Below are 288,358 nucleotides of genomic sequence, written 5' to 3'. Positions count from 1 at the left end.
TGGTGGCGCATGTAACCTCCTCTGCACAACAAATGCCAGTCATCTGAGTGTTTTGTCAGGCTACATTAAGTTTTTGTAGGCCCTTGTTCAGGGACTGTGCTAGTGCATAATGCAGCTACTGATTGAACAGCATCATGCCTGAGCGTCATCATTTGATTTCACCTAACAATACATGACAACCTGACTTAAATGAAGTGCCAACGATTCCCCGATTCTTTTACTGCACGTAACACCAGCAGACTCTTTCCTGTTCCCCAAAGTGAAATCTACCTGCAACGCCCACCGCCATGTTCCTTCATAGAAAATTTTGCTCGGGTCCTTCAGTGATTCCTTACAGCGAAAAATTTGTTTGCAACTTTTTTACAAGAACTTGTAGCTTTGCTTGTAGTAATACCAGCATTGAAACATAAGTGCTCTAACGAATAGTCTAATCACTAGTAGTGCATTTTTACAATTTTGTGTCGATTGAAAACGCCTACCTAAGTACCCTAAGAGACAACTACCACACAACGTGAAAGGGCCTGAGACTGCATGCGCTGAAGCATTGGTCACACTGAACGTGCTGTTTTCAAGTGGGGAGACCTGCGGACGGTGAAGATTGAAACAAGGTAAGGCCTTTGATAATGTCCCCCTTAGATAGAAAAAGGACCACTACTGCCGTAAGCAGCCAAAACTACTGTGAGAGCAGCCTGGCAACAGAGTGAGAGGGGAGAGGTGGTGCTCCTCACCGGGTGCCAGCTGAAGTATTGTTCATGCCCCCCAAATGTTCTCTGATGTCGACAATTCTCCCCTTAGTCATAGAGCGTCACGCACAACCTCTGTTTGCATCAAACCAAACATGTCGATTGGTGGTAGTAACTCGGACGAGCACTCACCCTTACTTTGAAACCAAATTTAAATATTTTATACGCAGCGCTCTTCAATGGTCATGAGTGCCTCCGAAATCTGGACTGTGAAACAACACAAGCATCTTGAATTTTCAAATTTGGCGCCAAGGGTTCTTCAAAAACATTCCGGAATTCACCTACAAGGACGCATTTAGGTAGTGAAAAGCCATTGGCAAAACTCTGTCGATGCTCCATACTTCGAAGACTTCAAAATGACTATAGCAGAATTTTGAATAAACCTACTTTTTTAAACCTTTTCATATACAAAAGGCTTATCAAGGTACGCTTAAATTATTAGGAAAAAATACACGCACACACAGAAGTAAAGGTTGCAAGAAATAAATTGGTGCACAACCTAGGTATGTGCTGGGAGTGTTAACGCTGCTAGTAGCCATGACGGCAAGTATGAAACACTTTTTATGCCTGCTGGAATGGCAAAGCACGTAAGCTTTCATGAGTTGAAAGCTGACTAATAATCTCAGCATACTTTTTAAGGGCATCCAGTCTCACAGAACGAGACCTTTATTATGAATGAACAGAATAAAGGGAACTTTAAGGGCTTGTGCACCTTCGTTAGGTACGTTGGGTAGAACTAATGAACAAGTTAGTAGGGCATCGGACCCATTCAAAGTTGGCAGGTTTGGTCTCTGCCAAAGTAAAACTGTCGTTTTTTCCACCTTTCTCACGATCACACTATAATTACTTCAAATAACACCCTCTATATTTTCATTGGTTTTTCTTGGTATTATAACATTTTGTTAAGATTGAAAAACGAGCCCTTAACATTCCCCATTTTTTTGTTCATTCCATATTATGAGGGATTTAATGATGATGTGCACTTTGCACAAAACAAAGGTCTAGCATGCATCTTCTCACAGAAACTCAGGTTTCAGCTCCCAGATTTAGGCATAACTATTGGAGGGGTTGAGGAAACAGTGAGGCCAAAAAACCTCTGTCTACCCTATTTTCGAATTCCGCGACGTTACGTAGGGCAATAATTCCAACTTTCTTGTGTGGCGCTTTGGAAAAAAGCTTAAATTTTTTTGAGAAATTTGTTTTCGTTTTGCAAACTAGCCTTTTTTCTCACTTGAAGTCACCACAGTTTGAGTTCATCTGAATAAGCGCCCGTATTAAGTAATGAACCAATTGAAAAAATCCGTTCTGTACCATCCCCGTTTTGAAAGCCGGTTTTTAAGAACTCTGCTGTACCCAATTCAATGCAATTTCAGCTAACCAAGCACTTGACATGTTGTTCATGCAAAACAGATATATCTGTCGGCGACACCACCAAAAAAATACATGGTTGTGAGACAGGCCTTGTCAACCTTAATTTGAAAGACCATGCGTCTTCCCAAAAGAATATTTGTGGTACAACTTCATCAACGTTGAACGTTACAATTTCGCTCAGTTTTGTTTAGTGTTGCAACACTGCAATAGCCTGTGCTAGTCCCTCGCTATCTGATGTCTCATCTAGTTGCGCTACTCCCAACGGCATTTATGTCCAAACACGAACTAACCCAATCATCAACATTTTTTAGTGTTTCTTTCTTCTATCACAGGAACGAGCGCTGTTTCCCCGTAACCCGGTGCAGAAGGACATGTTGTCCTTGCGCTTCACTATGACGGACAGCTTGTTTTTCACGTCCAATCGCAATTTTCTGCAATAGCCTATCTTCTTGCGCCTCATGTGGGATACACATGAAACGCACACGGAGAATTGTTAACAGAACATGCATTATTGAACTTTTATTCAAACAGCTACATTTCGGAGCTTTTGACCTGAATATAAAAAATTGAGTGTTGATTATTTTGCCACGCTGGCTCTTTTTTTCACAAAAGTTCTTCTCTCTTAGTATTATTTATAAAAGTTTGATTCAAGTTATGGTAACATTTTCATTGATATCACCTTCGCCATAAGAGTGGGGGCAGGTACTTAAACCACCACATAAGTGTTGTACAAATGCTGACTCGATATGATTTTTTATGGAGTCATAGTTTCTGAATGCTCTACTGGTTTTGTGACTGGGCACAGATAGGTCATTGATCCATGCCTACATGTTTAGTATATTGTACCTTGCAAACCAGTGCAAGGAAGCTTAATGTGAAGTTTTCATAAACGTAAAATGTAGGTTGGTGTTACAGTCAGTGCAGCAGTGATTTTTCACCTGCCATAACCTCTTCAATTGACACCATACCTATTACACTATAGTTGATACAGTTATTATTTATAATGAATTTTTCTGGCCTCATTCTCAATTCAATTACTGTTGTTGTGTCTAACAAAAAAATAAGCCCATCGAAAACGCTCCTTTTTTTCTGAATTTGCATTCACTAAGCGCACTATACCTGGATCAAGATATGCCTAGCCGACCAGCGTTTTTTTATACAGCACAATTTTGGCCGGAAAAAAATTCACGTTTCTAAAAAAACTCAGCCTGGTTGTTTATTTTGGTTGCCAAAAGTTTTTTGTGCCTTTTGTAAGTCTGTAGTTATGTGGAGACTGAGCGAGAGGGCATCAAAAAACAAAGTTTCACTCAATATATTGGTATTTTTGGCAAGGTAATGACGTAATGCAACTGTAGAAAAATGACTCATTTATGTTTATCAATCTTTCGAGGGCTTCTCACGCGAGCAAAACTGAGTAGTTGCCAAATTCGGTATTTCTTTTTCGGGAAACATGGCAAGCTGTACGAGCGCAAAAAGAATATGCGCAACTGGCCTATTTGACGAGCTTGCAAGCAAATTTGGGCACTGAAAGTATCGCATAGAGTCTGAAAAAAGAAATTGCCGATTTCCTTTTTTTTTTGTGAAAAGCTCTGTATTCAGCGTCAAAAAGTCACCTTGGTGCTTGGACAAAAAATATGAACGATATTTCACTTGGAAGCGTTATGTATTAGCTGAACATAGGGGCAGTTACTAGGTCGTATAATTTTTGAAACTGATTTTTTTTAATTTATATATATTTATTTTACAGATTTTTACCTACGTGACTCTGCAGCGTGATACACTTGCAAAGGCAATCTTCAGCACAGGCCCACTTATAGAAATATAGACAGTAATCTTGGTGCAATCTATAAAGCAACCGTAAAGAAAATAGAGTTATCATCTGTGTTCTACTGCCAACACAGGTGCTCTGTAAGGAATGTGGCTAGCGTCTGGTGATGGGTAGCATAGTAAAAGAAATATTTTTTGGGTGGGGTTGTGTGAAGAGAAAAAGTGATCTCAGCCACACTTTATGTACATTCATGAGTGCATTTGTATGTGTGCACGTATGTATGCATATCAACAACTGCAAATGACCTGGACAGCAAGGGAGGGGGGCGAGTCGAGGAGCTCTTTCTCCTTTCCTAGTGATGACTCTGACATGAGCTAACAAGCCGCTAAAAACATACAATACGTAATAACACTACATTACACACAACATAAGCGAGAGAAGACAGTAGGCCGCCCCGCCGCGGTGGTCTAGTGGCTAAGGTACTCGGCTGCTGACCCGCAGGTCGCGGGTTCAGATCCCGGCTGCATCGGCTGCATTTCCGATGGAGGCGGAAATGTTGTAGGCCCGAGTGCTCAGATTTGGGAGGACGTTAAAGAACCCCAGGTGGTCGAAATTTCCGGAGCCCTCAACTATGGCGTCTCTCATAATGATATGATGGTTTTGGGACGTTAAACCCCACATATCTATCAATCAGAAGAAAGTAAGCTAGGCTACTAGTTCTTAATATAAAGCTCTTCATTTGTGTGTAGTAATATGACATCGTTTGAGTCTCAAGAAGCAAGGTAGTCTCCTGAAAGCCGGAAAAAAATGAAGCATTTGTATTAAGACTTTGTTCATCAGTGTATTGCGTGAATGGTACTTCCGGGCTATTAGACTTACGTACTCAATATGAATAAACTTTTTTATTAAGTGGGTAAAACACACCTTCTGCATTTGCAAAGTTTAGAAGAAAGTAGCATTTGCGAAGTTTAGAGGAAAGTCGCACTTGTGCCTGTTAGTCTCTTAAGCTTGATGGTGCATCTGAAGTCACCATACTGACCACATTCATTTTTACGCCATTCTGTTGGCAATAGAATGCACATAACTACATTTTCTTGTAGATTGCACGAAGTTTGCCATCTGCATCCTAGGCCAGACGGCTTGAGTTGAGGATTGCCTCTTTGAATGCATCATGCTGCTTGAGCTGCACAGGTAAAATCGGTAAGAAATACTGAATTAAAATATATCTGAAGGTAAAAACAATACTGTCTAGTATCTTTACCTGTGTTTAGCTTATACGTAAAACTTTCAATTGAGATATCGTGCATATATTTAGGCTGACATCAAGGTGAGTTTGTATGCTGAATAAAAGATTTTTTAAAGAAAACTGAAATTTGACTTTTTTCAGATGATCTGCTACACCTTGAGCACATAAAATTACTTTTAATTTGTAGCATGTCAAGCAGGCTGATTGCATTTATTCTATTTGCGCTCTTTCAGCAAGCCAAGGTCCCGGAAAAAATGCGCTTCGACAAATTTATGTGAAAGCCATCAAAGTATTGATATACACAAATAAGTCATTATTTTTGCAGCTGCATCACTTCATTACCTTGTCGTAGATATCTTTTTATTGAGTGCATTCTAGAAACATCTTTTGAAGATAAGTTGGTATTTGACGCCCTCTAGCTCAGTCGGCGAAAAACTACAGACTCCTATAAACATGCAGGAAAGTATTCAGAAACAAAAATAAACGACGAGGACAAGTTTTCATCTTTGAGAAACACGTGAAAACTATTTCAACTATATTCGTGGTGGTCGGGAAAACGCTGAATGATTGAAAATGGCATGATCCAACTGTGTGCAAGTATGCTAGCTGATGTCATTTACAATTTATAATTGTGTAGTGTAAGTTCTGGTATTGTAATGCTGCATTTCTTTTTTAATTTTTTGTGTGCATGTGCTGGTGTGCCCCCTTGTCACTTGAAACGACGAATGCCAGAAAGTTGAAGCTTAGACAATTTTGGATATATTCATTAGAAAACATTCGCAGAGCAGACATCAGAAAATGAGCCAAAAAAGGCCATGTACTTTACGTCCTGCTTGTTCAGTGTAGTTTACTAATGGTGTATGTTCTGTTAGTACTTTTAATGCATTACCCAGTTCTCTGGATTGTGCGTTTTTTCATATGCTCGTGGATGCTTTTTATGAGCTTGATAAATATGGTCGCCAATAGTACGGCAGCAACCAATTTATTTTGGTACACTCTTCAATCTCTCTGGTACTCATGTGATTTGAAACTGATTTGGGATAGTCTAGTGAAAATGGCTTGGCTGTAACTCTAAAGCTGATACAATAGTGGCTTCAGGTTTTATATTTTCCCTGAGAAAAATATAGGTGCATCCATGTAATGCATTTGAGGATTGGCCATTTATTGTAGATGTTAGATTTGTGCTACGACAAAAAAGTGCAGAAATCTCTAAGGAAACTTTAGTCACTGGTATTGCATTCATTTCAAACAAGTGCCATAAGTTCATCTCTTGACACATTATAATTAGGTTCTACAAATATGTTAGTGTGCATAGCCATCTAAAGCACCAGAGCTGTGAAAATGCAATTTTTACTAAATTAGGTTTTCTTCCCATGGAATGTTTGCAGCGTTTCTAGTCAGATGCCATAATGTGGGTTGAAAAGTGTTTGAATGTCTGCATTTCATTGGATTATAACTGTTCAACTCTAGGGTACAAATATGTGACAAAATTGTGCTTGTAGCGTTCTTACTTATTGTGCTTTATGTGGTGGTACTTATTGTGGTCGCATTGCACGAATTCCGTGGTCAATATTTATGCTAACTTCTGGAAAATGAACACAAAAATTGTACTTAATGTGCAATTTAACCTTCCTAATAAATATTTCGTAAGTCTTCAGCATGTGTACTCTCTTAGTGCATAAACAGGCACTCTGAAAAGTTCCGTCATTTGCTTTGGTAATTGGGCTGTATAGAAGCTTCTGTTCGCGTCTAATTTTTTTTGGAATGCAGCCTGCAGCCTAGCGAGAATGCTTGCTCAGAGCGAGTTATTCCAGCTGCACTGGTTACTCCCGTTCAATACCCAAAGTTCTCCCAATAGAAGCTAGCAAAAACCTTCTGAATTCCACCTATTTACTCCAAAATAGCATTAAAAGGCAAAAGCAGCATGGTCGCGTGACTAAATTAATCCCGCTCTGCCTCTTAAAATGCCTAGAAGAGGGTAAAATAATGCTCTAATCACGCAGAAAATACACTAAAATAAGAACCATAAAACTCCGCATTCCTCTTCAGTGAACCACAAAGGGAGTGAAGTATTTGTCCAATCTGCGCCTGTTGTATGCCCTTTACCGTGAGCGTTTTCTTTACTCCCATTTTGAGGGCGTAAAAACATGTACAGATAAGAGTGATCTAGAAGACAAGCCAAAAACTCCTATCTGGTTTTTTTTCCTGTTTAGAGTGTAGGCAGGATGAGGGCTGTGATGTATGCTGCCGGAGACACCACCCGCTGCTGAAGTGAAAATGTGCTCAAGGTTGACTTTATCGCAAAAATGGGGTCCGTGTTGATTTGGCGTCACATAAAAGTAGACCCACAATTTCGCTTCATGCTGCGACGTCAACAAGAAATGTGAGGTGTCAGATAGCCTGATGTTGTTTAAGCCATAAGAATTCTTGGCCATAATTGTTCTTGAATCAACTTGCTATCTATTTTTCGTTGTTTTTTAAAGCTTTGTGTCGCTTTATTCACGTAATATATATTGTAAGATATTGGTGTCTATAAAACACGCAAATGAATATTCTTTTTCAGTGAGTTGTATGCAAAAAAGTTGCATTATAAGTACAATTATTTATCTTTACGTTTTAAAGTGAACAGTCCAACTATTTTTTTATTATCGGACGCCACTGAAGCCGTCATACACCCGTGATTAAGACCGCAGAACAATAGCCAAGGAATACCCTTGCACAGGCTCCCTCTAAAGATGCACGTGAAATTATCGTTCTTGCTAGACTCGTTAGAGCCGACACCGAAATGTCTGCGCTAACGTTGCCTTCTTATGTATTTGCTTACACTTCTAACTCAAAAACAACTATTTTGCTTACACTTCTCACTCAAAAACAATTATTTATTACCATAAATTTGAAGGCACGAAAGTGCATTTTCTTCAAGTATTTCTATTACGAAGTGCACTTGAACAGTGTTAGTAATCTGGCGGTCTCCAAATTTCGAATCTCAATCCAAAGGCTGTTTGGGCTGCAGGAAATACGTCACCTTGTAAGCAAGGTTTTTTTCACGGCAGTAAAAGCTTGGTGCACCAAGAGCGCGAGCATTGTAGCAGACGACGCGAAGGCGCGCCTGCAGGCACTGCCGCGCCGGTGCTGGTTTGCTTCAACGCACGGCCTCGCTGGCGGCAGTTGCGTGCCGCACAGCGCAGCAACACGCTCGCGCGTTCCCTGTAACCATGGCCAGAACTGCACCTCGCCTCCAAAGCCCCACCACCGCCCTCCACGTTCTGGTATCCCGGCTAGCACGATTCACGTCGTTGGGAGCCCAAAAAGTACATCTGCAAACAGCGTGCCTGCAAGTCCTCCAGCTTGCATTTCGCAACATGTTGTGGATCCAAAACACTTTACGCACAGCGTCGCGGACTCGGCTTGCGCTCAAGCGTACAACCATCAGTACCTTTAACTCGACCACTCCGACGTGTGGCACCGGCTCGCTTGGACTGAGGTCATTGCCGCCAAGCTTTGAAAATGGTATGCTTGCTCCATTTAACAATAGATGAAGCGTGCGTCAGTTTCACTAGTCAATTGCTGTTTCCAGTCTGCCTGACCAACGGGTCGAATGCACTCACTTGTAATCCCGTTTTCACCACGTTTCGTGGCTACGTTACCGCGCACGCCAATGGCGTTCTTTGTCGTATACTTATCTCAAAAATGAACCATTGCGTGCGATATCTAACGCAACGTCTTAATTTGAATTCACAGCTGCTGCTAAAAAAACTACAGATATAAAGATCAGAGCAAGCACACCTTCATGGCGGTTGTAAATGTTGCACAATAAATTAAACTGAAATGCGGTGGTGTTGCTCATGTTTTGATTCATTATTATCAGGCAGCATGAATTGAACTGTTCTCTCCTGCAAAGAGCGCAAGAAGTGATTGAGAGGCGCGGCCTGGCAGCCTACCTGGCTAGGTCTTCCTGATCCTTCAGCACTTTAATGAATAATATGTGGAACTCACTAATTCCTCAGATGTGCCGCACATTTTGATCAGAAATGTGGCAGCAATCCGTTTCCATAAACACCTGCTTAAGGTGGCGTATTACGAGGACCGACATAATCCTGGAGGACAGTGACAGTTTCCTGAGATGTGTCGTATGGCAGAACGTATGACAGAGTTCACCTGTTAACAACTTCCACAATGTCTATCTATCAAGTGCACCTCAAAACGAAGTGTTGGTGCTTGGTAATGACAGTGCACCTAAATAAAACTTTCCTGTGCTTCAACATTGCCCCAAGTTCAAGACTCAAGTCTTCATCTCCCCCCCCCCTCTGAAAAACTAGCACGTGTACGCAAGACATCTCGCCATATTGAAGACGATCTGCACTTCAATTAATCTCGGAACGCATGAACGTCATGTCTTCGACTTCCAGCGATTCTCGTAAGTGACCTAGCATTCGTCCAATTATGAACTATATACTAGATAATTGTTTGGATGTCATTAAGCTTGAAAAGAACGTTTTTTTGTGGTTGTAGAAAAGTGAACGCACAATGAAAAGACCCATACCGCTTTAGAAAAGATTTTTCTATTTATCGCAGATAAAGATAAGAGATTTGGGCAACTACCTGTGCCTCTGATGAAATATTTAAGATTATACCATCTTGTCACAGACATTAAGAAAGCCAAAAAAAGAAGTCACAGTCATATTTGCAAGATTTTTCAGTGCGCGAACATCTTGCAAATATCACTACGCACCAACTAGCCCAAGCTTCCACTCTTGTGAGAAGTCACAGCTTTGGCACAAATGCGAAGCAATGTACGCGATAGCAACAAATTGGAAGGTCAAGGGCAAAAAGGCAAGCAGATCGAAACGTGCCCCGCCTTCCTCAAGCCCAAATGACACACGATACGTACTCAGAGATACAGATGATCACGAATATGCGTCTCAGTTGTTACTTCACTGTTTCTGAAAAGTGCCCTTTTTGCAAATGGAGACTGTGCTGCCATTGCAGTGACCTTTTTACGCCCGGTAACTTCAATAGTATTGTTGTGGTCAAAGTCCAAGACCAGGCAAGACGTGCGATCCTCCCCACCGGAGGTAAGGGCGCACGAGTGAGCGTTGCCCCAGTCTTCTATGCAGCGCAAAGTACGTTTGGAAGATGATAGCGCGCGCTGCCGCGTCGTGACGTTGTGGTGACCCGCACTCATTACGCCATCTTGCTGGCAATGCTGAAAACACTATAATTCCCCTCGAGATGCTCTTCCACAGCGGTAAGTGGTAGATAAAGATAGCTTGCCGTTTGAACGTAAGGAGGTGTTCTCCGCGGCTCATTGGTTAACGCCTCGCACCCATGGTTCAGATGTCCCAATTTCGACTACGCGTGCCGAAGTCTTTTTCTGGATTATTTTTCTATATTGTGTTTAAACGACAATGCCGACGTTGACGCCGGCCACAAAATCCCGCCGAGAGTGTCCATTTAATTGTTTTAGCAATAAAACTGTCGGAATATTCTTCAGTGTTAAACACACTGGGCATAATTTCTTTTTTTTTCGCTCTATGGTGTATAAAACGAATACCTGCATAAGTGTTCTATCTTCTTAGCTAAAAAGGTATCTGTCCGCTCTTAACTTGGAAGATCGTTTAGTGATTTCCACTTCAACTTGTCTGATTGAGAAATTGCGAATGAAGAATTCAAAAGGATATGTTGCCCTGAGAGTAAACGTGTAAGATCTATTCTATTCATTACTTCACAACAAACTCATAAAGTACGTTTTCAGAGAATAATGATGAGCTTCAATTTAGAGCCAACCCTGCGGTTTCACTTGAAACTTTCGTAGAAATCCTCTCGATGTATCTCAAATTCACCGCTATTGATTAGCATGGTAAACTGCTTATACTGAGTACCGGTGTTTTAAGTGGGTGGTGGTCGTTGTATTGCAAGTGATATTTGTTTAACAGCGTTGACGGAAACCTTCACATTGACTTCCGTGATGGTACTCACACGAGGACATATAGAATTTTAAGAAACAAGCTAGCTGACGCCGCAGCTGCATCAGAGGAACATCAGGGTTCGTCCATTACGCGTAAATATCAATTTTGTCAGTAGTGACTCAGTTCTATCACTTGTTGAATTTGTATTGCTACATTTAGTGGAAGGCTGAAGGACCTGTGAGAACACTATTTCATTACATTCCAAGTCTGTACAAAATTCCGCAGTGGTTCCACCTTCATAAATGCCTAGCCCATTTATTGTCAGGTCACGGACAGTTTCAGTACTATCTCCATTGCTTTAACAAAGGTACACAGACAGATGTACATGCGGCGCACTTTGCGTGAACGTAAGCATAATTACTCAATAGAATGCCCGAACACGCAACACAATGCTACCCGTTTATATGGGCGCAACAGTGACACAGCACTACCTGCGTATCATTTTGAACTATTGACCAATATAAAAATTTGTGCTTATCTACTTTATTTCGTTCCACACGTAAGTCCGTCGTTATGACATTCCTATATCAAAGAAATTTTTACATACATTAGGTACTATAAATCTTTACCACAACATCACTTCATACAAAAATACAGTTCTGTGATATCATAACTTTGCTTGGATGGTTTCGATTATGCTCACAGTTATGCTATCGAAGGTGGAGAAAACCGCTGTGGCTAATGACAATGGTATCGTTGCTCCATCTTTTTGTATTACATAAGCATGGCATCAGCAATTAGTGCGCAAATATTAATTTCTTGCTTACCTTTCTTTGCAAACCGTGCCAGATTTCCGAACACAGTGCCTATGTTTACACTGAAAAATGGGCTGTCCAAGGCTTTCTGCTGCATCACTGGTTCGAACGACAGCCTGAATTAACGAGCTATACGACGCGACTGGCTACACCACTCCTGATGAATAAATGGGCTTCGACCTATACTGACGACTGACTGCTACCATGATCATCACCTCTTCGTCACTTCATCTTCTAAGCCACTGGGTTGCATCCTACTTCGCCGTAATGTATGGCCTTTCAAACATACAAAAGCAGTGAATTTCAAATAAAACACACACACACACACAAATGAAAATACACACACACACACACACCTACACACACACACACACACACACACACACACACACACACACACACACACACACACACACACACACACACACACACACACACACACACAAATGAAAACACACACGAACGCAGCGCGCGCACGTGCAAACGCACAATAATCAAGGGTCATTACATGGACGTTCGTATCTGTGTGCTAGCAAGTTAATTTCTCTATTTAAGAGCACCATTTTCTCGTGGTGTTGCAGGAAGTTTGAACAAAGTATTGAAACATGTAAAGGTTCAGATATTGGGCAAACTTATGCTCATCAAATGGAAGCACTATTCACAATGCCAACGGCCTATAGGTGGCACGCCGTGCAATCCAAGATGGCTGTGGAGGAATGATCAACACGTGAACTCGCACAGGAGAAGATAGGACGCACGGACGTACTCCCTGTGCCCTTTTCCGTGGATGAACTCTTGATCGTCAAATGAATGTATATCGGACCAAAGTACTTTCACAAACTATAGGAACTGCTGAATGTTCGCTAACTCACTTTTTGTTGCAGTGAGAAGGGTGGTGCTGTCAGCTGATTGTTCGTGTATCAACGATACTTTGCGCAATCCTGTGTGTCCTACAGAAAACTGCGCAAACTAGAATTCACGTATGAACTGAACGGCACTCCGAGGTAGTTTGTGCCGAGCCCGCCAGGCAAATTTGCCGCAGTAGAAGGCCACTAGCGAGGAGCGCGCCGTCGCTGCTGCACAGGAACGAATGTTTACCGTAGCGAGAGTTTGCAAACATATTATGCCATCGTCATTACTTGCACTGCAAGTATCACGCAGCTGCTTCTTCAACAGAACACAAGCATTTAACTTTCCATTGAGTAGCGCTTGTGTCGAAGCCATGATCAGGCTCCAACAGGGCGCAATTCGCTTCACTTGGATGTTGCAGGTTCCATCAAGGTTATTGAAACAAGCATATCGAAATGAATACACGCGTACACTTTTCGCAATGTCAAAATTGTGAAAATTTGTCGCACAACAACATCATTCAGATGGCACCGGTAAAGTGCAGGAGAAGTTACCGTAGACTGCAGTCGTAACTGCATATTTCATTGCTCTAACCATTTCGCTTCGCTGGTTGAGCTCGAGCGTATTGGCGGCATGCGGCGTTTTGTAATATTAACTGTAATTAAGCTACATGCAATGCACATGAAAACTATTTTTTTATTTTGAGGTCACTGGCGTATATTACACAGTAAGTACAATCAAAGTGACTTGCGAGCGTGAAAAAAAAGAAACATTAACGCACGATGGGATGGGAAGTGCAACTCGCTGCTAGTGAGCTAGCAGCTGATCATTCATTGTCGCTGTCACTCTGAGCGCGTTGTCAATCATCTACTACGTCTGCATCCAGCGAGCAATTCTCGACGTCAAGACGGTTTACTTGAACATCAATGCTGAAAGTAATCTGAGGAATTCTCTCTGCCGAACGTTTTCGATAGCCCCAACAACGCGTCATTTTACTACCCTAACACGGCATCACTCACCACTTTTATCTTGGGGTGCTACGGAACACCTACCAGTTTTGGGGTGTGGACAACATTACGCTCCGACACCATGCAAGAAGAGGACCGCTTGCAATGTTCTGCCATCGATCAAGGAACGTAAAAAACAAGCGGCGCAGCGTAGGTCAAGGTTTGAAAGCGCAAATCATGAGCCTGTGCTACTTCCGGCTCTCAATGTTTGTTATGGTATTCATGCACTACAAAAGCACTGACGAAAGCTACACGCATGTAAAACGAGGTGAGTTTCAACTGAAAACATCAGGCAATAACATTCAACTACTATTCAACGGGGCTGCAGAAAATCTCGCAAAGCTGATATATGTACTCTGCGGGCTGTATTCGAAAGTGCGAGTTTCCACGTATTTTCACGATAACTTCGCGTGTCGCAAGAACGAATCATACTGATCGTGTCACGGACGGTGCGGTATAATCACTGATGCACGCAATATATCGAATGGTTTGTGTTCGTTTCTCGCTAACGCTTTAACACTGAGGCTAGCACCGCCGAACAAGGGAGTGTGCCTACTGATCATCCTTGAGAGAAAGCTCCTGAATTCCGCTAGGCGGTGCGCCAATTTATGAACATTCCGAATTCATAGAAGGATAGCGGCCAGCCCAATCGTTGGTGGTCGAGAATGCGATTTTTGGTAAAACGTGCCTTTGGCACGCCACGCGTTAAACTTGAGGTCCCTGAGGTTGGTAATAAACGATTCAACTGTTCCTTCCCACTGCTGCTTCCTGGCTCAGTTTTAGGCTCATCCGAGAATCTTTTCACTTTCATCTTTAGCTTGCTTCATGGCATTTTTCTTAACTGCATGTGCATTTTCTTTGATTGCGAGAGAAATAAAGGATATTCAAAATGATTTGTCCTCCTGGCCCATTGGGGGCATCCGCCTTTTTTGTTAGTCAACGACGAGGTGAAGTCTACTAGCGTTTGCTTAAAGAGAGGTCATAAAGAGGCTGAGCCACAGTCGTTGTCGAAATTACTGACCAAGAAATGCGGCTGCGTCTTCCGTCTTCCACTGCCGAATGGTCAGCGTACCTCACTGCACTGTCACAAATTGACAACAACTCGATGTGGGAGCTGTGTGGGCTTAGAAAGGATCCGAACGGTAGCTGCAAGAGGCTTATGGCTTCACTAAACCAAATTGCTGTTCTTCATGGCATGTGCTTTCCATATGATGAAAGTGTTCAAAAAACTCTGTTGCAGAAAAGGTGTGACTGTCAAACTTCCAGGATAGGTTTTCACTTCAACACACACCTCCATGGTATTTACAACTGCTTTTTTGTACAACCATCACAAGCACTCGTCGAGTATCGACACCACATACGCAGCTGTGCCGCTGTGCAATGCTGTGCTGCTTTCTTCGGCTTGTTTTTAAGAAGCAATTTTGCGTACATTCTTCACAATACCGTTTTTCATAGCTTTTCCGAAATAAAGAAGGCATTGACATGTGCATTTGCAGTGCGCCGCCAATCGAACTAAAATACTGATCACGTGTTTCACTTGGGTGCAGGTAACGGCCCGAGAATAATTTTTGTTGCAGGGTGGTACTTTATTCTTTTCTGTGGTCAAAATTAATCTCGCGTATTTATATTGCCCCTCTGGTCTTTTTTTGATGCTTTGCGTGTGCGTTTATTGACGCAAGTTTTTATATTATTGCGCTGTTTGCTTCCGCATGTCACATAGACGTGCATAACCTCGCGCTATTGCGAACGGAGTGCGAGGGAGCGCATTCAATGGAAGTATAAGTGCGACTATCTACCGAACAAACCACTTCATCGGACACTTAGACACTGCAATAACGGCTCTTGTCCACTGCGGTGAATCAATAACTAAGACACTCGGCTGTTGACCCAATGGTCAGGGTTCAATCCCAGCCGTGGCGGTCCCATTTCGGTGGAGGCCAAATTGTATAGTCCAGCCTACTGTGCGATTTCAGTGCGTGATAAAGAACTACAGCCAGTCAAAATTTCCGGAGCGCCCCCCCCCCCCCCCCGCATGGTGTCTCTTGTAATCATTTCGTCATTTTGGAACGTAAAGGACTAGATATTGTTATTTTACTACTGTTCGGCTCCATAACTTTTTGATCGGTGCTTCCAGCGCATGCTGATCTAAAGTAAGCAAAAGAAAAAAAAAAGAAAAGTAAGAGGGGAAGCGTAAGATGGTGTAAAGCGCTGGGTGCAGACGCGGCATGCGGACTGCCCTACCGCGATGGTCTAGTGACTAAGGTACTCAGCTCCTGACCCGCAAGTCGCGGGATGAAATTCCGGCTGCGGCGGCTGCATTTTCGATGAAGGCAAGCATGCTGCTCAGAGTTAGGTGCACGTAAAAGAACCACGAGTGGTCGAAACTTCTGGAGCCCTCCACTACGGTGTCTCTCATATACATGTGGTGGTTTTGGGACGTTAAACCTCACATATCAATCAATCAGTGGCGTATGGACTATTATATAAATTTTGGCGCTCTGCCTTTCGAAGCTTGCAAAGGGATGTTTGTTGGAATTTTCGCGCTGAATAATTCTCCTGTGGCGGCACTGATTTACCGTGGATGCGTGCTAAAGCGTCTCTGGCACTTCCTACACACGTCTATTTATATGTAAATCACTGCTTTTGCATTTAGGAACTCTGCAATAATGACAAGACAAGATGCATTAACAAAATATCAAACTGTGTTGTTCCACTAGTATAAGTTATGTCGCTGGTGAGCCACTATTGATTGCACGGAAATATAAATGACTAAAAGCACTTTTGCGCGCGCCGGTCATTTTCGATCTAAAAACAGTTGTGATTTCGTTCACGAAACAAATTCACATCAGTAAATTCCTATCTTTCGATGAGGTCGCAAAGAAACTAAAATAAAAAATCACAACTTATCCGCGGAGGGAATGATGATGAGTGAGGTGAAGCGTAGGTACGTTCATCTGGGCTTCTGTTCATTTATCCGCCCGTGCGACCGTCCTTGTGTTAGTCCTTGCGACCGTTCATGCGTCCATCCAGGCATCCGTTCGTGCATCCGTCCGCATGTCTGTCTCTGCATCTGTTCATTAGTTTGTTCATATGTCCGTCTGACCATTCGTTCATTCATCCATCCGTTTGTCTGCCTGTCCAATCGTGCGTGCGCCATTCGTCTATCGGTTAGTGTGTCCGTCCATCCGTACATCCATCCATGAGTCCAATCCTGTTTGAGAATGCAGATGGCGCGTGGGTAACACCGACGAGACATGAGCCAAGAAAGCCGAGCGCAAGCGTCTTCAACGCACCAGCCACTCTGCTTCGTTCATGCCCCACCAACGATTCGTCACATACGGCGACTATCCAGGAGACTGAGGGAAGTACTCCTTCCTCGTGCACCCAGGCATCCCCGCGCAGCAGCCAATCGCAGAGTAGCGATACAACGCCGTCAAGAATATTCTCACTCAACTGAAGTTTGTATGTACTTTGATGATACATTGCCGTCAATTATACTGTTCAAGAAAGACTGCCTTCGTTTTTTTTTTCTCGTCTCTTCTTCTCTCGGTTACGCCACGCGCAGGACACGTTTAGACTCAGAGGAGCTTCGCCCCTAAAATAGTGTTACCTTATTACCGGCAATTTTAGGGCTTCCTCATTGACTGACTCAGAGAACGAATGGAACATTGGCGAGTCCTAGCAGAATGAAGGTAAAAAAATTGGCAGATCCCACGCATAGTGCAAATCGAAGATATCCGAAGCACGAATGAGGAAGGTTGGTATATATCACTCTAAAATCAGGACAACGTTAAGAAATAGAGGCAAATTATGCCGTACATGAGTTCTCTGTCATTAAAGTTATGTTTGCACTAGTCACATACCTTCGTCATCCATTCAGGTCCCGTAATACTTAATTTGGTATATGTGAAGCTAGTGAAACAGCCGTGTGCGCATTATGAGCGTGGCACATAGTCATGTTGTTACATGACACACCTCTCATGATTATCATGTCGTCATCCATTCAGGTACCTTCATACCAAATTCGGTATACGTGAAGCTTGTGAAGCGGCCGCAAGCGCATCATAAGTGTTGCATGTAGTTACAAGATATGCATGTCATGATTTCCCTGTTAGGGTCTTTCGAGTGCGTTCACCGTGCATTCATGTCATACCATACAAGTTTTGCAACATGTCAGGGGAACGAAACCACCGCAAGAGCAGTAAGACCATGAAACGTATATCATGACATTCATGACATACATATCATGACTTTCATGTTATGACTGGTCACTTATGCTCGTCATACAGTCATGTTATGGCACAACAATTTGGGTATTGATACTATTATCGAATTGGCCAGGAGAGATAAACGTCGGGGGCGGTTAGATAGATAGATAGATAGATAGATAGATAGATAGATAGATAGATAGATAGATAGATAGATAGATAGATAGATAATTTCCGGAGCCCTCCACTACAGCGTCTCTCATAATCATATGTGGTTTTGAGACGTTAAACCCCACAAATCAATTAGATAGATAGACAGACAGACAGACAGATAGATAGATAGATAGATAGATAGATAGATATATAGATAGATAGATAGATAGATAGATAGATAGATAGATATGAAATGTTTCGCATTTGAAATAAGTAGCTACAGCACATGGCAGGCTGCGGTATGCGACTTGTTTCGCTATCGCGCCCAACAAAACTTGGCGGATCAAGCTTATGCATAAGATGTTAACAGATGGCGATATACATTTTGAATGTTCCCTGTCGACGGACGCCTGGCCATCGCTGTTGCTGTCGTCGGTAACGTAGTCTTTGTCGTGACCTTCAACGTCTGCATTTCGGGCAAATTTATAAAATTGCCATGTGCATCGTATGCTGCGCTCACGCATGCGCTGGTGACGAATGCAGCCAGGGAAAATATTTAACGTGCTGGCCATATCCATCCCAAGTAGCGCGTATGTGATAACATCCCCCACGTGCAATGTCTCCCTTCGATTGTCTCTCGAGGATAGAAAAAAACGTCCGGCCTTCTTCTGCACGAAGTATGAAGGTACGCCAGGGAGATGAGCGGGGTCTGCATTTTTTCAAGAGTACTCTACCTTGGCAAACATCAGGAGATAACAGTAAACTTGTTTACAAATAAGCAGCGCACGACGTTTTACAAAAGAGAGACGATAGGGACACCGCTGCGGTGCAGCGGTGTGCAGCGGTGTCCCTATCGTCTCTCTTTTGTAAAACGTCGTGCGCTGCTTATTTGTAACCATGAACTATCACCAACTCGCCCAACTTTCGGTTTTAGTAAACTTGTGGTTTCGATGCTTACCTTTCATCAACGTTTAAGAGTTCAACAATTAGAAACCTGGCCACACGAAAAACAATTTATTTCCTGGAGCGGCCGTATTATTTTAAGCCCGTGTTTTGTTGAGTTATCTGAGATCAGATCCAAAAGCGCTAGCTGCTAGTCTTACTTCGTATACATAGGAAATTTGATGATATCGCATTTATTTCTTCACCGCTAAGTGAAACAGTATTTTTTTATTTGGTGACATGTGCTCTAGATATCAAGAAAACAAAACACAGAAGCCCAAGGATATATGTCTACGTCACGTACAAAAAACTGATTTCATTTGGGGAAAATGCCACTGAAAGAGACATGCAACTATCTCCCATGTTCTTAATTGAAAGTGCCTGCATAACTTTGGTGCGGCGCATTATCCCCGCTTTTGAACATCACTGCAGTTTTATATATATATAAAAAAAGGCGTGCACTTTCGCACCTTACACTGGCCAGCTGAATGTGACTTTTGTGTATATTTTCTTTTCCCCTTTCCTTTAAACACTTGTCAGTTGCGAGTAAGCATTGTACCTCCTTCTTGTCCTCTATAATTTGCGCTACTTTTTAAATCATGGAACCACCTCAACTAGCCCAGCTGTCGGCCTTGTTGCTTGAAGTACTTAGGATTAGGGGTGTGTTAACGAATCGCAGGTGGTGTCAATTTCTAGAGCCCTTCACTATGATGTGTGTCATAATCAAATTATAGTTTGGGGCGCTAAACCCCATTAAATATTGGATGTTTGCCGCTTTCTAGCGTCATGAATGATTTTTAGTGCAAAATGCCCATTTTCCTGATTTCTAATACATACAAGTTTTACATACCAACGCTAGCCATTTGATGCATCCTGAATGCAGAGCTTAATGCGTAGTATAGAACAGAAGAATTTGGTCCACTCTTTATATTATGGTGCCCTTGAGTTGGAAAGCACAATGTCACTGTGGTTAGCGACGCAAGTCATGCGGCAGGCCCTCATGGTTCGGAACCGGTTGTCACCAACGAGACAGCGGTGGCTGTTGTAGTTAACGGAGGAAACTTTGAGACATCGCAGTGGCATCCTTTCGCCCTCATCCTCCACCGCTACAGCGAAGTATGGGAACCGTAGCTGGTCGCTGTAGCAGTAATCAGGTCGACTCGAGACTGTGCACAGCCGGTTTTTTTTGCGGCGTCCCACGCATGCAGTTAAGCAGTCCTCGTGAGAGGCGAACGCACCGCCACCTCCGTGAGCTGGGCACAGGCCTGCCGTGAAGTTCCAGCGCCGGCACAATTTCCCGTCGAAGTGCCACCACGAACTCAGAACGTCTCGCCTGCAATATCAAATCAAAGGGAAAGAATGAGACAGTGTGACATTGTGCACGAATATATATATATATATATATATATATATATATATATATATATATATATATATATATATATATATATATATATATATATATATATATATATATATGTATATATATATATATATATATATAGTCACTCGGGCCCCACCAGAATAAGAAACAGGGAATACTTTCGTCTGTTTGGCCCAGTGTATAGTGTATTTTAACTGACGTTTCGTCTGGTTAACCAGGCTTCAAAATATGGTCCACAATATATATATATATATATATATATTTATATATATATATATGTACATATATCTATAATATATATTTATATACTGAAGAAGTTTTTTCAATTAAACTAAGACAACTGTTAAGTTGTGTCTCTTATGTATATATATATATATATATATATATATATATATATATATTGAGCACATTCCAAGCATTTCATTGCCGAACAAAAGCTCCGTGCGGTAGTGTAATGCTGTCTTTGCACGGCGATATAATTTTCCATCTACACGTGCACATCATTGTTCGACAAGGTTTTGTTCAGCACACTTGTCTCTCCTGTGATGAATAGCCATCTGTTAGCACGTGAGCTTCATATTGCTATGCCAGGCCGTCTCGCCTCCGATAGGTGGAACGTAAAACAGCAGTGACGACGACAGAAATGTACACATTCTTGGTGGGTATAAGGGTCGGCCCGAAACAAAACAAGAACAAGCTAACCTATGTGCTTAATGGCGTGAAATTTTTTATGTGCAAGCGTGGCCTAACTGCGAGGTCATATGGGCTCGAAGCTCAATGTGAAAACGACTAGTTATTCCTTCTGTGCACAGGCTATCTCATAGAGTAAAAAAAAAGTCACTGGAAGTTACGATTTTGAGGCAGTGATTCCTGCCACAACAAAATCGAAGTTGTGTGCGCGTTGGTTATACAGAAATGTGACAAATCGAGCGCAGGAAAACTGTAGTAATAAACACAAGTACAAGTTTGTTAAATGCATAAGATATGTAGAGTACAGCACATTGGTTATGTGTACGTAACGAGCTACGCATGAATACAATCCGTTATGCTCAAAAAGGAGCAGTTCCCGCAGGCAAACAGTCATGGAATAAAGGCCGAACCACATGTATCCCTTGTATGCAGCGCGTGGCTTTCTGCTTGGTTTTGACGCGCTGCCGTGCCCTCTCCCCTTGGAAAAAGAGGGCGTGCGGCTTCGCCACCATTTTGGATTTGCGTAGCCGCGCTGGCTCTCGCCATAATGAGACGGACTGTTGCTAGAGCAAACTCGTTGGGACAGGACTCGGCGCAGCTTAAGATAGCAACGCGGTGATACATTGCGACTGTACGTTTGGTCAGTCCTTAAGCGACACTCATTCACCCTATACACCTAAATAAAAGGGAAACAGGGGGATGAAGTGGTGGGGAGGCAACGTTTCTGTCTTTTTGGAAGAATAAACTCGCCTGGTACCCTTGGTCTGCGAACTCACTGATGAGTTGACTTAGTCGAACTCACTTTGGCTCCCATCAAGTTGTCAGTCTGAGTAAGTCCAAGTGAGTAATATTTTCGTGAATGTGAGTCCAAGTGAGCAGTGGCGTACCAACTCTTTCGCGCGAGGGGGGGGGGGGGCTAACTTACCTCACTCGTCAGCCGATATCCGATATATATATATATATATATATATATATATATATATATATATATATATATATATATATATATATATATATATATATATATATATATATATATATATGGCGGAGGGGGTTGGGGTGCGCGCGTGTGCACATACGAGGGGTTAACCGTAGTAGTGCAATAAACATGCCGTAAATACTTTCTTGCATGTTCAATGTAGTTTCTGCAGATCGGTCATGTCGTTGCAGCTATTTAAAAAAGATGACATGATGCTTTCTTACTTTTTTACAAACGGATGCGGCAATCTAACAGATCGAAAGCAGCCAGAAGACTCACCACGAACTCATTTAGCTCTCTTCGAATGGGTGTGGATTCCTAAAATTGTTATGGTAGTTCGATCAAAGAACTCGAAAACGTTTATTTCATCGTGGCTTCGACTATGGAAACATTGTTCAAAATCGTAAACAGACGAAGTTTAAAGTGAATTTGATAGTATCACTGTCTTCATCTGTAGCTTTCCATCATGTTAAGATTTCGCATTAGGAAAAGCGTAGCTGCTGTTGCAGTGCTTATAGATAGCGATTCCCTGTTTCCTGCTACCGGTCTGCTCAACCGTGAAGTGCTTCCACACGTTAAGAATTAGCCCAACCATTGCAAAATCTGTTTGCACACGGCTCTATCAGCAGACTTCTGCTGAACGTTGCAGAAGTGTACGAGGACAAGTCAGAACAGAACAATAACGAGTACCAAAACATCAGAAACCACTTCCAACACGACCACACAAGACCACACCCGAACGACGAAGCTACGCCATGGACTCAACCTAAGTTGACGCTAAAGGAGCTGACTTCATGTGATGTGGATGGCAAGTGGTCAGTCATTGTTTGGTGTATTGGTATCTTGTGCGATGCTATGGTTTCACTTTCAACGCTGGGTGTTTCCCTAAGTTTTATTTATGTACGCTTTACCCCACGGAAATTTCGGCCAATTTTTCTAATTGCACATAAAAACAAAAAAATCCAGAATTTTCTCGTTTTTTTCTGCACTTTGCATCTCTAGCGTTGACTACTCTTCTTACAGAAAAAGCAGCGTGGGGCAGAGTGGCGTAGTGGTAGAGGACTCAACTTAGGATCTGAAGGTGGCATGTTTGATTCCTTCTCATAAACAAATTGCACTAATGCTATTTAGGTCTACCATATTTGAGTAGCAAATAATTTACAAGTAAACAAAATATTGGTGATGCGTTAGAAGGCCGCTATTCGACGTTTTGGAGCTAACTCTCTTGGCGCATTAGAAATCAAAGATTTACGATCACAAAAACTTTTCCTTATCAATGATAGTTATCCAATTAACTAGTGCGCTGAAGTGACATCTGTGGCGCTTACGCTCGTAGAGTCATGGTTAGAAGCCAGTTTTATATTTGTGTGCCATTGACCAGCAGCTTGCACTGCTTTGTTCACTGTAAGCTTATGAGGGAGTTCCCTACCGTCTTCACGCTACGTGGACGCGGTAGTTCAGTGGATCGTGTCTAACTCCAACAAAATAGCAGAGAGTTAACAGTCTCTATTACTATGTCTTCAAGGCAAGAATATACTTCACAGCAAACTCTCTACTACTATCCCACGGGATTAAAGACCTCTGGCGAGAGAGATGCAGTTGCTCTCCTCTTTCAGTACTCCCTGTACTATCGGCGTCAAATGAAACGTGAACAAGAAAGCGCGTGGTTAAAGCATTAAAATTTTGTGTGTTTCAAGAAATGTGTCCAAAACTTTAAAATCAGCAAACAAAGCTATTTTCTCGCTGTCTTCTCAGTTGCTTCTTCTGTAGCGGCAAGCATCTTAAAAAAGTTCCAGAGATCATTTGGAATGGTAATTAGCAAAGTTAAATCATCGTCATCATCATCATCATCATCATCATCAGCCTGTCTACGTCCACTGCAGGGCAAAGGCCTCTCCCTTGTTCCACCAGATAACCCGGTCCTGTGCTTGCTACTGCCAGTTTATACCCGCAAACTTCTTAATCTCATCTGCCCACCTAACCTTCTGTCTCCCCCTAACCCGCTTGCCTTCTCTGCGAATCCAGTTAGTTACCCTTAACGACCAGCGGTTATCCTGTCTACGCGCTACATGCCCGGCCCTTGCCCATTTCTTCTTCTTGATTTCAGCTATGATATCCTTAACCCCCGTTTGTTCCCTAATCCGCTCTGCTCTCTTGTTGTCTCTTAAGGTTACACCTACCGTTTTTCTTTCCATTGTTCACTGCGTCGTCCTCAATTTAAGCTCAACCCTCTTTGTAAGTCTCCATGTTTCTGCTCCGTTGCTAAGCACCGGCAAGATACAGCTGTTATATACCTTCCCCTTGAGGGATAGTGGCAATCTACCTGTCATAATTTCAGAGTGCTTGCCAAATGTGCTCCAACCCATTCTTATTCTTCTAGTTACTTCAATCTCGTGGTTTGGCTCAGCGGTTATTACCTGCCCTAAGTAGACATAAATAAAGCAAAGTTGAAGCAAAGGTAAATGGTTAACTGTTTATTTAGTGGCGTTCGGCAGTTACTTCGAATAGAAAAATTGATGTCTTTGATGCGAAAAACCCCTTGCCGCTTTGAAATTTTAGAAAAGCTGCTTTTTGTAATAACTATGAAATAATGAATTTCTCCCAAATTCTACGGTGAAACCGAAAGCAACGGACTGAAGAGGGCAACAAGCAGGCGACTACACTGACGTAACTGCTCAAAACAGTGGCTTCCTGGGTGCAGCTCTTACGCCCGCGTGCTGTAATTACGAGCGCAACCCGCACACCCATTCAACGAAGACAGTTGGTGGTTGATGTAACAATGCTCCCTCATTTCAGTCGCGCTCTTTCACGTTTAGGTGTCGGTTTGACCGCAGACTTGGGGAGAATTTTATTAATTCGCACTTAATACTAAAGGGCACTTGTCCGGTATCTCAAAGCGGTAATCGTTTTTTTTTGTATTAAGGACTTCAATTCTCTTATTTGGCTTGACTACCTAACTCTAATAGGTAAAAAGGTAAATATTTCAGCTTTCCTAATTACCATTCCCAATAATACTTTCAACCATCTTAAGATGCCTGCTTCCATGAAAAAGCAGCTGTGAAGACAGCCAGTAAATAGCACCTCTTCCTGATTTTTCAAGAATATTGGTCACATTTCTTGAAACACTGTATATAGTACACGCCGTCTAGTCATCACCAACTGCCATACACGCTCATCCGGCTTGGCAGCACTGCACAATCTATTGCAAACTTATTATTATTATTATTATTATTAGCTTGAGTAGTTCTTATAATCTAGTATGGTGATAGGCTACTGATTACCAGCATGAGCATGCCAAGCCCATTTGGTTGTATCACTTTTATTTTCTCTCAGTTTGAATTGGGAAAGCTTTATTTTTTCAGTTCTCTTTTTTACTTCGTTTAGAACATCATAACTAGTACAGAGGTGGCAATATAGGGCTCTATAGGGATCGATCAGTGCTGGCGAATCGGATTTTCGCGTGATGACTGGGCTACGCTCACTGTACATGTGCTAATGCTTAATTCACGCGCTCCGCTGTTCGCGTTTTATTTGGCACCGAGGGTACATCGGGGGTGTGTAAGCTGTTTATTAAAAAAAAGGAAACGCGTATATCCATATTGCCAACTGATGTTTCAGTAAAGCATGCGGACACCTTCCTTCTACATGAAAAGCATCTAGTAGTTCCTTATATACATCGACATCTTATACGGATGAAGAGCTAACACTGCAGTTGAAGGACAGCTGAGCACTGATGAAACGGTAAGAACACCTGGTGGTAAAAAAATATGCTTCCACGTTTAACTTGCGATAACAGAGCGCGCCATATGGTTGTGTCTAAATAGTGTATGAAATATGTGTGGTATGTACGGGTGCTAATGCAGTGGCTAGCAAACCACACAATGTGCCATTAGCATTATGTGTTTCAGTATATGCCAGGCGACGGCTCTACTCATGTCAATACAAACTGAGTTCAAAAGTGGACACCATGGACTTGTACGCCAACAGTTACACAGATGTACAGTACCTCTTTTCTCAGATGCACAATCTGCGTCGATCGGTGTCGGCACAGCCGACAAAGGAGGCGAGGACTAATTAACAATAGAGAACGCGAAGCTCAACGTAGAATGAAAGGCGGCGATAGCGGGGAGGGTGTGATGGGGAGGAAACGACAGCGGTGGATGACAGGCTTCCCAGCGGCCATCCGATATTCCGTAATTAGGTACACCGTCACTCGTCAACCTTTCTGAAACGTGCCGGCGCGCTACTTTGCGCGCTATCCTCGTTAGCGAGACAGTCGCGCTGCGCTACGTCCGTGGGTGCTGATGTCAAATGGGCTGCCCTAAGCTGCCCAAACTAGTAACTCCACTCATTGTGTTCCCTTCTTCATGTAAACCATGTACCTATATACACAATAGTGCAAAAAGTTCTTTTTGAACAATGAGTGACGCAACTGGTGGAAATGCATCGTCGGCCACTGCTGATAAATAAGATGCCCGACCAGAGACTTAACACTGCTGACGCTTGTACACAAAGGTGCATGCGCCCGACGCAGAAGCAATCGCCTCAAATTATCGCTACTTGAGATCACCTAAACAGCTGCGGTCAGAATGCGCATGAGGCAGTGTCGTACTCGTCGGTGTGAAGTAGGCCCAGCGGCTAAAGACGTACGTTCAAAGCCACACACACAAAAAACACATTATTTACCCATTATAGATAGCTTCGCCAAAGCGCAATCCAATATGCCCGAATGGCGAAATCAAGGGTGATTGTACGCGCAGTGCATTGTTTGAACTTAGAAACCGTACCTTTTGCATTCCATGAAGTGCGGTGAGCGGGAGCACTGCTCTGGTTGCCGCCTCTTCTCGACGCATGCTTCTCTGCAGGTTCTTTTGGAAGCGAACTTATTGGCTCCACGGATGCAGACTCCCACCTGGTGACTGACAGACGACACGCAGTCTTTGATGGTGCTGTCGAAATAAAACTCATGTCGTGGCTCCTGGCAGTATGTGAATGCCGGCTGCTCGCAGGACATTATCCTCTGAAATTAGACGGGAAGACATTTCAGAATGCTTACAATGGTTCGTTGAAAACGTCTTTTTTGACGCAAACTTAAAGTACCGTGTGCTTGCAGGCCTTATGATTAAATGCAGCCACATTAGGCAGCGTTAATTGAGACAAGCTTTCTCATAATTAATAATGAAGTGAGCTTTATTTTACTTTGATACTAAGGAGGAAGCCGGAGCTAAAGGCTGGGTTGCCTGACAAAGGCCTCAGCTTCATTGTACAGTTTGGCATGCTATGATTGACTTTTTTCATACTTCGACCCTGAGTCGCTCACTCGACTACCCGCTCTCAATAAAGTGAAGACAGTTGGTCGGCTCCAACAGCTTATTATTGGGAGCATATGTAACGGGAAAAGAAGACTTCATCGTTGTTTTGGTACCCTCGATGCCAATAGAAGTACTGTATATTGACGGGTGAGTGGGCGTCCACTGGTCTACCGTTGCTTACCAGCCATTAGAAGCGAGAATGTGATCTACGAATTTGTGGTACGAAAATAGGAAGTTTTCAAATGGAGCCCCCAAAAAATAGCGTCAAGGCCTCTGCGCATGTGCGACACCCAAACCGCGGTTGGGTTTTGGGTTATGGGTGCTATTTCTCAAATTTAGCGGGAGCCCCTAAGCCTGCCCCCTAAGCTTTGCGTTACACAAATGTGATGGCACCCATTGAAGTGACATGACAGGGAATTGGGTGAGTATCCAAAGCGCCCCACGCCCTATCCGAAACGTCTTCGCTACTGCTTGACCCAAAGCGTGCATATGCGAAGAGCTTTGAGGCCCCAAACGTTTCGAAATCTCCCCAATATTGCAGTCGGCCGATGTTGTTCCGGTGACTGCCACCCGGCGTTATAAATCGGTAGTCTCTCCATGCACCAGCTATGACCCTCGTATATTGTTCCATGCACCAGCTATGACCCCCGTATATTGTTCACTGTTTACTCAGGAAGTGAGACATTTTAAATTTTTTGCTACAACCTGGAAATGTGTAAATCCTGGTATCAACCGTTAGTCTGGAATAAATTCGCGCAAATATTATTACAGCTCGACCATTCAAGGAAAACGCTATACCCCTGTAATGGTCAAAAAAACGAGTACATAAAATAAACTAAATAAAATAAAAATAAAATAAAAACTGATAATAAAACAAACATAATATAAAATAAATTTTATAATAGAAATGAAATGAAATAAAATAGAAAAATAAATAAAAATTAAAAACATCATAAAATATAAAATAAACATAATCAATAAAATTGATAACAATAAAAATAAAAAATAAAATAAACTGGATCGCTTGATTTACAACAAATAGGAGAAATGAGTCTGAAATGCTTTGAGTATACACTGTTTTTGGCAGATTGCTCAAACAGAAAGTGTGCTGGTTGGGCAGATTTTTGGGTGCCTGTAACCGCCATGTAGACAATGTGAATTGTCAATGACAGCCTAGATACGCATACTATATTATACGCGCGAAGAACTTCTCTCATCAAAGAAAGGAAATTCACAGTGACATGGTGCTTCTCCACGTGTACTCTTGCTTCTAAAGAGTCTCGTTTTGCGCGCGTTTCCTACTTCTTTGGAAAGTGATGAAATGATGTCAGAAATGCCTGCAATCTGCCCTGTGCTGTGAGGCTGCCCAATGCCGGTCACGCTCGTCGCACGTTTCGGAGCGGAGTAGACAGGAGCACCAGACGTAGGAGCGCGATAACACTGAATTTCATAACCAAATAGACTACAAACTGAGGGATAATTATACCAAATCGATTCGGAATATTAATCTGATAACATTCAAATAGTCTTCTAATTTTAAGGCAACCACTTTCAAATCAGCCCTAGAGTGGTACTGTAAGCATTTTCGATATAGCGCGAAAATACCACAACAGTTATGTAGAACAATTCACTAGCTTTCCCGAAGAAGAAATTGCTGTGACTTTTAACCGACAAAAATACGACAAATATGTACTAACGCGAGCTTGTATGCAGCAGGAACTAAAGCTTTATAAAGAGATTATCACTGCAGCTTAAAATGCAGGCAATATACAAAGGTTACTTGGCATTCTACATGACCATGGAATTCAACATCAAGAGAGAATGAAAGTCACATACCAATAAAATATTAAACAATATTTATAAGCCAAAATTATCACGAATGTCGTAATGCTAGGCACTGGATTAATGAATATGTCACTTTGGTGACACAAGAGTTTAAGAAAGAACACCTGCATCCCATGATCAGTCCAGCGTCAATAGTTTTGTCTTTTCTGGGACTGCTTGCAGCTATTGGCAAATCAACGACTAAAGCAAAGAACGTTACTTCTCTCGGTTCCAATGCTGCATTGTATTAAAGAGGCGTAACAATTTGTTTACATTGATTCTCATTATTCGAAAATCATTTTTAAATGCGTTCGGTTTTGCTGATATGCTCTATTCGGTTTCAATAACCAGTTGAAAATCACGCTATTGGATTCGTTATTCGTAATTCTGAAATATTCCCACGCCCTTAACCAGAAGCTTGCAAGCGTTCAGTAATAAATGCAGAAACCATTTAGCCTTTCAGGTACACTTACAAGCTGCGAGTTTCTCGAGCAGGAAAAGACCACAAAATGAGAAGAAGTGAAGCAAACGAAATATAAATAGTGCCGTGACATGTGCTGCATCTCCTTTCCGAGAGCTTGTTGCAGAAAACAAGGTGGTTTTCTTCTTATTCTTTGCGTAGAAACCACGATCTGGCCTAAATTCATTAGCGGTTATTCGTATCTGTAGTGGGCATGTATGCTTCATTGTTATCCTGGAGCATAGGTATGTGTTTATTGCCTGTTATTTGCCACGACACATTGTGTTCTGCATATGTTGAGAAACCAGGCTGCAGTGTTCCCGAGTGCATTCAGTATACCTTCGCTGCGAACCCCATGCCTAATTTAGTAGGCATGCGTTTCGAAAGTAATCGAAATTTGGAATTCACGTATTAAACTTCTAACAAAGTGCTTCTCATAGCGGGATCCATGAGCCCGTTAGCGGCCCCTTCTAATTTTTCTATGCATAATGGCATAACTTTTTACATTGTGGTAGAGCTGATTTATGGTCCCCCTTCTCTGGGAGATGACTGAAGATTTTGTTGACGTCTTCGACGAGATATGCGCACGAGTAAATGTTTTGAAGGCTTCCATATTTGGTGAGCAAACAAAGCTAGAAACAAGTTCAATATGGTTCAAGATTTCAGAACTAAGGTGTTGACGAGCTAATGAAATGAAGTTGGTGCAGTACTCTGACCATTGCTTACGCGGGAGAAACAAAGGGCACCTATTTCACGCTTTTGTTCATTCATGCCACTCTCCTCTTATTTTTTTCTCACTGCAAGGTGTCCGTCATCCCTTTCACTTGTCCATAAGGGGTCCCCGAAACAGCCATGGTTTAGCAACACCACTATAAGATGTATATGTACAAGTTCTAAATCCTGTAGACGTAAGTGGCGAGAAGCATTCATTCATACACTCCCATGAGCCAGTGATGCTTCATTTAGATTTTAAGCATGCTATTATTTACAAACTATAAACGAAGAAGATGTACAAGTAGAAATTGAAAAAAGAAACCTATCTTGTTTATGGTGCTTTTTTTGCCTTTACAGATGCCCACAGTCATTAAATTGCACGTGCATAGAAGCATGAATAAACATAACCACTTAATGCTTGGAAACTTACGTGTGTTTTCAGAGATGCTGATGGAGTGTCCTTCTCCCCCTTCCGACTACTAAATCTTTGAGTGCTGGGCTGACGCTCCGTAGTCATCTCGTCCCTGTCACCGTCTATGCTCGGGGTGGCGGTGGGGAGGACTTCGTCTGCGTTTGTGGTAGGCGCATCTGAGAACACCTCGGTAGCTCGCCCTAACTCAGCTGGTCCAGTCCCCTTGGTGTCGATTTCATTCTCGTGGGTCTCGAGTTCTGGATTTTCAGCATTGCCAGAAACCATGTGAGATGGAATAACGGGCAGTGCCCGTCCTTCTGGTTCCGGGAAGACGACCGCAATAGTGTTTTCTGGTGGCACTGGCAGCGTTATATCCTTTGGGCCATGGTACAGCGTGCCGTAGACATCCGTGCTCATTCCGACCAGCATGAGTGTCAGAAGTGCGGCCAGGAGGGTCATAAATGCGTACCGGCGCGACATGGATTGTCTGGAATGGCGCTGCGGCACCACGCCACTTCGTTCGTCCGCATCGAAGCCACTAGAAGTTGGAATCAGGCTTGATGTACCGCTAGACGTATGGTTGTAATGGCGGAAGTAGCGTTTAATATCTTCCGGAACCGACTGCGATGACCCACTGGCGGTATTCGAAAGCGCATAACCGCTGGTGGTCCCGGACTCAGCGTCGCTAGCTCCGGATGTTGCGGAAGATGACTTCACACTGGTTTCAGCAACGTCAGTGCTTTGGCTTCGCGATGTCGCCACCGATGATGTTTCGCTCCCTTCGGTTTCATCAGCAGATTCTACACTAGCAGTGACTGCGGTGGAAGTGGAAGAGTGGTTGGTGGTTGTCCCTTCTGCTGTGGTCGCCAAGGGAGGTGGTGCTGTACTTGGTTCTGGAGCGGGGGCTGCTTCATCAGGCTGGTCCATGGCAAACCTTAAGGTTTTCGTGGTATTTTCTTTCTGGGTCTTGTAAGTACTGAAAGGGTACTTGAGTATGCCGGTCCCCTGACGTGGCATTGGGTACGGAGGAGGCTGTGGTGAGAGCGACGCATATCTGTACAACGGCGGCTGGAACCGCTGAGCGTAATACCCGTCCATGGTAGTTATTGTTCTTGTTGCCCGTCACTTAGGGCTCATACCCACTATGGTAGATTCTCGCTTCTTCCTTTTCTACGCGGGAAGCTTGGTCAAGCACATCACGTAGGAATAATGATGATGATCGCTTGTGGACATGACACGCACACGCAAAAGGCCTGTGGCAAGATTTTGATCATGTAAAATACCAGATAATGTTTGAATGTGGAAATGGTGGAGGACATTGAAAAACCAAACACCTTGAATGAACTATCACTCTTATGCACAACATTAAGACCAGGGGTGCTAAGAAAAATGATCCGAGCTTCTCGGGCAGACATAGTTGCTTGGAGCTCACTCTGCGGCACCAAGGCATGGATACAGTGTGGAGCGCGTGAGAGCAGCGTTGATAAAAATTGGCAGATTCCACGTACAGTGGAAATCGCTCATATCCGAAGCACGAATGAGGATGGTTAATATGCCACCTTAAAAACGGCACAGCGTTACGAGGCGGGTGTATATTATGCAGTGCATGAGTTCCATGTCATGGTTATCATTTTTGAATGTGTCACCTACCTTCATTACCTATTCACATCACGTGATATCAACATTGGTATGTGTAGAGCTAGCGAAACAGCCGCGAGCGCCTCATGAGCGTAGCATGTTGTCTTCTTTTTATGGCACGCATGTCATGATTATCACGTTTGGACGTGTTATTTGATTTTGTCGCCTATTCACGTAACGTGATACTAAATTTGGTATATGTTGAGCTAGTGAACAACCGCGAACGTGCTATGAGCGCAGCATGCAGCCATGCGTTACATGACACGCATGCCATGATTATTTTGTTTGGACGTGTCATTTACCTTCGTCGCCCATTCACGTCACGTAATACCAAGTTTGATATACGTGAAGCTAGCGAAACGACCACGAGTGCACCATGAGCATGGCATGTAGGTATGGTCTTACATTACACGCAACTCATGATTATTATGCTTGCACCAGTCACATACCTTTGTCATTCATTCACGTCGTATGCTCTATTAAAAATGGAGTGAAGTTCTCTTCATTTACGGAGAAATGGCGATGTCCCCACTGTTCGTCTCTAAATGAAGAAACGTTGCTTCCTTTTGCCACGGAGAAACTGTTTCTCCACATCAATATGAAGATGACTGACCCCGGGTTAGCGAAGCGAGTAGGCATAGCAAATATATCGATTCTCGACTACTAAAGAGTACAGGGCACAGACTTACAAATAAATTGGGGGACCTTTAAGCTTCGCCCTTAAGAGTTGAACGCGATCACGAAATCCGGCCCCTGGAGCACCCTTCGACCACTAAGTGCACACTTATTAATATGTTGTGTTAGTGCGAATGTTACAAATAGGTTTTTCATCTAAAGCAAGAGTCGCATGGCCTCCAAGATACACGCCGCGCGCTCGCCATCTCGGAGGTCATAAGCAGTCTCACAATGCATCACAGATAGCAGCAAATTATCTAGCATTTGCTGGTTGCTTGATCAAAGCCTCTGGAAAGGCATGATATGTGTTCCGCTAGATGGACATATTTGTCAATTTTTAGAGCTGTTTGAAAGTTCCTGTGTGTATTTAGCGGCAATGGCTTCACAATGCTGACATTTTTCGACGTAGTTTGAGGCTTCCCAAAGGCCGACAAATCACCGAATGGGCCCGTTTTTGTCATGATAACTGTCGAATGGAATGCGTTAAAGGGGCCCTGAAAGAGTTTTTCAAGTAAACAAGAATGAATTCACTAGACGAGCTTATTGACTCACGAATTCAAAGCCACAAAAATTCTAAGAATCTGTTTCGTGCAAGTGAAATTACAAAAAATTGTCGCATGCTGCAATTGCATTATCTCTTTTCTTGTCCCGACGAAACCACTGGAAGCTAAGCAGGGAGGGGTGGCAGAAGCAGAGAAACTACCGCACTTTGTGAATTTGAGCACTTTTTTTTAATGCGTGGCTTTTCCGGTGGGATCGAGTGCGCACGCGTGAACAAGTAGCGGCGTCCTGGGGCTATCTCAGTGACTTCATATTTCAGTCACAGATGCACAGACTACTTTTGGCTCACAACCAATGTGGCCGACACAACCGGAGGGATTTCTGCAGCATGAGCTCTACAACGCTATCGCTTTAGAACAGTCCTGCTGAGCTTATTATTGAACGAAATGATTATAAAAACAAGCAGACGAACCTGCGGTGATGAAAACATCGCGAAACAGAACGATGAAGCTAGTAGCTTTCGTTCGGCCAGTGAGACGACGTTCACTTTAAAAGACACGGATACTGCGGAGTTCTCACCCGGTGGGTGCTTGCTAGGCTCGCTGTATTTATTTCTCGCAGATTCTCATAGTGTAACGACGCTGTCCACGCGTTTACGGGGGCCGCAGGCCACGAGATGTGCCTCCAAACCGTAGACTCGAACGCAGTGAAGCCATTCCGGCTCAGTAGTGCAGTTTTGATAGAGAGATGGTCAACGTTATATAAGTAGCTGGAGGTGAGCGAGTGTCACAGCCATAAAATAGGTCGTAGCTGACGCCATCTGGAGCGACTGAACGATACTAAAAAAAAAAAAAGTTGCCTGCGGCGTTGTACCTTGACGCACCCGCACGGCTCCCTAGCGGATAGTTGGTGAGTCAGCATATTCAGTGATTACTTACTGATACCGGACGCCTAACATACGCTGATGCAAAGCATATAGCTACACAAGTACATAAAGACACATAGTATACATACATACATATAGAGTGAGCTCAATGAGCAAGAGTACAATAAACAATTCGCCACAGCAGCACGCACTTCCACGTGTTCACTCCATCATCGAAAACGCACAAGCTTATATAGCAATGAATTTTGACTGATCATAGCGGCAGAATTGACAAGTAATTTTTAGCCAACGTTATTACGTTTCGTGGTCGTACCACAACATGCGCACACATAAAGATATTGTATCTGATTCTTAGACAATTGGAAGTTTCTCAACGGTTGCGCAATGATGAACGGAAAAATTAATAGACTTTATCAGGTTTCCGAGAAAACGATGACTCAAGTCATGCATTGAATGCCAACAGAATTCTGAAGACTGCGTCATCTATCGACCACTGCCACAGACAATTTTTTTTGGAGCCTCCGAGAAGAGAAAGGCTTGCCGCACGCTTTCCATTTCGGAGGTCCCGTCTTCTTTTTCTTCCACTTGTCACTCAGAGAAGGCGCAGCATGCAGGCCAGACTTGGTCTTTGTTGTCGCGCCCACTTCGTTTAGTTGTTTAGTGTTAACGTTTGCTTGTATTCTATTTACATGCTTTACACAAGTACAGTATATAGTACACAGACATACTGTACACCACTAGCCCTTCAATTACAATGTTTTTGATGTGGTAACGGCTGTCTCAGTAATGTATATGTTTGTTACAACGCGGGTCGTGCGAGAGAAATAAGAGATGACCTCGCACCCAATGGTGTTCTTTCCTGATCGATGGCAGTGGTTGTTGGCGGTGCGGCAGCTCGATTACTTGAGTGGAGAAACTAGCGCTACAGTGCGCGAATTTACTATAACATTATAACATGCTGTGCCTACATACTTCTCAGCTTCAGACGCGTCTCGTGATTCACCTCGGGTGTCAACTTGTGGTCATTGTGCGTGCCACAATTGTGTTGTTAGCGCTGTGGCTGCGGTGGTTACTATTACTCTAGATTTGAAATACCGTTTTCACAGAGGTGAGTGAGAGTGTTAGCACTTACCAGCTGTGCACAGCTGTTACTACAAGAATATTTTGTGATGAGTTTAGACCGACAAAGGAGAATCATGTGGACGAGAGGGGCATACTGCACGCGTGCATAATTCCGTCCTAACTCCCGTTCCTACGTGGGAGCGGCCCGCGATGTTGCTCTGAAAGAGTAGCGTTTCTCAGGACCCAATAAAGTTCTTTGTCTGTCTGTCTGTTTCAGTGCTGGCATGGGCAATTCAAAACGCATGCGATTGAGAATTTGGTTTAATTGACAAAAGCCGTTGGCTTACTTTTCAGAAAAGTGTATTTATGATGATGTTTACAACGTTCCTGATGATTGTAACCCAGTCTGGCAAATAAACGTTCGGTGAAAATTTGCAGCTCGTTTCCCTTTGTGCTTTCACCTGCCTTGGTAGCATAGCCTCATTGGGTGTCGTGGGACTATGCTTGAGGGCGCAAGTTCGACGCCCGGCCACTGCGGCCATATTTGGATGGGGGGAAAATGCAAAGGACACCTATGTGCTTTTGTTTGCATTCAGGACAAAAAAAGACTTCAGTGGGTCAAAATTTATCCACCGACCCCCACGATGGCGTGCCTGACAATAATATGGTGGCGGCAGCACTTATAACCCCAGCAATTGTATATGATCGTGCTTTCACTGATGGACTGTGCAGTGTTATCACGTTTTTTAGAGTGTTGAAGAATTAACTGTGATGCGTTTTTATGCACCTCGTAGCCCCGCCGCGGTGGTCTAGTGGCTAAGGTACTCGGCTGCTGACCCGCAGGTCGCGGGTTCAAATCCCGGCTGCGGCGGCTGCATTTCCGATGGAGGCGGAAATGTCGTAGGCCCGTGTGCTCAGATTTGGGTGCACGTTAAAGAACCCCAGGTGGTCAAAATTTCCGGAGCCCTCCACTACGGCGTCTCTCATAATCATATGGTGGTTTTGGGACGTTAAACCCCACAAATCAATCAATTATGCGCCTCGTAAAATTGATAAGTGCTATTCGTGCCGTGTGAAGCTAGAAACGCGTATGCTCACCAAATATGTCAACACCAAAAAATCATTTTTTGTGTACAGTCTATGGTAATCGATAAAGCAAGGCTTTTTATAGAAGCAGAGCTCCTTGCACTCGTGACAAATTGGTAGTGTGAAACAACACGTGACACAAGCGAAAGTGTGGGGGAGAATTGTGCGAGTTCTTGGTGATAAAAACAAAAGAAGGGTTTTAACAATGAAACTAAAGTGTAAACGCCACTCCCGCATTGCTTGCATCAATCGTTGGTAAAAGTCATCGCACGCGACTGGCCGCAGCTGGCTAGGCTCGGCGTGCGCATGCGCTCGTGTAAGACCCGCGTGGTTGAGGAGATACTTGATTGATTGATATGTGGGGTTTAACGACCCAAAACCACCATATGATCTCGAGAGACGCCGTAGTGGAGGGCTCCGGAAATTTTGACTACATGGGGTTCTTTAACGTGCACTCAAATCTGAGCACACGGGCCTACAACATTTCCGCCTCCATCAGAAATGCAGGGTTTAGGAGAAACCTGAACGATGTAAGAGAAACTTTGTTTCTTTGTTCCTTGCCGCCAGAGGGCGCGACCGATAAGGCGCTCGAAACGTAGAAAGTCGCTGCACCGAAGGTGAAACGGAGGCTGTTTCGTCATTCTCGCTCCTTTTTTTTTATAATGTGATACCTAATTTGGAATATGTGAAGCTAGTGAAACGACCATGAGCGCACCATGAGTGTGGCGTGTATTTCTGACTTACATGACATGCATGTCATGATTTTCACGTTAGAGTCTGTAAAATGTGTTCGTCATGCAGTCATGTCTTGCCGCACCAGTTTTGCAGTATGTCATGTAAGAAAAACCACTGCAAGAGCAGCAAGACCATGAATTATGTACGATCACTTTCATCACATACTTTTCATAATTTTAACCCTTTACCAGCAGATCCACAATATTGTAGACCCAAGAAAAAAACCACTCCTGTTCAAAATGCATGTATAATGTGAGCTTGCTTTGCTAAACTTAGTGAAAAAGGACATTTGCTCTTTATTCTAGTTTCTAAATAGGAAAACAGAGAGCGCCAGTTGATGCTATGTTTACAAGAATGCAGTAAGTGTGGCTCGCTGACGTTCTCCGCGACGACGAATTTCTGCCTCACGTTCCAAGAGCCCCAACAAGGTAAGCGAACCGAGATTTTTTAAATAGGTAGAAGGAGGTATGAGGAACCTATGGTATGAAAGTCATGGCGTTATTTAGTGTAGACGCTGAGGAAGCAGCCCGTTACCGTGGTCCACAATATTGTTGAGCTGCCAGGCAAGGGTTGCGGAACACCACGCGCGTTGTAGAATAGCATGGCTTCTGCGCGCTTCGGGTCGCGCGCTGTTAGCGTTGTAATTGTTTGATGCCGTAGAATTTTCACCGCAAATAAAACCAGACAAGCTATTGCGCGTGCAGTTACAGCCATGAATACTGAGTATTTTTCCCCATCAAAACTTTGTGCCAGGAATATGGTTTTTTTTGAAAGTGGAACGACGCGAGTGTATTTTCATAGAACTCACTGATCTTATTCTTTGCAGGAAGGGATAAAGACATCTTCTATGGAAAGTGGGGCGCGGACAATGTGCTAGAGTGAGTGAAGCACGTACAGATGAATAGATGGACAGACGGACAGGCCGACAGAGAGACAGAGGGACACACAGACAGACAGACACACAGATGGACGGACGGATAGAATTAAGAACGAGCGGAGGAATGAAAGGACGGACGAACAGACGGCCAAACGGACTGAAGCAAGAACAATTGGATGAACGGAAGAATGAAAGAACGGAAGCATGGAAGCACGGACGCATGGACAGACTGAATAACGAAAGCACGGACAAACGGAATCACGGAAGCACGGACGCATGGGCAGATGGACGCATGGACAGACGGAAGCACTGACAGAGGGAAGCACGGACAGACGGAAGCATGGACAGGTGCAAGCATGGACCGACGCTTCGCCCCACTCATCATCATTCACTCCGTGGATATGCTGTGATTTTTTAGAGCTCTGCCTATTTACCGTTAACTATAGCAGATCAACAAATATGTTGACCTCCTTTAACCTTCTTAGTTTTTTACGAAGCATCATGAAACTTGTTTGGGTGGTTCTAAAGAACAAATGAATCAGCGAAAAATTGTTACCACCGTTTTTTCTTATCTTGCCAGTTCAAGGGTTAATGTTATGACTAGTATTTTATGCTCGTCATACAGTCATGTTCTGCCATACCAACTTTGATATCAGTACCATTGTCTAAATGGCCAAGAAAGCGAAAAGTCGTAGAGGGCAAGATAGATAGATAGATAGATAGATAGATAGATAGATAGATAGACAGATAGATAGATAGATAGATAGATAGATAGATAGATAGATAGATATGCTCAAAGTCGCCGAACTTTGCTAACAAATGCTTCACATTTAAAAATGGCTACAAGAACCCGCATAGCGTTAAAACGCATGTGGGAGATTTGCGCTTCTTATGAAAGAAAAACACCACGTGCAAACACGTCACCGCCACCACTCAGTCAAAATTTTAACAGTGCATTGACGTCATTGTGTCATTGTCGCGCTATTTTTTTGCGAACTCAACACGCGCTTTTCAAAAGCGTGTTCGTGGGCATTTGACCTCTTTTGAACAGGTTCTTTCGTTCCACCTGCAGCATGAAAATTTCCCATCTCGAAGGCAGCAAAGGTGCAGACGCAGCACTCTCGTTCTGCTCGTTTAGGTTCTGTCCAATATTGCAGATAAATGTAAGGACAGGTTCTCACCAGGGGTGTTTGCATCATGGCGCAACGCGGCTGCGAGTGGCTACTTCGGGAGTGAGGTGAAATCAAATGCGTGTTATCTTATCCACGTGATATCACTTTTACCTTAGGCGCGCGTGTGTGCATAGACTGCGTGATAAAGTTGATACACTCATCGCGCCGCACGACGTGACTACAGCTCCTCATCAAGAGGAAACGTGGTGGGCGTACCCAGTCTTCACCGCGGGTGTCTGTCAATCAAAGTGATTGATTCGTGAACTCAGGTACAAATTCATTGATTCTGAGAAGGCCCCAGTTGAACTCGCGACTGTCGTGATGCTGGTGTGGCTGTCAAGCATTTGATTCGGTGAATGCTAAGCGGCAGCTTTTTTGCATATAAAATATTTGGTGAGCTTACAATACTTCTGCAAGGCTGGAGTCGCTAAGCTGGAGCTGAAGCAGTATACTCATGTGATTGCTCAGCTTCAAAGTGAAGATCACATCAGCTCTGTCTTAATTTTGATTGCACTAATTGACTAGGGCTTAACGACCATTACACTGAGCTGTTTTGCCTTCATTGATATGGCTTCAATTAAAGGTCAATAATCTTATTAGCAAAGCCATGATTAGTATGGAGCTGTTGAACGTAATCCTGATAAGCATGATAATACATGTCATCTTGTTAGTAAGGGCTGATAAATATGGTATTACTTGCGTGCTCATTATCAACGTGGCAATAATTAGCAAGGTTTAGTTAGCTCATGAAATAGCATGCTTTAGTTAGCCCGGTCATAGTTTTACATGGCTTTATTAGCATGGTCTTCTTAAATTGTAGCCTAATTACATTTGCCCAGGCCCGTAGCCAGAAATGTTTAGGGGCGAAGCTCCTTAGGCCGTGAGTTATTCCTTCCTCTGTAGTTGTAGTCGTATGTAACCACCTCCAGTATATGAGTTGCTCAATAGATGGTGCTGTGTGCATATGTCTTTGGGAATATTATAACTATATGGCGTTAGCAGTTCTCACAGCATATGCATGGAGTAAACTAAGATGAGTGGGGCCAAGCGTCAATCCGTCCATCCATGTGTCAGCCCATCAGTGCATCCATTCATTTGCCCATCCATTCATCCGTCCGTGCTTTCATTTGTCCATCCGTGCATTCCTGCTTTTGTCCGTCCGTCCTTCCGAGGGTCAGTCCATGCGTCCCTCCATCTGTGCTTCCATCCGTCCGTGAGACCATCCGTCTGTCCGTTCGTACTTCGGTCCTTCCGTCCAGGCGTCAGTTTGTCCATGCGCGTTGGCATCCATTCATCCGTGTGTGTCTGTCCGTCTGGATGCATGGACGGACTGACGCTTCGCCCCACTCATCATCGTTCAGTACGGTGACATGCAGTGATTTTTTTTCGGGGGGCGCACCTTGATTTCTTGAGGGGCACCCCCTTAGAATGGTTGATTTCCGCTCTGTATGCCATGGCGAGAAAAATTTCGGTTGGGGGGGGGGGGACATGGTCCCCGTATGCCATCTCTTGGCTACTCTACAGCCTCGGCTACTATAGGCTCACTACAGCCTTACCACGACTTGGCGTAAAAAGCTTGGTGATAGCATGTCCTGGCCTAACTAGCTAAGTATACCGTCCAGCCTAATAGCTTAAGTGCCGGCTGCATGTGGCCGGTTGCTAGCCGACGATGACAATAAATAGTACGCGCACCGGCCCAGCAGCGCGGTAGAATGTAAGGGCTGATCATGATTATTAAGATGTGGTCTCGCATTTAGCTGTGGTCGTGATGTTTTAAGGCGCTTGGCTGGTACTAATCTCAGAGGACATAGCACTGATTATTCTAAAACAGAATCACTAGAGGTATTAAAAGCTTCAAAATAAATTTGGACACCCTATGACTCTGAAAACTATCATAACAAAAAGTTAATGACACATTTACTGCATGGGTGCACCTTTGCACGCAGTGAAACGACAAACAAATGAAAGAAGGTGCCTCTGGTTTAAAAACACCACCCAACTTAGTCGGCCGTCGTTGACACGATGATTGGTTCTATTGTCCCAAATGAAACGCAGAGTGCTGAGGGGTGGATTTGACTTTTTCGTACTGTTGGCTCATTCAAAAGAGGGTTTCGCCAGAACACAGAAACATCCCGAGTTGCTCAAAACTCGGGTGAAACGTAGTCGATCCTGCATAGCACCCCAGGCGATTGGACGATAACACTTATCGAAGGTGAGACAAAGCTTCTGTGGAACAACTACATTAAAAAATGGAGAATGCTTGAGGTTAGCCTTTAAGAGTGGTCCACTGTAGCGTAATTGGGCCTCGTGCGCATCAACCTTCTGAACTGTACCTGCTCCGGTGCATGACGTAAAGGTGTGAACGTTTGTGCGCGTAACAATGACCGTTTCCCGCTATACGTTTCATAGTTCCCAAAATACATCAAAATTATTTATTTCGTTAGTAAGCGAAGGCTCAACCACGTGTCTGTGGAGCATAACGTACGAAGCTACGAACTTGTAGGTGGTTCTACTACTGATGATTATTTAGTATATCTGAGTGTATTGTAGTTTGAGGTCCTTAAGAAACCCATTTGTTGTTCCATTGACATAGTTTGACGCCTGGGGCAATTCTAAGCTTCTGCAACGCAATATATGATGTACTAAAGAGACTACCTCTGCTACAAGACAATCATATAGTGTTTTTTCTATAGCAGTTTTAATCAATATCGTCGCTATTGCCACTGTGCTGGTCAATGTGCAGTGGACGCACAGTTAGTAATATTTTAAAGAGAATAAAAAATGCCTACGCATACTGGAGCCAAAACATGTTAAGGTCTTCTAAAGCCATGGCTGTGTCTATCCTCTGTGACGCGTTAATTGCCACCTTTGCGAAATACCTGTTACTTCGTCCTGGCAAACATCCCACTATGCCCCATCACCGATCCACCACTTATTCACCCATAAAGCACCTCTTCACACAAGAACAAGAACAAAATAAAAGATGATTTGTATAATATACGCACAGTCTTACGTCTTTCTAGGGATGTAATGGGAAACTTTCACGGGGAGTCAGCATGGTCGTAGCCTGTCAGCGACATTCAAGTGTGTGTGTTGGCGTTGCGTAGCAGTGTTTCCGAACCACTGCGAATAAGTCAAAATAGTATACGCACAGTTTTACGTTTTTCTAATGATGCACTGAGCTAACACTCACGGAAGAGTTATTATGTACAACTTATGTGTCCGTATCAAGATTCGCCTGCTTATTGTCATTCGTTCTATGGATATGACGTGATTTTTATTGTTCAGGCTGCTCTAAGTTGCCGAAAACCATAGATGATTTTTTATATTGGTGAGAAGGATTTTCCAGTATTTCTTGTGAAGAGCTCAAAAGAAAGATTTTCCTAGTTACACCAAATACAGTAGAAGGTACGCGAGCCATTGTTTTGCTTTTTAAGCAGAATAAAACTAGTGTCGAAAAAAGAGCTCATCGATGTTGTGAATCTCATCTAGTTCTTTATTTTGTCATAAAATAAATAAACCTAATGAGTCCTTCTTGCTTCATGCGTGAATAATAATGATTTATTGGTTTTGTATTTGTGCGATGGCGTAACCGAAATAGTTCAAACGTTTAAGAAAATGGTTGCCTGATATATCCAGGAAAAGCACGAATTCAAGAGAAATGGATTGACCAAGTTTATCATCCTTACCGGAGATTTAAAAAGTGAAGAAATTGTAATGAAGACGTAGTGGTAATTGAAAAGATGTTGCTTTAAAACGTTCAATATAGATACAGAAAAGTTTCATCCGGCAGTGGCTCTTTTACACCTCAGCAAATTTAAAGAGTACCATCGCGGACGCTCAGGAGAATCACACCGACAGTGCTAACGCCAAAAGTATAAGAGCCATGGAAGCAGCCCATTTGATTAAAAGCTTCCGAAGAGGTTATACTAAAGAAATTTTCTTCTCAACACAGTTAGTATAAGACACCAAATAGCGGCGTGTTGTGTGTAGAAAAACTAAAGCGGCTGCTGGAGAGCGCGAGTTGAGTTCACGACCCGTCATTCAACGACGCCAATCGGTTCCGCGAAGGCGAACGCAGAAGACCCGCGCATGGAACGAAAAGAGACTCCTTTGTTCACACGGGTCACGATAAAGCCATCAAGGTCGCCTCCAGGTTGGGACAAATAAGGGAAAGCCTACTGAAAAGTGCGTCTTACAAGAGGCAGGCCAAGCGCGGTCATCGGGTTTTAAGTCATATTTGGCATACACGTGTGCTGTTCACAATGCCGCGTGGACGTGACCACTGGGCTGACCGAGACATATAATCTGTATCACACATCATGTGCAACGTTTTGGAAGCTAGCGCAACTTTTTGTAGTCGATGCGTTTGCAACAAAAAGTAGTTCGATGTTCTTACCACCAATAATTTAATTCTTCTTTCGTTATTACGGCGAGAAGTAATTTAAGGTAGTATGTGGCTTACAGACAAAAAAGCCATTTACCGCCTGTTATTATGTGGCTGTATAGCTTAGTTTTCACGTGACGTCACATGCAGGATCCTCTACACTGAGTATGTCCTGATGGCGGCCACCTGGGCTATCAGTGTCAGTGCAACATAGGTCACCACAGGGTCGTGTAGTCCCCACGTTCTTTTGGGCTGACCCCGCTTTGTTCTGTTCGTGAGTCGCGCCAAAGGGACGCACAAAAACACGTGAGGGTGAACAGGCACTAATCAGATGTGTGGCAGCTTGGGCTAGTTGGTATGGCATGACGATAGTTATAGCGCGAGAACAAAACGACGACACAGAGACAAGAAGGACACGTGTCTTTCGTGTCCTTCTTGTCTCTGTGTCGTCGTTTTGTTCTCGCGCTATAACTATCGTCATGACTAATCAGATGTGACGCGAGTGACCACGAAACACTGGGAGTCATACGTTTCGCTCGCCAAACTTCTTGCATAGCTTCCACAGCGTCGCACGTGATGTATGTACGTTGCACCTGATGACAGGGGAAGAAACGAACTTCTTTTCCTCCGCTATACGTCATTACCGAGTGTTGTGAGACTGGCGGGAGGCCTCGCTGTGGCATGCACACCTGGTCAGCGACTCAGTGCACAAAGTCGGACGGTGTACTCACCGCTCTTAAGGAGTCTTCTACGAAGTGACGTTTATTGATAGCTGACGGAGCTCGTGCGTGAGAACGGCTACCGACGGAGGTCAGCCTATACACGGCCTGGCATGGGAAAGAGTGCGCAGGCTGAGAACCTATCCCCTCTCGTGATATGTTTGGTAACATGGGTTATACCATTGAGTGCCTGTTATGGGAGTGTTTCTGCGATTGGTTGTGGCGATGCGAGCTTGTGTGGGTGCGAGCTGGTGATTGGCTTGCGTGGAAACCGTTTGTTCTCCTTATGGTTGAAAAGAGAGTATTTGGGCGTAAAAACAGAAAGGAGGCTCGGGCAGACGCCTGAAACTGCAATACAGCCTCTCTTCACCGGACTACGACTCATCTTTCGCGCTGTCACCGAGCACTCGAGTCATCGAGGGGCACCATTTCCGGACCTCAACACCTTCTTACCTTAGCTGGTGTAGAAGCTAGCCGAGGAGTATGAAATTAGCTAACACTATACTACTTCACAGATTAGATAGCCCACCACCAACCACACCCTAAATTTCTGCACGGCTTTGAACCTTCAGGCAGCTTCACACTAGTAATAAAAAGTTTGAAGAAAGCGCGTAGCAAAGTGAACAATTTTGTTTTTGTTTAGTTCTTAACCTCTTATTTTGTTTATATTTCTTCTGTATATATTTGGTATGTTCTTTTTGTCTTTGTTCACTTATATTTCTTTCTTTCTCGATATATATCTCGGTATATATGTGTATACTTCTCTTTGTCACTTGCTCTACCTTTTTCATTTCTTTTCTTTTTTTTGCTGTCTCTCTCTCCCATGCCGCTTTTTTTCCCTATTTCTGCCTACATATTTCGCTCTACACTCACAACATTTCAGGGAGTACTGCAAGAGCAGAGGGACTGTGTTACTATCCCCAAAGTTCTTCAACTCCTTGGGAATGTAGGGCAGAGTTGGCCGCGGAACGTACTTTTTCGTTGAATACAGAGTAAAAGAGACTGCGAACTCTCTGCTACTCAAGTGGAGTTCGCAATCTATACACCTTTCGTAACGATGAGGCTGAATGAGATCTGGAACTCCATCCTTGCTGCGTAGTACAATCGAGTGCTTGCGTATTACAACTGACGCCGCAAAGCCATATACCTCTCTCGTAACTATACGCCTTTGAGCGTAGACCTCTTAGATGTAACTTTAATGCATCAAGTAATAGGATAACTTTCACCATGCTTGTGTGATCATGAACGTTTAGTTCCCGAAGCGCCAGCAACAACACCTTCGAAGCAAAGAACAGCGGCAACAACTAAAGCGCAGCCAAAAGTTAGTTTACAGCAACAAAAATTGCTACTAGAGTAAGCTAAAAGAGTCAGCACATAATGTAAAAAAAGGTAAACAAAATTTCTACAGTGGGGCTCAAGCGCACCACCTACGTATGATTAGGCGGGTACTCTACGACTACGCCACGTTGTGTCATGCTCACTTCTTTGTCAAAAAAATTGTTGAAAGAAAAACAACGTCGTTCCGCTTCACGGGTCGTAGTTTGACCACATACGTCATTTTAGTTTTTAACTAAACCTTGCGTCTTCATGAAATTGAAACTACTGGCATCCACGCATTACATGCCACTAATGCGAAGACGCCAAGTTTATTTCACGATTCACAACATAGAACAGAAAATATGCAAAAATTACCAGGAACCTGGGGCAGATGATTTACTGCCGAGTGCAATAGCCGTTACTCGCTTTTTCTGCTGGTTCATGTGCGCCAAAGTTTTATATCGAATGGTATGCTCGATAAGTACGCGCGTAGATGATTGAATCACAAGTACTTTTATGCGCAAGCGACGATACGCTATAGTGCAGCGGCCGTATTAGAGTGTACTGATTTGATTCTGTAAACTGATAGCTGGAACTACGTATCCGACAGCTAAAAACCAAATTGTATGTGCACTAAAATGTCTCATCGTGGTACTTTTTGAACGCACATCGAACGACAAGCCTGTGTTTCCACGTATGAGTCGGCGAAGTTCCAACGAGTGCACCCGGCGGCTGTCGGTGGTGGCCCATGTGCGCTGCGCCGCAGGCTGAAAGCGCGTCGCATCGATGATCATCGCTCCTTGTGCGCACAGCGAACGCAAGAAACAATAGTTTATTCAAGTTAACCGATGGCAAGGGTCTACTGTGCAGTCATTCTTACTCCCCGGCATAGCAGCCCCGCCGCGGTGGTCTAGTGGCTAAGGTACTCGGCTGCTGACCCGCAGGTCGCGGGTTCAAATCCCGGCTGCGGCGGCTGCATTTCCGATGGAGGCGGAAATGCTGTAGGCCCGTGTACTCAGATTTGGGTGCACGTTAAAGAACCCCAGGTGGTCAAAATTTCCGGAGCCCTCCACTACGGCGTCTCTCATAATCATATGGTGGTTTTGGGACGTTAAACCCCACATATCAATCAATCAATCAATCCCCGGCATAGCACATTATAAAACCCAGAAGCGCCGATGGCATGTATGACGAACTCGGCCGGTAAGCTAGGCCTACGTTCGCCGGGAGCTGTACTCGTATGGGTGACATTTACTTGGACCTATCTCGGCGCAGGTGGCTCGAAAAGGTTGACGTTTGAGCAATCCGCAAGCCTTCCATTATTGTATTATAGTTTAGACGAGATAAGTGAAACTATAAGGATTGCCAGAGATTCGTTGAGTGGTTTTGCCGACCAGCGTTGTTTTTCTGGCGTACTAGTACACACAGCGGCATCGCAAGTCGGATCAGACGCCAGATCGTAACGTTAGTAGATTATTTTTCGGCCAGCACTGCTGGCAGATTATGCCAACTATGTTTGTAAGCGCCTAAGTACAACTCTCGGGCTTCGGCCCAAGTGGCTTCACCACATTGAGCCTATATGACAGAATACCAGCTAATAATTTGAATTTAGTTTAAAAATGGTGTTGTATATCTTGTAGTTTTAAAATAAAAGGTCGACGTGCCTACGGAGTGCCTACCAATACCCAGATCGTTACACATGCTATATGTGTATTTGTTCTTCAAAACGCGTAGTGGAAATGTAGCGCCACTTGCACTGGATGGGGGCTAGACACCATGAGTGTAAATTCCGGTTGCTGTGTGAATGGTTGTGCGTAGGGCGAGAGGTATATGTATAGTGTTGTTGTTCGCTGTGTTGCGTAGTAATATAATGTGTATGCTGATATCCGTCCTGCATATGTGGCGTAAGCTTGAAGCCATCTATGCAGTCCACTGCTTTTACAAAATGCTCGACATAATTTTTTGAGTCGATAGTCCAGGCGCAGCAGGAGTGATTCTAACCTTATAGGGAGTTGATGCACTCAAGCCCTACCACATTGTAAAAGTCTGTGAGAGAGTAGGGCAACTCCCGCAGAGGGTGTATAATCTCTATTTCAGAAGCGCGACTGTACTCTGGCGAGGGAGCTTGTTCACTCTCGTTCAGCCAGAGTACCAGCATTCTGTCGAGAGAGTGTGCTTACTCTGTGCAAAAGGGAGTGAAATATGCGACAAGCCTCTACTCCCGCAAAGAGAGTTGCCTGCACTCTCTTCAGGCTGTGAGTGTAATTCCTTGATTCACTCTCTTGCATTGTTTCTCTTTTGTTTTCTTCCATTCAGTTCTTTATGTTCCACTTTATATGTCACGTTTGATTGTCTCCTCCTTGTCCTTCTGTTTTCCTAATGCTCACTTCCCACCCTGCCACAGTGGTCAAGCGGCTAAGGTCCTCGGCTGTTGACCCGCAGGTCACGGGTTCAAATCCTGGCTGCGGAGGCTGCATTTTAGATGGAGGCGGAGATGCTGTAGGCCCGTATGTTCAGATTAAGTACGCGTTAAGGAATCCCAGGTGGTCTAAATTTCTGTAGCCCTCCACTATGGCGTCTCTCATTATCATACGGTGGTTTTGCGGCTCTAAACCCTACATATCAATCAATTATTTATTCACTTAATGCTCACTTTCCTTTTCCGCCCCTTGCTATACTTTACTATAACATATAAGACAATGGTACGCTGTCCAAGTGTGCCTGGCTTGTCAAGTCCTTACGACGCTCGCCTTCTTATATTGCTCTTTCTCTTGGTACTCCTTACACCAACCATCAGATTCGTTGCTGGCCACTCCTATAAGTCGGCGCCCATGTTCGATGAGCAAAGCAGAAAAGAATGAAGAGATCACGTGCCAGTCCATGATGAGAACCTATCTTTGAACTGTAACGTTGGTAACCGTTCCACTAATAAAGCTCCCTGGCTTCATGGGCAAGATGGCAAACACAAAGTTGGCGGCCTACCAATATATATATATATATATATATATATATATATATATATATATATATATATATATATATATACAATAGATCCATAACCACTATTTTGTATATAATCTTCAGTCTTTTTATTCTGAAACCTCACTTATTCTAAAACTTTATAATACAATATAAAAGCACTCCATTCTTGTTCAACCTCCCACGGTGGGTGCGCGCAACAGTTGATAGGTGAACAAGAACAACGACAGTAGCTGTACCCCAACAGCAACTGGATGACAACGAAGAGGACAAAGAGCAATAACATGTTTTAATCACCAGTTAAGGCTTTTTCCCTAATGAGCACTTTCTGTGGCTAGCCAGAAAGTAAAGATCCATTCTTTTTGACATATAGGCAATTTACTTCAGCTCGAAGATGAAAGATAGAAAGTCTTTTACAAGCTCTATAAACTGATTTATTCTTGGCCATGATTTTGCCTTTCATAGTGTTTACTTCTAGGTTTGCGGGTGCGAAAGTTTTCGTGGCTGTGCGGAATTCTCAGAATGAAAGCAAGAGGCTAACAAGTAATCTATAATATTATCAATGTGCGTCACACATGCATGAATTTCATCTTATCTATTTGTTTTTTCATTATGTTATTTATTACTAGTAACAAAGCTTCATATTTTGTACATTTCAGTGAGCATCGAACTTTTATAATAAGTTCTTGATATTTTTGTTTTATGACCTCGTTATTATAAAATTCTATAAAGTTTGATAAAACCGCTCAGTTCTTGGTCAAGCCACATCAGTGGGTATGAGCTACAACAGATGTTGAACAAGAACAAGAACACCAGTTCTCTGTAATCTCCGATACATTCATTTAGTCTGGGCACCTGGGCACAAATGTTTATTTTAAATGCAATAGCCCATTTTCTTTCGAAGGTGTCACCTTCCACGCGGATGACTCCTCTTTTCCCACTTACAGCACGCACCACGGTGGTGGGATTTCCCCGATCAGGCAAACTTCATCAAATCTGGCACTGACTACTCTGCATAGACAACCACCTGTTATCTCCCTGGTACAGAACCTGGCAAAATTAAGGATGATGGCAGTTGCCATCACAAAATTTCGTTGCCTTGTTTCGTCCCTCCATTTTACTTCAATATACCAGGTTCGGTAAATCGCCCTATGTGCTCAGGAGGTGCTCAGGAGGAAACGATTGATTAATTTTGATCACCTTATCGCCGATTCAATGCATTCAGGAGAAACATACTTGTACCACCTTTCTGAAAACTGGGCTTGTAGTTATCAAAAGCTTTCTTTGTGCGCCACTACTCTGGGATACAGTGGCAGGCATGCTCTCTTTGACGCTCAGGAAGATACCATTATGATTAAAATAATCTCTGGCTAATTTTTGCACGCTTTAATACACGTTTACTCTAGTTGTGCCTTCAAATTATAATTATTAGGTATAACGCCTGGGAATATTACAATGTAAAAAATATCAAAAAATACCTTTACTCTCGCAATCTCTTCCGTTTGGGATAAGTCATGTCTAGAAAAAAAAAACAAGAACAAGAATACAGAAATGACATTTCTGTGGCCACCATATCGACATTGAGCATGTCTTATGAAAAATAGGCTTTCCACCATCGGTTCCTTGCTCGGCGAGATCCTTTGCTACCGGGTTGTCTTCTTGTCTTACAGAATATTTAGCACATTACCTTTTATTTAAAGCTGGACTAGGTTATTTTTCTTCTTTGACTTATTTTTGTGCACTGATCTCCAGAAACCTCTCTGGTTAGAACCATTCCCCCTAAATGGCCTTTCTGCAGCATGATGACCTTCGTCTTGTCATGTTTCTCCGCAGTGATGTGAGCAGCATTCTAGTCACGCTGGTACCTTTGGGTGTGCACTTCATTAGGTTGAATAACTCCAAGACCTTTCAATAACACTTTTAAGCAGTCTCACCAAACTACCAGACCGTAACCAATGTGTGGCAGTTTGGTCGTGGTGTGACAGTATGCAGATCGCCCGACCAGGAATGAGTAAAAGACCTACTCGAATGCTCGTCTTTGGCGTCCATTTCGGTTAGTTAGTTTATTCCACCTCATCTGGTTTGTACTAAAGGCATCATACGAGGGTTAGACGCGCAGCTGAGCCCTGCGGAAGCTCCAGAGAGTCGTTCTGTGGCATGCGTGGGGGCAGTTTATCGATGCAATCGAGTTGTGGACAACAAGCGCGTCCCTATAAATTCCGTGATTGTGACTTTAGCTGGCACCTTATGTCCTTATGAAATCAAATTATTGCCTCTGGTGTTTCGAGTAGATCTATTAGTCACTCGCCGGTTACAATACTCTAAGCCGAAAACGACTAAAGTGGGGTATGGTACTGGTCTTTTAGGGGACTAAATGAGCTGCCACACATTTTGAACCCATTTTGGACTGACTGCGGGAGCAACTGCAAGGGTTCAACTGTTGCCCCCTAGTTTGTTGAAGCGACCTTTTTTCGTGAACAGTGTTTGATCATACCTTGAACCTACATTTGAAGACACTAAAAACGCAGTAATGGTATAAAAATTTGATTTTGCGAACTTTAAACCAAGGCTGGCAAAAATTAGGTATTGCAGTTGTCTTACAGCAGAAAGAAAATTTTATTATTTCTCTTCAGCACCACAAATTTTGGATTGCAGATTTTTCTCTAGAGTCGCTATTATAATGTTAATTAGGCAATTTTTTAATGACGTAGCTCGGCAGACCACAAAATTATCCTGACATGCTCTATGTGGCTGAGAAGCGTACTGCGCTAATTGGACACGTGTAATGCTCATGTATATTTTAGTTTATTTGACCATTTTAGCTAAAGCACCCAAGATGTGGGAAGATGAAACTATAGGGCACAGTGTACCGCACTCAGTGTCCATGCGCATCCAACAGAAGGTATAGACGCGTGGTCGACACACAGAAACCGCGCCACTGTGCAATGAGATATCCTGAGACACAGCACTTATGAGATTTATCGGCGCTGTGCCAACGTACATAGCAAAGGATTGCACTCTGCCAACGAAATCAGAGCAAAAACAATAAAAAAGAACACGTTTTGGGCAGAATCTAGGAATGGTTGCTATAATACCCAAGCATGCTGGACAATTTACCACTGTTTTCGTTGAGGCTCCTAGAAGCCGCTTTCAACTTGTGAAATAAAAATCACTTGCACAGTTGTGCCTATATTGGGAAGTGAATTCCGCTTTCAATATGGTCACCATAAATAATTTGAAGGTGTGCGCGATGGTTGAAGTGTCTAGATATCGGCTGAAGCATAGAGTGCACGTGCGCGTTGTGATTATCAAACCGGTAGCAAAATGCACAGCTAGTTTGACCAATATACAACAACTTGCGCACTCACGTGTATAAACTATATGATCTGTCTCACAAGAAAACTTACTACGAGTTTTGAAGCGGAAATCACTGGCAGTGCTTTTAGCCGCAGTCGTATTCAACCGATTGCATGTCTTGCATTAAAAATTTCAACATTATTGGCAACCAGCTGATGGAATATAATCAATATTGCGAACTTTGGAGGAAGCAAGAATGTCCAGCAAATTCCTAGAACGCCCATACATGTCACGAGCTGGCTCCGGTTTTGGGCGCTCGCTTTGAGCCCACATGTTGTAATGTTTCTCCAAAATTTCTGACATTGGGCGCGGACGCCTTAAGCGCGAGTACAAGGTTTTTTTGTCTAACACCATATACTTATTATCGCGGTTGTGATTCACCATGGAGTGTTCTGTGCACCATGCGCCGTTGATTTGTTCTTAATGCGCATATATTTCGATGGGAGTTCTGTGCGCTTAGTGTACATTTACTTACTCACATATAGACGGGAGCATGCCTATCTCGCACAAAGGCGCCTTTCGAGGTATACCATCGCTCCCAGAGGTGCCATAATTTGTTTGCCACTGCCAAGGCGCGCCTCGCTAGCATGGAATGCAGAGGCTCTGGGAGTTCAAAATGCAAAAAAAAAAAGAGCCTGTTCACGCTGCACCCGCTTATAAAATGTCATCTGGGTACCACTGCGCTGCCATCTGATGCAAAAACAACCAACGCAAGAGGAAGAGATTGCTGAGCATTGCCTGTAAATTCACAGCGCATCGCGTGAATCGTGCCGGAGCGGTGTTTTGCGATTGCACAGATTTCCGTCCACAACGAAAAACGCTGAGCTCCGCTGCCTTAACATATAATCGCAATCAGCAGGAAATCTACGAGCCCAGTGAAGTGTACCAGTCAGTATACTTCTGTGTTTATTCAAGCGGGATTCGTGTTCTTTCACTTTAGAGCAGTGATTTGCGTGCAGTGTGCCTGTGGTATGAGGTACAAAACTATTGCTGTACTCTTTCGCAGGCCGTATGTCTATAATAAGATATACGTATTACGACTCATGCGTGGATGCACGCACCATGCATGTTTAGTACAACTGTAACGGCCAACTATCGCGATGCAAAGAAATGTGAACGGCGCGGAAAGAATGACTTTCGGCTCGGTCGAACTGCGACATGCCTTGACTGTCACTAGGCAAATCTAAACGTGCTTTCGGGCGGCCTCACCATCATATTAAAGTCTTGTTCTGGCTGCCACTTTTGCAGCTCGTGTGTGTTTTATAGTGCCTGGCAGGACTGGCAATCGATACACATGCGGTGCATGAGCGTAAGTTAGAACCAGATTATAGTGCTACGTTGACGCCGGCTTACAGCACCGATTCGGCCTTGTCACAGCCAATGCTTGCCCCAGTTCGGCTGAGTCGAAAGCAACGCTTTGCGCTGTTCGCGTTTCTTTCAATCGCAATAGTACATAGCTAATGAAGCTGCTTCCGTAGTCTGCAATGCAGCTGCTGCAGACATTTAGGATTGTCGAGGAAGGTGTCCTCGACGTTTCACCCTAATTCAGCATAAAATTCCAGCACGGCAACAGCGCAAAACATGCTTAGAGCCCGACTCGAGTTGAGAAGTTTCGCGTTTGATTTGCAGAACGTCTGCTCGCCTAGCAGTTGAGAGTGTTGCTTCGCCGTGCATGAAACAGACGGCACCACACGCTTTTCAATATGGCAGCAAGCACTGAGCTCGCTGTGCTCTGGTGTATAGAGGCGGTGTTAAATGTAGTACATCCATGCTGATGAAGGCTTGCCCCCCAGCCAAAACGTTATTAAATCGTCTATTTCAATCTCACGTGACAGTGTCGATTAACACAGTCACGTGCGGCTGCTGTCCTTACAGTAATAATAACACTTGGAGTGTAACACCTGGAAATAACAGCATAATTATTAGGAATTCTGCATACGCAGGGCTCCGGAAACTTTCAACCACCGGGGGTTCTTTAACGTGTACATAAATGCGGCGTTAACAGGGGTATCTAGTAGTAGTGTGGAAAGCTAGGCAAGTTGGTTTGACATTTTGATAACATTTCGGCGCGCAGACAGTGAACTTTGTGCACGCCGAAATGTTATTAAAAATTCCGCCATATCCACGAAGTGAATGATGATGAGTGGGCGAAGCTCCGGAGGTAAACCTGGTAAACCATGAATCCTCTGTACATTTTGCCCACTCGATTTTATTACATCGCTCCCCCTAGCGTATGTCGCCGCACTAAATCGAACGATTGCTTTCAACCAATGACACGCGCCATATGTGACATCATTCCTATTTTATAAGATCTCGCGTCTTTCATCAACTACAAGTACCGCTTTCTAGTTTATAACATCTTGCATCTTTTCATCATCAGCTACAAGTACCACCATCTAGTAAACACCACAAGAACTAAACGAGAGGTGGCTACATACAGGAGACGATACCGCCATCTAGTGAACACTGCAAGAACTAAACTAGAGGTGGCTACATACAGGCTACAGGGGACGCACAGCCCACGCCCTAAGTAGCTTCGCCCCTAAAAGGAGTGTCTGGCCTCCACCCGTACCGGCCTTCAGTACCAAATTGATTCGTACCGGCTTTGATCGCGAGAAGAAATGTCCGTGCGACCCCTAAATCATGGTGCGGTGTGAAAGCAAGCCTTACTGTGTGCATAACTTCGAGCACCAGCCGCTTTGACGGTGCCAAGGTGTAAGTGGCATCCCCAATAAACAACTAAATGAAATAAAAAATACATATCCTTAAATTTCTTTTCATGCTCTCATTTTTAGCGTTCTCAAATTAATTCAATTTTACTTTGAGGTAACGCAAGGAGCAAGTGAGCTTCACTTAAGTAGCATAGACACACAAAAAAATTGATTAGTATACAACCACAATCTCCTCTTCGTACCCAATTAAAATTCTTGACGCTAGGTGAACACGAAACCCTGAAAGCAGCATGCTTCTCTAATATTCACACCAATGCGGCAGTGCCGAAACTAAGAACAAAGAAACAAAAAACAAACACGCTTTCTTTGATACACTAAGGATGTGTCTGCGAGGGCCACATCTTTCGGACGAAATGCGGGGCACTGTCTGGCACGGGTATATCTCGAGAAACTGTCAATCCATTGTCATTCATCACTGTCCAGATAACGACAACACACCGCGCACTAATCTGCGCACTGAGGTGAAGCCAAAGTTTTAAGGTGTGTGTGTGTGCACCGTTGTTTTATTATATTTTATTTAGTGTTACGTAACTGCATATGTTATGGCGGGACTTCTGAATCCTTTGATGTTTATACGCCACGTGGTGTCGTTGAGTCGAACTAAACCACTCGTGTCCCGAAAAGCTGGATCTCCCGACTTCGCTGTGTGAATGTGTGGGCTTGTTACATTGCAGTGGGTGTTATAGCAACGTGCAGGTTCTTAGTTAATGGGTGTCCGAGCCGTCGCCCCAGACTCCCACGAAAAGACGAGGCCGTTTGTACGCCACACTTTATACACACGAAAAACGAACACACATAACATGGACAGGCTATTTAAAGAATCCTTCACTGTCTCTGTGAACTATCAAAGTCCTAAACTAACCGTCCCTCCTTTTTAGCATGGACACAAGACATGAGGTCGGTCTCACCGAGGTTCGTTGCTACGTCTTGAGCTGGCTTGCGTTGTCCGCACGGTCAACCAGGCGACTAGTTGATGGGTAGGCTCCGCCCCCGCAGCCACGTCGCGGCTGGACACATCTGCTGGAGCTCGTGCCCGTAGCCCGACAGCTCCGCGTTGCTCGCACGGTAGACGAGGCGGCAACTTGAAGGGTATACGCACCACCACCGACCACGTACAGGCCGGACACCTCTACTGGAACTCGTGCCCGTAGCCCGACAGCTCCGCGTGTCCTCAAGCACAGGATGCCTTGAAGCCGCAGCACGTCAGCGACGCACGGCCGTGGCAGGTAGAACGTGGCAGGTAGGCCGGGCTCGACTGTTACTAGGCTCGGGTCCGGAACCCAACGGCCGAGTCGAGAGCCCCGTCTTCCTCGTTCCTTCTCGTACCTTCGCCGCCCCGCTACTCAGCGCTCGTGCTACCTTCGTCGTTGTCTGCTTCAAGCGCGCACTTTGAATGGCGCGCACTTTGAATGGCGCGCACTTTGAAGCTTCGCGCACGACACATATCACAAAAGCCCCCCCTTAAATGAGTTTTTTCTTTCTTTTTTTAAAAAAAAAAAAAAAAAAACTGCTGACACGTGCGCGGTCTGTAAACCCCTTCACTGTATATGTCCTCTGTATAGTTCACATGTCGAGGTCCAATATTTACTAAATACACAAGAACACCGTTAAATACACTGACATACTTTGAGTGTCCAACACCCAATATCACAGTGCATGAAGTCCGAACTCTTGGCTCACAATCTACTCATGAAGTCCGCACCGGTATTCTCCGACCCTTTTATATGCTGAATGCTAAATGAGTATTCTTGCAATGCCAGGCTCCACCTCAGGACCCTACTGTTCAAGTGTAAACTGGTATAGGTGAATCTGCCTCCTCTTCTTCCATCACTACGAATGACGCTGTTTGTGTAAACCTCTCCGGTTCGCGATCCTCGTAACGCTTTAACATGTTGATGTGGAACAACTTGGTGTCACGTCCCAAGTCCAACCAGTAGTCATGACTGCCCTTTTTCCCTGTGACCTTAAAAGGTCCTTTCCATTGCATGAGTAATTTATTTTCCGTAGTAGGGAGTAGAATAAGGGCCCGGTCGCCTACTTCAAGCTGACGTTTCGTGCTTCGCTGATCATAGTATTGCTTCTGTGATTTTCTTGCTCGTGTCAAGTTCTCATGAGCCAACTGCAGTGTTTTTTCAAGACGATCTCGCAGATCCAATACATATCCGTAAGTTGTCTTCGCCTCGTCGCCGATGTGTTCTCCAATCCATAATTCTTTTAACAAACTAAGTGGTCCTCTGACGTCACGCCCGTAAATAAGTTCGAAGGGAGAAAATCCCGTGCTGGTCTGAGGCACTTCACGATAGGCAAAAAGGAGTGGGGCAAGCAACCGATCCCAGGATCTTGGTTCCTCCTGGCAGAGCTTCCGCAACATCTGTTTTAACGTACCGTTAAATCGTTCCACCAACCCGTTACACATAGGATGGTAAGGTGTAGAACTGAGGTGCTTAATGGCCAGTAACTCGTTGACTTCTTTCATCAGTTCGGAAGTAAAACAAGATGCTTGATCACATAGAATTTCACGCGGGAATCCTACGCGTGAGAACATCTCCACCAGGCCCTCTGTTACTGTCGCCGAATCGATTGCTGGCAGGGCCACCGCGTCCGGGTAGCGCATGGCGAAGTCCACCATGGTCAATATGTAGCGGTTTCCGTTTCTCGACACAGGTTTTAAAGGACCGATAATATCGATTGCCACTCGCTCGAAAGGGGTGTCGATCAACGGCATTACGCCCAGAGGCGCCTTGCCCACTTTACCTTTTGGATATGCTCTTTGGCAAATGTCACAGGATCGCACGTATCTCTTTACTTCTTCCTGAACTCCTGGCCAATAGAATGATCCTAGTACTCGGTCAATTGTCCTCTTGATGCCTTGATGGCCCGCCATCAGACTTTCATGAGCTAGCTGCAGTACTTGGCTCCGCAGTTTGCGAGGAACAACTACCTGCTGTACTATCTTGCCGGAGGATAACCGATAATGGCGATATAAAACTCCCTTTTGCATAACAAACGAATATTCTGTCGATCCTCTCCCAAAAAACACCTGCCCAACTTTGTTCCTACAGAGATCTAGGCTCTTGTCCTCCGCCTGCTCAATCTTGAAGATTCGTTGGTTGATATTCAAAGCGGTTGCTTTCACCGAATCCAACGAAGTACTTGAATTCTTGACTACGCTGATCATTGGTCTCTCGTAGCGATCTGCTTTCATCACCCCTAATCTCTCCTTGACGCTTTTAGACTTCGTCTTCCTTTCCGACAGTCCCTCGCTCCACCTGCTATCTGGATCATTGGGATCACGGGATCCTGGCACGTTTCCCACGATGACGTCATACAATGGGGAAGTCATGCATTTAACGATCACCGTGCCAGAAAAATAGGGCGAAAATATCTCCACTTTTGCTTCGGGAACTTTTATTCTGCTCCCATCGGCTAAAAATACTGTCGTCATAGCTCCTGTCAGCACTTCGTCGGGCACGAGGGAACGTCGCACAACCGTCGTGTTACTTCCTGTATCCCGAAGAACAGAGACAGGCTTACCAAATAGGAGACCCTGGAGAACTGGCATCTGATATTTCGTTGCCATTTGTTGCGTGTTTACTGCCCCCGACACATTATTCTCGGGCCCGCCGCCGGATGCGTTATCATTGTCTTTAGAGTTCTCTTCGGACAATATACATGAAGCCTTTTTATACGTGGCGGGTTTCTTGGTGCAAACTTGGGTATCGTGTCCTGCCCTACGACAATGCCCACAGTAAGGTTGCTTCGTCCGAGCGCGACAATCTGAGGCTTTATGGCCGATTTTGTTGCAAACAAAACATTGCACTGAAGTTTTTGAGGTCGTGCTCCCACTTTTCACAGCCATGCCGTTTTCAGCCTTTTCTCGGAAAACAAGCAGGTTAGACTGTCGCTGTGCCTCTAAAAACTGATCTGCCGCTTCAGCCATTTCTTCAAGTTTACGGCAATTCTTTTCACGCAAAAAGAGCGCCACTCGATCATGACACTTACTGATGAACTGTTCAGCTACAATCAGGTCACGAACTGACGCGTATTCTTTGTCTACTTTCGACATTTCCACCCATCGGTCGAAAAAACTCATTAATCGTGCAGCGTACTGCCGGCCGGTTTCTCCCTCTTGAGGCTTACTGTGCCGGAACTTCTCACGGTACCCTTCCGCTGTGAAGCGAAATCGCTGAAATAGAGCCAGTTTCACTTTCTCGTAATCAAGTGCATCTTCAGGGGATAGGCGACCAAACACTTTTAGCGCTTCTCCGCTTAGGCACAAACTCAGAGCCGTGGCCCACTTGTCTCTAGGCCACTCTTGCCCTGTCGCCACATTCTCGAACCTTTTTAAGTACGCATCTAGGTCATCCCGGTTTTCATCAAATCCTGGTATAAAATTATGAGGATTGACGTTGGAAGACACCCTTGATGATCGACCTATGTCTGCCCCGACAGGCTCTCTGGCGGTTTCAGTCTGAGTCAGTTGAAGGCGCAATTGGATCGTCCTTTGGGCCTGCTCCTCGACTTGTAATTGCAACTGCATTTGTTCCTTCTTCGCCTCTCTTTCTGCCGCCCTTTCCTCACGAGCTCGAGCTTCTCGCTCATCAATCCAAAGTTTCAATTCCGCACCTTCCAAACCCATGCGCATGGCCAACGCCATTAAATCTGTCGAGCTCATCTTTTCCTCACTAATCGTCAGCCTGACTCAAGCGATACAAATGGCCTCGTCCTGTCGCAGCGGACGCCAGTGTTACATTGCAGGGGGTGTTATAGCAACGTGCAGGTTCTTAGTTAATGGGTGTCCGAGCCGTCGCCCCAGACTCCCACGAAAAGACGAGGCCGTTTGTACGCCACACTTTATACACACGAAAAACGAACACACATAACATGGACAGGCTATTTAAAGAATCCTTCACTGTCTCTGTGAACTATCAAAGTCCTAAACTAACCGTCCCTCCTTTTTAGCATGGACACAAGACATGAGGTCGGTCTCACCGAGGTTCGTTGCTACGTCTTGAGCTGGCTTGCGTTGTCCGCACGGTCAACCAGGCGACTAGTTGATGGGTAGGCTCCGCCCCCGCAGCCACGTCGCGGCTGGACACATCTGCTGGAGCTCGTGCCCGTAGCCCGACAGCTCCGCGTTGCTCGCACGGTAGACGAGGCGGCAACTTGAAGGGTATACGCACCACCACCGACCACGTACAGGCCGGACACCTCTACTGGAACTCGTGCCCGTAGCCCGACAGCTCCGCGTGTCCTCAAGCACAGGATGCCTTGAAGCCGCAGCACGTCAGCGACGCACGGCCGTGGCAGGTAGAACGTGGCAGGTAGGCCGGGCTCGACTGTTACTAGGCTCGGGTCCGGAACCCAACGGCCGAGTCGAGAGCCCCGTCTTCCTCGTTCCTTCTCGTACCTTCGCCGCCCCGCTACTCAGCGCTCGTGCTACCTTCGTCGTTGTCTGCTTCAAGCGCGCACTTTGAATGGCGCGCACTTTGAATGGCGCGCACTTTGAAGCTTCGCGCACGACACATATCACAGGGCTGCGCTATCAATCACAGCACACATGACGCACATAGGTTAATGAATGGGGAATAACTGCAGCTCTGTGAATGCTGTTTTCAGCAGTGCCATTATTGTAGTCGTCTGCTTGGTGCGCTCTTCGGTCCGTTGGTTTCGGTTTCGACGCATAATTCACGAGATTTCTATAATTCATAGTCATTACGAGATGCCGCTGTTCTGTAATCTCAATGCGGAAATGGGTTTTCCGCATCAGGAACTTAAATTATATCATTTCAATAACTGTCGAACTACAATGATTTAAAGATAATCGGTTTAACTATCCCAATTACAGTTCTAAATGATTTCCTATCAAGCCTTCTCAAGATGTCTGCGGCTACCGAAAACGCAATTGTGAAGACAGTGAGCGAATAGCGTCATATGCTGATTTTTATAAAATGATGTATATATATATATATATATATATATATATATATATATATATATATATATATATATATATATATATATATATATATATATATATATATATGCCTCAAAAAGCGTGTTTGAATCGCAAGTGAAACACTTCTTTTGTTGAATTTAAAGTTAGTGTATAAGAAAATTAAGTTCAGTATTGTTGCTAATGTTGCGCCATCCATAGAATGGTCAAAGCCCGAATGCTCGTATTCCTCACGAACAGCTCGAATCGCGTCCTTGTCTGGAATGTTTGTGCAAAAGGAACATACATCCAGAGTGACCAAAAAGGATCCTTCATGATCAGGTATATCTACAATGTTGAGTAATAAATGGACAGTCTTTGATATAGGATGACTAAGTTTGCGGAATATGCCTAATGATGGTGTCAACAAAACAGGAAATCGTCTAAGGGAACCAATAGCCGACACTATTGGTCTGCCAAGGTTGCTTACCTAAGCGCTTGGTAATGATAGAACCTTCCTGCTGAAGGACTTAGCGGGAGCAAGAAACACAGGTCCTTATCTGTTAACTTTCCATCAGCCACGTGTTGTCTTCGATCTCGTAATAAAAAGAATAATTTACTCAAACAAAATAAATACACAAGCCACACAGGCTACAAACGCCACACAGGCCACGAAAACGCCACAGGCCGAACACTGCACGAGCGTCTCTCAGTCTATGTCGCCGTCTGCCTCCTGCTTATCCTTATGCGTCGCCTTTTGTCCGTCAGCTGCTTCGTCATCTTGTTCCTTGTTTTTTCTTTCTTCGCCGCCTTTTCCGGCTGTTTCTTTTACCGTTTCCGGTTTTCCCTTCACTCTCTCCGCCTCACTGTATTTTCTCCCAGCACCGGGTCGGCAGTTAGTCTGCTTTACCTTGTCTTCAGCTTCGGCTAGTTCTTTGTCTTTCAGGTTTACTGTTTCTCCGGCAGACATACTCGGCGTCGGTTCTTCGCCTACTTTCGTTTTCGGTGCTTCACTGTCTCCGGAATTTTTGACATGTAGCGAGGCGTGATTGAAAAACGGGATCATTCGTCATTTGGGGTTCGCATCAGGCACAACTTCCAGTTCGTGTAGATTTGGGGCGTCACCTGCTTCTGCCTGGGCACTTCCTATTGAGAGCAGACGACGGCCTGTCGCGTAGACTTCGGTCTCTGATGTGACGTGTCGGTTGACGGGCGGTAATGCTTGGCGTGGTTCCGTTATTTGGTTCACGGCGGTCGTCAGTTTTCTTGTCGTGGTAGCGGGCAGGCCGCATTCTGAAACTTAACGTGGTTTGCAGCTTTGGTTGCGTGTGCCGAAAACCTCCTGTATTTCCCGTTCGATGCTTTCGAGCTTCAAGATGTCGTGCTGTAGGTCATCGACATTGTCATGCATCCTACCTATGGGCATTGTGCATAATTCACGAGACATCAACTTCGAGATAACTTGTTCTCACGTATTTGTAAAGTCGAGATGACTTCGTGGCACAGACACACCTTAAAGTGAAGGTAGGCGGCCGTGCTCTCAATACGCTGCTGCACGCACTCTAGCATCCTGCGCCACCATTCTGCAATAGGAGTCTGGCTGACAAAGGTACGAGGGAAGAACACCTCGGATTCTTTCCACAAAGTGATCTTGGAGCTTCTTGATCGGTACCAGTCCTCGGCAGCTCTTACCAATCAAGCCTTGGCAGTTTCCAGCGTGTATGCAGCTGGCCATCTATGAAGATTTAATGTTTCACGAATGCTTTTGACTCGTTCACGCGCTGCAAAACCGTCTTTGGAGCCACGGAAGGCATTGGTATTGCGACTTAGGTTGGTAATCACCCGGAACTTTGGCTCTGGTTGAGGTTACGCCGCGCCGGCCACAGGCAGTTGTACCAGCAGGGTTTCTGGTAGTCAATCCTTTTCTTGGAGAGCTTGGAATGTGTCACCAGTTCAGATAGCGTAACCATGGCCAGATGCTGTGTCTCCACCGCCAGTCGGGTTGCCTCTGTAGTTGATTGATTGATATGTGGAGTTTAAGGTCCCAAAACCACCATATAATTATGAGAGACGCCGTAGTGGAGGGCTCCAGAAATTTCGACCGCCTGGGGTTCTTTAACGTGCACGCAAATATGAGCACACGGGCCTACAACATATCCGCCTCCTTTAGAAATGCAGCCGCCGTAGCCGGCATTCAATCCCGCGACCTGCGGGTCAGCAGCCGAGTACCTTAACCACGAGACCATTGCGGCGGGGCGCCTCTGTAGTCGGTGCGTTCCATCTTAGGGTCAGGGATACCAGTTCTGTGCAGTGATAAAACTCACATGTACCCTCAGCGGGGATTGGATGGCAAGACCCCACTTTCGAAATGTTGTCTTCGCAGGCGTCATTGAAGCGCACAAGACATAGAAAAAAATACTTTACTGAAAATGCACCTGCCAAACGGGTTATAGCTCTTGTGTGTCTCAAGAACGCCGACAAAGACAACACATGAGTTGTGTCATTTCTTCTTCGATGAATGACAGGATGGATGAAAGAACTTTATTAAGGTGCAATAGGTAGTGCTGCTAGTGTACTAGCGCGAAGAGGGCCGCTCCCACATTGGGACCGAAGGCCTAGCCTTTAAGCCGCTTAGCAGAGCCATTGGACTGCCCATAATTCTCTCTCTAGTGTGGTACTGTGCAAATCTGCGTCCGATCGCTCTCCAGTATTTTCCTTCTCGCTGCATAACGCGGAGCAACGCCAGAGCATATCAGCAAAGTCTATGGCATTGTAACATTTATCTCATATTTATATGAACACAGATCTCCAGATAAGTCCTGCTAATTAACAGGGGGTTCGGATAGGTTCTTGTTTGTTACATTTAAAGTGAGTGGTGCGGATTATTTCTAAATGCCTGTAGAAGGTATCGTCACGTAGCTGTCTGTAAGCCTCAGATGTATAGTCATCTCAATTAATCATAAAAACGGCACTTTTTTTGTCAGCTTGTTTGATGACAGTCACAGAATTGTTGGCCAGGCTCTTTATTGCCCCATTTTTTTCAGTAGAAATATTGGTCTTAAACAGTTGCTCTTTTTGTGTGCTTTGATTAACTAACCCTGCACCACATCTTTGTGTAGATCAGGGCATTTGTCACGCTAAACTTGGGGTGTCAATCGCTTATTCGAAAACGAAGGAGCGGTAGAGTTATTCGTGGCGGCAATATTATAAAAAGATTCTTGAAGCCTCATGTTGTGGGCGAAGCTGTCTAGATCTTGTAGGAACTAAAATTCGTGATACCCACGAGACGCGTAGAAAACTTATTGCCACTTGATTATACAGAATTCACGTCATCTGAAAAACTAGGATTGAAAAGATTTATTATGTTATTATTATTAGGCTGGGGTACCATAAAGGAAGCTACCGAAGTATCCCATGAGGTAACAGTTATCAAAGAGGCCGGCATATGCACACTGTCACGCGCACGTTCGCTCGTTGTAATCTTGGAAATCTTATCTTGCTTCTTTAGCCGTTATGCCTCGAATAGAAATATCTGTTCTGATGATAACCTTGATTGGTAGAACAGCTATCGTTCAGTGTTTGAGAAAGACTTTTCTGAGTTCTCATAGTAATTCAGAAGGAGACAAGTAAACTAAAGGTTTCTTCACAGGTTCATTCCATTTTGCATGGTGCATGGGTGATGCTTTAACAGCCTGATGATGCACAATATATATATACAGCTGCCGCAGTCACTACATTTTACGGCCCGCGTTCCTTCACATCTTTACTTGCATTTCACCTCCCCTTTGTGCAAGGTAAGAAATCGGATGCTATGCTCGTTCACCTTCCTTGCTCACCGTGTCGATCACCGTCACAAGGTTGGAATTATCACCTATCGTACTAACACAGCTGCGCAGTCGTTCCTGCCTCGTTCTTCTCGCGAGTGGAACCACCTTCCCCCTGAAATTGTTGCTATTAATGACAACCATCTTTTTCGTGATACCGTAGCTAACATTGTATATGCAGGACCTATTTAATGTATTTTTTGTTTGTACGCTGACTTTTGCTTATATTCGTACTAACGCTGTATTTTTCCCTCCCCACCATGTACCATGTGTTATTCAATGTAATCCACTCCCCTCTGTAATGCCATTTGGCCCTGAGGATATTATAAATAAATAAATAAATAAATAAATAAATAAATAAATAAATAAATAAATAAATAAATAAATAAATAAATAAATTATGAGACCTTTAGGAACCACTGATTCTGACAAGTAAGCAGACAGTCTAGAAACATGCATTTCTGATCATATCTCTCCCTAGCTACTTTAATAGTGCGAAAAACATAGATATTTTTAGAGGCAGAATACGTTCCATGGCTGGGAACGTGCAGTCATCTGAGCTGTGATGTAATGGCATCAGCGTTTCTGCACTGAACGATTGGGTTGCCAGAGGAACCAGGGGATGCATCATTCGAAGTGACATTTCTGTAAATTTTTATATACTTGTTTTCATGTGTTTAAATAGTACCAATCTGCAGTCATATACTGGCGTATATGTATGCCCATAGAAGTATTTTCTTTCACTCGGCCGAATGACATCAAAACATGCGCAAATTAAAACAGTTTTATTGACGTTTAGGCTGGGCTCATGACCTAAACGTCAATAAAAACTGTTTTAACTTGTGCGTCAAAATCGCCAAATATTCTTTCTTCCTATAATATACCCACAGATTGAGCGACAACTTGTGCTGACACACACACACACGCACACATATATATTATATATATACAGCTGCCGCAGTCACTACATTTTACGGCCCGCGTTCATTCACATCTTTACTTGCATTTCACCTCCGCTTAGTGCAAGGTAAGAAATCGGATGCTATGCTCGTTCACCTTCCTTGCTCACTTTATTACCCCTAGAGTATAAACATTCATCATTTGCATTTTAATGAAGTTGCTCATTCTTTCGTTTCGACTTTGCTATCCCGATGACGCAGCACGCTAGGCGACCTCCTGCATGTCCGGTCGTTAGGCTATCGTTTTGGCCGCCGCAGCCCAGGTCATCTTCGTTGGCGTGCACCTGAAAAAAAAATTTACCATGAAAAAAATCTGTACAAATCAACGGTTTCGGCAGACCTCAACGAAAAAGGCTTAAAAATTGTGGAGTAGACGCTTTTTCTATGTCTTGGCAGCAGAAGTGAAACCAGCATTTGCTTCGAGTCTACTCCATGACATGGCTTCCGCGCATGATACCAAATCCCACCTAAAGTGCTTGTGGTTTGATATCGCGAATGCTACTATAAGCTTGTAATAAGAGATCTATGCTCCTAACAAAAGTAATAAATTTGCAGTAGCACAGGTAGCTTGCTCTCAACTATCATGTTCCAAGGCTTTGAGGCTTCTGAAGTAAACCAAGAATACCGACGACGCATGTTGAGCAGTATCTATCCGAGAAATTTCCCGATATTAAGTTTGTACAGTGAGCCTGCCAAACGCTGTTCTTGCGCTCTTTGCTAACGTCTTATTGTGCCTGGAGTAAAATGTCGGTAGGTCCGGCTTTGCTTTCTAAGCATAATATCCACTCGAGCAGTTTCTTTTTTTAAAAGCTTTCTTGACATCCGCTTATTTACTGCAACAGCATAGCATTCTAAGTGCGAGCACCATTACCGTCTCTATAAGCTCCTTCATCCGAGTCATACAGTGGATACAAGACTGCCTTTCTCCTCAGCTACTGTCACTTGTAACCTCTAAAATACGCACACAAGCACAAGCACTCTAGGCTCCGCCTGGTGCATATAATAACACCATTGTAGAGCGTGAATCTTAGGTGTGAGTACTATGGTTAAGGCTCTCTAGCTTTAAACCTTAGCATGTCATATGTGCTTTATGTTCAACTACTGTGGCTGTCACAGAAAAACTACAGTTGCTTTGAACATGTTGTTAGAGCATAGCTCAAAACTATAACACGGCAATTCGAATGTGTGTTATTCCTACCACTAAACGCTGTTCATTAGCGTTTGTAAAAAAGAATATAACATAAGAACACCTAACGGATACATACACCTATGTTAGTGCGAAGAAAAATAAGATTGACTGATTGATTGACTGAATACCAAGAACGAGAATATTTCAGCCAAGACAATCTTACCATAAGTTTGCCAAGTGCAAATTTAAGATCGGAATAGAAGATTGAATCCCAAGCTAAGGGGTCATTGTTACTAAACAATAAATATGAATATATCTACTTCATTATAGGCTCAGTGATGTGCTCCCAAATCAAATGAATCGAGAGGTACTGCATTCAGGCTGTAGTAAAGCGATGGACACTGTCGAAAATTACACCCGTGGCCTAGCGTTCATGAGCCGCCATAACCACTTTTCAGGTTTTAAGAAAGTTAACAGTTATAAATGCATTTGTTTACTAGCTCTGAGCGTATTTGATGACCTTGGTGGCATCGCTTTACTAGTAAATGTAAATATTTCTCAAAGGCCACCAAGCAAGCGGGGACCACAATGAAACTATTAGTGATGCCTTAGGAAAAAAAGAAAACATGCTCTGTCAAAAATATTTTAGAGCGATTCTAAGCCTGAATACCTACATTTCATCAAACTCCCTACTGACTGGAGCTATGTTGTTTTTTTATACTATATTTGATCCAGATAATGTTTTCAGAAGCCGTTAAATGTTTCTAAAGGTGTTTAGATGCTGGGTTTCCTTACTTCTGCTTTCGATGGCAATGCATGGGTTTTTATTCACTAAGACTCTTTTTTCTCTCAGTGTACAAAGCGCGGAAGATGAAATTATTACTTTATTACGTGGGTAATATATAGCCAAGGCCATGTTGCGAGATTGGGCAATGTCAATGCGTGTATGCGCCAATGTGAGAAAAAAGACTATACGATGAGCTCGTGTGACCGGTTCGACTCGACGTCCAGTGCTCCTATAAACAAAGGTTGTGCTATTTATAATCACGTGACAATATATTTCTAAAGAATATCATGTTACAGATCGAATCATGTAGAAAACCTATGTCAGATAAATTCCGTGAGCTACACGCACGTTCCCCTTCGCCGCTAATTTCGTAATGTTACATGTACATCTACAGTTCACATCTGAATCTAGAATATTTACTAACTTCATCACATTTATAGACAAGGCCTGGCAATTGTAAAAGCTCTGTAGAAAAAAGGGTGTCTTTGCCGGTAGAATGAGGCGAGAACAAAGGTTTAATGACTCAGAGAGATTACAATGCGTTGAGTGTCCAGCAAACGCTCGTTGGCACACACCAGGCACGAGCTATTCTCTCGTGCTCACACTTTGTTCTCCTCTTTCTTGAACAAAATATTCAGCACACTGCGCGGCCTGAAGTGAATAGCTTGATTTATTATGATTGTGAAAGGAAGGTAAATATATTCAGAATGACTGTCAAGCGTATGATTAAGAATAACTAAGGCACACTTGCTTAAAGCACTAGTCCTACATGATTAGCGCCACACTAGCCAGCCCTACAAATCCGCTTTTGTCACTTCTGACGACCTGCTGCACACGATCGCACTGTCTAGTTGCTCTCAGTGCACTTGTCACGTTTCCTCGAAACCAAGCACCCGTTGAACACTTTCCAATTTAACTTTTAACCACGTGCGTGGGCCTCCCCACCCAAAGCAAGCACAAATTTCAGTTAACGTTGCACAAGCACCACCTTGGTGTACTTCTCGGTGAGCAGGCATAACGATGAGCTGAGGTACCGGTTCGGCAGTATCGCACTGGTGTTTTCTTGCCGCACGTGATATGAGCTTCTTTAAGGCGTTTTCGTATCCTAACGGTGCGCCTGCCGTTCACAAACGTGTCCTTGTCTTCTAAAGAATGTTTTCCAGAGCGTTATTCGGAGTGGAGGTGCCTGATCGCCTTGTCGTGTCGTTGCTTGAGTTCTGACCTTGCGGCAATGTGTCGTGTTGATCTGCGAAGCTTTTTCTAGGCTGCTGCTTGGTCCTTTGCTTGAGTTGAGCTCAGTGCTCTAGACGGAAGTCCAACTTCAAATCACCAATCGTTGTGACGCACATCTCGATCATTGAATGACCAGACTGTCTCGTTCCCGTTCACGATACCGGGATACGAGAGTTGTTGCCGAGAGCGAGGCATGTCTGTGTCCACGCAAATCGTGTGAAGTACATTGATCATAGTAGTAGCGGCACACTTAAAGCGCTGTTCCTCACACTGTATAGGTCCTTGAAACGTCCACATAAGCGTCGTGTTAAAAGCAGCTAAGCTTCAATCCTGCTAATATGAATGAACTTCATTGAGCATTGTTATGCACATCTGGTCCACTCCTACAAGCAAGCTTATACCAGATTCTGCTTTTAGACCAGGAATAACATTCATGTCAGCAATAAACTTCTTTTCATCGAATAGCTGGTGCAAAACCATGTTTGTCGTTGGCATTTCAATCAGCTGTTCACAGAGCAACGGGACTTTTATCGCTTCTATTTCGTATCTGGAATGTTCATATTGGTTCATTTTGTCACTTTTACAATGTTCAGTTATCTTTTCTATGCTCCGCTTGCTCCTCTCCAAACTTCTTGACATCCATTTCGATGGTGCGCACTGTGGGTAGTCTTCGCTTTTTAGAGATGTCTTCTCTAAATAATGAATGTCTGTTGCCTTCAATTGTCAAAGACACCTCTAATAAAGCTGGACTCGCATTGGTTTATCAAGTCTGTTCTGAACGTCTGTAGCAGCACTATGTTCTCAGTATTTTGCGATGACTACTTGTTCAATTTCACATGCAAGCTAGGGGTCCTTGATTCGTTGAGTGCTGCTTCTGAGCGTATACGGGATCGCAAACATCTGTTGCGTGCCTTCCATTGCACCCATAACGAATTACATGACGGTGGCAATCATTAGACTGACGTCCTTTGATGGTGCACTTGAAGCATCTGCCGGCCTTTGCTAGGCCGTTCTTTCTTTCATGCAAGGTAATGACGGATGTGCATACATCCGAAGTGTGTCCTGCAGAATGGCAAAAAAAAACAGGTACCTTTTTCAATCCTTGCATGGCTGATCAAATCAGACGCCGTGGGTCGACCCTCATGAAGCGTGTTTTGTCGGTGGTCTGGGGCACCAAGACCACAGACGTCCACAAAGAGGCACGTTTCTTATGAACCGCCACCTCCATGCGCACTTAATCGAGTATCTCCTGAAGTTCCGTCTCTGGCGTTGCAAGCGCCTCGACGTTCGTCTGGCTGCTCTGCTGTTTGAAATACTCTACCTTGATATCTCTGGGAATCGATTTAGTGATGACCTCGATGAATATGGTAGGATATGATACCTCCAGACATCCGAAGATCTCAAGTTCTCTGATTTTGATATGGATGGTGCCCAATAGGTTTCGCAACAAAGCCACATCACTGGAAGACTTTACTGGCTTGATCATTCGCAGCTTTGCCAAGCGTTGTTGTACAATTATCTACTTTTTTCCAAAGTGCTCCCTTAGTAGAGTGATGGCGCCTTTTTATGACTGCTCCGTGGCTTGAAGGCCGTCGATGGCCTTACATGCCTGTCCAGTCACTAGCTCTTCTAAGAGTGGAACTATTCGATGTTCGATGGGCTGGGTTTTTCGTGAACCGAGTGCCTGAACTTATCCCAGAAAGGTTACCACTGCGTTGAGCTTCCGTTCAATTGAAGCAGCTCAAGTTTAAGCAGACGAGAGCCGATAAGCCCGTGTATCATCTGATCGCAGAAAGCACGGCTACCTTCAGTGATGATACCTTCGTTCGCGATGTTGTTTGCCGCACTGTCGGGGATCCTGGACGTCGAGGCCTTCAGCACCTCCATGTGGTGACTCGGCAACGCCAGCGTAGCAGCAGTGCTGTCTTCATATTCTGCTACGGAGACATAACCTTCTGCGCCTTTGTCGTTGGTGAGGTGTGCTTCGATATATAAGTTGAGCGTCCGCAGGCCTACGTTGCTTGCTTTCAGCTGGTCGTGCTCCACATGAGGATCCGGTGAGGCGTATTGGTTAGAGTCGATCAGTTGGCGTGCTTCTTCTCGTAAACACGTCTGCAGAGCTTACTAAGCCGTTCATTTGCCTTTTCTGAGCTCCATGTTCGTTGCGGTGAAGTAATTTCATCGGGTCGCTTGGGTCGCAGAGTCACGGGTTTTTCGGCACTATAAAATTAGAAGAAAAGGTGTATTTGCCGGTATAATGGAGCGAAAACAAAGGTTGAATGGTTCAAAGAGATTAAAACGCGTCGAGTGTCTACCCAAAACTTGTTGGCACACCTCAGGCACGAGCTTTCCTCTCGTGCCCAGACTTCATTGTTCTCGTTCTTGAATAAAATATTCAACAAGCCCTCACATTCGTTCTCAGCTACAGCTTCGGGTTCAGGATGAAGAAATATAATATATGCTATTATATACTCTTTTATTTTCCACGTAATTGTTATATAACAATTCTTCATACACGTTTTCCTCATTACGGAAAATGACACCATTTATAAATACCAGTTATGTCAGGCATGTGTACTTTTTCAGATTCACACAAGCAGTCCTAAATGAAACCGCGGTATTTTTTATTATTTTGTTTTTATTCTTTTACAAAATTAACGTATTATCATGCGATGAACGCAGCCTAAAAAAGAACCAGATATAATGCATTGAGAAAAATTGTGATTGCTTATTGCCTCACTGGCATCGCCATCGGCACGAGCTCGTGGTTGCTGTGCTTGGGCAAAAACTGCTGGCAGCTGCCGTTCTCCCTCATTCCTCTGCTCGTAAACATTTCAAGAAGAAGTTTATGCTTCTAGTGAGGGAACTTTTTTTTTTAATTTCAAGAGTTTGAGCACATAAATTATACGCAAACGCAACAACTTTACGCACATCTTGACACTTGGATTACATTAGGATGCGCGTACAGATATCGTCCAACTTTTACTGGGGTGGGTGCTGCTACAATACATATCACATGATCAAAATGGAGACAATAAGAAGCACACACCACAAGTGCTACAGTGATTTTATCTCATGGCAATAGCTTTCTCCTACTTGTTACTGTTGTGTATTTGGTGTACGGTGAGTGATGATGACGGCAAAGATCGTGCTCTACCAAGTATATAGTGTGATACCCGAAAACGCAGCGAAATATCACATTTTGTGGCAATCAATTGCTCTTTCTTGTAGAATTCAGTGAAAACTAAAAAGTTCGTTGTTTTACTAGCCAGGCGTCTTTAATAGTAGTAGTTGATAGGTCACATCGAATGCAATGCCGCCTTTGGCATCGTAGACTTGTAGAGTGCTAAGCAACATGGTGGCATAAGGTGTGTAGTGATACTGGATACAATTGCTTGGCGTCCACGCGGTGTTAAACTTGTCATAAATGCAGCAATAGCAATTAACGTTCATTATATTGTACAAAAGCTTACGACTGTATGAAAACAATGCTTACGAGATATCGTTTACATACGCTTACACAAAAGAATTCATTTTGCTTTGGAGAAAGAAATCCGTAAGCGTATGTTTTGCTCTTCACAACAGCAAACATTAAAAGTGAACATTTGTGATCTGTATTTTAAATTGGTCAGAAGTGCCTGCTACTTACCACAACAGCGCGACCTATGATAGAGTTGTTGCCATTTAATGTCAAAAGATGGTCCACCATAATAAACAGAGCAGAACCATTTTCATCGGCTTCGATGTTTCCCAGGTCTCCCACGTGACTTGAAAAAGAAGTTCCATGTCAAAATATAATAAACTACAGAATGAAAGCAGCATATACTTGATCACTCGAAAGACATGATCGGTGTTTCGCCATTTAGTATGACTAACTATGTGCGTTTCACTATATTTCAGAGCACAAACCCATCTGATATGTGGACACATTTTGGTCGAACTGCGCGGTGGGACGAGGCACGAAGAAAGGAGCGAGACAAACAAGCACTTGTTTGTCGTGCTTCTTTCTTTGTGTCTGGTCTCACCGCATAATTTGACCAAAATGACTTAGACCAATTTTCCACACTTTCCACGATGTGGGCATATACTTGTTCTCATTGTTATACCTGTCAATGCAACGACCCCATTTGCAATCAACGCTCATCGGTGTACCACCCAAACGCGCTCCGCATCTACCAGAAACGCGGGAGGTGCCCGTTTACACAGCAGGAAACGCGCATCGGCGTCACTGGCTGTAACCGTGTGTGTTTGAGTAAAAGCGGGTGCATGGACTGCGGATATAAAAAGCGCGTCGCGTGTGCTCTCGGCGAGCTTTCTCTCTCTGGCCTTCGGTTGGGTCTGTTGTGTCTCATGTAAAGGCGCGTCTTGATGACTAGTGTGTTAGACCTGTTTAAATATGTATATAAATCGTGCGTTTTTGTCACTAAAAAGCCTCCCAATAGTTCTTCCTCCACCAGCGCTGGGTGCCACAAGCTGTGCACCGCTGATCGGTGACATCATCATCTAACAGGAAGCGCGGACAGCAAGTACGTCGGAGCCCAGAACTATTTTTATATGGCCAATGGATCGTTACAGAAATCGCAGGTTCCCGTTCCATCCTACGAAGGTGCAGAAAACATTGTAGAAAAGCGTAAGGAGGGTCGCCCAAACCACGCAACAACGCCACGCGCAGTGAATGCTGCTCGTGGGCGCACTGTGGTGAGACTGTTAGAGGCGGTTGTCTCGCGATATTGTTAAAGAGCTCGTTTCACAAAAGTTCGGACGTCCGTGTTGTTTACACCTAGCGAAAAACTGAGATACACGGCCACGCCTTCTTTATTTCTTTCATTGTCAGTGCAAATGCTCGCTTCTCAATAGGAGCTGGCGGTCCGTCTTGTTTCAAGATTTATTCGTGATGTGCTGCTATATGAGGGGTGACCTGGCTCGCTTCATACGTGCGTCCGAGCGCTTTCCCCCGATATTTGATAGACGTGCTTCCCACTCCAATATTATGCGTCTGTCAGATTCCTTCCTTCGGTCTTCTTCTCTGTGGCTCGAAGCAATGCCGCCAATGCATCACAGAGTTCCTAAAGTCTGCGCATGCAGTTTCGTTGTAGTGACACTTCCCCATTGGTTGTCCGCATAGTTCCGAAATTGGTGACACGCTATCTCAAAACACCGTATATTTTACTGATCTAGCGAAACTACCAGTATTATAAACACGAGAAATACAAGATGCCGCTCCACGGATGTGTACACAAGTGAACACAAGAAACTTTATACGATTTTCGTCATGAGGGGCTAATGATGGGCTCTCTTCCCAATGCCCACAAAGCACACGCGAAGGCTAGGCAATAGGCGAGAGCAGGAAAAAGCTACAGGAGAGGGTGGTGAATGGCTGAATTGGGCGCATCTGGCTGGCGTTGATAAAATAGAAGAGGCGCTGTACATACAGACAACACAAACAAAAATGTTTGAGTGGGAATTCAACACAACTCTTCTGCTTTAAAGGGCCACTCACCAGACTCTCCAAATAGAAAAAAAAACAAGCGCAATATTTTCTTCTTGTATTTCTCGTCCTTACAAGAGTGCAAGTTTGCGATAGTTGCTACGTATTCATATTTGCAAGTTTTGGGCTAGATGCTGCGTAGTCATATTTGGAAGTTTTTCCAGTGCTTGAACATAGAAAAAAAGAGACAGGGTAAATAGAAATAGCACTGACTTCCAACACTTCCAACTAGTTTTATTTCGCACAGTGCCAAAATTTGTTTGTCGAGAACGATGACAAAGTACAGGAACATAAAGCACAAGCCTAATCCTAAGCCTGATGGGACTTGTCCTTTTTGCGCCTTTCTGTGACGAAGAAAGCAGTGTCATTCCATGTCAAACCACCCAGTGTTTTTCGACCACCAAGATTATGGTTGAAAAAATGTTCACTTGCCTCTCTAAGGGCCAATTCGTCCTGGGCATTTATTTCCATTGCCACAAATTTTCCTTCCTATTCCTGAGAGTCCGTAGTTTGGCGTTCTCTGAGCTATAGGGCGTAAAAACATTTTTTAAAAAGAAGTTTTCCAAATGCACTCAATAAAATAGTATTTTTGGCAAGACAATGAAGTAATCTAACAGGAAAAAAGCAATGAATTGGTTATGTATATAAATTTTTCGAGGGCTTTATCACGACCAGAATTAAAGGGAACTGCCAAATCAGGAAGTTTTTTTTTCTGGTATATGGCCAGCTAAATGGACACAAATAAAATATACGCAGGTAGCCTGTTCGACATGGTACAAATTAAAAAATGATTTAGGTGCTTAAGTTACATAAGATAGACTAAAACAAAATTGCAAATTTCGCTTTTTTTTGGGGGGGGGGGGAAGCGCTGTATTCAGGACGAAAAGTTTTGCCATGGTAGTCGGACAAAAAATGTGCACAAGATATCATTTGAAAGACCCGTGTATTAGCTAAAGAACGGTGAAGCTAATAGAAGGTTATATTTTTGAACTTGAGAAATGCTGTTTTTTGAAAGCATGTTTGTCCGCCAGCTTTGCGCCTACGTAACTAAAGCAGCCTTATGGCCTTTCCTCAATGCAACTTGTGTTTTTAAGTTGCGCATGTGCATACATATGCGCACAATTATAGACACACTTACGAACGTACAAAAACAGTGAACGAAATCACCTCCCCCTTACCATTCCCCCCCCAAATATTTTTATCCCTTTTTTTTTGCTACGCTACTGGTCTCCAAACTCTAGTCATATTCATTGTAGCGCACCTCTGTGGGCAATAAAAGGCAGATAATAACCCCATTTCCTTTTCGATTGTTGTGTAGTCAGCTACAAATTTGCTCTCTCTATCCCTGCTCAGGGGCCTTTGGCTGAAGACTGCCCTTCATCATCAGCCTGACTGCGTCCACTGCCGGACAAAGGCCTCTCCCATGTTCCGCCAGTTAACCCCGTCCTGTGCTTGCTGCTGCCCATTTATACCCGCAAACTTCTGAATCTCATCTGCCCACCTAACCTTCTGTCTCCCCATAACCCGCTTCCCTTCTCTGGGAATCCAGCTAGTTACCCTTAATGACCAGTGGTTTTCCTGTCTACGCGCTACATGCCCAGCCCATGTCCATTTCCTCTTCTTTATTTCAACTATGATATCCTTAACCCCCGTTTGTCCCCTAATCCACTCTCCTTTCTTCTTGTCTCTTAAGCTTACACCTACCATTTTTCTTTCCATTGCTCGCTGCGTCGTCCTCAATTTAAGCTGAACCCTCTTTGTAAGTCTCCAGGTTTCTGCTCCGTAGCTGAGTACCGGCAAGGTACAGCTGTTATATACCTTCCACTTGAGGTATAGTGGCAATCTACCTGTTATAATTTGAGAGTGCTTGCCGAATGTGCTCCATCCCATTCTTATTCTTCTAGTTACTTCAATCTCGTGGTTCGGCTACGCGGTTATTACCTGCCCTAAGTAGACATAGTCTTTTACACCTTCAAGTACACTATTACCTATCTCGAAGCGCTGCTACTTTCCGAGGCTGTTGTACATTACTTTCGTTTTCTGCAGATTAATTTTAAGACCCACCTTTCTGCTCTCCATGTCTAACTCCGTAATCATGAGTTGCGATTCGTACCCTGAGTTACTCAGCAATGCAATGTCATCGGCGAAGCGCAGGTTACTAAGGTATTCTCCATTAACTCTTATCCCTAACTGTTCCCATTCTAGGCTTCTGAAAACCTCCTGTGCACACGCGGTAAATAGCATTGGGGAGATTGTGTCCCCCTGCCTTACACCCTTCTTGATTGGTATTCTGTTGCTTTCTTTATGAAGCACTATGGTAGCAGTTGATTCCCTGTAGATTTCTTCCAGAATGTTTATGTATACTTCATCTACGCCCTGATTCCGCAGTGCCTGCATGACGGCTGATATTTCTACTGAATCAAATGCCTTCTTATAATCTATGAAGGCTATGTATAGTGGTTGGTTATACTCTGAGCATTTCTCTATTACCTGAAAAACGGAGGAAGTGTCAAAGCAGTGAAGAGGAAACTTGGGATAGGCAAACATCGGATGCATGCACTAAGGGACAAAGAAGGCAAAATAACTACCAATATGGATAGGATAGTTAAAATAGCGGACGAGTTTTACAGAGATCTGTACAGTAGCCGAGACAACCACGACCTTAATACTATAAGAACTAGCAGTAACCCAGATGACACCCCACCAGTAATCATAGAAGAAGTCAGAAAAACTTTGGAGAGCATGCAAAGAGGCAAAGCTGCTGGTGAGGATCAGGTAACATCAGATCTGCTGAAAAATGGAGGACAGATTGTGTTAGAGAAACTATCCACCCTAATTACGAGGTGTCTCCTGGCGGGAAGAGTACCAGAGCCTTGGAAGAACGCTAATATCATCTTAATACATAAGAAAGGCGATGACAAGGACTTGAAGAATTACAGGCCGATCAGCTTGCTCTCTGAAGTATACAAGCTATTTACAAAGGTAATTGCTAACAGAGTAAAGAAAACATTAGAATTCAATCAACCAAAGGAACAAGCAGGATTTCGAACAGGCTACTCAACAATTGACCACATTCATACTATCAATCAAGTAATAGAGAAGACTGCCCTTGCCGGGGCGTCATTCTGCGTGAAATATGTAGACGAAAATCTAGTGAAGATACACTATTTAAAAAAAATATTTATCAAATAATTACATTGTTACCCTCCAGTAACTTCACGTATTCTTAGCTAATACATAGGGCTTTCAATAGAGATATTGTGCATGTTCTTAGTCCGACCACCAAGGAGTGTTTTTTTGAATCAGAATACATTGTTTTTGCCCCAAAGAGCGTTATTTGCATTTTTTTCAGACTATCTGCTTCAGCGCCGAAAATATTTTTAATTTTGTAGTATGTCAAACAGGCAACCAGCACATATTTTATTTGTTTCTATTGAGCTTGCCATGTTCCTGGAAAAATCGCAAACTTGGCAACTTTCTTCAATATTACTCGTAAGAAAAGCTCTCGAAGAATTTGTATACATGAGTAAGTCATTATTTTTACAGTTAGGTTACTTCATTACCTTGCCACAAATACAATTTTATTGAGCGCAATAAAAAGCTTTTATTGAAAAATAAATTGTGGTTTGATGCACTCCAGCTCAGTCGGCGCAAAGCTACAGACACTCATAAATAGGCAGGAAACATTTTCGAAAGCCCCGCCACGGTGGTCTAGTGGCTAAGGTAGTCGGCTGCTGACCCGCAGGTCGCGGGATCAAATCCCGGCTGTGGCGGCTGCATTTCCGATGAAGGCGGAAATATTGTAGGCCCATGTACTGAGATTTGGGTGCACGTTATAGAACCCCCGGTGGTCAAAAATTCCGGAGCCCTCCACTACGGCGTCTCTCATAATCAAATAGTGGTTTTGGGACGTTAAACCCCACATATGAATCAATCAATCAACATTTACGAAACGGCAATTAACGAGCAGGCCGAGTGATGAACTTCGAGAAACACCCTCAGGTCACGGGATCGAATACTGGCTGCAGTGGCTGCATTTTCAATCGAGGCAGAAATGCTGTAGGCCCGTGTGCTAATATTTCGGTGCATTTTGAAGAACCCCTGGTATCCGCGATTTCCCGAGCCCTCCACTACGGCGTCTCTCATATTCGCACGGTGCTTTTCGGACGTTAAACCCCGCATATAAATCAATTATTCGAATTGTGAGAAACACGTGGAATTTTTTCAGTCATATTGACGTTGGCCGGAAAAACGCTGGATGATTTGGCATGGAATGACCAGCAGTTACTGTGACGTCTAATGTGTACATGCCATTCATTGGTCCATATACGCAGAATATCAAATAGGATTCTGCTTCTTCACTGCTTTGCCATGCAGCTGCTTATCCGTTCTTTCATGTCTCGCATGAATATTGTGCATAATCACCGGCTCACACTTCATTTTGAGTGTTTAAAACTGTGCAAGCAGCGATAACAGTGTGTAGCCGAGAAGCGCGAAATGCTAATAAGATCTACCGCTTAGTGCTGACGTAGTTGACGTGTTTTAAGAACTAAGAGGCGAGGAGGATTCATCGGATCTGCGAAGACACTGCTTCGCCCATCTCTCTCAAAGTCCCGTGTTTTGCTCTGTTTTTCACTTTTTTTTGATATCTGAAGCAGAACCGCGTTCGATGTCAGATATCATTCGATAATAATGCGGTGTATATTTGTTGCCTTCTCGTGCTGATAAAAATCAGGAAGAAATTGAATGGATTTAAAGTGTCATATCCCATCACTCCTGTAATTTTAATAAGCAGCATAAGCGGCAACTATAGGCAGTTAGGTGAGTTATACGCGTATGCATATGCTGCAAACGGTGAGTTATACTTGTATGCATATTCTGCAAACTACTGCCTCACAGGACCACTAATACAGAAGAGCAACGCAGTAAATATCACTTCAAACTTTCGTTTTGAATGCATCTTTTATATGCAAGGTATAACACAGACTTGTACTCAATGAGCAAAATCATGCTTTTTTATACTATCAAGATTAACATATCGAAATGTATATGTGTTCGTCCAGAAAAGTATGCCAAATTACCGGCTTACACGAACAGTAGGATTTGTTGAAAGGAGGTATTTCTCACAGAAATAAAAGAAATCCGAAAAATCTTACCGATCATAAGCTGTCGGACCACCATGGTTCATTCCGTACGGATTGAAGTGGGGGCCCGTCGATGCGCAACCTGAGATAAAGATGCAGCGAAATCACTTACAGTTACTCGACAGAAATGAGAGGAGTCTTAAAATCTTCAAAATATGACATGCTACGCACACGCACAATTGAAAGTAGGTTTAAGAGCTATTTTCAATTTCCGTTTCTGTGCATGCTCTTAGAACATAAGGGTCCACTACAAAATGACGTGGTACATGATATTTGGATATTGGCGCATGAAGGCGAGACGTTTACATAGCCGAAACTTGTTCATGAGCCCGCTCTGAGACGCATGCCTTTTCACGACTTTATTCGCCGCAACCTGAATCTTCTGCACGTAAGAAAATAAAGCATTGACAAGCGCTGCACTAAAATTGACATCCTTAAAATAAATTTCAGCCAGTATCTTTTTTTTATGTGTCAGTTACGCATACATAAAAAGGCAAGAAAAATTTATTTTCTTAGCAGTGGGTAAAGAATGAATTAGCAGGCTTCAGGAATTCGTGCAGCTCAGAAGTTATTTGCTATAGCATTGACCACCTTCTCGGACTGTACCCCAGAACCTGGGTGTGTGTGGTAATCACACATTAACAAGTCAAACGCTGAAATCTCTGTGCATTGTGATGAAAAAATTAGTGATGATATAATAATAGGATCGTTCGTGTGAAGGTATGGTAATGTATTTTTCCTAGCTATAGAGGGTCTTACAAGGCTTCCGAATGTTTGCAAATGATGGTTTACCGCAGGAGAACATGGGACAACGGGAAAAACGGTAATGGTAGCGACATCTATATAAGCAGAGCAGAAGAGAAAACAAAATGGTATTTATTTTGTTAGTGATACGTTTTGGTGACTGTTCGAGAAAGAAAGAGGCTTTCAGATGATTGTTAACTAGCAGTATTCCAATATATTCTTTCTATAAAGACGCAGACGTCATTGAAGAATTAGTCAAATGTTTGGTCATCAAAAAACATAGACTTCAATGGTGATACGACATCCGAACACTTGCGTTGACAAATAATCTAAAATTGCGTAACGTTAGAGACCTCCACGGACGGTCTCTCTCTCTGAATCTTAAATTAAACGGTAGTATTTAAAGTTGAGCTTACATGTAGCCATCGTCGCAATGCAGAGAATCCACGTGAGTTAATCGCGATACCCGAGTTAATTTTCAATTGATAAAACTACCACTGCAGAAACATCTGCTGAGTAGTGTGTGTTTGTTCAAGTTAACGAGACAAACTAACTAAACGCGACGATTACGTTCCTGTTGTGGTCTAGCCTTTAGCAGGGGATACGTAACACCACTTGTATGCCCTTAAGTTTGTGTGACGAGAGTCAAATGTATGTGTTCCCGGACAAAGGTATAACCACGGCCATAGCATCACACCAAAAATTTGTTTGTCTTCTAATTCTACTCAGAATTCAGCAGTATATATCGTGACTTCTACTTTAATCATGCACTTGGTTTTCAAAGCGACCTGCGGGTGAGACATTCTTGAATATTTAGGGGGAACCATCTGTACGAACATTTTTTTCTTTTTGGTGTTACTGTAACAAAAAAGTGCATCGGCATTCTGCAGTACAAGTATTCTTGTCGAAATTCTCTCGGGCACAACGTTCTTTATATCATAGCGAGAAGCACAGGCACGGTGTGTAGCGGTTTCCAAATTACCGTCGTAGACACCATTACCGCTTACAGCGCACTCTGATCCGCGGCCGTAGAAGAGACACACGAACGCAAGCGATGACTTACAATTTGTCAGTCAGCGCCTGTCTACGTATGCCTTTCTTTCGTTCGTGTCTCAGAGTGTGCTGTTAGCTAATATGAAACTTCACCAACTAGCCCGGTCAAAAATGTTGCCCAGGCCATCTTCTAATTGTGTCCGCAGCAAACGCGAAAGCAATGGGTATAGTGGTTTCTTATGAAAACGGCAAACAAGTTACAACGCTACAAGGATGAATCGAACCTAGGTTGGTAGGTGGACCCTCCATGGCGGTCTTGTTAGGGTGCCTCGATGCGCGCGCCCCCGCGCTCCCGCACTCTAGGTCTTGTCGATATGGTGTGTGATTGCTAACTTGGTAGCCACTGTATAAAATCTTGGCCCTGGCTTTGAAAATGAAGGCGAAAATCCTAGAAGCCATGTGGTTACGGATTCAAGTACACGTTAAAAAACTCAGCCGGTCGAAATTCCTAGAGCTTTTTACTTTCTCCACAGCGGCGTCTCTCTTTCTTATATGTGTTTTTCCGACGTAAAACATAGATATTATTATTAGTTGTTGAAGTATTAGAATTGGGAGACAATATTAGGACAACAAAATAACTGTTACAGAGTTAGGAGCACAGGATGATACTGAATGTTCGAAAAAGAAAGAGCAAACTGTGAGGTTAAAAAAAAAACTAACGAACACGCGTGCTAAATTGCACACACATGGGTCTTTCAGAAAAGTAGGTCGAATAAAGGAAAGCGTAAATAAGAGTTGCTGTCACGTCTCAATACCGCGTGAAAACGTCGGCGCAGACCACCGAGCACGGAGGGACGAAAAAGAAGAGCGCGGTGGCACGGTGACGCGAGGCGCACTTTCAGGGTTCGGGCCAGGCGTAGTGCAGTTCCGGGCTCCAAGTCGGTCTGGTCCCGCCAGCTTTAGGCGCCGCTGCCACTTCTTGAAAGCCGTGAGCCTCAGATCACGGGACGACCACTCGTTCTGTCTTCTCGCGTGCTATGGTGGACGTTCCGACGACGACCACACCACCGACAATGCTTCATTTTTAGTTCCTTAAGTAAATATTTCAAAATGCCTCCCTGTCAGTTTCCTGCGCCACTGCAGAATACTAGAAGTGCCGAACCGTCCTAACCATCACAATTTTTCTGGCGTCCGCGACGTAAGACCACGCTGTAGTTTCAACTTCCAGATTGATTTATATATGAGGTTTACCGTCCCAAAACCACCATATGATTATGAGAGACGCCGTCGTGGAAGACTCCGGAAATTTCGACCTCTTGGTGTTCCTTAACGCACGCCCAAATCTGAGCACACGGGCGTACAGCATTTTTGCCTCTATCGAAATTGCAGCCACCGCAGACTTCCAGAGCCGCACTTCTCGTTTGGGCAGTGGGCGGAAATGGCTTGGGAGAAGTATATTCTGATTGGCAAGAGACTTGGCTTGTCGCGTAAAGAACTGAAAGAGTGGATCGATGAGCAGCAGAACAAAGAGCGCGATAGACGAGCTGAGGATAGGGGTGCGTCGTGAATAGCACACGAACAGGAGATCGCTCGTCTGGCAACAGTGCAAAGTCTTCTAGAAGTGAAGTGTCGTCTTGCTGAGGTCTCGGCTGTTACAGTTGCAACCGATGGAGAGCCCGTGCAAGCCACCATCGAACCGCTCAGAAGCGCTTACAAGCTTATTTCTTCCTACAATGAAGGCCGCGACGACCTCGACGTGTACATTTAGCGCTTTGAGCGGGTAGCCAGCAGCCAGGGATGGCCAAGCCACAGGTGGGCGCTTTCGTTAAGCTTATGCCTCTCAGGCGAGGCCTTGAGTATTGTCGGACGTATGGCTGCGGAGGATGCCACCGACTACGAGAAGCTAAAGCAAACATTGCTGCAAAGGTTAAAGTGTAGCGAAAAAGGCTGTCGGAAAAGTTTCGCGAAGCTAAGACAAAAAAATTTGAGACAGGGCGACAATTGGCTGGTCGACTACTCGGTTACTTCGATCATTGGCTGCAGATGGCGAAAACAGCAAAAACTTATGATGAATTGAGGGACAACGCTGTATCTGAACATTTATGCAAATATTTGATGAGAAGTTTGCCATTTTTTTGAAAGAGCGAGGATTCCGAATGCTCGATCAGCTAGTTGAAACGGCTGATCGTTACTTGGAGGCAAAAAGCCTGACAAATCTCGCCAAAGGGAAACAAAAAATAACTTGTGAGAGAGAAGACATGCCGAGCAAGAACTGCGAGAAAGAGACCGGGAAAGCAAAAGCTCAGTGATTTTTATGTGGCAAGCAAGATCACCGAGCTGAAGATTGTTGGATGTGGTCGAAAGGCCCGAAGCGTTCGTCTTGCTGGAAGAGCAGGAAACCCGACCATCAAGCTGACGAGTGTCTACATGTAGAAAGCCGCCACAAGGGGGCGTCAAGTGCTGTTGCCAGCTAGGACACTACGTCTCTTGACAGGAGAACGTAGATTGTACCCCTAGAGTTGCAGAGGAAAGTGTACCGTTACGAAAAGAAGATATGTCTTGGTCTGCTCAGACAACAGAGGCAAATGACAACCGCATATCTTGGTGGACAGCGTGTGACGGTGCTGAAAGACTCGGGATGTAGCACCGTGGTTGTCAAGCGTTCACTGGTACCCGATAAGAAGTTTCCCAGTATTACACGCACTGTGTACCTTCTAGAAGGCTCTTCAAAGCAGCTTCCAGCGGCAAAGGTGTACATTGACTTTCCTTTCTTACAAGGACCGCCAATGGCACTCTGCATGAAAAAGCCACTTTATGGCGACGTTCTCGGCAACATCGACATGGAAGTCTTTGCTTCTGGTTCTACTACGTCACATGATCCGTCGGATGTTGCAGGACTGCATAAGTAGTCGGCACCAGCAGGGGAGCCTGTGCAAAGTCCAAGTGTATCGCCAGACTTAAGGACTGTAAATACAGCGACAACAAAAAGAACCAAGGGTATGAAGTTACCTGTTGTGGCATCGAACGCTATAGATGCGACTCCACATGTTGTGGAAAAGGTACAGAGAGAAGATCGCACCTTGGAGAGCTGTTTTCACTCAATCAGGCAGACGAGGGCGCAGCGATCAACAAACATAGTGTAATGGCATCAAGAGCATACCTCACCAACACTACACATCACAAACGAAGAAGGAAGTTGACCAAATGGTTGCTCCGCAAAGCCTATACGGCCGTGCGTCCTCAAGATGGTACATTAGGGTGTTATGGCAGGCCACCAAGCTATAAAACGAACGACTGATGGGATTTTGGAGGAATTCTATCGGCCGGGCGTGCGGGCTGAGGTGACACGATTTGTGTGGTCTTGTTACATCTGCCAGCGTACTGTTTCGAAGCACTTTGTCGGACGTGTCCCTCTTGAAAAAAATGCGGGTGATTTACGTGCTTTTCGAGCGTGTGGTGATCGATATAATCGGCCCGCTATCACCAACATGGGCAAAAGGAAACCGTTTTGTCATCACGATGGTGGACTGTGCAACGCGATATGCTCACGTTGATGCTTCACCAAGCATAGAAACGGAGAGAGCAGCAGAGGTGTTGGTAGAAATGTTCTCGCGCATGGAAATACCACGAGAAATTGGGAGTGATCGGAGAAGGCCCATTGTGAGTGATGGGGAATGAAAGAAGTGAGCAGACTACTATCTTTCCGACAGTCGCCAACTACCCCATACCACCCTATGGCAAATGGTCTTGTTGAGCGCTTCAGTAGTACTCTGAAGCACACGATATGGCGCATGTGCCAGGAAAGCCCAAAAAACTGGGACAAATACTTGGCACCATTATTGTTTGCCTACACAGAGGTGCCTTAGTCCAGTATTGAATTTTCTCCTTTTGGCGTCCTGTATGGACAATACATTAGAGGAGTGATGTCTATACAAAATGAATTATGGATGCACAAAAAGCTGGATGCGCAAACAAGACTACGTATGGCTATGTCATGGAGCTTCGCGATCGTTTGTATGAGACATGTCAAATTTCTCAAGATGAGCTGTAGAAAGCCAAGTTCACACAAAGGAAATACTACGATCGCAAAACGAAGCCTCGTTAACTCTGCGTTGGAGACAAGGTGTTGCTATTGGCACCTTCCGACGCCAACAAACTAATATTAGCTTGGAAGGGCCCCTTCACAGTACTAGAGAAGCGAAATCGACTGTGTCGTGGACAGGGGAACCCGAACCAGTTTGTTTCACATCAAGCTCTTTAAAATGTAAGAGAAGAGAACACCGTTGACTGACACGGGGAGCCACGCAGTTGTCACGTTAAAGACGAGAAGGGCTTGCACGCGTATGGGCTGTCCAAAATTTCATGTTTAACTCTTCGGTAAGCAGTTCGTACGGCAGAGTGACCACCAGCCACTGGCCTACATATACTCGGCAAAATACACGGCAGCAGAATTGTGCGTTGGAGCCTAACACTGATGGAATGCGACTTCACTGTAAAATACATCAAAGCAGGTGACATTGTAGGAGCTGACTATGCGAGTGTCGTGTAGACTCGCAACGGTATATGCTCAAACTGCTTTTAGTTTTTGTGAACTCTGTGAACTCTGTATAGAACGCTTCGTGCTCCTAGTGTGCAAGAATATGTGAATACGCGTGAAAAAAAAAAACTGATAACATGCGAACACATTCCCCCATTCGGATTATGAACTTTGCTGTCCTTCTCATTGGAAAAGTTGGTTGGTTGGTTCCTCAACACCTTGGCACAACCCACCTAGGGGGAAAGGCTATGAATGGGACGGTGCCTTGCTTTTTAAATTAATTCTCTTCTTGAGGATCTGTAAGAATAATTAGGTAATAGATGTAATAATTGGCTGAAGTGAAACAACTTTCTTAACTGGGGGGCAAAATGCCACATCTAAATACCGTGCGAAAAAGTCTTCGCAGACAATGAAGCATGGAGGGACGAAAAAGAAGAGCGTGGTCACCTGGTGGCACGAGGCCCGCTTTCAGGGTTCGGGCAAGGCACAGTGCAGCTCCGGACTGCAAAATGAGCGAGACGTTCTGCCGGGCGCGACGAGTGCGAGTATGGAAGAACACGGAGCCAGGCGTGGTCCAGGGTGGTCGATGTGCCAAGCCTCCAGGTGCCAGCGTTCGGAGGACTCTCTGATCAAAGGGCCGCCGAGCGGTTCTGAGACATACCGAAGTATGTGCCAGGTTGGAACGTGGGCTGCTGGCCCATGAGCTGCGCCTGGCAGTATCCTCACTGAGTTGAGAAACGTCTATTGAGCTGCCGCATCGAAGCTGTGGCGAGCAGCATCCCAGCACGGCATAGACAGGGCTGTGCTGGACGGAACCTGCACGTGGAACCGCCCTTCTGGGTCGTTTTCAAAACGTTCTCAAAGTCGGGCTGGTCCAGTCAGCTCCGAGGCACCACGACCACTTCTCGAAAGCTGTGAGCCTCAGATCACGGGACTACCACCCATTCTTTCTCTTCGCGTAGTGTGGTGGACGTTCCAACGACGACTACACCACCAACAACGCTTCATATTTCAGTCGCTTATACAAATATTTAAAAACGCCTCCCTGCCTGTTTCTTGCGCCGCTGTGCAACCTTAGAAATGCCGAACTATCCTAATGAAATACAAGGTATATTCAACAGACAATAAAGAGTAAATTAAAATTAGCGAGCGACACAATGGTAGGGAAATTTGCTATGAAGTGTGGGAGCAAAAATGCAATAAGGCCATGAAACTACAGCAAACGAGAAATAAATCTCGGCAGATTGCCCGTATCGTAGGAATTTATCTCATACGAAGAAGTAATCATAGAGCGGTCTCTGCCACAATTCTTCCTTTGAGTCCAGTGTACAAGAGGTGGATTGACGTTTTCATTGAAATTAAGCCGCTGTGTGTAATCCTTGCCTTACCAGATGCGTCATCTACATTGTGTGATTCAGGATAACTCTGATGTTTTGACGTAACGGCTGTGCTCCTTTACGGCACAGATGTAAGTTTTCTAATAAAAGTGTGCGCACAACAAGGTGAAGATCGACATAACAAAGGCGGCCGTGATTCATAAGTTCCGGCTTTAAAACACAATGCGAGACTGCACCTTGCTGAATCACAAGAGTACACAAGTGATGTTCATTACATTGCAATGCGAACTGACAGCTGATACTGCTGATTGAGCTTAGACAAGCACTACCACCACATCTGTACTGAAAACGATACTGACACTATTTTAGTAGGTGAATTCGCTTTGTCACACCGATCTGAATACAGAGAGAGCTCTGAGCAAAAGTGGGAGAGAATTAAATAAAAAAATAAAAAGAGAGGCAATTCTAGTGAAGGAACCGGTTTGCAACTCTTTACAGGGGTGTGAAAATAAGGGTCGAAAAGAAGATAGAGAGATAAAAATAAAGAAAAAAAGTACACTTGCACACATATGCAGAGTGTTCCGATCAGAATTGTTTGCAAATGTCACGCCAACGCAATTCTGATAAAGTATTGCATTCTGAGAATAAAGTGAATTTTCTCAAGGTCCAACTACCGAAATCGATGCTCGCTTGATGTAAGGCTAGAGTAATTATTACACTGAACTATAGCGGTAGTCTGGCTTATCGTAATGATGTCAGTTACCAAAACTTCCAAAATGGCTGCTTCTGCTTCACCAGCAGAGCCATCATGCGTGGCGGCCATGATTACTTGAGCGAGCACGGGATGAGGAGCTCGTATTGTGTTGGGACGTCAGGGTACATTAGAAACCAAAACTATCTGTTAAAAACGTACTGTAACTACTTTTTGAAGGTGCACTCACGCAAAAGAGTATATTTGCTAGCCGCTTAAGGACTTCACGTTTAGTTGGAGTGACGAAAACGACAACTGCAAATTTTTGTAACCGTAACTATTTGAGCAAATGTCACCCGAGTTGCTCAAAGCGGCCCTGCAAGGCTTTTTCAGCATGCCCAGAGAATGGTGTCGCTTGCTAGTGGAGGTTTCTGAAAACCTGTCAGCGAAACATTATAGCACAGCAGGTGACACGTAATTTACAAATATTTTTAGTCTGGCTGATATCATTCCCTCTTCTGTCTTCGAATGATGTCATATACCAAGAGGACCAAAAGTCATTGCTATTGACTGATTTTATCATTTTATCATCATCACCTGCCTGGTTACTGTCGCCGCAGCGTCACGTTGGGTACTCGTGCACACGCTCGCGATCGCATTGAATGTTAGCCACACATTCCAAAAAGAAAAAAAAAACTGATCATGGTCATTGTGAGTGCACGACACCACTTTTTTTCCCGTGCCATCCCTGCGGCTTAGGTTTGAGCGCATTCGTAATTTTCAGATCTGCCACTACTACTACTACTACTACTACTACTACTACTACTACTACTACTACTACTACTACTACCACTTATTATTATTATTATTATTATTATTATTATTATTATTATTATTATTATGAAAGTTTTTGGTGGTTTTTCTACGGTGTTTTTTACCCATGCGCAGACCCACTTATTACTAACCATAGTATACGAATATGCACCACATGTTACGGGTTGAGAATATTTATGCCAAGTCCTCTTCTGAAAATTTATTTATAAAGGCCTACTACTATGCTAAGGGCACGAGTACAAAAGTGGCCAGGTATAAATAGATAGATAGATAGATAGATAGATAGATAGATATAAACGGGCTGTTGGCTTTTTTGTTCGCTAAATATGCTTCGCATTTATTATTTGGGGTAAGTTGTGCTAGAAGTAGACTGCCCTTGAGGGGAAAAGGTATCTTGGAGCAAATACCCCGAGCTATACGAAATATTCGTCGGCTACAGTGGAAGGGCCGAGAAACGACTTAGCATGTCGTACTGAAATGGCTTAACATTTCGCTCAAAAGATACCCAAGAGACGTGCACTTTGAGAAAGCCGATGTCTCGAGGTACATACAAGGATTATTTGTGAGAAGTTGTGACAGTCAAGATGTCAAAGGATTACTGCATAATATCAGGAATGACGGAACTGCCCACATATGGACATGATTGAATACGTCTTCTAAAGAATTAAAGATCACGCAGAGAGAAAGTAAAGCAGCCGTAGATAAAGTGAAGTACAGACAGAGAGAAAGGAAGAGGAAAAGCAGGGAAGTTAACCGAGCATTGGCTCGGTTGGCTATCCTACACTTGGGGGGCAGGAAAATATTAGAAAGGTAATAGACAAAGAAAAAGAAGAGTAAAGAATAGATGAATAAGCAGTGAGCTTGAGACTACAGAGCTTGGTCTCGCGATTATCGTTCACAAGGACTCGTCAAGCCCGGTGGCCCTCAAAAAGCACAAGAGAGCTTTCGTGGCCTTGCGCGTATGCGAGACCATTGGTTTTGTGAGGGCCTTCTTTTCCGTAAGTGGTCTTGAATCCAGGTGAAAAAACAGTTTATATGATGGATATCATCGCCGCCTCACGTTCGAACACAATCCTAATGAAAGTTGCCTGACCACTGAGTCAAGCTCCTATGAAGAAATGGAAGTTAGCAATAGAAAGCTGACCGAGCAAGGCTTTGAAGCGGCTTGCCAAAGATAGCAGTTCCAATTGAGAATCACAACTAATTATCAGAATGCATGCAAGGGCAGGTTTTTTTCACTATCATTTGGCTCTATGAAGTAAGATCTTTGAAATGTGTAAGTAGGAAATACCATGAGTAAAATAATTTAAAAGACGTTTCTAATGAAAGGAAAAAGATAAAATAAATGCTGGTAGATAAATTGAACCTTTAATCATAAATAAAGTGAAAAAGCCCCAAAACGAGAAAGATCAATTCTTTATGCCGGATATCATGCAAGTGTTTTTGAACTATGAAGCACGAACAGCGCGAATTCAACGTGGGGACACAAGAGGCACAGATGAACGCTGACTAGCAACTGAAGTTTTATTCTACGTGAAGGGAAATTACATACAGAATCAACACGAAGAAAACATGAACCAAATAATAAATAACATTAAAAATACCATAACAAATATAAAGCATTACAAAATGATCGCGCACGCTCTTCCAAAAAAAGATAACTCTTTCCTCAATAAACAGAGAGATGGGTTATGTTGATGTACAATGAACCTTCTCGGGCGATATGGGCTGCTTCGATCGTTTTGTGAGTGCGTTTAAGAGAAACGACTTAATTTAGATTGACCAGCTGCACTCTGAGAACTGTAATGGCTTATGTTTCACCATCATTAGCATAGAAAATCAAGATTGAAGTTTCATTTTTAAATTTAAAATAATATCTCCGAGCCTGACGTCACACACTTCGGAATGTTTTTTCAGTAATTTCGTGACATATGCTAGGTCATATTTTCTGAAACTTGGTAAGAAAAATGTATGGCAACCACAATTTTATCGACTAGAAGCCACGTAGGATCGAGATAGATGCCTTCATTATCTATGACGTCATGGTGTTTGGTGAGAGAGTCTCAAGGTGGCGTCTCCACCCGTATTTTCTTTTCAGGCGTTTTGTCCCTTACCCAGCCTCGTGTCATGGTAAATGTGATGTGTATTTGTAAGAGGGGTGCAGTAAGAGTGAATTGTGAAATTGCACTTCTGTGATACGCAGAACATTATTTTGTCCTTAAGTGTCTCTTTAAAAGCGCAATTTTCTAGCAAAATATTTTACGATATTTTCTGAGTGGTAGTCTCACATTGCAGCCCCGCCACGATGATCTAGTGGCTAATGTACTCGGCTGCTGACCTGCAGGTCGCGGGATCGAAATCCGGCTGCTGCGGCAGCGTTTCCGATGGAGGCGGAAATGTTGTAGGCCCGTGTGCTAAGACTTGGGTGCACGTTAAGGAACCCCAGGAGGTCGAAATTCCCGGAACCCTCCACTGCGGCGTCTCTCATAATCAAGTGGTGGTTTCGGGAAGTTAAACCCCACATATGAATCAATTAGTCTCACATTGCAATTTAAAAATCATCAAGTCTACAAACCATTTGACAAGTCACCGTACTGATGCACGTGAAAGCCATGTTTTCCTTTCGGTAAATTGGTGAGGTTGCCTTGGACCGTCACATTGCCACCCGTACTCTGAGAAGGCAATATAAACGCTGCATATAGACACAAATTTGAGGTCCAGACAGTTCTTTTGGCACAACTGAGCTAACCTACTGGCATATGGAGCTTCTATCTTGTAATTGAGACGAGTATTGCACTCCTCAATAAAATAGGATGCTACGTTGCGTTAATCGTACAGAAACGGGTTCGGTGCCCCGAGCCACTGCAAATCTTCCAAAGTAGAATTTCTTCCATGCCGCCTTTTGTTAGTGAACCCCAATACAAAAATAATAATATTCAGGAAAATCTGATACATAGTGTAAGACCATTTGTGTAACGTATATTGCTCAACTAAGTATTCATTGTCTTCACAATCAAGTACGACATTGTGGAATACAGTTAAACAAACATCATGCAAAAACCATTCGATCAATACACTGAATACGATAGCGATTTAGGTTTGCCTTCCTCTAACCCACGTGAAAACGTACGCTTTAGTTTTAGATTAGTTGGATTTGTGGGTGGGTCCATCGGAGAAATGAAGACAGCGGCAATAAGCTATAACATACGCCAGCCATCAGCGTGTACTATGTAGACTGTTAAACTGTTATTCATGCATTATGCACGCACTTACCTTGTCCACATTGCTATGTACATTTTCAAAGAACATTCAAGTGTATAGAGTTTAATACGACTTCTGATCTGAAAAAAGGATCCCTTCATATCACGTGCATTTTCCATGTGTTTTTAACGCCTCACCCAGTCCGTATCACAAATTTATTTTGTTATCTATATAGCTTGAATTTCTTCACATACCAACTGACCTGGTGAAACATGACGTGACCGCTGACATTGCCAACATTAAACACGCAAATTGCATCTGAGACATTCCGCTTCTTTTCGCTGTCTTCAACTTTAGCAGCTGCGGCTAGGAGTAAATGCAATATCAGAAGTAGCGTCTGCATAGCTTCTGCAAGAAACATAAATAACTTATTGCCCATATATCTTCATGCGTACTAATAGGCAATATATATATATATATATATATATATATATATATATATATATATATATTTGGATTTATTTTTATTCTAGTGCGTCGTGCGACATTATTATTGCAATCTTGGTTATGGTTATGGGTTATGAATTATCAAATGCAATCAATTCCAAAATTTATAACTTCTAAGTGAAAATAGTTCAACGAAAGGTATAAAAGATTTGGTGACTGGATATAATGAATACTAATAGTACTAGTGTACCTGAATATTTAAATGGGGGAAATTCATTAGCTAAATAAATGAATTCAAGAATATTGCCGTAGCACGCCAAATCAAAGCGTAGATGAAGAGGTAGAATGCACTGAAAGTGGTATACCACCCATAAGATAGAAATGAAAAATACAATAAATAAAAAATAAAAAAATTGAAAAATTTAAAATATAATGATGCCGCACGATATGCAGTACAGAAGATCGATACTGAAACTGGTATAACATGGACGTATTCATCTTTAGGGTGAGATGAAAAATGTTGCCGCATGAAAAAGTGTATGACAAAAATATAGGGACGAGAGAAGCAACAGGGTCAAAGGAAATATTGCTTCTCGCATACCTTATGTTTTCCTACTGTATTGTATTGGCAACTAATCATTTACCAAGTAGAGGCCACCAGTTTTGAATATAGAGGGAGATTAAAGCCAGTGCAAAACTGTAGCAGTTGATGCTACGAGGAGTACCATCTGAAAATGCTGGTGCAATATTTTAAACTAATTTTTTGTGCAGCAGCTTTGAAATATCAGCTTTTCTTTTTTGTGAAATTATGACTACTTTGATATCGAAATGCAGGTATCTCTCATGCTGTTTTCCATTGGCACAAATATATGTTTTACTGATTTCTTTAATCAAGCTCTTCATGTTAATATACCCACGAAAAATATTTGCGTTTGAAAGGCTATTTTATCACATTTAAAAAAACAAAAGTTTGGGAAAATTCTTTACCTTCACCTGACTATTGTTACCGCAATGTGCCTCTCCTTATTTCCTGCAAAGTTGACGTGTTTTTCTTTCACCAAGCACACTAGTTGAATACCGGACTGGTGAACGGCTCGAACAAATCAACTCGACGGTTGTGGTACAGGAGTCACACTATACGAAATGTGACAAGGCTAGCTGAAAATGAGTTCTGACGACCAGTGTAGTGACCGCATCTATGTTTCATTTATTTTAAAGCGCGAATCATGAGAACTTGACGAGACTAAATGTCCCAAAGCATTCGCAAGTATATTGAACTCGCTTATTTCAACTTTTATGTTGTCGTTAGCCTTTAAGTATTTGCTTACGAAAGAAAGCTGTCAGTAAAGGACATTTAATTTTATCTGGCTTTGAACTGTGTAACATAAACCTCTGTAACGTCAAAGTCGGCCTTCACTGCTCTTTGACCATCTTGTAAGTATCACAGGATTGCATGCGACTGCAATGAATGATATGTAAAGTTTCGGCGCTTTTCTTAAAATAAACCTATACTATATTTTTCCCTGCACTGTTCCTTGAACAACGCAAATATAGTCGCTGTCAGTTATTGTACAAATTAGAAGTTCGATTGACTACGGAACTGAGCGATTTACTGTTTGCACACCATAGAAGCTTTTTAGTTGCTCACACAAGTACACACAATAAAAAAGTTAACATATCAAAAGTTTATAGACTATAACGAAGAAGGCTTACAGGCCGCTGAAAGTACAAGGTAGCGGGAAAGACCACTCCCCATCATTTTGGCATGATTCCTGTCCATGAAACCTGGCTGTGCATCATTGAAGCAATCACGGACCCTATGATGAAATGCAATAATGTTCTTGAGCGCAAGTGCCTTGTCCCATGGTACATTTTTCCAACTACTGCGTGCTCTCTTTGTAGCCCACAAAAAATTCAAACAATAGTGGATATCACAATGAAAAAAAAAATGAATAGATACTTCTATATGAGTGCTACATCTTCCCTCTTGAAACTTTTGCTTTCAAAGCAACAATACAAAAGCAGAGATCTTATACTAAATGCTTGCGTAAGCTGATAATAGAGATCCTTAGTTTCTTAATACAGCGAGCAGCAACTCTAGCTACCCGTCTCTGCAAGAACAGCTCTAGGATTGCGATAGATATTGGTGTCAGTCAAACAGATGCAATTCTTGTCAGTGGTGTTGGAGTTTTTAGACGAGTGGGCGGAGAAAAATAACGCATCTTGAACTCAGCTGAGAAAGGGTGGGCCACAGCGAAGCTGGTAGGCACCTAGCCTACCAGCTAAACTTCTAAACCTCGCACCTGCCTCTTTCCCACCCTACACTATGCTATGCTATATAAAGAGCTCTTCTTGCTGTCTTTGTAATTATTCTTGTTTTTTCAGTCTGCGTATTTCCATCTGTTCTTACATATGTCCACTTGCTTCTCTGTTTTCCTGTTTCTGTTTTTTATTTATTTCTATCTTTTTTAAACTTTCTCTTTCTCTTTTTTTGTATATCTATACAATTGTTCTCTCGCGTTGTACTTTTTACATTGTTCTGCCATAACAGCTCTGTTTTAAAACTGTTGTAGGACGTATGCGCAATAAAAAAATGGGGCAGATCTTACTACTGCTAACACTGGTGTTTTACTGCACCAGTGATAGGAGTATTACAATAATAAGGCAACACATGGGTGGCAAACACAAGATTGAGGCCTCAAGTTTTCCGCCTCTGTTGTGAACCATCAGCACGGAGCGATGGGGGTGAACGAGCGGGTGCCGCTTTTATTATCATCCTAATTTTTTTGCGCAAGACGCACGGCGCACCTCGGCCATAGGTGCTCTGCGGTTAAAAATGAGTAAAGCAGATTGGCTTGAACCGTCTCCGTAATCTAAAATTTTGCAGGTGACTCAGGGCTCTTCTCACGAGATGGCGACAAAGTGCAAAAAAAAATTGATTCAGTACAAATGGTAAACTCCGCTGCTATGCCGCTGTGGAAACTACAAGACTTTTAGCCAGTAGAAAAGGCAAGAACACCTGAAGACGTTTTCAACCTCATCGCAATTTTAGCCTCGGCTTGCCTATGAAGCCAATACTCGTTCGCTAGAAAATCTAGAAAAGCACCACCTCACCCTTTTTCGGTCTTTAGAAACCCACTTACACGGGGCGCACACGCGGGCACTTGTAAGAAACGTGGTTCTTTTTATGACAGTATTCATACTGGCACTTTTAGCACGTTTTCTTCTGACAGCACCAATCGCATTTAGCGCTACTGATCTTGGTTTTTTTTTAAATACTGATTCTTTGAAAATTAGACTCTTCGAAGATTAAGCCGACGCACTTTTGGTGGTCATAACGTACTGTTCTGGAGTATGGAAGCGCGGATTTGTGGCACAAAAAACAAAGTAGGTATTTCAGGTATTTCGCATCCTGAATGCATCCCCAGTGCTAATATTGGGGTGTCATCTGCTCGCTTGATATCAATCCACTTTTACGGCTCGGCACCGCCTCGATAGTCCTAGTAGCGCCAAAACAAACGAGTGACCTAAATAATAGCGAAGAAGGTACCCTATGATTTACCCCAATCGTTAGATGAGGCTAAGCAATGACAAATTATGTCACCTATTTTTCTTGCTCTTTGGGCAGCAAACCAGTAAAAAGCACGAATTCGGATGGAGGCGCCTGGTAAAGGCGGCTTGTGGACTGTCATGTAGAGCAGCGTGGATGACATGAACTACTTGGCACCGCGCGCTGTGTCTCTTCTGTTACACTATAGGTGCAGATAAGACGAGTGAAAAAATTCGTTGATGGCGCTGGCTGATGGTTTGAAATGTTACGGGTCAGCTCCACTGGCGTTGTGCGTCAGGCGTTCTAATATCACTCTCGAAACTGGCAAAACTCTTGGTGTCATGCACGAAACTTGTTATGCGTGATTAAACAGAACGAAAATACTTCTAAATATTAACATTTTCACTGATATTGCTTTCGAATTTAGCAGATAATTTCAAGCCACAAAATATTCCCCGTGATGTTACATGATCCGCGCCATCGCAAAACCGAGAGAATTCACCGAGCTAGAGTCACGTACACACATACACACGAAAAAAAGTAATAATATATTACATGAAACAGAAACCTTTCTGGAACAATAGGAAAGCTCACCGCTCAGAAAAAAGTAGAAGATGGTGGTGGCCAGTAATTCTCACGCTGTGTATGTAGCTGCCCGGCAGATATCTTGTGTGGCTCTATAGATGTGCAGAGGTCCTTCAGCACCACTCCACCAAATCTATTCGCAAAGTGTGAGTTGCTTTGAACATGGCGTTTTGGGTTATCAAAAAAAAATGGATAAAACAGAATATGGGCAAATTGAGCGAGTAGAAGTGCATGACCGCCATCCTTCGTTTTCTTTTCCTCCGCTTCCTTCACCAAACTAAAACCCCTCCTTATTGTGTGCATGCGTCCACTGATGTTGTTTTAGATATATAAATATTATTAATAGAAGAAGGGTTAGCATTATTTTATACGAAATAATGACCTCTTACGCAGCATTTCTGGTCAACCAAGGTTTTAAAAAAATCTGGCGGTTCCTTTGCCCACGGATGGCTCCATGGTCACATAAGACTAACATCAGACAGAGCAAAATAGGAATATAATGGAATAGTTTTACCTTATCGGGCCTTTGATTTCCTTCATCCACGTCAAGAACAAAACACTTGGGTTTGCCTTTTCATCTGCTGTACTGTAGTCCGATATCACAGTGAGGATGCCTGCTCTTTAAAATTTCTCCGTTACACGATGTCGCGCTTCGGCGTCATTGGTGGCGCCGCCAACACCACCACTGCGCAAGCTCGCGTCTCCCGTCTCCGGCCCAGGAAGACAACCACAAAAGCATCGCTCCCCTCCGCTTCTCTCAACTCGCAAGGCCGATGCAGATAGCGTCTGCTAGCAAAAAAAAAAAAAAAAACGACTGCTCGCGCTGCGCAACTGTTCACTGGCCACCCCGTATATACATATACAAGATAACCATTGAACGGTTCTTTAAGGACTACATGTAGGGACTGGATCGTGTGTTCGTATTTCAATCAAGGGCGTCTTTACTTGGCTTTCGATTGACGTTGAAGGCAATGCTTCTGCTTCGATCAATAAAAAGGAATAATAAATACGAAATAGCAATTAAGCATTCTCAAACCATACATAACTACGAAACATTCATTCGATAACCCCGCCACTCTGCGACGCATTTACTCAAGTTCCCCCGGTACAAGATGCGAGCGGCAATTTTTAATTAGTTTTCTTTTTTATCTTTTGTATTTTGTTTCTATAGTATTTTTTATGTTTGCATGCATTTATTTGCAATTCTAACTGCATCCTTCTCCAAAAGTATTAGGTTATAACTCTCCTTTGAAGTGCTATTTAAGAATCACCTTATCAGCTTAAAGTCAGTTAATGCTTATCTTTGAAGAGAATCATATATGCGCCAAGTTCAGACACGACGTGAAGTGTAATAGGCAATCGTCTTTGCTTTTTCATAGAATGGCGTCACAGCACTGAGGTCGTCATTATGACACATTAGATCACCTGGTTCATTCAGTTCTGTTGAAGTGCGAAGCTTGATTGTGAGCGTGGCCTTAATGAATGGCTCTGATTGTTTCCGCTTCCGCTATTTATTGTAATCAAAAATTTTTTCATATGGCTCTCTTCATAACGAGATTTTTTGGAAACCTGCTGCCACAGCCTCTAAAAACGCCACGTACTTATAGTAATGTCGCCATCTTTTACTTTGCAAGCCGTCACTTGGCTGAACACATGCCAAAGGCCCTCCCGTCTTGATGCCATTGTCGCAAGTAAGATTTGAGAAATTCATTCTTTCATATTTACGTCGGCTCTCTGTGGCCGTCAGTCATTTTCACATTATCTTTCAAAACAAGTTAAACTTTTGATTCGACATTCCCTAAAGTGCGTGGGTGCCACTAATCTTACAGCTCGACAGCTACGTCGCCTGGATGATAGCAATGAAAACTCATAAAATGGGCGTGATAAATACTCTAAATATAAAGAAATCAATACGACTATCATATAGTGTACATTTTTTAACTCTTTAATGCACAAAGATCCATCTTTCGGGAAACAGAGTTTTTTTGAAAAAAAAAATGCCGAGTCATTTTCAAGGAAAAGGTTTTCTTGCAAGAAAGAAAAAATGGAAGTTTTTGTTCAGGATATATGAGATGGTCATCTGAGGTGACCACTTTCTAGTAAAGGTCGTCCCGTCACTCTCGTTAAAAGTACAGCTCTTCATTTCTATAGCCTTAAGTGTTAGCTACCCATACATCATGCTCTCCTGCACTATCAACGTAATGAGAACAGTTCATAGTTTTACATCTACAAACTATCTCGGCTCTACCACCTTGAGGACGATGGCAGTCAGAAGAAAGCAAACGTAACATATAACATTGAAGCCCAAATCATTCTGCACCGTCTCTGTCAGATTGCCAAAAGTTTTAAATGTGTACCATTCCAACTCCGACACGCGAGGCTCAAGTGTTTTAAGACAAAAAAAGAAGAATACGTGCTTATCTGTAGAGTCACCACCGTGCTGGAAAGAGTCAAGAGATAAAATAGCTAAAAGGGAATGAAAATGTTAATTATGAAGTAAAAAGTTTCTGGACACTAACAAAACGCGAAAAAAAAAGACGTGGTCGTTACTTCAACTTCAAAAAACGGCGCAGAAACGGACAAAAGCCTATGACACAAAATCTTCGTGTCTTTCTTGCTCCATTGTCTGCTTCTGCGCAGTTTGTTGAAGATGGATTCCCAACTAGCAAGATCTCACAGCTCTCTGCTGCCAAAGCAGAGCTACTACAGAACTACCTATAAGAACGTCTGGGTAAGTGATAAATTGCAGAACACTGAAACATAGAGAACATTGCAGATGTTTAAGTCTTTACGAGAAAAAATAGCGTACTCACAAGCACAAAACTAAACAACACATTTTATATTTTTGGCAACTGTTTATATATTACTAATATATCCTACTCTATGAATATATAACCAAACTAAACAAGGCGTTTGCAGCTGTTCGGGGTGTGAACACAATTTAAATGCCTGTGAATTGAAATAACAACATGACTCCCTTGAACGGAGGACATGCCATTGAAGACCCCAGCCAGTTCAGCTGTGTTGGTTCGTTTGCAGGAATACTGACCTTCGCTTTTCATGAAGGGGCACAGAGACTTCGCGATTCAAACAGAACTTTTTGCATCACCAGCGCTTCTTTTAAGCTCTCGCTAATCACGGCGTCAGGAAAATAGGAAGATTTACTGCTCAAGAATAATCAATTTTTTCGCACCATGTGCAGTTCGCGAGACAATCCGCCTCTCAAATGTGGCTTGTGAGGCATAAAACCAATTTCAAGTGGAAAATAGTGGCCACTTGAGCTGGTTGGTGCTGCAATAAAAAAATACTTAGTGCGCAAAGAACGTTTCAGAAAGAAGACAGATAGGACAGACCGCACTTAGTGAAGGGAGAAGAGCTTGGTGTACTTGAAATAAACTGCAAAAAAGTGGCTACTTGGGCTGGTTGGAATTGCATTTTTGATATAAATGTCTTTTATGAGTGCGCAGGAAACGTTGCAGAAACAGGACAGATAAAGCAGACCGCTCTGTCATATCTGTCTTCTTTCTGCAACGTTCCTTGCTCAATAAGAAAGTATAATTCTTTCAAGCATGTTTCGTGTGTGAGTTCCGAGCGCGAGTGTCAGCAATCAACAGCTACAGGCTTATGTACGCATTCACGGCGAAGCACTTCATCTTTATCATAAGACTACGCAGAAAAAAAGAAAGTGTGCGCGTCTGCTTCACAAAACCGTTTAGTCGGCTTATCGTGCACGCGATACGCAATATCAGCGGCCCATCAGCGAGTAGGTTTGAAGTTCGCACCCATTTTGCATTCACATAGTCTTATTTTAGATTGAAAAGGGTAGAAAAGGTGGGTGAAAACTCGAAGTCTGAATTAGCCTAATTTGTTTATTTCTTTTTTAATGACGCGCAATAAAATTGAAATGTCTGGAAGCAGCAGAAGATCATAGCAGTGACAAAAGCCACCAGAAAGCGTCGTCTTTTTGACAATAGTTTACGTTCTTCAAAGCCGCTGTCCCCAAGTTTCTGAATGCAAGACCATTACCATCCGGATATTTATTATTCTGGCATTGCAAGTGCAATAATGTTGTTTCACGCATTGACACGCACGCACACGCACACAAAACACTCCAAAACGCACAAGCGTGGCGCACACATCCACACACAAGCAACACGCACACACATTTTCGATGATAGCTGCTAAGTTTTCTTCGGGTAAACCTTCAAATTATGCTTTTTAACGGGCCCACAGATTTCTTTGCAGAGATAAGCTTCAATCGAAAATTTCACAGATTATTCTTGCAAAGCAGTAATTTCTAACGAGTATCGTCCAAATAACCATGGCCAAGATATGAACAAAATTACCTCCGCCCTCTCGAGAATCCTTGGCATATGTTGGACACAATTGCCGATCATTCACTTACACTGCGAGTGTGGTGCCGTGAACGATGAATACTGATCTTATGTCAAATATGTAGGAGTTAATACAGCTTAGAGCGATGCTCACCGTAGATCTTGCAGGTGATTTCATTAGCCCCCGTCTAACAAAAATAATGTAACATATTCTACATATAAAGCAGCAAAAGCCCATGAATCTTCACTGTGCTACTCATCCCTACTTATTCTTCGCTTCACCGTCTATTGCTTACAAAATTTATAGTGTAGTAAAACTTATTTTTCATTATTCGCTAAAATGAGCCCGCTTACATGTGCTTAACGTCGCTGCATATTATATTCGTAGATTAGCGTTCAGACAGTCTACTTGTTTCGGTACTGCCGGTGCAAAACACAACGTTTGATTCATTTGTTAGGTCAGTTTTGTTTTTTTATTCGCTAAGTATTTTATTGTCAAGTATCGAAGCAATACACAAGCTATCGAAGTCATGCAGTACATTATCTTAGTTTTTATTTAGTGCGCACGGAATTTTTTTTTTCAGTAAAGCGTTCATAGAAAATATGAATGCACATCATAGGTGATGAAAATTAATTTTTAACTCCGAGACAAATAACACATATGGGACACAACCAGAGCCACCAATTAGCAGTATTAAAGACAAAACATTGAAAAATTAATCCCAGATTTTGTTTACATCATTTTTGAGCAGGACGCGCTATAGCAATGTGTACGAGATGTTTTAGTAAACGCAATAAATATCAGTAGAAACACACCGTGCCCAGCTAGTGGCTAGAGTGTGCGAAAAAAGAAAGAACTTATAATTTTAGCGGCATCGGTTCCACGTGAATTGTCAAAAAGGTGGGCAACGTTACCACGCCAAGATCGTTGTTGCATTACATCCACGCCATTTAAAGAGCACCGTATCTTTGAATCGGACTTACGATTCTACACAGAGTATATGTGCGCACGCCGCCTGAATACCTACGTATACATAAACAGTTCGTCGCTTCTTCCTCTAGTTCCCCGAAGATTGGTATGTAGGGTTTAACATCCCAAAACCCCCATATGATTGCGAGAGATGCCGTAGTGGAGGGCTCCGGAAATTTCGATCACCTGGGGTTCTTTAACGTGCACCCAACTTGTTCCCCGAAGAAACGCGTAGCTGTCGACCGACGTATGCGTTCTTCTGTAAACTTGTGAAGACCTACTTCTTGAACCTAAAAAAGCCAGTTCCACTTCGCTTAAGGCTATCAGGTCTTGCCTATTCTTGGTACTCAGACAGCTTTCCCACCACAAAGATGCCTCTACAGCTAACTGGACAACCTACCTTTACATTTCAATAAATTTTAGTATACCCTAATTCTCGAGCTGTCACCTTGCGCTCTTGCCTCCGCTAAGCCAAGCTTCAGGCACCAAAACCGAAGCCTTCACGTTATATCTGAGCTGTAATGTAATTTGCCAGAAAGCGCGATTTACTGTCAAGTAATAATCGTTTTGTAAAAGCACAAGAAGATTGCTTGAATTAACGATATTGGCAAACTCTGAAATCAGCTTTTCTGTATCTAGGAATGTAGAAATCACTAACTTCGCGATGGCCAGCGCACGGCCTGTTACCCTCCGGTCGTCCCAATCACCGCGCTCTCCACCAAAATGAAGGAGTATCGCCTTGAGCACCCGGCTACCGCGAGAAGGCACAGATTCCGGTGGTGGCGGAGACCGCGGCATGCAGAGAGCAGAGCCATCGGCAGACCGCATGGGAATCCAGAGGGGTTTTTTTTCTCTCCGCGTGCGACTAAGAATTACCGCTAGAATGTTCTGGCTGCACTAAAGGCAAGCATTTGTTTTGTATTACTGCACCTATTTCGGTCCAAGTTGCATAGAAAAGCGTAGAAACTGCTAAATTTTACTGATATATTATTGCAAGGAGCTGATGTAAGAAGCTCATTGAAGGGATACATTGTAAAAAGCTATGAATCTGTTTGAGGCAGCATTACTTCTTTTTTATTTTGTCCATTTTATTTAGGTGCTAAATACCTTGATTTGAGGAATATAGAGGCATTTTAGCATTCCTACTTTCTGCAGGCGTGCATCAGGGAAAACTGTGCTAGCAATCGTCGTTGAATCATATTGCCCTCATGTCGTCACATCCCGTTTTAGTATATTATTGTGCACATTTATTAATCAAGTGGTCAACTGAAGCACAGTTATGCTCTCAATAAATAAATACCCGGGTCATATAACTGAAATAAGGTAAAAAGTGACTTTGCTGCAATGTTGATAAAGGCTTTGATGAGGCGACCTGCTTTAACCTGTTGCGTCTTTCGCAGAGAAAGTGCCCGAGTTGTCATCGTATCGGTTTTCGTCATCTGTATTTTGATTGTTTGGTAGCACAATGGCAATATCAGTATGGGGTTCATTTACTGTACTCTCGACTGCATCCAAATCAAGTGGTCGCCAATGTGACAAAACCGCGTATTTCTAACGGCGTTTTACTGAAATTACGTATCCGTCAATGTAGGCTATTGAAGAAAGAAGTGTTAATTGTCACTCATGTATGTAACGCACAAAGCTTTGTACCAGATACACTACACCAAACTCTGAACTTGAGCGGCATTATTCTTGAACAAGCTAATGATCTCGATGTTCGTTCTTACATTGCTCCACGTATACAATGAACACCGAAGAACTCACAGCATGAATGGGCAATCATTAGCACTGTTATACCACTGCACCACTGTGATTTCATTAGAACGCCTGCAGGAATTCTCGATATTGCGTTACAAATAAAAACAGCGCTAATTACTCATTTATACTATCGAGTCTAACCCGTGAGAGTAGAAGGCGGCACTCTTCTGACACTTCACTTGCGGATCGGGCTCTCAGTTTTTTCTTTTTTGCCAGTTCCCGCTATTCTACACTGTTCACAAACTACGAAGTATAGTAAGTTTACAGCACATGCGGATCTCCAGCACAGGCATCGCACTTATAACTGCGGCGCAAATCGACAGCCAAAAAAATATTATTTGCCTATTATGTATCTTGGCCCGACATTCCCAAATGAGCGCAAAGTTACACAAAATCATAAAACTCTTTTTTACTCGCCACTTGGCCCCACCACGGTAGTGTAGTGGCTACGGTACTCGGCTGCTGACTCGCAGGGTGTGGGTCTGAATCCCGGCTGCGGCTGCATTTTTGGTGTAGGTGAAAATGCTGTGGGCCCATGTGCTGAGATTTGGGTGCAGGTTAATAACCCCAAGTGGTCGAAATTTCTGGAGTCCTCCTCGACGACGTCTGTCCTAATGATAATGTAGTTTTGGGATGCTAAACCCCACATATCAATAGATCAATTAATCAATCAATTAATTAATCAATCATTTCTCGCTCCATGCAAGCTTCGCCAACAGCACGGCAGCCTTCTGGGTGTAAGGAAGGAAGGATGGATGTATCCGGCTGTGCCCTTTAGGTCAGGCGGTGGCTTACGCCACCTAGCCATAAAGTTAAGTACTATCACTATGCGTTGAAGGATTGAATTTCACTCGCGCCTTGATTGTAGCCATCAATCAGCCTCCTCCTGGTTATTTATACCCGTTTAAAGTCTGTTTTGCCTTTACTGTCCCTAAACCCTAATGCTTTGAAAAATTCCGCGCCATTATCTTAAACTATAGGGTGGAGCCCTTCACAGAACAATATCAACGTTCAGCCTTTCCTCCTCCTCTTCACACGCACCACATACATACCGTGTCTGTGCCTTCGTAATTGGCTCGGTATCTGTTGGTCCGCAATACTCTCGTTCTGGCCTCGAACAGCAGGGAGTTACCCAGAGAAGTATCGTGGATATTTTGCATTTTCGTGCTTGAAAGAGCGGTAGACCTCCAGTGATGATTTCGTAAGCAATCGAGTCGTTCAGACGTCCCTCTCTGTTTCCTTCACCTTCTTCTTAACCGATGTTTCCTTTTGGCTTGGTATTTTGCTGTTGTCTAAATACTTGCTTGGCAGTTTTCTAGTTCGCTTCCTTCAATTAGTATCAACATTCTTCATGTACAAGTAGCTGAAAGCTTTTCTAGCCCCACGCTCCTCTCCCATTTTTCTCAATTGCTCCTCAAATTTCATCTTGCTGCTTGCTTCCCTGCACTCAAACGGCGTCTATCCCATGTCAACCTGTACCCCCTGATTTGGGATATTCCCGTGTGCTCTCAAAGAAAGTACCTATGCCACGTTGATTCATTTCCAATCTTGCTTTAACTACTGATTTTGTGCACAAGACCGCATTGCTGAACGTGAAACCCAGGACCGTGACACCTTTCTAAATTGCTCTCACAACGTCATAATCATTGTAGTTCCACAGTGCCCTAAATATTATTACTGCTGCATTCTTATTACCTGTAGTCATTACGTATATTTCGTGCTCCCTAAGGTACTCAGCCCAATTATTTATCCATGCACCCAAATATTTGTATTTATCCACTTTTTCTAGTGTGAATTCCTGTATCATATGCTCACTGCCATTGTTATCACTAAAATTAAAGATTGCCGGTTTTTCCCTGCTGATCATCATATTTAACCTTGCTCCCTCATTACCACAGATGTCTATCAATTCCTGCAGATCTTCCTTGTCGGCTATTATTAATATAACATCTCCATACATAAATGTTGGTAATGACTGTTGAATGTGATTTCCTTGGTTGGCAAAAGAAGCTGAAGCCGAGTCAACTCCCCTTTAAATTAACTTCTACTACCTGCTGATACAGCCTAAATAACAAAGGTGTCAAGAAACATGTCGGTCGAAGTTGGCGATGTACTTCTATAGGTTCACATACCTGTTTTTCCCTTTTTATATCTACCTTGTTACGTGTACAGATATTTACGATGGAGGCTGAAATGTTCTAGGCTCGTGTGCTCAGATTTGCGTGCACGTTAAAGAACCCCAGGTGGCAGAAATTTTCCCAGTCCTCCACTACGGCGTCTTTCATAATATAATGGTAATTTTGGGTCGCTAAACCTCACATATCAATCAAATCAAATCGAACTAAGACGACAGGTGATGACCAAGGGCATCAGAGGGATGTATGATCTTGCGTCTCAACATGTCGTCAACGTTTTTTTTCGATAACCTTACGCTCAGCTACAGATACGCGGTATGACCGACGATGAATGATGGACGTACCGTAAGTCTTGATCTGATGCGGGGTTACGCACGTCTGTACCAATAAGGGAGAATGGACATCAAACGAAGCTTCGTGCTTAGTCAGCAAGGCAAGCAGCTGTTGTGCATGCAAAGAGACTAGGTCGGAGCTGATGGTAGTTTTTAGGGTGGATATGGATGGGGAAAGTTCAACAGGGCTTTTAGGGGAAGCATCTTGAGAAGTTACCACAGGGAAAGGCTCCGGTGCAGCGACGCAAGCCACTGTTAAGTCTTTCAGAACTAGATTTTTTTTCGGGCATCTGGTTTGTTGCGCAAACGACTGTGAAGTCATCGTCGAAACAAATCAGGCCTAATGCGAAGGCCTGGTGACACGGCGTACACAGCGTACACAGCTGTGGTGACACAGCGTACGGAAGGTTGTACTAGCACATCACCGTGGTCAATGACTTCAGGGAGAAATGTAACAATTCGCTGACGGCGGCGGTAGCTCAGTGTCGTCTGCAGCATAATAACGAAGTGATGCGTCATCTACGTAGAGTGAATAGGCGGTATCGTTCATGTGGCGAACGCGTTGCCGGAAGCAGATCGACGCGGACGCCATTAAAATAAAGTCCCATCCTAATATGAGCTGTTGAGTACACTAACTGAGCACAGCAAATTGCACTTAATGCAGAAGTCTATCAATGTAGTCACGAACAGTGCACATGGCAGAAGGTCTAATGGCGTCCCCTTAAGCAGCGAGCAACATTGGTTCATCGTAAGGCGTAGTAACTTTGCAGAGACGCGCACAAAAATCTCTGTGAATGACTGACATACCGGCACCGGTGTCTATTGATGCCTTCACTTCTATGTATTCCACTAAATCAGATATCATATTATGAGGATGTTCTGGAGGCATTTTTCTAACTTCGCTAAATGCAGCTTTCCCCCAAAAGCTGCGTAATTTAGTTTTCTGGGCGATGGTCAGCGAAATGAGAAACTGTTTGAAGTGGGGATGTAGAGTGATAAATATGGAGCGGTGAGCAATGCCTGGCACTACGGTAGCGAGGAGCTTTTTCCAGGAGTTACAGATGGCGAGGAGGAGCGACCATGAAGCATTGCCTAAAGACGGTGCTGGAGAATGGTCGCAGTGAAAAAGTCATCCCGGTCGTAAGTGTCAAAGCCACGACGCTCGTCTCGCTGACGCTTGCGACAGACACGTGCGATGTGTCCACGATATCTGGAATAGTAGCAGGTAGGTCTCGTCGGGTGCCATGGTTGATAGTAAATTTGGGTGTTTGGGCTGGGGGTTATGGAAGCTAGGTGTGCTGGTGCCAGTTGTGCATAGTAAGGCTGGTTTGACATGCTGGGCGCCAGGGAAAACCAAGTGGGCTGATGTCGTCGTCGTTGGCAGCGATCGAACGAAGGCTGAAGTAAGTGCGGCGACTTACGCGTATGATAGTGGGGCTTTGGAGACGTGAGGGTCTGTGGACGCATTACCATTTGTAGCCGCGAACTCTTCCTTAATGGCGTCCCGTAAATTTGTACTGGGGGTGTCCCAAGGAAGCTGACGTGCTCAAACTGAGTGACTGCAGTTCCTCTTGTATCGTTGCGCGAATCGTGGCTCGTAACGAGGGTTCAGCAGTAAAGTGTTCAGGGATGGCTGCGGGAGAGTTGTCCAGCTGCAGCCTTGCGTATTCGAGCTCGTCCAAGCACAGGTACATAGCTACGATGTCAGCAATGGTAGTTGGGTCCTTTGTGACTAGAGCATTTAAGGCAGCAGGCCCTACGCCTTTGAGAAGATGGCGCACTTTGTCTTACTCATGGAGGCATTGACCTGTCTACAGAGAGAGAGAGAGAAAATCTTCGAAATACGAGGTATAGGACTCGCGTAGTCATTGTTTGCGACCATCAAGAGTTATATTCGCCAGGCTGGTTCGAACTGCCGGAGTAGCGAAGACTTATCGCAGATGTTCTTTCAAGACGGTCCAGTTGGGAAAGCGATTAAAAAAACCAAGTCTTCGCCATGACATTAAGACAGAAGGAGACGTGCCGGAGCTTGTGAAGATTGTCCCAGCGGATCATTGTACTCACTATGTCATATTTGTGTAGCCAGTCGTCCACGTCCTATTTTCGGAGTCCAGCAAACAGAGGGGGCTCGCGAGGGGGTCTAATAATGATCCAATTAATGAGTAGCTGCGGCAGTCGTAACCGGAGGGGTAAAGAGAGAAGCACCTGAGCTTTCATCCTGCAGCCTGGTGGTGAACACGTAGCCCGAGTGGCGACCTGAGCGAGGCTCCAGAAGGTAAAGCGGGCAAGCAAGGACGGGGAATAGAGGATCAAGCTCCACCACTGTCCGAAAACAGTCACCTGAATAAAAACGTGTCCAAAAACAGTCACGTTCAAGGCACAGAACAGACGTAAGGGGTCTTCATAATAAGCGGTATATCCGCTTATTATGAATATGAGGAAAGCCATGTAATGATCGTTATGTAAAGGGAATGAAGACGCGTGTTGTAAATGCCCACAATATCACCTTTGTGCCCCTTTCCTTTATAGATGATGATCATCTTGCTTAGTTTTCAGCCGTTGAAGGCTTCGCCATCTACAATTGCTTTGCTCGTTGCTTCTATTGATTTTTACTTAGATTTTAGTCTTAGTATATTTATTACCATAATTGGAATGCCGTCAGGACCTGTTGATGGGCTATTAAGAATCCTTTTCTCAGCGCTTTCCCATTCTCGTTGTCCCAGTGAGCCACTGCGCTAATTTGTCCATCCTCATCTGGTACGATGCTTGCAGCACTTTCCTGGTGTTTACATTTTTCTGTCGTCATTGATATTATATAATCCACTGCCTCACACCCTCTACTCTAAACTCTTAACTGTAGTTTCAATTCTCTGTTGCGTGATTGTCTTAACACCCAGAGAATATAGATGCAGCTGCCTTTCGATTCTTTTTGTTTACTTCCGCCATTCATTGGGCCTCTTTTCTTCTATTTTTTTTTCACTGATAAGCTCGGACGCTTATCTTCTGCAGCAGAAAAACTTATCCTATTTTCTTTTGACATCATCTTCCGGTTCACCCATCTGTTTATCATACCATCAATCCCTGGAGGCTTCCTGACGTCTTAATATGGCTTCAGCCCCGCCACGGTGGTCTAGTGGCTAAGGTACTCGGCTGCTGACCCGCAGGTCGCAGGATCAAATCCCGGCTGTGGCGGCTGCAATTCCGATGGAGGCGGAAATGTTGTAGGCCCGTGTACATAGATTTGGGTGCACGTTAAAGAACCCCAGGTGGTCGAAATTTCCGGAGCCCTCCACTACGGCGTCTCTCATAATCATATGGTGGTTTTGGGACGTTAAACCCCACAAATCAATCAATCATCAACTAATATGGCTTCCTTAAGTTTCCAATCTCACCACCTGTTGATTTAATGTCTGTTTTCCTGGTTGATTTGACTCGTACCTTAGCAATCTCTAACTCAAACAATCGAGTTTATTTTGTGTACGTCCACTATGATTTAGTATCCTCGGTGAATATTTTCTCATTCTATTAGTTGCTATTTCTATTTCCTCTCTGAATAACTATTACTGTGTGGTTGCTCGTAATGACTCCTTCCCGTTTTCATTTCTCTCCCAAATCTCAGCGTGATACGTTTGTGATCACTACCTAAGCTTCTGGACCCATACTCATCTATGTTCATCACTCTTAGCCGATCATACATCGTTGTGAAATCGTTGCGTAATCTATCGGTGAATGCAGCCTTCACACCTGCCATGTTATCTGCACTGCACCTTTCTCGGTACTGTTGCAAATGAATAAATAATGCCTCTTAGATTTATCTATTGGCATACTGCCTTTTACGTCAGTATATCCATCCATATCTTCTGTGTGCACGTTCATATCTCCTAGTATAATTACCTCGCATATTTCTCCTAGTTCGTAAATGTCATTTTTTATGCACTTGATCATTTCTTGGTTTTCCTCTCTAAATTTGGCTCCTGTCCACAAGTATACAAAACCCAGTAGCGTCATCTGCCCAGCCACTTTCCCTTTTAGTCTTATGTGTTCCCTGCACTCCTGCTTGACCCTTTGCTAGTCTGTACAATTATGAATGAATGCCGCAATACCCCCTCCTTTTGTGCCGCCCTCTGGTTTTATTGAAATATTGTGATGCGTAGTCCGAATTGATGCGTATATAGTCCGTAGTCCGAAATGTTGGCGGCCCGTGTGCTCAGATTTGAGTACGTTAAAAAACTCCAGGTGGTTGTAATTTCCGAAGCCTTCTACTATACCGTGTCTCTCATTATCTTATGGTGGTTTTGGAACGCTAAACTCCACCTAATATTTGGCCGACCTTATGGTCAGCATAAGGAAAGTCAGACTGCAGCAATTCACATTGCACAGTGATCGCGGCGGACACAAGGTTGGTCGTTGAAAAAAACATAACCTTGCGTTGATGATTCCCCAAATCTTTCAATGCTTTTGAATTTTATTTAAAAATAAAAGAAAGCTGTTGTAAAAGTGAAAAGTTTATTTTTAGCGCAAAACTATGTATTCATGGTCTTTGATATGTTATTTTTCATGTGCGTGTTATACCACGACTGCTTTGTTAGGAGAGCGATTATGTCAGCAATAAATAGTTCAGACAGCCTACTTACGTCCGTATTAAATAAAACATCACTCGAATGAATATTCCGCTCCCTTGTTCTCTATCGAAAAATTCCATATAACGCATGTTCCGCATACGGGTATGTGATAATCTTGTATGAACACGTGCGGATTATATCTGCAGTCAGTGGGGTCATTCCAAATTATTTGGCAATGACCTTTTTATCATATCGCACTACTGAATAAAGTTTTGAGTTGTTTTAGAGAATACTTGATCCCACCTTTTGTATCCCACAGCGCGTCATTTAAGCGTGAGTAGCGCGCTGCACGCTTAGATCTTCTTGCCGTTCTCAGCATTACATTCCATGTCGTTGCTGTCGCATTCGTTGCTTCGCCTTTGCAGCAAAACTTTGACATTTTTTTAGAAAATGCAGATTTGATATAAAAATGTTACGACACTGACATACCTGTGATCTTCACTCACGGACTCAACGTCGAGGCGGAAGTACTTTTCGGCGCCTAAAGTTAGGTTAAAATGAGTAATCCGCAAAATTTGTTATTTACTTTTCAATTACTACCCTGAAGTCAGTCGTTTCTATGAAAAATATCTTTTCGAAGGCAACTTTTACATACTTTTTTTGAATGAAAGCTAGAAGAACGCCCGTAATATAATATAGTTATTATACAAATTGAGGGGTCTGCTGCAAGCAATACCAAAACTCAGCGCGCATGCAGGAAACGCCCCTGCTGTGTTACGTCACACTGGAAAATCTTCTGAGAAATTTCAAGAAATGGCCACTTTGCGGCGCAACCTCGTCCATTAAAGTCGCAATCGTCTGAAATAGACAAATGTAGCACATATTTTTGCCTGGCCCAGCCGTGCTAGTCTAGTGACTAAGGTACTCGGCAGCTGACCCGCAGATTGCGGGGTCCAATCCCGGCTGTGGTGGCTTCATTTTCGGTGGAAGCGAAATTTCTGTAGGCCTGTGTGCACAGATTTGGGTGCACGTTAAATAATCCCAAGTGGCCGAAATTTTCGGAGCCTTCTACTATGGCGTCTATCATAACCATATGAAGGTTCTGGCACACTAAACCCCACATATCAGTAAATTATTTCCGGCGCGTGACCTTTCGTGCCTACCTGATTACAATTAAAAGCCGAACAGATGATGGAAATAAATTTGGGGCCCAGTAAAGTTCTTCAGATTGGCTCCTTAAACAGGAACCTTGTCGTGTGGCAGCAGAACATGACACCGTTCATAGCACTATGGTTTTGATTGGACCAGGATGCAAGAATTACTTTAGGTGAGGAACGCCGCGAAGCGAGCGCTTGTCGGGGAAGGACCAATTATGTTCTCGTTTGCGGCATGCCGATAGATGGCTCGCCGGGCTGAGGATGATGGCGGGCTGGTGGCGAATTCCGCAGAGCTCATCCGGTACAGGACAGACGGTTTCCAAATCTGAGAAAACCGGGCAATCGCGTGATATCAACTCCGCGACCCGCATAGAGCCGCGCCGCGAAAACGGGGGTAATAAGGAAGGAGGTTGATGGTGCGGTAAGGGTGTTAATAGCGACGATAAATGAGCACCACTACTTTCCACATCACGGGGCTTTCCTACACCAAGAAGAGGAGGGGAGACGAAGCCGGGGCAAGTTTATAGCGCCATCTCCCGGGTTCCTTGCGAAGCAAAAGATTATGGGGCAGTGGACAGTCGCAGCAATCGCTCACCTAAGGAATTCTTGCACCGTGGAAAACTTTATTATATCTTCACTGAAATAATGAATTTCCTAATATTTTAGGTTAATTGATGTGCCTTTCAAAAAGTTTCCACAGTGTCCTGGGCCCGAACCATGATATTACTATTACGCACGCTCTAGTAGAAGAAAGTGGTATAAATTTGCTTCCTTTGTTTTTTCGACGTGCCATGAATCTAAAAACACAATTTGTTTTGGATGTCATCTCCTTTCGAAATGCGGCCATGGTGGTACTTCTATATACATTTTTTGAATCCTGACTTTGGAGCACTCGCTTCCTGCTTCTTAGAGTGGATCGATTAGTCACGACCACACCACGCAGCCTATGCATAAGCTACATATCTGTTCATCCTTCATATCGCTTAGTAAATTACGAAGCAATTTCCTAAGGCAAAATAACTTATTTTCTGTGATATATTGGGCCTTCCCATATATTTTTTTTTCACCAATGGGTCATTAGCAATCATAGTTACAAAAACAAGACTCATGTTTTTTTTCATGTTTATTTTTCATTTCTACCTTTATTTGGTGATCTTTCGTGTTTCCATTCACGATTATTCGCTTTCGGGGGTCGAATCGCAATGACGCAGCAGGCTATACGGCTTCCAGAATGTCCGGTAGTCAGACTATCGTTGTGGGAGCCACGACCGAGATCATCCTCGTCAGCATGAACCTGAAAGTGTGTACCGAAAACAAATGAACAAATCTTTGCCTTTCCTCTAATTTTACAATAAATTACGCATCGTACACTCTGGGAAAGTGGCAGTCGAGTGAAAAAGCCTAAGCTCGCAAGAATTCCAATGTCCACGTTTATTCTGCCACATCTGCTACCGCTTTCGCCCTTTCCACCTACTTCTTTTTTGTGAGCTTTATGTGGTGAACGCGTGCAAATTTCCATTTTCCACCAATCTTTCTCAGTATTTTACATTGGCAGTGAAAGGCGGACAAGGAGAAGAAAGAGTTGTGACAATTTCATTAAACTCTTTTATGTCAATATCCCAGATACCTAGAAAACCCCGATTGAGGCGATTGCGAATGTGCTTGGATCCGCAAAAGAATATTATGTTGGGAGACGCAAATTTTATCATCATCGTCGTCATAATCATCAATGATCAGCACATGAAGGCCTATACAAGGCATTACATAACATAACTGGGGACAATATCAGTGACATGTCATGACACGAATGCAGTATTTGAAGAGTAAGTAAAAATCAAAGTAATTAAACAGTAGATAAACTATAAAGGCAGAGTAAATTGCAATAGAATATGAGCTAATACACATTGTAGGTAGTCAGACCCGAATCCCAATGAATACCCCAAAAAAGAAGAAAAAACTTTATTCTTGAGAAGTAGCTCAGTGACGAGCCGAATGGTGGGAGAGTTAGCTAAAAATAGGCGACAACAACACGTTGAATTGGTCTGGGTTACGCTCCTTAACAACTTATTGCAGAAGACTGTTCCAGTGTTAAATTTCTGAAGGCAGCCATGATTTATTGCAGGTTTGAGTTGATTCCCTGCTTCGCTTTCTACTCATTCCCACGTTCTCGGTAGTATTATTCTGAACCAGCCCTTTAATCGACGCGTCCTAGTGGAGGCCTAAATTTAGCCTTGCCCCACGGTGTCGTTGCAATAGCATCGGTGCAAATTACCGCGGACCCTTTCACTGCCATATCTAGTTTGTGACGGGACGTTTGTATGCTGGTGCAGCCACAGTTGGGCGTCTAATATTAGGATATGAGGTTTTGCGTTCCAAAACCACGATATCATTATAAGGAATGGCGTAGTGGAAGGGATTCGGAAATTTCCAGCATCCTAATCTTTTCAACGTGAACCGATATTGGACAAGAAACGGGTCTCGGCCGTTTCTCATTCACCGAAATTCGAAAGTCGGGGCCGTAATCGAAGTAGCTATACCTTCGGGTCAGCAGCCGAACACGACAACCACTGATCCGACGAGGCGCGAAGGGCACCGTCTGGTAAAGTGGAAGAAATGGCGAAGGAATCGGCACAATAACGATCGAATTCGCCAACCATTTTATTGCAATAGCAATTATATGGACACTCTCGGCTGGATTTTGCCACCGGCGTCGGCATCTTCGTGAGCGCCGACGTTGAAGTCGGCGTATCCGTCACTCACTGTATAGGTAAACGTATCAATAAATATGAAAACGCAAGAAAGAAAAAAAAAACAGAAAAGGACTCCGGTGCTCACAATCGAACTAGGGAACACTGAAACATGAGTGTGAGGCGTCAACCACTGAGACACGGAGAAGCCCATTCTTCACGTTCAAACGACTGGCTATTTATATCTACCACTTACCGCTGGTTACGGGCCTCTCGGGGGGGGGGGGGGGGGTTACTGTAGAGTTTTCAGTATTACAAGAAAGATGGCGCAATCAGCGCACGTTGCCACATCGTCTTGTCTCATCTCCCACGCGTACTTTGTCCCGGGGAGTGGAGGGGGTGGACACTCAGTCCCGCCCCCTTATCTCGTGGTGGGGAGGATCGTGAACCTTAGCCAGCCTTTAACTTTCATCGGAATGATCGTGTCGTTGTTGACGGCCTCACAAAGGTCACTGCAATAGTACACAGTCTCCGTTTGCGAAAAGAGCGTGCTTTTCAGACACAGCGAAGTAACAACTGAGACGCTTATTCGCGCTCATCTGTACCTGTGAGTATGTTTCGTGCGTTACTTGTGCGTGACAAAAGCGGGTCACGTTTCAATCTACTTGCCATTCTGCACGTGACCTTCTAATTTGTTGCTATCACGCTCATTTTTGCCTTTGCCGCAAAACTGTGACTTTTCCCGCCGGCTGAGGTGGTGAAGCGGGAGGGTTTCTGGAATGTTTTGCAGCTTTTTCTTGTCTCAAGCAAAAGTGTAAACACAGCCTTACTGCGACAGTGACTGCCTATCATTGCAAACATCACGGTAATCTTAAGAGGAGAATCCTTATTAAACCTGTGTACAATGTTGTATTCTTCCATTTTAGTGGTTGCTTTCTGTGTCGTCAAAAATAATGTCACGGTGATAAAATGAAAGTATACAATAGCAGGTCTTTTGGTCGGTCGGTCATTCGGCTGGCTGGCTGGCTCTCTGGCTGACTGGCTGGCTGGATGGTTGGTTGGTTGGTTGCTTCCTCAACAGCTTGGCGCAACCCACTCAGGAGGATAGGCCATGAATCGCACAGTCAATTTCTTCCTAACCTGACTCACTTCTTGAAGGATTGAGTTGAGTGCATACGGCATTACAGGTACTACTTTAAATTTGTTGAATTTACAAAAAAACCTTTGGCAGAGCACTTACGATGAAGACGAACGTCTTTGTGCTATTCAACCAACCAGCGTTTCTCCGGCACGCTCAAATGAATGTAGAGAAGTTGTTTTTACAAAAGAATCTGAGACTGACTGTATGACGTGTCTTATTTCCATTCTGCCCGGCTTTTGAAAAGGTCTCAAGAAAATAATACTTAAATGACTCACATCTTTTGTCGAGGGTTATAACCACGGTGTTAGAAGTATTTTGGTTGGGCGAACGGCACCTCCGGAAGCGAAGAACTTCCGTTCCCGTTTTGCGGAGAGGGCCCGAGATGGCGCCACAATGACCGCGGCTCAGGCGCAGGTCGCTTCGGGGTCGAAAAAGCGACTCAGGAAAAAACACAAAAAAACTTGTGCCTTCATTTGTTGATCAGTGCAAAACTAAATAAATTAATAAAAGTGACGAGCAAGTGCTACATTTTGACGATACAGCGTGGACAGCTGTGGAAAATGTTTAATTCACCACGTCGAAGGTTCGCATTAGGAGCATGTGTTTTCGCATGAAAAAAAAACATCAAATCACGAATTCCAACACGTGATGGTAAAGTCCCGTGCAAGTATGGCAAAAGTTAGTTCTCGGTTGAAATAATGTTTACGTGGTAGTTAGTCAAAAATAACTTGTTAGTCGAAGTCTTGCAGTAGCAAAACGTAATTTCGAGTTTTGTCACGGCGGTCGCATTTTGATGAAGCTGGCCACACTGCTGTGCGATGAAAAGCTTGTGAACTTGAGCTTTTCGGTACATATATAAAGTAAAAAATAGCACAAAAAAGAAAAATGAGACAGACGAAACACCATTCTGCCATGCCAGTGCACGTTGTGGATTCAGTGCATAAACGCTCAGATATTTTCACTGTTAACGAGCGCAATTCTCGCTCGGGGAGAGGAGAGTGGCACGTGCAGCTCTATAGAGAATAATAACAGGACAAAATAAGGCAGTAGTCCTGACGGCACTAAATACTTGCTGCTGATGCAGATATTGTGGCTCAACCTATGAAGAATGTATATCTAATGCGAAAATTTAAACGTTAGAGTACCGCTAACCATACCTAGTACACACGGAAATTCAGCAGCAAACTGTATGCTTCCTACTGGCTATGTGGAGTACGGCCACCATTGCTCCTAATCTATCACAATTGTATTGTTTTCGAAGTAACACAAGGAACAAGAGGCGATGCAGACAAGCGTTGATCATCGATTAACAACTTTCCCGATCTTCCAGCCCTCTGAATTGAATCAGACGGACAATAGCCAACCACTAACCGAAGGAGCTCGGTAAATGCAAATGCTTCCTCACTAGCCGTCATGCAATGGCGCTCACACTGCATCCATCGCTGATGCTCAGTGTACTTCTTGAAAATAAATGCTTTAATTTGACATTCAGCTTTTCAGAAAATAACTCCAGCATAACTTCTTGAGAGTAAATGCTGTAGTTTGACCTTTGGCTTTGCAGAAAATATCTTCAGCTTAGCTTCCTAAAAAAGATATCCTTCAGTTTCACTTCTAGCTTCGCAGAAAGTAACTCCAGCATTACTTCTTAGAAAGAAGTGCTTCAGTTTAGTTGTAAATTAGCGATTATTTACTCCAGCATTGTTTCTTGAAAAGAAATCCTTTTGTTTCATTTTTATGCGTTTAGAAAATATGCCTCGAAGATGTGACATACTATGAATATTATTTAGAGACGACTATGATTTTTGTCGAGCTGAAGGTCTTACGTCACACTAGTATATGCGCAAAATATTGAGCTCCTTACCACAAGAGCACGGCCGATGATGGAGTATATGCCGTTTAAGCTCAGAAGACGGTCCGTCATGTTAAATAACGCAGTACCATTCTGGTCAGCTTCGATGTTTCCCAAGTCACCCACGTGTCTGGAATAAGAACAACCCTTACAGCTATAATACAAGCACAATCTGAGCACCGGAAATAATTATTCATACAATGAACGTGATGGTGGCAGTAACACATATATCATCCACATTCCTGCTCAAGTAGACCTAGCGGAGAAAATTGCACTACTGCGGGGCATCAGGAAATCGGAATTTTCAATCCCGGATGACTTGCGCAAAATAAACTGAACATTGCATTCATTCACGAATGACATTTCTTCTTCGCAACGCAACCCCAACGTAGCGTTTTAGTTGTTTTGATTTATTTATTTATTTATTTATTTATCCAATTAATTATTTATGTATTTATTTATTTATTTATTTATTTATGGGGTTTATCGTGCCAAAACCACCGTATGATTATGAGAGATGCCGAGGAGGAGGGCTCCGGAGATTTAGACTACCTGGAGTTCTTTAACGTGCACCCAAATCTGAGCACAGAGGCCTACAGTATTTTTGCTTTCATAGAAAATGCAGCCGCCACAGCCGAGATTCAATCCCACGACCGGCGGGTCAGCAGCTAAGTACATTAGCCACTAGGCCACCGCGGTAGGGCTGCGTTTGAGTATGAAGCATTATGGTTTAATCAACTTACATTCGAAAATAAAGTTTCTAGTTAATCGTAATTTCAATACTGCCACAAAACCCCACCTCACCGTCACCATAGCAACCACAAATATCACAGTTGCGAGAACACCTGGCTTCATCTCACGACCACCTCAGTTACGTAATGCCAAGCCGCGAATGCGTGGTAACTATAATGTTACGAGTAACTTATTTAATAAATTATATACGATGGACCGTGCTCGGTGAACAAGATGGCGACAGTTCATCAACAAGCAGCAACCAACGTCGTCTTTCTCTTTCTTGCTGCAAGGCTGTTGTGTATCATAACCCCCCAGCGGTAGAAGCACCGTCTCGGTGCTTGAGCAACTCGGATGCGGTAGAAGGAGGGTGATAAGGCTTGAGTCGAGCTATGTGCACGATGTCATTCGAAGGTGACCATGATGACGTTGGATCGGCTCGAATGATCTCGTATGTCACGTCAGTCACCTGGCGAACGACGTGGTATGGTCCGGTGTAGCGTGACAGCAGTTTTTCAGAAAGACCTACACGCAGAGTGGGGGACCAGAGCAGAACAAGGGAACCCGGTGAAAGGTGCACGTTTCAATGATGGAAATCGTAGAGCTGTCTTTGGTGCTCCTGTGAGGCCTGCAGACGGCTGCGGGCAAGTTGGCGTGCATGGTCGGCTCGCACGATGGCTTCGCCAGCATGCTCAGTGACCGAGGGCAGCAAGGTGTTAAAGGGTAGGGCGGGTTTTCGGCCGTATAGAAGATAGAATGGCGAATAGCCGGCAGTGTCGTGACGTGATGAATTATATGCGAGCGTCACAAATGTCAAATCAACGTCCCAGTCCTGGTGGTCGGCCGCGACGTATTTAGAAAGCATGTCGGTTATGGTGCAGTTGAGGCGCTCCGTACGACCGTTCGTTTGCGGTTGGTACGAAGTGGCAAACTTGTGCTTGGCAGAGCAAGAGCGCAGGATTTCATCAACGACAGCTGACAGGAAGGTCCGGCCCCAGTCAGTCAGAAGTTGGCGTGGAGCTCCGTGTACTAAAATGATATCATATACCAGAAAGTCCGCCACATTGGTTGCGCAACTCGTCGGAAGTGCTCGTGGGATAGCGTACCGTGTCGCATAGTCAGTGGCGGCAGCAATCCATTTGTTGCCTGAGCTGGAGATCGGGAATGGGCCAAGCAGGTCGAGGCCAACTCGAAAAAAAAAACGGTTCAGTGCGAATGTCGATCGGCTGAAGGAATCGAGCTTGTAGGGAGGATGACTTTTTGTGGCGCTGGCAGGGCTCACAAGTGGCGACGTAGCGTCGAACATAACAAGCAAGACTAGGCGAAAAGAAACTACGACGTACATGGTCGTATGTGCGAGAGACGCCCAAGTGGCCCGCCAAAGGAGCGTCATGAAGTTGGTTGAGGACATTCGCACGAAGATGTGCTGGTATGATGGGGAGCAAGCCATGGCCATATGGATCGAGGTTACGGCGATACAGGATCCCGTCTTTGACCAGGAACACTTGAAGAGATGCGTCGCGAGGCATTGACTCAAGCTTGTCAATGATTGTTCGCAGGGAAGCATCCCGGCGTTGTTCGTGGCCAAGGTTCAGTAGTTGCGTCACAGACAGAAGGTCTGCAAAGGTGTCAGTATGGGCAGATTATTGCACAGGGTAGCGGGATAAACAATCCGCATCTTGATGCCATCACCCTGTTTTGTACGTTGCGGTGATCAATATGTTGTGTATCAATATTGAGTAACGGCGGCAACGCACTCGCTCTTTTGTTAGCATGGCCCAACTAATTATAGTTGGAGCTGCTCAATGAAATTCGTACGGCTTGGCGAAGCAATGCTCGCTACTAAGAGGCAGAGGTAGCGGTGACACAAGCTAACCATGCTTGCAAAACCAGTAAAGTTGAGAAGAAGAGTTTTCAATCATGAGTGCCCATCAGCTTCTCAGTTGCTTTAGCCCATCAGCTTCTCAGTCGCTTTAGCAATGCACATCCATTGATGCTAATTAGCATCCAAGTGATGCTAATTTTTATGAAGGCGTTTACAGTTATTAGTAGTGTATTGGACGTCACAAAACTTAATGCTGATATTTCTTATCATTCCGGTTTTCATATTTGTCATCGACACCACTTCGTGCTTTCTCCGCCAGTCAGTAACTACTTGTCACTACCTGCCATAATACCTGTTTAAAAGCTGCACTCAGTCGAAGTCCCCTCGCGAAACCAACGAAATATTTGACTTGGTTGTGGCAGCTAGACCGCCTGTCGGTTGTGTACGCAGTGATCAGTTGTGTACCATATCGGCAACTACAGTCCTTGCTAATTTGTAGTGTACACGTATTCCGAAGGAGTACGCCCACTTGCGTGTTTCTGGTTTTAGCGAGCCGCAGGGCACGCGTCAACCGTCACCGTGGCAAGAACACGGTATTCCTAAAGGTCGGAACACTTTATTGCCTGCGGCAACACAAAAAAACGCCGCACAGAGCTTGTTGTAAAAGGAGCGGCGGGAAAGCAAATGAGCTTATCTACACTACCGGTCAGAAGTATTACACAGGGTGCCATGAGCACGTCTCCGTATGCAAAAGTGATTCACAGTGGCACCGAACAGCAGGGCCCGGTCGCTTGATTGAGAGCGAAACTCCGTTCCCTTTGGTTATGAAAGGTACGGGTCGGAGAAACACAACCACGCGCTGGCTGACACCCTCTGCCTCAGTGCTCGCGGAAGCTTGCCCGAGGTTCCTCAACTCGCGCTGCACCATCGCCGAGAGTGGTGCAAACTTCGCCGCTTTATTCTCACTGCCGACACACACGACCAAGTACGCGCTTTATGCACCGAGGATTTCGCTCTCGTGGAGCTGCACCTGGATTTCGCGTCGCGCAAACGGCGCTAAGCTCCCGGCGTTGACGGCGTGACATACCAGATGCTTCTCAACATCCATGAGTCCCAGCTCCCAAAGCTCTTGGCCGCTGTAAGAGATGGGAAGGAAGGTCGCTGATGGCATCCCACCGCTGCCACCAGTTGTTAAGGTCGAAGGAAGGAAGTAGGTCGCTGGAGGATACGAAAAACAAAACAGGGTTTATGGCACTATTTACACATATTTACAGAAAGGAAAAGTTAGTGGTTTCACAAACCACGAGCGTGGTGGTTGAACGTTACATAGTTCAGAGCGACGTCCAGCACTCTGCGGCGTCGTTTTAAGCCCTGTCGGGCTCCTCCCCTCCGAGTGGAACACCAATCACACACACACAGGTGAGGGGGACGAGCATGCACGGTCCACGTGAAAACTGCATTGCAAGGTGGCGCCAGCAGGGCTCTTCCTTGTCGTGTGTGTGCTGCTAGTCGAGAGTTCTCACGATCCTGGCAGCATACTTCAAAGGGTCCGCCGCACAGCTCGCCCAATTAGCGGGGCGATCTGCGGTGGCCGCCGCGGTCTCTTCCAGGAAGACGCCGTCCCTGTTGTCCTCTTTGTGGCGACGCGGCAACACGACGTCTCATCCTCCGGCTAGCACGGACAATGTCTGACGAGCCTAGGCAGCCGGCCGGTCGTCTACTTGATTGGGGATTAAGAGGAGCGCCGCTCTCCTGTCAGCTCTGGCTCCGGTCACAACAGCTTCCCCGTCGCCAGATGAATCACCGAGGTCATCAGGCATGCTGCTGCTTGAAGGGACGACAAAAGGGTCCGCATTTGAAAGACGGGAACTCGCCTTTACTTGCCGCATTGTCTGGGTAATTGTTCAAATCTTCGACAGCGTCTGGCAGACTGGGCGCCGAAGGAATTGAGAGACGAATCTCCAGGCCAAACCTAACAGCTCCTCCGCCGCCCGGAAAATCTCTGCTGGCCAGCGCTCCCAACCGCTGGGCACGAAGAGAATGGTTGGTGACGAGGACGATGGCCTGGCTTTCTTCCTCCAGCTGCGAACTCGAAACCAACTCCCAAACAAGCTCACAATGATTGACAACAGCAAGGCGAACCACACAACACAATACCATGCTGAAGTCAAGCACATTGGACCTGCTTAAAGCCCTCCAGGCTTCTCAAGAAACACAAACAAAAGAGAAACCTGTACACAAAAATTTTGAAACAATTTGGTGCCGCCAATGTTACAACAATCATGGGCGTGGAGATGCTTACCAAAGATGTAACATATTGCCGTGTGAGAAAGCACACAAAGGCAAATATAATTTGGCCCCAAATAACCATAATTACACTCTTTAAAAACTCACTTTCTCCTGCCATCTGCCCTACAATGCTGTAACTAATCTGATAACTCAATACTAACTTAATCATACGCAACTACATGGTTTTCACACGAATGCTGCCAGACCCTATACAAAAGGTATCTGTGCACATTCTTCATTTCTCTCATGACATACTTTCAAGGCGTATAGTCGAGAGTATCAACTTGTAGAACACACGGAAGCTAGTGAAAAACTCTCACAACAAATCAAACTGCGTCTTATCAATCCTAGAAAGGTATCTAACCTCAAATTTTGGTGAACGCCACGCTCTCACCTCAAGTGATCATTTGATCCCTATACGCCATCACTAAAACAACAAAACGAAGTAAACCTTGTGTACTAACACGCTCATTTGCTGGATGTAGTTTCATGTCAGCCCATGTTTTTAAAGAACGCACATGACTTTGCTGTTCGCTCTAGCACGACATCATACTCTCATCCAAAGAGCGTTAGCCTACTAACACACACCTAACCATAGGTCATATCGCTATAAACCTAAAGCCACCACTCTTTAAAATTTAGCGGGCGTACCAAATCTTCAATTACGAATGACGCGCTCTTATATCAGAGAAAAACTCATTGCACGCATTCGGTTGACTGATGCGGGTGACTGCTCCCGCATAACACTTAACATTTTAACTCGAAGCCCTCACAAAGTTTACAAGAATAAAATCATTGAAGTGAAAACTAACTAAACAAACTAGCCGGGGAGATGACAAAGGAATATTACTTTAAAACCAAAAATAAGCAAACAAACATGCTTTCCAGTAAATTCCTGTGTCACCTTCTCCAGCCTACAGCTGTCCCTCACTTCGATCGCACACGCGGCGGTCGCAGTCTTGGCGGATTTTCAGAACGCCCGACACAACATGGTGTAAGGGCTACCAGCTGCACTGCAGCGTTACGCCTCATTTGCGATTTCGGCCGACTTCTGTCAATGGCGGAGGGGATACGAGCAACGCGTGGGAAAGAGCGTCGGTGTCCTCTTTGGTCTAGCTCCCGAGCGGTGTTTAGCTATTGTGGCCTTTCTTCTAGGACCATGACGACACTCTTTTCCACGAAAAGCTCTAAATCTCCATCGCGCATTCCGTCGGGAGGACTCGCGCTGTACACTACCAGTTCGCCGCTTGTGCCTTACTGCACGACACAAAGACCTTGTTGTTGAACTGGCCGATGACTTACCCTTGTCTCGTTTGCCCGGCCGATTGCCGCCTTTTATAATCCTTAGTCGTTCCGCTTTCTTGCGGCAACGTTTGCGACCATTTCCCCCACTACTAGGAGGTTCGCCTCGGGTTGCGTCATCGGTTGTTCTACAGCTCAATGGTGCTTCTGCACCACCTGCCACACTACTTTGGCAGTTCGATTTCCTAGCACTGTTGCCATGTCGCGCCGATTCACCTGTGTTAACTTGGTACTCACGCACCCAACTAACCTTGCGCCTCCCATTTGATTTCATTTGCAAAGGACCCGCTGTTCCCTTTTCTTTCGTCCGGCAGTTCAGACGCATACAAATGAACTTTGACGCTGACGCAAAATGCCTAGTCCTGCTTGCTGCGCTAATATGCTTCGAACCTTTCTCAACACGCGTAGAGCTGCTGGTCTCACCCGCGACTTTGCGACGCCTCCTTTGTCTGCGCCGCTTTTTGCGGCTCGTTGCCAAGCCTTCCGATTTCATCGCAAGCTTGTCAACTCTCACACAGTATTCGTCAGCTGTCAAACTCGCACCGTCTAAATGATTTTCGATAAAATCACCTATTTCACACTCTAGATCGGCGGACAGCTTGACGCTCTTAGGAAAAGTGCAGCTGCTTTCCTTCAAACACTCTAGCTCGCATTGCTGAGAGCTGTCTGCGACTGCACTGATATCCCCGCTATCTACTTTCGCTGCTTCTGAGCCTTCTCGGGTGTCCTTGACTACTTCCACATTGTCTGGAAGATCCACCGTCGCGACAAACACAGTTGAGGTCTGTACCAGCCTGTCTACCACTGTTCTAGCTGTTTCGCTAGCATTAAACTGGCACAGCACCTCGTCGCATTCGCTCTGGCCTTCGTGGGTCCCTCTACTCAGCGCAGCATCATTCGCAGCACTCAAACTCGATTCGCCTTCGAATCTGCTGCTATGTTCACACGTGCTAGCCTTCTCTAAAGCTCTGGACTGCACCTCGCACTTCTCGTGCGCTACACTTGCGAATGGCTGAAACTTCCGCCGCCTTGCCTCGACTTTTTCTTCCGACAGTTCAATCACTAGGCTGAGTGCTCGCTCACGCTCTTCACCTCGCTCCCGTTTTTCTATCTCCCATTTTCGCTCACTATCTACCTTGGAGCTATAAGAGACACGCGGACCTCTCTCAGGCTTGGTTTTACTACCAGCACAACATCGCGCGTTCTTCACGGGAGCGTTCGTGAGCTTGTACTCAATTCGATTTCTGTCAACTCTGATGCCGAAGCACCGCAGTAAAGCTGTCTTAGCTACATCGTACCTATTGAACTGTTCCATGGAAAGGTGTAGTATCCTACCCATCAAGTTGCACGGAAGGACACTCGATAAGGCGAAAGACGAATAGTCCTCGTCGAGCTCTAGTTCTCTGCAAACTTTCTCGTAAGAGGTTAGATAACTCTCTAAATCCTCACCCTCTTCAAATGCATGGATCCTCGAATTTACTTGAGACCATCGAAGGTACTGTATTGATCTTTTTCTCTCTTCCTGTTTTATTTCAGGCTTTCCTCCCACTGCTCTCTCTCTTTCTGTCGTTCCAATCTTTCTTTTTCTTCTCTTTCCCTGCTTTACTTTTCTTTTCTTTCCCGTTCCTTTCGTTTCCGTTCCTCTCGTTCGCGTTCCTCTCGCTCCCGTTCCTCCATTTCCTGTTTTTCAAAAATCTCTACTGCGTTTTTAATCTCCTCCTCACTGGATTTTTGCGAGATCAGCCTCACAATCGCTGTCCTGCCCATTCCTTCCTCTATTTCAATGCCTAGATTCTTACTCACACCCAAAAGTTCATCTCTTAGCATGGCCTTCCACGACATGATTGTCGTTGTACTTTGGTCCTGCATCTCACACATAATTAGGTGATCCCTACAACTCACAAAAGGTAATCTCCCTAATCCACACACAATCCAGCTTCTAATAAACTTACACAATTGAAGCCTGGAAAGTCAAAGCAAAGACCAAGCACTCACCACAGCACAGCACCATGTCGTGATGTCCATCTCACCGCTGCCAACCAGTTGTTAAGGGTCGGAAGGAAGGTCGCTGGAGGATACGAAAACAAAACGGGTTTATGGCACTATTTACACATATTTACAGAAAGGAAAAGTTAGTGGTTTCACAAACCACGAGCGTGGTGGTTGAACGTTACATAGTTCAGAGCGACGTCCAGCACTCTGCGGCGTCGTTTTAAGCCCTGTCGGGCTCCTCCCCTCCGAGTGGAACACCAATCACACACACACAGGTGAGGTGGACGAGCATGCACGGTCCACGTGAACACTGCACTGCAAGGTGGCGCCAGCAGGGCTCTTCCTTGTCGTGTGTGTGCCGCTAGTCGAGAGTTCCCACGATCCTGGCAGCATACTTCAAAGGGTCCGCCGCACAGCTCGCCCAATTAGCGGGGCGATCTGCGGTGGCCGCCGCGGTCTCTTCCAGGAAGACGCCGTTCCTGTTGTCCTCTTTGTGGTGACGCGGCAACACGACGTCTCATCCTCCGGCTAGCACGGACAATGTCTGACGAGCCTAGGCAGGCGGCCGGTCGTCTACTTGATTGGGGATTAAAAAGAGCGCCGCTCTCCTGTCAGCTCTGGCTCTGGTCACAACAGCTTCCCCGTCGCCAGATGAATCACCGAGGTCATCGGGCACGCTGCTGCTTGAAGGGACGACAAAAGGGTCCGCATTTGAAAGACGGGAACTCGCCTTTACTTGCCGCGTTGTCTGGGTAATTGTTCAAATCTTCGTCAGCGTCTGGCAGACTGAGCGCCGAAGGGATTGAGAGACGAATCTCCAGGCCAAACCTAATACCGCATACAACGAAGTGGTGCGCACACGGATAGTGCCACAAGAGTGGCGCGACGCCATCGTCATCCCTTTGCTCAAAAAGGACCAACCCACCATGAAGCTGGCGTCCTATCCCTTGTTTCTTTTGCCTCCGAAGCGGGCAAGCTCTTCGAAGCCATGGCGTTGAGGAGACCCGATTGAATTACCGAGGCACGTGCTGTTTTCTTGCCTTCGCTGTGTGGCTTCCGCCGTTCGCGCGCCACTGCCGACCGCCTTGCCGACTTCATCACGACGCAATAGGAAGAATAGCACAACGGAGATGCCTGCTACTTCGTTTTTCTAGACATTAAGGTGGCATTTGACTCCCTGCCACACCCCACCATATTGAAGGCGGGGCGCGAGCTCGGAGTGATTGGTCTTCTCTTCGCGTACATTGCTGTCTTCCTCAGCGGCAGAACCATGCGCGTCGATGGAGTCCTCAGTGAGCCGCGTCCCTCGAGGGTCGGTGTTCCGCAGCGCAGTGTACTCAGCCCCTTCTTGTTCATCTTCACCCTGGCTGACATCGACGACCACATTCCCCGTGCCCTACCTAGTGAGGCGCGCCTCGCTCTCTATGTGGACAACATTGCGGTGATAGCGATGCGACCTGTGCCCAGTGGCAGGCGTGTCAGCATGAGTGTCTAAACCATTCTGGATTCCTTTTACATGTTCAACACGAGCAGGGGGATGAAAATTTCGCCGGCGAAGATGGAAGCGTTGCTGCTGCACCCCAGCTATTGCGCCCAGCGCTGCACACCGAGCATCATTCTCCAAACAACCCCCACCCCATGGAAGAGGCGAGTGACCTACCTCGGAGTTCAGCTGCGCAAACGCCTCCATTGTTCACCAGCGGTCACCGACCAGCTTTGAAACACGCGTAGGGTCGCCTCGGCCGCTCGAGCGCTCCTTGCTAGCGGCAGAGGATGCACGCCGACTCTAGCCCTCCGCATATACAATGGTATGTCTGCGGCGCGCATTTTGTACGGCCTTCCTCTCGCGGTGCTTACGCGTTCCAACTGGGAGACACTGAATGCTGCGCATGGTACTGCAATCCGCCAGTTTTACAGCTTGCCCCATTCTTCTCAAATCAGCCCAACAATTTCTGAGGTGGGAGACATGCCGCTGTCACTCCGTGCCCACCTTCGAGCGCTCAATCCGCTTGCGTCACGGAACGCAGCTGGTGTTGAAGCTTTCTTCGCTGCCGCACTTACGGATGGGACGATGCGCCGCGGCATTCAACGCCTTCGTCCTGAGCTGTGCCCCGCCCTGCTGGCATCACTCTCTGAACATTCGCACACGGATATCGGGAGCATGGCAAGTAAGCAGACGATGCCAGAGTGTGCACTTCGGCACAGAACAGCCGCTACGTTCAACGGACTTTTCGCGGGGTGATTCCTCGTCTTCACCGATGGTTCAGAGTTGAACGATGGTTGTGCTGCGGTTGTGTATATGCCTTCGCTGGAGCTTCACAATCAGTGCAACCTCGCCTGCGAGGCATCGTCGACTATAGCCGAACTCGCTGCACTTGACCTTGCCGCAGATGCTCTCCTTCAACTGGGAGTGCTGTCGGCTGCCGTTCTCTCGGACTCACGAGTTGATCTCCAAATGCTAGCGCAAGACTCCCGAAAACCTCCTGTTGCTTCGTGCATCGCGCGAAAGCTCAAAGTGGCGTAGAACCGCGGGTGTGATCTTGTGCTGCAATGGATTACAGCGCACGTTGGAATATCCGGCAACGAAGCGGCCGACAAGCTCGCCAAGGATGCGCACTCTCCTGGAACCCCTTTGAATACAGCGGTTAACCCATTCGACGTAGCGCGGCTTCGCACACGGCGGCGCGTCGTCACCATTAACCACCTGTACCATCACCACGCCCACTCCCAAGAACCGGATTTTCGAGAGCGGAGCGTGCCCTCCTCCTACGCTTGCGCATCGGCTGCTACCGCAAGGCGGAACGGGTACGCAGGCACTCGGGTTGAGAAGACCCAAACTGCCGTCATTGTCCGCAGCCCCAGAAAAAAATCCATCACAATATCTTTGAGTGTGAGGAGTATTTGGATGCGCGCAGATTGCTCTTTGGTGCTTACAGGAAACTGGGACTCACCACCACCACTGTTAATGCTATTCTCTTTCCCCGGGATTGCGGCTGCATTTCCGATGGAGGCGGAAATGTTGTAGGCCCGTGTACTCAGATTTGGGTGCACGTTAAGGAACCCCAGGTGGTCAAATTTCCGGAGCCCTCCACTACGGCGTCTCTCATAATCATATGGTGGTTTTGGGACGTTAAACCCCACAAATCAATCAATCTTTCCCCGGGCGAACGCATGCCTGGTCAAGCGCGCGCACGCTGTCCTCATGACTTTCTCCGAAACCTCTGCACCCTTTGAGCGCTTGTGACCTAAAGAAACTCAAGTGTCTCCCCACCGAGGTTCGACTGACTCCTATTTGTGAGTGCTACGAACCTCAATTTTTTCCTTGAAGGGGTTACGTGCTTCCGCGAGTGCTTCACGCGCTATATACAACGCGCGGTCCGTTTGTTTTTCTTCATGTGGCGACCACATTTCTCCGGCCTTTTTGGGGGCTTTCCTAGTCGGCTGCGCGTGGTGCGTGAAGGCTTATGAGTCCGTTGCGGGAAGCAGATCGAATGACCCTTCCTATATTTTCTCTGTTCTAAAATATTATCCTTCCTATATCTTTTATTACCATATCCCATTCCTATGTCGACCTGTTGAGGTGTCCTCCGTAAGGAGAGACAGTTACGGTTTGGTAGTTTTCTTCTGTTAAAACCACTCATATAAAGACACCGCATCGCTATTCGGCCAAGCGTTCGAAAGGAGGTGACGAAAAGGTGAGCGTTCCCACCGGGCGCAAGGCACCTTTGATCGAAGTCCATCGAGCCCCAAACACTAGAAGCCGACGGACTGGAATGACATTCGTACTTACTCTAAGTCGTCGTGGAGAGATCATCGGACTGATTCCCGACGAGCGCGCGCGAAAGGTTCTGACAGACTCCACGCTCGGCGCCACAGTCCACATCTGCTACCGTGTAAGAAGGGGTTAATCGTGACTCCCGCTCTCCCAGCGCGACAGACCGCGGAAAAGGGAGAGTCGAAAGGGTTTCTAGAAGGGCCAGTTGGTTAGGACATGAGAACGGCAGAAATAGGTGGCAAAGCCCGTGCAATGGCGGTGGGCTAGCCTCAATTGCCCCAGAAGTTCCTCAAAGCAGTAATATATTCTTAGTAAGGAAGCAGTCAGACACATGCAGAAGCGCATTGCCATCGCCTGGCTCGCTCGGCTGTTCGCTCCCTGGCTACGCTTCGCCTGCTGATGCTCCTATCTTCCCGGTCGCTGTGTACCTCAATAAACCCCGTAAAATTTGGCGGAGCTGCTGGGTAGTGAAAACCTGGAACTTCGCAGCCGGGAACTCAAGCCGTATTATGGCTCTCTGACCTCTCTCTGGGTCGCCAGGATGGCTACCTCTCGATACCGGGGGTTAATGTGATGAAGAAGATGGACACGTGTGGAAGCGCATTGCCATCGCCTGGCTCACTCGGCTGTTTGCTCCATGGTTACGCTTTGCCTGCAGCTGCTGCTATCTTTCCGGTCACTGTGTACCTCAATAAACCCCCGTAACATCTTCCTCTTATTTTACTTCGACACAAAAATTTTGGTTTGGCTGTTTTTCTGTCTGTCTGCCTGTACATTTGTCTGTTTGTCCGTTGTAACGATACCCAAAACGGCTCCGAACGATACCTCAAACGACCAACTCCATACGCAGCACCAACCATTATTGCTCAAGTTTAAGCGTTCATACTTGTGCGATTGTCAATTAAAAAGTAATTATTGCGCATATCTGAGGCACCGTAACAACACATCAATATGTGTGGTCTTTATACTAGGCCCGCCGTGGTGGTCTAGTGGCTAAGGTACTCGGCTGCTGACCCGCAGGTCGCGGGTTCGATTCCCGGCTGCGGCAGCTGCATTTCCGATGGAGGCGGAAATGTTGTACGCCCGTGTACTCAGATTTGGGTGCACGTTAAAGAACCCCAGGTGGTCAAAATTTCCGGAGCCCTCCACTACGGCGTCTCTCATAATCAAATGGTGGTTTTGGGACGTTAAACCCCACAAATCAATCAATCAATCAATCAATCTTTATACTAGGAGAGGAATACATAAGAAATTCTAAGGGCCGTAGCGTTTATCTCGCTGCGCTGACAATGCGACGCTATGCTCTAATAGGCAAGTATTTGCAACGCTTTGCTAGTATGTCAGGGTGGTGGGCTCCTGCCCGTCGCTTTGCGTTCTACATCTTATCGCCTCCAAGACAGGCGCGCACGCCCCTCTTCGTTTTCGAAGATAACTGCCTGATAGCGCTTGTGTCTAGTGGGCCTCGATGCGCTCGTTCGCCTTCGCTGTACGAATCTAGACACTCTATCGCAGTGCCTCCAGAATACAATTCACAAATTTTATCGCGCAGAACATCAAATAAACGTTTTTTCTCTCCCTCAAGACGCAACACTATCGTCTTTCGACGACATTTGCAGTGAAACATGCAGATATGGGGCCAATGGTTTTTTCTTAGTTTTGTTTGTACACTCTCGGTGTTAGTGCGATTGTTTTACAACCAACACTGTACTTTGCCTCCTCTGACCGTTCTTCCATGGTCTACACGTCGGCAAGCGTGATGAACGTCAGCTTTCCTCTACAAAGTCTAGTAAATGTAGATGTTCGTGTTCTTATTATTAGGCTTTCAATAATCATATAAAAACAAGAAGACGCAGCTATTGGACAGGTGTATGCACAATTAGCTCCAGAACAAGGATGCGATGCCACCGATACAATCATACAATCATAGCACAACACCTGCTTTCTCAATAGCTTACTATACCCTGAGAAATCAATGCCTTCTTCACTACTGATAAGTTAGAGCCATAGCTATTCACTTAACGGGAGAATCGAAAAGTGCCTCACCGTTTTCTGTCCTTAGGACCACCATGAGGCATACGTAGAGGATTGTAGTGGGCACCAGTTGATGCGCAGCCTAAAGACAGAACTGGAGTTTACTAGGCTAAAAACACTTGGCGGAAAAAATCACACCACCCAATAAATGGGGAGCATGTTGTGAACACTTTATTGGACAATTGCAAAAAGATGGAACTATATGGCACACGAATCATAGAGGTTCTCCAGTACACTTTCATATGCAAAAGAAAAATCCGCCTCAAAGCTAACTTCATCAGTTTTGTGACAGCGTTATCATAAATATATGCGCTGCTAGGACTGCAGGCCAGCAGTGTCAATGCGATGAGCTTGATGTCAATAATTCTCTGTAGCACACTGCTTAATCGTTCAAGTCTACGGTACATTGATCCATAGTTCCAGATCAGACATATTTAAAGGGGTCGTGAAATGTTCTTCAAAAATTTTAAACTACGTGTGTCTGCCAGTCGATTCATTACTATACCTTGAATCGTTTGATCGTCCGTGCTCACCAAATACCTATAAAAGCGCATGTTCGGTTTGCCAGTTCACTTTACCGTCAATTGTGCAATTGACTTGTTACCACCAGCCCTTTGCTTTGCCTCCTCTGACCATTCCTCGACGCTCCACACGTCGAAAGCGTGATGAATGTCAGCTTTTCTCTACCAAGCATGGTTAATGTAGATGTTAGTGTTGTTATTATTATTCGTTTCTATAGCCATATAAACAAACAGGAAGACGTGGATATTGGACACGTGTATGCGGAATTTGCTTCAGAACAAGGGCGTGATGCCACCGACACAACCATAACACTTCAACGAATACTCTTTTATATTTGATTTTGGAATGAATATTTACAAAATAGGCACTAAGAGAGTCAATGAACTCTCTCTGTCGTCAAGAACATACGAAGACGCAGCGATGTTTTCGAGCCTTATTTCACCGTGGTTTGTAGCATCCTACTGTTAGGCGCCGTCGCCACCATCCGACCTTTCCGAACAACACCGTCATCTGCATAAGCGAAGTTGGCTTGTGGGTTTTGACCCGTACGCTGACACACCCGTGCGATGAGATCGGTCGTCGTCAAAGCAACGCAACGGCGGTGGCGACAGCGGTGAAGAAGCCTGTGCCTGCGAGCACTCGTATCGAGAGCGCGTGGCAGCACCTCAGCCTACGCAAGCCCCGACTATGAGCCTCCACCCTGTGTGCTCATACAATCACGGTTGATAGCTTGAAGCACTGTTCTGCGCTTTGGCTCACGGGTAGTTATTTGCATTGAGCGAACGTTATTTGCATTTTTATAAGTTGAGGGTGCGGCACTATCTGATGATGCACACGGTTGACATAGCGAGGACTAAGTGCTGGACACATGGTTCGATTCAGCATTCGATCCGGCGTGCCTGACCGCATGCAATGTACGACTACTCACCACAGAGTATTATATAAAATGCTAAGAGAGGACACTCCCATAGGCACCTGTGGCTCATTTGGGATCGCAGCGCTCAAAACGATAGTTGGTACCTTCGCAGCCTCAGAGAGAGAGACCACAGAAAAGGATGTCTCGAAGGCTATCGATAAGAAATATTACACAGCCTTCGAGACCAGCTCTGTGTGCGTACTATTCTCTGAGGCCATCCTTTTTCTAACGCGTCGTTTGCATGCATCGATCAGCTTTCTGTAAGCTTCACCACCATAGCGAAAAGCACATGATGCCACTATCTGTATATGCAGACATTTTGAACAACACATGACAATCCATCCAGCCGCCTGAACTTTTATTTCCAAGTAATATCGAGGGAAAGCACATACCCACATTGTTAAGAATTGATGAAAGCAGTCATAAATAGATGGGCTTATTGCACTGCAAGACGCGGCATTATAGCTGTCATATCATGGACATAAATTACACACAAGAAATAAACAAATAGGCAACATTAAAAGAAGACCAGTGGAACAGTAAAACAACAATAAATGCACAGAAGTACACATACGGTCCACAATGCTAGATGGCATTAGTTGCCGCAGTACTTGACTCCGGCATAAACTGCAAAAAGAAAAGAAACAAGTTGGCTACATTTCATTTCCCGCCTTCGCACCAATTTTTCGCACCCCACCACGGTGGTCTAGTGGCTAAAAATACTCGGCTGCTGACCCGCAGGTCGCAGGATCGAATCCCGGCTGCGGCGGCTGCATTTCCGATGGAAGCAGAAATGCTGTAGACCCATGTGCTCAGATTTGGGTGCACGTTAAAGAACCCCAGGTGGTCGAAACTTCTGGAGCTCTCCACTACGGCGTCTCTCATAATCGTATGGTGGCTTTGGGACGTTAAAACCCACATATCAATCAAATGAATCAATTTTCTGCTATGCACTTCACATCGCTTTCTCGCAAAAAACAGTCACAGCAGTTGCTGCAACAAAAACAAAGCAATTAGAGGTGTCATGCAAGGTATTAACGAGGCAGGAGTGTTTACTCCAAGATTAGTCTCTATAGCTTTAGCTAGCAAACATTTTTCTAGATGCACAACTTCTCTCTTGTTGTACTCATAAAGGCTTCAAGAAATTTGCAAACGCCACAGATAACGGTACTAAGCACAGCATCACTTTCCACAGAATATCACATATGCACTTTATTTAACTACAACTATCGGTACAAAAAATAAAACCAAACAACGCGAGCAGCGACTCATTTTCTTTAGCCAAAAAACGATTTTTCTTTCAAAGCCCCGCCGCGGTGGTCTAGTGGCTAAGGTACTCGGCTGCTGACCCGCAGGTCGCGGGTTCGATTCCCGGCTGCGGCGGCTGCATTTCCGATGGAGGCGGAAATGTTGTAGGCCCGTGTGCTCAGATTTGGGCGCACGTTAAAGAACCCCAGGTGGTCAAAATTTCCGGAGTCCTCCACTACGGCGTCTCTCGTAACCATATGGTGGTTTTGGGACGTTAAACCCCACATATCAATCAATCAATCAATCGATTTTTCTTTCAAAGGTGCTGCGCAGCCTTCCAAACGGCCTTTTTTTGTTTGAAGCAATTCACGAAAATAATACAGGAAGTGAAGAGCATGAAACATTTCTCTGCGTTGAACAGCACAATGCAAGAAATGTTAGTTTAAGGTTTGAATGACGGATGCAATACCCCCTTCACAAAGTAATGATGGCAGCCCACCACGGTGATCTAGTGGCTAAGGTACTCGGCTGCTGACCGGCAGGTCGTGGGATTCAATCCCTGCTACGGAAGCTGCATCTTCGATGGAGGCGAAAATGCTGTAGGCCTGTGTACTCAGATTTGGGTGCACGTGAAAGAACTCTCATACATATCGATATACGGACGCGTGTACGCTTTTTGGCTTTGTTGTTTGAACCTACTAAGTGCGGAGCATCTCTTTGCGTACTCCAAGCACTTTTGAAGTCTGTATGTGTCTATCTATTGGCCTATAAGTCTGGTTGCTCACGTGATTGCTCCGTTAACCTAAAGTAAACCAAATTTGTGTGGGAGGGTAAGACGGTTCGATGAATACGACTCACACGTCATGACACAAATAACGTCAGAATCCAGTGGCGTTAGTCTTAAATAATTTCTGCCAGAGAGTGACACATACCCGCGGGCAGGTATGTGCCCCTGGGATGCGGGTCAGTGCATTAAGGTATTGGCACTTCATATCTACCGAGGAGCAGCGAGAGCACACATGGGTAATTTTTATGCGTGAGACATAAAAAATCATTCTACCTTATGTGAGTATTAACTAGGTCTTCGAAGCTAGCTGAACTCTCTCATAATCATATGGTGCTTTTGGGACGTTAAACCCCACATATCGAATCGAAGCTGGCTGAAGGCAAGCGAGCCATATTAAACAGTCGTTTGCTGCGAACGAAGTGAATCTTTCAACAATTACGCCTGAACCACTTTGAAGCGGGCGCCCGAAAGCGCTGCCACGTTTACGTAAAAAATACGTAGACAATGCTAACATGGTGTACCATGTTATAACGTAAAAGTTAACGTGCAATCTGGAAAATAGCACGCGTAAGGTACGTGGTACGGGAAACATATGTATCTGCGCATGCGCACTTTGGTCCCGCTGTCATGTTAAGCCCGGTATCCGGCGAAGCATGATATACTATACCTTTCTAATATTCATGCATCGAAAAGGCGGCTGCTGCAACCATGATTCGATTCCGCGACATGTGGGTTAGCAGCCGAGTGCTTAAACCACTACTCCATGAAGGCGGGTGTTCTTCAAGGTGCACTGACATAGCTCCGTAGCCGGGCCTCTACCATTTGGCCTCCATTGAAATGCGACTGCCACAGCCGGGACCGAAGCTGCGTCCTCCGGGCCTGTAGCCGAACACCTAGCCATTGCTGCACCGCGGCGGGCTTTTCATTGCAATAGTAATTACGTTATGAGATTTCTTTCACAGTCGACAATAAACACTATAGCTGTAGACATTCAGGACTGCCGAGGAAACTATTCTCGAGGTTTCACAACGAGCAGCACGAATTTTCAGGAGGAGAAAAGCGCGAAACATGCAAAGAGCCGGGCTTTGGTTTGGAACTTTAGTGCATTATTTGTAGAGCGTCTGCTCACAATGCAAACCAGGGGGTTGCTTTGACACGGTTGCAAGAAATGACGCAACGGGCGTTCTAAATGCCTAAGGTTGCGGTAATCGGCACTGCGCCACCCGTCTTTTGCCGCGGCGCATGAGGATAGGAGCCAGAGGGAGGCAGCATGCCTCTGTGTACAACTACGTACATTCTGACTTGCCGTGCGTATTCGTTAGATTGATTGATTGATATGTGGGGTTTAACGTCCCAAAACCACTATATGATTATGAGAGACGCCGTAGTGGAGGGCTCCGGAAATTTAGACCACCTGGGGTTCTTTAACGTGCACCCAAATCTGAGCACACGGGCCTACAACATGCGTATTCGTTAGTGATCGCGTGGTTGTAGCTAAAGGAGATCAACGAAGGCCTATAGTATCTTACGTGTTATGCTCTAATAGAAAAATATTGTTGCAGCTATAAGCAGCATGACGGTCACCAAGCTCACTGCTGCGGCATCGTTTCCTATAAGAGTGGGCTCCTAGTAGTTCTTGTATAGAACATTCCAGCCTTTTGCAACAACATTTATTGGCTTACGTTTGCGGTAATACTTTTACTTTTCTGTGTTGTTTTCTGGCTTGATTGATTGATTGTCATTGCTTATTGGTGTGTACTTTGTATATACCACTGTTGCAAATGGCAACAAAAATTTATTATTGTTTTGTAATCATTCTAGCTCACAAAAACATTCAGAGAGTCAAGGCATTAACAACATAATGTAATATATATCTGTGTCTTACGTTCCCACACCGCAACGTGACTATGAGACACGCCGTAGCGTATAGGTTGCGGAAAGTTTGACCATCTGGTGTCCCATAAATAAACTGTCATCACACAGTGGACAGAATCTAAGCATCCTGCCTTTATCTAAATGCGACCGCTTTGTAGGGGTCGTACCACCGAGTTTCAGGTTAGCATCTGAGGCAAAAATGAAAACCAGCATTTCATAAGATATTCTCATATTATGACTGGAAAACAGCGCTAAAAACCATATATATGTGACGTCATTATAGCGTCACATATATATTCTCATGATTAACATACTTTCACAAAAAAACCAAGAGCGGCGTTGTCACACTTGAAACATCCCGGTTATCATCAATAAAAGTAGTTGTGCTGTTTTGTAAGCGCAATGCTCAAGATAAAATGTCACTGTGTGAACATTTTGCTTACCTTTCGACAAATCGCCATATTCGTGCACGTGAAAGCCATGTTTTCCATGTGGTAGATTGGTTATATTGCCATGAAGCTTCACAAAGCTGAATGGTTTCTATGGAGGCAGAAGGCAGGTATTTGCGTTGAAGGAGAAGTTCGCTCTGCTATCAGAATTTATCTTCCCACTGAAATCCCCACCATCCCACTTCTCTCGCTTCATGCAGAGAAGTCACAAGCTACCTGTCCAATTTTGCCTATATGGTCTTTGATAAAACACAACAAAGGGGCAATTTAAGGCATTTTCTAGTTTGTTTTACACAACGCAATGAAAACCAACAGGCAGTGAAGGTAAGAAAAGTATAGGAGGCGTTATTTGTATAGTAACTATCATATTAAAGTAAAGACACTAACATGGAGAAAAACACATCTTGGCGCTGGCAGGAACCAAACCTGCAACTTTTCAATAACACGTCCGTTGTTTTAGCACTGGAGCTATGGCGTCCGTTCTCCTCTTGTCCATATTATTGGGTTCATCTGAACATGCAAACTCGTGAGAGATACTCTACTTCACGAAGTCATGAGAACAAAGCGAACCAGGTATACTTGTTTTTTTTTGCCTGGTCGTGTGACGTAGCTAATGATCTATTTGGGAGCCCACAGTGGTTCAATAATACCGAAAATACTACCTCAGGGCATCAAGTTGACAGACCAAATACAACTTTAAGAAAGCAGTCACATACTTGAGAAACTGCATTAATAGGTAGCAGCATATTAGGCAACGCCGTGTTCATTCTCTCATCTATTTAACAATCTTAACGTTGCCTATATATACGTTTAGTATTTCAATGGCATGCTAACTGACCTGGTGAAATTTGACGTAACCACTGGCATTGCCAACTTGAAACACGCAGATTGCGTCCGAGACGTATGCCCTTCTTCTGCGGGCTGCACTCAAAACTGTAGCAAGAAGTATAGGCAACAGCACGGGCGGCCTGTGCATAACAACTGCAGGAAAAAGAACCAGGTTGCAGTAGCGTTCACTGCGTGAATTTCATTTAATGCTAAACAAAGAAAGGTTAGTCCATTTTTATTTGCAAGGTAGCGTCTACAGTTCCTTCACACTAACCACCAAAGCACACATGTACACAAACGCACTTATTGGCCCAGATGATTATAAAGCCCGAAAATACCCATGAGAAAAACAACTGCGGATGTCGACGCCTTCAAGGTATCTTTACACTTGAGGTAACTTCACTGTTCATAAAGGCGCATGATTTGTCCTATTGTCTTGTAAGAAAGGAATGAACTAAATTGTTTGCAGGGATTGAAACACCAAGGAAACAAGTCAAGATTCGTGTATATTTTTTTTGAACCAGCATGGCTCAAGTGCAACAACATGTTTTATTCTTCATCACGTCCACTGACGCAGTTGAGACAGAATTTCATTTTGAAATCCTTGAAGAAATGCCTTAAACTTCATTTTATTTTGAAAGAATCGGCAATGTGACGGAAAGTAGTAACATTTTCAAACAACGCCTCATTAGACTAAGCACACACACACACACACACACACACACACACACACACACACACACACACACACACACACACACACACACACACACACACACACACACACACACACACACACACACACACACACACACACACAGACAGACAGACAGACAGACAGAGAGAGAGAGAGAGAGAGAGAGAAAGGGCGTTCTAGCTGCAATCGTTAAGGAAGGCCAGTCGATCGCGAAAAGCGCAGCAGCGCTTGCAAGGCACCTTCTTCTGCGACGTTGGACCCAGACAATGGCGAAAAACTTTTGTAATATCAAAGAAACTGTCGGACATATGTTTTGTGACTGGCTACACTGGAGTGCACAGCGACTATGTCTGGGCAAGGCGTCAACAAAGCCGTAACACAACTTCATGTAAATTGGAAGGACTTGAACATTGAACATTAAGCAAAGAAAAGTGCGCAGTTCGTCGGCGGCACGAAACTCGGTGAGTACGCCTTCAAGAGCCTCAAATAAAGAAATAAATAAGCAATAAACAATTGAAGAAAATGCTTGTGCATATGGAAATAAAATACGTCGTGGAGTAATTCCGTATTTTATCACGTGATTCCGAAGGAACTGTGCTAAACGCAGCGCCAAACTTAAAAGGCCCCTCACAACCCCGCGTTCAAAGACAAGGCAGTACTATCCTCCTCGGCTTCCCTACCCTTCGCACAGCCGATGTGTCCTTCTCGTCACTTCGTAAAAGCACGTGTGCAGTGTCAGCACCAAGTGTAAAGCCTATCAAGATTTCACGCTTGCTTGCTACACACTTATTCCCGCTTGCTTACTCTGAAACAAGACACCCTTCTGTAATGTAAACTTTAGACGTCACAGAAATTGCAGGTAATGCGTGATGAAGTGCTCCAGAAAAGCGAGAATTGACAGGAGAAAATAACGCACTCATTTTCCTTTTGAGGCTGGAGAGCGGCACTTAAATGGTTTGCTAATGACGTTCACACGCTTGCAATGGCAGTCGATGCACCCGATGCTATAAGTGTGCGTGGGTGACCTATGATTGACCTTTGGAAGCTTGCTGGTATAGCAGCACAACACAAAACATGAGCCTTATATACTTGTGTGTCTTGTTCTCGTGGTCCTGTTCACCTAGCTTTATCTTCGTCGACCTATGACGTTCCTCTATCAAGGAAGTGATGCCCCATCTGCGCCGACCCATGTTTCGTCTACGGTAAGCGTTAGTGTTTCCAGAATATTAGGAGGGTGTTTCCTGACAAGCGAAGTATTGAAGAACACTTCCTATGTGAAGGCCACAACACTCGCCGGCGGCTGCATTTCCGATAGAGGCGAAAATGTTGTAGGCCCCTGTACTCAGATTTGGGCGCACGTTAAAATACTCCAGGTGGTCGAAATTTTCGGAGCCCTTCACTACGGAGTCTCTCATAATCATATGGTAGTTTTGGGACGTTAAACTCAACATATCAATCAATAAACACTCGCCTGACTTCACGGTTTGAAATCATGCTTCTACTTCCTTTCAGAATTGACAATAATGTGTACCATGTATTGCTATGGTCAAAGTGAACGCATGCTCTGTGTACTGCCCCTCTCCATCGTGCACATTGAAGAAAATTGGGAAATGGGAAGGCATTGCAAAATTTGTTCGCAGGGGACTGACACGTTCGCACAGACATTATTATACACCACTGCTCACGAAATAGGAATCGAGTTGCTCAGCAAAACGTGTTATTGGGCTGTTAGTTCATGAATTATTAAAGCAAAAACATTTTGTAGTGCAAAGCGAAACACGCGGACAGACGAAGAGCACTTGGATAGCGCTAACTTCCAACGGTGTTGGTTGAATAAAATTACGTACGCATGTATACACCGCAAAAGAGCCGCAAGGGACATAACCCTGGCGAAAATCAAATGGTAAACTAAGAGTTAGCAAAAAATTCTTTCTAGAAACATTGCATATTAAAAACGCTACATGAGTTTGATAGCTGCTCGCATTCATGTCAAATAGATTGCAAATTTGATACTGCTACAGGAAGGAAAAAGTAACTAAGAAAAAGTAAAAGAATACTTTTTACTACTTAAGGTGATAACAATAGCTTTAGTTGAAGAGGAACTGGAACACAATTCTTTAAGCTTTTTTGTATCCAAACGGTGTGTCACTATAGATCACAGGTGCAGTACTCTAAGCATAGGCAAACAGAAAAAAAGCAGAAACGCATTTCTTTCTTTATTTTTCTCAAAAGGGAGCGGCTGTGCCTTTGACGTTAGAGGTGTAACAGGAAAGCAGCAACAATACCTAAAGTTCAAATGAATGCATCTCATTGCCATTATTGTCACGAAAGCCATAGCTGAAAGCACAGAGTGGCTGCTTACCAATGGCTAGGTATGCGGTGGGTGCCTGTAAAGATGAACAGTTGCTACCGCTGCTATCTCTTGTGTACGTTGCCGCCATCGCTTCATTTTTAAAAGCGAGGTTGAAGGAACAGAACAATATATGGTGAGAGAGATACTAACGCTTGGTTGATTCTAATAGGGAGTAAATGTGGCTGACATTTAAAGAAACTTTTTTAATTTTTTTATTTCCATGGTAGTGGTCAATCACTGCTATAGTAGTGGTGTCGGACGGCTGCACATCGTCGTTGTGATTTGATGACAGCTTGAATTCGCTGTAAAACGCCAGGCTTGCGTGAAAAGTGCAGCACTGTCACAGTGAAAGCTCAAAGAGTGGAATTTCTAGAAGCACTTGGAAACTTTCTTGGGGCTACTAATGCAAGTGAGCTTGTATGGTACCCTTTCCACCATAAATCGTATTTTCGTCCTGTTGCAAAGTACCCACGACGCAACCATATTTTATTTTTCGGAGAAGAAGGTACCCGCTATGTAGTTGCAAAGCACTATGGGTTCATTCCTGATGTGGTAGCTTCTGACGATGAAGAATTTTAGCAGAGTGCTTTGCAATGAGTTCAAAGCATTCAACAACCAACTCGTCGCGCAATGCCTGTTGTTTGACATCGCGCCTGCTTATAAAGTCTTACTTCAATGGATTTCAGAGCAGTGGCATGGCTCTGTTACGATTCTGGAATGCGACGGAGAGGACCAACGTTTGATTTTTGGTCCATCCTGGATAATTTTTATTTCGTTTTTTTATAAGTGATACCGGTTACAGATACGAGTGGCGGGGGTGAACAACCATGACGCCAGAAAAGGTGGATGGAGGGTAGCCACAGTAAACATAGCCTTTATGCCAGATGGACAGTCCTATGATGGAGTTATCTATGCCGTCTTCCCTTTTACTTTAACAATTATTCCCTTGGTGCATTCATTTGGTGGGCAACGCAACACATTGAATAACGCTATATTTTAGCACTCATGCAATACCACTTGGGCGATGACATTTGTGGAGTGGGATGCTTGTGCCAGTTTGCAACGAAACAGCGATCACTCTCTGCCTGTAATCCTAAAAATTTTGTACACGTGTCATTTTCCAGTTCAAGTAGCCTGAAAAAGCTACACCTATGTAGTCTAATATACTTGCTCGGCGCAGTGGTTTAAAATTTGTCTTACAACTACAGTAAACCACATGCTTAGCGGTATTTCTAATTCACTGTGTCATATATTTCACTACCTGATTTCATTTTTCATTGGGCAAACCATTCTTGGCGACAATTATTCTCTTGGTTATATTGTACCTGATCTATGTGGATCATTCATTCCACGATATTATAAGTGTGTGCTAGCTGACAATTAAATGGTATTGTTATTTATGGGGTGACCAAAACTATGTATGGTAAATGAAAGAAAATATTGTTCGCAAAGCAATACACTCCAGTGGAACGCCTCCAGTTTAGTGCAACAGGATTGGTTCTTCTGTAGCACACTTCTATGTAGTCTGCTTAATCTTTAATGTCGAATTCAACGGAGAAAACAGGATCGGAGGTGTTGTTCAGAAACGAGTGGAGGGCAGGGCAAAGTAAGCAGCGCCGCTAGATAGGTGGTCTGAATGCGACACGCATTCAGACAGCTGGTGGGAGGCTGATGAGTGAGAAAAAAAAAAATCGAAGCTCCGGCATGCATTTTGAGATAGAAGCAAAACACGAGTGAAATCAGTCAGCCGCATGTTCGACATTCTCCCCATTTCCAATTACGTACGTTTGCCCCGCGACGCATCCAGCAAACGTAGCTGCGCACACTTGCATCGCACGCTGCCGTGCAATTCAGCTGTGAAGGTATGCTCGAGAGGATGTCGCTGCTGGTGTGACCGAGGCTTTTAAACAAACTAGAAAGACGAAGCCGTCTTGCTGCTACCGTTCCCTGCATACTCAATGAAAAGCGAGGTAGTACAGGGGTCGAGATTAGACGCAAAATTGCCATGAGACTCCCTTGTATTAACAGCGTCAACTGGGCCAACATCAGTGATGTCAAAATACACTTAGCTGCGACCATTGCCACCACTATCTTTAGGGGAAGCAAAATAAAAAAAAAAAACGAGTGGGAAAGCAATTCTTTAACTGTCGATTTTGGCCAAGGCTGGCCGGATGGAGCTTGATAAGCTGTGTACCCTCTCTTTTCGTTGTTAGACGTTATATAACGTTCCAATTTTCACATCACGGAGTTTTCACTACTCTGGACAAAACCGAGATGAACATATTGCGCGTCAATGTGCCCTCATGAGATTCTTTCTTGGCTGCGCCAATTTCGAAAGCCGTTCAATAACTCTAATCATGTGATCGCGTTAGCTATTGAATAAGGTTTAATGCAGCCTATTATTTAACGCACTTGTGAAGTTCGGTACACCTTCCCTGTACGGTTGGCAAAGCATTTTGCAGAAGCTCATAGTCAAGGACAGATGAGCCAAGTTTGTTTAAGTTTACACTTTCTTTACACCGTGGAAGTTTGCGGTGCTGAGGCGGTGCATCGACACTGTAAAGTCTCTTCACAGTGAAGGCGGCGAGGCATAGTGGGCCAATTAGCTTTTCGAAGCGGCCAACGCGTGCACCTGTCAATAACACCAGCTTCCTTTGGATTCCCTTGGGGCAGAAGAGACGGACAGCTCGCGCTTTTGTGTGCATGTCGCTATGGCGTGACAACGGTTCTCCAAAAGGTACGCCCGCACGGTCACCGCGCCTCTACTGGTTGGCCTTCTGATTAGCTGCGGCGAAGCGTTGAGCCTTGGATAGCGATCGTCCTAGCCGCCTCGTTTTCCGCCCGCGTTCGCGCTTGAATAGGAGGTTTTTTCCACTTTTTCCTATTATCGCCTCGCCGCTTTGGCCGCCCCGCCTTCGGTGTAAAAGAGATTTTAGGAACACGATGACGTCCCGGTCTTCGGCTTTCGTAACTTAATGGGCCCCGCCGAAACGAACAGTCCGAGAACAGCTCCCCTGCTTGACCACTGAAAAAAGCAACCTTTCAGGATAGCACTTTAAGCGTGCTCCCAAGTGCTCCTGTTGAATCAGTGCAATTTGCCGTTCGTGGTATGATCGAATGCGCAATACACTTTCAAGAACAGCTTACACGGTAAGAGTGTATGAAAGGCTGTGGCATGTATTGAAATATATATTCAAGTAGTTTTTAATTAATAACGAAGGTTGAAAAATTCTTCATTCGTAGCAGATGTGTCATAGCAGGAGCCAGTTGATTAGAAAAACATAGCGAAAGATTGTGGTTGTGGTATTCTTCCCTAACCGGGAAAACATATGTTTGTCTCATGCAGTTTTTTTTCTCGAGTGCCTTCAAGGTAGTTCCTAGTTTTCGCCTAAGGGAAATCATTCGCGTAAGCCAGAGTTATGTTGATTGTTCCTCCTCGAACATTGTACTAACCTAGTGTCGTAGGTGGCCTCAGAGCCAAAGCGCTGTTGTTCATTGCTTTCCCAATCTGCGGTCCACTGCAATTCTCCAAGATGAGTCCGGTAGAAGGTGGATGTCCGGATTGCTGCAGAGAGACCACCTTTCGCGTTTCAAGTAGTTATACCCGGCATTGTCATAACATGCACAGAAAACCGCATGTGCCATTGTTTCATGTCACGTGTTGAGATGCTGCACTCTGAGTTTCTGTGTAATCGTGTTTCCCAAGAAAGTAATGTTACATACGCCATAAAATTCATGATTGCATCCATTCATATCCCATCCAATAAATGCTTGTCGTCTCAAATTACGTTAGCAATGTATCCATACACTACTTTTTTGTCTTCGGAAAATCGGTTGGCAATCAAAGAAAGCTGGAAACTGCACCTCAAAAAGACACCGCTCCCAGAGGTAACAGCAAGTGTGCCATGGTACACTACTAAATAATTTGTGTTCTAGAATAAAGTGAATGACATGGAATAGGTCACACTATAAAAAACGAACAAGAAAGCAGAAAGAAAAACACTGACGTTTTTTAAAACAATCATTAAAAGATACCAAAAGAGAATGCACTACTTAAGGAAAATTTCGGCAAGCGTAAAACGATCAATACAATGCAAGGAAATAGTCAGAAATAAGGTACGTGCAGTCTGTTTCACCCTCACGGGAACTCTCAGAGCACGTACCATCGCGATGCGGCCAGTGCTGCAGTCGTGCGCCGGCAGCAGCTCGTGTGTAGTGTTGGCCACCGCGCTACGCGCTGGCCGCATTGTCGGACAGCAGGTAGATTTCATCGTTACTTTTTGGTTACTGCGAGAACTGGGCCAACCTCACTCATAGCTCATCGAGTAACTGGGAGTCTCACTGCCGTCCAAAATAGGTGCAGTCATCGTTGCCACATGAGACAACGCGAGGTATGAGGTGAACTTGAAGGCTCAACGCCCGCATTTCAGTGCCGACGAGCAGATGCTGCTTGGTGCAATGAAATGTTGAGAAGAATCGCGTTCAGGTCGTTATCTGAACCTGCAGCGTTTTTAAATTCGTTCCCATATGTTTTATTGTGTTGAACCCACATAGGTTTAGAGCATTTGCCGTACTTCCTTCATTTTTATTATTTTTAGCGTGAAATGAATACCACGTCTGGTGATTGCCCAAGGCTGTCTTCCGTGTCGTAGCGTATTGCCGGGGACATGCAAAAATAAAATATACGTGAACGCACTCAGTACCATGGTGTTTCACAAGAGCGAAGAAAGTTTGCTGTAAAATTATTTTTCAAGAACTCTATTAATGCCAATGATGGCCAATAGATTGGCGTCACAGAACGTTTAGTAAGAAATATCAGCCTAGTTCCCGCAGTAACGATGAAATAAGCAGGCTTCACGACCATATGGAGGGTGCCCACCGCCATAGCAGGCGATGTGGTCCAACACCACGCTCGTTTGGTGTCTGCGTATGCGCGACCTGCTGCCGATACGTCACTTCAGTGGTGGCCGCATCGCGATGCCATGTGTTTCGACATTTCCCCTAAGTGTGAAACGAACTGTAAATCTTCTAAGCTTAAACTTAATCCTAAAGTAGGTAAAAAGATCTTGATATTGTAATAACGCAAGAAAATAGGTAAAATGTGCAATTGCATAAAAGAAAAATAGTACGAAGAGTCGACTTTTCACCAACATACCAAACATACTTTTATTACAGTCCTCAAGAGTAGGTTAGCAATCGGAAGGGCTTCGAGCGAAGAGAGAGAAGAAACATTTCTCCAATTAGGGTCCACTTTCTATGGTTATGGTCCTCAGATGATCTGACTAAAGTGATTGATTCCGCTCTTCGTAGCATTTCTCTTGTTACAGTACATGGTATTTTGTCATGTCCATATATTATCAATCATAAAGACGCCTCCACAAGCTTTCGAACGATTAATGACCAATTGTGAAATTCGTTCCCGGATTTGCTGGACTTGCATGAAAGACAACACAGTGTCGCCACTTGTACAGTTACACTCACTCCAGAATATTGTTGATCACGGAACCTTCGCTTTTGTTTCATAGCGTCGGTGCATAAAACCCACAGTATTTGCACCAAAGTACCAGTGAAGCAGAAGTGAAGTATTTGAAGGTATACTCTTTCACGTTTTGTATAATGGGCACCGATACCTCGTTGCTCCAGCAAAGTAGCGTTGTTAGAAAAATTGTCATGAGATATTTACTATACATGTTTGCCCTACACATGAGACTTCCACACCAAGAAAACACGAAATACGGTTTCAAGTGACGCCGTTGCGGACGGGTCACGTCGTTCATCTCTCTTGTTACCTGTGTTTTGCGCTTTCTCGATTTCAAATACTGCCTCGTTCTCATTCGAAAGTGTTATCTTTTCTGGTACAAACATGAATTGTCCACTGCCTATGTCGATGACTTATTTCATATCTATAGAACTATGAAGTTTGTAGACATAACGTACTTGGCTCGACACGAAACGAGCTCATCGCAAAAAATTTCTTCCCGGCTACAATATGCGACCCTGAAATGAATATTTGAAAAGTATAACTTACGAAAGCTGGCCAAGAAGTGTTGATGGTGGGCAGTCGGGCTGCTAGTAGTGGTATGCCTTTCGTCGTCTGCGAAGAAACTTGAACAAAGCGTGCCCTGTGTGTCACTCCAGCTGCGATCCTCTACGTGGCTGCGCGGCGTAGACAAAGAACAAAGAAAAGTTGCATGTATTGTGGACACAATGACGTGTCTGTGGTCGTGGATATCACGTGTTTGTCGTACGAACTACAATAGAACCAAGCCTTTAGTTCAGGAAATTCAAGACGAATGTTTGTACACGTATTTGCGCAAACGGTGGGCTCTGTATTCGCGCGTGCACCTTGAAATTCATCCGTGACTCCTCTCGCTAACTTCAGTGGTGAACAGAAAAAATACGACAAAATATTTCAGGCAGAGTGTCTTTTCGGTGATGCGTAAGCGTGGTGTTCTGTTGTAAGCTGTACCCTTCCCAAAAATGTTGTTTTTGGGTGGCATTGACGTGGCCTCTTTCATATTTTTGCAGCTCTCTACTGCGTCTCAAACGGACCTCTGGCAGGCACGTCCCGCAAGCACACAAAATTGTCGTTCGAATGAAATTTTAGCAAAGTTGGAACGTCAATAATGTGTACAATCATCTATGTCGGCTTTGACCTACACTTTGTCCAACAAAAGAATTTCGTTCCAATACCACAAGATGAAACGGACAGACAGCAAAGCCATGGAAAGCATAGGGGACAATGTTTCAGTTTCCGTCACTGTATTGTGGTGATTGTCGCTTAAAGTGAAAGACATTGAACTTGACGCAAAAGTGCCTTCTGCGTCTGTGGAATTCGAACCCGCCCCTCGGAATTACACTCAATGGTACAGCATCGGATACGTAATTCGTGGCGACATCAAATAATGGGGCCTGGGATGAAACCCGGACACACAAAGAAAAGTAAGTTGGTTAATTCACTTACTTCTTTGTGGTGCCAATCATCTGGCGCGGTCGAGATACAAAACAAATAATTTTCTTGTTGAGTCGGCAGGAAAGTTTCTGTGCATTTAAAAAAAAAACGCCAGGCCTACGCGGAAAGCTCTGCACGGTCACAGCGAAAACTAGAAGAGTGGCCTTTCAGAGCCTTTTCAAAACACTCATTGGATAACTACTGCAAGCACACTTTCTTGAAACCCACTAGGGAATTAATAATAAACTATTAGGCAGTAGGCCGGCATTCCCTAAGCTATTTTTCGCCATCCTTCTGAGAAGCGTGGTATCCGCTAAACACATGCAAGAAATTTCCTGCTAATTGTTCATGCGGCGGCTGACCACGATGGGGAATTATAGTGGAAGTGGGTATGCGCCACAGTTAATGAGGGAACAAGAACAAGCTTTTGTAATGGGATGGAGCATTGGACAGCCCACTCGTTACGCTATTCGCATTGTGCGACGACTGGTTGTTCTTTCGTTGTTTTAAAAGGCTTTATAAATCGTATTAACGCTAATGCTTTCCCGACATCAAGCCTGCCTAAGGCAAGTTTCCACAAGCACTAGCGCAGCTCAGGGGAAGAATACTGGGCTGGCACTCAGAGAACCGGGGTTCAAGCCCCACTGTGTCTTTGGTGTTAGATTCTTGTTTTGAATTTCGCGCGATGTGGTTACGGACACTGGCCGTGCGGCGGAGGCAGACAACCGCACGTAACCCGAGTTGTGATCTCATAACAGCTTTCGCTGTAAAAAAGACTAGTTATCAGTGGCATTTTTTCTCCTAGAGACGAGTTCAGGTCTTTCTCATAGAAGGGTGCAAGCGCTATTGCAATCTAAGAAATGTTACTCCTCTTGTTTCATCTTGTGTCGACAAACTTAGGTTAGCATCCTCCAAAGGCAAATCTGACACTAATGCGTGACTTTATTGCTATATAAAATGTTATGCTTTACGCTCGCGGTACTGTCTTTAGTCATTCATGCGTCCTTGCTTTTCCAGCCTTCATTTTTTAGGGGCGAAGCTCCTTAAGGTGTGGTCTGTCCTTCCTTAGTTGGTGTATGTAGCCACCTTGCAAACATCACACTACAACCCAACACCTATCTACGACTTCAGCGACCATAAACCCAGTACTTTTGAGCAGTAGCCAATATGGAATGAAAGATGGTCGTGTATTTGTATATAGGTGCGCGTTAAAGAACCATAGATTTTCCCACAGTGTCCGTCTCTTGTTTCTGCGAGGCCGCCTGTACTTTCACCTTTTGCGAACTGCCCACTACTTCGTCCTCGCAAACATCCCACTATGCCCTATCACGGATCTATTACTTCACCCACCATAAAGCCATTATAATGAAGAGGGAGCCAATCATAAGATTTTTTGTATAGATACATACAGTGTTTGTCACGTCTTTGATGATTTAGTGAGCGATATTCGTGGATGGTTCACAGTTTAGCGATGAAACCATCCAGCGCTTCGTCCCACTCGTCATCATTCTCTCTATTGACATGCTGTGATTTTTTGTTTATTTACCCATGTTCAAAATTTTTGTAGCATGCAGCAAAGAAGGATAAATACAGAAAGAAGGAATAAATGAGGGCTATAGCACTCGCTTTTACATTGTTTGTGAGTGCCACGGTGTTTTGTAAGTGCAGCAAAGTACGCTTTAACAGGAATTTGTACAAACTCACCCAACTATCAGTTACACGGCAATCAGTCTATCTATTTCCGTACATATCGTAAAATATTGCTCATGAGTCTATTTAATGATACGAGCTTCACTTAGCTGCAGCTTCAATATGGTATAATGATGTGATACAAAAAGCCTCTCTAATGAGATAAAGTAATCTCGCGAACAGACAAATTAAGTGCATCGGTTATGAACCTCGCAAGTCGAATATATCTCAAAACAGTACAGTAGCCTTTAGATAGCACTTCGTGTGAATGCGTAATACCTTCCAACGTTTTCCACTCATACCTGTCGGTCTACCATTCCTACGGCTTGAGCAATAGCAGCTGCTGATCTGTCCCATGGAAAGCCAGCTGGAAACCGAGGTCAGGCCAAGCGAGCCACTGTGGCCAGAGGGGTAATGCTTGTGATAGTCTATACGTGCTGCTTAGTTTTATTGAAGCTTATATTCCCTCACCCTATGTCACTTACTACAATGCCAGTCAACTCTTCATAGGCAGCCTTTGTGCTTTGCAGTGTGGTAGATGTTCCTCCAAAACAGTAACAAAAGCTTGTTCCTCGTTCTTGCCCAACTTCGGAACGAGTTCTCGTTACAAGTTCCTTTGATGTGAATAAAATTCGATGCATTTTTATTTCAAAATTTTTTGGTGTGGTTACGTTGATGCTACATTACATTTTTATTCAAAACATAGTGACGGATAACCCTCAGACGTAATAAAGTGAGCGTTTTAAGGCTGCCGATTTTCGTGACCTATATTGAATTCTTAATTACCGCGTGAAATTATCTTCAACAACATGAATATATACGGCACTACCTATGGTCGTTTTTCCAACAGCGATGTTAGTAGCGGTTAACATTTTGCTGCCAACACTACTGATCACTTAGTATACATATAAATGGCATGTCTGACTTGAATGTATTAACGCCTAAAGAACACACACTTCGAGGCATGTATCGCTTTTGTCAGTTTTCCAAATTTAAGTGAACTTTTGAAGGCGTATTTTATGAATGTGAGAAGAGGTGTATGCATTGACTGATATGTAGGCCCCGCCACAGTGGTCTAGTGGCTAAGGTACTCGGCGGCTGACCCGCAGGTCGCGGTAGCGAATCCCGGCTGCGGTGGCTGCATTTCTGATGGAGGCGGAAATGTTATAGGCACGTGTACTCAGATTTAGGTGCATGTTATAGAACCCCTGGTGGTTGGAATTTCTGGAGCTCTCCACTACAGCGTCTCTCATAATCACTTGGTTGTTTGGTACCTTAAACCCCACATATCAATTATTTATTTGTGCGGTTTAACGTCCCAAAACAGAAGTGCAAGGGTCTTTTAATTAGCTAAGATGTAGTGAGCTCTTGAAAAGCGCGTCCATCACGGCTGGATCTCGACCGAAGAAGACGCACGTGATCTTCTTTTCTTTTTCAGGGTGAGAGCCACTCGTGGTCTCAATCCATTACATGCAGGTGGCATTATCCCTCCTTCTGAAAAATAAAAAAAGACAAAAATAGAGGAAAAAGTAGACATAGCATTGCCCCGATGATATAACATAGCCGCGCGAAGAAGAAAAAGAAAATAGAAAAACCAGATAAACGGAATGTAGAAACTGAAGATCGTGACAATAAGAATATTTGGCAGATCCCACGTACCTGGGAATGAACTTTATGCGAAGCACATGGAGGGAAGGTGACCATGTTGCATTTTCTTTTTGAGCGACACGTCATGAAATGACGCTAAGTATATGTACAAATGTTGCTCGTAGAGACATGTTGCAGAATCGCAGATGTTTTTATAAGCAGTTTTCCACTTTCAGTACGATGTCAGCTGAATATGTGTTTTAGCAACACCAGAAGCTTACAAGAAACACTGATGCTCGCAAAGATGATGGCCCTTGACACTACCGTATACCTAAATCAATCTCAGCACATGGCACTTCACCGCAATTGACGTTAACCCGGCGTGACGGCTGTATGAAAGGATTACATATGTAATGTTTGTAAAATTGGGTAGGCAGCACTGCAACCACTATTGATGTTTCTCGAAGATTAGCGTCTATTTGAAAAGTAGTTCCGAGACCTCGCGTAGCTCTGTGATATAATGCTTGACTGCCACGCAGAACGCTTTGGTTTGATTCCTGCTGGGATTTCGAAATTAATCGTTTGCATTCGTCGGGTGGCCAACGCTGCCTATGACAGGTTTTTCTTAACACTGACATTTATTCTATGCCTTCATTGGGTCGACGCTACCGATGTCGAGTATTGCTTAACGCTCACGCGTCAAGCCTAACGCTCACGCGTTCTCGTCGTTCCTATGTAAATGCCCAGTGTCAATCACATATGGCACATACCCGCATTTTAGTGTCACATACCCGCCCGTGAGTATGTGCCACTGTCTGACGGGAAGTGTTTGACGACGTACGCGACGGAATTGTGACATTATTCATGTCTTGACAAGCGCGTTATGTTCGTCAAACCATCTTACCCTCCCATTGTAACTTTGGTTCACGCCAAGTTAAGGGGGTGACCATGAGAGCACCCAAACGTAAGCGACCAGATAGAGAGATACCCTCAAAGTCGCCAAAGTTTGCTAAAAAAATGCTTCGCATAAAAAAAAAGTCAATGAACGTGCAAGCATGTTAAAGGGCCATGACATAATCGCCCAACAGTTCGCTGTTTTCAGCGGGAAATTGAGGTAGAGGGTCAACTATGCCTTAATACGCTCGAAAACTCGATCTTAAAAGACTATTTCAGTGTAAAATAAGCCGTAGAAATCGTCGGCTATGAACTCCACCCACCCCGGCAACCATCATCTTGCCGTGGCATGCGTGACGTCACAATAGGCACGGAGCAATACTGTCATCTGCTACCAAACAGCCACCTACAGCACGTGGTCAGTGTATTGCTTGCCACGTAGTCCGCATGTTGTTAGTGGGTTGCGAGCGGTACTGTGTTGCGGCGTGATACCGCCGTAGCATCCCCATGTCTCACAACGGCACCATCCCCATATCGTCGACACCATCAAATCATTCGGGCAGTGGGTCATCTAGCAGCAGTAGCAGCGACAACGTCGTATACGTTGCGCATTTTGATTTTGTTTCATCGCCATTGATTTTGTCCCCATGCCCTATTACAGATCAAGGAAACAATGTAATAACGTTACAAATGGCCAAGGGAGTTGGCTGACCATTGTAAATCCCGTGGCGGCTCATAGATATTCAATTCAGCCACAGTTATCGAGATAATATTTGATAAGGTTACTAGAGAGATTATTGAGGCTGAGGCATTCACATCACTGGCGTCTACGTGCGTGAACACTCTTTCGCTTATGCTCAGTGATAGGGAATTGTATTATTTATAAAATTAATTTTTGTGCTCATCATACATGTCATGTGACGTTATTCGTCTGGTGCTTTAGGCGAGCCTGCGGTGGTAATAAACATCACGTTGGATGTTAGCGCCTGTGTCTTGTGTCCTCTTCTTGTGTCCCCATTTCTTATTGCTATTTTCAGTCGCCAGATAAAGAAAGTATTTTTGCAGACATTTGAAGCATTGAAGTAAATGGAAAACAGGCAGTTTCCAAACGGAGGAGGCCCTACAAGGCAACCACCAGGTGCATTCATTGGCACAGCGGCAACATCTTGATGTGGGTGAAACGCAAAAGTGCCTGCATACTTCGATTTGTTTTATTTACTTACAAATACTTCAGGCCCTATTCGGGCCCAAGCAGAAGTGGGTACATAAATGTCAGTGAGAATCATAAAAAATCAACAGAAGGTACAAAAGTTACAGAAAATTGCAACATGAATGAGGAAGGTTATAAATTTATACCAATACAAAAATACAATTCACAGCACCAATGAGCTTTAGGTGCATGTTATTGAAGATTGTTCATAATAAAGCTCGAGTGTCCACAATAGTGCGCTTTATAATCATGAAACCATCGAATATATTAAGCATTTAACAGTGAAAGGCAGGAAGTTTAACTGAATTGAATATTGTTTTTGTTGATAATCATTCATGCTGATGTTCATCGTTTGCTTATTTGCTTTGTATTACAGAATGCCTCCACCTGAAAGGCAAAGAGCTCCGAAATGCAGTCGAGATCGCCACTGGGTTTGAAGACTTGTCAGTGGAGGTCCTGGATGTGATTGCTGGTGGGACAGCTTTTGTGTAAATATATAATGCATTTATTGTGCAATAGTGCACCGCACAACGAAAACACAATTGCTGTGCTGGAACACTTCTGCGGGCTATTATGCGCATCAACATCGCCAAAAGTGAGGCGGTTAATCGAAGCTATAGAAAAAAAAACATGGCGAACGATTGAGTGGCCCCGAAAGAGTCGCTTTTGAATCTGTATTTTGAAAATCTGGGGCCGGATTCACAAAACTCAATTACGAAAACATTTTTGCGCAAGACAAATTTTGTTGCGTAAGTCGATTCACGAAACGAAAAAAAAAAACGTCGTAAGAGGCCACCGTTGTCACATCGGCCGCTGCAATAAAACGCGCTGTGACTGCCCGGGAACATGTCAGCGATAGTGATGCAGTTGCTTTATTTGCTTACGTCACCGAAAAGGGCTCGTAAGTGGATTCACGAAGCAAAACTGTCCGTAAAAACAGCATGGATGAGACGAAATCCTTACAGTGGTCCGGACCACTCTTAGGAACAATGTGGCTACTTAGAACCTGCCGTCGCGGTGGTATACTTTGGTGCCCTGGCTGGTTTTGAGTTAATTCACGCCCATGAAGGACTGGCTGCCTGATGACTGGTGGTGCGTTTTTATTTCTTTCGGTGCTTTGAGTTTCGTGTGTTGTTTCCTTTGTACGCATTGGATGGTGTTGACAACCACCATCGTCCAATAAGTTCGAAGTCGCAGAAATTGAAGAATTCTATTGGGCGTCAATAGCGTAAAATTATGATTGTAAAGATTTGTGGTTGAATGAAACCCAATGTGCTACGTGAATGGTCAGTGCATTCGAACGTGACACGGCATAGGATCAACCTTATTTGTTATGTTTTTGTGTTGCGCCCCATCTCATCAAATTAAAAGTACGACTCGAGATCCTTACCTCGTTGGGGGAAATTACCACCAAAGAGGTTAATGATAGCACATTCCTTGCACGCTATTGGAAATAAAAAAATTCCGCCATATCCACGAAGTGAATGATGATGGGTGGGCGAAGCTCCGGAGGTAAACCTGGTAAACCATGAATCCTCTGTACATTTTGCCCACTCGATTTTATTACATCGCTCCCCCTAGCGTACGTCGCCGCACTAAATCGAACGATTGCCTTCAACCAATGACACGCGCCATATGTGACATCATTCCTATTTTATAAGATCTCGCGTCTTTCATCAACTACAAGTACCGCTTTCTAGTTTATAACATCTTGCATATTTTCATCATCAGCTACAAGTACCACCATCTAGTAAAAACTACAAGAACTAAACGAGAGGTGGCTACATACAGGAGACGGTACCGCCATCTAGTGAACACTGCGAGAACTAAACTAGAGGTGGCTACATGGATGGATGGATGGATGGATATGGCTGTACCCTTTAGATCGGGCGGTGGCTAGCGCCACCAAGCCGTAACACCTAATGAACCAAAAACTATATTTATTTTTTTCCCTTAAAAAGTGAGTTTGAGGATTCGTACTTTGCAGTGAAGAGTTTAATTTTCACTCGTGTCTTGACTTTAGCCACCAATCAGATAACCTCCTTCTGGTTAAGTCTACCCGCTTAAAGTTTATTTTGCCCTCCCGGTCCCTAAACCCCAGTGCTTTGAAAAACTCTGCGCCATCATCCTGAACTATAGGGTGAAGCCCTTTACAGAACATTATCAAGTGTTCGGCAGTTTCTTCTTCCTCTCCACACGCACTGCATACTGTGTCTACCCCTTCGTATTTGGCCCGATATGTCTTGGTTCGCAGTACTCCCGTCCTGGCCTCAAACAGTAGAGAACTACCCCGAGTATTATCATAGATCCTTTCCTTGGCAATTTCCTGCTTAAAAGTTCGATAGATCTCTAGTGCGGACTTCTTAATCATGCCCATTCTCCACATGTCAGTCTCCGTTTCCTTCACTTTCTTCTTAACCGATAGTTCTTTTTGGTTTGGCCACCTGCTGTTTTCTAAGTATTTACCAGTTAACTTCCTGGTTCGCTTCCTCCATTTTGTATCGACATTGTTCATGTACAAGTAGCTGATAACCTTCCTAGCCCAACGCTCTTCCCCCATTTCTCTCAATCGTTTCTCAAATTTTATCTTGCTGCTAGCTTCCCTGCCCTCAAATGATGTCCATCCCAGATCATACAGGGGACGGTACCGCCATCTAGTGAACACTGCAAGAACTAAACTAGAGGTGGCTACATACAGGCTACAGGGGACGCACAGCCCACGCCCGAAGGAGCTTCGCCCCTAAAATGAGATGAACTTTTCAGTGAGTGGTTCATAAAGCTTGTGCTCTAGTGTATTTCCATTGGCTCTAACTGTCCAATGAGTGCGATCACTGAAATACAGCTGTGGATACACTTTGCGACGATCTAGAACGGCACGTACTTTGTAAACTGGGCCCGAATTCACAAAGCTTTCTCTTTCGCTACGCATTTTCTTAGCCAAATATTCTCTTATCTGGAGGGATTACTATAGCGCGGGTATGAATTTAACTTATTCGGCACTTAAGAGGGCAAGGAGGACAGACGATAGCCGATGAAACGACAAGGAAAGAAAGAAGTGTGTGCCGATAATATCAAGGTAGCACACAAAGCGTCTAGCATCGAGAGTATACGATGATAACCAATAATTTGCTGCATCTAAGTTTCAGTTCCGCGAGCGTCTGCTACAGCGCTTACGGGATGCCGCGTACGTTGTAATAGACGTTTTGGTGGGCTGTGCAAATCCAAGCACTCGCCTTTAATCAATGACTGTAGCTAAAAAAAATAATTGCTTCATGGCCTTAAGCCACCGAGCAATTCATGCACTATCTCGCCAAGTACAAGTAAACAACACTCCAGGTGCACCACATAAATGAAACCACACATAAATCGATGCATGCAATGTTTGAAAATGTGCCTTGAATGTCTTCCCTTATTTAAAGCGACCACTTACCTTACATTTCATTGAAGCTGCGCTGCTACTTAACTAATTCGGTGCTATCTAGCACGGTATAGTGGTGAACGTAAGGGTGTTTTGTACCTATAGTCAAAGGTAGCCTTTGTTACAATATTCTTATTACAAGACACATGAGCGACTTTGGTGCCTGCAGACGAATTGTGCTAAAATAGATAACAGCAGTAATCAAATGAAATTGTGAGCGCAATTTCGCTGGTTCCATGCACCGTAGCATTTTTATAAAGCCGGAATGCGAGAACGTGCATACGCTTATGCTTAGGTATATGTCTACGTAAAATGAGGGAGACTCGTCGGGAGGTGTCTCACTGCTAATGCTTTTCACAAAACACGGTGCAAATATTTCGTCCAGTGTTGTTTGAGTGCGCAAACAAAGCAAGGGACGTGTATACGAGTCTTGAGGTCGAGAGACGTTATCACACGTGCGAAAAGGATGAAGAGAGAGAGAGAGAAAGAGAGAGAGACTCTCGTTTCGGCTTCGCGAAAGCTTTAAATTGATAGATAATAAAGACAATTTTCTGGCCCAGCAGACGTCAGGGAAAGTCTCCGCAAAGCACTGTCGGACGCTTCGAGAGCATAAAAAAGAGGAGTACGCGTTATATGGGAGTCACAGCCACTCAGAAAGCGAGATGAAGTGTGAGTGTCCTTAGATGTGAGAATCATTGCTAATTAGGAGAGTTGAGTTAATGAGCCAAAACTTTCCTAAATAACGATAATGGAAGCAAACTGAGCATTCATCTAGTGAAAGTGACACTAGTGACAGTGAACTCATAATAGTTGATTAGCGTTGTCACAGGCTGTTATATATTTTCATTTTCCTATTTATATTTGGCAAACTATGAGAAGGTAGCCTACGTTAGAGCCGGCTATCCCAACGTCATGACAGTAATGTACAAGAATAAATAGCGCACGGTTATACAGTCACACGTGGCGGTTTCTATCTTCTAGTAACCTTGGGCAAACGCATTCTAACTATTTTTTCTATTTTTGACAAAGTTTCACCGGACGTTTTCGCATTTGGCTTCATTCGAAGTAATGACGATATATCAGCAATAGGGCGAATGCAAGCACTGCTGCAGTGTACGAGCGGTTACAGCGCTCAACTACAATCTACGAGGTACTTGGTTCGATTCGCAGAATCACTGAGCACTTTTTTTTTTTTCAAGAGGTTGCCCGGCCTGACATTATGCGTGGTGGCGGGTACTAATTTTTTGAGAAGTAGGCTTTCGCACTTGCTTCTTTCACTCCCCTTTTGACCCAAAAGCGCTGTACTGTGCTACTTCAAAAATTAAACAAGTCAGGGTTCATAATTTTTTCCTCCATTCTCTCTTATCGCAAAAGTGTCCAGTGCTGAAATACCAATATTATACCTGGTATATAACTTTTCACGTGTTTGGATATTTGACCAGCAATCAGTCTTCACGGTGTTTTGAAGAAAATCTACACATGCAGTGAGCTAACTGCTTGCAGCCAAGTTGACTGCCTTTGTAGGGACACGCTTTTGTGCTAATTTGGTGGGCATCATCACATGCAGCAAGACCAAAAAGCACGGACAGTTAGAGCTGACGCGAACAGAGTGATTAGTTTGTGTCTTCTCTCCCGCTATTTGTCATGCTGCACGCTTCAGTGTAATCTCGCTGTGAATGGTTAAAACGAACTATAGCAGTTAATCGAGTTCTGCTGAGAGGCTCCCTATTGTCCAGAATGAAACAGAACAATGGCAATTTGATTTGTGTGATAAAGAGATACCCTGCTCTTGGTTACTAGAATAAATTTCTAAACTGAAGTTTATTTTTTATTAACAACAGTTCCAGTGCAGATGAAAGGTGCATGAACAAAATTCGTGTATTCAGCTTGACTAGGTTTGTGACCTTAATTGTAATTGCGAACCGGTATCACCGTATGCATAAATATCACACACATATACAACGACGGGTGATAGCTTGCTTATCCTGATTAAAATTGAAAGGTTGAAATCGACATATTCAACCAATGCAATGTGTACGAGATATGCCATGTAGAGTAGCTATGCTCTAAACTAATCTTCGCAGGTTCGTTCGATTTTGCCCAATTTCTTGCCCATGATTGTAGGTTGGTAAATAAAACAACTGCTTCGAACACACATATTCTGTGTAAGGTTACATTTATTTTTATGCAGTACAAAATAAATTGAATTATGTAATGGCTCAAAAGAGAAATAACTAGAAACAAATTCAGCCATATCATTACCAAACTTACTCACCAGTGATAAACGGATTCTCATTTAAAAGATACATACATACATACATTCATATACCCACACACACATATACATATGTACACCCATACATACATATATACACACACTCAGGTGTAAATATTAAAATGAATGGCTATAAAACAACAATTCTAATAAACTCATTTTGAATATACTACAGAAAGTAACTTACGAGAGAAATCCACCGGCACTGTTATGTCTGAACACGGTGTTTCTCGAACCATCTCGCAAAAGCTTGATGCATGGTTTTCCGCTGATGCCCAGTGACAAGCACTCTTCATAAAAAACACTAGAATAAAGCCCTTGACAATGTCATGCTAAAGAAAAGGGCTGTGCATCAATATTTTGTACATGTCTGTAATATCACTCTGTTTATTTACATAGCTTGGCTCATCCACAACCCACTAACAAAGCATGTTAGGACACTTGGGCTGAAAGTTGGCACAGCGCGAGTAAATTCTGACAATACATGAATCATACAATTATAAGTTACTAAGCTCCTTGGTGCAAACAGTGTTTATATTGACAGCTATAGGTGCCATTTCGTTTCCCCAAAACACTTCTCAAAAGTAAAATCAACTTGATTGAGCTAAAAGTTTCTATTCTGGCGCGTCGTGGTGGCTCAACGCTGGAAGTGACTATTTTGGCCAAGAAAACAAAGATCAATTATTTTTCCAGTTCGTGAATTCACCCCATGCTAAAATTGAGGCAGCTGGTAGGAGTGCTTTTGGAGAGAGGAAACCACCACATTCCCACCAGTCATGGCCTTGGGTAGCTATTTCACTTGAACAAAAATGATGAAAAACACTCCTCAAGAAGACTTCAAAGTTTGCACATCAACACAGTTCCCATACTGCTGTCCATTAGTCTTCTTGAAAAATATTAAGTTTACTGGTGGGCAAAGACTGTACACTATGTGAGGTGATGCTCCAGTGCACTGCATGTATGTCTTGCCGCTGGCCTCAACTGCGATGTTGCTCAGCACATATGTGTAAAATAACAACTAATACTATGCCACTGCAAAGTAATTATGTGTCATTTGCATGAAACAGGGACCACCATAAAAGAACATAACATTTGTCTTCACAACGTTCGAAAACTGTGAATAAATTTCCCCAGAGTTTTCACAGTTCATCTGAGGATAGTAATATTGGTTGTAAACACATTCTTACTTCCACTAACAAACTATTATAAGATGACAGATTCAATATTAGAGTATACCTGCACTTTTGTAGGGCTAAACAATTATACAGGCACCTAGAAAAACACAAGTGAATGCATGCTATAGCTACATATAAAAATAAATACTTTTATTTCTAGTCTGAGTAGAGCTGCATAGATGATAAGTCACTTGCATTACATTATGAACAAACCTATCCGAGCAAAGTATACATTTAAAAAGTTACACTTACACAGGAGATAAGTAGACTATTGAAGGACGGACAGGCAGTGCGATAATACCCAAGCACTAAAATCTACTGTTAAGATATACTAGGAGTAGTGATGATCCTCTTCCTTCCAAATAAAATAATCCACATAGATTCACTTTTCAGAGGTTATACACTCATGGCATCATTGGTGCTATACAAATGAGTGTACACTGAAGGATTACATTCACTAAGTACATGATTACTGCATCCATGGCTTTACTTCTTGTAATACAAAGAATGCAAACACAGTTACCATTGGCGACCATTGATGCTGTGATTTCTGGCATGTAAATGTAGAGACGCGCAGGCACTTAACACACATGTTAAAAACTTCAGCTCAAAATTATTTGCCCACTAACACTACAGCAGCCTTTAAATTCGTGTCATAGTTTGGTATCTTCTATGCAAAAGTTAAATAATTTCGAATGCAAGGAAAGGAACTGCTGAATAATGCACTGCTAAGAAGTTAAGCAGCAGCTGCTCCTGACATCACAATGTGCTCTTTCTGCTGTTGTAAACTTTGAGCAGGAGAACAGTCACTGGCAGTCCCTCTTTACTTGTTGGTCTTCTGTGCTCTGTTCTTGATACACTGTACATAACCGTGGAGCACCGAACCCCTTGTTACTGCTGGAACTTAGAATAATACAGATCATTGTTACAACCATGCTACATGCAAGAGTGTATAGTTGTCAATTATGTGCTCATATTGACAGATATTGTATTTTCAGAAGCCAATGACAAGCCTCAACACACACACACACAAACAGTGCTAAAAATATATTTAATATGATACAAGAGCAAAACCACAATGTTATAGATGAAGGCATAAAACTTCTGACAGGCATAAAAAGCATATAGAGTTTCTTTTATTTTGACTTTACACTAGGTGCGAGAAGTAGACCTCAAATAAGTTCACTAAGAAACACAAGTTAGACTGCATTACAAAACAACAGCCAATGTTGATAACGTTAAGGCTGTCTAACATAGCCAGCTCACCATACCGCATATAGGAGCAAAGGGGCAGTCTAGAAGACACAAATTACTTGTGGATTATGAGTGTGCTTGTTACTGACTTCTATTATTCTAAATGAAGAAAACCTTTCAAAATTGCACTTCATCAGGGGAAATAATCACACGCAACAAAAACAACGGGCTCCTACAGGTGCCAACAACACTCATCATTATTGTTGATACCAGTGTCTTGCCGGATGAATATGCTGTGTCCTGCACAGAACACCAAAGGAGTGCTCCATGACTTGAATTGCATGTGTGCTAGCTGCATCGCCCATCTGCCCAAATAGGCTAGCCACAGACAGAAAAATGAGAAGCCATGGCTTTGAAACACACTGAACGTCACCTTTAGAGATCAACAATGCATACTTAGGTCAGGTACAATTTGTAGAAAAATATATATCACTATGCAATCGTGGTGAACATGTTCGGCTGAAACACAAGCAACAGCACTGAAAGAGAAAAAGCTACATTAGGTAAAAGATGCAGTTACTGGCCCTATGTCATCTGAGGTTTCTTTTATAGGTCTTTCTCCTTGCAAGCTGTGAACAGCCAGGCAATTTTCACCCACTTGCTATTTCCTTCTAGAGCACTTGATTCACAGAGGGAGTCACAAGCTCGAGATCTCAATAAGGAATCAAAGTATTTGTGCTCGTTTCAAAGCACAAGCTTTTGAGTCTCAGATTATTGGAGTTTCATTCATAAGCTGCAGGCTTTCAGCTTTCAACATTCTCAAGTATCTTGCAATTTAGTTCTGTAAATGTTGAATAAGAATTATGTGTAAGAGTATTACAGGTATCCACTGAAAGCAACCTTGCTTGGGATTTCAATTTGTGCACAGTAAGTGGTGTTCACGTAATCGTATGTATTAAAGAAAAACTAACCTTGCAGCCAGCCGTTAGGCAGTTTTGTGCCCTCAAAGCTCCCAAGCCGATTGCAGTCCTTCCAGATGAGGCTGCCATGCATGCTTCCACGCCAGATCCGCTGAATGATAACAGTCCGAGCAGTGACATAGGCTTGCACAGTTAGAGAGAACGTGTCCTTCCTACTTTTGTACAGGTGCTCCAAGTAATGATGAGGATTGATGTGCCAGAATGTGCAACCGATGCACCACAGGACCTTAACAAACCAATCTCTGCGATCTGTGAAGAGCCAAAAACGAGATATTTAAAAACAATCAATTAAAGCACTCACTTCTAATACTTATTTGAGGAAGCTATCACTTCGTTCACGTGACCAAAATCTGCTATAATCACTTTGAAATAAACTGAAGCCTCATGTAAAATTTACGTACCGCAATATATATGTCCTACTGAAGTTTATTACTACCACAGTGGTAATCGTCTATAGAACTAATTTTCCAAAATAACATAAATTTTTTAAGTGCAACCTTGCTCCTGAAAATAAATTCACATTAACTTTCCAACTATCAAACGTGGTCAATCGACAGGCCCAACCTCATAATTAAACAAGAGCTCACTTGTATCAATTCACAAAAAACTTTTTATGTATTTGTTCCATAATATATGTATGCATATAACAGTAGTAGTAAATTTTTCATGCTTCAACTTACCATAGAGAAACATTACATCTGATGGGCTTAAAAACTTGCACACGTTATAGAACTGCGTGATTTGCAGCCAGAAAACCTTGGCTGAATTCATCCCTGCGATAATTACAAGCTGTTTACCTTGGCGCACGAACATCATTCAAAGGTAGAGCGAGCCACTGACATGTATTTTGTGTGACGCAGCGACCACTTGACCAGAGTATATTTCCGTTGCGAAGGCGAATCCCCTGTCGCATGCTCTGATCGAAGCAGACGACAAATGCGAGCAGACGACGGCTTGGCCGACAGGCACAGCTTGTGATTGGTTGTGAAGCAATACCCTCTACATCAGCTCACTCCATGACGTTGCCAAAACACTGCTTTCACCTGGCACGCTTGTCGGGTTTGTCATATCAGCCCCCTCGCACATAAGAGCAAATTTTGTCACCCCGTGAAAATTGCCCAACTAAATTTTAAGAGCTCTGTTACGTGCTGCGCAGTTGTCAAAACAACATGGCGTGGTAAACAGCATATCAGTCGGTGCGACTTTCAGCAAACGCTTTTCGCATGAGTTACTTCAGCGCTCGCCCGGATGCGTTGTGAATACGGCAGTTCTTCTGGTGCGTGTAAGGAGTGCGGAAAGCTGCGGCAGTACAATGGTGTACGGTGAAGCGCAGCGAAGCCTGTGCGTTGGTGTGGTTATCAAGTGGGGATCGGCACCGGTGTATCGACGGCAACTCGCACTCGAGAAGCCGGCAATGTGTGTTTGTGTCGGTAACAGTTCGTTCGCTTGACTTTCCCGTTCCTCTGTTGGGTGCTGTGCGACATTTCAGATTGACAGCGTTTTGGCACGTTACTTGAGTAACCCCTAGTACGTACGGAAACGTATGAACTACGCGCTATGTTTGGTTCTTGCCTCGCCACTAGTTAGCCCGTACGCTTCTATTTTCTTGTGACCAATCCAGTGTTAGGGAGAGAAACGATGTGTGTTGTGAACAGTGGTGCTGTTTTGACGTTCCAAGACTTGTGAACAAGCTGTACTCGTGTGACCGAAAATTGAAAGACAGCGTTGATAACTATTTTGCCCTGCGAAGTTGCAGTGGTGGAGCTTCTTGGTTTTGTTTGTTAACTCGTCACTTCTCTTTTTTGTGATAACCATAGTCCAAGTGCTGTGATGTGATGAACGAAAGCTGCGAGATGCTACGTTCTGTTGTGGATTGTGTTACTTTGGCAGCGCGCCTATACTGTTCTTCAGTAAGAACTTGAGAGTTCTGTGTGGCAGCGAGAGCCCGTGAACGTCAAGCTTCGCTCCGGCCCCCAGAAAGAGCTAAGATTTCACCGGTGCCTTGCTTTGGATGAAGTTGTAGGCCAATACCGCCTAACTACAGGTTTCCGAGTTCGTCTGACCATCGTTTTCCACGGCACTGGAGCCTTGACAACAGCAGGTCATGGCGAATTCTTACACTATATCAATTGACGTGCAAGCCTGGCCAGCCCTTCATTGCTGTCATCGGCAGCTTAAAGTCTGCAGATGTCCTTTGCCTGTTGGCCGTAGAGCACACTTGGTTCCTCGTGACACCGACGGCTACTAAATGCTGCCATCGGTGTGTTGACCTTGCAGAACTAAATTTCACCGGTACTATATTTCACGCAGCGCTATAACGTGTTCAAGTTTTTAAGCCCATCAGATGTAATGTTTCCCTGTGGTAAGTTAAAGCATGAAAAATTTACAACATCTGTTATATACATACATATATTATGGAGGAAATACATCAGAAGGTTTTTGTGATTTTATACAAGTGAGCTCTTGTTTGATTATGAGGATGGGCCTGTCGATTTACCACGTTTGATAGTTGGAAAGTTAATGTGAATTTATTTTCCAGGAGCCAGATTGCACTTGAGAAATTTGTGTTATTTTAAAAAAATTAGTTCTAAAGACGAACGGTAGCACTATACTTCACTAAGACATATATATTGCGGTACGTAAATTTTGCACGAGCCTTCAATTTATTTCAAAGTGATTATAGCAGATTTTGGTCACTTTGACGAAGTGATAGCTTCGTCAAAGAAGTGGTAGAAGTGAGTGCTTTCAATTATTGTTTTTAAATATCTCGTTTTTGGCTCTTCTCAGATCACACACATTGGTTTGTTAAGGTCCTGTGATGCATCGGTTGCAAACACTGGCACATGAATCCTCATCATGACTTGGAGCACCTGTACAAAATAGAAAGGACACGTGCTCCCTAAGTGTGCAAGTCTATGTCACTGCTGGGACTGTTATCATTCAGTGGACCTGGAAGTGGCCTTGAAGTATGCATGGCTGCCTCATGTGGAAGGACTGTGATCTGCCTGGGAGCTTTGAGGGCACAAAACTGCCTAACGACTGGCTGCAAGGTTAGTTTTTCTTTAGTACATACGATTAAGTGAACACCACTTACTGTGCACAAATTGAATATCCAAGCATGGCTGCTTGCAGTGGATACCTATATTATTCTCACACATAATTCGTATTCAATATTTAAACAACTAAATTGCAAGATAACTAAGAATGTTGAAATTTGAAAGCCTGCAGCTTATGAATGACACTCCAATCATCTGAGACTCAAAAGCTTGTGCTTTTAAACTAGCACAAATATTTTGATTCTTTATTAAGCTCTCGAGCTTGTGACTCCCTCTGTGGATCAAGTGCTCTGGAAGGAAATAGCAAGGGGTGAAAATCGCCTGGCTGTTCACAACTAGCAAGGAGAAATACTCATTGAACAAGCCTCAAACGACACAGTGCCAGTAACTGCATCTTTTACTTCATGTAGCTTTTTCTCTCTCAGTGCTGTGGCTTGTTGTGTTTCAGCCGAACGTGTTAACCACGATTGCATAGTTATATATATTTTTTTCTACAAATTGTAGCGGACCTAGGTATGCATTGTTGATCTCTAAAGGTGACGTTCAGTGTGTTTCAAAGCCATGGCTCCTCATCTCTCTGTCAGTGGCTAGCCTACTTCAGCAGCAGTGCGATGCAGCCAGCACACATGCAAGTCAAGTCATGGAGCGCTCCTTTGGTGTTCTGTGCAGGACGCAGCATATCCATCCAGCAAGACGCTGGTGAGTGTTGGTGGCACCTGTAGAAGCCTGTTGTGATTGTTGCGTATGATTATTTCCCCTGGTGAAGTGCATTTTTGAAAAGTTTTCTTCTTTTAGAATAATAGATGTCAGCAACAAGCACACTAATAATCCACAAGTGCTTTGTGTCTTCTAGACTGCCCATTTGCTCCTATACGCAGTGTGGTTAGGTGGCTATGTTAGACAGCCTTAAAGTTATGAACTGTTGTCTTGTAATTCAGTCTAACTTGTGTTTTTTAGTGAACCTATTTGTGGTCTGCTTCTCGCACCTAGTATAAAGTCGAATTAGAAGAAAATTTATTGGCATTATATGCCTGCCAAAAGTTTCATGTCTTCATCTATAACATTGTAGGTTTGCTCTTGTATCATAATAAATTATAGTTTCAGTCTTCACTGTTTGTGTGTGTGTTGAGGCTTGTCATTGGCTTCTGAAATACGACATCTCTAAATATGAGCACATATATAACAACTGTACACTCTTGCATGTAGGATGGTTGTAACAATGATCTGTATTTTTCTAAGTTCCAGCAGTAACAAGGGATCCGGTGCTCCATGGTCATGTACAGTGTATCAAGAACAGAGCACAGAAGACCAACAAGTATAAAGAGACTGTCAGTGACTGTTCTCCTGCTCAAAGTTTACGACAGCAGAAAGAGCACATTGTGATGTTAGGAGCAGTTTGAATTGTATACGTAGTAACATTCTCCGCAGCTACAGCTTAACTTCTTAGCAGTGCATTACTCAGTAGTTTCTTTGCTTGCATTCCAAATTATTTTAATTTTGCATGGAAGATACCAAGCTATGACAGTAATTTAAAGGCTGCTGTAGTGTTATTAGGCAAATATTTTTGAGCTGTGGTTTTTAACTTGTGTGTTAAGTGCCTGCGCGTCTCTGCATTTACCTGTCATAAATCACAGCATCCATGGTCGGCAATGGTAACTGTGTTTGCATTCTTTGTAGCACAAGAAGTAAAGCCATGCATTTGCTAATCTTGTACTTAGTCGATGTAATCCTTCAGTGTATACTCATTTGTATAAATAGCACCAATGATGCCATGAGTGTATAAGCTCTGAGAAGTGAATCTATGTGGATTATTTTATTTGAAAAGAAGCGAATCATCCCTACTCCTAGTACATCTAACAGTAGATGTTAGTGCTTGCGTATTGTTATTCCACTGCTTGCCCGTCCTTCAACACAACACTTCTATGTTTTTACTGTGTAAGTGTAAGTTTTTTAATGTATACTTGCTCGGATATGTTTGTTCATAATGTAATTGTCTACTATGCAAGTGACTTATCATCCATGCAGCTTTACTCAGACTAAAAATAAAAGTTTTTATTTTAAATATTATGTAGCTATAGCATGCATTTACTTATCTTTTTCTAAATGCCTCTACATTTGTTTAGCCCTACAAAGGTACTGGTATACTCTAATATTGAAGCTGGCATCTTAAAATAGATTATTAGTGGAAGTAACAACGTGTTTAAAACCATAATTACTATTCTCAGATCAGCTGTGAAAACACTATGGAAATATGTTTAGATTTTTTCAACTGTGTGAAGGTAAATGTTCTTATGTTCTTTTATTGTGGTCCCTGTTTCATGCAAATGACACATAAATACTTTGCAGTGGCATAGTATTAGTTGTGATTTTAACATATGTGCTAAGCAACATCGCAGTTGAGGCCAGCAGCAAGACATACATGCAGTGCACTGGAGCATTTCCTCACATAATTAGTGTACAGTCTTTGCCCACGAGTGAACTGAATTTTTTGCCGACCAGACTAACAGACAGCTGTATGGGAACTGTGTTGATGTGCAAACTTTGAAGTCTTTTTGAGGAGTGTTTTTGGGAAACAAAATGGGGTCTATAGCTGTCAATATAAACACTGTTTGCACCAAGGAACTTAGTAGCTTTTAATTGTATAATTGATGTATTGTCTAGAATTTCTTTGCGCTGTGCCGACTTTTCGCCCAAGTGTCCTAACATGCTTTGTTAGTGTGTTGTGCAGGAGCCAAGCTATATAAATATACAAAGTAACATTGCAGACATGTAAGAAATATTGATGCACAGCCCTTTTTTTAGCATGACATTGCCAAGGGCTTTATTGTTGTGTTTCTTATAAAAACTGCTTGTCACTAGGCAGCAGCAGAAACCATGCATCAAGCTTTTCCAGGATGGTTCGAGAAACATCGATTTCAAAAATAACAGTTCTGGTAGATTGCTCTCGTATGTTACTTACTGTATATTCAAAATAAGTGTAGTAGAATTGTTGTTTTATAGTCGTTCTTCTTAATATTTACACTGCAGTGTATGTATGTATGTATGTGTATGTATGTATGTATGTATGTATGTATGTATGTATGTATGTATGTATGTATGTATGTATGTATGTATGTATGTATGTATGTATGTACGTACGTATCTTTTAAATGAGAATCCGTTTATCATTGACGAGTAAGTTTGGTAATGATTTGGCTGAATTTGTTTCTAGTACTTTTTTTCTGAGTCATTATATATTTCACTTTGTTTTTACTGCATAAAAATAAATGTAACCCTACACCAAATATGTGCACTCAAAGAAGTTGTTTCATTTGCCAATGTACAGTCATGAGCAAGATATTGGGTGAAATGGAATCAACCAGCGAAGATTAGTTTAGAGAATAGCTACTATACATGGCATATTTTGTACACATTGCGTTGGTCGAATATGTTGATTTAATCATATCAATTTTAATCAGAATAAACAAGCTATCACCTGTGGTTCTATATATGTGTGATATTTGGGTATATTGTAATACCGGTTTGCAATTACTATTAAGGTCACAATTCTAGTCAAGTGAATACACAAATTTCGTCCAAGCACATTTCATCTGTACGGGAACTGTTGTTAATAAACAATAAACTTCAGTTTAAAAATGTATTCTAGTAACCAAAAGCAGTGTATATTTCTATGACACAAATCAAATTGCCATTGTTCTGTTCTGCTCTGGACAATAGGGGACCCTCTCAGCAGAACTCGATTAAGTGCTGTAGCTCATTTTAACCATTGACAGCGACATTACACTGAAGCGCGCAGCATGACAGATAGCGGGAGAGAAGACACAAACTAATTACTCTGTTTGTGTCTTCTCTAACTGTCCGTGCCCTTTGGCCTTGCTGCATGTAATGATGCCCATCAAATTAGCACGAAAACGTGTCTCGACAAACGAAGTCAACTTCGCCGCAAGCATTTAGCTCGCTGCATGTCTAGATTTTCTTCAAAACACCGTGACGACTGATCGCTGGTCGAATATCCATGCACGTGAAAAATAATATACCAGATATAATATTGGTATTTCTGCACTGGGCACTTTGGCGATGAGAGAGGATGGAGGGGGAAATTGTGAATCCTTAATTATGAAATTTATGGAAGAGCACGGCACAGCACTCTTGGGTCAAAAGGTGAGTGAAAGAAGAGAACGCGAAAATGACCTTCGCAAAAAATTTGTACCCGCCACCACGCATAATCTCAGGCTGGGCAACCTCTTAAAAGAAGGTGCTCTATGACACTGCGGATCGAACCCAGTACCTCCTAGTTTGTAGCTGAGGGCTGTAACCACACGTCCACTGCACTTTTTTTCTTTATTACTGGTTTTGCACAAGGTACACACATCAATATAAGTCACTATAAACAGTAACATACAAACAGAAGTGATGACAAAACAGCCGCGGAACTATTAGAGATTACAGTGCTAAAATTCCTTCAGGTTCACCAGGGGTTCAACCCTGGAGAGCCATTCCGGAACAAAATCTTGTTGTTTGAGTATATCAATGTACTGAGCAATGCTTTCGGGAAAGAGCATACGGGCCGGACGCCTGTCAGGGTCACAGTAGTAACCGGCCATTCTTGCCCGCCATAGACAATGGAGGCAAAGCAGCATTATAAGATCAAAAGGCAGTCCCTCCTCTTTTTCTACTGTTAAAAACCTGATACCCAGTGAATGTAAGGTGAGTTCCTTTTTTAGAGTTCTCTGTAAAACATCCCAGAAGTAAACCCCTTCCCAACAATGCAGAAAAACGTGATCTATTGTCTCCGGCTTTCGGCAGATCAAACAGTTCGAACCCCATGGCATATAAACTCCTCTATCTTCTAAAAAGTCTTAACCGGTAGTGTTCCGGAGTGTAATTTAAAGAAAAAGCTTTTTGCACTAGGCTGAATTTGCATTTTCTTAACACGCTTAAGAACATCATTGCCTTCTCCCTCGCTATTAATTAACCTATACATAGGAACTGGAAAAATCATGTCGCATATGTCTTTATGCAATTTCTTTCGCCCGACCAAAGAAAGGTATTCATTGGAAAACCGAATCGACAAGAACCGGACACTGTCTGCAACTTCCTTAAAGAAACCTCGCGTAGCTCCCGGCATGCTTGCGGTGCTAACCACAAAGTTAGGCAGAACACGACAAAGGCGTAACTGGCATACCGTTCTTAAGAAGGGGTGTTGAACACCTCGAAAGAAAATAAAACGATTAACTAGTTGTCGCACGAACAGATGCGACAGGCTTAGTCCCCCCTGTTTTACTCTTCGGAACAGATTTGTCCTACTACAATTTTCCCAAGTAGACCTCCATATAAACACAGCAAATATCCTATGCAGCTTTTGCACATGCACTCGTGAGCAACACAAAATCTGCATCACATACCATAATTTGCTCATTAAAAATATATTGCATACAGTGGCTCTGGCAAACATTGAGAGACAGTTGCCATTCCACTGCGCTGTCCTTTCGCGCGTTTCTTTTATTTCTTCAGTCCAGTAATCATTGGTGTCTTTGTAGTGCTGGAAAGGCACGCCTAGATATTTTACTGGAGTATCAAACCAGTGAACGTTAGCATAAGTATTTGGGGTTGATGTCCAGTCTCCGTGCCACAACCCCAGACACTTTCCCCAATTAAGCCGACTTCCTGTAATTTCTCCAAAATTTTTAACAACGGCAACTGTCTCTTGTACACTCTCTTTGGTGGTGCAACACACTGCTACATCATCAGCGTATGCCAAAACCTTTACCTCGGCGTCAAGCAGTCTGAAACCACGGATGGTCTCGTTTTCCATTATGGCCAAGCATAAGCTCTCTATGTACAATGCAAACAAGAGTGGACTTGCCGGGCATCCCTGGCGTACAGAACGTTCCAGCCTAATGGGAGACCCCGAGATCTTGTTAATAATTAGTCGTGGAATAGAGTTCTTATACGCCAAAGCTACGCCCTCTGTAATCAACGATCCGACATTGACATGTTCAAGTATGGAGAATAACACATCTTGCGGAACGCAGTCAAAAGCCTTTTTTAAATCAAGCTGGAGGATTGAAACATGACAATTAAAAGCATCGCAACTCTCAAGGACACATCGCACTGTGTGTGTGTTCATCAATATTGAGCGCCCCTTGATGCCACACGTGTGGTGCTCCCCAACTATTCCAGTGATTACGGACTACAATCTACCTGCCAATACTTTCATGAGTATTTTGTAGTCAGTGTTGGTTAGCGAAATGGGCCTATATGACGAAACTAGTTTTAATTTTGCTTTGTCATCCGTCTTAGGTACTAGAATAGTGTGCGTCTCGGCAAATGAAGGTGGTAACGCTTTGATTGCGTAGGCTTCCTTGAACACAGCTTGTAACACTGGTGAAACTTCTGTTTTAAAAGCTTTATACCACATCGCACCGAGACCGTCAGGCCCCGGGGACTTCCCAGCGGCGAGACTATCTATTGCATATTCAATTTAGGAAGCAGTTATAGGCCTCTCTAATGCTTCTTTCGTTTCGAGGGATAATTGCGGCATCCGGCTCTAGAAAGTGTCCTTGAACTTCGTAACATCTACTAATGCGGCTGCGAAGAGACCCTTGTAATACCGAAAGAAAGGTTCAGCGATATTGCTGTTAGTATTTAGCAGAATTCGATTTTCCTCTATTTCGTCGATGTGATTACGACGCGCTCGTGATTTCTCGATTCCAAGTGCGCGCTTGGTAGGACTCTCTCCCATAGCCCACGCCTCTGCTCTCGCTCGAATAAGGGCTCCTCTGCAGTGTTCCTGCTCTACTAGCTCAATTTGTCGTTTCACCGTTCGAATATCTTCTTCATACGCACCGGGCTCCTTGCTTTCTAATGCTATCAATTTCTTAAGCGTTGTTCTGAGTTCATTTTCTTTCGTTCTTTCTTGATATTTTAAAGTACTAGATCTCGATATAGCCTTCATTTTAACGCTTTGCTTCAAAAGCTCCTATTCCTCGCCAACAGTACAGGCTCCGGTCACTTTAATGTTCTTAATTCCCTCAATAACAAAATTATTAAAAATGTCATCCCGAAGTAGTTTAGCGTTAAACTTCCATAAATCCCAACTAAATTTGTTTTCTTTTTGTTTAAGTCCCACGTTGCATTGTACAAGACAGTGGTCAGAGAAAGAGACAGGTAAGACTGTGTAACTATTGCTTTTAGCTAGCGTCTCCCCTGCCATGTATATCCTATCAAGACGTGCGTGACTGGTTCCCTGAAAATGCGTAAATCGAACTTCGCGACCTGCTTCGAGGCACTCCGAAACATCATCCAGGTCAGATTCATTCAGCAAGTCATAGAGCACTTCAACACTTCTGTCTCGTACATGGCAGTTATTAATTCTATCTTTCGCACTCAATACACAATTGAAATCTCCCAATAAAACGAGCTGTTTTGGTGTCCATAAATGTTGCTTAATTAACGAAAAGAAAGTTTCTCGGTCTGCCTCCACGTTCGGCGCATAGACACAAATGACGCACCACTCAATTTCGCTAGTACTAAAATCAAAAGTCACTGTTCTACCAGAGTCACAAGAAAAGTCACTTTCAACAATCAATCCCGGAATCTTTTTAACAAAAACAACATAACCGGCCGAAGTTCCATCCTCATCGGCGACTCCGTAAAGCAGCCAATCAAGCCGCAGTTTTATCTGCCGGTCCTGGGGATCAACGTTGAGACACCGGTGTCGCTTCGCCTGAAGTTCCTTGAAGGCCAGCAGTTTCTTCGTTGCGTCTTCTCCGTTCAGTGTAACCGCCCAGACGTGATTAATCTGGTACGCTCCGAGTGCTATAATGTCCGTTAGCACTCCTGTGGGGCCCAACACGTCTCTGAAGTCTTCAACCCTGTAGGGTCTCGCTTGAACGTCTCCGTGCAAAAACACAGTATTTAAGGCAACGCGTCCTGTTGGCAGATGAGGCAGAATCACTTGATACTCTTCAGTTGACCTGTTACCACGGCCCTCAAGGGCCGCTGAAGCCGCTCCGACGGAGCCCTGCATCGTGCGTCCGTTCACTACCGTGGACGAAAGCAGAATGCACGTCCGCTGCACCAATGCTTGCATTCACCCTATTGCTGATATATCGTCAATGCTTCGAATGACAATGCAAAAACGTCCAGTGAAACTTGGTCAAAAATAGAAAAAATAGTTAGAATGCGTTTGCCCAATGTTACTAGAAAATAGAAACCACCACGTAGGGCTGTATAACCCTGCACTATTTATTTTGTAAATTACTGTCATGATGTTGGGATAGCCGGCTCTAACGTACGCTACCTTCCTATAGTTTACCAAATACTATAAAAAATAAAAATATATATATATCGGCCTGTGACAATGCTAATCAACTATAATGAATTCACTGTCGTTAGTGTCACTTTCACTAGATGAATACTCAGTTTGTTTACATTATCCTTATTTAAGAAATTTTCGGCTCATTAACTCACAACTCTCCTAATTAGCATTGATTTTCTCACATCTAAAGACAGTCGCACATCATCTCGCTTTCTGTGTGGCTGTCGCTCCCATAAAATGCGTACTCCACTTTTGTATGCTCTCCAAGCATCCGAAGCTGCTTTGCGGAAACTTTCCCTGAAGTCTGCTGGGCCCGAAAATTGTCTTTATTATCTATCAATTTCAAGCTTTCGTGGAGACGAAACGAGAGTCTCTTTCTCTCTATATTTTTCGTCCTTTTTGCACGTTTGATAACGTCTCTTGTATTCAAGACTCGTATACACGTTCCTTGCTTTGTTTGCTCACTCAAACAACGCTGCACGAAATAATGGCACCGTGTTTTGTGAAACGTATTAGCACGGAAACGCCTCCCGACGAGTCTCCCTCGTTTTACGTAGATACATATCTAAGCGTAAGCGTATGCATGTTCTCGCATTCAGGCTTTATAAAAACACTGCAGATCATGGAACCATCGAAATTTTGCTCACAATTTCATTTGATTACTGCTCTTCCATATTTCGGCACAATTATTCCGCAGGCACAAAATTTGCTACTGTGTCTTGTAATAAGAATATTGTAAGAAAGGCAACCTTTTATGTCTAGGTACAAAACACCCTAACGTTCACCACGGTACCAAGCTCGAGTACACCGTTTTAGTTTAGTAGCAGCGCAGCATCATTGAAATATAAGGTAACTGGTCGCGTTACACAGGAGAAGACATTTGAGGCACATTTTCAAACATTGAATGAAATGTTTTATGCGTGGTTTTATGAATGTGGTGATTGATTGATTTGATATGTGGGGTTTAACGTCCCAAAACCACTATATGATTATGAGAGACGCCGTAGTGGAGGGCTCCGGAAATTTAGACCACCTGGGGTTCTTTAACGTGCACCCGAATCTGAGCACACGGGCCTACAACATTTCCGCCTCCATCAGAAATGCAGCCGCCGCAGCCGGGATTCGAGCCCGCGCCCTGCGGGTCAGCAGCCGAGTACTTTAGCCACTAGACCACCACGGCGGGGCCATGGATGTGGTGCACCTGGAGTGTTGTTTACTTGTACTTGGCGAGATAGTGCATGAATTATTGCTTAAGGCGATTGAGCAATTTCTTTTTTAGCTACCGTCAATGATGAAGCGCGAGCACTGGGCTTTGCGCCGCACACCCAGGCGTCTAGTTCAACGCGGCATCGCGTAAGCGCTGTAGCAGACGCCCGTGGAAATGAAACTGAGATGCAGCAAACCATTGGCCATCATCGTATACTCTCGACGCTAGACGCTTTGCGTGCTATCTTGACATTATCGGCACACACTTTTTTCTTTCCTTGTCTTTTCATCGGCTATCGTGGTTCCTCCTCACCCTCTTAAGTGCCGAATAAGGTAAATTTGTACCCGCGCTATAGTAATCCCTCCAGATAAGAGAATTCTTGGCTAAGAAATTGTGTAGCCAAGAGAAAGCTTTGTGAATTCGGCCCCTGTATTTTTGCTTCTACTGCCATGCTAAGCATTTCTTAATTATTAGGAAATGAATCGCCACTCATATTTTTTGTCCAACCTATACTTTTGTGAGTTAAGCCGATGCATTTTCTTTATTTACAGTACCATGCAGTATTTTTATTTCATTTAACTATTTGGCAACCTTATATTTTATGTATTTGAGGAATGTTGCCAAGTGTTACCACTAGTTTGCATCGCTACTTGGCAAAAAGTAAACGTTTACTCTGAAAGATTATTTACATATTCTACCTTCCTGCATGTATAGTAACCTGGTACCCTTCTTGATAGTAAACGTACTAGCTTAGCTTGCTACCTTTCAGTAATTAGTATAGAATTAATTACCTTTAGGGTAGTAGTATTACTAGCTTATTTGCTACCTTTCACTATGTAGTAACATGAGCTAGTAACCATCATACTAGTACAATTACTAATTTTGTGTTACTACCTTTTGGTAGGTAGTAACTGCAACTAGGAAATGACATGGTAGTAACTTTACTACCTTTCATTTACTACCTACAATTACTACTTAGGTAGGGAATGTTGTGACAGCATTTTACTTCCTCAATGTTAGTAAGTAGTACCACGTTTTTTAAGGGTGTGCCATCGACGCTCACAGACGTCGAGATCTCGCCAGAGAGCCTCCGGTAAGGTACGCAAACGCCGTAGCGGGTGCAACGTAAGCGCCTAGTTCTAGTGTGTGCATCTCTTGCGCGCGCAAACGCATGCCCCTCTCTTAGGTTCAGCGCATGCGCAGTCTTGCTTTCTCGCAACGTTGCTGCCACAAGGCCGTTGCGCACGCTAAACTGAAACTATCAATCACATGGCAGAAAATAGGCGCACTCACAAGTATACATAGTCTTTATTTTGCCTTGATTGCAAATAAAAAGCCTGAAAAATACCACTTGCACCCGATAACACGGCCGCATGACGGGAAAACCCTCATAACACTCCGAAGCACCATAGTAAATGTCGAGATAGTCAATCTCACAGGAGAATACGAGAAAAAACAGCTTGCTAATGCATTTGATTTGCAACACGCTGATATCATAAGCTTCAAATAAACCTCATTTTTGTCTTCTTTTCATATTTTAAGAGGTATTTTATTGGCTTTTACTGACCACCGAGAAAATAGCAAAGCATCCAGATGATGCCTGAATTCGTCGTGTATAGCGGAGTTCACCCAGAATGCACGGTCTAGCGATTGTAGAGCAGACTTCAAGGTATATTACGAACGCCGAGACTAGCTTTACTGGAGCAGGAGTGCTTAGCGGGGCGGGGAGAGGGGCTTCAAGTTGTTATATCTGCAATGCTCAGGCATCGTGCGCTGAACATACTGCACAATGAACATTCAGGTAAAAGCCGCAAGACAATGCGAAATTGCAGTTTTGTGATGTGGGTTTGTACTGACCTATAGTAGGCAGAAAAGCTTGAGACCTGTGTGCTCAGACTTAGGTGCCCATTAAAAAACGCCAATTGATAAAAATTTTCAGAGCCCTGCTCTACCGTGCCTCTCACCGTCTTATCGTGGTTTTGGGATATTTGACTTCCATTTTTTTATTTTTTTTGTCACAGAAGACCAGGTAAAAATGAAAACTATGCCAGGTAGTGCAATTCACGGCACAGTTGGCACAATCGCCCGCCGCGGTGGTCTAGTGGCTAAGCTACTCGGCTGCTGACCCGCAGGTCGCGAGATCGAATCCCGTCTGCGGCGGCTGCATTTTCGATTGAGGCGAAAATGCTGTGGCCCATGTGCTCAGATTTGGGTGCACGTTTAAGAACCCCAGGTGGTAGAAATTTCCGGAGTCCTTCACTATGGCGTCTCTCATAATCATATGGTGGCTTTGGGACGTTAAACCTGACATATCAATTACTGCGCCGTTATTTACAAGTTCAGTACAAAACACTCCGACACCAACTGAATCTTTTGAGTAACCGTTGACCCACCACCGCCCGACGACCTGAACGATGACTGCTCCTTGGGAACTATAATGACTGCGCTGAACGACAGCAGGCTGACTGAGAACTTAGGGGCCTAGTCGAGTACCTCGAGGGCAGGACCTCCATTGTTTCGAAGGTATTGAGACGGACACTTACGTCGTTTCCGCTGTGAAACGGCCTTCTCTAAATGAACTTCTCGCCGAGCCAAGTACCTTCTTGTAGTGCCTTCAACTCCACGACCAGAACTCCTACATGCCCTGCACAATGATCTGACGGCCGGACACCTTGGTGTTTCCCCCACGCTCATCAGGATACAAGAAAGGTACTATATACTGGCCACGCCTTACCGCCAACGTCACTCGTTACGTGAGGACATGCCAAGACTGTCTATGGCAGAAGACACCACCCACACGACCAGCAGTCTCTACCCGATGGCCGGTCCCGCAGATCAGGATGGACTTCAAAGGGTCGTTCGCAACGTCGACTCGCGGAAATAAGTGGATCATCGCAGCCACTGACTACTCTCACCTGCTACGCCAAAACAAGAGCCCTTCCCAAAGGCCATGCCACGGAGGTAGTCAAGTTCGTTGAGAAAATAGTCCTTCGACAAGGCGCCCCAGAGGTTCTCAGCACCGACAGAGTTAAGCTGTTTACTGCTGACCTGACTCAGGAAATCCAGAGATGCAGCCAGACAAGCCACTGCCGTACAACAACGTACCACTCACAAACCAATGGCCTTTAGGAATGGATTTAGCTTCTAAAGAAGACCATCGCAGATATGCTGGCCATGTATGTCGACGTCGAGCACAAGACTAGGGATACCATGCTTCCATGCGTGATCTTCACGTACAACACGGCCATGCAGGAGATGACGCAGATGACGCCATACAAGTAGGTCTACGGAAGGAACCCGGCAATGGCGCTCGACGCCATGCTACCAAATGTCGCGGACGAAGAGATCGTCCACGTCACCGTCCACCTTCAGTGTGCTGAAGAAGCTCATCAGCTCGCCCACCTGTGCATAAAGAATAAGCAGATGACGGTCAGCCACCGTTACCACCTTCGACGAAGCTTCGTGAAATACCAACACGGATGTCTGGGTGTGGATGCCGATACGCAGGTGTGGACTCAGTGAGAAACTTATGCGATGGTACTTCAGAGCTTACAGGGTAGTCCAACATTTCTGCCCACTTGACTACGAAGTTAATGCCGACTACAATACGACTTGTCAACAGCGTCGTGCTAGACCCGAAGTCATTCATGTCATGCGCTCAAGCCATTTCATTTACGAACCTAAGGATTGTATTTGGTTAATAGTTGTTGCTGTGCTTTATTGCTTGTACTTACTGTTTATTTTCTTTAATATTGTACTTTCGTCTCTTGTTGAAGCATCAGGACGATGTCATTTACAGAGGGGGGCAATGCCACATTCCCTGCTCAAGTTATGTCGTCACCCCCTTTACTGTGAGCAATTTTCAGCGCAAACCACGCCTACAGTGTTCAAGCAACGCCTCCTTTATTTCTTTCAAAGCCAGCGCAAACGCGCGCTTACCACTGGGAGCCGTCGCTCCGCCTTAGTTCAGGGAGTGGTCGTGTTGTGACGCTGCATGAGGGTTCACGCTGCTTGCGCCACACGTGCTCCCGAGTGCTTTCTCCAGGAGGATACGATAGGCGTGTTTCCCACGACAATATTGTGCGTCTGTCAAATTTGTTTCCTCGTGCTTCTTTTTTGTGGCTCGCAGCAACGCTGAAACCGCATCACGGTGCAGCACATCTTGAAGGGTTGCAGTGACGCTTTTATATTGGTTGTCGACATAGCGCCAAGAACGGCGACGCGCTATCTCAAAACACCGTAAAATTTAAAAAGCCAGCATGACCGCCAACATAGTGAACACGAAAAATGCAAGACGCCGCCCAACGGGTCTGAGCACAAACAAATGAAAAGTTACTTCCTATGATTTCTGTTGTGAAGTGCTGCATGAGGGGGCTCCCTCGCCCATGACAGAAACGCGCATGCAAAGGATAGGCGAAGGGCGAGAATAGATAAGCGTTAAAGAATAGGGTTGTGAATGGCTGCATCAGGAGCATCTGGCTGGCATTGTGAAATAGAGAAGGCGTTGATTCAAGAAGCTTCAGGATGACAGTAGATCATTTTGTTAAGATTACGCCAACTTCAAGTATTATACAGATTATTCTGGAACCTGTGTCACCGCTAGCAATAATGCTAGAATATTGGATTTCAAGTGTATTAATGCTGGCGCGCTTTGCGGCTTGTTAGTTGATCGACGGCCGACGCTCTGCTCACCGCTATCAGTGCCAGTAGCTTGCTGTATGTAACCTGACTTTCATTTTACGTGGCCACAAGTTCAGCCCAAATGAACAGTTTATTATTCGACCTGCAGTCTGCTCCCTTTATCCACGTCACCACCCGTTACAATAGGAAGCAACACAAGGCAGCAGAAACTGTATGAACAGCGAGATGTCCGCCGTGGGACGGAGCATTTTTCTGATGTTGGTGATCAATTGTACGTAAAGGTGGTGCGTGGTGAGTGTGCCTCGTTGGTGGCAGGTCTGGTGAAACAGGTTCGCAATGCTGTGGCATATGTTGCGAAAGTGTGCGAGCACCTTCGCTTTACGCCAGCCAAACACAATTGACAACTCAAAGCGGACCCTTCTCTAAGTATAAGAACTTGCTACCAGACTCGGAAATTCGTTACAGAGGTGGTGCCACCAAATATGGAGCTTGCGCGTTCATTGCAGCAAGTATCTCTTGCTGGATCTTATAGAATAAAGAAATGTGATAACATGTTTTGCATGCTGCGGAGAAAATATAAGCTCATGTATGACGCCACACCTGTCTGTAAAATGAGGGCGCTTTGCGAGTGAGTAAACTCGTTGTGTCCAATCGTTGTGGTTATATCACCTGGCAGATTCGTTAGCTTGTCTACGAATGCACATACCACACCAGCGAGACACTCATCGGTGTCTCATGCTGCCACTATCTAAGCAGTGAGGTAACCTGATTTCAGCTGCGCAAGCATTAACTTCGGTAAAAGCAATTACGCAGAACTATATACCCCTACGTAATTGAAATAGCGCTTTTGTATACAAACTTTGACATCTCAATGCAGATGGCGTATACGAACGTCCTGATGAACAAATAAATTTTACCATGCGTGCGTTCCATCACATTTTTTAGCTTTTTCACTGCTCGCATCTTGAATGCGGGCAAATATTATGTGTATGCGTGCGTATACGCTCTACTTTTTATCACTTAGCCCCATGTTTTCTCAATGAAACGTTTTTGGGAATGCAGTGATTGTGTTTGTGCATTTTCTTCCCACTTGCTCGTTTCTCTTGACTTACCTTTCAAAATAATTCAGACCTTTCCGCCTGTCGTCGAGCTCAACGACATGTTTTTCGGCATCTTGACAAGATTGACAGGCAGCGTTGGAGAAAATTCTGTAGGTCTCTGGACCCTAGGCAACCTCTATCTAAGATCTGGCGGGTGGTACGAGGTCTGCAGACAACTCCCCAACAACGTCAACCATTTCAAGTTGTTGCTCTACATCAAGGGCGGACAGAAGTTGAGATAGCCAGCGACTGCTGTAGCCTCATCGTGGCCACCACTGATGGTCTTGCCACTAATGAGCCTCTTACTACCATCGCGCCTCCATCGTCTGACGAACGCCTTGATGTGCGTTATACAATGCATGAGCTTGACGCGGCGATTTCGGCCTCCCGACGCTCATCGGCACCAGGACCTGACGGAATCACGTATGCTGCACTCAACGTTCTTGGTACAGAAACACGACATATCCTGCTATCTCATTATAACACCTCATGGGAGCCTGGAGAAGTCCCAGCTAATTAGAAATGCAGTCACATTATTGCATTGCTTAAGCCGGGAAAGTGTCTTTATGCACTTTCCTCCTACAGACCAATCGCCTTAGCCAGCTGCGTCGGGAAAGTAATGGAAAGAATGGTACTGTCAAAATTAGAGTGGCATTTAGAGAGCAACAACTCCTTTCCTGCATTTATGAACGGCGTCTTAAGAGGCCGATCTGCCATTGACGGTGTGGTCGACTTGATCGCCAGCGTTGAAGAGGAAAGAAGCCGACGCAGACTAGTGGCGGTGGTCTTCCTAGACATTAAGGGTGCCTACGATAATGTGCTGCATAATGCGATTCTTGACGCACTGAAGATTTCGACATTGGTGGACGACAGTATGCTTGGATTTTTGCTACCTTAGGGACCACATCATTTACATGACGACAAATAACGGAGACACCGATCGATATAAGGTACATCCTGGTGTTCCCCAAGAAAGCGTTCTCAGCCCGATTCTATTCAATGTCACAAATCGGCCTAGCAGCAGAACTTCCCAGCATGGTGAAGATCAGTGCGTACGCTGACGACATATGTATATAGGCATTCGGAACTACTCGTCCGCAATTTCGATCTTGACTACAGCGTGCCGTGACGATCACATACAAATATCTACGACATAAGGGGCTCACTCTTTCAATCGACAAATGCGCATTGCTTGCGGTCACGCGCAAGCATATCTCGCAATACCCGATATTTAGTTATGTGACAGTGATACCTGCTGTAACGCACCACATGTTTCTTGGGGTTGTCGTACCAGAGATCTATTGTGGACGAGACAGGTTGCAGTAGTTAAATCTAAATTGAAGAGCTTTGCTCTCGTTGTTCGCCACGTGGCCGGAGCAAGATGGGGCCCATCAGAATGATCGCTACTTCAATTGTATAATGCTCTATATGCAGGATACATTTCATACAGCATGCCGGTGCTCTCCAATATGAGACCTAGTTGTGTGAAGACGCCAGAGAGTGTTGAAATTCAATGATTACAAAGATGCTTGGGTCTACCACGCTGTACTTCAACAAATGGGACAATGGCAGAGGCTCGGGCTTGTTCTATCAGTGTATACATGCTCTGCTAGCCACTTAGACTTCACCTTCAATTCCTGAGCCGACACAGACAGCACCCACTGTCAGTACTACCCGCCACTCACCCAGAGTGCAGTTTCTCAAGTGTAATATCACGACATGAGAATACTATACCATCAGGGTTTTCCCCGCGAAATGTCCCTGCAGTGCTTCCATGGTTCCTGCCTAAACCACCTGTTTGTTTTACGATACCTGTAATTACGAAGAAGTCGCTTGTTTCTCCTGTTGGCGTAAGACAACTGACCATACATCACATTTATACAACGCACGGTGATTCTCTGCACGTGTACACCGATGGGTCCACCACACTAAACACCTCCGCCGCAGCCTTTGTCATCCCAGACATGGATATCGCTCGACAATTCAAAGTGGACCATAAAACCGCATCTACTGCCGCAGAGCTTGTCGCTATGCGGGAGGCAATAAGATTTATTTCCGGAGAGCGACCTTGTGACTGGACGATTTTCTGTGATGCCAAACCCGCTTTGCAAACCATTATTTGCATCATGAAGCAAAGTCCGTATTACAGCTTGGCAATAGAAATCGCAGAACTTATTCAGATTGCTTCAACAAATGTTCATCTTATCACTTTCCAGTAGATTCCCGGGCATTGTGGCGTGATGTGAAACGAAGAGGCAGACGCTGAAGCTAAAAATGCCTATGCAATGCCCCTGAAGTACGCATTGCGTTTTCACGAGCTGACACGAACGCCCTGCTTCGCTGCGTGATGCGCAGCTACACACTTCAACACTGGGCCAGACCGGAACGGCGACACCAGCGACTTCACAAATGGGACCCGGAAATGAGGTTCCGCATGCCCCCTAAATTGAAACAGCAACTCACAAGTATGATCCACCACATTCGTCTTGGTGTGGCGTACACCAGACGTTATGCACATATCACCGGTCGCAGCGACACCGGTCCTAATTGTGAACACTGTGATGTGCCAGAAACACTTGAGCACATATTTTCTGTCTGCCAAGCATACGCACGTGAACTACAAACACTGATTACTTCTCCTGAACGACATCGCAGTAGGTCATTAACTGATGAGACCGTGCTGGGCCCTTGGCCCGACACCAACAGTGCAATTGTGGTCATAAGAGCGGTTATAAGCTTTTTGGAAGTAACTGGACTATATTCGCGGCTATAAAATTTGTCTCAGCTAGAAAGAATACTACATACTCCCCTCTCTATCTCACCATCGCCATTCAATATTCTTTCTTTTCCCCTTTACCCTCCCCCTGTGTAGAGTAGCAGGCTAGAGCAAGCTATGGCTCAGGCCGACCTCTCTACCTTTCTGTAAATAAACCTATCTCTCTCTTAGTCAGTTGAGCATTCTCAATATTCATTCCTAAATAATCGGCAGTATATAGCAGAAAGTCATTCTGGATTATGTGCACTTTAAAAATACGTAGAAAAACTCGGAGTCATGGAGTGTTCTATGAGTGAACAAATGTGCAGGCCGTGAGGCACTGAAAAGAAAGTTCATCATTTCAATGCGCATGCCTAACATGTAGCCCGCCGACTGTTGAGTTTCAATCGCTCTTAAATCCTGAGCGCTAAAGAAACGGCAGATTGGACAAAAAGCACATTCTTGAATGATTGATATCTGAAGTTTAATGTCGCTCAACCACATTATGATTACGAGAGACGCCGTAGTGGAGGGCTCCAGAAATTTTGACCAGCGGGGCTTCTTTAGCGTGCACCTAAACTTGAGCACACGGGCCTACAACATTTCCGCCTTCTTCGGAAACGGAGCCGCCGCAGCCGGGATTTGAACCCGCGACCTGCGGGTCAGCAGTCAAATACCTTAGCCACTAGACCACCGCGGCAGGGCCACATTATTGTCCTGCTTACAATTTAAATATACAAGCGAAATTATTCGTAATCAATGCCTGCAAAACGCGTTTCAAGCAACCTTCTCAATGTATGTAAAGCCTTTACCAAACGTGCTGGTTCGTGCATGATCTTAGAGCTCATAACCGACACCAAAAACGGCGCCTTTTCGGGAAAGCGGGGCAAGAACGGACAAACGTTCGCAAATATTTCATCTTTTAAAGCATTCCACTTGGTTATTTCAAACAACAAGCAAGGTTTTTTGCCTTCAGCAAAAACATGCAGAATAAAAATATCGCCGTACTGCCGCAGGCTCACACTACTGAAAATACGCCGATGCGGTTCGTGCAGTCAGCTGTGAAAATGAATTTGGTTTGCAAAAACTGCGCAAAACTTTCCTTTTCATCACTTGGATTATGACGAAAATTTCACATTCCAATTAAAATTAACGGTTCTGTTTAAAAGAGAGCGTCAACAAGTTTTGTGGTGCCATTTTTTTAACGGTAAGCTGACCGGCGAAGGAGGCCAAGAGATTTTCCAAAAAAAAAATGCCGCCAAACATTTGTAATCAGAATTTTTTTCATCTGCAGCGCATATTTAGTCGTATACTCACGCTGAAGTCAGTGAGCGCCAGACTAGTTCATTTCCGTGCGCAGTGGTTTAGTGCGCATGCGTGCTCTCCGTGCGCATGCACCGCGGCTTCATTTCGTTCACTGCTGCGTCTTCAGTGCCACTTCTCACCGTTCACCTTTTCTTTACGTTGAAAACAACGCAGAATTGAGCGTGGCTGGATGATAATATACATACCCTAATTTTGAAGTCTGGTGCACTAAAGACAGCATCACGCTACGCGACTGCATTCAACAAAGTTATCGACTAGAAATTTGATAATACAGCTTCGATTCTGTTCCTCTAGGCTGCACTAAATGATGGTTACTGTTAGAGTCACTGGAACGGTGATAGTACCGCCTTCTCTTTCTCTTCACCACCGCGTGCAGTCGGTGGGCTTCGCCACAGAAAAGGTCCAACTCGCTCGGTTCACCAGTCTCTCTCGGCCAGCGGAGTTCGGCGCGTTGGAGGGCGATTCTTTTTATAACCTCGGAAAAGCGTTCAGCAAAACTTAGACTGCAAGAGTAGTTTGCACGCTTAAATTGACGCTTGTTGAGCCATCAAAAAATTTCCGGGTGCTGCGGTTTAGGATTCCGCAAGTGGCGGGAAACGAGCGAAGCCTTATTCCCAGAGGAAAAAAATTACGCCAAGTGACGAGCTGTGTCGCTGCGCACAATATGGCGGGAAAAGTTCACTCCCACAGGTGATACACGACTATGTGAGGTAGGAACCTTATTAAGAATTGGCAAATGTTGTTTTGGGAAGTAATTTTGTTCGCCATGTGCTAGAGCAGCGTGTTTTGCATCGTTGCCGTGGAGGTTCAGGAGGAATAACATTGTCGTTTCTAATTAGGTTGCCGCAAAATTGATGCCCTAAGGCGCACTTGCTCCGTTGAGTGCGTCATGAAAGCTGACTGCTACATATCCACTGCAATATTTTTTCATTCGGTTCGCTTTTGAGTTTTGATGCTGTTTTATGCGTATGCACTTATTTTTACATATGCTAGCTTACATGCAGTCGTTTCACTTACTTTACAAACAACGAAAGTAGTACTGCTTGACGCTCCTGTATGTCGCACACAAGTGACAGGTGGTAACATGAAAATCATGGCGTACCTAGCATACACGATACAATAGGCCTGACACGGTCATAATGCACTCGCGGTCACCTCGCAAGCTTATTATATACAAGGATTCGTATTGCGTGACACAACTGTATCATAGGGTCCTTTCTCTAAAGTACCGTTAAAATTTCTTCTCCTTCGTAGAAATGAATGCGTACAAGTACACATTCTATACAGCTTACTCACGCTTATTCTTTATACATGTGCTGCGGGTAAGAGAACCGGGCAAAAGTTCATTATACACTTTTTCTTCGGGAGCACTTCTCTTCCAGAAAAGAAATCCGTGAAGGCGAAATGCGGCTCCAAAAGAATCGGCACGCACGCAGCGCCGGCAAAATTAGTGTGACATGAATCTCTGCTGTGTCATGGTGACTCTGTCGCATTGATGCCCGTAGACACTTACTTCCGGTGTTCTGACTTTGGCCTGAAGGCACGTGCTTCATCCTGGCTATGTGACGATCAAACTTCAGTGAAGCCGAAGTATTGAAAGCCCGAGTATTTTGCCATGTGAGGGCACATTAAGATTTGGGCGTGCGTGACATAGTCGCAGGTGGTCGAAATTTCAGAGCTCTTCTCTACGGCGTCTCTCATAATCATATTATTGTTTTGGGACGTGAAACTCTATATATCAAACAGCAATGTGAGTGCATAATAATGACGGGACTAAACAATGGTGACCTATCGTTTTTTTTTCTATTTTCATTAAAAACATCAAGTGGTTCCATTTTGTAGAGCCCTCCACTATGGCGTCTCATAATAACATCGTGGTTTTCGGACGTAAAAAAACTGATATTATTATTAGATTTGTGTCTTTTTTTCAGCATTAAGGTTACATTTTCACCCCGCCCTGGTAGTCTAGTGGCTAAGGTACTCGGCTGCTCACCTGCAGGTACAGGATCTAATACCGGCGGCTTTTTTGATGGAGGCGGTAATGTTCTAAGCCCGTGTGCTCAAATTTGCGTGCAGGTTAAAGAACCCTAGGTGGTCGAAATTTCCGGAGCCCTCCACTACGGCGTTTCTCATAATCGAAAGGTGGTTTTGGGACGTTAAACCCCACATATTAATCATTCAAATGAAGTTGCTCACTTCATAAAAAAGCTTCTTTTTATTCGCTATGAATGAAAAAACACGCATACCGTTAGAATTTTGGAATAATCAAAATGAAGAAATAAAGAAGAACACCAGAGATTTCTTTGGTAGAGCCTATTAATTCAGTGTAAATAATAGTGCTTGAATGAAACGACATTTTATTTCGCTGCTTAGTCACTTGCCAAGAATACGCAATTAGGATAATACCTTTGCACTTAATATACTAGTTGCGTATTTTTGGCAGGAGAGGGTCATGTACAATCTTGCTTAGTATATAATAGGAAGAATGGCAAAAAAAAGTGAGAAAAGGAACAGGAGTGGAAGGCCTCAAGCTTCACTTTTTCCTCAGGCTTCGCACCCCAAATGCTTTGCTGTGCCCACTTTTTAAAACGAAAAACACAACGCTACAAGTACCAGCAGTCATCAATATATATATATATATATATATATATATATATATATATATATATATATATATATATATATATATATATATATATATATATATATATATGTGTGTGTGTGTGTGTGTGTGTGTGTGTGTGTGTGTGTGTGTGTGTGTGTGTGTGTGTGTGTGTGTGTGTGTGTGTGTATATATGGGAAGGAAGTGTATACCTAATGGCTCGTTTTTTCATGTTTTCACACAATATTAATGAGATATAACAGACAATGTTGCCAGGGAATGTATAGGGGCAGCTATTAGAACCAAGTTAATGTAAAGGAAGAAAGAAAAGTGGAGGAAAAATAACTTGCCGTGAGCAGGAATTGAACCTACGGCCTCCGAATAATGCGTTCGTTATATATATATATATATATATATATATATATATATATATATATATATATATATATATATATATATATATATATATATATCGGATTTTTTTCTTTTGGGTCAACTAAACATATCTGTGCGCTACACAAGCTACTTCATCTTCGGCTGAACATTCTTGCAAGGCCGACACCTCTCGCTTATATCCTGTCATGCTGTGTACCCATATTATAGGATACGCAAAATCTTCCTAGTTTGCGATACCAATGACGCAACAGGCTATTCGACTTCCAGAGTGTCCCGTTGTGAGGCTGTCCGAGAAATTTCCGCGTCCGAGATCATCCTTGTCTTGGTGTACCTAGAGCGTTGTTGAGAAAGAAGAAAGAAATAGGCATACGTTAGTTGACAGTACCCAGTGCTACTATTTCGAAAACATCATCTTCATTTACGCACTAATTTTGTTTGTGACTTACTTAAGCGCTTTATGTAAAACCGAAGTACATCATTGGCACCGTAATTAAAAAGAACTTTGCCTCCAGGCAAGTATACAGACAATAAAAAGCACTGCTTGGGAAAATGTTACCATTTTCCCAAGCCGTGCTTTTTTGTCCACAATATCGCCTAGCTGCAGCAACACCCTCTAGCCTAAGGTCTTTCCAAGGGTTGCATGACGTCACTTCAGTTGTCTGCGTGTGTGCTGCAGTCATTTATTTTGGAGAGTCGCGCTCGCTTTGACTGAAGTCTGTGATGGGGAAAAATACTATGTCATGTCTTTGAGAAGCTTTCTTGGGCACAAGTGCAGCATTATGCACATAGTTTTTATCTCGTAAGACGGAGCCATACGACACCATGTAGCCCGCGTGCGCAAAACACAAGAAAAAGCGGCTTTTATAAGTGCGCTAATCATGAAACACACTGCGCGTCATTATAACCCGCTATTAGCTGTTCCTTCATAATTTGTTAACTGTGCTTTACGTACTAAATTATGGAAAAATAAAGAAAACATGAAACAGTGATAAGCGTAAAACCACCTTCGGAGGCGGATTTCTATATCTGCAACAATTGGAAATTAGATTTTCGTTTTTGACTACCTATGTTTAATTTTTGGCATCACATCATGAGAAGGAAGTTTTTTTTGTCACAATCTTTGCTTCGTAACAAGCTTGGCACCGGAGAATGGTTGCACACATTAACATGCGAAAAACAAAGCACAGAGATAAAACCAGGCGTAGTTTACGACAGTAACAGCAAAATAGAAGTTCGTTTAACTAAACTGTGAGAAGAATGCCTTTTTTAGCACTTTTCATTTACAAACGCACCCCACTGCTGAGTCTATTCACGAGAAATGATAGTTCTTCATCGTTGTGTTAAAGTAGTCTGATTGTGTACAAAAAGAGTATTCGCTTTCAGCAATTACATTTGTTGTAGGTAGAGAAACCAAGATTCACAAGCCTGTTAAAGCAATGTTAAATTCTTTAGCTTCAAATGCACTGTTGGCGTGAAATGCTTCCGTGGAATAGCTAGAAAAAGGTAAGCTTTTTTCTGTGCGCCGGACAGAAAAAAAACATGGCTGCTGTACACTTTGCTTACGCAGCACGCGTGAAAAAGAGGTTGAAAAGAGGCCTGAAGAATTTTAGAGGCTGTTGCTAAGCTGGGCAATCCGCGTCAATCTGGTGGAGTGATGTCTCGTCTCGACAGCCATCAGCGGACAGTTTATATATTGTTCTACTTGTGCGCTCTCAATGCGAGATGACAGTGCGAAACGTGTCCTTGTAGAGGACGTATTCTCTTACAGTATAGCGTCTTGTGCAGTTGCATGAGATCAGTTTCAAAGGAGTTATCTACCAGCCTTACTTTGTACAACATGAAAACTTGTTATCGAATTCATTGCTTCAGCTTTGCTGTGGAACTGTCACTTTTATTTCTTTTTTCATTTTTGCACTAATGAATTGAGTGCGCTTTTGACAAAAAAAAAGCGGTTGTTGCATCTGTGGTGGTAAACGAGGATGGAACTCCAATGAAGGCATGTCATTGGCACAGCGCGAGCTCATATGTGGCTTATTTGCGGCTGCATATACCATTGTGTCAGTTCCGAGGGACATGCATTGAAGTTATCCCCGGCTGTATTGAAATCTATCTGACAAAAACATAGAAACATCGTCGCAATGCACCGGAACACGCCAGACACTGTGCGGGCACCTGCCCTTCAATCCCGCACTTATGACCGCTCCCGTGACCAAATATTTTTAATATTGGCACCCTCAGTGCAGCCGACATTTATTGCAGTGCTGCTTGCTTTAAAAAAAAACTTGAGTATGATCCGCTATTCCATTTACTTGGCGGCCTGAAACTCCGAACTACAATCGTCTATTGTAACGCAAGAGCCTAATTGAACGGGCCTTAACTGTAAGCGAACCAATATTGTTACGGGGTCAGTGACTTCTGTACAAAATGCATTTACAGAGGAAAACCCACAGGCAAGAGTCACAATAGCTGATTGGCGCACTCGCGCACCTGTCAGCTAATTCTGTCTTTCCTCTTCTTTTACTTCATCTTCGTAACAAGTTCATTCATTAAGTTTATTTGATCGTCAAAGCTGATCTGTAGAGAATATGTGAGGAAAGATTTAAAAATGAAAAAAAGTTCTTTATTGTCAGGACTTTTTGTTGTATGCACTGTAAAAACTGTCCCTCAGAGGCACACCAAAGATCTACATAAAGGTCATAGGTGCCTATCAGTTTGTGCGAAGAAGGAGAAAATGACTGGGGATGCTAACGGACGTAGTGCTGTTATTGTAAGTACAGAAATAATGTCCTTCTTCAGTGGACCACACGGAAAAGTCTAGAAGTTGGACGCTCTGATTAGTTATTTTCTAGCCGAAATATCACTACCATGCCACTTTTTAGGGGGAACGATTTGTTGACAGAGAGCCTGGGTGCGTGTAACTAACATTCGTATATTCATGGTTCTTCTTTAATCTTTTCACTGTGATATTAATACTCTTGACGTGTTTCTCATATAGGCTTTGCCGTCACACACCACATAAAGCCCAAATCGAAAACAGTCCCCAACAAATCGTATGTTCTAGCCGTGGGTAAATGAACGCGAGTGAGCCCTACGAACGCGGTTGAAGCAAAAGGGGAAGCAAGCCGACTCATCTCAGTCGCACGCAGGGCGCATGCGATAACATCACCCGCTTGCGACGCATGTCGTCGATTTATACTCAGGCAGAGAGGAAACGCCCTGTCTGTCTTTAAGAATGCAGGGGCCACGCGAAACTAGAGGGAAGCTGCCATATAACCGAATGGGAAGATAGCCGCCAGTTGGAAACTTCAAAAATTATTTTCTTCCAAGAAACAAAAATTGTAAAGTAAAATTACATATAAAATACCTGCTTATTTGCTTTCCATTTGAATATAAATATTATCTTTCAATGGACTGCAACGTGGTGCAAATTGGCCTCAATGTGGACAAAGTTGAGGATTTTGGGGAATTTGTGATTTTTTTCTAGCAAAGTTTAGTGACTTGAGGGGTGCAATGTAAATGTTTTTGCAAAATATACCTTCTATGGAGGAATTACTTATTTCTCAGATATTCAATAAAAGAGCAGTAATCCAATAAAAAAACTGCAAACGTAACCCCTTTCGGCTAAATTCTTGTAGTTGTATGTAGCCAAAAAATTGCGCTAATAATAATCAGCCTGAAACACCTTGCACAGTCACCATTATTTATATATAAAATAAATTTGTTATTGAAAGAGGGAGTGACAGTTAAAAAAAAATAAGTTTTTTCATGAACAGCCATTCGACATTTGGATAAATTTGGAAAGCACTCACGTGACATTTCTTTCTTCCCGAAATATTCTAGTGACGCACTGCTTTCAATGCAGTAAATCAGCAGAATATTTCTTCGAATCTGTTTGAGGTGGTTGCCAAAATGGCTGGTTTGTTTGGCGTTGAATTAACCCACTACGAATGGCACTGGCAGCGAGTAATGCTCCCGGCTTGGAGACAAAGCATCAGCGCTTTTGTGTAAGGAAAGAGTACGATGAAAGAAGAGGTGAAAAAAGAGAAGACAAGGGTCTGAAGACCTGCACCCTGCGTGCGCCTCGGAGAATGTGACTGCAAGAGTCACGTGCTGCCGCCGCGCGATGACAATCTACCAAAAATACAACCAAATTACCTAAAAATGTGTGAACTTTATTTAGCGGAACATTCGCACCTTGTTAATAGAGTTTCCGTGTTTTCGTCAATTTTTCATAATATTTATTATTATCTTTTTAAATGGCAGATAGTGAAATTTCTAGAGACACTACCACTTGGATACTGACATGCTTTGCCCACAAAATAACACACACAAAGTAAAGAAACACTTAACGACAAGCACAAGCGGCTCTTGTGTTTCTTTACTTTGTGTGTGTTATTTTGCGGGCAAAGCATGTCAGTAAACAAAAACCAACTAGGCCAACAATCAGTATTGTTACTACCACTTGGAGTCCCTCATAATAATAGGGGGGTGTTGGCGCGCAAACATTTCTCGTTTCCTTCTTTCTTTTCGAGGATTACACGCCACGCGTATTACCCCCCCCCCCCTTTTTTTTTTGCACGAACACACATCAGCCACTCTTATTCTATATAACTAATAAAACAGCACAGCAGCATTGTTGTAAGCGGTTTGTGTTGCCAAAGAGAGCATATAAACGTTGGTGGTTACATCGCATTATCATCACTGATATGCCGTTGAAACCAGCATTGATGTAACGGTTGGCTTCACACGTTGTTAAAAGCTTGCGGGAACTTTTGAATTATTGTGATCTCTCTGATGTGAAATATCAAATGTCCTGTCCGCCAGCGTTTTAGGCTTGTCAGATCACGCGTTCAACAACAAATAAAAAACCCGGTGCGTTGAAATTAACAGAGGTGGCGCACAATCTTTTTTTCTTTCTAGCTAAGGCACTTTTTATGTTTTGTTCGCTTTTATATAAAAAAAAAAAACTGGTCGGCATTGTAGGCAAAAAAATTGCGTATATGTGCTTTGCACAACTGCATGCGTGAGTTCATCTCGTCAGTCAAACAGCGCGTACGTATAATTTCATGGTGTACCTATGATGTTCTTGTATGCGAAATTTAACTACGACAGCCTCACCATTTCTACGAACTGTCTTTTTCCCAAGTACACAGGTTACTGTACTGCATTGGAGCGTGTAGCGAATGCAACGAGCTTCTACCTCAACCGCCAAGCATGGTTTCAATATTGTTTCAACAAGAAACTCCTCAGAGCGTGGGCCCCTTCGCGACACCAGAACACCGCCGCGCGTGCCGATCCAGGTGCCCATGCGCCGGCGGGCCGGCTCACGATCACATCTCCGACGTGGTTATGTGATGTATGTATGCGGCGCATGCAAGGTCGTGCATGCGCGGCCTTCGCCAGCCAACATGGACGCTTGTCATGGCCGAACATCGCGGTCGAGAACTCGTTAGAAACGACCATGTTCAACAGCGATTTGCGACACCAGGACGTGTAATCGTTGTGCTACTCTGATCGGCTAACCTGTGGTTGCGTGAAGTCTGGCAATATGCCACCAGAGGTTTGCGCAAGGTGTCGTTAACTTCACTGCTTCGAGTCACCATTGTGTCGGAGCTTTCCCGCCAAGCTGACCAGCGAACAAGTTTTGTGGATTTCGCTATGCTCGCGCCTTGAATGTTTACGCTGCTTCGAAGACGCATAGAGGCTTACACGAAAGTGGTCTTTTTTTTTTTTTTGCGCGCACGGCTTGGGCGTATATTTGAATTCTATGCAACGGTGTCGCGTGCACCTGACCGTGAAATTGGTTACCATTGGTTTAACGGTGGCGGCTTGGCAGCTGCTGTCACGTGTCGTGTTACAGTACGCATTGCGGTATAGTTGACGAAAGTTCCTCTACGTCCCGGGTGAGAGGCCGATAAAACTGCGCATCCCATCCTTTTCGTTGCACTTGCGTTATCAGTCGACACGACCGAAGTTCAGTTGGCGTGTTTCGTGTAGATAAACAAGCCACTTTGATAAACAGGGGTGTGACAGCTGGGCTGTATCTGATTGCAATAATGCACTTGTGGATATTAGCGCGGTATATTCTGCCAGCAGCGTTTATTTTAGCGTTTGCAGGCCTTGTGCCAACAGTAGTTGCTTAGGTTACGTCCAGGTTGTAGTTTTTTTGGCTCTCGCTGTTTTCGCAGTGTCCGTTAGAGATTTTCTCGTCTCAGTTGGGCGCCAGTGACCTATGTTGTGGCGCATCGCGGCTCTCGCTATTTGCCTATGAGAAAAAAATGTATTAAAAAGAACAAATCAGAAACACCATACGAATGAGATCGCCTGGTTTGAGCAACCCCGAGGGATGCAGGGCGCGTTAGCACGGGCGCTTCCCAAGCTCATAGGGTGAAAAGGGACGAAGAAGCCGACTTTGCTGTAACGGTTCGGCAAGAGTGCCGGCACATCAACTCCGAACGATATAGTCACCGTTGCCGGGGCTATATCTACTTCCGTCAATGTCTGCACCTCTCGCCCACAAGTTTTTCGAAGAAAAGCAGCTCACTCGGTTCCTGCAAGAACGGGTTCAAAGTTCATTTAGCAGCTGCCGCCTTTAACTGCAGCTCAATAAAAGACTGTGAAGGTCTCTGAGAAATGCCGTTGTCATTTCTCTCAATGTTTGCAGTGATATGGCTAGCACTCTTCGGTAAATTGTGGTAGGACTGTTGCTGGTAAACATATTGTAATACTATATTTAAATATATTTTGCCCTTATCTCGATACCTAGCATCAGAGAAAAGGTGACACGTGGAAGAATTAGCAATAGAAATCGAACATGAAACTGAAATACAGTTGCATTTTTTATTCAAATGCTCAGGTACTCAGCATTACTCGCTTGCCACTAATAAATGACTTCATTCGGTGCTGTCACTTGCAGTTGAATCCAGTGGTACTTGTTAGAATGGATGTACTTAAATTTGGCCAGACCACTTTGCTGTCTGTGCAACTTCAGGAAATTTCGGAAGCACCAGCTAAACAGCGCAAGCGAGTGCAATAAGTTGTCGTTTCACATTGACTTAATAGTGTGCAAGTGTTAGTCAAATTTAACACTTTGCATACTTTTTATAGATGGTAGAGAATATATACTGTAGAGCCCCAAGTTAGTTTTTCTCCCTTCTTTGGAGGATTTCAAATATGCGGCCACTTGTCTCCTCCAACCATTTTCACTTTTTTATACTGTTTATGTGCTAATCTAAAACACTTAGTGCACGTGTGTGTAGCTTATGAAGAACAATATTGAACTAAACCACCCCCCTCTCTATCCCCAAAGGACGAAATGCTGCTGCCATACTTGCTTTGTTTTTGTTTGATTGCCTAAACTTTTTGCTGTGTACTGCAGGTAGCAAACAGAAGTGCCCTGAGGAACTATGCAGTGCTGACCACATCGTGAGCCAAGCATCCAAAAGAGGTGCTTATTCAGCGTCTTTGGGAAACTCAAATGTAATGTACAAAGTTCCATGTATTGAAGAAGAGTGTTGTTTTGAGCTAGTCATGTTGAAGTGAAAATATTGCAAAATAAGTGAGGATATACTGAGTAACATCAAGATGTATGCTGAATACCAACTTAACAGTATTGATGCCAAAGTGTGAATTATCTGCTACCTTTATTTGATGGAGAACTGCAATGGTTTCGATGAATGGGCATAGTTGAAAATTGCTGAACAATCAGTCACTGTGTTTTTGCGATCAATTATATGTGGCCCCTATTTTTGCTACCTCCCGCTAAGATAAAATTGCTTCACATAAACAATAGTAGAAAGACTCTTGCTAGCTATAAGAAGAAATTATTGATATCATAGTTTTTAGTTCCAATAAATCATGCTGTATAAGAGTGCTCCACTTATTTGTCACCATGGCGAACGCATTTCGTCTGGAAACGTGACTTGGTTTCACAAAGTGTTACCTTTTTGTAGAATTGGGTACTGGCAAGTGGAATTTTGCAAGAACTGTAAAAGTTCATTGTTTCTAGCAGCATGCATTCTTACCTTTCTTGTAAATACATGCATAGTGTGAAAAATAGTGACCCACTTCGAAATTTACAACCTTATCATTGCAGTGTCTTGGGCTGTCTTTACAGATTGCGATTTGTTTCTGCGAAGCATAAACTTAGTTTTCAGTAACTTCAATGTCAATTGCTGATTTTGTGTACGTTTGCAAGCACTTTCCCCTCTGATGCTAAACAACAGGATTGAGTGAAGTGCCTGATTCTTGTCTATGAATTCTATAAAATAGCTAAAATGGACTCTTCTACTTGGCACAATTATTGTTACTGTGTGCACGTTCTATGCATCTAAATATAACAATAAAGATTGCAGCTGGTAATATTGAATACTGTGTTCAGAAGCTTGTATACACTGCGAAATCTTGCTGGTGCCAAAATTTGTTGTGAGTGTATATTGAAGCGACTGGTAGCCAGCAATACTGCATTGTTGCAGCTAATTGCACAGTAGAGCATTTTGCAGCTGCTCACGTAATTCGGGAAGATGTCGATCACGTTCACATCGGTATGACATAGCCACGATGTTCATGCATTTGCATCCTGCATACCAGGAACCATTATGTAAAGCAACATGATGCTGTGATGAGGGCGGCTAACTGAGAACTGGGTTTTCTTTGTCAATATGATTACACAAGCTTGCTAAGCGCATTCGAGTAGCTTCAGCAGGCACTTGCAGATACAGTCAGTAGTGACAGCACATTTCAATAGCAGAATTACTTGTATATTGCATTTTCAAGAAATTCAAGAAACTCTATTATTTCGTGACACCTTAATGTCATAGCTTGCTCACTCATTTTTGGTGGTTGGATATTAGAAGAATTATATTTCCTTACATAGTGCAAAATTATTCCATTATTTTATATTGTATATTAAATTTATGCTTTTCAACTGACTCCTCGTCAACTAAAGCTTGCCCCGCCGCGGTGGTCTAGTGGCTAAGGTACTCGGCTGCTGACCCGCAGGGCGCGGGTTCGAATCCCGGCTGCGGCGGCTGCATTTCCGATGGAGGCGGAAATGTTGTAGGCCCGTGTGCTCAGATTTGGGTGCACGTTAAAGAACCCCAGGTGGTCTAAATTTCCGGAGCCCTCCACTACGGCGTCTCTCATAATCATATAGTGGTTTTGGGACGTTAAACCCCACATATCAATCAATCAATCAATCAATCAATCAATCAATCAACTAAAGCTTGACTTCTGCTGAATTGTCTCATGGGCTAAAACAAGAAAACCAGGCCAAAGAAAGCGATAAGGTGCTCTATTATACCAGAAGAAAGTATTGTTGCGGTTCCGTCTCTAGCTGCATTTTTTTCTTTAAAAGGCACCAATGTGGATTTCATGCGAGTGTTTACAGAGCTAATTGTGTTGTGCTACTTTTGTTATTGCAGGAAGCATCTCCCAAAAGCTGTGCTACAAGGATGTGAGCCACATGTTATTTTCAACGAACGGATCACATGCCTGAGAGCCACAAGCCGGCTGTTTCTGGCCTACACTGACATTGCGGCCACCACAGTAAAGTTCTTGCAAGGTGTGAGACATTCCTAGGTTGCATTGAGTGAGCATGTGAATTGTCAGTTTTATAGCTTATAGAGATATGCCTGCAGAATTAATTCTATGCTCAGTGTGTTTTGCGCTCACTCAAAGTGCCATCAAGCAGCTTTGGTTCTGCTTTTTTATCGCCTTCCAGACCATCTTGCTAATTTATACAGAGTTCTGCAGCAATCGCATTGCGTGAGTATCACAGAAACTTCAGTTCAAAAAACAATTATGGCGACACCCTTCATAGCCTGACCAGTGTATACTCTTCGCTAGCGAAGTGACATATTGTTGCACTGACTGTCGGTTGGTTCTTTCTGCAATATGAAATAGTGTTTTGGCCCTAAAATTACGGCGTATGGATGGTGTCGTCGTGAGGCGTGCTGCGTATTTGTTCATCTTACCTATGCCTTGCACAGTTTTTCTTAACCATGCCGGTATAGCACAGTGGCACATCAATGATGCCTTGCTTAGTTTGTGGCTGCATGTTGATTGCACAATCACTGATGTCATGCTTTGTTGCCATGTGACTGCAGTCATCATGGTAACGTATGCGTACCCCCCTTCACAATGAGAACGATGGGAAAGCTGAGTAAGAAACAGAAAACAGCTACAATGTGTGTTTTATTGGCTGTGACTTCATCAGTTCATCATGTGAACACAAAATTTGTGGCAACGTGCTCACATTTTACAATTTTACAGTTATCAGAAATTTAAGACGGTGGGGTCGTTAAGTAGCTTTCTACATTTCAATTATGAATGGTCAATTTATGCACTGCATGGCTTTGTTGATACATATTTTGCAATGCTCATCTCTTAAATAGTCTGCAGGGTCTGTCAAAATTTATATGTTCATTACACGAAACATACATTATGATCAATATGTACCATAAACAGCAAATGTTTGACACGATATGTTCGATGAAGCGAAATTCTCACTCTGAGAATGTAATATTCAAAGAAATATTCCATACTGTGCTTCTCATTCCTACCTATGCAGTCACCAGCCTAATTACAAGCATTAAATACCGACATAGCAGAAATTCGCATTTAATGTGGATTCCACATCTACTGAGCTTTTCCTGTTGGTAGTGCTTTTATTTATTTTCCATGGCACAAGAGCTGCCCCCTTTCTCCCCTTTTGCAGCTGCACAGCTGGCCGGTCATTGCTTTGCTGCTTTGTTTACCTTACACCTATGCAACCAGTGCATCTAAAACAGTGTTTGAATGTACTTGCATCATTAGGTGTTTATTATTGCATTAGTCATTGAGCTTTTTTGGTCTTTAGGCTTTAATTTTTGGAGCTTAGCTGCTGTTTTCAGAGCAATCTGTAGATATCAATGTTGACTCTACTAAGCTTGGATCAGAATGAAAGCTGAACAGTTGCCGAGGTGCATGGCCTGCGCCACAGCAGTCTAGGTTACCAGAAATATATTCTAGGTCAGATAATATGTTGCTCCTTGCTAGTTGCGTGTGTTGCTTTTACTGTGAGCTCTTTTCATAGTCCTAAAATTTATCTTACGTTGCTTACAGCTATGCCACCATGTGAAGAACCCCCGAACTAAGTGGATTTGATCTTTAGGGCAGCAGTTGCCCTCTTGAAGGAGGCAAAAATGCTAGAGGCTTAAGTGCTTTTGAACTGACATTCACTTCAGAACCCCATTATTATTGTTACATCTAGTGAAGAAAGTGGTAATTCTAGATTGTATACGTATTTAAAACAGGGAAGGTGAGCTACTTAGTACGTTGGTAGTCATGTTAAAAGGCAGGGCATGCAAGCATGGACTCAAGAGAGTAGTCAAGACACCGCAAACACCAACTTAAAAAGTTGACATGAAGCTAGAAACGCAACAAGGCAAGTAGAAATATCAATCAAGACGGCATGCCTGTTGGTCTATGCGAGAGATAACTGCTCAGCAATTGATTTCTTCGCTGAGTTATTCGATTGTTGGCTTACACATACACTGGCACATGCCGCTATGCCAAGCTTCAACCATTAGATGCATTTCTTCATTTACTTGCTTGTACGAAACTGCATTATTCAAAGTTTTGCATGCATTTACGTCGTAATAGGAGGATATGTTTAATGACGGGCCTCTGGTTTCGTTAGTCTGCCTTCTCATTGTTAATTGGCATTTGAAGTGTCCTGACTCACCAGCAGCCATGTTTGCATGCCCAGTCTTTTCAACATGTATGCATATAATAAGTAGGAAAATAGGTTACTGAGTGAGTATTAAGAAGTTAAATTTATGTCTAGTGTAAAATGGTCTTTCTGTTTTTCTCTGTTAGACTTCTTGCTTAACAATGACATGGCATTATTTTGGAGCCTGCTAATGGTGTATGAGATATACATACATAAAACAGCAGCTGTAAGCATGCTTTTGAGACGGCTACCTCATGAGGCCAAGAAAGTTCAGTTCGTTTACATAGGGCATGCTAAAAAAAGTGAAATAGTTGCTAATGTTTTTGTTTTCTCGGCTGACATACTACGAAAATTGGCCCAAAGGCGGACAGATGGCAGTACATATGGACACACAGAAGCCATCGGGCTGCCTCAGAAACTGCGATTAAGCTGTAAGCATTTGCGAGTTCATGGTCTTGTCATGTTGGTCTTTGAAGTGGTTTCTTGACCATTTGCATTATTTTCAAGAACTGGTGCTTTGATGCCTCATTGTGGGAAGAAGTTGTTCCAGCTCTATTTTCGGGAAAAAAATGTTGTAATCCAGCAGGGGCCTTTCAAACCATGGGCTCATAATTCAAGATATGAGAGAAAAGTAAGTGAGGCATGATTTTTGCTTCATGCTTTTACCACAGTCTGTTTTTTGTCAGCAAAATTTCGTGGCTATGGTATCAGAATAGTTTTTGTTTCAATTTATGCTAATTTTTGTTGCAAGAAAACATGGCGAAATGGTACTTGGCAGCTGACCCTCAGGTCGCGGGATCGACTCCTGTCTGTAGCAGCTGCATTTTCGATGGAGGCGGAAATGTTGTAGGTGCATGTGCTAAGATTTGGGTGGACGTCAAAGAACCCCAGGAGGTCGACATTTTCAAGAACCTCCACTAAGGCGTCATATTCATATGGTGGTTTTGGGATGTTAAACCCGACATATCAATCAAATCAAACATGGCAAAATGCAGTGTTATAGTATAATACTTACAAGAGTGATTCTTTTATGTACAATAAATTTACATTGTTTCCTTTAATTGCATTTACCAAGAGTAAAAATTTAAGACGCCTTCACAGATTTTTACGCTAGGTTCTTTGGCTAATAATACAGTTATAGAAGCATAAATGCGAAGGGTGAGCAATGGGTTGAGAACAAAGGCTTACTGTTCATATTTTAAAATTTTATCACACACTACATAAAAGTTGTCTTATTATGGCAGAAGTTAAGATGGAAGGGGGGCTTGAATGAGGGTAAAATCAATGAAAAAAGTTTGTTGTTGGAGCCAATCGAAATTTTTCAAGATTACGTTGCTTTGAATGTTTGAAAAAATTGTCTAACTTGCGGCAGCAACCTCGATACGGTTTGCTGCTTTGATAAATGGATGTCCTCTTGTTGAATCACTCAACTATAGCATCATGGACATAGTGTTATAAAGCTGTTGCGCAGCCAGACTGCCGCTAAATGCTTTGTCCTCTGCATTTAAGTTTTGCACCCAGTATCATCACAATAGAAGCATTTGTTAAAGTTGAGGATTTGTGATGAATGTGTTAAGCAGTATACTTGATGAAAAAAAATCGTTGAACTGTTAGAACTTGTTATTAGAAAACAGAACTTTTTTTTACAGAGGTAGCAAACTGCATCAAGGTTGCTGCTACAACTTCGACAAATTGTCTTATTCAAACATTGGCTCGAACAACACACTTATTTAGCGATATGAAACTCATTGAAGCCCCCATCTTCATCTTAGATCCTGCGGGAATAAGAAGTACAACTGTCAAGTAGGGTTTATTGGATTTAAAAAAAAAAAAAACTTTAGATGCAAGCCTTGCTTCTTACTTTAATGCTCACCCTTTGTGTTGATGCAGTATTTATTGTCTTCGTCAGGCTAATACCTCCACCATGATGTTATGAATAAGGTAGCGTTTGCCCATCCTGCACTCTGTCACGCACAGTGACTGAGTGCTCGATGGGTTGAAGCTACGGAATCGGCCACGGAGTCCTGATCATCCTATCTCACAGCTCCTGTTTCTCACTTCAAATGTGCCATTACAATATGTTCCCTGCCGCACGTAGGCCTTTGGAGTGGTCTACAATATGCATTTTCATGTGTAACGATTCATAATATATTGCAATATTCCTTTGTTCACCTCACATACCTCTCTATGGTGTTAGTAGTTACAGGAAATGTAACTGTCACACAATAGCAATAATTAAACGAAATTAGTTATGCTAGACTTTAAATTCTTTTACAGTTGGAATATAGTGTGTTTCACGTTGAGTTCTTGTCTACTATAGCAATAGCTCTTCGTAGCATCCTGCTGCTTGTTCTGTATGTGATCAGTTCTCTTCAAGAAATACCATGTGCTTTTTTTATTCATGAAATAGTGGTGTGAATAGAGGTGATGTACGTAATAGACCTCATAGTGGGCTTAAACTTTGAACTTTGCTGCTGCTACAATAGTTGTTTTTTTTAGTTCCTTTTCAGACATACAGAAAGGAGCCAAGTGAAGCTGTTCATGGCTCATGCACACAGTTTCATAAGCAGGCTTTCAGTACTTTTGGCAATTATGTTTCTGAATACATCTGCCAAAGGTGTGTTTTAAGTAGCGTGAAGTAGTGCATTTCATTGTTCATTTGGCATGCAGCAGCTGGTAGGACTAACATATCGGCAAGATAATACAGCACAGTGCATATACACGACCTACCCCTCATACACTCTGGATTTGAGGTTTAATTGTAAATTGTTTACTCTGACATTGCAGAACAAATAATAACAAAATGACGTGAAAGCTTTGCCATCTATGAAGGTAGCATTCTCAGTATATGCAGGCAATAATATGGCAAAGTTGCACCAGTCCACTGGTCACATATTTTCTTGTAAATATTTATAGATAGAAGACCAGGATTGTTGGAAGCTGATACATGGTAACAAATGGACCGCAAGTCTAAAAGTTTTCTTTTTTCTCCCCTTTGTATACGAGGTGACATATTCAAACTGTTGAGGTAGCAGCTATGTCTCGTCACTCAGCAGCGTTTAAGAAGCTGTGTGTCAAAACATTCTGCATGGAAAACTTAAGCAATATTTTCTATACGTTCTTTAAGTTTCCATGACCATTTTTTATTTGTTTTGGCCATGGAAGTTGCGTCACAATCTTTGCATTATGCTTTACCGATGCCCTCACTCAAATCTTCAGTGCTTTTTGGTATACTTTTGGATATACGTTTTTGGACCGCACACCTGCGCATGATTGGAGGAAGGTCTTCTACAAACTACACTGGTGTATCGCATCCCCACTCCTATTGGCAAAATGGGCAGAAAAAGTTCAGAGCTTCAAAGACTGCAAAGGGGGGATGCTGCTATTGCCACCAGTGCAGCTTGTTGCAAGACTGAGTTTAACTGCTAGACAACAAGGCATAGTTTTTGTATAAACAGTGATTGAAAATAGCTTGGAGACACATCCAGGGGGGGGGAGGATATGGAATATTGGTTTAGTTGTTGTCAACGATTAACGTCCAAGAACATGTTAACGAGGACGTATGTTACTAAAGGACTGGTCAACCTTCACTGACATGTTGCCAACATATGCTACACCTGCCGCCTGCATACATGCGAACTCTTCTATGAGTGTTGAAGATTGGGTTAGTTGGTTCATCGTACTATGCAACTTTATGAATTGCAGTTGCAAGTAAACTTTTTACACACTATAATTCACTCGTAGTTTGGAACATCTTTGCATGTACAGATTGGCTAACAAAAAAAATCTTCAAAAAAGGGAAAGGGAGGATGTCACGTGAACTTAGCACGGGTAAATTTTTCGCCTTGTTGGTGTATCATTTTCATAGAGTTCAGCGTAGTACTTCAAATCACAATTATGGGACACATGCTTGTGCATGTTCGGCCTGTCCCATTTTCGTCATTTCAGTGCCGCAATTAGCTCTATAAACAGGTCATGTGCGCTTTGTTGCTGTGTTTGCTGCACGCTCCATTCTTGTGTTCTTTGTGTAGAGTTTTGTTCAACTGGACTACTGTTCAATTTGGTGTTGTGTACATAACAAGCAGGTACTTTAGGGAGCTAGCCATGAACGACTGCATTCATTCCACAAAATCATGCTACCTGTGCAAGACATACAGAAAGTTTTAATCATTCTTTGAACCCTGTGCTCACTTGCAGATGAAGGTGTGCCCAGAAACTAAAACAACAGCGTGTCCAGCCAAGAAAAGTCTTCGTCAAACAATACAAATAATTGACCTTCACAGGGACGCAGAACATAAATGAAATCTTCCATTTATATAATTTGCATGCAGGCGGCATGGCCCAGCTGTGGTGCAGTACTGTTGTGCGGAACAATACAGCAGCCTGTTGTACAGAACCATACAGCAGACTGTTTTGTGGAACAATACAAACATTTTTAGTATTAGTTGCAATAACGTATAGAATACGTAAGAACGCCTTGTCCGAAAGAAGTTGTTGTATTTTGATCATGGAATAAGATTTGTCGCCTGAATAGAGTGACGGGTTGTTCTGTGGTAACTGCGCTCACGAATGACTTCCGTGAAGAGGCTACGTCTTATGGAGATAGTTGTATTCTTGCTCACGGAACCACTCGGCATTGTTCGCTGTGTTGCATACGTAATTAGAGGTAATCTGCATGTGCGTGCAAATTCGAACATTTTTTTCTGGTTTTTGTAACATTCGACAGCTGAGCACTGCACTGAATGCCCAGCTTCCTCAAAGTTTGACAACCTAGTATTTGGACTATAGAAGAGTAACGTAAATATTACAGCCCTGTATAGAATATCAATCAAATTGCGGTACTTCATTATGTTCTGCTTGCGGGACTGCCAAAAACTGGAACACGCTCAGGCGATGCGCAGTCGAAGGCTGTCCTGTCTATGTGCAGGTTACCAGTGTTCTGCGTAAAAATGCAATCTCACTTTCGAATTGCAAAGCTTGGTACGAAGCTTCATCATGCGCTTTTCTAAATCAGATGAAAAATGAAAATGAGGGTTGTTGCGCGTTACCGGCAAAATTGCAAATATATGTTTACCTGGGACCTTCGTATAGGACAAGTTGGGGCAGATATATTGCGCTATAAAATAGTAAATACAGTATATAGGACAGCTACATGTTTCTCAACTGCTAATTTGATAAACAATGATGGGGTCCCACTACACAAAAATTTCGCGAAATTATTGTGACGAGTCAGTGTAGAAGCACTATAGAACATCATTTAGTAGAATTTGATGACTCTCAAATCTCCAAATTTCACCCTGAAAATCTCAAGCCTAGCACCTTGCCATATTGGCGCATTGAGATTTTTATACCGAAGCTCTTTTTGAGTTAGCGAACAATGGTTTCCTCTCGGCACCATTCGCAGATTTTGGTTACCCTACTATCCTTCATTTTTTCGAAGGTTGCGTTAAAGTGACGTTGTCTGGATGTAAAGTTCTGTAATAAGATTAGTGATTCTAAGCGTAAGTTTTATAAATGGGCATTTTTCAGGACTCTGGTTAAGATGTTAACCACGCAGCATTTGTAATGTGCAACTGTAATGTAATAGATTTTGTAAGACTATCTTTCACCTAATTAGTAACCCACCTACAGTCTTCATGTCATAGAAATCGATAGAGTTGCAAACTATGTCCGCCTTAGTTCAGAGCAGCCTGTGTTTGAGCAGACGTATTAGAGAGGCTCTGAAGCCACAGTGCCACCAGGCCACATTCATAAAAAATAAACTGTACACTTTACGCCCCAAAATCAGGATGTTCTGACGTGGTGGTAATGGTCTTGTATAGAGAAGCCGAACAGTTTAAGCATGAATATGACATTGCTAACCTGTGCAGTGAAGTCGTATTTTCAAACAATCAATTCGGGCGATGTCACCGAAATGTACCGGCCAGTGCACGCTGATTGGCTGGTTAACGAAGGGCAGACAAGCAGTTGCTTGAGTCATGACCCACTATTTTATGTTCCAAGCCAAGCGGCACGGTCCTTAAAGTGACCATCTGAGAATACACACAAAATCAATGAACTTTTCAAGAATCTCTTGCACTAGGCCACTCGTAACAATCGCTTATACATCTAGCTGAAAACGTCTAGAAACTGCTTCTCTTCCTAAGTCAGTGTTGGCGACACCATGCGTATGCTAGCGTCATCCCGTTTTTCCATGCGTGCAGCTCCGGTTCTCATTCGAGTCATTTTGACTAAGGAGGGGCTCGTGATAAAATAATTGTTGTCGTACTCTACTTGCATCACATCTCCCATTTCATTAAGAAAACAGGTAGTACAGTAATAGTGCATGCCGTTTTTTCCGCCTCATTGTGCCTTCAAGATATAAGGTGCATGTGGACGCTTAAATGGAGGAAAAATGGACTAGTTACGACTTGATCCACACAGCACCGCAGGCATTTTGTACCATACGCTTGCAATGAAGCCTACTCTATGCCTTTGTCACGGCCAAGCTTGAACGGGCACACGTGCAGACGCTTGAGCAAAATACACAAAGAGCACTATTACAACGTCGACACAGCTGTTTTCGTCTATTCGAGGTTACATTTCAGAGATTGCGGATGCGTTAAACCCTTTGAAGACACGACAGTGCTTGGCTCTTTGTCAGACAAGACGAATTGAATAACAATCAGAGCTGCACGTATAAAAAACAGGGTGATACACGCATTGACGAGGCGTCCCCAACAATGACCTAAGAAAGAAAAAGCCGTTTGTACATTTGCGTATATACATGAGTAAGTGATTGTTCTGGGTGAACGACAAGTTCGCAGGGCTGTTGATTAATTCAGAATTTTGGTGTCTACGCTCTGTATTTCATGCTCTGTGATAACTAAAAATTCATTGTGAATCTGTGCTCTTGTGTGTCTCCCGTCTCTGTTTTCTTGCCATGTTTTCTTTACCGTTCTTTACTTATATTGTGTAGCATCAATTGACACAGATTGAATTTTATGCGTTACGTCTGCTCATGTTCATTATCTTCCTGTTTTGGTGCCAAGAGAGATCACCATTTATGATTATTCAATAAAAATGAAAAAAATATTGTTTTCACTCATTGATGCCATCCCATTATAGAAATATGCTATTTCTTACCACAATGGAACGACCAATAATAGAGAGCTCGCCATTTAGTTGTAATTGGCCATCTGTCAGTCCAAAAACTGCAGAACCACTGTCGTCCGCCTCTATGTTACCAAGGTCTCCAATATGACTGGAATAAATGGCAGAAGAAATTAATTGTAACAACAGAGTTAAGGAGCGATCGCAGCATACCAGCTCTTTTAAAGTAGAAACATGTATCACTACACCCAAGAGTCTAAAATACTGGGCACTCGCCCTGGAAATTATTAACAATGGCAAAAAGTATAGAAAAAAAACAACACAACGAAAAAAAAGAGAAAACAGTGGCAAACTGAAAGCTGCACATGGTGTGACAGAATAGGCCTTTAAGCGAAAACGCAGTGAACGTTAAGTGACAAAGCATTTCTTGACGATTAACTCTTATGCAGAACACGGGCTCTCGCATGTGGAGTACTGCTTTTAAAATAAAGTGTTTTATTCTAAGCAGTTTTATGTACGGTGTAAGCCGTTTTACTTTTAGGTGTTTTCATTTTGTGGCAGCTTACTGCATAGGCCTGTTTATACATAAATAATGGGGTTCGAAATGGGTCTGTTTTTTTTTTTATGACACTCGAGCTCATTTTGAGCAATTTAGCCAGAATATACGCAGAAATAAGCAACGTCAGTAATAAACAAGCAGACATGCAAAAGTTTATTCATATATATGCTTTCACAAATTGGAACTCAGCCGTTAATTCCTAATTACTGTGCTACAGCTACAGTTCGAGGCGCTCATTCACAACACTTAGAAACCACAGCAAATACACAGGAGCATCTAGCAGGTAAAGTATGCCACTCCAGCCGTAGTATCTCTTAAAAGTTGATGGCCAGCGTTCAACCCTGCTTATTGTCTCAAGTAATCCTCCGTATCTCGCCATCAACACAGCGGTAAAAAATATTCAAAAATAGTAACGCTAATGTCTCAAATGTCACTCTCAAATTGGCCATAAAAGTTACCGCAAAAGTGTACAGGTGTGCAAGATCTTTCTCCAAATACTGTGGTAATTAAAAGGGGCAAAGCGTAACAGATAATATTGCGTACCATTATTATTTACGTACCAAATGAGCCTATGCAGCTTACTGCATAGGCTTATTTGGTACATAAAAAATGCGGTTCAAAACTGGTCTGTTTTTTATGAAAATCGAGCTCATTTTGAACAATTGAGCCAAAATATATGCAGGAATTAGGCACCTTAAGTGATAAACGAGCAGACATGTTAAAGTTTAGTAATATATGCTTTGAGAAATTGGAACGGAGCCATTATTCTTGATTACTGTACTTCAGCTACATTACGAGCAGCTCATTGAGAACACTTAGAAAGCACAGCAAGCACGCAAGAGCATCTAGCACGTAAGGCATGCCACTGCAGCCGTGGTATCTCATCAAAGTGGATGCCCAGCGTTCGACTCTGCTTATTAACTCTGGTGCCCCTCCGCATCTCGCCGTCTACACAGCGGCTAAATAATAACAAAACTAGTTACGATGATTTGTGAAAAGTCACTCTCAAATTCACTCTAAAATGCACCACAAAGGTGCAGAGGCGAGCATGATCTTTCTCTTAAAATTGTGGTAAAAGGGGCATAATGTAACAGATGTTTTTTTGGACAGCGATACCACGGAAAGCGATTCGACAGAAGAAACAACACCAAGATGACGTTTCTAATGAGAATTTAGTTTTCAGGTGCTAGTTATCGCACTTATTTTGCATTAAAGTCTCATTATATGCCTGGTGTATTCTAACAAACCTACATTTACTACGCTGTCCACGCTGTCAAAGTTCTCGTAACTAACGCGTTTTTAGTATAACGGGTCCTGAGAGCATAGGGATAGAGTTTAAGATTGCTGAATCAATGTTTCGAAAAAGAAGGAGTACTACCGATTTTGGTCATAGGGTGCTCCATGGTTTTTACCAAATGGGTTGTAGTGGGAGCCAGCTGATGTGCAACCTAAATGAGAAGGGTGAGTTGAGCAATGAATCGTACTCAAAACAAGCGTAAACTCATGCTGAAACTCTGTCGTGCGCTACATTAAAAAAGTACGAAAAAGGTACATTCGCCGGTACGTTTGTTTTATAAAAATTGAATAAAATATTTTTGCTTTACATTCACCAATATCACAAGAACGGTGATTGTATTAGTTCAAGTATAAGGATTATATAAGAATTATGATGGGACTCATCATTGCAGTCAAAGCTGCACATTTGCAATTCTTGATTTTGGGGTTGTGATTATGAACTGGACATGGAAAACAGAAGATTAGGTCTGAAAACCACTATTGTAACGCACAGTTTAACAAGTACTTTTAATAAACCAACGTAGGAAGAGCAAACTTGCACCCGTGAAAACAGCTAAAACGAAATCTCCTAGCAGTCCTGAGAATCAGGTTCCTCTTCTTTTTTCCTCAACGTTTTTTTTTTTTTTGTGTGGTGCACAGGTCGCGCGACACAGGGTCCCGCCGGCACCTGCACCACAAACAATTCGAAGAGCGTAATATGAGCTAACGCGCGTAACTAGCTCTATTGTTTCATTGCCCCCCTTTCCAGAGCGCATCGACCGAATGCTTGGGACAAACAGGTTCCATGGCGGTTATTTATAACACCATTTCATGGATACGATACCTGTTGAACAACGTTGTGTTTTCTAGATTACCTGTCGTAATGAGGTTTCATCCCGACGACATTCACAGTTTCCGTGCGATGCCACCGTAGTGATGATATATACTGTCCTCTGGATTAACTTCGCAGGCGAGCCGACCCGGCGGAGCACTCTGTACGGACCGAAATAGCGGCGAAGCAGTTTTTCCCATATGCCACGCATACGTACGGAAATCCATACCTGTACTCTGTCTCCTGCTGCGTACTGTACGTCTCTTTGTCGCAGATTTTATCAGTGCGTGTCAATTTTTCGTCGTTGTTGGAGAATAGAAGATCGTGTCAGCTGTTCTGCTTTTTCTGCTTGTTGTATATAGTCCTTGACATCATAGTTATTCTCAGACGTCTCGTAAGTAGGGAAAATTACATCTAATGGTGTCGTAGATTTGATTGATATGTGAGGTTTAACGTCCCACTACCACCATATATGATTATGAGAGACGCCATAGTGGAGAGCTCCGGAAATTTCGATTACCTGATGTTCTTTAACGTGCACCCAAATCTGAGCACACGGGCCTACAACATTCCCGCCTCCATCGGAAATGCAGCCGCGACAACTGGGATTCAATCCTACGACCTGCGGGTCAGCAGCCGAGTACCTTAGCCACTAGACCACCGCGGCGGGGCACTGAAGGTGTCGTTACCATGCGGGTAAAAGCAAGTTCGTAGCGCGTCATCCGTGTTGTCTTTCGCGTAGTGGTGTTCAAGGACAACGTTGCATAGGGTAATATTTTATCCCATGTGCGGTGTTTTATATCTGCGTACATCGACGACATATCAGCCAGCGTTCTGAGAAGTCGCTCGGTAAGACCATTTGCTTCAGGACAATATGTCATCATTTTCCTATGACCAGTTTACGTCAATTTCATAGTAGCCCTATTGCTAAAAACCACGCCACTGGGTACCAGTGTCTAGCGCCATGCCTGATTAAGGGCCCAGTATGGCGCTGGTGCCAGCGCTTTCCAGCTCACGTACTGGAACGCTGGAGCGGCAGTGTCTCAGTACTTTGCGCAAAATGGTTTCACAGGGCTAAAAAGGGGGTGCCTATTCGCAATAAATAAATATATAAGCAAAATAAAGCGCATTCGCAATAAAAATTAAGAAAACAAAACGCCTCCTAACGGGATTTGAACGCACAACCTTCTGATTACAAACTGAGTAAACTACAGACCACGCTACATCATTTTTTTCTTTGGTTCCCACTACGCCACGCCAGAACGTACATCGTGGGTTGTAGAATTACTATCTGAAAACCGTGCCATTCGACTTCATGTTTACAAGTCGCACAGTCAAGATTGACGTGATATTTTTCCCATTAACAAATGCGTCTTGATTCGACAGCAACAAACGGCTTCCGGGCACCGAATGACGTGTGGATATTAGCAAGAGCGCAAAGTTTTTTAAAGCATCCACATCCTAACTCTGAAAAATCTCGAATTGACTGGAGGAGCAGCCACAGAGTGTCGGCTGCTGCTGCCTATAGTTTTTTTACTTTGATAGTCGCTTCTCACACTTGCTACTAGCCTACGTGTACAGATGGTTTAAAATGTCTTGTTCAGTAAATATCCGCGCACACGACTCAATATTGAGTATTTTTTTTCGCGCAAGCGACGGTGTAGCAGTACACATCTGGCGTGCCAGATTACATATTTGCAGTTATATCGATACCTGCAACTAAGAAACCGCCGAAAAATTACTAATGCAATCCGCTGAAAAAGTACGCCAGTGTGTTAGTTCACCAAAAAGAACCAAATTACCAACTCCAAATTTCGTGTTCTTACATACGAGTCAGAGAAGTACCGGCTCCTGCGCTCAGAAGGAAGCTTTCGGGGACAACCTGCGTTGCTAAAAGCACGACACATCGATCATCGTCGCTCCCTGTGTGGGCTCCACACGCAAAAGAATAGTTGATTTAAACTCAGAGATGTCTAAACTGTATTTTACAGTCATTCTTTCACTTTCGAATTGTGCCTACCTAAAGTAAAAAGCGCCGGCAGCATGTACACCGACGCGGCTGGCACGATATATGCCTCGCTGGGACGGAACCCTGGGTAAGGACGCTCTTGAAGCAGCTGAGTCGCGGTGCTTGTAGTTTCAGCAATTGAACTTTGCAACATTTCTAACTGTTACCTAAACTGTACCTGAAGAAAGTAGAAGGTCAATCATTGCCAGAAATGCATTTGCGGAGTGGCGATACCGAGCGACAGCCGTTTTTCTGGCCTTCGCTGGCAGTATACAGCGTGCGTAGCAGTGTACAGATATATGTAGCGATATCAATACCAACAATTAAAAAAAACACCCGTAGAAATACTAATGAAATCCACTGCAAACATATGCCAGGGAGTCAGTTCGTGAAGGTGCACCAAATTACCTACTAGAAATTGCGTGTTCTTCTATATTAGTCAGAGAGGTACCGGCTAAGTGCGGCTGGCAGCTTTCGGTAACAGCCTGCTTACGTATAGCTGAAAGCGCGACGCATCGATCGTCAGCGCTCCTTGTGCGAACATGCACACAAGGCAAAATAGTTGATTTAGGTTCATGGATGTCTAAGGTATACTATACAGTTATTTTCACACTTTAAAATTGTGTGTACACGAAGCAAGAAACGCCGGTAACATATACAGCAACGCGGCTGGCACAAAACGCCTAATGCACCCTGGGCCGGGCACTGGGTAAGACCGCTGTCGATGCGGTGAGTTGGGATGGTTTAAAATTCTGCATTTGAGCTTCGGAACATTTCTAACTGTTACCTGAAGTAAGTATAAGGATAAGCATGAGCAGACATCTATTTATGCGGTGTGGCGGAATCGAACGACAGCTTTTTCTCGCCTTCACTGTGAAACCTTGCAAAGCGATCGAAAGAGCTCATTTACGTTCCATCAACTTGGCAGCAAAAACAATTTCCTGCTTCTGTTAGGAGTGGCGTGCAGCTCCAGATTTTCAAACACTGCAACTTGCAATCGTTACAGCAATAAACGGCTGATGCGAATATGGCCGGTATACGCAGGAGCATAGGCGAAAAAGGTGCATTATAATTGCTGCGATACGTACGTGCGCCACAAAAATTACGTATGCTCGGTGTCTGTTAGGGTAGCATCTCTCCGTGCCGTCGAATGAAGCGTTTCGTATTCAACGACATCGAAACATACCACGGCACATGTGCACGCTGCGTTGGTGGAAACAGTGTGTGCTACAGTATTCACCAGCGCTTGCCAATGAAAATCCCAGTGCTTCCAGCGCTTGGCAGTGTGCACCAGCATCACAGCGATTAGGGCAGCGCCCCTACCAGTGCGACACAGCTTTTTCCCAGTGTGCACAACGAAGTTCCTGTGAATACAAGCGTGTACCAGTGTCTCCAGCGTGTACCATTGCCCCAAAAAAAAAAACTTACCGGCATCACGCTGGGGACACTGTTTTTTGCAATAGGGAGACTTAGTCAGGTCATTCATAATTGCAATTTCTTGGTCCTTCATCAACACTCTTTGCGCTTCATGCCACAGCATGAGGTTAGAGACAAAGAATTCGGGTACTTCCATGGCTGATCCTCTGACAAAAGACGCTGTCTCGACATATCGAGTTAGGTAGTGAGTCGCAACTATTATCCACCGTGTTTCCGAAGAAAACGTAGGCAGGGGGTGCAGCAAATCCATTCCCACTTTTGTGAATGGGGCCTCTGCTGGCTGTACCGGTTGAATAATACCTGCTGGTTTCAACAGTAGGCTTTTACGTCTTTGTTAATCCCGCCAAGTTCTAACATAGTATTGTACAGAGCTGAGCAGCTTCGGCCAGTAGTATTTAGTGCGGATGCGTGCTAGCCTTCTCCTTACTCTTAAACGTCCAGCTGAAGGATTGTCGTGGCAAGAATCTAAAATACCTGGTCGAAGACGTGAAGGGACGTCAGGAATGTCGCTGTACTGTCGCTCAAGTTCCTCTTATAGAGGATGTTGTTTCGTAAGACAAATGCTGACAAGCAACGAGGGGGAAAGCTTGTTGAACATCAATACACTACTCTTACAGGCGCTTGATCAAAAAGGGTTTCTCATGGTCACATCGCTGATAATATGCCAGCTTTGACATTGTCACAGCTCCCTAGAAATCAAAATTCTCACCATGCTCGAAGGAAATAGAAAAAGCGGGTTGAATCGGAGCTCATGACAAGCCATCCGCATCACGTTGCTTGCGACTGAACTTATATACAAACGTGATATTGTTACACTGTATGAGCAGGCCTCATCTTGGAAGCCGTCTAATCAAGCCGTCCAATAAGATCAGCAGCCAGCATAGCGAATGATGTTTGCTTATAGCTCGAAAAGGCCTACCACATAAATGTGGTTGAAACTTGCCGACAGCTTAATTCACGACAAGGCACTCTTTCTCGGTCGCTGAGTATTTCACCTAAGCTTTCGAAATACTGCGACTGTCGTACGCAATGACGCGTTCTTGCCCATTTTGATATTGGATTAGTACTGCCGCAAGACCTAAATTGCTTGAATTAGTGAGGATATCCGTTGCCACTTCCTCGTGAAAAGGCACCAGAACTGGGTGGCTCTTAAAACACTCCCGTAGTTCTATGAATGTGTCCTCTAGTTCGTCAAGCCATACGAAAGACATGTCCTCTTTTGTGCGCCACGTGAGTGGCTCAGCGATTCATGATTTTTTTACTTTTTTTTGAACCATCAGTAATAGGCGCAGATACCTAAAAATAATCTAACAGCCTTTTTGTCCATTGCATTCGGAAATTTTGCTACAGCCTCAGTTTTTTCAAGGTCTGAGCGGACGCCTTCTGCACCTAAGGCATAGCCGAGAAAAATGAACTCACGGAAGTCAAAACGACATTCATGTGATTTTACCGTCAACTTCGCTGATTTTATAGCAGTGAACACGGCCCAAAGCCTTTAAAAATGTTGCTAAAAGGTAGCACAGAAGACTACAACATTGTCGAAATAAACCAGACACAACTTTCATTCCAGACTGCAAAGCATTGTGTACATCATCCGCTGTATTGTGGCGTGTGCTGAACAAAGGCTAAAGGGAAGTATCTTGAACTCATATAAGCCGTCGGGTGTCACCAACTCTGTCTTTTCGCGATCTTTTTTGTCAAATATTATCTGCCAGTATCCACTTTTGAGGTCGAGTGAGTAAAAATACTTGGAATTTCGCAGCCTATCTGGATTGTCGTGAATTCTTGGAAGAGCATAAACTCCCGTTTGTTGACGGCGCTGAACTTCTGGTAATCAATGCAGAAATGTAAGACCTGGTATTTTTTCTTGCCAAGAACAACAGGGGAGGGCTATGGGCATGATGAAGGCTGACTTACGTCGTCTTTGAACATTTTTAACCCTGAATACCTATAGCTTCTCTTTATCTTGGCGACACTTGATAGAATTGCTGGTATGTACTACTCGCTGACTCATCAACATTGATGCGACGTTGGGGGATAGGAGTGCGTAGACCTTTAACGGACAACGAAAAACATTTGGCGTATTCCCATACAAGGCTCTGTGTTTGCTCTTTTTGCCTTGGTAGTAGCCCTGGCTTGATGGCGATGGTTGTAAGAATAGACTAAACATCTCGCGAATCAAATTGATTGGTTTCAAAAGTGAACACCTTCGTAACCTGAACTAAATCATACAGGCTGGCGATGACGGTTCCTTTTGCAACGTGTTTCACCTCAAAATATTCGTATAACCTTCACATAACTGAAGGAGGCGTCGCGCCATGCAAATCCCTTTTCGGAGTACCAAGGCGGTGTTGTCAGCAAGTTCTTCAAAGTTCCTGAATGCTTTGTTGGTTACTGCGGCTGATATGCTCAATCTTGGCGGCATCATGACATCTTCATCTGCAATAGGAAGGTAGTAAAGGTCATGAAATTCTGGCCGATATTGAAGGGACTTTTCTTGAGCGTTCTAGTCGCAGAAAAAGCTGGCGACATACATAAATCCGCGTATTATGATTTTTGCGGGGCATATTTCAGTTGGGTTGGTGAGGTGCGCCTCTGCTATGTGAACTTGTCCCTTTCAAGAAGTATGCACTTTCTTCGGTGTTTTAGAAAGTCCACTGCTTTGCTTAATTGATTGATTGATATGTGGGGTTTAACGTCCCAAAACCACTATATGATTATGAGAGACGCCGTAGTGGAGGGCTCCGGAAATTTAGACCACCTGGGGTTCTTTAACGTGCACCCAAATCTGAGCACACGGGCCTACAACATTTCCGCCTCCATCGGAAATGCAGCCGCCGCAGCCGGGATTCGAACCCGCGTCCTGCAGGTCAGCAGCCGAGTACCTTAGCCACTAGACCACCGCGGCGGGGCACTGCTTTGCTTATCACTGAACAATTGGTGCCTGTATCTACTAGTGCGATGACTTCGTAGCTGTCAGCAAACACACGTAAATCAGAAACAACGTCGCTACCAAATCTCTGGTTTCTGACCTGATCGTCCTTAAGAGTCAGCAATGGAGGTTTTTTCTGCATTAGCATCGACAGCGGCCTTGCCTCTACAAATCGCTGACTAGTTTTCCCGACACTACCTGAGGAACGAGACTTTGGGGAGCTTGATAAAAAACGGACGCTCGGCGACCTATACCTCGCCGTGGTCGTTACTAGAGGTTGCTGTTGCTGGAAGTCACTTGAGCTTTGACGACTCGACAAGGATTCCTCTATTTCTAAGGGGTGGTAATCATTTCGCAGTCGAGGTGCATTCATAGGAAAGCAACGTAGTTGCCCCGTCGTGGTGGTCTTGTGGCTAAGGTACTCGGCTGCTAAGCCGTAGGTCACGGGATCCAATCCCGGCAGCAGCAGCGTTTCCGGTGGAGGTGGAAATGCTGTAGGCCGGTGTGCTCAGATTTGGATGCAGGTCAAAGAACCCAAGGTAGTCGAAACTTATGGAGCCCTCTAGTGTCTCTCATATACATATGGTGGTTTCGGGACGTTAAAACCAACAGATCAATCATTCAATCGAAAGAAACGTAGTCCTGCCTGATGGTAGTGGTACTTTCGGTAGAGGTAACCAGCCTCCCCACAGTGGTAACAAAGGGGTACTCTGTCGGGAGTGCGTCAGACATCGCTCCTCCTAAGGCTCTTCTCAGGCGAAGGCTGCAGGGGGCTTGGCGGCATCGGGTACTGCATAGGTGTAGCGGCTCCGAAGACTGCACGTCCTGGGAGATCCTCGCAGTAGCACATCGGCAGAGGTCATTATCGGCTGTTGTTGTAGTGACACTTCCGGCTGTGTGTTACTCGGAGGTTCCTGTACTGCCTGCCTAACCTCCTCATAGATCACGCCTGTCAGGAACGAAAGCATCGGAGCGTTACAGTGAAGGCGCTGTTTCCGAAGCTTTTCCCGCGCAACAGACTCTATTACCCCACGTAATGCTTCTATGATGTTTCCGAAGACTGGTGGAAAAAGGTTCAGAGAGGTGATGTTCACATACCGGTTGTATATCATTGCTTTCTGTTGTAGCGTTCTTTCCTTCATAGTCACCTCGGAACAAAGGTTAGTCCGACGAAAATTTAATGCTTCATCCGTCGCATCAGATGACGCAGCTTCCTGTTTTTACTCATATTTGCATCCGCTCGGCGGAATAGCTGAATTAGGTCATCCACACACATGACCACACTTTTGTTATTGCACTGGTTTGTTGTCTGGAAGCAGCTTCGGCTCTATCTTTGTGGTCTAGTATTCGGGAAAGCAACGAGCAACACCAATCGAAAGTGATCCCATGGCTGAAAGGCAGCTTCATGATTTTCGTACCACGTTCGTGCGCTATTTTCAAGCGCGAAGTAAACACTTCAAAGTTTACGATCTTCCACACATACGCTAGCCTTTGCGACGTGTTCAAACTGTTCAAGCCAGTATTCTGAGTCCTTGCGGTTGCCACCATGGAAAGGTTTCGTTAGTAATGGCTCCTATACTGCAGTGTTAGCTGAAGTTACGTGAGCTGTCATGTCGGTTACGTACCCGTTCACAGCAGTCGATGAGCTAAGAGAAGTCGACAAAGGTAAATATTTAGGACTATCACTACGAAGGTATCAACTGCAGTGCCGATAAACAAGTCCGCTGGATGGGTTCATGTTTGTGTAGTTCTAGACTGTGTTCCGTCACTTGAGAGGGACTTTGCCTTATACCCAGCACTTTAAACAAATTTGTAACGCAGAGTTAATACAAAACTTTTTATAAACTACCGTAGCGAGAGCGATCTTTTGCTCGAGAAGGAAAAACAACAGCTAGAGCAAAATCTCCTAGCAGTCCCGAGAACTCACTTCCTCTTCTTTTTTCCTCTACGCTTCTTGTGTCTTGCACAGGTTGCGGGCGGTTGGGTCCTCTACGTATGTCGCAAACCATTCGGAGGGCGTAAGTATCAGCCAGCACGCGTACCTTGAGGTAAGAATTTGTCAGTATCAATAAAACAAAAGTAACGAAGAACAGTCTTGGTACTGAACAGCGCATTGGGTGAGGTGGGAAAACACTGCAAGTTCTAAAACAACATGTCTAGATAGAACAGCTACGTAACCCTAAAGCCGAACCGTGAAAATGAAGAAACCAGATAAATAAGAATGGGGTGGAATAGATTTCGCATCATCATTGTCGTCATTGACAGCCTGACTACGCCCACTGCTGAGCAAAACATTTTCCATGATCCACCAATCAACCCGGTCTTGTGCTTGCCGTTGCCACGTGGTACATGCGAACATTTCATTCTCATCGGTCCGCCTTACTTTAAATCTCCCTTTCATGCGTTTGCTTTCTCTGAAAATAAAGTCAGTTACGCTTAATGACTAGCGGTTATGCTACCTACGTGATAGGTGCCTGGCCCATGTCAATATCTTTTGCATTTGAACGATGATATTCTTAACCCTGGTTGGCTCGCTGACCCACTCTGCTCTCTGCTTGTCTCCTAAGGTTACACCCATTATTTTTCATTTCATCACTCTCTGTGTCATCTTGAATTGAAGCTGAACACTCTTTCTAAGCCTCCGGATTTCGGATTCGTAGGTAAGTATTGGCAAGATGCAGCTGTTATGTACCTTCCTCTTGAGGGTTAGCGGCAGACTACCATTCATGACTTCAGAAGGCTTGCTGAATGTGATCCACTCCATTGTTATTCTTTTAGTTATTTCACTCTCATGGTTATGCTCCTCGGTTACTACCTTTCTTGACTGCACATAATTATTTACACATTCCAGAGTCCCTTCGCCTATGGCAAAGTGCTGTTTTCTGCCGAGACTGTTGCACATCACCTAAATTTTCTGCATATTCATTTTCGAACTTTCCTTCCTGCTTTCCGTGCGCAGTTCAGGAATCATGAGCTGTAATTTGTCCCTTGAGTTACCCATCAAGGCAATGTCATCAGCGATTGGCAAGTTACTAAGATACTCTCTGTTAACTTTCATTCCAAATCTTCCCACTCTAGGTTCTTGAAAACTTCCTGTAAACACTCGTTGAATAGCATTGGAAAGATTGTGCCTCCCTGTTCTATACTCTTCTTTATTGAGATTCTGTCACTTTCTTTACGAAGAACTATGGTGGCTGTGAATATACTGCAAACTTCTTCCGGTATGTTTATGTAGGGTTCTTCGGTGCCCTAATTCCGTAGTGTCTGCAATAGTGCTGTTGTCTCGACGGAGTCTAACGTCTCCTAGTAATCTATGAAGGCTATGAAGGCTATAATCTGTTCATTTCTCTATTACCTGATGGGCAGTATGAATATGGTCTATTGTAGAGTAGCCTGCACAAAATCCTACTTGGTTTTTGGTTGATTGAACTGTAAAGCCGCCTTTTTTCATTTTGCCAATATTTTTGAAAATAGTTTGTAGGAAAACGACTGTATGATGATCGCCCTGTAATTTTGCAAGCCCTTGACGTCTCCTTCCATAAGAATTAAGATGGTGTTGGCGTTCTTCTAAGATTCTGGTACCCTTCCCGTGAAAGACAGTTTGCATATAAGGTGGCCAGTTTTTCTAACAGAATTTCTTCGCCATCTTTCAGGAGGTCCATCATTACTTGAACCTCACCAGCGGCTTTACTTCTTTGCATTCCTTGTTGGCTTTTCTTACTTCCCCTGTCATTACTAGCAGGTTGTTGAACTCCCCTGGGGTATTATCGTTCCTCACGATGTCATAGTGGTTCTTCAACTTCTTTACAGCTCTCTGTAGAGCTCTTCCACCACCTCGACTATCCTAGCCCTATTGGTGACATTTCCTTCCTTGTTCTTTGATGCATAAGTACAATTTTTGCCTATGCGCAAGTGTGCGTTCGCTGCTTGTAGGCTTCTAGCATTTTTTACAACCTGCTTAATTCTCTTTATGTTATACCTTTTGACGTCGACTACCTCACGCCTACTGATTAGTTTTGAAAGCTCCACTGGCTATATTTTGTCATTTGCATTGAGGCTTTCATAATTTGTCGTCTTTTAAAAAGATCTTTCGCCTCCTGAGACAGTTTGACAGTGTTCTGTCTAGTGATGGTACTTGCCCCCTTCCATTGCACACTCTTTGACGATAAAAATAAAAACTAATATCGTTCATTGTATCAATGCTAATGTCGGTTACCTAGTTTAGAGCTGCGAATGTATTCTGAAGTGAAACTTTGTATACCCATGCCTTTTTCTGTCATCGCTAGTTCATTTATTGGCTTTTTCACATATCAGTTCTTGTCTTTGCTTTTTTGAATCTAGGTGATTTATCACATTCGGCAATTACTCTCAAGTCATGAACAGTCGTTTACCACTATCCCTCAACAGGAAGGTATAGTACAATTAGAACTTACCGGCACTTACCTGTGAAGCAGAACACTGCAGGCTTGTAAAGTGGGTTCAACTTGAATGGAGGACGACACCACCAGCGATAAAAGGAAAATGATAGGTGTAAGCTAAATACACACTAATAAATCAGAGTGGGTCAGGGAACCAAGAGAGTTTAAGTATATCAGAGTTCAGATCATCAAGAAATGAATATGGGCTGGGAACGTAGCGTGTTGGCAAGATAACTGCTGGACATTAAGGGTAACTGACTCGATTCCAAGAAAACGCAAACGCATGAGAGATATACAGATAATAACGTGGGCCAATGAGAACAAAACGTTTGAAGGTGTAGCATGACAACATAAAGCACAGGAGAGGGTTGATTGGCAAAACATGGCGGAGGTTCTTACCCAGCAGTGGGCATAGTCAGGCTGATGATGATGGTGATTATGATGACCATTTTCATATTTCGTCTGATACAGTCTTCATGAATTGTAAATACTGACAGAGCCGTGCATGCACTTAGAGGAAGGACAGCTGTAGTTTCAAGGAGTACTTATAGAACAAGAAGTACCACTTAAGAAGGATGCGTTCATAGCGTCAGAAACTAACGTAGCGAGATATTACACTATATCAGCCTACGTAGTCACTGATAATCTCAGTGTAGGCATCTCACATATTTTCCTTACACCTTCTCACTATGTTACTCAATTTACCGCATAAAAATGGCATACGAGTTCTATAGACAATCTGAATTATCTAGTGCTGAAAATTCACAGAATGTACATAATGCGCCACTAAGCTACCCTCTACATATTACACCTTGGCAAAGTTGTTAGAAACAAAGAATAGGAGCCTTTAAAGAAGCCTAATAGATAATTTATCTGCTATCTGTGCACTCATCAGCTTTCCTACCTGAAGCTGTGGTTGAAAGGGAACTAGTAAATAACGAACCATCTGTGAGGTCTCCATACTCGTGCACATGAAAACCATGCAGACCTGGCGTTAGGTGAGATATGTTGCCTTGTACAGTCACATGCTGCCCGGGTTCCTGCGACAATTGAAAGACAATTTGTGAAGCGTACTGGCTCAGCTATCCAGAATCTGTTGTGCCTGGTTTACCAGACATTCATTTGAAATAACAACCGCGAATCAAAAAAGATACGCGAGCATATCCCCACAGAAAAAAAGTGTGGTACACCAGGCAACTAATAAATAGTTTTGCGTCCAATTTAGGTGGCGTAATTAAGGTCTAAGAGCCTACGTTGCTGAAGTAATTTGCCCCCAGTAATTTGACCTCTTAGGTATAGATTTTAGAAATTATGATGGTATTTGCTTACGGCTGGTATTACTTTCTCAGTTATTTCACGTGAATTACGAGATGAGATGATTTTTTTTAAGTTCCAGTAGCGTGAAAAGAATGTTTGCATTGCAAAAAACAATATATATATACTTTTTTGGCATGACACGCAAACATGGGTCGCCCGCAGGGTAGGGCAAAAGGGGGATCCTAACCTCCTGACCAGTCCCTGTAGTATTGCAATGTATATCTCCATGGACCAGAAATAGAAGATACTGGGGCTGACAAAAAAATTTTCTTAGAAATTATGTGTAGGAACAACTTTACTTTTGGAGGCGACAGTCTACTTGACCGCAAAAAATGGATAAGAAAATAACCTACTGCTGATACTAAACCTTTAAAGAAATATTTCAAACATGCTTGAACAACTTGAAAAGCCCCTATTGGGCAACACTATGCTGATTCAGTACGAAAAAGATGACTCTCAATATTCGCAGGTGAGGATTTCTATTTCACCCTCCCTTTCGTGATTCTCAGCACCTGGGCAATCAGTGTGCCATAATTATACTTTTTATACCTCTATCGCTGGTATTTGTCACTCACAAGAGATATGGTGCCGAACTTGACTTCCGAGACTTATTGAACACAACGAGCACTAACTGCACTGGAAAAACCGTGAGTCATTTAAAAGCTGAATTAGCAATAAGTCACTGAGGTTTATGGCAATTGGTCTCCTGCATATGTAAAGGTGTGGCTTTTTGGTCAAATTTAATTGGTATAACTCTTATCGCACTTCCGTGTGATGACTTTACCCAAGCAGTTATTGCTCTACACCCCGAAAGGGCGCAGTTTCAGACTTCATAACGCCCTTCACTGGACACGTCAACAGTGTTGGGTCATTATAATTATTATAAGACTTGACTAAGTTGCAGAGAGGGGGTAGTTACGTATAAGCGTATTCAATAAGCTTAAATTAAAATCTCTAAAATATTTTAGAGAAATATTCAGGCACATCCTTCCTTCTAGATTAATATCTGTATTTCTAACCTCCCTGCCCTTCCTCATTTATTCCTCCACCTTCTCTGTATTTCTTTCTTCTATCTTAGCAATCCCTATATTGTACATTTCTGTTTTCAGTAATAGTTGGCGAGAGCATGAACACTAATATGATTGATTTGCGCACAAGGAAAGCTTTTGTCTACCTTTCAAAAGAGACTTCTACCTCAAAACAGAGCCGAATGGTCCCGTTCATAGAAAAGTCGCTTGCTGCCACTTTTTTTTGATACCTTCATTATGCTTGTCCGTAATAAGATGTAGCAATATCGGGGCATATACTGAGTTTTTGTGGATTTGATGCTAGTCAAGTGCGAACAGTTCAAGCAAGTGCACAGTTTCACTTTTCTTGTTGAGCACCAAATTATTTACGTGTTACACCATTCTGACATCCCAGAACTGCTACTGACAACTCAAGTTAAAGTACAAACGGCATGAACTCAACACTGAACGGAACCCAGCCTCCAAAACATGCTATTTTATTGTTCTGTATACATCGTTCTCAACGTTTTTATGCCCCAAGGTAGGATGCTATTAGGTAATTTTTTTAGGTTCTTACTGCGTAACACTATTTTTTGTACTAACCTGGTGAAACTCTACGTAGCCTTGAGGTGTCCCATTTTGGAGCACACATACAGCATGTATGACAGATTCTTCTTCTTTGGTTGCACCCAAACTGATACTCACAATCAGCGACATCAGGAAACACTCCTTCATGCTTACTGTAAATAATGAAGAGACCATATGACATAAAATCAATATACGTCAGGAGGTGTTGAAAAATTGTTTCTTGTCTGCATTAACTCCCTGCGTTCTCCTTGGGAAGAGAAAAAAATTGTAGATGCAGCAAGTGTCATAAATTCTACTTCTTTGGTTCCACCCAGACCGTCATATTGTTAATTCGTTATGCTAACTCATGCTAACCATAGCGTAGTAAGAAAACCACCATCAAGAAAATCAGAAGTGATTTAATTCTCATTCAGCACGACCTCTAGGTAAGATATTATTGTTTGTTGCGTCCTCTGCCAGACGGTATAACAGTGCAATAAAAAAACAATTATTCCTCAGTACTGCCCACTAGCCTAAAGACCAACGGCTGACGTGTGAAGAACACGACTATGCACGTGTCCTGGCAAATCGTGCAAGAAAAACAAGAAAGCAACATGCTTTGATGGTATCAGAAATCCTCCTATCTAGGGTTATGAAAAAAAAAGAACATATGTCAGCTGCATGACTGTGAAACCTGAGGAATTGCGTCTCGCGGCACTCAGTGATTCCCGTTCGGGGAGTTCCTACTGCTCCGTATACCAAAGCGCCAATGTCCCCTATGTTTCAGGTAAGCATGCAGGGTTTCCCCGGCATGAGCAGAATCTTGTTGGGCAGACTCATAAACTTGGTGTCCGGCACTTGCCAGGTAGATTTGGCTGCCCTTTATAGACTTCCTGCTTGTTACGGCAGTGGAGAATCACGACTTCTGCAGCGACTTCAGACAGGTTATTTCCGCCATCAGATGTAGCCGCGCAGTCGCGCTTTACTGACAAAAAAGTGGCGCAAAGGGAGAACCATTTGCTCTTTCCTCTACGAGGTGATGGTACCCTCACTCACACCCTGCTAGAGCCAGCCTGGTATTCGCGAAACGTTTTATGAATGTTAAGTTGTCTAATGCAATTACTTTTTGGCTATTTTTCTTAAATAAATGGTTTTAAACCTTGTTCGTTCATTTTGATGCCTCGTTGTACTGGCACTTTTCTGCTAGCGTGATCAAGCTACATGAGATGGATGGACGACAACACAGGCCCCTGAAGAGCTCTACACTTAATATAATCGTAAGTTGCAAAACTTTTTTCTCTCGTAATTGATGACGACGTTGGTATGCAAACTCGAACGTGGCAAGGTTTAGACTGAAGTAATGCTCTCTTGCACCGTAACCTGAGAGATAAAACTTGTGATTTATGAATATGTAAGTCACTTTGCTCACGGGTTTGTAGATGATGATGATTTGATTTGAGGGGTTTAACGACCCAAAGCCACCATATAATGATGAGAGACGCCATAGTGAAGAGCTGCGGAAATTTCGACCACCTGGGGTTCTTTAACGTGCCCCCAAATCTGAGCAAGCGAGCCTACAACATTTCCGCCTCCATCGGAATTGAAGCCGCCGCAGCTGGGATTCGATCCCGTGACCTTCGCCGAGTCAATAGACCACGGCGGTGGGGCATGGGTTCGTAGACATTGATCAAGGTACTGATACCTACAAAGTCTGCTTTGCCGAGGTGGCTATGATATCAGTCGTCTTTTCATACAATTGCAAGGTTGGCAGGTGTCACACATCTTACCAGTTTGATTTGGAGGCTAATGTGGGCAAATTGTGATTATTTGTGTTGAATTGCATCATAGTTAAAACTTTTTCATTCTGTTCAGCTGTTGGAGCATCTAGTGGAAGAATCAAGGAGATCACAGATCCAGTGGATGTGGGTAGGTCTACTACTTCGAGCATAAAAACAAAGGTGCGCACATTTCAATGATAGCACCACCTAATATTTCAGTTACTACAGGCGCACAAATGGACCTTGTACTCACAGTGTAAAAGAGCCCATTTCATGCAGTCATGGTGAAATACGCGTAAACGGGGTGTTTCACGATTACTGAATCCTGATTTTACGGTACGGCTAAAACTAGATTTATTGAAACATAATTTTACGAAACCTCCCTCCATCGAAGAGACTCATTCGGCGGCAGGTACCCAAAAAGCTCATTGTTGTCATCAAACAGAATTGACAAAACAAAAGTGATGACATCAAAAGCGCTTAGGCCAACTTTTTTTCTGTAATACAATACAGAAACAGTGGTGGTTTCATACCACTTTTGAAGCTGTAGAGTGAATCCGGTTTTGTGAGAGTCGATTCAGAAAGCTATCATTAACACAAGCGAATATGTGCACAGAAATTAAGCAAATCTCATTACTCACCACTGGTTCACTAAAAACGAAAAACGAAACCTTAAGAGCAACAAATGGCTGCAAAACTATGATGTCAAGCCGAAGAGCTCGAGCACTTACAAGGCAAAACACAAGGGAACAGGAGAGGCAACGGTGGCAGTGAGACGACCTCGAAGTGGTGGAAGGATTACACCAATGACGATAAGACCTTAGACCTATAAGAAGTGCGAACGCTTGGTTTCATTCTGAGTATCTTTCTCTGGAGTTTACAGAACCATGTCGCATCTGTGACTGTATGGTTTAACTCGAACTTCAATATGCGGTGAACCAACGTAGAAACAACCTAACTTGATCCAGGCAAAGTCTAGCAACAGCCTAGAAGGAACCTAGGACCCACATCACCTAGCTGAGACTTGAAAAAACCTTGAAGCAATCGGATAAGTCTTCAAATCATATAGTTATGTTGTTTCAGTGCTTGCGTGGTTTAGTGAAGCTTCATCTGTTTTCTTTCTAGTCAGTGATATCTAACGCGTCTGCGTAAAAACATTTACGTTAATGCCCCAATCATGCACCCAGCTTCATTTGAACAAGGCTGCGAACTGCTTTCTATATACTAGTAGTTTTCGGCATGGTTGCTACTGCTTACAATGTACAGTGTCAATTTTTATGAAAGGGAACACGGCGCTCCGGCGGCGGCTGGCAGCGCGCTCAAGCGAGAGCGATAGCAGCAGTCTCTTTTCGCGTCATCTCGCGGCGAGCAAAACAACCATTCGTTGCCGGTACAGAATGGCAAGATTTCAACCCCTCCTCCTTCAAGGTGATTACTAGAGAGCCGGTTATCGCCTTCAGGGGAGAGGGAGTCGCAATCTTGCCGCTGGTTCCATATCAGCAACGAGTGGTTGTTTTCCTCGCCACGAGATGACGTGAAAAGTGACTGTGGTCGCTCTTGCTCCCAATCGAACGCGCTGCCAGCAGCCACCGGTGCGCGCAGGCCACGTGTTTCCTTTCATAAAACATAACACTGTACATAGTTAGTAGCACCCTAACGTGCGCGATGGTGCGAAGGCAAAAATAGTTGCGATCGTTATTTAACGTTTTATGCCACAAATACGAGTGATCGTCTCCTCAAAACTGTCTTACTCATTCTGTTCCCGCATTCATTTCAATAGTTCTTCATATCCTTGCATATTGACGGCCTCTCACAGCTTGAAGGGGCCATCTGATGGTACATCGTGTGGATCACCCGCGTATGAAGCGAACCATGTCCAGATTATGTTGTGCACTCCATTTTACCGTCATTTCACTGAATTCACTCTGGAACATTTTGCACACGTTCAGGCAAGGGTTGACAGAAGGAAATGTCACTGTAGCGGTCACTGCATGGCAACCACTAGACCACAACAGCGGGTTCATAAATAGATACAGAGAAAGAAAGGAACATAAACATACCAGACGAAGGAAGGAATACATAGAAACAAAGAAAAATAGGAGCAAAGGAATGAACGAAGGAAAACGATGAATAGACATAAAATGGGTATTATGACAGAAAGAAAGATATAGAAAAAGAGACGCACAATAGGGGAAAAAATGATGTACGCATGGCGCGGTGCACTATAGAATGGCAACGAGAGAGATGCGAGGATGAAGCCTTGACAACACAAGGCCAGGAAGGTGCCTATATCAGCTCTGCTGTGAACAAACCTAGTGTAATATTGTGCGCTAAATTAATCATGGTCTCTGAAGAGCTCACTCAAGCACTTGGTAGGGTGGGCTGAAGACAGATTGTCATTCTGTGCTCATGTCGCTATTTACTGTACCTCTATATCTTGGTGGCCGTCATCTAGCCCCTAATCCTTCTGGTTATTTGGTCGCAATTATGAAGGTCTTCAGGGATGTTCTGACCTTCATGTACTCTGGTGAACAGTGTACATTGCTGGTGTACTTGTGAAAAACACTTTTCGTGGACAATTAGGAGCAGCAGCCTAGAGTTATGAATGGACTTGAGATGTGAAAAGGAACAAAATAGAAACAAAGTGTCAGAAATAAAAGTGATAAAGAGGGAAAAGAATGGCCCCGCCACGACGGTATAGTGTCTAAGGTACTCGGCTTCTTACCCGCAGGTAGCGGGATTGAGTTCCGGCTGCGGCGGCTGCAGATTCGATATGGGCAAAAAGCTCTAGGCCACTTTGGCTCTCACTTGGGTGAACGTTAAAATACCCGAAGGGTTCGAAATTTCCGGAGCCCTTCACGATGGCGTCTCTCATAATCATGTGACGGTTTTTTAAGGTTAAAGCCCACATATAATCAGAGAAAAGGATGGTAAGACAGAAGAAAATATACAAAGAGATAGGAACAAAGATATAGGCTAAATGGACACCTCATGTTCCTATTATCATATAGCTCATTTATATACCTCTTTGCCTTAAACACAATGTGCACACACTCTCCCTAGTATAACCTAATTATGTCCTAAAAATCACTGATCTCGTTTTCTACTTCGATTCCAAATTATTCTGGTACAAAATCTAAGAATAATGTTCTTTTACAGTTTCCTCAGTGTCTGTCATAACCAGTACAGAAAAAACTGCACTCAACGAACGTGAAGGCACCCTAGGAAAAAGTTTGCTACAGTGAAAGCTCTCTGAACCAAAATGCCTACGCAGTAGCTTGCTATGAAAAGCTGAAGCAATTACCAGGTGTTGGAAATTTTTGAACTTTTTATTTGATATGCTGCACATTTTCATGTCACATCACATTTATTGATGATTTCGTGAATCATACAGTGGTTTTGCAGCACTTGTCATCTTGAAACTGCAGTGGTTACGAATTAGGTTACAGTATTGAAGCTGTCTTTAACATCCTCCAGCCGATTCCACTCGACAGAAAAGAACCTCCGTTTTTGCAAGCCCATGGGTGCTTCTGCTCAAAATGTCTAGTTCTACGGGTAGGGACATATCCGCGTCTGTTAGGCATTCAAAATAAACAGCACCTGATCGCAAAGCTAATGCGGCAGCTATTGCTGTCACGCCAGCTGCGTATACAGCTGGCGTGACAGCAATACATGTAGGCAACCGGTAACATGTAGGCAATCGAAAACATGTAGGCAACCGGTAGATTTCAAGGCCACTTGGGGCTTACATTTTGTGAGGTGAAACTGAAGCGCATTGTCATCGTAAACTCATTATCTCCGCAATGAGCTCTGGCGAGTCGCCCTCGTCAGAGCTGAACGCGAAGATTATGGTAAAACCAAGGCACAAAAAGTGTACCTTTACCTGTTGAAATATTTGAAATGCAGTGGGAGGCAATGCATGCTGTCACAGGATATTTTTCTCGAACTGAAGTGTTCTACGCGCTGCATTTCGTTATACTAAAATTACCATTAGGTTCCGTAGTGCTTCTGTAACTAAAGAGCTTGTTTATTGACGTTCGTTGAATGAAGTTTACTGGGCCGTTAAACTGGTCCGCTATATGTCCCTACTACAGGCTTCAGTTGCTGTGGCGGAGGCCTAGTGAAATAGTGCGGCATATGCCAACCCTTTATTCTGTTTTCCAGTTATATGTCGAGGCAGTGTCGCGAAATAAACTAAAGCAGCAAGGGCTGTCAATTATCTAAACAACAGAATTAAACTTGTCGTTTAGCTTACAAGAACCCTGTTATGGCTATGAGACGCACCTCAGAGGGAACTGCAGAAAATGTGAAGCACCTGCAGTTTCGTCACGTGCTCCAACAAATAGGTGCAGGAGTGTTATTGCATTGCCTCCGCCATACATTGAGGCCACGATGAACGTTAAGGCACGCCTACGTCGATGCGGGCCGTATCTTAGCCGTGATAGGACACTACGGCGGGTAGCTAGCGGCTACGGTGGATTATGTAAGACAAGTTTTTCTTGGTTTGCAGAAATGTAGGCAGTACTGAACAGCAAGGACTGGACTTAGGCTTTACTGGACTGCCCCCTTCGACTCGTTTTTTGACGAAGTCAAGTGATTCATACGAAAAGTCGTACTTCAGCTGTCCTTTCTGCCAGTCACCCAAGCGTCCGAGTCGCTCTTGACACCTGACATCCGGCAGGTCACACAGGAGTAAGTGGCAGGCTTGATTGATTGATTTGTGGGGTTTAACGTCCGAAAACCACCATATGATTATGAGAGACGCCGTAGTGGAGGGCTCCAGGAATTTCGACCACCTGGGGTTCTTTAACGTGCACCCAAATCTGAACACACGGGCCTACAACATTTCCGCCTCTATCGGAAATGCAGCCGCCGCAGCCGGGAATCGAACCCGCGACCTGTGGGTAAGCAGCCGAGTACCTTAGCCACTAGACCACCGCGGCGGGGCAAGTGGCAGGCTTCGCACCTCTTGCTCATGAACCGCTTCCGTGACAGCTCCGCTAACTTACGCTGCCGTCGTTGCTAGGCCGAGAGCACCCTCTCCGACAGTTTCAAACGCGCCTGCGACCACCTTCCCTTCTTCACCTGTACCCGCGGCTTCAAACTGCACACCAAGAGCGTGCTGTCCACCATCGCAGCCTCCTCGCCCTGTGAAGCAATATTTTGCTCCATCTGCAGCTCCTGTTTTCAACCCGTTGCACACCATTGACAACCGGCTCATCTGTTTCTCATGTGGCTGTGCTGGTCACGTATCACGGTTTGGCCTCCGACCTTCATTGTATTCTCCCGGCTCTGTGCAGCCACAAAGCTCTGGTCCAGACTATGTCTTCCGCTTTAATAATGGCGCTCAGCCATTCGACGCCGCGCCTGCTGCTTCCCAGCTTTAAGCACATGGGGGTCTTCATTCCCTCGTCGGCGTACCCCATCGCCCCTCATCCGCCAATGTGAAGCTCCCCAAGAGGAAATCTAACGAACGCAGTTCCAGAGTGAAGAACTGCGCTCTTTACTACACTGAGTTCGTCATTCTGCCTCGATGCTCTCTTGCCGTAACCTTGGGGTGGGACTTCATTCCATCATGCCGTTATCGATTGCGCCCACGAAGGACTTTCGCTGTCTCCATTCGGTGGCAACATTGCAGAAGATTTCTCAACCGCTTTTACTCAAGTGTTGGTGGCCACGGACAGTACGATTTCTCTTTTCTGATCCGCTTTTCTTCCCATCTCCGGCGCGGCGTTTTCCGACAATACCGTTCTTTTCACGCCGTCTAAGCTTGCTACTCGCCGTGCCACTTGTTAATTCCTTTTGCCCTTCTTACTACTCCACACAGTGTGAGCGCACTTAATGTTTCTGACATGTTTCCGTGCTTCAGTCAACCTGGACGAGGATGAGTGCCTTGGTCATGCTGACGACCTTGATCGAAGCTTTGTCTATCATGTGATTGATGACTCCACTCCTCTACAGGTTGATGCTGTGAACGTTGATGTTCTTCCTGCGCAGCCGTCACTTGACCTACCGTTTTCTCGCTGCATTGACCTTAATCTCGCACCCAACCAGCAAGCTCTGCTGGTCGCGCTCTTCGACTGGTTTGGTACATCATCCGACCTTATACAAGCTCACTTAGGCCACACTTGCACTGTTCTTCATCACATCGACACTGCAGACCACGCACCGTTCCGTCAACGGCCATATCGTGTGTCCACAACGAAGCGCCGTGGGATCGACAAGCACATAGGAGATATGTTTGAACGTGGTGTTAACAACCTTCGCAGAGTCCCTGGGACTCTCTTGTAGTGTTGGTAAAAAAGAAAGATGCCACCATTCACTTGTATGTGGACTACCATCGTCTCAACAACATAACCCATAAGAGTGTTCACCCACTTTGTCGTATTTACGACGCGCTAGACTGTCACCAAGGCGCAGAATTTTTCTCGTCCTTCAATTCACGATCCGACTACTGGCAGGTCTTGTGGCGGTAGCAGACCGCCCCAAGACTGTCTTCGTTACCCCAGATGCTTTATATGAGCTTACTGACATGCCCATTAGCCTAAGAAATACGCTTGCCACATTCAAAAGGATGATGGATAACATCCTGTGGGGGCTCCAGTGGTAAATCTGCCTTTGTTGCCTGGCCAATTTGTCACCTTTTTGCCAGACTTTCTTTCTCACCTGCTTCGGCTCGAACGCACCCTCACATGCATCGCCAACGCCAGCCTTCAGCTCAACTTGAAGAAATGTTACTTAGCTTCTCGGCAGCTGGTCATTCTAGGCCATGTCGTGACAAAAGACGGGGTACTTTTTGATCCATCGAAACTGTAAGCTACCGCTAGCTTTCCACAACCTGAAGCCCTGAAAGAACTTCGCAGCTTTTTCGGGTTATGTTCATACCTTCGACGCTTTATACGCAACTTTGCAACCAATAGCCCCTTTCACACAGCTACTTTGTGCTGACCACAACCTTTCGACCTGGTCACCACATTCCGATGCCATGTTTAAAACGCTATGTCATACCTCTACACCGAACCTGCGGCATTTCGACCCAAGCGCACCGACAGAAATACAGATAGACGCCAGAGGTGAGGGCCTTGGCGCCATCCTTGCTCAACGAAAAGCTGGCTTCGGTGACTAGGCCATTGCTTTTGCCAGTCGTGCTCTGACGAAGACTGAAACTAACTATTCAGTCGCACAAAAGGAATGCCTGGTGATAATTTGGGCCATAACTTAGTTCTGTCCATACCTTTATGGCCACCCGTTCGACGTAATAAGAGACCATTATTCCATATACTGCCTTTCTTCCTTGAAAGAGCCTTCAGGTCGTCTCGCTCGATGAGCGTTTCGGCTACAGGAATACAACATTTGCGTGCTCTAGCATTCCGGCAGAAACACTCCGACCCAGATGCCTTGTCACACTCCCCACTACATGGCAAAACCGATTCTCCTATACCCCACTAACCGAGTCCTCCCTCTCCGCTACCAACATGGCTTTCGAGCAGAAGAAGGGCCCATGAAATATTTTTATAGTCATCTTTCTGCAACAGCCAACGACGCCTCCTGCCAGCCGGGCATTACGACGCCTCCTGCTAGCCGGGCATTACGACGCCAAGCACGCCACTTCTTCGTTCGCGATGGACTTTTATACCGCCGCAATCACCTTACGGACGACGTTCTTCGGCCACTGTTCCAGGACATCTTTGCGACGTTTCGCGATGAACCACAGTGCGCGCATGCAGGTGTAGTTAAGATTTTCGAACGCCTACGCCTTCGCTATTACAGGCGTGGCATGTACCGCTTCGTCCGTCACTGTGTACGCTCCTGCATCGCGTGCCAACGTCCCAAAGATCTTCCTCGCCATTCAGCTGCCCCAATACAGCCTTTCCCTTGCCTAACACTTGCATTTGATTGTGCAAGAATTCATCTTTTTGGTCCTTTACCAAGCACTCCCGACGGCATCCGATAGGTGATCGTGGCTATCGACCATCTGAAACGTTATGCAGAGACTTCACCTTTACCTAGCACTACTTCACGCAATGTTTCTTCGTTTACTCTGCACCACGACACCCCAAGAGAATCACTCAGTGACCGAGGCCAAGTGTTTCTTTTCGACGACATTGAAGCTCTCCTCGAAAAATGCCGTATCATTCACTGCACGACAACTGCATATCACCCGTATACTAATGGGATGACGGAATGCTTTAATCGAACTCTTGGCGACATGTTGGTCATGTATGTCACGTCTGACCACACCAATTGGGACCATGTGCCCCCATTTGTCACATATGCCTATAACACAGCCGCGCAGGCTACCACGAGATTATTCCCTTTCTTTCTACTTTGTGGGCGTGAGTCATCCTCCACCATGGACACTATTCTTCTGTATAGCACTAATGCCACAGAACCTGCACCTTTGTATGAACCAGCTTCTCACGCAGAAGCGTGCCGCAAGCTCTCCCGCATGTTGACATCTGAGGACCAGCAATGTCAGAAGCACTGCCGGGATCCTGCTGTCACCCTGCATCTTATGATCCTGGCTTGCTAGTATGGCTTTGGGTCACTGCCACATGCCCTGTATTTTCACGAACACTTCCTTCGAAGTGCGAGGGTTCCTACAATGTGTTAAAGCAAACGTCTGGTGTGAAATATATCATTGAACCCTTAGAACCACCTTCAGACAAGCGCCACCGGTAGCGCAAAAGTGTATATGTCAAACGTTGAAAGCGTTCATACAATCCGCCGGCAACTTACAGGGGCTCTGCTACCCATAAGTAGCCGGGACGGCTTCTTTCTTCTCCGGGAGAGGTAACTGTACTGGACAGCAAGGGGCAGTGAAGACGTGTCCAACTGAGAAGAGGCCAACGGGTTGCACATAAAGCCTTTGTTCGGGTGTGCGTTACTTCTCGCTTCCTTACGCTACTATCTGACGAGATTGTCACCTAGAACGCCTCGTGGACAAGGCCAATTGGCTCTCAAGTGATGTCCATATCGTCTGAGTGCCAACATGCATCCCCTGTTCAGAGCTAAATGTCCATAATAAAGTTTTGGATAAAATTAATGCGCTGATTTCTTTCATCCATGCAGCCACTGTATGCGCGCAGAAATAATTGATTCGGGTATATACAAGGCTGATTATTTCGACTTTTGCACTCCAGAAGCGATTAGTGATGTTAGGAAAATTACAAGACCACCATGTAACTAGTAGAAAGTATTGTCACTCCTTTGATGTAGTGTGTACTTGGTATCGGTGAGCATATAAAATCTGCATTCTTAGCTCATTAAACATGAGTCGATTCACAAATTAACAAATCCTATTATTAGGACACATTTCTTTTCTTTCTGACATGATTAATTTATTGAATATTGCCCACGTAATGACGTGTATCCAAAACATTATTAGGAAGCCTACTTTGTTGGCTAGACACCTATTATTTAAAATCATTCTTTGAAGAAAGCCAACCCTGGACATTCGTGAAGGCCAGCAACGTTTTTCAACGAAACAGTAGGTTAGCGTGTTGGTAAAAAATAAAGTTTAAACAGAGGGCGTCTTGTACAATCCCTGCATACGTTTCTTCAACGTAAATATTTTACGCCTGTACTTTAAGCATCGTGACAGAACACAATGCATGTGCTCCTTCATTTTAGCAATAATATATCAGGTGTTTTGCACGAGCCTTATCAGTTGTAAATGCGTCGCAAGATAATTACATCTTGTGAATAAATTTTTTTTTCATTTCAAGTTTCAGAGGTGATGTAAAAGCTACCCAGACGCTGTTGAGTGGGTCACAGAAGCTCAAAATCACGCTGACACTCGTAAATGGGCGAAAAGACCATGGGAATTAGGCCGCCCATATAAAGAAGCCTTATATCGTCTCATCATATAGTGCAACATTACGTATGTCAATGAGTCTGAAGCCGTCATCACATAGGCGCTGTTTCTTATGGGTTATTATTAGATACTATTCTGTGTACAAGATGAGCTGATTTGTTCCGTCCTCCATTTTTTATGATATCATCATAAAACACGAAACCTTCTCTACAACGCGTTTAGAAGAAGCATTTTACAAATTCTTCTATTAGTCCAGTGATAGCACATATCAACATTTTGCTTCACACTCGATCTTTACAAAAGTGCGTATTCGCAACACAATCTTTACGTTGGCCTAAGCAAGACTGTGGCGAGTAGTAGAACAAGTCCATATCACGTTCACAGAACACAACACCGTAGTAAAACATAGGCGTGCTAGCCACGCAGACTTGCCTCACCTTTGATGAATCAATCTGCAGCAGGGATCTTTGCAGAACGATCGGATATGTTATTTCAAAATGAAACAAAAGCTGGACTGGCCAACTGACGTTTGTTTCCAAAGCACGCACGTATAACTCAGGATGCGATTCTCATGGCTAGATGAAATTCGCACAAAACGTGCCGTGCACATCCTGCCACAGGTGTTGTCTGCCACGGCGCGGTGCACTGCCGGCAAAAGGGAGAAAAAAATAGGCGGCGGTAGCAACAGCGTATGTCTGATAGGTACCGGGAAGCAATTTCCGGCCGTGACGACATTTGTATTAACATGCGTGCTGATTATATTGCGATGGACTGGGGCTGATGGTTCGCTGCGTATGATGCGCCCGAGTGATTTTTTCTATACGTACTGCATTTTTACTTGTCTTCCTGTAGGCCTGTGCATGCGAAGCGCGTAGCCTGCGCGCTCCGGCGGCATCTGGCAGCGCGTTCAAGCGGGAGCAATAGCAACCACATTCTCTTCTCTCGTCATCTCGTGGCGAGCAAAACAAGATGACCGGGCCGATGTGGAACCGCTAGCAAAATGGCAACCACCGCCCCTTCAAGGCGATCACCGGCTCTCGAGCAATCAGCTTCGAGGGGGGGGGGTCGTAATCTTGCCCGATGGAACCATATCAGCACCGAATGGTTTTTGCTCACGATGAGGTGACGTAAAAGGAGACAGGTTACACTAGCTCCCGCTTGAACACGCTGCCAGCAGCCACTGGAGCGCGCAAGCAAACGCGTTACTATGTTCAATTTCATAAATATTGACACTGTGCATGGCTTTGTTTTCTAGTAGTATTTTTCTTAAATTTCAGAGCATATTATGTCCATTCAACATACTTGTTGTAAAAGCAAGTATTAAAACCCACGGATATGCAACTTTCACCTCACTGTAGCGCCACGGTAAAAAGCCGCTCGTACAAACGTAATGTATAAATTGGGTAAATACCTTTCCAAAACTCCTCAACGTCGCAACATACAGAAACAGGTCAACTACCCAGAAGGAAATGTTGCCCCGCCGCGGTGGTCTAGTGGCTAAGGTACTCGGCTGCTGACTCGCAGGGCGCGGGTTCGAATCCCGGCTGCGGCGGCTGCATTTCCGATGGAGGCGGAAATGTTGTAGGCCCATGTGCTCAGATTTGGGTGCACGTTAAAGAACCCCAGGTGGTCTAAATTTCCGGAGCCCTTCACTACGGCGTCTCTCATAATCATATAGTGGTTTTGGGACGTTAAACCCCACATATCAATCAATCAAGAAGGAAATGTTCTTGCACATTCTACCCAATTTCTTTGTTAAGCATGTCGTGGAATGCTTCATTTCCACCGACATTAGCATCTTACCTATGTGCTTCAGTTAAGTGGGCGCTAAGGCATCTATGGTTCATTAGAATGTATACAATGATGAGTGACATCACCTGCCGCTTCTGCACGTCGCATGCGCGTCCAGGCACCTCTATAATAGCCAGATTTTTGTTTGAATTTCAAGAATTACAAAAGCGTATAAATGACCTGCTTTTCCACGTGTTCTTGCCTCGTGAAACAGCCTTTCCGATGGTATCGCTACATTAAGGAACCCAGAAATGTTTCTTGACAAACTTCAGTCATTTTTTGAATAATCACTGGACAGGTATAAATCACTTAAATTCAAGCGTTTATAATGTGTTCACGCTTTTTCACTGTGGCATCCTTCAAGGGCTCTTCTCGTAATCATTTTTGCTGTACGTTCTTTAGTGCATCACGTATATTTTCACTCTGCTCTTTGTACGTTGTGTTACGTACTTAGGTCACTTGCCTTACGTCCTTTTTCCTTTCATTATATTTGCCATTGTACACGCTTGCTCAATGTTTTTAATCAAGCTTTAAAGAAAACCAACTCAGTATATACGTAAATAGCCAAATTTTGTGATATGATGTGATGAGTGAAATAAAGAACAGCGTAAAATATTATGTGCAATTGGCCACTTGACTCTAACTTCTGGACACAGAATATCTTAATGTAAAGAAAGGACACGGAATAACATACCAAACAAGAGGAACAGAAAGGAACATGTTTCGAAAAGATGGCGATGGTAACCAGCCAATATACGATTTGGTACCCCGCTGTGGGTTGGATAGGGTAGCAAGAAACAAGAAAATTTGTTTCTGGGCATTGGTTTGGGGATTGGTTTTATGAGAAGCAGTCACCAAGTGAATCGATGCTGCATTTTAATCAGCTTTGAACTAAGTGTTACGAGGTGAAGTGAAATGCCTTTGCAAGTGTAGTAGTTTTGCGAACATTGCAGGCTTTCCAAGCACGTCGGCAACACTCGCAATTGAAGGGTAACTGGTGGTCTGAAGCAAACTCTACAGTCATGTTAGAGCTAAAACATCAGTATTACTGATACGAAGTACACTTCAGGCTGCGATGATGTGTACATCATTCGTAAAGTAAAGCGTACGTAAAGCGGTACCCTCTGGGGGTCAAGCAATGCATGAATATAACTTGGTGAATCATATAAATACAAACGGCTTATTAATTAGACTACACTGAAGGCAGAGCCAATACCAAAAAACACTGCATGCAGGCGCATTGTCTGTGTAATGTCAGTTGTGTTTGCAATGCTAGCTAGTCATAAGTGTATAACAAAGCATTAAAGAATATAAAGATTACATGCGTAGTCTTTTGTTGCCGGCGTCTCGTCGAGTTTACGTCAATACTGCTTCCAGTGTTGATTCATCTGTTATTGCAGTTTAAAAATATTAGGTTGTATTTCTATGGTTCAGCAGACATATTAAAATGTTGCAGGATCTCCGGAAGCCTAGGTTAGAGCCCTGCATGAGTCATTTTTTTTTGGCCTGATCCCGGCGCGGCCCGAAAGTTCATGCTCCAGCCTGCCTGATCCCGGCCCGGTGTTTTTAAAAACGGCCCGTAGCCGGTCCGGGCACAAAATATTTGAGCCCGGCCCAACCCGACCCGGCCCATTTCAGTCAATGATGCCTGGAGAAGCACTGACCGATATTCGGTAACTGTGACAATACTTGCCAAAAACAAGATATTTTCTAGACTGTCTTGAGAACTTCTCAGAGTGTCACAAAATTATTTTGCGTACTTTCAGGTAATTACTCCCGTAACACTACCTGAAAATTATTGCATGGTATCTCAAATGTAATTGAGTTGTATTGTGTATGCAGTGTCAAAAAGAAAATCTTGTTTTTTTTTCCCTTTCAGAGAATGACCACAAAAGTATACTACACTGATGATCGAAAAAAAAAAGGCAGACATTTATAGATTGAGTCGACAGAATTTGGAAGAAAGCTGGGTTTCTCGAGGAAATGTAAAAAGTCTCCTGGAAACGTCGCTTGTTACGCCTTGCAAATAAAAAAAAAACACGCTTTAGGCAAATCTGAGAGGACTACTATTGGGCGGAAACTCCCTATAGCTCCGATGAATTCGCTCTCGGCAGTGGCAGAGCCGCTTTTACCACTGGCGGTTGCCAGGAAGCGCCCCAGAAATAAATCATGAACAGAAAATTTCTTACATGACGTGGCTAGTGATGTCTACAAATAGATTGATTGATTTATTGATTGATTGATTGATTGATTTGTGGGTTTTAACGTCCCAAATCCACGATATGATTATGAGAGACGCCGTAGTGGAGGGCTCCGGAAATTTCGACCACCTGGGGTTCTTTAACGTGCACCCAAATCTGAGCACACGGGCATACAGCATTTCCGCCTCCACGGAAATGCAGCCGCCGCAGCCGGGATTCAATCCCGCGAACTGCGGGTCAGCAGCCGCCACTAGACCACCGCGGCGGGGCGGTCTACAAATAGAGAAAAAGGGCGCAAAATTGAGAGGAGGAGGGTTGTCGCAGAAGCCCTATTCTCCCACTTCACATGCATGCGAAATGAGCTCATGACTTTTTTCGGGTCTACTGGCCACTACGCCAATGTGGCCTTAAAATTTTGTTATACTTTTTAAAATTTTGTTTGTGTTGCCTGAAGAGGTGAAGTTTAAGCAGACTGATTTCTTAGTAACATGAAATTCGTTTGGCACAACTGAAATAAACTTTTTATTGTACGTTTGTATAAAAAATACAGACAAACTTAGTGTGAAAGTGTTGAGTTATAAAAACAGGTTTAGTTTACAACTGACATAACAACACAATTAGCCTATATTGAACCCAGAATACCTGAACCAATGAAAAAATTACGTATCAACAATCGCGAGTATGACAGGTCGTATTGAATTCAATTCACTTTTGTTAAGACGGCGCACATAGTTTCCTTGCAATCATGCAGCTTGCGAAACTTTGCGACGCAAGCAGGTTGGTCCTCTGCCTGCACAAAGAAAAGATAAAATAAGCGCGTGCAACTTGTATACACTTAATTTTTTACAGGAGTAGGGACTCATGCTTCCAGTTTGTGTGTGTCCTACTTATCCATTAATATCCAAGAAATGGCAGAAATGTGGGGACGAAATCTGAAAGGATGCAAAGTTTCTGAACTCCGGGTGCTGCAGGAGCGGTCCCACATTTACCCGGTAAAAGGTGCCAATGCACCCGTGCCTTTACACCCCCCCCCCCCCCCCTGCTTGAAGGTGTACAGAAGCAAATTAAAATTACGATCATGAGCTTCCTTATATAATTGATTGATTTGTGGGGTTTATCGTCCCAAAACCACTATTTGATTATGAGAGACGCCGTAGCAGAGGGCTCCGGAAATTTTGATCACCTGGGGTTCTTAAACGCGCACCCAAATCTGAGTACACGGGCCTAGAACATTTCCGCCTCCATCGGAAATGCAGCCGTCAAAGCCAGGATTCAATCTCACGACCTTCGGGTCAGCAGCCGAGTACCTTAGCCACTAGACCACCGTGGCGGGGCGAGCTTCCTTTAATAGAACTCTTACTTCCCCCGAGGGAGTGGTTGCACGTTTTTGAGCGCTTTGAGACAACTTGCGCTTCGACATATGAGGACGCTTATGAATTACTGTCGATATACGGAAAAAAACTGTGTCCGAAAATAAACAAAATTTGTTGTACATGATGGAAATTCTACTTAAATTCTTAATATTTTTCGGTAATTACCAAGGGATAAATATGTACAAATGCCTTGCTAGCACAAAAAATTCGAACACTTCCATCGATTGGCACGCCTGTCATCAGACTCACTTCGAATCTCGCAGTTAAAGGGCTCCATCAACAGCTCCTGAGATGTTCTTGACTCACGAGTCACGTAAGACGCCGGCGGAAAAGTGCTTGGCAAGTATGCGAGTGTATCTCCATGCTCGAAAATTTTCCCTGGTTAGCAGCGCGAACATATTATATACATGCCAGTGTAATCAACGTTCAAGGTAAATGCACAATGTGCACACGACTTCTACGCTTACATAAACAGCCTATTCCCCTGGTAATGTTTGGCTCAATGCCGCAAAATGTAGCATATGCAATCACTCGCCGACTGTGTCGCATGAACCCGATTCTCTGAAGTGTTGGAATGTGCCAAATGCTTCTTACGAATTTGGCGTCCCCTAATTAAGGGTGCAATTCGAAATGCAAACGAAGGTTTAAATGCTTCACCCTAGTACGACAGTATAAAGTCATACAGGCATGGCGCGAACGCGAAAAATCCGAAAGGTGAGAGCCCAGTGACACGCTCAGCGATAAATAAAAGAGTAATAATTTACAACTTATGTCGCCTTGAGGCGACGCAATCCTCATAACTATAAGGCAACGCCAGATAAGAACTGAGACCGGATGAAAGCGACCAGGAATAGACGACCAGGTGCACTTTTATTTTGCAGCATTGAGTTGTGCAAACAGAAAGAGGCAGAAAAGCTGATTCAGAAAGAGCATTATTCTGGCGCGTATATCATGGGAACAGCACGACTTGTACATCTGATGAATGACAACTGTCAAGTTTGTGTATCGTGAGAACGCTTTCTGTGCCACCGAAGGGTGACACCATGGTTTGATTATATTTGCATCCTACTGACAATTGGTCTTCAGTCCTATCGGCCTAATGTAGTCAGGGAACGTGTTGCTTCTCGATACTATTGTTCTTTACCAGTGCTTCTGCATGCTGACGCTACAAATTATCAGTGTTATACAAGTTTTTCGCTATGACAAATTTCCTAGTATATTCGAGCAATGTCTACAGTGTGATAAAATATATGCATGCACGGAATGTGTCTCGCTATGTACGCGTAATTATGTGTTCTTTTTATTGGACCCGCAACTAGCTTTTGCCCATGAGTACAACCAGTCTTTCCCCACTCCGTATGTTACATATCTCAAATACAAAATGTTCAAATTCAAGGGCATAGATGCAGTTTTACAGTGTATACTTTGTAGCAGATGTGTCGCTCATTCGAATAAGGTTGAAAGACTTCATAGAAACAATGACTCATTAAAATTGACTCGGTAAATTTTTTATAGAGGCGTTCTTGACAAGAGGTAAAGTTTCAAGGTCACATCCCTTTATTCCGGCAACTCCTTCAGTGGTCAGAAGACGACCAATTGCTGTGTGTCGTGGTTGGAGCCCCAAAACGCCTTGCTGCATTGCTGGTTCTGGTTGTGTGCTGGGCGCCAGTTCATGCGCAGACTGAGCTAGCCGGTCCGTCAGTGAAGCCAACAGCAGCAATAACGGCACACTCACGCTACCATTGAAACATGCCCTAAACATCCAGAACTCCATCGCATCCTTGCCATATCCTAATAAACCACTGCTCGTATACAGTGCACTAGAAGGTAGTGAAAGATAGAGCAGTAAGTGTAATAAGTAGCTTCGGTCTCGAGATATACAAATCCCAAGTATACATCTTCGAATTACGAAGACGCAAACGCGGCAGTGACATCTGCATGGGTCACGATGTAGTAAGGCTGTTATTATTGCTACGAATCAATGCTTTGACAATGAAGCGATTATCAGAGCCTGAGTGACAGCAAGGCCTGTAGAACCAGTAAATTGAGTCTGCTTATCAGTACACGCTTAATGGTTCTTGATCCCAGGGTTTGTAATTCAGTGAATGTATAGCTTCTAGTCTTAAAAACACAGTATAATATACCCGGCCTTTTTTCTTCGCTATCAAAATATTGAGAAGCACCCGCTGTTGTACACATTACAACAAAGATTGAAGCCCCGCTTCTAATGTACATAGACTGTCAAAGTTGTTGTGATGGTCTATCGGCTCCACGTAAAATTCTTGGATGCTTTTCTATAGACAGCATTCATATACGCGCCTAAAGCGTATTTGCTAGAGAATCACGCATCATTCCTTGCTTACAGGTCAACGTCAGGGCTGCTTCAAAGCACATCCTTTGCACCACACTGCAGATGACAATGAACGTGCTGATGCGCCATCAAAAGCTGCTTACCGCTTGCGGTAAATGCGTAAAGATAATAATTGATCACGTTTAATGTGCCAAAACTACGATGAGTATAAGAGAAGCCGTAGCGGAGGGCTCCTGAAATTTCGACCATATTCGGTTCTTTACCGCGTGTCTGAATCTAAGCACACGGGAATCGAGCAATTTTGCCTCCATCAAAAATGCGGCTACCACGGCCGATGATCGACCCCGCAGCCTTCGGGTCAGCAGTCGAGCACCATAACCAATGCACCACCTTGCTGAGGCACCAATAAATATTTTTGGTTAGTATTCCAAGAAATACGAATGGCTATCATTAATCCCACTCTTAACACTAAAAAATTTCTAACTACCCTTCTAGCAAGTGCGCAGAGAATAGCTTTAAGTAAAAAATTTCTAAGTGGTCTGCGCACACTGAAATTTTGGCAGATGGCGGTTGGTGTGTCCCACCGTGGTGGTCTAGTGGCTAAGGCACTCGTCAGCTGACCCACAGGTCGCGGGATGAAATCGCGGCTCTAGTGGCTGCATTTTTGATGGACGCTAAAATGATGTAGGCCCGTGTGCTCAGATTTGAATGCACAATGAAGAACCCCAGGTGATCGAAGTTTCCGTAGAGCTGCACTACGACCGGTGCGCCAGTGTTCGATTCTTCGAGGAGTTCGATTTGGCCCATTCAAGTAATGATCAACGAGCTTCCCTTCGAATATAAATGCAAGAATATTGCACTTTCAAGGAAGAGAGAGACATTGGAACTCTGGTATGGTCACATGCTGAAGCTCTCATTGAGTCAAAATTTCGTGTGGTTGTTTGCTATGTTGAATCTCCAGCCAGGGCAACAATACTGAACATGAAACAATTTAATGGATATTACGGCTGCAGCTGGCGCCTTGAAAAAAGATCTTGTGTTGATGGTGATTTTTGTAGCTTTCATGTGTTTTACAGTAGTTAATCATTGAAGCTCCGTAAGTGTCTATGAAATGTCCCTACGTGCCTGTATTCTGCATGTCGAAACCACAAGCAGCAGCTGATATGGACAAAGAAAAAAAAGATCAAACATGTTTGAAGTCTTGCTGTGCAAAGCATAACTTTTGGGCCATGCATCACTTCACCTGCATAGCTTCCAGCATGGTCAAGGGGATAAAGAATTTGTGCACCTTGTGCAATATTATTGCATACATCGACCTATTGGATAAATTGAAAAATAGTTCTGTGGCAGGAGACTAATAATCAGTGCAAATAAAAGATGAGGTCCAGTGCATTTTTGGTAAAGCTTTTCAGGGTCATTTTACACGAATCTCTGAGAGAGTTCACATAAAAGCAGCGATTAAAATCACAGTCCCATTTTGCTAGTAGATAAAAGACAGCGGAGATTCAAAACTGGAGAGGAATGTTTGTTGTTCCGAATGGAACATGTTTGAAAATATTCTTATTATTACTGAAAAGAATTGAGTAGCCCAAAAGTTACTCCTCAGTAGAGGGTTTGTGCAAGCTATTAAAAGGTGGCTGTTCCTAGAGGCCTCTGTAGTAAATTCATTTCATACAAAACTATTAAAAGTGCTTCCGTGTGCTTTTAACACGGGCAGAACATAAAAGGAGTACTGTAACAAATTTTTAAAATATTCGGATTGTCGCTCTAGATAAAAATACTGGTGTCGAGAAACCTAAAGCGCCTGTAACCTGAAGGGCCCGTAAATGCATCATAAGTATTTGAATCGCCATCATTCTAAAAAAGACATTTTCGGTTTAGATATCGAGGAGGCAGGTACTCTGATGTTTCATAGCAGTGCGGCGTCACAGGGATACAGAAACTCGTGACCAAACTCGTGACCAATATGTTGAACAATTAGCAGACGTTCATTTCTCGATGTATTACTAGTTGCGTCATTGTATTACTAGGTTGCAATGAAGAGCCTGTTAAAATAAAAATGACTCTTACAAGTGTAGTGGGTTTAGTAAGATCATAAAAGACAGCTTTGAAATGTTATTGTAATGCAGCTCAAGTAGCCCAATCTGTTATACTTGTGCATCATTTGTGCTTTCTTTCATGTACTCTCAATTTGCTTTCACACTGCGATGTGTTACGTTACAGCTAGTGATCACCTTTTCATTTTTATTGCGATAGCAAATATACGGACACTCTCGGCTAGACTGTGCCGCCGGCGTCGACGTTGGCATCGACTTGGGCGTCGATGTCATGCACCGTATATGTATACGTATCCATATATAAGAAAACGTAAGAAAAAAACAGAAAAAACACTCCGGCACATGTAATCGAACGTGAGACCTCTGCGTCGTGAAAGTGAGGCGTTAGGTACTGCCCACCCCCCCGGAGAACATTCTTCACCATTCAAACGGCAAGCGGCAAGGTCTGCCACTTACCGCTGCTCACCAGCGTCTCAGGAGGAATGGTGTTTTCAGCATTACCGACAAGATGGCGCAATGAGTGCGTCACCACATCACGGGGCGGTGCCCGCGCTAACCTCCTATGCATACTTTGCCTGGCTTAGAGAAGGAGAGCGACGCTCCCTCACCCGCCCTTATCTCGCGGTGGCGAGGAAGGCAAAGTCATACGCCTTGGCTGGGCTCGGGCTTTATTTGGAACAATTCTGCTGTAGTTACCGGGAGCACAAAGGTCACTGCAATCATTAAAGTCTCCGTTACCGAACAGCGCACGCTTTTCCGACACAGTTAAGTAAGAAATGAGACACTTATTCGCGTGCACCCGTACCTGTGAGTACGTTTTGTACGTCATTTGTGTGTGAGAAACGTGGGGCATATTTCGATCTGCTTTTCATTCTGCCCATGACCTTTCAATTTGTCGCTATCACGTTCATTGCTTCACCTTTCCGACAAAGCTGTGACTTTGTTCTATTGCGCTCGTATTGCCTCATGTCTTCATCTATGAGGCCAATCTTTTTCAAGGTATGATAGGTCTAGAAATGAACTTTGCACTGAAAATTCAGTACAATCAGATGTGTTTTTTAGTGTCTTTAGTAAGCCAGTCCATTGCATGAGATTATTATTGTCAATTTCGAGCACTCGGTCGTCATGTAAACAAGCCTCAAATAAGTCTCCCTCGAAGGGAGACTTGCGAATGCTGTCAATTGATTTCTGCTTGCTTGATGGGTGCAATCCAGCTGAAATTCATTTTTAATTGAGTAGTGTGTATGGTACAACTTTCATGAGTGACAGCAGCTGTGCAAGAACTTTATGATGAAGATGGGCAGGGAAGGAAGTGAGTGTCATTCGATGATCTTGTTTAGCAAGTGGATCAGGCAATTAAAGAACTTTACCTATTCACAATGCCTGTGTTGAGTGATGATGACTCAATTCCAGGAATATTATAATTAGATTTTATATCAGTGTAAGAAACTCCTGTATCGGAAACTGAGCAAGCATGTTCCCAAGATGCTGACTGACCATCACAAAACACAAAGAATGGGTGCTGCCCTAATGTTTTTGTTGTTCTGTCAAGATGGCGAAGACTTCTAGAACAAAGTCGCCCCAAGAGAGAAAGTGGGTTCATTTCGATATTGAAGAAACAAAATAGCAATCGAAACAGTGTATGCATTTCGGTTTATTTTTATGGCTTCTTTGTTCTCAGATTGACATGATGTTCTCTCTGTGGAATTCAGGGAACGTGGCATGATCATCACCACCATTTCAGCCTTCTGTAGCGGCACTTTTGAAAGTATGCGATGGACAAATGAGAACAAGTGAAAAGGAACGTTATCATCAAGCATTGTCCTTTTTCATGACAATGCATGGCGGCACAATAGAGCTGTGCAGCCATGCATTGGCTCAATATTGTTCTTGCTACACTGCTCATCTTGTGCGCTCATTTAAACAGCACAGTGCAGCTTTCTTGCAAAAACAACAATAACTACTTAATCAACAATAACTACTTGATATTTGTGAATGCTCTATTTTCATGTTGCAATCTATTGAAGGGGCCACAGAATGTTGTATGTTTGCATATTGGCACTCGGCAGCATCTTGAAAGGTAATTAGAGCATGCTTTGACAGGCCCATTTGCTCTTGTCACCTACTGACCGATACCTACTATACTTATTTTATTTGCTAGCCCTATGGATGTAAGTTGCAACGGTCGCCATTCTTACATAAGTTCGGGTGTAGTGTAGCGCGTATTGGCAGCTGTTTTTTGTGGTCATCCCTTTGTAAGCTATTCAGTGTAAATAAAGATTTGATCTCACTTGTTACACGTTGTACACACAAATTCAGCATAACCCATATCAGTAGCTTTTTGGGGCGGGGGATGTGGAACTGCTTAACCTCTCTCACTACACAAGTAACTTCATGCAATGACGTATATACATACGTCATTGCATGAAGCTTGCAAGCTCAGTAATAATTACAGATTAAGCAATATGCAAACCTGCTACATCCTTGAAGCCTCTTGTTTTTTATATAGAACGAAGTGAGAAACAGCTGTTCGTAATACTAACAATAACCAATATTAATTATAGTAGTAATAATCACAAGAATAATAATTTTTATTTAGGTCGAGGCTTTGAGGGAGGCCTGTCTGGTCCGGAAGTAACAGGATAAAATGGAGGCAGGTACCAGCAGGCACCTACAATATGAGTTAGTGCACCGGACAAATTAGAAATGGCTGATTGCGTCACTTGTGCCAGAACTAACTGAATCTGAACAATGTCGAGTAGCAAGACTGCGGACCTACAGCAAATACACAGAGATCCCTCGGTGCGCTTGCTGCCAGAAGTCTTTGTCGAACTCGGTGGAACGCCAGCTGCCTCAGCCGCCAAGACCTGACCGTGTGTTCCCAAGAAAATGCGCTGCTATAACACATGCGCCTGGTGTGAGCGAGGGCTTTGCCCGCATTCCATGCCGTTACCACACCACAGCAAAGCTTCTTCCTACACAGATACTACATCATCAGTCGGTTTTAATGTGAAAGAGAAGCCACCAAATGAGAAGTTTCATGGCGTCGTTTACCAGATTCCATGTAAAGGCTAGCATGTGATTGTGTATATAGTTTTAAGTTGGGGAAATTTTCATCGGAAACAGCATATCAATCACGTCAACAAGAAAAAGTGTCTGTGAATGCCTTGGCAGAGCACACAGAAAACTCGAGCCATCAAAGTGATTGTGATAACGCCCTGATCTTGAAAACATAAAAATAAACTGTCTGCACAACATCACTTAGTTAGAGTCAACCCTGCTTCAAATAATGGGTAATACATTTAACCAAAAGGATGGTGCCTTATATAGCTCCCTCGTATGTGCACTCGCTGTTTCCTCACATTTTAAAGCCCTCACAGACATCACTTCATTCATCTTCACTTTCATTGTGAACATCGCTCTGGTCAAGGAAGCCAAGACATCTTATTTGTAATAATCCTTTTTTATAGTCGGTGTCCTCCTAATTCTAACATAAGTATTATTTGCACAACAATATGAACCCTCGGGTGACATGCGAGGCTAGACAGAAATGAAATTATCTTAATCGTGTGCGTAGATCTGCTAGCCCGCGTAACCGAAGGGCGAAAAAGCGGGAGGGGCATGAGAAGAGGGAGAAGGACGAATACAGACACAGGGACAAAGAGAGGGAGGGTATTATGCAAAGCCACCACGAGTCGCTGGACAATTGCAGACAGCAGAAATATTTCGAGTATTCGCTGGTATGAGGGTGAGATGCATAAACACTCATGGGATGAGTTGGGAAGGGTGGCTTGGACGGCGGAGGAGTTAGTGGTTGGAGAAACGAGTGATTATTCACGCGTAGTGCCTACGATAAGGGGATGTCAGACAGTGAGCTACCGAACAGGCGACAGCGCAGGCCCATTCTTGTCACAGCACGACGCTAGCGCAAGGCGCCACTTCGCCATCTTCAAGCGAGCAGCGTTTTTTTGCCGCCGAGGGTTTAACCACGAAACAGGCGCGCGGTGCTCGCGGCTCTTTTTCGTACACGTTTTTGTTAAGTCGCTGTAACCAAAACAGGTATACGATTTGAAAGCATATGTTCGTTTGCTAAATACCGCATGTAGCGGCGGCCCACTAACTATCGCGAATACTTTCAATTGTTCACGGCGGATGTTCAAGATTCAGAAGAAACAATATATATTGCATGGTATGCGATTAATGTGGGGGCGTCATTTTGCTCCGTGATTCTTTACACTGTCATTTTGGCTCTATGGTGGATGAAGCTCTGAGCCACTTTGTTGAGCTACACATTATCGCAGTTTCTCGGTCATTCTACTTCGATCAGCACGATGCCTGAATGTATCAATATGACATTTCGTTCGTTGTGCGCCACTGCCAATGTAATGACAAAAAATGAATTTTGTAGACACTATATACAACAGGTTTTTAAAATGCACTTGAGAAAATAGGCACACGACGGTGCAGCTGGAGCTTTGATCAAGGAGCGTATAGACAGAAATTCTTTTCGGGCGGGGGTGTAGTTGCACTACCTGATCTGAAGTTTGGGCAGTGGGGACGCGATGTTTAATATTGCGCGCTAGCTGTACATGCCATATGGCAACCAAAAATTCGGAAGGAGGGGTGAGGGAAGCACAGACCCAGCATGCATCTATACTTCGAGCTACGCCACTGATTATGTAGCTAAACCTCCTGATTGAGAGCTCATGGACAAGTTAATCTGCCTTTGCGTGCAGACACCTCAGCTAGCCGAATCACCAGTAAGCCATTCTTTACTGTGTTGCTTGACCACGGACAGCCACCCTGACCGGGGCGAAGGCTACCACCAGTTAACCGTGACCGTGCTGTACGGCTACGGGCAGCGACCCTGACCGCAGTACATGACTACGGGCAGCCACCCCGACCGGGCTACATGACCACGAGAAGCGATACTTATTGCGACAGCACTCGAACAGTGATTCAATTCAAGATTACTTATCGACATTCAAGGATTGCTGATAATCCATTCGGAGTGCTCTGACGGATTTTTCGACTGGGTAAGTTAGGCAAGGCTTGGTTGCAGCAATGATGGTGAGCGCCTGTGTTGTCCTCGCTTGTCTGGGCATTTTCGATGGAGGGAAAAATGCTGTAGGCCCGTGCGCTCAGATTTTGTTGCACGTTAAAGAACCCCAGGTGGCCGAAATTTCTGGAGCCTTCTACTACGGAGTCTCTCATATTCATATGGTAGTTTTGGAAAGTTAAACCCTACATATCACATCGCTTATCTAGGATTTTACCCTGTAATGTCTGTTTTTCTCATTCCTTGCTGTACAATGCTATATGTGGCAATGTTTGGAGATTTTTCGGTTTCTCGTGTTTTCCTTCTTAACTGTTGCTTCCTCGGTCATTTCTTTCTCTTTATTTTTTAACGTTTTATTTCCGTTTTTTCTCTCTAACTTTTCTGTCTCTTTTTCCCCCCTCTCTCTCACTGTAGTCGTTCTCTCACCATAGTTTTATTTCTTGTTACATTTTTCAGTCTCCCTCTTTGGGTCCTTTCCCCTCTTTCATTCCCTTTCCTTCATCGTCACACCTCTCCTCCTTAAAATCATTTCTCTTTCAGTAGCTGACTGGAAGCGACGCTCGGTTCCACACTTTGGAATCACGTACTCAAAAATAGCCTTTTCAAGAAAGTTTTTTTTTTCGCTAGGAACTTCTCTTTTCAGTCTTTATCTATCTGGCTTTCTTCACTTTATTTCTGTCCTCGTACACTCATCTGTCAAAACTATGGCATAATTCTGGGAGCCATGTAGAAGAGGATGAAGATGAAAATTACGTAGAGAATGCGTGCTCCGAACACGTCACTCCTTCATGAGAACAACATTTTCCTATCTAAAACACGTGACAAAACGCGAACCTGAATGCTTCACTGCAAAACCTCGATGGGAAGAATTAAAAACTGCCAGGCCTCGAGGAACGTGGAGCAGAGTCCCCGCAAAAGCTGGAAGAGGGCCTTTCTAGAGCGTTTTGTAGTACGTCTACAAGCACTCACGCTTTGTAGCCACTAGGCCGAAGCTCATCATAATTTTTGTGTAGTACTGAAGCCCCCATCATGCCATTCTTCATCATCATTAGGAACAGCGTGGTACCCACTGCACACTTGTAATGTTTTATGTGCACTTTGTTGATGCTGGGTTTGATGAGGATGAAGAATTACACCTAAGGATTTTGTAATGCGTTGGAACATTCAACGACGCCCTCGTTACGTGGAGCATGTCGTCTAACACCTGCTTCTTACTTTTCCACTGTGAAACGCTTCATCGCACATGTTAATGTGATTCCTTACCCGACAAGAATCCTGCACAGGCCAATCTACGATGGATTTTCAAGTACCGGCGTAGCTGCTTGGTAGAATATGGGCTGCGACACAGAAGGCCAGGCTTCGATTCCAATTCAGTCCTCGCTATGTTTCAGTTATTTAGCTCGATTATTCAGCGTGATATTGGTTATGAACACTGGCGGCGGCAGTGTAAAAGTACGCGCTAGAATTAGCCCTTGTTGTAATCTGATAACAGCTTTCACTGCAACATATAAAAACACAATTAGAGACAATATTGAACTCGTCCACTACGCGCGGCAGTCGCTTATTTCGCCACAAAGCTAGTTTGAGTTAAATTGGAAAGTGTGAACACCGGCCGCCCCGAACCGGCCTCCCTTCGTGATCCCGCAGCGGTGGCGCTGTAGTCTGAGGCGCTGCCAGCTTGGAGCGGCTAGTTTTCACACCCTCCAATTCTAGTAACCCTAGCTTTGGGGTGAAATACAGCTTTGTGATGAAATTCTGCCGACGTAGGTGCACTGCTCGCGCATTGACGTCGGCAGGATTTTACCTCCGGGGGAGGGGGGTAAAGTCCTGATGCATTGAGGCTAGGGGAGGGGAAAGCGCTCTTACAACAGTGTTCGGCCTGTGTGTTTTGGTGGAGGGGGGGGGGGGGGCAAGCTTGTGCTCCTATACAGTGCTCCTTCCCCTCTGCAGTAACCCGTGTACTCGCGTCGGTCATTGCTAGATTTTTAACGCTGAAAGAGGTTTATCAATGTGATAAACAAGTTTGCGAGTTCACAAGCCACTTACGCAACACTGAAGACTAACTAATGGCATTATTGTCCTTTCGGCAGTGAACAAGGCAGACATAAATGGAGCGTCAATCAATGAGGGCTTGTTGGTGCGTACTGAACCGTCGGAAATACAATATTCATCTTGTCGCTTCCATATCCTATGCTAGCACTACTTTTCTGAAAAATCAGACATAACTAAAGCGGCCATAGTGCAACCATTCTTCGATCAAGTGTGACTTCGAATAAGCCACTGTTTACATGGTTGGTGTAGCAAAATCATATTCTTCTTCATAATATTTCTCGGTATAATTACAGTTAAAAAGGAAGCTTCTTCAAGTGCGGCAGGGTATGATGTAGAAAGTTTCCTAGCATTCTAGGATTATCACTTGCTAACTTTTGATAAATATTGTCTCGTACTATCATTTTACATTGATAGTGCGAGTAGCCTTTTAACTTTGTTCTATGGCTTTTAATCTTTAAATGCGCAACTTGCATTACACTTGAGGTTGCGCCATCACAGATTCAGAATGCATGCTCTCACGTTTTTATAGGAATTAAGATAGCGATTATTTATATGAAATCAACCTAACTTCCCTAGCGCGGTTTTACAATGAAGTACAATGATGGAAGTTCTTTTCACTTATGCCTGAGTAAAAGTACAATTAATGAAAAATGATCATTTGGTCATAGCGTGAAGAAATTTGACCGCAGATGTTACCAATGGCTTACACGTTATGAAGCGAATATCTGCAACACGCTGTTTACAGAGCTACAATGCGCTGCCAACTATCTTTTTATGCAGGCACAATGCACCGAAAGAATGTGTCAGCCTGCTTTACATTATCTGCGTGTGATGTTGTATAGTCATTAGGGTGGATACAAGAGCACTAAATACCAAATTTTATACGTAAACAACCTTGCAGCTGCTCTGACGTGGTAGCCTAGTTGCTATGGTACTCGGCTGCTGATATGCAGGTGGGTACAAGAGCACTAAATACCAGCTTTTATAGGTGAATAACCTTGTAGCTGCTCTGACGTGGTAGCCTAGTGGCTATGGTACTCGGCTGCTGACACGCAGGTCGCGGGATCGAATCTAGGATGTGGCGGCTGCATTTTCAATGGAGGTGAAATCGCTGTAAGCCGATGTGCTCAGATTTGGGCGCACGTTAAAGAACCCCAGGTGGTAGAAATTTCCGGAGCCCTCCACTACGGCGTTTCCCATATTCATATGGTTGTTTTGGGATGTTAAACCCCACATACAAATCAACTATACAGCTGTTATGCAATGCTTTATACCGGGTGCCCAGGTAAATTTCGCCAGAGTTTAAAAATATGCCAACACATGCAACTGCGACGCAACTAAATGCACGTTGCTCACTGTTGCCTGAAGTTGCTTATACTTTTTTTGTGTTCTAAAATATTCTTTATTAGATCTGTTTATTTACTAACTTTTGAAGGAACAAAATTGGATAGAACATTTCAACGATTAAGTTGTAAATCAGTTTGTAAAACAGCTGATTAGACAGTTTCGAACAATTAGTGTTTTAGGTATTAGTGTTTTTCAGCTAACTACAAGTGCCCATTAAATATGAAAAAAGTCCCAGCTTTGCCGCAAAGGCGAAGCAATGCAATACATTGGAAGGTCACGTGCACAATAGCAAGCAGATGGCAACGTGTCACGCGTTTATCACGCACAAATGCCGCACAAATCGTACTCACAGGTACAAATGAACGCGAATAAGCATCTCAATTCTTACTTCGCTGCGTCGAAAACCACATCTTTTTCGCAAATGGAGGCTGTGCAACGATTGCTGCGACCTTTGTGCGCTCGGTAACTACAACAGAATTGTTCCGACGAAAGCCAAAGGCTAGCCAAGACGTACGATTCTCCCCACTGCAAGATAACGGCGCGCGATCTAGCGTACACCACTGAATTCTCTACGCGTGCCAAATTACGCGTAAGAGATGAGAGCCGCCGTGCGCTCGCTGTGCCATCTTGCTGATAATGCTGAAAACACAATAGTTCTCCCCCGAGATGCCCGCCGACAGCGGTAAGTGGTAGATATTAATAGCTTGCCGTATACGAACGTTGAAGGACGTACGTTCCGGAGTGGCTTCCCGTTCTTGACGCTTGTGTGTGTTTGCCTGACTTCTGATGAAGTATGTTCTGTGTACTTTTCTGGTGACAATGTCATTCATTAAAGAAAAGAAAACTTCTCGTTGGCTTAGTGGTTACCGCCTCACATTCACGACGCGGAGGACCCACGTTTGATTCCGCGCTGAAGAGTCTTTTTTTTTCTGGAATTTTTTTCTTTCTTCCGTTTTCACATATATACATATAGATTCGTATACATATACGGTGCATGACATCAACGCCGACGCTGGCGGCAATATTCAGCCCAGAGTGTCCATATAACTGCTATCGCAATAAACGTACCACGTGACAAATCCGCTCGCACTCCGCACATTGATTCTTGTGCTGCCTAACGTTCCGCGTACGATAACTGCTGTGACTGCTTATTGCTGCCATGAACTGGTGCGAGGGAAGCGTATCGTTCGCACGAGGAACGTGAGGGAGCACTTCAATCATCGTGCGCACTGGCACGCAAGCAGCTTTATTACGTGGTATTTTTTGTATTTCACGGGCATTTGTAATTAGCAAAAACACTAATACTTAACAAATATAAAGCCGAAACCTGTCTAATCGAACGTTTTTCAAACCGACCTACATCCTTCTCATTGAATTTCAATTCATTTAGTTTTTTTCAAAAGTAAGGTATTAAACAGATCTAATTAGGCAATATTTTGGAACTCAAAAAAAGTCTAAATGCAGGGAAAGGTGAGCAACATTCATTTCGTCGCGTCGTAATTGCGTGTGTTGGCATGTTTTTAAACTCTGGCTAAAGTTTCCTGGGGCACCCTGTATATGAACGCGATGCGTGCATTTTTGTTATTTGTGCAAGCAATACACAAGGCGAGCATCACTGCACTGCTCTGTATACTCGATGCAAATATAATGTAGTAAAGCCAAAAAAATAGATCCTTCAGATTAATGAACTTATAAAGGCAATCATTCAGTTTATTAAGAGCTCTACGACGTATTTGGTGATTTAGCTGCTTGTGTTTGTCATACATCTGCGTAAAAAACTTTTGCAGCAATAGTCTGGTTCGCTTGATTTAATTTGAGCCAATTGTTGTTTTTCTGAGATGGCCGAATTTTCCTTTATAGCTTTATTGCCGTTGTACTGGGTATGAGCCAGGGTACTTGTATATATTTTTTTTCTTTTCGGCCGCACAAGAAAAAATATAGCCCTGCGGGCTTTGGGGATGACAAGCTTCCAAACAGCAAATCTACCAGCATGCCAGCGCACAAAAAAGTGACGCCTATGCCGTGCATGTTTCTTACCCTGAATCGCAGTGCCTCCATGAGTTTCCTTAATTTTGTAGAGGCTTTTCCTCTCAATGCACAGTAACACAAAGTACTCGTGAAACCACGTGGAACACCGACGAAGCTGACACGCTGCCGTCTCAGCAGCCTAAACTACCACCTCCCCTATGTTAGCTGCCAGCCCATCCGACTGTCACTCCATGTTTTGGCTTAGCGGAAATATCGCGCAAGGTGGCGCTTCCGGGCAAGGGAAATACGGCTCGCTTTTCACACCTCCCTACTCTAGCGACCTCAACAAAGCCACGCCAGTAATTTAAACTGCTCAGGAAATAAATTTTGTGAATATATAGCCACCACGTCGCGGCAACATCTGCTGCGGTAACAGTGTTAGTATCTATATTTGTAATAAGTATTTTTTATGTAGGCATTACGCCGAAACAGCGAGCTACAGTGAAGCGCTGCTCGATCCAAAGTGAATACGCGACTCATTTTAGATAACAATGATGACTGTGCTCAAGCGTGTGCGCTGACATTACGCATAAGCATGAGCTACTTTTTACGTGCCAGTGTAGTGGCGTGCTTATGGCTGCACCAAACGCAGACGAGATTAATAGTTATGTTCCTGTGAAATCATACCATGTAACCACCGAGAAGGTATTATCGCGCCTTTCGCGAAGGATTCGAGGGATAGCGACTGTCGCGGTCGTTTCGTGACGTCCGTGATTGAGTTAGCGTAGTCGGCGATCCTGGGTGGAAAAACCCGCACTGCCGTCAACTCGGTGAATACAGGTGGCTTCAGCTACAAGGTTCAGTCGTCGAGCTGCCTCATCGTCCGAATTAATATGTCTACAATCTGTACAACACTACTCGATTTACACAAACGCGTCACTCTTCCTTGTGACTTCTTGATCGATTCGGGAAACAACTCTTTTGCCGATTCGCGTAAAATTGATTCGCACATTGCATGCTATCTGCTACCATTTTCTCGCGAAGCTGTTTCATGCACTTTCGCGACCTCGACTTCCACACAGCCTTCATTGCATAACCGCTCACCCCCTTAATTATGAGACTTCTTGCTACCGGACAACGCCACCGGTAACCGTATTCCTGCTGTATAATTTTTCCTAGCGCTAAGCTAAGTTATCAGCAGGACATTACTTAATACATCCGAAACAATTCTTTGCAGGGGTCCTGAAAATTCTCAGGTGAATAAATAAACACCGTACGCTTTCAAAATGCTGTCAACAAGCTTTCATAATATTGCCATTTCACAAAAAAATCTGTGTTCCTTGTAGTGATAGACATTTCTAGATTGCTTTATTGGCCAATTTTAAGTTGGCACTCAAGTAATTTCAACATTTTTACCAGCACCATAAAACCCAAATTTACGAGGTTTTCCTGCAATACTGGGGCCTAAACACTATTATAAAAGTCGGAATCAGCCTGCACACGTCTGGGCACCAACTCACATCCAAGTGTTATTGCTTTCTTGTAGTGCAGCAAGCTTGATTTTCGTGATTTATGTTAATCTCGTCCTACGCACCCTATTGCATTTCACCTAGATTTTTCGTGGCCCCGCCTCGGTGATCTATTGGCTAAGTTACTCGACTGCTGACCCAGAGGTCACGGGATTTAATCCCGGCTGCAGCGGCTGCATTTTTGATGAAGGCGAAATTGCTGTAGGCCGATGCGCTCAGAAAATGGGCCACGTTCAAGAACCTCAGGTTGTCGAAATTTCCAGAGACCTCCACTTCGGCGTCTCTCATATTCATATGGTGGTTTTGGGAAGTTAACATAAGATATCCTCATCATCATCATCATCAGATTTGTTGTCTTGCATCAGCCGTAGAACAGTCATTTCTCGCAAAAATGTATCACCCGAAACTTTTAGGCTGAAAAAATGATGTACCCAAACAAATAGGATGAAAGTGCGTTGTCCGTAAAAGAGCAGAAATGAATCATATGTTGCCACCCACACATAGTGGGCCGACAGCAAGAGCGGCTGTCAACCGGGAGGAAAAAGAAGATCGCGTGTTTCTTCTCTGTTCGAAAGCCAGCCGCGAGTGACGCATTGTCGAGGAGCCAGATACTCGGTGGTTTAATAACCACCCCAGCACTTCTGGGTAATTGTGACAAACTATTGGATGTAATGGGTAGTCTCACGGATGCTGCAGACCCCCCCCCCCCTCTGCCAGAGAGCTGTAATACGAGTCCAGTGGCAGTCACATCCACGTGCATCAGGCCAGCCGCCGATTCAGGGATTTGCCTCCGGGAGTCAACGGTACTGCTCCCAACACGTCGACAAACATGACCAGCGCTTCGTAGCAAAACTCGCCAACCGACACGGAAAGCTCGTCGTCGAACCGCTATACGTTGGGAAGCCCACGGGTACCAGCGACGTTCCATGGCACGGAGCACGAACACGTTGAGGACTGGTTAGCGGACTTCGAGCATGTAGCCACCTTGACTCAGTGTAACGACGCGGTGAAACTGGGTTGAGCCTATATCTACCTCGTAGACGGGGCATGTACATGGTATCAAAACCGAGAAAGGCAACTGACGACATGGCCCGAATTCTCTCGTGGATTTCTGCAGACTTACGCCAGCGCTTATTGCAAAGAACGAGCTGAACGAGCTATTCTGGCCTGCGTCCAGTTGCCTGACGAAACTTTGGCCAGGTACGTCGAAGACATGAGGCGCCTTTTCTGACGGGCCGACCCAACAATGGCAGAGGACAAGAAGTTACGTCACTTGATGCGCACTGGCAAGGAGCAGCTTTTCGCCGGCCTCGTGCGGAGCTTTCCGATGACGATCGCGGACTTTTTGCCCAAGGCCATGACAAAGAAAACACTGCTGCAGCAGCATTCCAACAAATACGACAGGCAAATCATTGGCGTGTCCTCTGCCGACATTTTCTCCGCGACTGTAAATAGCAATGACTGCCTACGTGAACTCATTCCTATTCTAGTACGTAAAGAGTTGCGAAAGGCCGGTGTAACGCCTCTTCCTACGGTTAGCTCTCTTGCATCTGTGATCAAGAATGAGCTGCACCAGGCCCACCGGGACACCTTGCCTCCTAATACAGCTGCACCGGCTTCTGCTGAATACCGCCATGGGACAACTTACGTGGAAGCGTTGAAGCGCCCTGCTGCATCGCCGCCATTGCTCGTTCATCCTGTTCCTGCTTGTTCACTCCAGTCAGCGCAGCGCATGCCACACTACGAAGGCCGTACATGCCACCGCCCTCGCGCTTTGTTCATTAAGCTTCTGTCGCCCATTGTTCCGTGCGACCGGCCCAGTTCATCAACGAGCAGTACAAGTCTCCTCAAAAGTCGGATATTTGGCGCACACCTATTCGCCGGCCTGTATGCTTTCACTACGGAGAAGCTGATCATCTGTACTGCCATTTCTCATATTGCCACCTTTGGCTTCGCGACTTCTCTGTGTACTCGCTGCCACCCCATTTCGGCCAGAAAGCACGCGACATCGAAAACTATCTCTCCCAGCAGCACGCACCACCGTCTGCCGGTCGCCAGTCGTGCTCGTCATCACCGAGGCGATTTTCATCCCCGGCCTAGCGGTATTCTACCGCACGGTCTCCCAGCCCTCACCAAAAAAACTAAGAGAAAGAAACTTTGGGGGTGAGGTCGCTGAACGTCAAAGCGCTGAAGACCTCCTATTGACGCAGAACGGTACAAAAACTCGTCCAACATTACTTGCTGTGGCAAAAAATAGCCGGCTTTCACTTGACATAGCAGTGACATTTGATGGTTGTGTAGTTAATGCGTTAGTAGACACCGGCGCAGAGTATTTTATACTGAGCGGGAAACTGATAACGCAGCTGAAGAAAGTAATCATTCCTTGGTATAACTCACAAATTCAGACTTTTGGTGGCCGCACCGTTACTCCACTGGGCCTGCGCAACTAGAGTACAGATTAAAGGGTATATATTTGTAGCAAGCAGCCTTGTTCTACGCGAATGCTCTCGTTACGTCACTGTTGGAGTGTAATTTCTACTGGAAAATGAAGCTATTATTGACCTGCAAGAGCGACGCGTCACGTTCTCAGCCCAGCGAGCAATCAACGTGCAGGATGACGAAAGGCGTGTCGACGTACTCCGTATATCTGAACAGAGCGTGACGCTTTCTCCACGAGCAAGTGTTCTAGTCCGCATCACATGCTGTGGTTTGGGCGATGGCGAAGTGGTGGCTGAGACAAACTTAGAACACTTGCAGCAGCAGTTCGTTTGTGTAGATAAAGTCTAATGCACGTTTGTGATAGCCGATCTGAATTGCTCGTTACCAACTTTTAGCCACGAGCATCTACACCTTTTCTGTGGCGCTTCGATAGCATTCGCCCACAAAGTAGCAAACATTGCCGAATGTCTCGTGTCAAAACTAGAATATACCGCAGACACCTCAATGAATAACATTGATATCAACCCTGATCTATCCACCGAAAGCCATACTGCGCTGCGAGCACTTTTGTTCGAGTTTAGGTCTTGCTTCGCAAGTTCCTCAAAGATCCACCAGACGTCCACCACTCAACACCAGGTCATCACGTAGGAAAACACACACCCAATACACTAGCACCCTTACCGTGTCTTGGCTAAAGAACGCGAAGAAATACGTACGCAAGTACGCAAGATGCTTGACGATGGTGTTATCGAACCATCCAACAGCCAGTGGTCATCTGCAGTCGTCTTTGTTAAAAAGAAGGAAGGGTCGCTACACTTCTGCCTTGACTGCCGAAAGCTTAACAACGTGACCAAAAAAATGAGTACCTGGTGCGGTGTATCGATGATTAGTTTGGTAGACTTTCCATGCTCATTATTTCACTTCTCTCGATGTCAAAAACGGGTATTGGCAAATCAAGATAAATCAGTGAGACCGCGAGAAAACAGCCCTCGTGACTCTAAACGGCCTATGCCAATTTCGAGTACTCCCTTTTGGCTTGTTTTCACTGCCGGCAACTGTCCAGCGAGTGATGAGCACTGTGCTCACAGGGCTCAAGTGGCAGACTTGCCTTTTCTACCTTAATAATGTGGTTGTCTTTTCTGCCCCATTCGAGCAGCACCTTGACCGCCTGTGCAGCGTGCTGGAGGCTATCCGATCGGCAGACCTCGCACTGAAGCCACAGAAATGTAACTTCAGCTAGAGGAACTCAGATTTCTTGATGATTGATATGTGGGGTTTAACGTCGCGAAACCACCATATGATTATGAGAGACGCCGTAGTGGAGGGCTACGGAAATTTCAACCACCTAGGGTTCTTTACCTGCACCCAAATCTGAGCACACGGGCCTACAACATTTCCGCCTCGATCGGAAATGCAGCCGCATCAGCCGGTCTTCGAAACCATGACCGGCGGGTCAGCAGCAGAGTACTTTAGCCACTAAACCACCGTGGCGAGGCAATTTAGATTTCTTGGACATATAGTTAATGCCGAAGGGTTCAGGCCCGATCAACACAAGCTTGTGGGTGTTGCCGAATTAGCAGCTCCTGCAAATAAGAAAGCCGTCCGGCACTTCCTTGGTTTGTGCGCCTACTATCGCCGGTTCATTCATGGCTTGTAACAGATAGCGGAACCCCCGACTTGTCTCACAAAGGATGACACGCCATTTGTCTGAGAAAATGAACAACAAGCAGCTTTTGTTGAGGTGCGACAGTGCATGCAGTCAGTGCCCGTTCTCGCTCCTTTTGATGATGATGATGACACGGAAGTCCATACTGACGCATATAACATTGGTCTCGGTGCAGTGCTCGTTCAGTGTCAAGGAGACAGAAATAGTGATAGCTTACACCAGCCGCTCCCTATCCCGTGCCGAGGCAAATTATTGCACTACGGAGAAAAAGTGTCTCGCAGTCGTGTGGACAATCACTAAGTTTTGGCTGTACCTTTATGATAGCCGTCCTTTCAAGATAGTGATGGTCCACCACGCCTTCTGTTGCTTGGCAAGCCAGCACGACCCTTAAGGACAACTAGCAAGGTGGAGCTTGTGGCTGCAGGAATTTGACGTCACCGTCGTTTATAAGTGCGGCCATAAGCATGAAAACACTGACACACTGTCAGGCGCATCCCTCCCTGTCGTAAGCCAGGAAGCAGAGGACGATGAAGGTTTCCTGGGTGACATTAGCTCGTCAGACTTGGGAAAACGGCAGTGAGATGACGCAGAGATTCGTCCAATTATCAATCATTTATAGGGCCTGGACGCAATCATACCCCATCATTTATCCTGCTCATTGACGTCGTTCTGCCTGCCAGTCAGTGTGCTGTGTAAGAAGAACGCTTGTTTGAACGACCGTGCTTACTTTCTGGTGGTTTCTCGAGGCATCCGAGACAGCGTCCTCTTCGCTTGCCTTGACGAACACACATCCAGCCATATAGACTACTCATGGACACTTGCCAAAGTAAGCGAGAGGTACTATTGAACCGGACTTTCGGCATGTTTCAAGAAGTACGTCAAAGGCTATCGGGAATGTGGAAAGAAATGATATCAATCAAGAGGGGTACGTTTGCATTGTTTATTGCGAGTTCCCGAGTAGGTACAAGTAAAATGAAATTCACTCACGCATATCGAAAGTTTTCAACCCACGTGTAACGACTCTAGAAAGCTAAGAAATATGTGCATATAAATAAACACCGATAACATTAAGCTAACATCGCTCTTGTTGTGTTAAGACGTCTTTCATTGCGTGGTTTCACGAGAATGGTCTCATCTTGCCGTTAGCTCTGCGGTGCTTGACAGGCAGTGGTGATATTAAAGTGAGTGCATGACGGAGAATCGGGGACGAAACATGCACAACGCCGATAGATAGTTGGCGTACTGAGAGTAATTAAGGTTTGCTAAATTCGCTACCTAAATATATTATGCTACTTTATGCTGTGTACACATCTGAATCTTTCTCGCTATTCCATGTTACATCAAGTGCAGGCCCGTTGCAAGGGGGGAAAGAGGAAAGGGTGGCCCTTAGGGTAACTTCAGCCCCCGAAATGTGAATGTAGAGGGGTTTTTTACCGACAAAAATTATTAAAAATTAAGTTTCAACAACAAGCCCTCCCGCTTCCTAAAAAAGTGCTGTCTACAGGACTGCCTGAGTGTGTTTCAAATCAGCATTACTGCGTTGTGTGGGCAGGATAGGTATGAATATTTAATCCTTGACTATGAGACCATAACATAGGTGATATGTATTTAAGTTACATGTACTGAAGACATTTCATTATTGTTCTTTTCATTGTTATAGCTGAGTCACACAGTTACTGCCGCCACAATTTCCAGTCGCAAGAAGTAATCGGTCAGTTAAGTATGCAGTGAATAATATAGACGATGGACCAGTTGTATAAGTTGCGTGCTCACAGATTTAAAAAGCAAAATACAACAGTGAACGCTTTAGGCATGCATCGCACATTTTCATAGAGGGAGGCTGAAATGTTGTGAGCCCGTGTGCTCAGATTTGGCCACATGTTAAGGAATCCAAGGTGGTCGAAATTTACGGAGCCCTCCACTACGGCGTCTCTCATTGTTGTTAGTGGCTTAGGGATGTCAAACCCCACTTACCAATCAATTACAATTTCATTTATTTTGCATTTTTGTTGCTGCTTGCGTAATTCACTAAACAACGGCTAAGCTAATAGGACAATCTTTGTATCGCATACGCAGGCCACTACAACCTTAGTATTCTCTCACAAGCGAACACTCATGAAATCAACTGGGGGGGGGGGGGGGGGCTTGATGGTAAACTGTGCCAATGCTGAATGAATAAAGGTCACATAAAGTACATACTTGTTGCTGCCTATATAAATGACATATAGGCGACAATCATGCCAAGAAAAGCACGGGGCTTGTTATTTCAGATGTAATTTCATGTAGGTGTGAACAAATAAAGTGGATGGAAAGATGACTTGCCACCTGTAGATCCTGAAATGATTTGCGTGCATTTAATGATTTGACAGTCGAATGATAGCTTTTCGAAATGTTGAGCTCTTGGTGACCTAGCTTGTAGTATCTGCTTACCTGTCATACCCGTCTTTCTGAAGCTCTTTTACACTACTAAGACCTCTTTAACTGTACAGAAAGTGGTAATACTTCCAATAAATATCATTGGGGTTTTGGCTCCAAAAACACTATAGGAATATGAGAGATACCGCAGTGGAGGGACCCCGATACTTCGAAAACGTGGGGTTTACTAACGTAATTCTGAGCACCCAAGCTTCTAGCATATTGCGTCCATCGAAATGTGGCCACCATGTCCGAGATTCAGTTCTGGGAGCACGATCTCCGGAACCAAAGGGGCCTGCCCCCCTGACTAAGAGCTCCTACGACCTCTCGACCTCTCCTCCTTTTCTCATCAAAACAAAAACACAAATATGTATTACCACTTATATATATATATATATATATATATATATATATATATATATATATATATAGTGAAAAGGGGTTTATTGGTGACTGTTGCGACGGTGGCCCTACGATGAAAACACGATCGGGAGAGAGCAACGGTTAAGCAGATGCCGGTGATGATCAGCACAAGCCGAGCGAGAAAGGCCCAGTACCCAAGCAGTGGCGATGTTGCTTGCCAACGATGTGTTTTCTTCTTCACAATTTGCCCCCGCCAAAAAAGAGCCATCCTGGTGACCTAAGAGTCTGGAGGCAGATGGCTATGATATGGCTTAAGGCGGGTGACGTGGACGATGTCACGTCCACGCCGGCGAATGTCGTCAGATGGGGAAAGTGGCTCAATAAGAAAATTCACCGGCGAGGTTTGCTCCAAAACACGGTACGGGAATTCGTACTTTGGAACGAGTTTTGAGGAAAGGCCGGGGGTTTGGTAAGGAACAGCAAGCCATGCAAGTGATCCCGGGGAATAGCCGTGGCTTTGTGAAGAGTCGGCGTTGTTTTCTTTCTGGCGCTGCTGTTCTCGTGACGTAAAGGTGCGTGCGAGTTCACGGCACTCTTCCGTATTTCGGGCAGCTTCAGACACAGATGGGCATTCGGATTCGTCAGGACGGCATGGAATGAGAGTGTCGGTGGTGTGGTATGATTCGCGTTCATAAAAAAGAAATAATGGTGAAAATCCTGTGGTTGACTGTGCCGCGGTGTTGTATGCGAACGTGATGAATGGAAAAATGCGATCCCAGTTAGTAGGATCGGATGTCACATACATCGCGAGCATATCGCCAAGGGTGCGGTTAAATCTCTCCTTGAGCCCGTTAGTCTGCGGGTGGTATGCCGTGGTCTTGCAATGAACAACATGGCATTCAGAAAGAAAAGACGTGACGACTTCTGATAGGAAGGCTCGACCTTGGTCACTTTGTAGTTCTTGAGGTGCACCATGCCGTAGTATGAAGCGATGAAGGATGAAGGCTGCTACGTACCGTGCAGTGGCACTTGGAAGGGTGGCGGTCTCAGCGTAGCGTGTTAAATGGTCCACAGCGACCATGATCCACCGATTTTCATCTGATGTTGTCGGTAGAGGGCCATAGAGATCAATACCAGTCTGATCGAAGGATTTGGCAGGGCACGGAAGCGATTGAAGTGCACCGGACAAGTGGAAAGGCAGTGATTTGCAGCGTTGACAGTCAGAGCAGCCCACAACAAATTTTCGAACAAAATTATACATTCCGCGCAGGTTGAAGTGATGGCGAATGCATTCGTAAGTTTTGAAAACTCCGGCATGACCACATTTGGGATCGTCGTGAAAGAAGGCGCTGATTTGTGATCGCAAGCTGCGCGGGGCAACCAAGAGCCACTTACGACCTTCAGGGGCGTAGTTGCGTCGGTGTAGCAGCCGATCACGAATGGCGAAATGAGCAGCTTGACGTCGGAGAGATCGTGGTACATCAGTGGTTGACGATCGAGAGAGACAGTCAAAAAGGGAAGCGATTCACGGGTCTTGTGTTGTTCACTGGCAAAAGAGTCGAGGTCGAGAGATGCGACGAAGTTGGTACCAGTAATTCCGCAGGCCGAGTCGGGAGGTAAAGGCGAACGTGACAGGGCGTCGGCGTCAGAATGCTTGCGTCCGCTGCGATAGATGACGCGAATGTCATACTCCTGGATTTGCAGTTCCCACCAAGCTAGGGGGCCAGAAGGATCTTTCAATGTGGCGAGCCAATAAAGTGCATGGTGGTCCGCTACCAGGCTGAATGGGAGACCGTACAAATAAGGGCGGAACTTGCGAAGCGCCCACACTAGCGCCAAGCACTCCTTTTCAGTGACGCTGTAATTGGCCTGAGCTTTAGTAAGCGTGCGACTCGCATAAGCGACGACGTATTCGGAGTAGCCCGGCTTGCGTTGGGCGAGGACAGCGCCATGACCAACCCCGCTAGCGTCTGTGTGAATTTTCGTTGCAGCTGTTGGGTCGAAATGCCGAAGAATTGGAGGAGTTGTTAGCAGACTACGGAGCGTGAAAACGCGACGTCGCAGTCAGAAGACCAGGATAAAAGGTCTGCATCACTGCGTAGGAGGTTGGTCAGTGGTGACATGATCGACGCAAAATATCGCATGAAGCGCCGGAAGTACGAGCATAGTCCGACAAAACTGCGCAATTCTTTCAGTGTAGTATGCTTCGGGAACTCAGCGACTGCTCGCAGTTTGGCAGGGTCGGGTAGAACACCATGCTTGGACACGATGTGCCCTAAGATGGACAGCTCTCGCGCGGCGATGCGGCGCTTTTTCAGGTTCAGTTGGAGCCCAGCGTTGCTTAAACACGTCAGGACCAGTTGGAGCCGAAGCAGATGTGTAGGAAAATCGGGAAAGAAAACGACAATGTCGTCGAGGTAGCACAGACACACAGACCTCTTTAGTCCACGCAGTGTGTTGTCCATGAGTCGTTCAAACGTGGCAGGAGCATTACAAAGCCCAAATGGCATTACGTTAAATTCGTACAGGCCATCTGATGTAATGAACGCAGTTTTCTAGCGATCAGCTTCTGCCGTAGGAACCTGTCAGTATCCAGATCATAAGTCTTAGAAGGAGAAGAATTCGGCTCCTTGGAGGCTGTCAAGGGCGTCGTCGATGCGCGGTAATGGATAGACGTCTTTCCGCGTCACCTTGTTTAATCACCGGTAGTCGACGCAAAATCGAATCGATCCATCCTTCTTTCGATCTAGAACGACAGGAGATGCCCAAGAACTGTGCGATGGTTGAATAACGCGACGGCGTAGCATGTCTTCGACCTGGTTGTTGATGACGTGACGTTCTGCAGCAGAGACACGGTATGGTCTTTGACGCAATGGCTGGTGCGAACCTGTGTCATTGTAGTGGTGCACTGCGGAAGTCCGACCCAATTGCGGCTGAGAAACGTCGAATGAATTCGCGAAGTGCTGGAGGAGATTAAGAAGCTCGGCGCGTTCATGGGCACTTAAGGTATCGGCGATGGAACTCGAGAAGGTGTCACTCGACGAGCATTCCAGTGGGGAAAGGGCTTGAAGTTCGGTCGAGGCGCTACTGCACGATTCGTTTGGCATGTTAAGGAATAAAGAGGAATCGAGGTACTCCACTCGACAGAAACATTCGTCGGCAAGTAGCGTAAGCGGTGCAGAGAAGGGATTGTGGACGAAAATATTGCTTCGGCCAGCAATGACGTCAAGTGTAGCGAAATGTCAGGAAACGGCTCTGCGGCTCATGAAAATGTCAGAAGGTGTAAACATTACTTTAGCATCGTTATGGTCATCACAGCAAACAGGGACAATGGCAAGAGAGGCTGGCGGAATTTCAATGTCTTCACGCACGACGAGTTTAGGGGTCACTGAAGAGTTTCGTGCAAAGGTTCGCCAGACAGATGCGAAAATTGAACTTCAGCACGTGCGCATTCGATGACGGCAAGAAGATGTGACAGAAGGTCCCACCCGAGGATAACGTCATGCGAGCACACCGAAAGGACGATGAACTCGACAACGTAATTAGAGCCTTGGATGAATATGCAGGCTGTACAGGTGCCGAGAAGTCGAACTGGTTGTGCGCTAGCTGTACGAAGCGATAGTCCAGAGAGCGGCGTGGTCACTTTGCGTAGGGAGCGACAGAGGTGGGCGGCTATAACAGAAACGGCAGCACCTGTGTCGATGAGGGCAAAGATAGAAACACTATCGACAGATATGGCGATGACGTTAGCAGGTGAAGTGTGAGGACTTGAGCATTTCGACGACGGCGCAGTTCTTGCCTCTGTAACTGCGGCGTTCAGTTTTCCTGGTTGTAGGAAGCGGGTCTGGGACGCATAGGGGACAGAGATCGCCTCCGAGGAGACGGTGAGCGGGGAAAGTGAGTCGGAGATGGGGGCTGGGGTGACTGAGACTCGGGAAGGTTAGTGTAGCCATACTGCTGTGAGGGATAGGAAGCAGGCAGGTGCGTGGCTTGCGGGTCATACGGTAACGGCCAAGTAGCGTTTTGTTGTGATTGAAAGCGACGACGACAATATCGTGCCACGTGTCCTGGAGTACCGCAGGCGTAGCAGATCGGTCGATTGTCAGCAGTGCGCAAGGAATTGCTGACTCGCGGTGCGGCCCAAGGTGTCGAAAAAGGGGTAAAGTGGGGAGCATGTGCAGACATGGGTGGCAAATGCTGCTGGCGGGGTGTACTGCGTACCACCTGGGCATAAGTAAGAGGCGCAGCCACAGGCTGCATAGCCGGTGCATGGGGAACAGGCATGGCCACAGGCTGCTGGTGGGCAGCGACGGGAACAGCCTGAGCTACCTCCTCGGCAATAACGTCGCGGAGTAGTGAGGGCAGACGAGAGGACGGCGGCTGCTGCGTGAAGGGAATCAACGGCAGCCGCCGAGCTACTTCTTCACGCACCAAGTCTTTGATCTCTTGCAAAGTTGGTGAGTAAACGGGAACAAATGTAAGACTGGATAGTGAGTCGGCTGGTGAGGAAAATGGCCGAGTCAGGGCGCGCTGCTTGCCCAACCCGTCAAAACTTTGACATAAAGTCACAGTCACAAGTTCCGCAATGGTGGCAGGATTGCGCACCAGAAGCATCTGAATTGCGCCGTCATCTATCTCTTTGAGGATGTGCTTAATCTTCTCCGACTCGGGCATGGCGGTGTTCACACAGTTGCAAAGACCAATAATGTCTTCGATGTAACTGATGAACAATTCAGATGGCTTCTGTGCGCGAGTCCGCAAGCGTTGTTCGGCTCTGGACTTGTGAACAGCGGGTCGGCCGAAAACGTCAGCGAACGACGTTTTGAAGATGGACCACATCGTAATGTCGTTTTTGTGGTTGTTATACCACATTTCGGCCACGTCAGTGAGGTAAAAGATGACATTAGTCAACTTGTCCGCGTCATCGCACTTGTTGTTTGCGCTCACCAGTTCGTAGTTAGCGAACCAGTCTTCCTCGTCAGTCTCAATAGCTCCGCTAAAGACCTTGGGCTCTGGCATACGAAGAACGCCGGGGTTGCTGGGATAAGGAATGGAAGAGCCAGGTTGCACGTTGTTGATGGCCGTAATGGGGGGTAGCGTTCGGTTGCGCAGCACCTGCTTTAGGCGACGGCGAATGGGACGGGGAATGTCAGCACCCTCCACCAATTGAACAGGCGTTTACTGGTGACTGTTGCGACGGTGGCCCTACGATGAAAACACGATCGGGACAGAGCAACGGTCAAGCAGATGCCGGCGATGATCAGCACGAGCCGAGCGAAAAAGCCCAGCACCCAGTACCCAAGCAGTGGCGATGTTGCTTGCCAACGATGCGTTTTCTTCTTCACAACATATATATATATATATATATATATATATATATATATATATATATATATATATATATATATATATATATATATATTGTGAGCGCTGACTATGTACTTCCTCTTCATCTGTATGACCAAACCATTGCAGTGATCATCATCGTATGTCACGTGGGCTGCCTCTCAGGCTCGTGCGTCTGGATTAAAAAGATAACCTGGTTGCTGCTGTACCGGACGTGGTCTCATAAGTGGTGGAACGTGCTTTGGTTCCCACATCCTCCTGCTCTACCCATCACCCCTGTAGCTCCAGTCTGGTCGACGGTTGTGCCCTCAATCGACAGCGATGGCAGAACCCAACGCGCCCGCAGCTGCAACCGCTCCTTCTCAGTCACTTAGGCTTCACTACACCATGAGTACCTCTCATCGAGACCCTCCTGTATTTTCCGGCCTTCGCAACGAAGACGTCGAAGAATGGCTGGACAGTTATGATCCAACCAGCGTTTGTAATTATTGTGACGAGGCGCACAAACTGCGCTATGTTCCTTTTTACCTCGATGGCGTCGCTAAAACCTGGTATTACAACCACGAGAGCGACTTCTCCAATTGGTCGGCCTTCACGGGGCATCTCCGTCAGGTATTTGGCACGTCCGCAGGATGCTCTGCAGTAGCGAAACAGAAGCTCGCCACCCGCATCCAGGGGGACGATGAATCGTATACGTCCTACATTGAAGATATTCTGGCTCTCTGTCGCCGAGCACAAAATGACATGACGGAGGCCGATCGCATCCGACATCTACTGAAAGGTATCAACTCTGTGGCCTTCAATGCTCTCGTGATCCAGAATCCGACTACCGTCCGGGACGTCATCACTACATGCCAACGCCTGGACGCGCTTCATTCCATGCGCCTTCTACACGCCTCCTGCGACGCTCGCTTTACCAAAGAGCATGAATTCAGGGCCCTTATCCGCACAATTGCCAGGGAAGAAATTCACGGCCTTATTCCAAGCAACCCAACCATTGCGTTTGTCCGCACACCTCCTCCCAACCTGCGAGAGATAATCAAGGACGAACTGGCATCAATGACAAGCGCTGCACATGCCCCGTCTCCTGTGCGCTTCCCTGTGCCTTCGTACGCAGAAGTTGCATCGCGGGCCCCTGCACCAGTTCCAACCGTGCCTGCGGACGTCGGATGCGATCATGTGGCTGCGATGACAACTCAAGTGCCAAGGCCCCGCGACTATTCTACATGGCGTCCTCCGCGCCCCATCTGCTTCTAGTGTGGCATAAGGGGTCATATATCCCGTTTCTGCCACCGCCGTCAGCAGGATGAAGGACGTGGTTACTCAGCTTACGAGAGAGACTTTGCCCGGAGACCCGATGAATACGATCCCGCACCGTATTCATCCACCTCCCGTCTGTCGCCCTCCCCTCCACGGTCTCATGCTGCGCCTCATCCTACTCGCTCGTCTCGCCGCCGTTCTCCGTCACCGTTTCGGCGTACGTCATCACCCCTGCGTCCCGCGCCGATCTCTCTGGATTCGGAAAACTAGAAGGTGCAGTTTTTGGAGGGGAAACTGCTTGTTGTCGGAACGTTACAACTCCTCCGTCTCGTCCAGCTAATTTACTACCTGTTTGTGTGGAAGGTGTTTTTGTTGACGCCCTTATAGACACTGGAGCCGCAATTTCGGTAATTGATCGTGAATTGTGTTTTCGCCTGCGTAAAGTGCAAACTCCTTATGCCAGTCCCCTGTTATGCGGCGCTAATGACAGTCCAATTTGCCCGACCGGGTTGTGCACTGCTCGTGTTCTCATCGATGGAATCCGTCATCACATACAATTGGCTGTGCTGTCTTCGTGCGCTCATGAGATGATCTTAGGCTGGGACTTCTTGTCAGCGGCGTCTGCTGAAATTTTGTGTGGTCAGCCCCTCATTCGTATTACGGACACTGAGCTTTCTTCTGCTGCCGACCTTTCGTCGCCCAACCTTGTGACAGCTGCGAATTTCTTCCTGCCTCCCGGAAAAAAACGTGTCCTTACGATCAAGTGACGAGACATACAGATGGTGACGCTGTGGTTGTTCCTTGCCAGCGCTGCATTTTTCGAGAGATCCCCATCGCATCTTGTTTAGTGCGGTTCTCCCGTAGTTATGCAAGCATCACGGCCTGCAACACGACGTCAGAACCACTTCTTGCCAGAGGGGACCACTGTTGCCAGCATTACCGAAGAAGCAACACTTTGTGTCGTCACGTGTTCATCTGCTTCGCCATTCTCCAAGTGTATGCCAGCGGAAGATGCATGTCCTGCTCTCAAGGCCACTTTATGTGAACATCTCAACCCAACGCAAACTGATGCCTTGCTAGCATTAATAATGAAGCACAAAACTTGCTTTGACGTTTGTTCCGAAGGTCTGGGTCAAACAACAGTGACCGCCCATCGTATCGACACTGACGGATTCCGTGTGATTCGCCGCCGGCCTTACCGTGTGTCGGCTTCTGAACGCAAGCCTATAGAAGAACAAGTCAACGACATGCTCGCGCGCAACGTCATCAAGCCTTCGATAAGCGCATGGTCTTCTCCTGTCGTACAAGTGAAAAAAAGGATGGCTCGGTACGGTTTTGCATTGATTACAGTTCACTCAACAAAATCTTTCGTAAGGACGTCTACCCAATGCCTCGCATTGACGACGCTCTTGATACTTTACAAGGTGCCAAGTAGTTTTCAATTCTCGACTTGCACTCCGGTTATTGGCAGATTCCAATGCACGAGTCTGATAAAAAGAAGACTGTGTTTGCTACGCCAGATGGTCTCTTTGAATTCAATGTGATGCCTTTTGGCCTGTGCAATGCCCCAGCCACATTCGAACGGATGATAGACACGGTACTGCGGGGAATAAAATGGAAGACTTGACTTTGCTACCTGGATGACATTGTCATCTTTTCGTCCAGCTTCTCACCGCACCTGGAAAAGCTAGACGAAGTCCTCACGTGTTTAGCTAAGGCCGGTCTCCAGCTCAACACTAAGAAGTGTCGGTTCGCCAGTCACAGCATCAAGGTATTAGGTCACGTCGTCAGTAAACATGGCGTTGAGCCCGATCCCGACAAGGTTGCCGCGGTACTGCACTTTACTACACTAACCACACAGAAAGACCTCCGCAGCTTCCTTGGCTTAGCGTCGTATTTCCGCCGCTTTGTACGTGATTTCGCTACTATTGCGGCTCCTCTGCACAAACTTCTGACCACGAGCGCACCCTTTGTCTGGTCGGATGACTGCGAAGCAGCTTTTCACACCCTCAAGCACTGCCTCACATCACGACCAGTGCTTCGCCATTTCGACCCTGCAGCACCTACTGTGCTACGCACTGACGCAAGTGGACTTGGCATCGGTGCTGTCCTTCTTCAGCGGAACCATGCTTCCGAAGAACAAGTCGTGGCCTACGCGAGCCGTAATCTGTCACCTGCTGAGCGAAACTACAGTATCACCGAGCAAGAATGTCTCGCCATCGTGTGGTCCGTACAAAAGTTTCACCCTTATTTATACGGCCGGCATTTCACAATAGTGACTGACCATCATGCTCTGTGTTGGTTATCGTCTCTCAAAAATTTGTCGGGACGCCTTAACCGTTGGGTACTACGATTGCAAGAGTATGACTACAGCGTCACATATAGGTCGGATCGAGAACACCAAGATTCCGACGCTTTGTCACGTTGCTCGCTCTCGCAAAGCGCCGAAGTATCACCTTCCATCTGTTCGGCACCGCCTACCAAAGTGACGAAACAGACGGCTGCTGCTTCGAAACAGTTAGTTGCCTCGGCGGACCATCCTTCGTCCACAGATCTCGCTTCGCTCCAACATGCCGATACCTACTGCCGCACAATCGTCGATCGGCTCACTGGCTTATCGCGTGCTCCAAACAGCTGCCTAAAACGACAACTTGCCCGTTTCAAGCTTCAAGAGGAAACACTATGTCGGCAAATTTACCATCCTCTGGGTAACCAATGGGTTCCCGTCATTCCTCGCTCACTTCGTCTGGAAGTTCTACAAGCGTTTTGTGACGATGCGACAGCTGGCCACTTAGGGTTCCAAAAGACCTACGACCGCCTCAAGACTCGCTGCTTTTGGCCTGGTCTCTCCACTTCTGTCGCCAAGTACGTCGCTTCCTGCGCGTCATGCCAGCACCAAAAACGTACCACGTCTCTTCCCGCGGGGCCAATGCAACCACTGCCGTGCCCGTTCACTCCCTTGGAATTCGTCGGCATAGACTTATACGGACGTCTTCCGCTTACGCCAGCTGGTCACCGTTGCATTGTTACTGCCGTAGACCACCTTACTCGCTACGCGGAGACGGTAGCTCTTTCATCTGGTGCTACCTCTGAAGTAGCCGATTTTTTCCTTTGCGCCAATATTTTACGACATGGCGCACCTCGTGTGCTCCTTAGTGACCGTGGCAAGACATTTCTTTCAAATGTCCTTGTTGAAGTCTTACAGGCCTCTAACACCATCCACAAGACCACATCAGCGTATCCCCCAAAAACTAATGGTCTACACTGAGTGTTTTAACCGAACTTTGTCGGACATGATCTCTATGTACGTGCAATCGGATCACAAAAACTGGGACACAATACTTCTTTTCGTCACGTTCGCATATAATACTGCCATACAGCGTACGACAAATTTCAGCCCTTTTTTTCTCGTGCATGGCCGTGTACCGACTTTTGTTCTTGACACCACCTTTTTGTCCATATCATCCAATCCATTTTCATCTCTCCCGGAAGAGTTCGCCGCTCGCGTCACCCGCTGCCGTGAAATCGCCCGCGCCAACACTGCCATCATTCAGCACAAGTTAAAAATCGACATTGATGCGAAGCGTCGAGTTGTTGTGTTCCGCCCAGGTGACGAAGTCCTTTTGTGGACACCAGTCTCTGTACCTGGGCTCTGCGAAAAATTCCTTCACCGATATCTCGGTCCATACACCGTCCTGGAGCGAACATCTGAAGTCAACTATCGCGTTGCTCCTGTCAACGCGGCTCTTGATCGCCGTCGCCGCCACACCAAGATCGCCCACGTCTCGCGACTGAAACGATATATTCGGCGTCCCAACCCTTTCTAACTTGCTGCCCTCTTTCGCGAAGAGTGGAAAATAGTGTGAGCGCTGAATATGTACTTCATCTTCATCTCTATGACCAAACCATTGCAGTGATCATCATCGTATGTCACGCGGGCTGGCTCTCTGGCCCATGCGTCTGGATTAAAAAGATAACCTGATTGCTGCCGTACCAGACGTGGTCTCATAATATATATATATATATATATATATATATATATATATATATATATATATATATATATATATATATATATATATATATATATATATTGTGAAGAAGAAAACGCATCGTTGGCAAACAAGCAACATCGCCACTGCTTGGGTACTGGGTGCTGGACTTTTCTCGCCCGGCATCTGCTTGACCGTTGCTCTGTCCCGATCGTGTTTTCATCGTAGGGCCACCGTCGCAACAGTCACCAATAAACGCCTTTTCAATTGGTGGAGGGTGCTGACAATCCCCGTTTTCTTCTTCACAATATACATACGTATATGTATATATATATATGAATATATATATATATATATGTATACGTATATATATATATATATATATATATATATATATATATATATATATATATATATATATATAATGTAATGACCGAAGGTGAAGAGGAGAACTGGATTGTGGGGTATGGACTTGGGGAATAGAAGAGCTTGCCCGACGAACGGGTGCTGTGTCTTTTTTGCTCTTTACAATGACGCAGTCGCAAACCGTACAGTCATCGGAATACGTTAACCCGCCTATATTTATGGCCCTTCCCAGTCAACAAGTACTCCCGGAGTCCAACGACGGCATTTAGGCCTCTACGGCAGTTCCACGGCAGCTCCACGGCAGCACCACGGCAGTACAGCGACACCGACGTTGCCATGCGGGCACAATAGCTCAACAATATGGCATGATGCTTTACGTCCGCTCGTGAAATACTGTAGTTTCATGGGTTTGAGGAAGACGCAACCACCTGTATTTGCATCATCAACTCTGTCGTGCGAAGATATTCTTGGCCGGAACTCATCGAAAAATTCGTCATGTAAGATCGTCTCCGAGGAGGTGCCCAAGCCTGGCAGCGTTTCCAGGGACACAAGTAAATTTTGTGGTATACTTAGAGCGCTGCCCTGTCGTCTACATTTGCACCACTTCCAGGCGCCTACGACACTCGGTTTATGAAGATGCGGTCACACCATCAAACACCCACATAAGACATTTCCACCTACATTTACGAGAAATTACACCTCCTACGGGCGTGTGACATAGCCTGGCCCTCCCCGGCAGCCAGACGGTATATTGTTGATGGCGAATATAACTGGACGCACACTGAAATACTGTCTGTTCAAACAGAACAAGATCACATTCCAAATTTGATCGAAAGGCCGGCAGAATTTCAGGACACTGATACACGGTGGTTTCGTGCTCTCCCCGCGCAGAAACGTGCGACAATGCAACATGCTTATTTCTGGTGTGCTGGCTGTGGACATGGGAACGAGAGTAGCGCACAAGCTTCGCACTGAGCCAATAATTACCTATTGCGCCCGTTTCCTACAGTTCGCGTCCGTGTCGATGGCATCGGGGAGCTTAACGCACTAGTAAATGCTGGAGCGCCGCACATAGCGTTCTTTCGACGACACGCCCCCACCATCCTCAAGTCTTTGATCGACCCACCTCTTTGCGGCCTCGGTGGCAGCGCCTCACCGGCCGGTGCACTCGACATGCACCTCCAAACTGATGCCGGGAGGAAATTCGTGGCTGCTGTTCTGGTATTCAAACAGTTGCCCACAGACTTGGTCCTGGGGGCCGAATATTTCCTATCTGGTGACGTACAGCTTGTCAACAAGCGTGGCAAAGTCTTTCTACATGCATTGGTCTCGGGTTCTACCGAAGTTGCTAAAGGTGAGGCTGACGTGCCTACAACACTTTCCTCAGTGCTCGAATAGAATAGATAGATTTTCGCGGAAAGCACGTTGCAGCTACCAGGTACTAGATTACTGGAACATCGCATACCCACAGATGGTCACGCACCCATCCCTGTACCACTGCGACGTTATGTCTAACGCGAACGGGCCGTAATCGCCGAACAAGTGCAGGAAATGCTGGTCACTGACGTAATCAGACCATCGTCTAGCCCTTCGGACGCCTGCACCTGTCATCCTTGCCCGAAAGAAGAATGGGAGCCTCAGGTTTTCTGTCGATTATCAAGAATTGAATAAGCACACAATTCCTGATTCATACGCGCTTCCTCGCATTGATGACGCCAAAGGCACTGTACGGCCCTCTATTTTTCTCGTCAATTGATCTGTGTGCGGGATACTAGCAAATCGATGTTGCTGAAAAAGACATGTGCAAAACTTCGTTCTGGAAGCCTTCGGGTTTCTAATAGTTTAATCACATGCTCTTTGGGCTGCGAACAGCGCCAAGTGCATTTCAGCGTGTCATGAATGTCGTCTTGGGTTTACTGAAAGATCACGCTTGTGTCGGGTATCTTGATGACATATTGGTCATAGGAGGAAAAGAAAAGGAACATCCGCGAAATTCGGATGACGTTATCCAACGAATATTTGATGCCGCATTCCACCTTAACCGAGAAAAATGCCAATTTTTATCACCCACGATCTCTGGTGGGCACATGGTGTTGAATATTTGCCTGAATGAGTAGTAGCTGTAGCCTATTTCCCTACTCCAATATGTCTGAAACAGCTGCCAGCAATTATAGGCCTCGCATTGTACCTGCGAAAATTTGTTCCTAACTTTGCATCAACAGCAGCCCCACTCACAAATATGCTTAAGAAAGCGTCGACTATTGCGTGCGGTACTTCACAGAATGCTTCCTTTCATATCCTCAAACATAGGCTCACCCAGTGTTCAATTTTTGAGTAATTTTCACAATAAATGTGACACTGAAGTGCACACCGACGCACGTCAGAGGGTTTAGGAGCGGTCCACGTTCACAGCGACCCAGATGAAACTGACCATGTCGTAGCTTACGCTAGCCGCAAGCTATCCGACGCGGAACGCCATTACCACTCAAACGAGTTAGAGTGTCTGGCTGTGGCCTGGAGCGTGGACGAGAAGTTCTGGCACTACTTGTTCGGCCGCAAGTTCATGGTAGTGATGAACTATGCTGCGATGGCGTGAATGTTTGCCAAGCAATACCTGAAACACAAGTTTCCTCGCTGGATCATCTCGCTACAAGACTACACCTACGACGTGAGGCACCAGGCAGGAAGACTAAACCAGATTGCCGATACACTGTCGGGAAACCTGTGCGACGAAACCTTTCCACAAGCCTAAGAAGGTTGGATATGGTTCTCGCAAAGGGATATTTCAAAGTCTCAACAGTACGATGCGAATTCGGCTGCAATAATAACGTCTCTGGAATGCACGCACAGTAATTCAAAGTTTGTCCTTCTTGGAAGAACATTGTATAGACACAATTGGACTCCTAACCAACAAGAACACCACTACTTAGTCATTCCATTAAATATGAGTTCTGAAATCGTGGATGCCATCCATGATGCCCCGGAAGGTGGACACGTAGCTCACCAGGCTACTATTCAGAAGGCCCGAGAACGGTTCTTGTGGCCAAGGATGAAGAGAAGCGTTCGATCGCGTGTCACAAGCTGTGAGATGTGCGAAAAGCATAAGCGTCCCTTGGGACGCTAATCTGAACTACTTTCACCTATTTCGCCCCCAGATGCTGTTTTGCCACAATCGGGATTGACCACGTCGGTCCACTACCGACTACAGCAGTAGGTAACCGATACATCATAGTCACAGTGGACCATTTCTCAAAGTTTGTGTATGTTACTGCAGTGCCGTCTCTCGCAGCAAGCTGTGTGATAAGATTCCTGCATGACCACTTCAAATGGAAACACGGCCTACATAAAAATATCATCTCGGACAGAGCGGCTACTTACCGTAGTCGTGAACTCCGGACGTACCTCCGAAACGCTGGTGTCGCAAAACATTTCACTTCAGCGTACCATCCACAAGCGAATGGCTTGACAGATAGATACAACCAGGCTCGACAGGCTCTATTTACTCCTTATTGTAAGAACAAGAAACCATTAAAGCTGGCTGGTACAATCACCTATAGGCAGCCGCGTATGCGAATAACATGGCATTCCAATATCAATTGGAACTTCATCTTTTGAAGTTGTGTATGGGCAGATTGCGGTATTGTCTTCCGTCCACAATTTGAGCACCCCTCTGAAAGCTAGATCTACCGCTTCAGGGCAAACCGCCTGCCACGTCATCTGGGCTAAGGCACGCCAGAGAATTGAAAACACTCAAAAGTATCAAAGACGGTACTATAACAGCGACCACCGACCAGCACCACAATACAGTGTAGGAGACGATGAACCGGTGAAACGAGGCACACAATCACCTGGAAAGAAGCTTTACGCCAAGTAAAAAAGCTATTCGTCATCTTTGAAAGGCTGAGTGAAATCAAGTGGCGTGTAGGGTATACGGATAGTCAATGCAGTGTGGAAACACGCAAGGAAAACACGTGTTTCTGTGCACGTGTCTCGTTATGAGAAAAGAGAGTTTCGGTAGAACAGATAAGCCGCATCCCAGTGTTTTTTTTTCATGACACGCATCGAAGCCATGTGGCTGAGTGTGATGGCCGAAGGCGAAGAGGAGAACTGGATTGTGGGGTATGAGCTTGGGACTGGCACAGAACAGAATAGAAGAGCTTACCCGATGAATGGGTGCTGTGTCTTCCTCACTCTTTATAATACATTGACGCAAGGTAGGCTAGCAACTATAGTGGCCAGCCTCTGAGGAGGATAACGAAGTAGTTTTGTGGGCGTGTGCTCTGGTGTTGGTGCTTTTGGTCTTTGGTTAGGAAAGTAAACGCCTTGTTTTTGTGCCTGCGTCTCTGTGCCTTTGTGACATTTTCTGGTGGAGGTGCTGGCTACCGTAGATGATACGGTCGCAAGAGAGGGCCCCATCAAGCTCATCAAGTAGACGACGGCTGGAATGTGCGTTCCAGCCGTCGTCTCCAGGAACTCGAACCACAGCACAGTTTGCTGCCTGAACCTCAGAGGACTATGAACCAAACACCACCTAACGTCACCACGCCAGCACCAGCACACCTGGTTCTCAACCAGCCCAAGACGCCGAATACATGTCACGGAGCTGCTTTTGAAGATGCCGATGACTGGCTCGAGCATTTCGACTGCGTCGCCGTCATCAACGATTGCACCCCAGAGCGTAAGCTACGCTATGTGTACTGCATTCTCGAGGACTTCGAGAAAACATGGTTTGATAACCATGAAGCTACGCTTACGTTATGAGATGAGTTTCACCGGCAGTTCCTGAAGGCCTACGCCCGAGAGAACAGGAAAGAGACAGCGGAGCGTGCTATAGAGGCAAGGTTTCAAGGCCCTAACAAGAAGGTGACGACTTACATAGGGGACATAGATCGGCTATTCAGTGGTGCGGAGCCCTCTATGACCGAATCCAAGAAAGCTCACCACTTATTGCATGGTGTTAAAGAAGAGATTTTTGCCGGCCTGATTCGAAACCCACCAGCGACATTTGCGGAGTTCCATGACGAAGCCACTGCCATGGAGAGGGCCCTTCAACAGCGTGCCAGGGAGTATAAACAGGGTGTACATCCTAGTGAGGTCACTTCTGTCACTCTCCGCAATGACATCAGCGCGTTGCGAGAGCTAATCAGAGCTCTCATTAAGGAGGGGCTACAAAGATGCAGGTGAGTGCTTCAACTGTAGAGCAGCTCTCTGTTGCGAAGATAGTACGCGCTGAGCTACGGCAAGCCGTTCACGCTCCTCCACAGTTCGAGGTGCCACAACAGAAACACTGCGTTGAAAAGAGCTACGCGGAATCAGTGCGACGTCCTCCATCGTGTAGTTCACCCAGCGTGTTTTACCCCAATGGGCGACGCACTCAGCAAATGGAAGTAGGCTTCCGTACTCGCAGCCCGCCGTTGATCGCCGAAGCACGACCGAGGAGGAGTGACATCTGGCGTACACCTGACCAAAGGCCCCTTTGTTTCCACTGTGGGGAAGCCCGACACGTCTACCGAACATGTCGATACTGACATGTGGGTCTCCGTGGATTTCCGCCTATTGCCCCTCATCCTCGACCTGGTGAGCGACCACTGGAAATAGAGAGTTTCATCTCGAATCGTCACAATATCGAACGTCGGTCGCATGATCCCCGCTCGTAGTCGCCTGCTCGCTGCTGGTTACCGAGCCCAGCCTATTCATGTGGCGCTCCAAGACGCGGTTCACCCAGTCCGGCAAGTCGCGAAAACTGACTTCAGCGACCTCCGGAGGTAAGGCCACTGACTCTGACTCTACAGAATATCATGGGCTACGACGACAGCGACGGCAGCAAAAAGACGTACAGGCACAGTCAAACGTGGTACGAAGAGTGGTGACATCAAACATTGCGGTAACCATGGACGACGAAGGAGTAATGGCGCTAATCGACACTGGAGCAGACACTTCCGTTATGAGCATGGGTCTTGCCTGCAGTCACGGGTCCCGTTAATTCGGAAGGCGATCGCCGGGCTAATTCCAAGGGCCGAAGTATCGGCCCCCCGAACCGCACCACGAATGCGTGGACAATTTAGAAGTGGTCCTATTTGGCGCGCCAGCGGACGCCGACTGTGACCCAAAGAACAAGTCAGAGCCGAGAGTTGATAAACAAAACAAAATTATATTCTCAATTACGGCAGATCAAATCGATACACAAGTATGCACACTCGATAATAGTTGAATACAATATGACACCAATCAAACAACGTACTACACAGTACAATCAGCCACAGTCGAAACAACGCACACAGACAACTATACGCACTACAATGCAGTCGTATGCATCGAACAACCAAAATACCTAAAGACTAAAGAGTTAGAAAACTTATTCAGTTCAATGTTCTTAGAATAAAAATCTGGATAATACTCTTCCGAGAATCACTCACTCAAAGTACAGCGTTGTTGTCCTTCCGTTGCCCCCGAAGTTTCTCTTCCAGGAAACATCGCGTCTTCAATTGGCTGCTCTCCAGCCTCCAAACTTCTTCGCCGGAAACACGTTGGCTTCACACACGCAGCTGTTGCCACGCGTCTTCGCTTGATAGCGGTAGACACACACTCTTGCCTGTAGCTCGAGTCTTCACCCCTCAGGTGGAAATCCTCTTCTTCTCCTCCTTTGTCACGGAAGACAAAAGGCTTTGCCCGCAAGGCGGAATACCCTACGCACTCTGGCGCATACTTTCTTCTTCTCCTGCTTTGTCAATGAGGACAAAACCTTCACCGACAGACGTGGCGAGATATCCTACGCACTCTGGCGCATACTTTCTTCTTCTCCTGCTTTGTCGCTGAGGACCAAACCTTCGCCGACTACACGGTGGAATACCCTACGCACTCTGGCTCATACTTTCTTCTTATCCTCATGTCCCATTTCTGCTGCTCGCTTAAATACCTTCCGCGCGAGATTCCAGAAAATTTTCTTCATTTCGACGGCGCAATGCGCAGCGAAGGCTGGCGGAAAGCGTGAGACGGTACGAGGGCCGTCCGCGACGGATGACGCAACCCTGCATCACCACGCCCCTTTCCATCGAGAACGTTCTAGGGCTCGCTCGGCCGCCGATGCGAGGAGGTTTCGACGGCGAACCTACGCTTCCGAGGGAAGAGGGACGCGCGCCCGGGGAGTCTTTGGATGCTTGTTTTCTTTTTTTTTTATCGTTGACCTCGAGGCATCTCTACGGCGCCTTGTCGCGAGAATTTGGCGGCGCGCCCTTTTTGAGCGCTCGATTTGTGACACTGCCCCCACTTTAAGAATGTTATCTCATAATATTGAAAATCACACAAACGAGTGTGAACAGTCCCCACACTCTCAAAGACTGTAACATAGTTCGTCGCTCATGACACGTCACATTCACAATAGATCACTCAATACAATTGTACATTGTAATTCAATCTCACAACACATGAAATATAACCACAGGTGCATGAGTACAACACTTCATTACATATTCCAAACAATACAAATGTACAAAGTTCTGTCTTTACAACAATTATACAATACTATACATCACATCACCGTAACAAACATTTTGACTCGCTCGACATACAGTTGTGGCACAGGATAACAAGAACATTAACACAACATATGGCGCTCAGCCGTGCCAAACACATTCCGATTCCACCTCAGCACCTATCCTGTGTGCCTTGAGCGGCGCTTGCGCCTTTTCTTGTGGTGCTCTCTCAATCTCTTCTTATTGTTCTTGTTTCTGTTCCGATGAGCCCTTTCCAACGACGGTATCTGAGGTGGCGTCTCATCCATCGTTGTCTCTTTCGATATCGTTAACGGGTCATAACGTTCAACCGATCCTGTCACCCGCTTGTTCATGTCACGACATTGGGACCAGCTGGCTGACTCCACCACCTTTACACTGTCGGTCGGTTGAGGTCGTGTCGGTGTAAGTCCAGCTGCCCAGCACGTGAACTCATTCAACACAATCATCTCCTCAATCACTGTCTCTTGTACCCGGGCTTCCCCTTGCACTCGAGTGAGAGCCTTCACGGGGATTTTCTCCACTGTATCTCGCGGTCCCTGGGTCGGTGGGGGCTCCATCTGCGGGTGTTCCCCCAAACGTTCTGGATCATTCGGCCTTCGCGCCCCGTCGATGTTTCCGATGACGAGGTCGTACAGGGGGGTCGTCATGCATGGAGCCGTAACGTTCCCGCTAAAGTACGGGGTTTCAACCTCAATCTCTGATTCGGAAAGCATCCGAACCGTACTGTCAATTAGGCAAACCGATTTCACTTTACATGCTAACTCACTTTCCCGCCCCTAAATTCTTCGCACGATAACAGTGGAGCTACCGGTATCTCTTAACACCGTAACCTTTTTGCCCGCAACTTTTCCAGGCAGCGTTGGCATTCCCTTCGTAACACCGGTTGGCTGTTTTGTGATTACAGTAGCCACAATAGGCAGTTTCTCCCCATTTTTCAACTCTACGAATCCATCGGTGACGTCATCGACGGTTTTTGGTGCCACTTGCGCACAGGATACCTGGTGAGTTTGACTCGCTCCGTTACGACATGCGTCTGCCTTGTGCCAAGTCTGACCACATTTGAAACATTTTACAACCGTAGGGCTCCTGAAGTTAGTTCAACAGCTGTTAGCGCGGTGACCCACTCGGTTACACAAAAAACATCGCGGAATGCTCTCCGGTACACGCTTCTTTTCTTCGGTAGACGATTTCTTCGAATCGTCGCGACACTCCTTTTTGACCTTGGCCAAATTAGTGCCACGTTGTGCTTCCAATAATTGATCAGCCATTTGAAGCATGCCTTCAAGTGACTCAGCCTTCCTCTCTTTCAAGTACAGCGGCAGGCTTGGGTGGCAACTAGTAAGATTTTGCTCTTAAATAAGGAGCTCTCTAAGCTCATCGTACTCCTGCGCTCTCCCTGAATGTTGAATCTATCTGTCTAAATAATGGCTAAGTCGGGCGGCGTACTGCGTAGCCGTCTCACCATCAGCTGGCTTTCCTGTCCGAAATCTGTTCCGGAATTCTTCCACAGTAAACCTAAATCGCTTCAGCAAAGCAGCTTTCACCTTTGCATAGTTGGCTGCATCGGTCGGCGACAGCCTGCCGTACACAATGAGTGCTTCACCACTCAAGCAAGTACTCAAAGTAGTTGCCCATTGATGTTCCGGCCAATTCTGGCTCCTTGCAATCGTCTCAAATCTGTAAAAGTACGCGTCAAGGTCGTCCTTCCTTTCATCAAACGCTACGAGCACCTTGCTTGGGTTCAAGCGTAAGCCATGATCTTCCCGTTTGCTGCTTTCAACTCTAGCTTGGACCGGAGTTTCACTTCGCTGTTGCAATTGGAGCCGCTCGAGATCCATCTCCTGCTGCCGCTGCCGTACCCTTTCAGCCATCTCTGCTTCTCTTTCTTCTTTCGGTCTCTCAGCTGCCAACCTCTCTTTCTCCAACTCAGCTGCTTTTTCTTCCTTGGCTCTCTCAGCTGCCAACCTCTCTCGCTCTCCAACTCAGCTTCTTTTTCTGCTTTGGCTCTTTCGACCGCCAACCTTTCTTTTTCCAGCTCAGCTGCCTTTTTTTCTTTGGCCCTATCTTTTTCTTCTTTTTCCTTCTGGGTGACCCACTTCCGTAGTTCAACGCCAGAAAGACCCATCTTCTCACTAAGAGTGACTAACCTTTCAAGATCCATTGTGTCTCGCAAATAAAACCTTGCCGCATGCAAAAAATATCTGCCTAAATCAGTATATCGGAACACTCTCCTGCACTCGTTAACGAGAACACTGAGCAACACACAAAATCGTTCCGATAGTACTATCAACAACTCGTGGCTCTTTCTCACTACTTTGGACACACTGTTCACCAAAAGGTCCTTGTCGCGGACGCCAGATTAATTGTCACGGGTCCCGTTAATTCGGGAGGCGATCGCCGGGCTAATTCCAAGGGCCGAAGTATCGGCCCCCCTTAACCGCACCACGAAAGCGTGGACAATTTAGAAGTGGTCCTATTTGGCGCGCCAGCGGACGCCGGCTGTGGCACAAAGAACAAGCCAGAGCCGAGAGTTGATAAACAAAACAAAATTAAATTCTCAATTACGGCAGATCAAATCAATACACAAGTATGCACACTCGACAATAGTTGAATACAATATGACACCAATCGAACAACGTACTACACAGTACAATCAGCCACACTCGAAACAACGGACACAGACAACTATACGCACTACAATGCAGTCGCATGCATCGAACAACCAAGATACTTGAAGACTAAAGAGTTAGAAAACTTATTCAGTCCAAAGTTCTTGGAATAAAAGTCTGAATGATAATCTTCCGAGAATCACTCACTCAAAGTCCAGCGTTGTTGTCGTGCCGCTGCCCCCGAAGTTTCTCTTCCAGGAAACCTAGCGTCTTCAATTGGCCGCTCTCCAGGCTCCAAACTTCTTCGTTGAAAACAGGTCGGCTTCACACACACACGCAGCTTCACACACACGTGCAGCTTCACACACGCGTCTTCGCTCGATAGCCGTAGACACAAACTCTTGCTTTGTAGCTCGAGTCTTCACCCCTCAGGTGGAAATCCTCATCTTCTCCTCCTTTGTCACGGAAGACAAAGGCTTCGCCCACAAGGCAGAACACCCTACGCACTCTGGCGCCTATTTTCTTCTTCTCCTGCTTTGTCACTAAGGACAAAACCTTCACCGACCGACGCGGCGGGATAGCCTACGCACTCTGGCGCTAACTTCCTTCTTCTCCCGCGTTGTTGCTGAGGACAAAACCTTCACCGACTACTTGGGAAAACATCCTACGCACTCTGGCGCATACTTTCTTCTTCTCCTGCTTTGTCGCTGAGGACAAAGCCTTCGCCGACTACACGGCGGAATACCCTACGCACTCTGGCGCATACTTTCTTGTTCTCCTCATCTCGCATCTCTGCTGCTCGATTAAATACCTTCCGCGCAAGATTCCAGAAAATTCTCTTCATTTCGACGGCGCAATGTGCAGTGAAGGCTGGGGGAAAGCGTGAGAGACGGATGACGCAACCCTGCATCACCATGCCCCTTTCCACCGAGAGCGTTCTAGGGCTTGCTCGGCCGCCGATGCGAGGAGGTTTCGACGGCGAACCTACGCTTCCGAGGGGAGAGGGACGCGCGCCCGGGGAGTCTTTGGATGCTTGTTTTCTTTTTTTATCGTTGACCTCAAGGCATCTCTACAGCGCCTTGTCGCGAGAATTTGGCGGCGCGCCCTTTTTGAGCGCTCGTTTTGTGACACCTGCAGGCAGAAGAAGGTCTCTACCCAGTGGGCTGGGTCGCAGATCCGTACAGCAGGAGGCCATATTCTCACTTCGGTGGGATGGTGCACAGCGCGAGTCAGTATTCACGGATTTACGTATCTCGGAGGTTTTGTAATACTGCGGAGTTGCTCGAGGGACCTAATTCTCGGATTGTATTTTCCGCACGATAATGGAGCCGTGATTCCCTTGCAAGAGTCGCAGGTGACCTTTTCTTTGGCACACGGTTTAGCACGCAACTTCCACGACAGTTGCGTCAATGCTTTGAGAATTGTTGACGATGACGTTACGTTATCACCGAATAGAAGCGTGTTGACGTTGGTAACCTGCAACGTTTTTGATGATTTCAATGACTATGAAGAAGTTGGCTGCCATTGCCAATTAATTTCCCTCGCCCTAGAGACAAGGAGGATCTTCAGCAATTCCTCGGAATCTGTGCCTACTACTGCCGTTTTGCCGAAAGATTTTCGAAAATTGCGGAACCGCTTACAAGACTGACATGGCTAGATGTACCATTAGTATGGACGGAAGGACAAAAACAAGCCTTCGTAGAGCTACGAAATTGACTGCAGACAGCTCCAGTGCTGGCACATTTTGACTATACTGCCGACACTGAGATTCACACGGGTACCAGCAACGTAGGAATCGGAGCCATTCTAGTTCAATGGCAGGCGACGCAGAGCGTGTGATCGCTTACGCGAGCCGCAGTCTCACAAAAGCAGAGGCTATCTACTCTACCACCAAAAAAGAGTGCCTAGGAGTCGTTTGGGCTATTATCAAGTTTCGACCTACATACACGGCCGGCCATTTCGAGCGGTCAGTGAACACCATTCGCTCTGATGGCTTGCCAATCTACGAAATCCATTAGGCCGCCTTGCCCGCTGGAGCCTCCGCCATCACGAGTACGACATAACGGTGGTCTACTGAGCAGGGCATGAGTATACATATGCTGGCTGCCTGTCTCGTGCTCCTATTTCTCCGACGCCATCTGACACTGAACAAGATTTACCATTTCTTGGCATCGTCGATGCGGTCCGGATGGAAGAGCTTCAACGTGAGGACACTGAGCTACTACCTGTCACCCAGCATCTTCAAGAAGGCGTTATCGTCCCACGCCGGCTCTCACGTGGATTAACATCGTATTGCCTGCAGAACAATGTTCTCTACAAGAGAAATCGCGACAGCTGCCAGGAAACTTTTCTCCTCGCCGTTCCAACGGCACTGCGTGATGAAGCTTTGCAGGCGTGCCACCACGATCCTTCCGCCGGTCACTTAGGCTTTGCTAGGACATTAGCGCGCATTCGACGAAACTACTACTGGCCACAGCTGTATTCGTTCGTTCAGTGCTATGTCCGCACCTGCTGCGACTGTCAAAGGCGTAAAGTTCCACCCGTAAAGCCCGCCAGCTTCCTCCAACCTTTAGATCCACCTAGACTACCGTTTCAACAAGTAGGTATATCTTCTTTGTCCATTGCCTACGTCATCTTCCGAAAATAAGTGGATAATCGTCGCAACCGACTATGTGACTCGCTATGCAGAAACCAAAGCTCTGCCCAATGAAACTGCCGTTGAAGTCGCCAGATTCTTCGTCCACGACATTGTTTTGCGTCATGGTGCACGTGCTGTTCTCATAACCGATCACGGAGCAGCATTTACGGCCGAGTTATTACAAGTCACCAAGCTGACGCACACCAAAAACCGGAAAACAACAACTCATCATCCCTAAATGAACGGCTTGACGGAGCAGTTAAACAAAACACTGACCGACATGCTATCACTGTATGTTGATGTAGAGCACAAAACGTGAGAGGAAATTTCGCCGTAGGTCACGCTTTCCTATAATACTGCTGTGCAAGAGACTGCAGATCTAACACCATTGCAACTTGTTGATGGCCGTCGCGTCACAACAGCGTTACACGCTATGCTCGCCGTAGACAAGGACACCAGCGGAAATGACAGCGTTGACGGCTTTGTTGAGAAAGCCGCGGAAGCCCGCCAGCTTGCACGGAACCGCATTCGCACGCAACAAGACATCGACGCTCGCCGTTACAACCAAGGCCGAAGGAACGTCCACTATTAACAAGGTGACTATGTATGGTTGTGGACACCAGTTTGACGTCGTGGGCTTTCGGAGAAGCTATTCCGACACTCTTTGGTCTTTACGAAGTTGTGCACTGCCTCAGTGACGTGAATTATGAGGCAGTTCCTCAAAGCTCCAATACCAGTTTAAACCAACGACGTCCACGACAAGAAGTAGTCCTTGTAGTACGGATGAAATCGTACTACGCCCGCGGGTTATGAACACTTACCTTATTTTTATTATCCACAACAGCGTGGGCTTTTGTTTTTTTTCATTGACGTGACCATCTTTTTTCATGGCCACTCTAGCATCTTAGTCAATCGACCGAGACGGTCACTCTCGAAAGGGGGAACTGACGCAAGGTAGGCTGACAACTATAGTGGCAAGCCTCTGGCGAGGATAACGAAGTAGTTTGAGGGCTCGTGCTCTGGTGTTCGTGCTTTTGGCTTTTGGTTACGGAAGTAAACGCCCTGTTTATGTGCCTGCGTCCCTGTGCCTTTGTGGCAATATATATAATGTAGAGAAGCTCTAAACACTGAGAAGGGTTGAACTCTCAAGTGTGTTCCAGTGGGTCTAACCAAAAAGGACGCCGCTAGCACAAGGAGTCCATGCTTGGTCGTGACTGTTGCCATTGTGTATGCTCGCCGTGTGCCGTCTAATAAACGCCCTAACAAATTGCTGGAGAGTGCTGCGATCCCCTTCGATTCCCTAGGAGCTACAATCACGTACCCTACCATCTACCATGTTCCCCGACGCCTCTCAGCAAACGCCTCTTCCCGTGTCACCACCTTGTCCCAGTGTTCCCAGAATCCGCGATCCACCCATCTTCACTGGTGCCCGTGGCACTGACGGGCAGAACCGGCTCACCATTTACGAGTGCGTGAGCATCCCAAATTAATGAAACGAGGACAGCAAGTTGACTAACTTGCTGTTCTACCTTGCGGGCGTTGCCATTTTGTGAAGTGTCCAATTTCCCAACCTGGTCGGATTTTAATACTGCTATCATCAACGTTTTTGCCGTTCTGCCGTTTGTAAGCTGCAAGCCAAGCAGCACTTACAAGAACG

At 44.5% G+C, this 288,358-nt stretch overlaps 4 protein-coding genes across 11 annotated transcripts; 1 reads left to right on the top strand and 3 right to left on the bottom strand.

Annotated features, from left to right (window-relative positions):
* Positions 1–19,302: 19,302 nt before the first annotated feature.
* LOC119161940 (uncharacterized) lies at positions 19,303–31,889 on the bottom strand. The gene is made up of 3 exons (XM_075881618.1): positions 30,805–31,889; positions 26,852–27,084; positions 19,303–20,344 (listed from the first exon to the last, which is right to left on the bottom strand). Exons 1-3 carry the CDS (start codon positions 31,882–31,884, stop codon positions 19,942–19,944), a joined length of 1,716 nt encoding a protein of 571 aa, XP_075737733.1. The 5' UTR covers positions 31,885–31,889; the 3' UTR covers positions 19,303–19,941.
* Positions 31,890–65,719: 33,830 nt separating this feature from the next.
* LOC119161048 (superoxide dismutase [Cu-Zn]) lies at positions 65,720–147,042 on the bottom strand. 6 transcript variants are annotated; one of them, XM_075880033.1, is made up of 9 exons: positions 97,753–97,890; positions 96,842–97,113; positions 96,337–96,460; positions 93,906–94,009; positions 92,008–92,153; positions 91,120–91,216; positions 79,421–79,490; positions 72,426–72,543; positions 65,720–65,911 (listed from the first exon to the last, which is right to left on the bottom strand). In XM_075880033.1, the coding sequence occupies exons 5-9, from the start codon at positions 92,146–92,148 to the stop codon at positions 65,777–65,779; spliced, it is 561 nt and encodes a 186-aa protein (XP_075736148.1). In that variant the 5' UTR covers positions 92,149–92,153; positions 93,906–94,009; positions 96,337–96,460; positions 96,842–97,113; positions 97,753–97,890; the 3' UTR covers positions 65,720–65,776. The 6 variants fall into 6 exon arrangements, with proteins under 6 accessions (XP_075736148.1, XP_037269267.1, XP_075736149.1 ...); XM_037413370.2 differs by lacking the exon at positions 96,842–97,113; XM_075880034.1 differs by lacking the exons at positions 72,426–72,543; positions 79,421–79,490; positions 91,120–91,216; ... (3 more) ...; positions 96,842–97,113; positions 97,753–97,890 and adding exons at positions 117,265–117,382; positions 131,211–131,280; positions 136,990–137,086; ... (1 more) ...; positions 144,327–144,438; positions 146,902–147,042.
* Positions 147,043–147,267: 225 nt separating this feature from the next.
* LOC142776412 (uncharacterized) lies at positions 147,268–198,409 on the top strand. Its single transcript, XM_075880037.1, has 5 exons — positions 147,268–147,815; positions 153,582–153,677; positions 195,032–195,132; positions 197,076–197,215; positions 197,375–198,409. Exons 1-4 carry the CDS (start codon positions 147,737–147,739, stop codon positions 197,109–197,111), a joined length of 312 nt encoding a protein of 103 aa, XP_075736152.1. The 5' UTR covers positions 147,268–147,736; the 3' UTR covers positions 197,112–197,215; positions 197,375–198,409.
* Positions 187,410–235,061, bottom strand: LOC119161049 (superoxide dismutase [Cu-Zn]). Of its 3 annotated transcripts, none has more exons than XM_075880035.1 (7): positions 234,843–235,061; positions 233,328–233,423; positions 222,847–222,983; positions 220,824–220,959; positions 208,396–208,465; positions 206,492–206,609; positions 187,410–187,984 (listed from the first exon to the last, which is right to left on the bottom strand). In XM_075880035.1, the coding sequence occupies exons 3-7, from the start codon at positions 222,976–222,978 to the stop codon at positions 187,877–187,879; spliced, it is 564 nt and encodes a 187-aa protein (XP_075736150.1). In that variant the 5' UTR covers positions 222,979–222,983; positions 233,328–233,423; positions 234,843–235,061; the 3' UTR covers positions 187,410–187,876. The 3 variants fall into 3 exon arrangements, with proteins under 3 accessions (XP_075736150.1, XP_037269270.1, XP_075736151.1); XM_037413373.2 differs by having other exon boundaries at positions 220,863–220,959; positions 234,843–235,054; XM_075880036.1 differs by lacking the exon at positions 233,328–233,423 and having other exon boundaries at positions 234,843–235,060.
* Between the last annotated feature and the right edge of the window lie 53,297 nt (positions 235,062–288,358).

The sequence above is a fragment of the Rhipicephalus microplus genome, chromosome X, assembly GCF_043290135.1.
Source record: "Rhipicephalus microplus isolate Deutch F79 chromosome X, USDA_Rmic, whole genome shotgun sequence".
NCBI classification, from domain to species: Eukaryota; Metazoa; Arthropoda; class Arachnida; order Ixodida; family Ixodidae; genus Rhipicephalus; species Rhipicephalus microplus.
The sequence above is the reverse complement of the archived record's forward strand: the minus strand, read 5'-3'. Positions and strand labels throughout refer to the sequence as shown.

Coding starts and splice junctions, on each gene's coding strand:
- LOC142776412 (XM_075880037.1), top strand. CDS start 147,737: ATGGTACAGCATCGGATACGTAATTCGTGGCGACATCAAATAATGGGG. Junction 147,816..153,581: donor ACCCGGACACACAAAGAAAA/GTAAGTTGGTTA, acceptor TTTGTATTACAG/AATGCCTCCACCTGAAAGGC. Junction 153,678..195,031: donor GGTCCTGGATGTGATTGCTG/GTGGGACAGCTT, acceptor TGTGTACTGCAG/GTAGCAAACAGAAGTGCCCT.
- LOC119161940 (XM_075881618.1), bottom strand. CDS start 31,884: ATGGACGGGTATTACGCTCAGCGGTTCCAGCCGCCGTTGTACAGATAT. Junction 27,085..30,804: donor CAGCATCTCTGAAAACACAC/GTAAGTTTCCAA, acceptor GTCTAATTTCAG/AGGATAATGTCCTGCGAGCA. Junction 20,345..26,851: donor CACTTCATGGAATGCAAAAG/GTACGGTTTCTA, acceptor TTGATATTGCAG/GCGAGACGTTCTGAGTTCGT.
- LOC119161048 (XM_037413371.2), bottom strand. CDS start 144,369: ATGAACAACAGCGCTTTGGCTCTGAGGCCACCTACGACACTAG. Junction 131,281..136,989: donor ATATGGCGATTTGTCGAAAG/GTAAGCAAAATG, acceptor TTCTGTCTTTAG/GCTGCGCATCAACTGGTGCC. Junction 112,870..117,264: donor TCATCGGCCGTGCTCTTGTG/GTAAGGAGCTCA, acceptor ACACACTTTCAG/GTTCATGCTGACGAGGATGA.
- LOC119161049 (XM_075880035.1), bottom strand. CDS start 222,978: ATGAAGGAGTGTTTCCTGATGTCGCTGATTGTGAGTATCAGTTTGGGT. Junction 208,466..220,823: donor CCTTTCAACCACAGCTTCAG/GTAGGAAAGCTG, acceptor CTTCTCATTTAG/GTTGCACATCAGCTGGCTCC. Junction 187,985..206,491: donor TTATTGGTCGTTCCATTGTG/GTAAGAAATAGC, acceptor ACAACGCTCTAG/GTACACCAAGACAAGGATGA.